This window comes from Mus caroli, unplaced genomic scaffold (genome assembly GCF_978045245.1).
Source record: "Mus caroli unplaced genomic scaffold, Mus_caroli_1 scaffold_13, whole genome shotgun sequence".
NCBI classification, from domain to species: Eukaryota; Metazoa; Chordata; class Mammalia; order Rodentia; family Muridae; genus Mus; species Mus caroli.
The window spans coordinates 23,239,170-23,519,184 of NW_028227268.1; the positions used below are offsets into that span (position 1 = coordinate 23,239,170).

The following is a 280,015-nucleotide window of genomic DNA, read 5'->3' on the forward strand; positions in this document are numbered from 1 at the left end:
AGCCACCATGCGATTGCTGGGATTTGAACTCAGGACCTCTGGAAGAGCAACCAGTGCTCTTAACCGCCGAGCCATCTCTCCAGCCCAGACGGACTCTCAATGGCAGCTGGAGACTATGGCCTTATGTTAGACTATGGCATATTGGGGAACTTGAGGTGTGGACTCGTGTATAAAAGAGTCTGAGCAAGCCGGGTGTGGTGGCACACGCCTTTAATCCCAGCACTCGGGAGGCAGAGGCAGGTGGATTTCTGAGTTTGAGGCCAGCCAGAGCTATCCAGAGAAACCCTGTCTCGAAAAACAAAAACAAAAACCAAAAAACGAAACCAAAACAAAACAAAAAGAGTCTGAACAGGTAGGACTAGGGAGAAGGCAGGCTTTGGATACATCCAGTACTAGAGATGGCAATTAGCAGGGAATGCCTAAGACACAGAACCTAGGTATCAAGCAGGGCCCTGGCTCAGCCCTCACCAGGATCTTGAACCTTTATCACCACAGGAATATGTTAAAGTGCATTTCCCCAAGTATTCTGGGGCAGAGGTGTCTCTAAACACAGCAGGTCAACTTCAAGGTCACTGGCTCTGTAGTGTAGGATGACCAGCTTTCACAAAGGTTGTCCTTTTTCTGGTCACCTTGAAAGAAGACTTGAGGCGTGGTGGGCCAGACGGGGCCTCCGGGTGGCGGCTGAGAAGTCTGCACAGTGCTGGACTGAGGGCTTCTTGCAAGGAGTGTGGCGCACTATTTCCAGCAACAGAGGCGGGGTAGGGTGCGGGGTGGATGGAGGGTGTCATGGGGTGGGGGGCGGTGAAGGGCCAGAAGATCAGGGTAGATTGAGGGGAGGAATATGGCCTCTCCTTAGAAGGGGAGCGAGCAAGGGCAGAGCCTCCAGCCCTCACAGTCTTGCACGAAGAACTGGAAGGAGCTAGACAGTCAGTATGGAAGCCCCAGGGTGGAGTCTGTGGGGTGAGCTCAGGTCAAGCCTTTCACCCTAGTGTGCCTCAGTTCTCTCCCAGCTGTTAAACAGGACTCCAGATTCTTCCCAGGCAGTTAATGAGTGTTTACCAAAGGGCTCGGAGCTCCTCAGATCTCAGCTGGGCCACCACTACAGTTAGAAAGCTCAACTCAAGACAGGCTGAGTGCTATTCGGGGAGGGGAGGCGCAGGGGAAAGGGAAGCAGACCTAGTCTCTCATCAGCTGAGGATGAAACCAAGCTCCAGGAGAAGCACAGGCCCCGCTGCTGCCACAGGATATCCTTGTACCCAGGGATGGAGGTCCCCCGTCCCCATCCCCCTTCCCACTGCTGAATGCTGGCCTCTAGCTAGCTGTAGGCAGAACCTAGCCGGGCAGCTGGCCTTCATTAACTCCAGCTTTTTCGCCCCCCACTGTGAACCCACAGCTTCTACAGGCCTAGGCTACAGGGGGCTGCCCTAGTCTGACCTTGCAGCTGATACTGGGGTTGGGGGGTACCGCAGCAAAGGCCAAGTTACCAGCTGAAAAGAAAGTCAAACTAGACTCCTTTTTCCCACTGGGAGCAAGCAGAGAGGAAAGGGGTGTGGGGGTGAGAGGGTGGAGGGGGGGGGGAATTTAGGGCAAACAGCAGGCAGTGAAGTCAGCTGGATTGAGGCCCAGAAACCCCCACACCCCGAGGCCAAGTTTGACTCTAGCTTTGCGTTCAGCTCAAGTCTTGGCGAGGCCCCAAACTAGGGAAGGCCCTGGCTGCCCCTTTCCGCCTCCCTGCCCCCACCCTTATTAAATACACATTTTATCTCTCAGCATCTTCATTATCTTAACTGAAGGAGACAAGCAGTGGATGGCGGCGGCAGAGAGCGTCAGGGGAGGGGGGGCTGTGGGGAGCAGGCGCACCCTTGTTACAAAGTGCTGATCTAGCTCTTTCAGGCAGTGTGGGAAACAGAGGAGGGATCAAAGCGAGTGAGGCTGATTCAGAACTCAATTAGAAATTAAAAAAAAAGAAGACGAAGAAAACCCGGGGAGCCGACTCTCCTTTTGCCAGCCTGCAGTCTTCAGCCAGCCCCTTGCACCCAATTAGCTTCTACTGGTAGCCTCTGGACTGGTGGAATTGGACCATGAGACCAGGACACACACTTAGGCCTCAGCCACCTTTCTCTTTGGTGGAGAAGACATCAGGAGGAAACAGAGATAATCCCCCCCCCCCCCCCACACACACACACAAAGCTAAAAAGTAGGACATCAAAGGTGGCTTCCTCCCCAAGTCCCCAGTGCCCAGCCACAGCTTTCTGGGCAATCTCTGGGGACCTGAGTTAACTTCTTGACAGACCTACTTCTTCCTAGCCTGTAGGCAAGTCTCCAACCCACAGCCAAAACCTCCCTGGAGCAACAGAGGTTGCCTGAAGCAAATCAGTAGGATGTCCAAGGGACGGGCTGCAAGGCCCTGGGACTGCCAGAAGGCGGCATTTTGCAGGGTCCCAGCCCACCTGAGTGTGTCTGCGCCCCACAGTTTACCTCCAGCTGAGGACTGTTTTCTAGATGGGGGTTGAGGGGGAAGCAGTACCTTCCTGGTTTCATTCACTGAATAGCAGTTAATGAATAGCAACCAGAGTAAGCGCTGGAGACCGATACAAATGTAAATAAAGTCTGCAGAGGGCTTCTCCTAAGCTGTAGGAAACCAACTAAACCGGTCTCTTATACCATAAATAAAACCACTTTGCCCCCAGTCCCAGATATTTTTGTGTTTGTGAAGGTTAAAGGTCAATTGTAGGTGTCTTTGGCGTGGTGGCGCACGCCTTTAATGCCAGCACTCGGGAGGCAGAAGTAGGCGGATTTCTGAGTTCGAGGCCAGCCTGGGCTACAGAGTGAGTTCCAGGACAGCCACGACTATACAGAGAAACCCTGTCTCGAAAAATCAAAAAAAACAAAACAAAACAAAACAAAACAGGGGTGTCTCTCACCTTTACTGACCAAGCAGAGGCCGTCCAGCCAACAAGCCCTAAGGATCTTCCTGGCTCAGCCTCCTCAGTGCTAGAATTGAAGTCCTTGTGTGTGAATGTGTGGCAGAGTGGTCTGGAGATTGAATTTGGGGCTTCATGTTTGCACAGTAAGCACTTTGCCAACTGAACTGTCAAGGTTTGTCTGTTTGGGTTTTGGTGGTGTCTTTCCTTTCCAGCCCCAGCACTGAGGACTGAACCCAGGGCCCTGTGCCTATCAGGCAAGCCCGAGAACTCCTTTATTAAATTGTCCAGGTTGGCCTTGAACTTATCCTGTGTAACCGGGACTGCAGGCCTGTACCACCAGGTCTAGTTTGTTGTGTATCTTGAGAAAGTCCGTACAGGCAGGGAGGACTGGGAATGTGGTTCAGTGGTGATGTTCCTGTGCTGGGGTGGGGGTGGGGCAAGGAGCAATGGGAAGGGAGGGAAGGAAAAGGGCTCTGCCAAGTTTTCTGATTTTTGGGTAGCGAGGCTGGACCTCACACACTCTTGGAATTAGCTAGCCACAGGCAAGTCTTCATTGAGCCAGAAATGGCAGAGGCATCTTGGGGTTGAAATTCATACCAATTTTATTGAGTCTATGTTCTTTCCATAGCGATACCCGACACTATGGAAACTTAATCTGGTTCTTAAAATAACAACAACAACAATAATAATAACAATAATAATGACAAACCAGGATATACACACCCCAGTGTCTTCAAAAGGAGAAAATGTAGGTCACCATCTTTGCCACTACGCCATGTGGCCTAAGATCCTGGCAAAAGCTAGTAACCACAGGCCCATCCCTTTCCACTTAAACTCCCACCACCTTCCCATAGCTTCCAGCTTCGGTGAGAAAAACCAGCAAGGAAAGGACTCTCTCTTCCTTTCCGCCTCGGCGTCTGAATTACACTTAAGACTTTGCTGACAAACATCCATCAGCCTCTGCTCCCACAAGGGCAGTGGAAGCCAAGCAGGGACTCTAAGTCTGCTTCACGCATCATTGACAGAACCAACCCTGTTCCAATTGCTGAAGCCTTAAGAGCAGCAATGACCTAGAAATCGACAGTGTGTGTGGTGTGTGTGCCGAAGGAAACTTAACAAAACAGTCCACAAAAAGCCCTATTTCCAATTGGGGAGAAGACGTAGAGAAGGGAAGGAACTTGGCCCCTTTGAATCTGTAAATGCAATCTTGGCTAGAAGCCAGGGAGGATACAGCCCAGTCCCACTGAGAGTCAAACCATGTTCCTGACTCAAGCCCTGCAGTTAAGAGGAAGGCGCCAAGCCTCAACTACATTGGAGGCGGGAGGCCGCTCCTTTTTGGGCAGGATCCTACTATGGACACAGAACAGACAGCAGCTGCCCACAGTGTGGAAACAAACTGTAAAGCAGTCACGTCTCTTAAGGCTGCAGCATCCAATAAAATGTAATTTAAATCAAGCCTCACATCTGTTCTCAATCCCATTCGGTCTCTGCTTCCCATCAGTCTTCGGACAATCTTTACAATTATGCTCGTTAACCCTTACAGTTCCAGACTCTCTCCAAACTCCTTGGGAAGAGTATGGTCTTGTGCACGGCCCCAGAGGGAATGTGTATTCTAGGAGTGAGTCCTTGACATCCAAACTCCTCTCTACAGTCTTCTGCAGTGGGCAGTGTGTATTTCAGAGGGCATGGAGCCCTCCTATCCCATCCCATCCCACCCCACCTGCTGTGGTTCAGATCACTTTACAAGGATACAGTGTACAGGCTGAATCAAACAGTGGCCAACAGATCTCCTGTACCCATATCAAATTCCCAAGCTCCGGGCTGGATCAGGCAACGGGGCAGCAGCCGGCCTGGAGAGAAGCGAAGACTCAGACCGTTCATCCCAGGCATGCTTTGCTCCCAAGCACTTAGCCAGGTACGAATGGAACAGCAACCCCCCAAACAAGTCGGACTCAGGTACCTTCCTGCCCCTCCCTCAAAACCACCCTTGCCCGGGCCACACTCTCAAAGCGGTGTTGTAATGGTGCCCTCTGGTGTCCCTGTCACAAACTGCCACTTAACGCCACAGGAAGATGAACTTATCTAGGGAGCCTAGAAAGAGGGGCTCAGATGAGAATTCATCCAGAATTGCGTCCTATTGAAACCATGGCTCTACCTGAGGGAAGCTAACCCTGAGGCAAAGTGTGAGAAAGTATTTCCACTGGTTAGTTATTTTTAATTTGTTGTTGTTGTTGTTTCTGGAGTCTCTGTAGACCAGGCTGTCCTGGAACACGTCTGAAACACAGAGACCCGCCTGCCTCTATCTATCACCTGCGGGCTGGGATTTAAGGGTGTGTACCACCAAGGCCTGATGAGAAGGTATTTTCTTATTAACCTCTGAAAACCTAAGCTACCATGGAGTGTGGCTGCTCAAAAAGACGAACACAAACTCATAAAATGGCTTGAAGGGTAGGCGCTTGCTGCCAGCCAAGTTTGATGGCGCGAGTTCAGTCCCAGCGGTCCACACCTTAGAAGGCAAACAGTGACTCCTGCTGCTTGACTCTGATATGAACACCCATGTGCCCGAAAACCCAGAGACAACAAATGCAGCCCAGACAAATGAAACTTGAAAATAAATATATTCACAATCTGTAGTTATTCTCCTCATCACCCCCATCCTGGTGGGGAGCAAGGGAGACTCTTCATCAGTCCTTAAAAAGTCCAGTGCAGCAGCAACACCTGTCACACGAATGAGGCATCCTCTGAACATAATATAATGCCCTTCCCACGTAGGCTTGTAAATTTTCCTGGATCATTCCATTTCATCCTTCGAAACTTCAAAGTTCTTTACAAAATATATCCTTTGTAGACAGAGGTAATACATATACACACTCTTCAACACAAGTCTGTATATACTCATAGGTACTGTGTTTAGGAATGTGAAAGGGGAAAAGTAAAAGGGCCACTGGTTTTATTTTTTACAGAGTCTCATGTAGTCCTGGCCAGCTCAAGCTCACTATGTAGCAAAGGATGGCCCTTGACTCTATTTCCCAAGTGCTGGGATCACAGGCATAAAAGTCACCACACCCAGCTACTCAGTCATTTTTATGGGTAAAACCAATAAGAGCCAAAGATATTAGCCAGCGCTAACACTCATGAATCCATACACTAAAATTTACTGGTGCGGAGTAAAAAGGGCCGTAACTGTTTCCAAACGACCTTACTAAAATGAAGATTCCGGGGGCTGCCAAATGCCAGCGGGAGGGACACCTGCAAGCGCCGTGAGTAAGAGAGCCATTCAGGGCAGACCAGCAGCGAGGATGTTCCCAGTGAAAGCTTTGCCTTTTAGGACATGCTCTATTTCCTTTTCTTCAATCTTCAGAGACACCTGGAAAGAGAAGGGGTCTTTCTGTGATGACGAACATCGGCGCTCACGCATGCACGCGCTCTCAGGCGCACATGTTGTTACACCCCCCTATCCTATTCCATTCTCCTCAGACAGGTTAACTGCTGCCAGCCTCAATGGCCCGAATCACATCACTCCGTCCTCACATCCTAAGCCCTAGCTGGCAGAAAAGCAAACTGTTCACTAGTCACTTCTAATCTTTACTTTGGCAGAGGACACGCTCGCCAAGACAGGACAATTAAAAGCAGGGACACACACAAAAAGCCAATACTTGTACCTTGGTGAGGCGGCTCTCCTTATTTTTCTTTAATCCCACAAGGCCCCTGGACTCCAGGAGCCCTGAAAGGGACAAACACTCAGACTGGTCTACGGCCGTCACCTGCTGTTTGCGACAGATGCTACTGTAGGCTTCATATAACTGGGAGGAAATGAGGGAGAACAAGCGTCACCTACAAGCCACATCTCATAACCTTCCTTACAGATTGAAAAACAAAAAGGAGCCCAGAAACTGTGTCTTGTTATCTGAATATCCCCCCTCCCACTTTTACCGAACCCTAGAATAGGCAACAGACCTTCCATACCCCCAATACTTTATGTGATTCTTCTTATTTAAAAAAAAAAAAAAAAAAAAAAAGCCAGGCGTGGTGGCACACGCCTTTAATCCCAGCACTCGGGAGGCAGAAGCAGGCGGATTTGAGTTCAAGGCTAGCCTGGTCTACAAAGTAAGTTCCAGGACAGCCAGGGCTATACAGAGAAACCCTGTCTCGGGAAAAAAAATTATTTATTATATGTGAGTACACTGTAGCTGTCTTCAGACACACCAGAAGAGGGCGTCAGATCTCATTACGGGTGGTTGTAAGCCACCATGTGGTTGCTGGGATTTGAACTCAGGACCTTCAGAAGAGCAGTCAGTGCTCTTAACTGCTGAGCCAGATTTATTTTATTTTTCTGCTGCCATGTATTTATGTATGTGTACCATGTTCATGCCTAGATGCCCACGGAGAACAGAAGGGTTGTTGGATCCCCTGGAACTGAAGGTACAGATCCAGATGGTTGTGAGCTACCATGTGGGTGTTGGGGATGGAACCTGGGTCTTCTGCACGAGCTACTGACTGCCCAGCCATCTTACTCTAAGGTAGAACTTAGGAAGGGGGCTTTAAGGAAGTTTGGGGAAGGACCATAGATGCAAAGACAAAGGCGGGTTCTACACAGCCCTGGCTGGCAACCACCCTGGCTCTGCCTCCTAGCTACCAGGATTACAAGTATGGTACCGCTCTATCTGGTTAATGGTTAACTCCGTTTTTAAATGTTGGGGTAGGGGGCTAAGGGTGGTGAGACCGGATCTTTCTGTATAGCCCTGGCTATCCTGGAACTCACTAGGATTAGACTGGCCCAGAGTTCACAGAGATCCACCTGCCTCTGCCTCCCAGAGTTTTGTTATTAAAGGCGTGAGCCACCACCGCCTGGACTTAACTCATGTCTCACGACAGTGTAGCCTTGGTTGGCCTAGAATTCCCTACATAGACCAAGCTCTGGGTCAAATGTGCCAAAGCTCCACAAGCCCCTGCCTCCTACTCGTTTGGAAAGTAGCTTTGGCAGAGCCTCTGCCCCACCTGCTGAGACCCAAAGCTTACCTTCCCCAGGGTGACCTCTTTGATTTTCAGCCGCCTGGTCAAGAGCAGCAGAGAGCAAACCAGGATCTTCTGCTGGAGAGGAAGGGAATCCTGTGTGTTTTCTTGGCTCAAAGTCACCCTGTTCCCATCAACTTCCGAAATGACTTGGGATATGTGAGCAAGACCAACGCGCTTGGGAACTGGCGACTCGCTGGGTGATTTACCTGCAAAGTAAGCAAGCTTTGTCCAGTTCAGTTCCTTTCCTTCCCTTTGTGTAGCTGTCCTCAAAATCTGTCCTCTGCTGCCTGCTTCTGCCTCCTGAGTGCTAGCACCACCACCATCTGGCACTTTACTCGATTTCAAAGACAATCGCCTGTGTATGTGTGGAAACACATGATGCAGGTTTTAGCTAACGGAAACCCCTAGGCCCACGTAGCGGCACAGCAGAGGTTCTGTTTCTGGGGCGGAAGGTGAGGGAAAAGGCAGTTCCAGAAAGCAGGCTTGCCTTTTCTCTAGGAACTAAGGACCCAGTCATCTTGTCCTTTAGGATGTAGTTTCGTGTTGAGAAGATAACGAATCTACCCTCCTGAATAAGCAAGAACCCAGACAGATGCCAGCAAGCCTGGCTAACGGCCTCAGAGGTTGGCCGGGGAGTGAAGCCGGGTGCCATAGCACTTGCCTTGCGCAAGGCCCCTCGGTTAATCTTCACAGCCTAAGACTCTGAAGCAAAGACGACTGCCTGATCGTTACGAAAGGAAAAGGAACAGTTGGAAAAATTATCTAATATTTTAATTAGATATGAGTCAGATGGGCGGATAAGCGTGGCCAGGAAAAGTCAGTCCCACCTCAGGCCCCGCCCCCAGGTGGCTTTCCCAAATGACCTCTGAGGTTCAGTCAGTGTCCAAACTATTTGGCAAGACACTTGAGAAGATGCCATGGGCTAGCCTAGCATGTAGTAGTACCTACCCTCCCCAGAGCCGGAAGCCGAGCACAGCGGTGAACACAGAGGCCAGTGGCCCCACTGTTTGGAGAAGTACTGCTGTGAGAGGCAGGGTTTGCTCTCTAACAACCCATGCCTGCAGTTACTTCCTGAGGCCATCTGCACTTGCCCCACACCAATCTGCTTCGATTGCTTTACCACAAGCAGGAAGCTGCAGAAGGCTAATAGAGAAACCAGAGCTTCCAGACCGAGGAACACAAGTCCCACGATGAAGGGAACTTGGAAGTCTCTTCTTACTCCCCACACAATGGCAAAGCCCCCTCTAAAGCAATCCCAGCACGACACCTATCCCATTTTCCTGTTGCATGGTTTAAGAGTTACCTGCGCTGGCCCTGAACTTGTAGTGACCATGCTGAGTGCTGGGATCACAGGTATGGCCCACCATCCTGGACGTCTCGCCAACTTTTTGTTGCCTATCTATCTTCAGTGCTGGGGAACCTTTATTTCTGTGCATTAGAACATTCCTTGTATTTAGTTGAAGTCACCGTCTGTATAGCTTACTATACAGCAAGGCCACTGAAACCAGCCCTATACACGTATCAGAAGTCAAAAGAGGGGATCAGGTTACTCCTGTAATCTAGACCTGGGAGCTCTTTCAGCAGCGTGTGCCAGTGCTGATCCCAGGGCCGCTGACAAGCCTGTGTGTTGTTGCTAAGGGACGGGAGCCTGTAAGGACGGGATAACCTAAGGAGCCAGAGAGCAGTCTCAGTCTACAGATCAGGCTGCACTGCCCACTCACTGTCCCAGCACTAATGCCGGTTACTTTTTGAAACCCTTTAAACTGTTTCTTGTAGTAAATTCGGATGAAAAAGAGGAAGTTTCTATCCTGAACTCCCAACTAGAAGGAAGGAACAAGTCAGATCAGCTCCCCTTGTCTCTATAAAGATTAACACTGGACACGGAACACTGGTAAGTATACAGGTCACAGACAGGTGACATCTGCCAGTGAAGCAAAGGGAGAGCAGCGTTGTCTGTTGACAGCCACGGGGTCTTTGTGCTCTGCCTTGCAGACTGCCCCGAGACGAACTCCTGATCTGATGCTTGCTCATAGCATCTTTTTTCCTTTCTCCCTTCTACGTACTAGGCATTACCTTCTCCTACAGATGGACCTAAAGTGCACCCAACACGCCCAGAGAGAAGGGAGCTCAACCTTGCAACCTCCTTTTCGTTCCCAGAGTCTTGGAAGAAACCTTACTCCTCGAGCCCCTGCATTTATGAACACCCCTGGGGACACACAGACTGACACTGACAGGCAAGACTGAAATGACCTACATCTAGCACACCCTGCTCCCTCTTGTACCTGCTGTGTGAAGGGAGATTTAACTGTGTCTGCCTATCTTTCCCTCTCCTCATCAAGTCAATTTTCAAGGTCTCCGTTTAGAAAGGCCGACAGGAAGAGGGTAAGCTACTCACCTTCGGAGAGTGGTTTGAGGACTGTCTGACTCTTGACATCCGACTCCACAATTTCAATAGCTCGCCTAGAAAAAAAAAATTTTTTTTTTCTAAAATTAATTTAGTATGGCCCAAACCAAATACCACACCAAGCCACCATACCCCAAAGCAGGAACATTACTAAAAATACATTAAAGAAAAAAAAATTGAGTTTGGGCTGGAGAGATGGCTCAGTGGTTAAGAGCACTGACTGCTCTTCCAAAGGTCCAGAGTTCAATTCCCAGTAACCGCATGGTGGCTCACACCCATCTGTAATGGGATCCAATGCCCTCCTCTGGTGTGTCTGGAAACAGCTACAGTGTACTCATATAAATAAAAAGAAAAAAAAATTAAGGTCCCTTACAAATTTGGTGCCACAAAAGGCAAGCTCTCAACCACCTGTAACTCCAGTTCCAGGGGATTTGATGCCCTCTTCTGGCCGTCACAAGTACCGCACAAACATAACATACAGACACAGTCACACACAGTATACATACACACAGCTAAAACAAAACAAAACAACAGTAAATAAATCTTAAGAGGTGGGTTGGAGAGATGGCTCAGTGGTTAAGAGCACTGACTGCTCTTCCGAAGGTCCTGAGTTCAAATGCGCCGGTAGACGGGCTAGGCAGTGTGGAGGCTGGACAGCATTCCCACACAGCAGACCTCAAAGAGGAGTTCTCAGATATAGGACACATGTTGGCTAATCTTGCTGGCCTGCATGGCCATTACTCATAGCTGTCGGAGTTTGCTGACTAGGGCGAACTTTCTGTCTAGATCATGCCATCTAGCAACAGGGAGAGCTTCCTCTCCCACTGTTCTTTCTAAAGTGCTTTGCCCACAGGAGGCCATGGGCAGACCTGGATCTTCTGTAAGGCAATAGGGGGAAGTGGGACCAGCGGGCCAGCACAGCAAGGATCATTTTAATGGACCCAGTGCCCCTACTGGGAGGAAAAACTTTCATCAGTCAGCACAGAGGCTTTCCCCAGCAGGAGGGGCTGGGGGACAGAAGAGAGAAAGAGGTCTAGGGTAGGACTTGCGGGACCACCAACTGGAAGGAGGAAGGGGTGCCCACAAAACCAAAGGAAAAAGAAAGTCTGAAGGCAAAGATGGTTCAGGTCCATAAATAAACCTGCTTGAGACCAGCGAATGGAAAAGCAAACTGGAGTCTTTTTTTAATACAAATGTAATTAACCAATCTATAATCACCACGGGGAGTGCCGGCAACATCTCATTTATTTCTCCCTCCGTAGGTAATGGACTGATAATGTCTCAGACATTAACACGGTGGAGACCCAGCGCTCCCCACTGAGAAACAAGTCCTCTTTTCTGAGCATGGAAAGAGGCAGTGTGGAGCTTCTTAAGTCACATTCGTCTGAGCGACACCAGGTCACCGACAATGTTTCCTCTTTTAATAAAAACAGGCAACAGTGCTGTAACTCACCTGCAAACATCCAGTGCTTTACGGATGTCTCCTGAAACAGCAGACACTTTGCGGGCACAGAACTGGATCGCAGCACTGTCCAGAACCTGGTCTTTTGACACCTTCAGACAAGACCCAGAAGACATTTGAGTCAGGCTTAGTCAACACTGGCCCGAAATCCTAACTACCAGGAGACTACAGCAGGAGGATCTAAAGTCAAGTTAACACAGTGAGACTGACTCAAATATATAGTAAATAGAAATGCAAAATAAACAGAGCTCAGCATACAACACTTACTATTAGCCTGAGTACTGGTAATAAATAGAATAAAAAGTTTTGCTGGGCAGTGGTGGCGCACGCTTTTAATCCCAGCACTTGGAGGCAGAGGCAGGCGGATGTCTGAGTTCGAGGCCAGCCTGGTCTACAGAGTGAGTTCCAGGACAGCCAGGGCTATACAGAGAAACCCTGTCTCGAAAAACAAACCAACAAAAAAAAGTTTCTCTTAGCAAATTAGATTCTAATCACATATAAGTATTTTCATGGACTATGTCATTTTGGGAGTGGGAATGTAAGCTCACAGCTCCAAGTTTAAGGCTCAGTATTGCAAAGGTCTAAATCTCTTTTTTTTTTTTTTAAAGATTTATTTATTTATTATATGTAAGTACACTGTAGCTTCAGACACTCCAGAAGAGGGTGCCAGATCTCATTACGGATGGTTGTGAGCCACTATGTGGTTGCTGGGATTTGAACTCAGGACCTTTGGAAGAGCAGTCGGCGCTCTTAACCGCTGAGCCATCTCACCAGCCCGCAAAGGTCTAAATCTAACTGGCCTCCTTTTTAGTTCTAGGGGACACATTGCACGTATTTAAGCATTCTCTGGCCTCCAACTCAGTCATCTGCCTGTTTCTGTTTCTCAAGTAGACACAACCAGGCGCAGCTCATAGGCCCTACTTTTCAAAATTTATCACATTTGTTTATTTCTGTTTGGAGTGGGAGTGGGGCAGAACATGTGGGCTGCAGCTGTGGAGGTCAGAGGACAACTCCCAGGCTCCTCCCACCATGTGGGCCTCCGGGGCTGAACTCAGGTCATCAGAGCTGGGGACCGACTGACCGGTGTCTTTACCTTCGGAGCCACACTGGCCCGGGCCCCACTTTTAAAAAGCCATTAAGGAAGCTTTTGAATCCTCTAATTCCCACTCTTATTTCCCCAGCGAAGCAGCCAATACATGCTACCACGTGCAGAAATTCACATAAAATGTTCCCACTCATTATGGTCCACAGGAGCTGGCCACACCATTAATAAAGCAATCCCACGGAAATATTTTAAACCTATGGTTAGTTCTCCATCACGGGGATTATCCCTGCCACAGATTTTGGCACAGCAGCCGGCACTCACCTGATTAAGTCTATCCTGCAAGATGGCAGCTATCTGATTCCTGGTATAAGGTGGGAAGTTCAATAACTGCGGCTTACAGTTTTCGCGAGCTTCAAGTCTAGGCAGGATTCTGTCCGTGAGATCTAGGGTATTAGCAATCCCTGAGAAGATAGATAAATAACAATGACCACCAGCAATAAAACCATCCGAAAAGGAAATTAAGCCCCCTAAGATTCCCAGGCTTAACCCAGCATTTCAACTGTTGCTTCCACTTGCCCCATACCCCATGCTGCAAGCTGAGATGGACCTACTAGGTAAGATGGAGTGCTTAGACGGGTATTGTGAAACACGCTCATAGTCCCAGCACTGGGGAGACTGACACAGGAGGCTCACAGGTGTGAGGCTACCCTGGACAAGGGACCTTGTCTCCAGGAAGAAGGGGGTAAGAAAAGAGATTTCTGTTGAATTCCAGGCTAGCCAGGGCTGCAGTGAGACCCTGCCTCAAAAATAAATCTACTGAGCCAGGCGTGGTGGTGACCCTCCCACCCCTGCCCTCCGGACCCTGTTTCATCACAGCTCTCTGGATGCAGGTGGATCTGAGTTCAAGGCCAGCCTGGTCTACGGAGCTAGTTCTAGGATAGCCAGGGCAATGCAGAGAAACCCTGACTTGAAAACCAAGACAGACCAAAAAAGCAAACCTATTGTTTCAAAATGAGGCATTCGGTTCTTTTCTTCCCAGTACATACATGACAAGCACTGAAGCCATGGCTTCGTGCCCACTAAGCTCATGCTCTATCAGCAACTCACACCCCTCACTGCCTATGTTACTTTGCATGATTATGTGCGGTGTATGTAAACACTCATGTGTATATGCACTTCTGGGTGAGTGGAGGTGAGGCCCAAGTTGGTGTGAGACATTCTCCTTTAGGGTTCTGCACCTTAGTTTTTGAGACAGGATCTCTCATGATTATGCAGCAGCAAGCACCTTGCCCAATGAGCCATCTCTCCAACAGCAACCCCTATTTTTTAGTAGTCGTAGAAGCAGTAATACTACACTAATACTAATACTTTTGCTTGCTATGACACCCCAAATCATGATCTTCCTGCTTCTTCCTCCAAAACAGCTGTGACCATAGGAATACACTGTGGCGTCTGGCCTCTTTGCCATTTTTATTCCGACGTAACAAAAAAATCAATGTCATGTTATGTTAACTTACTACCATAGTAATTTTCTTTTTCTTTTTTGTTTTTGAGACAGGGTTTTTCTGTGTCGCCCTGGCTGTCCTGAAACTCACTTTGTAGATCAGGCTGGCCTGGAACTCAGAAATCCACCTGCCTCTGCCTCTCAAGTGCTGGGATTAAAGGCGTGTTCCACCACCGCCCGGCAGTAATTTTCTTATTTTGCTAAGACAGAGAGCTGGCTTACGATCCTCCATGGGTACCAGGGATGCAAGCAGTGCAGAGCTGCATGCAAGCAAAACACCCATGCACATAAATGAACAAACAACAGAGGTCACTAATGTGCACAGGGAAAGCTCACAGCTTTACAATGGACTAAGCACTAGCTATGAAGGCACTGGCTATGAGGAGCAGGCTTCAGACCTCAGAAGGCAGAGCTGAGATGCCCAGGACAAGCTGGCCAGTGAGTTCCAGGTCCAGCAAAAGACTCTGCCTTAGTAAATAAAAAATGAAGACCTGTGATGTCAACCTCTGGTCTCCACACATGTGTGTGCACCAACATACTTCACACGCACAGCTTCTAAACACCTAACAAAGCTTCACACTGGTAACTGAGCACTAACCAATGAGCACCAAGCGGGAGTTGCTTAGCCACGGCCACTCAAACAGTGTGTATAATACATCCTGCCCTTTGCTGTCCAGCTGATCCATCTCGTCCAACACCAACACGCTATGTAAAAAGAGAAGGAATTAGTACCAGTAGTCACATTCTCAACCTTCCCAGATTGGATCTGATCTACCCCTTGGGTTGCTTGCCTTAGGTTGGTAGAGCGACAGCCCCCATCACTAACATCATCCGATTGTTTTCAAGGAACTAGCTTAAAAAACAGTTACATTTTAAACTAGGCCTGGCAGTGATGATGCATAATGGAGGCCCATCTCTGTGAGTTTAAGACCAGCCTGGTCTACACTAGTTCCAGGACATCCAAGAATGCGCAAAAAAAGCGCCCCATTTCAAAAAAACAAAACAAAAGCATCCCAAACGAAACAATAAAACCCCCAATACAACAACAAAACAGTTAAAATTTAAAGTCAATAATCAGAAAGTTCAGGGGCTGTGGGTGTGACTCAGTGGTAGAGCACTTATCTAACACACACAGAGCCCCGGATTTGAGTCCTAGCACCACCACTAAATAAATTAGAAACTGTATTATCTTTTTCTTCAAGCACATGTACCCATGTCGCAGAGCAAAGTTCTTTCCCTCGGTGACCCCTTACAGACTCTCACCCAGCATCACGCAGCAGACAGACAGACAGACAGACACTCACATCATGGGGCCTTTCTCCGCCGTCAAGTGCTTTTCCAGTTTTCTCATCAAGTCCTTCCCAGCTGGTCTGCACAGCTCCTCCCGACCAATCTCCTGAGCAATAGCTGGGAACACAGCCTGGGCACTCCTCAGGGACATGCAATTCAGCAGGATAGATTTAAAGCCTTTTACTTCCTTCTAGGTTAAAACAAACAAACAAACACTGGAGTTATGTCATCTTCAGACAATGATTTCCTCAAACCTGACCGGATCTCAGAGCAAACAGGACACAAGAGTGACGGTCTACTTTCTTTGGAAAGATTTATACCCTGAAATAACAAAATTACTTACTTCTAGGAAGCAGTCAATTTCCCAACCATCTATTCTTCCTGAACCCTTAAGAGTCAATTGTTAGCCAGGTGTGGTGGCACACGCCTTTGATCCCAGCACTAGGGAGGCAGAGGCAGGCGGATTTCTGAGTTCGAGGCCAGCCTGGTCTACAGAGTGAGTTCCAGGACAGCCAAGGCTACACAGAGAAACCCTGTCTCTAAAAACCAAAAAAAAAAAAAAAGTCAATTGTTGGGGCTGGAGAGATAGCTCAATGGTGGCTGCTCTTCCAAAGGACTCTGGTTCAATTCCCAGCACCTACATTGCAGGGCACAACTGTCTAGAACTCTAGTTCCAGGGGGATCCAACATCCTCACACAAACATACATACAAGCAGAACACCAGTGTGCACTTACCAGCGCGCACACACACACAAATTGATATATTATCTCAGCAAAAGTATCCATAATTCAGATGCTTGGTGTACCTTGAAGTCTTGCAGAATCCGGCTTAAACAGGCAGTTTTTCCAGTTCCAGGAGCGCCAGAAAGGTAGAGACTGCCAGCTCTCTTCCCACAGATGTGCTCCTTCAGAAAATTCCTGATGACACCCATCTCCTGCTCTCTGGCAGGCAGCCGATCCGGGACAGCTGTATTCAGGACAAGCTTTGCTTGCTGATAGCAAGTGCCTGTGTCGGACAAAAGAACAATTAAAGACAAAGCCGAAGGTGACTGGGTTTCATTCAGACCCACCAGCACGGTCCCTGATGGCTACTCTACCACGCAAGGACTCACCTTCTTGCTTGAACAGTCTTATACACACAGACTCCTTCTCCGGTGGACATTTCTGCTCAGGATCTGTTTCTCTCTCTGGACTTCTCTGAGCGGAGGAGGAACGTATCTGGTGTTGGCGAACTCTGTCTTGTTCTTTTTTGGGGGAAGCCTTGACTGTCGGCTCATCATCGAATACTAATCTGCACCCCTTTGACGTATGGGAGCGAGGGGGTCCGTTTTCTTTCTTGCCCAGCTTTGGTGGAGAACAGGGAGATAACCGGGGAGTGTTGCACAGGTTGTCATCGCCTGAAACGTGAAGCGGACATGCTCAGTCAGAGCGATGCTGTCAGCCACCTAAAACACTGTTCTTCACAGCGGAAGGCAGGAAAAAGAACCACAAAGACTCACACACACACACACACACACACACACACACACACACACACACACCCCGATCAGAAAGGTGAATCTCTTTTTTTGAGACAGGATTTCTCCTCATTGCCCTGGCTGTCCTGGTAACCCAGGCGGCCCCTGAACCCACAAAATATCTGCTTGCCTCTGCCTCCTGAGTGCTAGGATTAAAGGTGTGCACCACCATCACCGGCAAGAGGTGAATGTCTACCTGAGTCAGAACCACAAAAGAAAACTTCTCACCAAGGAGCAAAGGTGGCCACCAGATGGCAGCCCTGAATCGTATCACTTGGTAGCAGCCTAATGAGTTCTAGTGGTGTGAAACTGTAAGATTCTCATCAGCCTTGGTGCTCCTGACATCTCAGGATAAGTAGGTTCCCTCTATAGGAAGCTGTTTGTGTGCACTGCTGGATGCCCAGCATCTTGGTTAGCTTTTACTCACGGTTCCCATACCATCCCCTCAAGGGGAACAATCTTCAGATATGGCCAAATCACCCCCCACTCACAACAGATGCTCTCTGTACACATCTACCCATAACACCAGTACAAAAGCTCTTAGACTGGGCACGTAGAGCCGGTGGTACAGCACTTCCTAGCACATATAAGGTCTTGGGTTCAACCCCTAACATCTAGCAGCTGCAACATTACCACACACAGTATGTGTGGTAGTGCGGGAAGGACCTCAAGTCTGAGGCAATCCTGGGCTACAAAAGCGAGTTCCAGGCCAGCCTGAGTTAGAGATCATTTCTCCAAAAACATCAAACACATCTAAAACCGAAAATGATTGTCAAGTACTATTTGATAACAAAAATAAAAAAATATTAAGAAGCTCATCAAATTTTTCTTTTTTCTTTCTCAAGGCAGGGGTTCTCTGTGTTAACCCTGGCTGTCCTGAAACTCACTCTGTGGACCAGGTTGGCCCCAAACTCAAGAGACCCACCTGCCTCTGCCTTCTGAGTGCTGGGATTAAAAGCAAGCTCACCACCTCCCGGGTTATTTGTTTCTTCTTAATTTCACAAGTACGCAGGCGAATTCCGTAACACTATGACTTCAAGGGAAATGTAAAGGACAGAACTAAGTAAATGAAGATCAAGCCTAGGTTCCTTAGCAAATGATCTCTAGGGTACGGCTCAACTGTGAAATTCCGTACACACTTGGCAGTCATTATGAAGGCAAATACAGCTCTGGCTTTAAGAGTCAGGCACCTCAGCATCAAGGCAGGAAAGGCTGAGAGCTCAGTCACGAAGTCGCACTCACAAAGCGGAGGGCTTACCCAAACGTTTTCGGGGACTGAGAGGCAGAAGTTTTACGTCCGCACACGGAGTGGTGGGTACAGGCTGGACGTTTTTAAGTTTCACTTCACAGTCCCCGGAGTTGGTTTTCTTCCGGGTATTAGATAGCTTCTTTTTCGGAAAACCGATGGTAGCTTGTGTCTGGGATCTGGTTTGAGGCATGATGGCCACACAACTGGATACAAAGGAGAATCAGGAGAGCAAAGAGAAAAACACACAGAGCAATATAAATAATTATACTGGGGACCAGCACTCCATAAATCACGTTAACATAGCATTTTTAACATTTAGTTCTGCTTCCCATGCAAATCTATGTAATAAAGGGTAACGTCTGTCTGCCTAGTACGTGTAACATTCCGTTATACACATATTACACACTACAGTCTTACCATACGTCAAATGTAGAAACTATTAGCCCTCTCTAAAAGAGATAGTCACAGAAACACACGGCTATCACCCTGGGCATCCTGGGACCAGAACCCAAGTTCTTACACTTGAGCGATGCCAGAAGTCTGTCTCCATTTATTTCTATAATACTTTAGTTTCTTCCCTGCAGACATGCAAGACGTCTTTAGTTCCAGACCGTCACTTTTAGGCTCTCCCAAGTCCAGGGCAAGGGCAGCTGCGTCCTCTGCTCAGAACTAGCCAGCACTCCACCAAGCTCCCGACTCCACCCTACACCGTTTCCTCCCAGCAGCTCTCTTCTTCCCAGCACGGCGTGCTCGAACCGCTTCCAGAGCTCACAACCCCCTCCCTGACCCAGCCTCAGACCTCAGGCGATTTCTCGCTCTCCACCGGCCTTGCTCGGACCAGCTTCACCTCTCTGGACACCAGACCTCGCGGAGCTTGGCACTCTTCAGGGCCGTGTCGCTCAGTGCACACTCCTCGTGTCTCGATCACCACCGTAAGGACTCTCCCGCCACAAGATCTACAGCAGCTGCAAAGTCAACTCGCGCCAAAGCCGCTCTACTTCAGCCTTCTCGTCTCCCGCCAAAGTCCAGCCAGGCTTCTGATTAGTTGTCACTCATCACCACGCCTTCGCCGGTGACGGCCGGCAGCCAATAGGACAGCCCCAGGTCTCAGCGCCCACCACGAAGTCACACCCACTCGCCCGGGAGGGCGTTAACTTTTGAGACCTCGGAGGAAAGGCGCGCGCTTACGAGCGCTTCACGCCGTAAAGCCTGGCGGGAAGTGTAGTTTTTTTGTTTGTTTGTTTTTTGCCTCCACGCACATCTACTTCCGTATTTTTATTTCTACTGAGGTATCTTCGTCCTCCACCCGCCTCCCCATCGTTGCCTAACGCCTTCATTCTACTGGGCTACCTTTGCTCATCTTCTCTGCCAAACGTCCCTATTTTCATTATTCTGGTGGGCTAGATTTTAAGAGGGCTACTACACAAGGCCTACTTTTTGGGGGGCAGTCCTGTATGGCATGAAGCAAATGAATGTATAAGGTCACAAAGTTCTCTGTGGGGAGGAGCTGATGACTCGAACCAGGGTATTTTGGGGGGCAAGTTCTAGACCTATATAAGCAAACTGACATCATCTCACTATTTGTTGACTTGCGCTTGCAAGGTGAGAAACAAGTACACCACCAAACGTATAATTTCAAGGTCATACATTCCAAGTGCCGCCTTAACATCCATCTAGCTACACATCATAGGGAGTAAAATTATGTCCCTTTAATTTGAAAATCTCTTACGGCCAAGCACTAGGGTCTGGGACCCAGGGAAGAGAGTAATTGGCAAGGCAAGCTGAGCATTTAATGAAAAATGTAACTAGAGCAGCCATTTGCAGGCAGGTCAGGCTCCAAGGTTACTAAACCACCTTGGGTTCTTCTAAAGACCAGAGCCCAATTCTAGGTAATGATAAAGTCTATGGGATTTTGTTCTTGTTTTGTTTCTGTTGTTATTGTTTTCTGAGACTTTTTTTTTTTTTTTTTTTTTTTTTTGAGACAGGGTTTTTTTGTATAGTTCTGGCTGTCCTGGAACTCACTTTGTAGACCAGGCTGGCTTTGAACTCAGAAATCTGCCTGCCTCTGCCTCCTGAGTGCTGGGATTAAAGGTGTGTGCCACCACACCTGGCTATAGGATATATCTTTTATTCTCTGATACCAAATAAAAGAGACACAAAGCTACAAGTAGAAGCGCAACAGCACAATCACCAGTTACCTCTCATTTCAAATAGCTGGGAAGAGCCAACGAGGCCGTAAGTGTGTGGGCCTGAGCTCGTTATTTTACCTCTATCACCTTAATTAGTCTTTATAAGCACCCTAGGAAGGTTTTTGGTTTTGTTTGGTTTGGTTTTTTTTCCGAGACAGGGTTTCTCTGTGTAGCCCTGGCTGTCCTGGAGCTCACTTTGTAGACCAGGCTGGCCTCGAACTCAGAAATCCGCCTGCCTCTGCCTCCCGAGTGCTGGGATTAAAGGCGTGTGCCACCACGCCCGGCGGGAAGTTGTATTTAATGTGCATATTGCAGCCTAAAAATGCATTCGCCAGATTTAAACAAACAAGCAAACAAGCATCAGCTCAAGTGAAGTTTGCAGAGTGAGGGAGGCTACGCAGGCAGAAGATTGCGGCTGAACGGTAAAAGGTTATCTGCAGGAGGCTTCTGCTCCAGTAACCTCACACGCACATCAGTTCATCTCTGTACCTTTGTACTCAGGTTCTTTCCTGGTCAGCCCCTCCTAAAGTCTTCCGATACCCTGCATAGCTTCTTCCTGCCCACTCTGACCTTGCCTATGGGCTTTGAAGGCACAGCCCAGATCTCAGTCCTATCTTCCTGTGTAGATTCCTGCCATCAAGTCCACAACAAATGCTCGTCAAACGAAAGGATGAAAAGGACACTCTGTCAGGCTCATGTCCACTGTGTGCAGGAATGATTTTTATGGTTGTAAAGCACCTATACAGTCTTTTAAATCTCAAAGCCATAAACGTAGAATACATTTAATTATGTGCAAAAACAGATCAGACTGGGCGTCCGTGGTGTCAAAGGTGAAACACTTCTTGTAGTTCTTCTCTGGTGTGGTCACGATCCTGAGATTGGCATTTTACCATCTGCGGAGAATTCACAAGCAAGAGGAAGGCAGCTTCCGTCTCACAAGTTGCAGTTCATGGTCCGGGCCAGGAAATACTTGAGACACATTCACAGCACACACAGCTGTGCCTGAGCAAGCGGCAGTGAGCAAGCTGGTGTTATCACTTAACTCACCGGGTCACGGAGCAGGAATCAAGTCACACTGGAAAGACCTGTCTGGCATCTTCCTTTGAGCGTGTCCAAAGGTACACACATGGACCAACGATACTATCGGAGTGAGATCATTTACAGGGCTGGAAGTTGGGGGTCATTTAAGCAAGTGCCATAATGCAGGCTATTAAGTCAGAAAGAACAATGAAATCAATAAATAGTTTATTATTCATATTGATAACAATAATGGATCAAATAATCAGGAATTCAGCCACTCTGGTAGTAACCTTTCCCAGCAAGTTTTCCTAATCTAGATTCCCTGAGAGTGACACACACACACACAAAATCTAGATTCCTTGAGAGCTATCTACACATACACACCCATTATAAACCCAGAGGGAAGTAACTGGCCGGTCTTCTATCAGTTAAGTGCAGTCAAATTCAGTGGACTCAGCTGCAGTTACTATCAGTGGCAAACACAGAAACAAAGAGGCCTGGTAGAATTTTAACACCTAAAGTCAAAGCTCAAGAAAACCGGCTAAGATCTCGGCTGAAAAGGCAGTTGTGGTTGTCCAAACCTTGCACAGCAAGAAGCAAGAGGATCTCTGAGTTCAAGGCTATCCTGGTCTACACAGTGAGTTCCAGGGTCAGCAGGACTATGCAGAGCTTCACAAGATGTGGGCCCTGCCCCCACCTTTTCTTCCACTGTCTGGCTGCAAATCGGCCTGGAAGCACAGGCACAGGAAGAGAGTCTAAGGGATCACAAGGAACAGACCGCACGGAAAGGAGCCCAAAGGAGCCTCCGGGGCTCCTTGAGAAAGGCGATGGGGAATGAAGCAGCAAATACAAAACAGAATCACTGGTCGGCCAGGCCAAAAGGGTGACTTCTACACACAGGCAACTGGGCGGTGGTGGTGCACGCCTTTAATCCCAGCACTCGGGAGGCAGAGGCAGGCGGATTTCTGAGTTCGAGGCCAGCCTGGTCTACAGAGTGAGTTCCAGGATAGCCAGGGCTACACAGAGAAACCCTGTCTCGAAAAACCAATCAACCAACCAACCAAAAACAAAAAAAAAAAAAACCGCACAGGCAGAAAGGCCCCAGAAAGCTGCAAGTGCTTCTGCCACACCCACCCACAGGTCCTTTCTTAAGGGAGCCTGAACTCAAACTGCCACCTCTGTCCAGAAGAGGAGACAATGGGGTTTCCTCCTCTCGGGGCCGTCACCTGAACCAGTCTTGCTCACGACAAGAACACACAGAGTCTTCCTTTGTCTTTTTTCCTTTTCAGGTTTAATAAACGGCACTGAAAGAAACGTACCAAGGAATCCAACCTGAGACCAGATAATACATTTTATGCCGGGGCTGGGGGTGCAGGGATCCGTGCTATTGTGGAGCAGCACTGTAACCTGAACAAAAACTCCAAAGGAAATCACACAATAAATTATTTTTCAAAGAAACTGACGCACATGCACACAATCACTCTGGTCTCTTACTCAGTGTTGACTGTAACTTCCAGGCTGGAAACTGTGGGAAAGGAGAGTTAGACAGGAAGGAAAAAAAAAAAAAAGAGGGTGCGTGTGTGTGCGCTAAGCCCCTCTGCCACCAGGCGAGGAAGATGGAAGACAATCAGAGAAGAAACCCACCAAGCTGTAAGAAACAGGAAGCAGAAAGGAAACAGCGGTTATCAAGGAAGGTTTTAATTAATGACGTCATAGAGGGGAGGAAGAAAGCACATAGATCTAACACAAGTAAAGGCACAATGAACACGGGATGGAGCGGAACCAGACCCTTCCTTCAGTTAAATGGTTGCTGTTGGGTTTTTTGGCTTGTTTGCTTTTTTTTTTCTTGGTTTTGTTTTTGCCTGTGATTGAAGGTGGTTATCTTTTTTTTTTTCCATTTTGTTTTCAAGAAATGAGTCTTGAAGGCAGATTTATAATGGCCTCCTCTCTTCCCTCTCATTCTCTAAATTTGGGTGGTTTAACACAGTCCCCCTGACCACGTAGCTAGGGACTGAGAGTCACAGGGAAGGGAAAGCTTACACCTGGAATGTGAAGAATCTGATTTACAGCTGATGGCAGGATGGGTTTCCAGAAGGACAGACAGCGCAGCCATGCTATCAAAGGGCCTCTGAAGTCCTACATTCCACCCCCAGAACCTCAGAGGACAAAGGACCCCAGAGTCACATTTCTCCCACACTCCAGAAGCATTCAGCCCACAGATTATTTTTCAAGTGATCAGGAGAATTAAAATATACCCCCCAACCCTGAGTTGCTCTGCAGCAAGTCTATTTACAGTTCTCCCCACCCTCACCTCAGCCTGGAGGTGGGAAGCCACTGCATGAGGGGATTCCCCCAGGGCAATGGCCAGTGACTAGTTTCTTTGCCTGGGCTAGGAAAGGGGGCAGGGAATGAATTGAATTCCTGGTGAGGACCGCCTCCAGTCCATCAGGCTGGGATGGCCCTAGTGGCTCACACAAGTGGCCAAGGCTGTGAAAAGGGCAGGGCTCTGCAGCTGCAGCAAACCCCAGGAGAGAGGAATCCACACCTGGAATATGAAGTACTTTGGTCCAGGTTTGGTGACTGGAGAAAGGGAAAGAGGAGCATCTAGCTCATTTGAAAATCAGAACCACCGCCTGACCAGGCAGGGCAGTAAGAAACAGCCATCCAGCGTTTCCCACTAGGGAAAATTACCACGAAAGCTGTGACAGAGCTTCTGGCTGCTTAGTTGGGCAATGTCTCTCCCCTTTGGGAGGGGGCAAGGGGATTAAAGGGACTAAGTAATAGCCTCAACATGAGACCACCCAATCTTCCACTGAAGAGACGACATTCCCATGAGGACATCAAGGACAGTTTAAAGGGGCACAGTGCCAGGGTTCTCACAGCCTGGCTACCTTAAACCTGCGTTACAAGCTGTGTACAACATATAAAACAGACCAACAATTTTGAGGATCACACTCCCATCTTCAATAGCAAATATACATGATAATAAATTTGTTATTAACAGCAGGACCAAATGATGAATAAGGCAAAGACATTTAAGTTAGGCGTTGTGTCATCAACACAATCCATCAACTGGAGGAGCAAACTCACTCACTCAGATCTAAATTCAAGCCTTTTTTTGGTGGTTGTTCCACCAGGCAAAGACAACGAAAATATCATCAATACCCACGAGACACAGTCTGATTCTGGGGATTAGAAAGGGAGGCAGGTCAAGTTGAGGAAGATACCATCAGCCCAAGAAAAAAGCCAGGGTTTGGCTTTATTTGTGAGTAGATATATGTGTGTGTATACAAATATATATGTGTGTGTATATACATATATATACACACATACATAAATACGCACACACATATATATCTGATGGTCTATGCTTCAGTAAGGGAAAAGTTTCACACTTTGATAACATTGTACAAAAGGCATCAGCTCCCATTTCAACAACAAATGGGAAGACTTCACAGTTCAACCATTAGCATCTACCCTGGAACTCTCTAAGTGTCAGCTTTTCTCCCTCTCTTCGCTTTGTTCACGTTAGGATGCTGGGAGCATAACTGCTAACAGATTTGAGAAGAAGATAAATAGTGAACAATTAAAAGTCCGGTGAGATCTAACCACTGCCTGTCCCAAAAGTCCAAGTGGTCCAAGAGCTGGCAATGGGCAACACTCAATAAATAAATGAACTAAGTTAGGTCCACTTTCTCCAGTCCTAGAAGATTTGTGTCTGACCTGGCACTACACACAGATCCTTAGCCTATGGTCCACTAGATTAGAAAGGTCCCTATGAGCCAGGTGTGGTGGCGCACACCTTTAGTCCCAGCACCTGGGAGGCAGAGGCGGGGGATCTCTGAATTTGAGGCCAGCCTGGTCTAGAAAATAAGTTCCAGGACAGCCAGGAATGCACAGAGAAACCCTGTCTTAGGGGGTGGGGGTGGAGTGGGGTGGGTGGAGAATAAGAATAAAAATAAGAAGGAAAAAGGACGGTCCCTCCGATAGTTTAACCCCATGGTGTATCTGGAAGTTTTTCACTAGCTTCCCCTACCCAACTCAGAGAACAGCCTGGTCTCCCTACCGTGATGTAAGATCTGAGCAGTTTGTGCCCAGGTCAGGACTGTCGGAAACCAACTTCTCTGGGTGTGGAGTTCAGGGGCCCCACACTGCTACTGGAGAAGAGACACTTCCTGGCCAACAGGGCAGCCTCCATTGGAACATCCACTTCTGTGCTGTTTCCCTACACCTTGGAAGACTGAGAAACAATGTATTGCTGGCCGCCAGGGAAGACCCACCTGTGGATGGCAGGCGGGTGGCATGCCTATGTCTTTGTGCTTCTTGGTTTGCAGGACTCTGTATTCCTCCTGAAGCGCCCTTTCCTACGCTGTGGCCTTAAACCCTGCAGTCTCAGGAAGAGAAACAGGAAGAGCCTGCCGTCTGATGGGTGTGAGAGTCTCGCTATGAGCAGGCTGCCAAGACCTTACTGGCCCTGAAGAGCCAGACACTGCCATGAAGCTAGGGCTTCCGGTTCCCTTCTTAGTCTCCCTGGAGCTGTCCCCAAGCCTGAAGGACTCGGGCTGCTGGCCACTTCAGGGTTAATCAGAAAAAACTGAAGCCATCAGGAGGCTGTGGCTAAGGCCCTATCTTTCCATGTCTTATAGGAAGTCTGTAGGGTTTGTGACTTGGGAATAGACAATGCCCTCAACAAAGTGACTCTTCTCTTGTGGGATCGGGAAGGGACACCGTTCAGCCTAGCACCCTGGGGAAGGGGCAGGAGGTCCCAGAGCTTGGACAGCCCTGGCCCTTAGCTGCACAAGAGCTGACTGGCTCTGAAATGAGCCTCAGTTGCTTGGTGCCCTTAACTGTTAGTTAACGGATCAGTACTTAGTGTGTATGCACAGCTCATCTCGTGGGATGGGGGAGGGGGATGAGAACAAAACCAAAACACTTGAAAATGAAGAAGACCCATTTCCTTGTCCTTTCTGTAACCTGACCTTTAAAACAGATCACTTCTCTGCAAACCCCCTCCCTGCATCATGGACTACCTCTCCTCAGAAGTCCTGGCCACACCAACCTCCTAAACTATGGGCTATAATGCACACACCACACTTCGCCCTCGGTGAATGACAGAGACAGGGGTTACACTTTCTGCCCTGCCCAATGTGAGTCCATTCACCATAACAAGGCACCTTTCCCTGGAAGAAAGCAGGAGACGTGGAAGCTCTCTCCTCCTCTGGCGGGCAGGGCTGGAAGATGGAAATGGGAGTAGACCCTACTGCCAATAGAAAGAGTCCAATCACCAAGTCCAGAGAGGAGATGCATAGATGGAGCTGGGCTGGGAGGATGCTCAGAGCCTAGGGTTGGTTGCACTGGAGAAACACTGCAGGAGCTCTCATGCAGGGATTAGGGTTGGGGGGCCATCTGAGAAGAGGAGGTCCATCCTTTTCCTGAGGAGCAGGACTACGCCAGGCTTCACCTGAGAATGGGTGGGAGAGGTGGGGCTCCACGGGCAGCTGGAGGAGAGAAAACAGAAGATAAACACATTCAGTGCACGTGCCCAAGGATAGAACAGTTCTGAAATGAGACAGCCTCCTTTTATTTAAATTTTTTAATTTTTTTGAGACAGGTTTTCTCTGTGTAACCCTGGCTGTCCTAGAAATTACTCTGTAGACCAGGCTGACCTCAAACTCAAAAATCCGTCTGTCTCTGCCCCCCTTCTTTTAAAGATCTATGTTTTAATGTATGTGAATGTTTTATACATCTATCTGTATACCAGAAGAGGTCATTGGATCCCATGAGACCAGATACAGATGGTTGTGAGCCGTGTGTATTGAACTCAGGACCTCTAAAAAGAGCAGCTGGAGCTGGGTGTGGTGGCGCACGCCTTTAATCTCCGAGCTCGGGAGGCGGAGGCAGGTGGATTTCTGAGTTCAAGGCCAGCCTGGTCTACAAAGTGAGTTCCAGGACAGCCAGGGCTACACAGAGAAACCCTGTCTTGAAAAAAACCAAAAAAAAAAAAAAAAAAAAAAAAAAGAGCAGCTGGTGCTCTAAACTGCTGGGCCATCTCTCCAGCCCCTAAGACAGGCTCTTTAAGTCAATTTTTAACATCAGGAAGACTAGGGCTGGAGAGATGGCTTGGTAGGTAGGTGTTTGCTGCCAACCCTGATGACCTGGGTTTAATGGCCAGGGTTCACCTGGTGGAAGGAGAAAACACTCAATGACATCTACATGTGAGGACACACATCTGACCTCAGAGGACACACAAACCATGCCTCACACCATCCCAGAGCTTCCCTCCCTCCCTCCCCTCGCACCTCGGTTTGTTTTGCTGGGGTATACTCTTTGCAGATGTTTATACTCTTCTGGAGCAGGGAAGTCCTCCACTGGATGGAAGGAGTACTTGGATTCAAAGTCATCTGTGAAAAGAGCAGAGTTACTAAGTCTCCCTCCCACAGACTTGTGACTTCTCAGGACCCTTCCTATTTACTGACCTCCTGTGGGTTCTGCTAAATGGAGAGCCTGCCTTACCCACCAAGCTGAAGAGCCCACGCCAGCGCCAGCACTGCCCTGGGCGTGTCTCACATACAGTGGATAGCCAACGATCCCTAATCTGGGGGCTGGGGAGGTGGGCAGTCAAGGAAGTGCTTGTCACGCAGGTATGAGGACTTCAGTTTGTATGCACAGCAGCAGGCTGGGTGTGGTGACAGGAGCCTGCAGCCCAGGACGTGGAGGCAGAGGAAAGGGGGATCAATCACTGTGACTTGCTGGCCAGTCAGCAGGTTGACTGTGGAGCTACAGGTTCAGTGAGAGAACTTGTCCCAGAAAAGTATGCTGGAGAGAGAATAATTTAGGAAGTTACCTAATGGTGACCTCTGGCCTCTCTCTACACACACACACACACACACACACACACACACACACACACACACAGAAAAAATTATTCATTTTTTAAAATTGTGTGTTGAGTGTTTTGCCTACATGTAAGTCTGTGCATCATGTACACTCAGTGCCCACAGAGGCCAGAGGAGAGCATCAGATTTCTGAGATAAGAGTTCCAGACTGTTGTGAGGCCCCTGTGGGCGCTGGAAATTGAATCTGGGTCCTCTAAAGAGTAGTCAATATTCGCCAGGCGTGGTGGCGCATGCCTTTAATCCCAGTACTTGGGAGGCAGAGGCAGGTGGATTTCTGAGTTCGAGGCCAGCCTGGTCTACAAAGTGAGTTCCAGGACAGCCAGGGCTACACAGAGAAACCCTGTATCGAAAGAAAGGAAGGAAGGAAGGAAGGAAGGAAGGAAGGAAGGAAGGAAGGAAGGAAGGAAGGAAGAAAGAAAGAAAGAAAGAAAGAAAGAAAGAAAGAAAGAAAGAAAGAGAGAGAGAAAGAGAGAAAGAGAGAAAGAGAGGAAGGGAGGAAGGGAAGAAAAGGAAGAAAGGGAAGAAAGGAAGGAAAGAAAGGAAAGAAGAAAGAAGAGAAAGGGTCTCAGTTTGTAGACCTGGCTAGTCTGGAACTGTGCAGACTAAACTGGCCTCAAACTGGGAGAGCTCAACTTGCCTCTGTCTCCTGACCGAGGAGATCAAGGTGTGCACCACCATAACCAGAGCTAGCTCCAGCCCTTTTTTTTTTTTTTTTTTGTGGTTTTTCGAGAGGGTTTCTCTGTGTAGCTCTGGCTGTCCTGGAACTCACTTTGTAGACCAGGCTGGCCTCGAACTCAGAAATCCGCCTGCCTCTGCCTCCCGAGTGCTGGGATTAAAGGCGTGCGTCACCACGCCCGGTTCTCCAGCCCTTTTAAAACTCCTAAGGCGTTTTAAGGTGATTCTTCAAATCTTTCCACCAAAAATCAGATGCCATCGGGAAGGAGCTAATGCGTGCGTGCTGGCAGAAGGAACTATCACTTTGTTCTAGAAACAAGGTGGGCTGCAAGGAAAGTGGTATGGGAAATGAACTGAATTAAATGTACAAGGTGGTAGTCATTAACTTCAAATGGGAATATGTCTCTCTCGCTGGTGAGTTTCAAGCAGAAAGTTTTCTTAAACCAAGGTTACCCGATATTGCTCTGCAGTACATTTCACAGGGCTGTGATGGCCCCGTTCCTACATTCTAGGAGCCTTTACAAGATTCAAAAGTCTTACGGGCATAGCCTGTTCAAACTTCAAGAGTTCCTTTTTTGCTTCAAAGCTTCCTTTTTGTTTGTTTGTGTTTAGACAGGGTGTTGCTATGTATTACAGGCTACTTTTGAATTTAGGATTCTCCTGACTTAGCTAACCCTGTGTGCTGGGATTACAGACATGTGCCACCATGCCCTACTATATTTTAAAGATGCAATATGGATATATATTCAAAGCAAAACCCTGGTATGTCTGTTACAAACACACTGGAATGTGTTGGGAGATAGCAATTAAAGACCCTACAGTACTGAGAGTCACAGGAAACCTCATGGTCTGCCCTACAAGTCTTCAACAGGCCTGACAACACATCTAGACATCATCTCTTGTGGCTCCATTCCAGACCGTGACATGCTGAACTCATGAGGTGACCTCTCTTAAGTAGAGTCCTCCCGTTAGAGCTTGGAAAGGTGACCCACTAGCTACTCATCCAGGCATTTCCCGGTTCTGTAGAGAGTAAAAGTGGGGTCCAAAGAGACGAAATGACCTCCTAAAAAACTCAAGGCTGGTTCATCACTGGCCTCTGTATATTTTGCTTTTGTAGTGCTAGGGCTCAAACCAAGGGCCTCCGTAAGCTAAGCTTCTTTAGCTTTTTGTGCTTTTTCTGCAGTGCAAGGGATTGAAGGCAGGACCTTCCACACATTAGGGTAGGGCTGTACCATGGCGCTTCATCCTGAGCCTCCTCAGTTAAGGAACCAGTATCCCCTCCTTGGATAGATACATGAGTAAAGTGGATAGTCTCTGACAGAAAGCCCAACCAGAGATCCTTGTGGGGGACTTGAGAGTAGCTTTCGAGTTAGCGTGACCCCTGATGGTTTGACTTCAATCTGTTCATGGGAGGAAAAAGACATCAGTGGACTGGGAGCAGAACTCAGAGTAAAAGTCAGGAGAGGACCTGCTGTGAACGAAGGCTCTGTGCAGGCTCCATCTCCACAAGCACGGGAGTCAGCAAAGTCGGCACCAGAACTAGTAGACAAAATCCCTAACTACTTACCCAAGAAGGAGCGGACAGTGGTGATGGAGTCTCTATGGCCATTCCGCAAGGGTGGTGGTGGGGGAGGGGGTGGCCCAGCTGGTGTCCTGGAGGGTGGAGGTGGGGGCTTTCCTCTGCTTGGTGGCTCTGACCCATGCATCCGGTAAGGTGGGGGAGGAGGGGGAGCATCCCTGGCACCATTTCGGATCATGGGCGGTGGGGGCGGGGGAGCTGCAATGAAAATCAAAGCAGTTAGGCTGGGGCAGGAGCTCCCCAAGGAGAGAAAGGTTTGAGAGACAAGAGCTAAGAAAGCAGCCTGGGGGAACCAGTGAAGGAGTGAACGTGAGAAATGCCCAGTGATACAGATGCACAGCAATGCTGTGATGAAATAAATTCATTGTTATACACTGACTATAAAAAAATACAGCCGGGCATGGTGGCGCACGCCTTTAATCTCCGAGCTCGGGAGGCAGAGGCAGGTGGATTTCTGAGTTCGAGGCCAGCCTGGTCTACAGAGTGAGTTCCAGGACAGGAAGGGCTACACAGAGAAACCCTGTCTCAAAGAACAAAACAAACAAAAAATCATAGAAAATAAGAAAGAGATTTAGGCTCTAAGAGGAGTCTTGGGGTGACAAGGTTAAGTCTCAGGCTACTTTTCCATCCAGAGCTGCCCACCCCCATCTGTTTATTTAGTTTTGGTCTGTTGGGGTTTTGTTATGGTTTTTGCTTTTTTTTTTTTTGTGTGTGTGTGGTTTTTCGAGACAGGGTTTCTCTGTGTAGCTCTGGCTGCCCTGGAACTCACTTTGTAGACCAAGCTGGCCTCGAACTCAGAAATCCGCCTGCCTCTGCCTCCGGAGTGCTGGGATTAAAGGCGTGCGCCACCACGCCCGGCTGGTTTTTGCATTTTTAAGATGGATCTCATCTTTGTTTCTTTTTTTTTTTTTTTCCTGAGACATGGTCTTTCTGTGTAGCCCTGGCTGTCCTCGAACTCGAGAGATCTGCTTGTCTTTGCTACCAGGGTGCGGGTTAAAGGCTTGTGCAATGGCCCAGCAATAGCTCTCATCTTACTCTAGGCTTGCCTCAGACCTGCTATGCAGCCCAGGCTGGTCTGCAACTTGCTATTTCCTGCTCAGCTGCCACAGAAACAAATATGCATCACCATAAATCCTGCCATGATGTGTCATAATAGAGTAAGTCCGTGAACTGGCTGCCTGGACACAGGCTCATCAGTTCGTTCCACTGACACACACTCCTAGCTTACAAACAAAAAACAAACTCAAGAGAATCAAGAGATTTGCCCAATGTCACACAACAAATACAGCCACCGTTCAGAAGACCGTGGGCCACCGCACTGCTGCTCTGGATCCTGACGGGGCATCAGGCTGGAGCCTCTCCTTGGCTCGAGCTGCTCACAGCTTATGGACAGAACACAACTACTAGGATGTGAAAAGCAGGAAGTCTGCAGACACTTGAGCCACCTCACCATGACCTGCATGTCACTTTTATTTTCTCTGCTCTTGTTACAGAACGGTATTAGCAAGATACAGCATTTGCTCACATTAATAAGTTTTTTAAAAATTCTAAGTTAAAAACTTTTGTTTTAAGACAGGTGTGGTGGCGCATGCCTTTAACCCCAGCCCTTGGGAGGCAGAGGCAGGGGGATTTCTGAGTCCGAGGCCAGCCTGGTCTACAGAGTGTGTTCCAGGACAGCCAGGGCTACACAGAGAAACCCTGTCTCGAAAAACCAAACCAAACCAAAACAAAACAAAAAACTTTTGTTTTCTCAGATTTATATACTTTATGTGTATACATGTTTGCCTGCATGTGTGTGCATGCCTGTACCAGCAGAGTTCAGAAAAGAGTGTTTTCTAGTTTCCCCTGGAACTGGAAATTACAGACAATTATGAGCCACCATGTGGGTTTAGGGACCCATCTTGGGTCCTCTGAAAGGGCACCCAGCACTCTTAACTACTGAGCTGTACCCCCACCCACTGGGTGCAGGTTTTTGTTTTTTAACCTGAACTTCACAGAATCCTGAGCTACCTTATGGTAAGCTATAGGCAGGGAAATACCACATCGTCAGTGTATTAGGTTATTGTCTGGGGTACCCCCTAAAAGACTGCTAGGGAGAGCACAAGTCTACAGCACCTAACCAGGCAGCAGAACAGCACAATGGTCTTTTTACTAATTTACTTTTGTTTTATGAGACAGGATTTTTCTGTGTAATGTCCTGGTTGTCCTGGAACTCACCTTTAGAACAGGCTGGTCTCAAATTCAGAGATTCTCCTGCCTCTCAAGTGCTGGTATTAAAGGCAAACGACGCTAGGTCTGGCTTATTTTTTAATTTGTCTTTAGTTTTAGTTATGCATATGTGTGTGTGCCTACAAGTCTGTATATGCACCTTGCATGTACAGGTACCCATGGAGGCCAGACGAGGGCATCAGGCCCCCTGGAAGTGTGGCTACAGGAGGTGTGGGATATGGGTGCTAGAAACCAAGCCCAGGCCCTCAGAAAGAGCAGCAGTGTCCTGGCAACCATTCTCTGTGTGTGCGTACATAGACACATTCAACTAGGCCTTCACCGAGGTCCCTGCATTGCTTTCTTTTTTTGGTTTTTCGAGACAGGGTTTCTCTGTATAGCCCTGGCTGTCCTGGAACTCACTTTGTAGACCAGGCTGGCCTCGAACTCAGAAATCCGCCTGCCTCTGCCTCCCAAGTGCTGGGATTAAAGGCGTGCGCCACCACCGCCCGGCTTCCCTGCACTGCTTTCTTAAATGCTCTTTTCTCACCTGGGTCACACATAGTCTCCCTATGTTGTCTAGGCTAGCCTCAAACTCTTGTGGCTCAAGCCAGCCGCCGGCTTCCACCTCCAACCCAGCTAGCACTCGTTCCTTAATTTTTGAGCCACCCCAATTTGCTTCCTCTTTCACCTACTTCTCCACTGATGCTGCACAGAAGGGTCCCTCATCACTCAGACACTGTCAGTCCTCAGGCTCCGACTGCCCTGGCTGCGCACTGCATACAGAGGACCATGTCCTTCATCTTGGAATTTTTCTATCACTCTACCAAGCTCATGGGCTTTTGATTTGCCTTTTAATATTTAATATTTTATGTGTGTATGAGTGTTTTGCTTACATTTATACTTGTGCACCATGTGTGCCTGGTACCCTCAGAGACCAGAAGAGGGCAACATACAGTTGTGAGCCAATCTGTGGATGCTATCAAACTAATCCTGGTGCTCTGGAAGAGCAGTCAGTGCTCTTAACCACCGAGTCATCTCTCCAGCCACCAAGCACACATTGTTTTTTTTGTTTTTTGTTTTCCAAGACAGGGTTTCTCTGTATAGTCCTGGCTGTCCTGGAACTCACTCTGTAGACCAGGCTGGCCTTGAACTCAGAAATTCGCCTGCCTCTGCCTCCCAAGTGCTGGGATTAAAGGCGTGCGCCACCACGCCCCATTTTTGTTTTTTTTTACTATTACTATTTTAATTAAAATTTACTTAGAACTAGGTGTGCACACCTTTAATCCCAGCATTGTAGAGGCAGAGGCAAGTGGATCTCTGAGTTCCAGGCCAGCCAACGATACAGAGACCTTGTTTCAAAACCAGAACAATCCATTGGCTGTGGGACTGGTCTTCACAAAGCCCCACAGGCTGATCTGGGGAGACCCAGCGCTCCACTTTGACTCCTGCTGTCCTTGCCCTCACTGTACAGTGACGTCCCTGCTGTCCCAGTGTTACCAGTAATTCTACTTCAGCTTTTCACACTGGCACCACACAGGCTATAAGCCTTTTCTCTCCCCCAATTCAAAATATAGCATTAGTTATATGTATTTACTAGGCTGTCCACAATGAGTTCTTTTTTCTCTTTTCCTTAACACTTACCAACATATAAAAAGGCACCGAATAAGACCCAATATTGGAATTCTTTTTTTTTTTTTTTTTTGGTTTTTCGAGACAGGGTTTCTCTGTGTAGCCCTGGCTGTCCTGGAACTCACTCTGTAGACCAGGCTGGCCTCGAACTCAGAAATCCGCCTGCCTCTGCCTCCCGAGTGCTGGGATTAAAGGCGTGCGCCACCACGCCCGGCCCCTTTCTTTTTGATGGTTATTTCATTCTGCAGCTCTTTTCTGAGATTCTGAGAGCAAGAAAAAAGATAAAGGGCTTCCAAGCACTTACCTGCTCCCCTGCTAGGAGGCTCTCGGGCTGGGGGAGGTGGCCTGTTACTCAACAAGGAGGGGGTGGCTGAGGTGGGTGGAGGAGGTGCAAGGCCTCTGACAGGCCCTGGCGTTTTCCTATGCAAAGAATTGTGTCTCTGTGGCAGCTCAGGGGCTGACTCATTGGTGGGGCTTGAGGGTCCATTGGGGACCCCAGGAGGCTGGCGGTAAGGCGGTGGGGGAGGAGCCAGAGACTGGCCACTGGGTCCCGTTCTGATGTTCACAGGGGAAGGAGGTGGCTTTACAGGGGGTGGAGCAGGATGTCCTTCTCGACCAGGGTGCAGCCTCTGTCCAGGTGTTGGAGGCAAAGGTTTCTCCCTGTTGTAGCCTTGGGTTTTGTTGCTGTGCAGAGGCAGAGGGGTGGGGGGCGCGTTGGCACGCCGCCCTGGAGGTGGTGGGGGAGGTGCAGAGGAGCTGTGCTTCATGCCTGTGCCACTGGCGGTGTTGGGCCGAGAGAGGTCCGGTAAGGAGGGTCTCTGCATCCGGGGCAGTTCTGGGAGGGAGGCTCGGTTGCTGTCGGTATCATCATGAGGACGCCCACTGGCTGCAGATCCCGGAGGCCTTGGAGCAGCAGCTCGAGAGCTGGGGACTTGCAGGGCCGGCTTACCAGCTGGAGCCTCTACAAACACACCACCAACACTGTGTTAAGAGTTAAAGCCTAGCTGTCTGGTGCCTAGCTGATCCAGGCTCCTCAGTGCAGCCTGCACAACAGCCAACAGAGGCCCAGCACGGCTCTTGGGTCTGTTTGCTTTCCTGTGGCCCTGGGATCTACCAGAGACCCACGCACGCGAGGCGCTCCTCCACATACTGAGCTACATCTCTAGCCTTAGTGCTGAGTTCTACTCAGGTTTCAACAGATTCGGGACCTAGGAGGACCGCAGTCATGCACCGCAGCACCGACTCCCATTTTCTCCACTAAGTTAAACATTTTTATTGCCCCCAGCTTTGCTTTACCGTGGAAGGAACTACTCTCGTTTCTTCTTCCTCCTACCCGCAACCCCAGGCCAGATACACTTGGAACAAGTCAAGAAACTTATACTTGGGAGATCTCCTGCGAGATCATTTCTGATACCTGAAGCATCCTTGGCTCCCACAGGTCGGAGCTTCGGCACCCCTCCTTGAAAGAGACCTCCTTTGGGCTGCAGAGCAGCAGCAGCTCCGGGGCCGTAGCCACTACTGCTCCCTTTGGGCTCTGGAAGGCATAGGGAAGGGTTTCATGTTGCACGCTCTGAGCCGCTGACCATCGCCTTATGGAGGCTTTCATTCACAAGCGTACCAGCCTTACTTTGCCCCTCTATCAAGAAGCAGTCAAATAAGCCGGGCGTGGTGGCGCACGCCTTTAATCCCAGCACTCGGGAGGCAGAGGCAGGCGGATTTCTGAGTTCGAGGCCAGCCTGGTCTACAAAGTGAGTACCAGGACAGCCAGGGCTATACAGAGAAACCCTGTCTCGAAAAAAAAAAAGAAGCAGTCAAATAGCAGCACTGCACAGCACCACCAAACACACAGACAAACCCAAGAACACACAGGCCTTGCAGCGGCACACCTCCACAAGAGGATTAAAACAAACAAGCAAACTGAAAGGACGAAGAGACAGAGGAGAGGAGCTGCTTTAAGGTGAAGGAAAACAACTCAATTAAAGATATGCTCAGCGGAGTTCCCTGGGCTCTTTCCTGAACAGCTAGTGGCTCAGGGGAGGAAGTGTGAGCAAACTCTCCCGAGCCTACAAGAATGGACATGTATAGCAATCAGAAAACCACCCCTGGTTTCAGCCAAAGAGCACCCAGGAATGCAGTGGTCTCCTGAGGAGCAGCCAAGGATGTGCCCTGACAGACACTAGTGTAGCAGAGGAGGGCTTTTAACTCTAAGAGGAGTTAGGAAGACCTTCCGTGCTATTCAACTCTGCAGCCAGAAGGAAAGTCAAGATATCTAAGACACCATTTTCCCACTGGAGAGACTACAATAAACTTGATAGTCCAGAGATGTCTTCCAAGACTGGATCCCGACTCTACCCTAGGAAAAAAAGCTCAGACTCACTCTCAATGACAGGAGCACTCCGATCATTAACGTTGGTCACCTTCTTCAGTTTGGTCCCTTTGCAAATGTCTTGTAAGAGGGCGCCTCGATTCCGCTGCTCATCTCTACTGAGTTTGGGCTGTTCTGTGTTTGCCTGGAGAAAGAGGAAATGTTAAGTTTACCCTAAGAGCTCCTTTTATGGCAAGCTTGGAATAAGTGACCTAAGCCAGAGGCTCCCTGAGACGCCGATGTAGCACACTCAGACATCTGCGTCAAGTAGCAGTGTCAATGTATGCCACAAATCTTCTCTGCTCCCCGTTCCCTCTATGCACGAGGCAGACCTCCCTCCACCTCACCAGCTTCTGAGAGGAGGGCAAGACGAACCATGAATGGGAATGTTAACAGAGCACCCTCTCCAGCGCAAGTTTTTTCTGAGCACCCACTAAGCCTCAAATACTGTGCTAAGTACTACTTAGATGACCTCGCTTCAAACCTGAAACACCCCTACAGAAAGGCATGACTACCACTGTCTATAGCTCAAAGCGTGGGTCAGAAACGTAATAGTTTTCGATGGTCACACAATTAGTAACTGGTAAAAAGAATCCACCTGACTGCAGAATCTTTTTTTTTTTTTTTTTTTTTTTTTTTTTTTTTTGGTTTTTCGAGACAGGGTTTCTCTGTGTAGCCCTGGCTGTCCTGGCACTCACTTTGTAGACCAGGCTGGCCTCGAACTCAGAAATCCGCCTGCCTCTGCCTCCCGAGTGCTGGGATTAAAGGCGTGCGCCACCACGCCCGGCTCCTGACTGCAGAATCTTATCCCAGCATAATCTGCTGCCTTCCTACCACTCTGTCTTCTATACAACGGTAAACAGTTGCTACTGATAGCCCTACCCCAAAACTGGGGAGATAATGGTTCTGCAAACTTAAAGGCACATGGTTAGCAGACACTGAGCCAATTTTCCAAACTTTGTTTTCTGTTTTTTTTTTAATGTTTATTTATTATTTATTTTGGCTTTTCAAGACAGGGTTTCTCTGTGTAGCTCTGGTTGTCCTGGCACACTCGCTGTACACCAGGCTGGCCTGGATGTCAGAGATTCCCCCTGCCTCCGCCTCTGGACTGCTGGGATTAAGGGTGCACTAATTTTTCAAACTTTAAAATGTTATTTGTCATTACTATGTGTGTCCCTCTGAACACGCAGAGGTCAGAGGACAACGTACTGGAGCGGGTTCTTCCCTTCCACTGTGGGTTCTGGAGACTAAACTCGGGTCACCAGGCTTGTACATCAAGAGGCTTGTATACCTGTCAAACCTGAGCCTGAGTCTTACATGGTTGTACGACTGGTTTTGTGTGTCAACTTAACATAAGCTGGAGTTATCACAGAGAAAGGAGCCTCCCTTGAGGAAATGCCTCCATGAGATCTAGGTATAAGGCATTTTCTCAATTAGTGATCAAGGGTGGGAGGGCCCACTGTGGGTGGTGCCATCCCTGGGCTGGTTAGTCTTAGGTTCTATAAGAAAGCAAGGTGAGCAAGCCAGTAAGCAGCACCCTCCATGGCCTCTGCATCAGCTCCTGCCTCCAGGTTCCTGCCCTGTGTGAGTTCCAGTCCTGACTTCCTTTGGTGATGAACAGCAATGTGGAAGTGTAAGCTGAATAAACCCTTTGCTCCCCAGCTTGCTTCTTGGTCATGATGATGTGTGCAGGAATAGAAACCCTGACTAAGACGATGCTGGTGTGATTGCCTCAGAGTCCCTGCCTCTTTCAATTCCCTTCATCTTTCTCTATGTCACTTCCCCAAGTTCCATCCTCACCCTCTGTCTACATGTTTCTGAGCAAAGCCAATCATGGTTTGTACACTATATAAAACCCCCCTGATCTGCGAGGGCAATCATGTCCATATGTATATATGTATGTATGCGTGTGCACATGCATGCAGAGACCACAGATTGATGTCATGGGTCTTCCTCAAATGCTCTCACCTTTGTTTTTTGTATCTGTTTGTACTGTATGTGAGTTCTGAGACCAAGTCTCACTACACAGCCTTGGCTGACCTGCACTCAGAGACCACTCACCTCTGCCTCCTGCTACACTCAGCTTCTGTTTTATTTAAACAGAAGTGCTAGAGTAAGCCGGGTGGTGGCGCATGCCTTTAATCCCAGCATTTGGGAGGCAGAGGCAGGCTGATTTCTGAGTTCCAGGCCAGGCTGGTCTGCAGAGTGAGTTCCAGGACAGCCAGAGCTACACAAAGAAACCCTGTCTCCAAAAAAAAAAAAAAAAGAAGTGCTAGAGTAAACTGAGACCCTCCCTCCTGCTAGTACATGAGAAATTCATTCACTGACTGGGTGACCTGTCTCTCCAACCCTCCCAGTTTTTCATCTTACCCTCATGTCTGACCTCAACTCCACATGCACATCAACAGATACAGTACATCCCCAAATGAATCCCCACACACCTAAAATGTAACGCACCGTTATGGTTCTGAATGCACTTGGGGGGGGGGGTGTTAGTGTGTGTTCGTGCTAGGGACCAAACTCAGGGCACTATGCAGTCTAGGCAAGTGTTCTACCACTCAGCTATAGCCCCAGTTCATCTGTTAAGTCTTAACACCATTAATTAAGTGTGGAGCTGGTGTTTTCAGTTATTCCATTTGTGCCTGTGCATGCACATACTGCATGTGCTCACGTGTGGAGGTAAAAGTCAGCTTTCAGGAGTCAATTCTCTTCCTCTACCATGGGATCAATCTCAGGCTGCCAGGCTCTGGCACACATCTTCAGCTGCTGAGCCATTCTGCCAGCCCAGGGGTAGAGCTTTTTAAGCTCTTAATGAACCTTTCTGTAAATCATTAGAAATCCAAACCATCCTAAAGCTGGGTATGGTAGCACACGCTCCTGATGCCGTCAGCCGGCTGAAATCTCAGGATCTGGAGTTCAGGTCCAGCCTGATTTACAATGAGCATAACTATGCGCAAAGGCTCACGGATTCTAACATGATTCTAGAGCACAGGGAAAGCCTGCAATCTACAGAGCCTTAACATATAAAGATGCTTTACAAACTGTGGTAGTCCAATATGCTTGGCCCAGGGAGTGGCACTATTAGGAGGTGTGGCCCTGTTGGAGTAGGTGTGGCATCGCTGAAGGAGAAGATGTGTCACTGTGGGAGTCGACTCTGAGAGAGCTCCTGGCTGCCTGAGGATGTCAGTCTTCTGACTGCCTTCAGTTCAAGATGTAGAACTCTTGGCTCCTTCTGCAGCGCCATGTCTGCCTGGACACTGCCATGCTTCCTGCCATGATGATAAGGGACTGAACCTCTGAACCTGTAAGCCAGCCCCAATTAAATGTCCCTCATAAAAGGTGTGTTAGTCATGGTGTGTCTTCTGAGCAATGGAAACTCTAAATAAAACACAAACCAATAGTTAAATAATCCAAGGAAATGACCATACTGCACAAAAGAAATTAAACAGGAAGCAGATATTTACATTTTTTTTAGCAACATTTAGGATTAAAAAGAATGCAGCAGGGTCTGAGAAAGTGGCTCCAAAGTTTAAGAGCGTTTGCTCCTCTGGAAGAGGACCTGGGTTCAGTTCCCAGCACTCACATCAGTCAGCCGATAACACCTTTACCTCCTGCTCCAAATCTGACATTCTACTATGGCCTCCTCAGAAGCCACCAGGCATACCTGCTGTGCACATACATACAGGCAAGCAAACCATTCATATGCATAACCTGTATGTTTTTTAATTTATTAAGAAAGCAGGCCAAGCCGGGCGTGGTGGCGCACGCCTTTAATCCCAGCACTCGGGAGGCAGAGGCAGGTGGATTTCTGAGTTCGAGGCCAGCCTGGTCTACAAAGTGAGCTCCAGGACAGCCAGGGCTATACAGAGAAACCCTGTCTCGTAAAAACCAAAAAAAAAAAAAAAAAGAAAGCAGGCCAAGCCGGGCGGTGGTGGTGCATGCCTTTAATCCCAGCACTCGGGAGGCAGAGGCAGGTGGATTTCTGAGTTCGAGGCCAGCCTGGTCTACAGAGTGAGTTCCAGGACAGCCAGGGCTACACAGAGAAACCCTGTCTCGAAAAACCAAAAAAAAAAAAAAAAAAAGAAAGCAGGCCAAGCCGGCAATGGTGATGCACGCCAAAAGGTTTTCCACAAAAAAAAAAAAAAAAAAGCAAGCTAAGAGTCCATACAAGTTTACCTATAGTTTACAACTGTTGACTATGGGGCTCATGACAACAGGACCGCCACTCAGTACTCCACAGAGCCTGGCACAGAGAGGAAAAGTGCAAACCGTTCAGATGAGAGCTGGGGATGGTCAGAAGTTGAGCCAGGAGGACTAGTTATATTCAGACCAGCTTGGGCTGCACAGAAAGACCCTGTCTTAAACCCAAAACAACAAAGGCTGAGCATGGTGGTGCACACCTTTAATTCCAGATCTGAGGAGGCAAAGGCAGGCAGATCTCAGAGTCTGAGGCCAGCCAGGTCTACAGTGAGACCTGGGTCAAACAAACAAACAAACAAACAAAACCTCAAGGAGCTGAAGAGATGGATCAATGGTTGAGGGCACTGGCTGCTCTTCTAGAGGACTGGGCTCAATTCTTAGCACCCACATGACAGCTCATCATTGTCTGTACTCCAGTTCAGGATCTGACAGCCTCGTCTGGGCTCCTAGCACACTAGGCATTCACCTGGTACTCAGATACATGTAAGCACATCACCCACACATAAAAGAAAACAATTTAAAAAACTGTAATGAACTGACTGGGAGCAGGAGAGATGAAATGGTAGCAGAAAAAACAACTATCACCTGGGATCTTCATCCTCTCTCAAGGCAGTCAGAGAAAAGAGACTAACCTATTCAGATTTTGTTGCTGTGTTTGTTTGTTTGGTTTGGTTTTTTTTGTGACAGGTTTCTCTGTGTAGCCCAAACTGTCCTGGAACTTGCTCCGTAGTCCAGGCTGGCCTTGAACGCAGGGATCCACCTGCCTCTCACTTCCAAGTGCTGGGATTAAGGTGTGTGCCACCACCGCCCAACTGAGACTAACCTACTTATAGAAGAGATAGTTATGAGGACTGCTCCGAAATGCAAACCAGCTGAGGCAGCCAGGCTTGTTTGTTCTCTATCTACATTGCCTGCTACTAAATGTGTTTATGAATGAAACTCCAAAGTGTCTGCAAGAATCCAGGATGCAGCTGGGCAGCTGCTCAGGATGGCAATTCACAAAAATGGATTGCACTGCAAGTTACAGGCTAGTCTGACCTATGTAGCAAGCTCTAGGCCAGTCACATAGTAAGACCCTGTCTCAACATTCGAGGAGAAAATTTTTAGATAAAATTTAAATATTTATTAAAAGTATAAATGGTATTTAAAACAATTAGTGGACATGGTCATCACATGTCCGTAAATCCCGGCAGTTAGAGGAATGAGGCAAATTTAAGGCCGGCTTGAACTACACAGCAAGATTTTGTTGTTACAAACTGTACTGGCTAGTTTTGTGTCAACTTGACACAGGCTGGAGTTATCACATAGAAAGGAGCTTCAGTTGGGGAAATGCTTCCACGAGATCCAGCTGTAAGGCATTTTCTTAATTAGTGATGAAGAGGGGAGGTCCCCTTGTGGGTGGTGCCATCTCTGGGCTGGTAGTCTTGGGTTCTATAAGAAAGCAAGCTGAGCAAGCCAGTAAAGAACATCCCTCCATGACCTCTGCATCAGCTCCTGCTTCTTGACCTGCTTGAGTTCCAGTCCTGACTTCCTTTGGTGATGAACAGCAGTGTGGAAGTGTAGGCCGAATAAACCCTTTCCTCCCCAACTACTTCTTGGTCACGATGTTTGTGCAGGAATAGAAACCCTGACTAAGACACAAACAAAAACAGAACTATAAGAGGGATAGGTGCTGGAGAGATGGCTCAGTGATGAAGAACATGCATTGTTCTTGCAGAGGATCCAGGTTCCACTCTCAGCAGCCATGTCTGGCTGTACACAGCTGCTTCTAACTCTGTCCTGAGGATCCCAAAGCCCTCTTCTGCCTCCTGGAGCACCAGGCACGCACGTGGTGCACATACTTACACGCAGGCAAAACACTCATCCGGCTGGGCGTGGTGGCGCACGCCTTTAATCCCAGCACTCGGGAGGCAGAGGCAGGCGGATTTCTGAGTTCGAGGCCAGCCTGGTCTACAGAGTGAGTTCCAGGACTCCACAGAAAAACCCTGTCTCGAAAAACCAAAAAAAAAAAAAAAAAAAAAAACACTCATCCGTGCAAAGAAAATATAAAAGAAATAAACACAACAAAAAAGCAAGCTCACAGTGAAAGAGCAGTTAGGTAAGAAAATCTAGAAGTTTTAAACAAAGAGGACTGAAAAGGAAAAGAACAGGGCCGGGCGTGGTGGCGCACGTCTTTAATCCCAGCACTTGGGAGGTAGAGGCAGGCGGATTTCTGAGTTCGAGGCCAGCCTGGTCTACAGAGTGAGTTCCAGGACAGCCAAAGCTATACAGAGAAACCCTGTCTTGAAAAACCAAAAAAAAAAAAAAAAAAAAAAAAGAAAAGAAAAGGAAAAGAACAGAGCAGCACGAGAAGCCCACCAGTTTACTTATAGGTTTGAAGATAGCCCAGTGGCTAGATTACCTACCTGATTAAATGTGGGAGGTGGGGGAGGACCAGGCGGGGGCGGAGGGGGAGGAGGAATTGGCATTCTTGCCCTGCTCCAGTTGGCACCGTTGTCTCTCCGTCTTTATTTGCCGCTTTAGGTCATTCATATACCTGTAAACAAAGCCAAAATTCTAAAAAACAGCTTTATAATTAGAGGCTCTGCGTGCCCAGGAAGTCTAGGATTGGACAGGGACCAGAGATCTTGGGCATTTCACCCCCTACTTAAACGCTCCTCACAGCCTTCTTTGATAAACCATTCTGTTCTGCGGTACTGGGACCCAAACCCAGGGCGGGCCTCACCACGGATCTCTATTCCCAGCCCAACTAAAAACAACAACAACAAAAAAAAACGAAACAACAAAAACACCTCTATTTTCAGAAGTTTTAGGCTCACAGCAGAACAGAGCAAGAAGCACCAAGAGTTTCTATGTAACTCTGTCTATGTCTGCATCTCACCACAGTGTGTTTGACTTGGGGTCCTACAGTATGAGGTACTACAGTATGAGGTCCTACAGTATGAGGTCCTACAGTATGAGGTCCTACAGTATGAGGTCCTACAGAATGGGGTCCTACAGTATGGGGTCCTACAGTATGAGGTCCTACAGTATGAGGTCCTACAGTATGAGGTCCTACAGTATGAGGTCATACAGTATGAGTATGCTTTTTAACTCTGTAAGAAGCTTCAAAGCTAGACCAATTTGGGGTTCGCATCAGCAATGAAGAATTCCTGTTGCTCCACATCTCTGCCAGCACTTGGTGCTATCAGTTTGGATCTTGGCCACTCTAGTAATCATGTACTGTTTTAGTTTGCAATCTTGCTTTAATTTGCAATTCCCAAGGAGCCTGGTGTTGATCTTGTTTTCATAAGCCTACCTGCCATTGTGTATCCTGTTGGCTGAGGTATCTAAGTCCTCTGACTTGGGGGATGGTGGTGTTAGGGCTTGAAAGAATGGTGAGCCATAGGTTCTACGAACGAGCCATTCAGAATCCTAGCCTTCTTTTTTTTTAATTAGACTTTTCATTTTACTGTTGGTTTAAAAGCTCTTGTGTCTCTAATGAAATATTTTCTTCCAGTTCGTGGCTTGCCTTCTCATTCTCATTGTTTTTTACAGCCTTTTAAGAACATAAAATCTCTGGCAGTAGTGGTACACGCCTTTAGTCTCATCATTCAGGAGGCAGAGGTCAAGGCAGACCTGGTCTACAAAAGCCAGTCTCAGGATAGCCAGGGCTACAGAGAAAAATCCTGACTTGGAAAACATGTATGTATGTGTGTATGTATGTATGTTTTCATATATATATAGGATATATATTCTCCTCTCTATATGCACATATGTACAAACACACACTTATAAAGTCATTCTCCATTTCAGAGGCATTCAAGAACAAGCTGTAGACCAGATTTGACTCACAGGCCACAGTTCACCTGTACCTTGGAATAGTCACACCCATGGGACTTGATTAGAGAATAAATACCACATGAGAAATTAGCTACACACTTGGGGCACAAAACACTTAGCATTTGAAACCTACAGCTATCTGCCCATTACAGCTTGCTTGAGTTCATATAGGATTGAACCAACGGACGGAAGACAGACTGACTTAAGTCATTATACTAGCTAAAGATAAAACAGAGAGCTCAAGAACACTAAGTCCTCCAAAGTCTGGTCCCAAGAAAATCTCTTTTCTTGATCTCCAAACATAGAAGCCAGAATAACACGGGCACAACGAATACAAACTCAGATAGGAAAGCTATAAAATAAAGGGCTGGAGAGATGGCTCAGCACTCAAGAGCACTTGCTGCTCTTGTAGCTCCCATACCAGTCTGCTCACAACAACCTGTGACGCCAGTTCCAGGGGATCCAATGCACTCTGTGACCTCCATGGGAACCCACCCACATGCAGCACACAGACACACAGAAATAAAAGCAAAAATAAATCTTAAAAAAGAAAAAAGAAAGAAAGAAAGAAAGAAAGAAAAGAAAAATAAAATAAGGTCAATTAGTCAGTCCACAGAGGAGCATCCTCTAAATAAAGCAACCAATGTGCTTAGGGCACAGGGAGATTTGCAGTAGTCCACAGTACAGATGGGAGACCACGTGTACTAAGCCAAGCCTAAAAAAGTCAAGCTAGCATGGCTAGCCACAGGAAAGGCTAGTTTTGAACTCCTTATAGGGATATCTGTAATCCACTGTGAATAGTCTCTCAATGTCCTGCACTGAAGATAGAAAAGAAGAGCTATCCTAAAGGTTCTCTAGACCAGGAACTGCTGCAGGAAAATAGAACTGATCAGAAACTTGACTGACAAGTCTCCAACTCCAACTCATACCACCGTGATGGCCAGAGACAAGGAGACAAAGATCTGAACAGTACCTGGATGGGCATTCTCAGGCGTCTGAGGCCTACATTCTCTCTGAAGCAGAGCAGTGGGGTGGTGAGATGGCTGAAGAATAGGGCATTTGCCTCTAAACCTGGCAGGCTCTGCTCAATCCTTAAGACCACCACGGGGGGGGGGGGGGGGGGGCGGGTTGTAGAGAAGACTCCAACTAGCTATCCTCTAACTTCCACATACATCTAGGCAGGGACTATGGCTGGAGATAGCTTGGTTGGTAATGTGCATAGAGTCCCATCCCCAGAACCAACATTAAAAAAGCTGCGTGTGCTGGGTGATGCTGGTGTATTAATGGTGGTGTATACCTTTATTCCCAGCACTCAGAAAGCAGAGGCAGGCAGAAGGCTCTCTGACTTTGAGGCCAACCTGGTCTACAGAGCAAGTTCTAGTACAGCCAGGGATACACAAAGAAACCGTGTCAAAAACACAAAACCAAGAAGCTGGGTATGATAATGAATACTTACAGTCCTGGTGCAGAGGGACAAGACAGGAAAAGCCAGCCTAGGCTTTGACAAGTTCCAGGCCAATGAGAGACTGTCTCAACATAAGGTGGGACAGCATTCTCAAGGACATTTGAATCGAGACAGACAGACAGACACACACACACACACAAGCTAGCTCCCCTCCAAGGGAAATACCACTCAGCTTCTGGTTCCAGTCGTGTCTCACTGTGTCCCTAAGTTGAATGTTGTCCTCTCCCTTTACTGAGATCTAACCCCCCTTTTTTTTCTCAATGTAATAATTAAAATTTATAATAAATAAATAAATAAAAAGTAATAAATACAAAGTACTGGGTCTTTGGAACCTTTTCACCTCCCACACACACCTCAGATAAACAAACCCTTAAAATGCAAGATCTATCCCTTCAGTCCAGAGGTTTTCAACCTGAGTTGTGACACTTTTGGGGACTGCACACCAGATATCCTGCATATCAGATATTTACATTACAAATCACAGCAGCACCAAAATTATAGTTAGGACGTAGCAATGAAATAATTGTGTGGTTGGGGGTCACCAGAACATGAGAAACTGTATTAAACCGTTATTAGGAAGGTTGAGGACCACTGCACCAAATTTTTTTTAAATCAAAATATGCCAGGAGGAGCAATGTCCAATACCTGTGGTCCCAGCTACTCATGCAGCTGAGGTCGGAAGATCACCTAACCCTAGAAGGTCAAGACCACCCTGGGCAGGACTGCATCCTACTCAATGCCCCCAAACAGATGCCTAGCTTCACTAAAATACTAATCAAAGTGGCAAATCTGCCGGGCGTGGTGGCGCACGCCTTTAATCCCAGCACTCAGGAGGCAGAGGCAGGTGGATTTCTGAGTTCGAGGCCAGCCTGGTCTACAAAGTGAGTTCCAGGACAGCCAGGGCTATACAGAGAAACCCTGTCTCGAAAAAAATGGCAAATCTCCGTATGTAGAAACCCTATCACCAAGGGGACACATTTAAAATAGATTTAAGGGGCCGGGAGTGGTGGCACACACCTTTAATCCCAGCACTCGGGAGGCAGAGGCAGGCGGATTTCTGAGTTCAAGGCCAGCCTGGTCTTCAAAGTGAATTCCAGGACAGCCAGGGCTATTACAGAGAAACCCTCTCTCGAAAAAAACAAAAAACAAAAAACAAATAGATTTAAGGGGTCATTCTCCAAATCCAGAGGTGTCCTTCTCTAGCCAATATGCCAATAGCACCAAAAGTCAAAATGGAGCAAGAGCTCGGCACAGTGGTGCACGCCTTTAATCTTAGCACTTGGAAAGCAGAGGCAGGCAGATTTCTGAGTTCGAGGCCAGCCTGATCTACAAAGTGAGTTCTAGGACAGCCAGGGCTACACAGAGAAACCCTCTCTCAAAAAAAAAAAAAAAAAAAAAAAAGGAGCAAGAGCACCTGACTCTCAGCCAATCAGGAGGACAGTTAGCTCACTAATGCCACAGGCAAAACACAAGCTCTTACTGTAAGGAAGATGCAGACTTAGGCACTACTGGGATGCCTTCTAGGATTAAAAGTCACCACTTCCCTTTAATATGGCTCCTAAAAAAAAATAAAGGCCTGATATGGTGGCATGTAACTCAAAGCAGAGTCAGGTGGATTTCTAGGTTTGAGGCCAGCCTGCTCTGAAAAGCAACTCAGGCCCACCAAGGCTGAAGAGTGAAAGCATGTCTCAAATACAAACAGACCGGGCTGGCGAGATGGCTCAGCGGTTAAGAGCACTGACTGCTCTTCCAGAGGTCCTGAGTTCAATTCCCAGCAACCACATGGTGGCTCACAGCCATCTGTAATGGGATCAGATGCCATCTTCCGGTGTGTCTGAAGACAGCTACAGTGTACTCATATACATAATCACACACAGAGAAAACAACAACAAAATAACCAAAATAACCTAAAACACCACCACCACAAGCGAGCTGGAAGAGGGGGGAGTTCCTCACCACAGTGGTGCAATGGCACCCAGTATTCAGAACAGAGAACCTCACTCAGCACAGGAAGAGCAGGAGCTGCCCCAGCGGGCAGGCACACCTGTCCAGGAGACTACCTGTCAACAGGAACAGGTTCCTGGGCTCGCTGGGAACTGATGCCCAGAGGATGAAGCGCTTGCGTCCTGTGGTCTGGGTCAGACGGGTGAAGGCGCCCACCAGAGCATCTCTAGTGTCTCTAAACTCAAGGCAGCCGTCAAGAGCAACTTTCAGGTCTTACCTACTGTCCCTCACTACTCCTTTACAGGGTCACAGAGTACAGAGCTCTCATCTCTCAACAGAAAAGGCAGCAATGCTTTTCTGATACTCAGCTCAGTCAAAATGTCTGACAGATTTCTATTACCTGCAGAGATGGAGTTAAAATGCCAAGGTGATTTTGAAAAGGGGTATGTGCCATGTGGGTGCTGGGAATTGAACTTGAGTCCTCTGGAAGCACAGAGCTCCTAATTGCTGAGCCATCTCCCCAGCCCGGCCTTAGGTTTTCTAAAACAGATAATGTACGGGCAGGGTTTTCATCGTTGTTGATTTGTTTTTAAGCAAAGTTCTAGACAGACTTTCATCTCAGGACTCAAGAGATAGAGACGAATGAACAAACTTCTGTGAGTTTCAGGCCAGCTCAATCTACACAAGTTCTAGGCCAACCAGTGCTACCTAGAGAAGACTCTTAAAAAAAACAATAGATGGATAAATTTACCGATTCTCACATAACTGAGGCTAGCTCTGAACTCTCTATGCAGCCAAGAATGACCCTGAATTCTTGACCCTCCTACCTCTGCCTCCTGAATGCTGGGGTTACAGGTACACAGCACAGCTGGCACCAGTATTCTGATCAGTGATTCTTCGCTGTTGTAAGGAGCACAAAAGCTGGGCATGTAGCACTCCTCTAACTCCAGCACATGGAGGCTGAGGCAGACAGCGGGTGTGTGTGTGTGTGTGAGAGACAGCTTGCTAAAACTTATAAAAGCATTTATAAAGGGTAGGATGGAGATGGGCTCAGGAGATAGCTCAGGAGGTAAAAGTATTTGCCACCCAAGCCTAACAATCTGAGTTCAGTTCGTAACCCAGAGTAGAAAGAGGGGAATGACTCCCTAGAGTTGCCCTCTTGGCTCCCCATGTATGTCTGCTTGCACACTACACACGCACTCCTACATAAAATCAAAATAAATTAAAATTTTAGAAGAGCGAGGGTCTAGAGGTGTGGTTCAGTGGTAGAGTATGCGCAAAGCCTTGGGCTAATTCCTCAGCAGAGAATAAATACATAAAGCATAGAGCTGTGTCTATAAAGATGCTCATCAGAGAATGCGAATGCACTCACTGCCAGAGTCAACCAGCCTGGCCTAACTAACAGACCAGGGATTTCCCAGAACTGGCCACTATGGTGTTACACTCAGCCTCTGAAACATTAACTACAAATATTACATAGCTCCTGACTCCAGGCAATGGACAGCATCCAAGGAGTAGCTGGCTGCAAACACATTTCCAGATGTTCGTTCTGCTGGCTAGCAGTAAAGGGCAGAGCAGTTTTTCTATGAATCTACTATATAAAAGGAGATGCACGGGTGCCCTTCACATACCATGGCTAAAAACAAACTTCAAAGCCAGGCTTGGTGGCACTCAGGAAACAAAGGCAGAAGGACTGGGAATTTGAGAGCAGCTGAGGTTACATGAGACCCTGACTCCAAAACCAAAGCACAATTTCAAAATCTCAGTGCAATACCAACTCCAAAAGGATGCTGTGGGAATCCACGGCAGATGAGTTACGCGTGCTTTCAACGATGGCAGCCGTTTCCCACTTCACCAGAGACATTAACATAGCCCTGAATTTTGACAGTTATATAATAGAGTAGCTCAATGTTCATAATTAATATTTCCTCCCCACCCACATACCCCAGCATCCAGGGAGCTTAAGAGATACTAGCGAGAAAAATGGAGTCACACAGCTCAAATGTATTACCACCAGCCAGCTTGAATACTATGGAAGGTCAAGATTTAGGATACAGACTGACTCAGCTCCTTTACTAAGAATTACTTGAATAAATTCCTCAACATGGGGTTAGGGGAGACACTCTAGGGTAGAGAGTAGTTCGTCAGATAAAAGTCTAAAAGTCCAAAGCTGGGCAGACTGAAACTATCTGAATTTAATACAGGAGTTGGCCCCAGAGATGTAAGAGAGCACCTAGGTTTACAAAGAACTGGCGCACGCCTTTAATCCCAGCACTCGGGAGGCAGAGGCAGGCAGATTTATGAGTTCGAGGCCAGCCTGGTCTACAGAGTGAGTTCCAGGACAACCAGGACTACACAAAGAAACCCTGTCTCAAAAAACAAAAACAAAAACAAAAACAAAACAAAACAAACAAAAATCCACAATAAAAGGGGATTTACTTGCTAAAGGTACCAACCAAAAATCAAAACTACCAGGCTGAAATACAGCTCAGTTGCAGAGAACATGCTTAGCAAATGCAAGGCCCTAGGTTTAATACCTAGCATTAAATTAATCAAAAACAACAAAGAAAATGAGACAAAGCTGGGCATGGTGGAGCACACCTTTAGTCCCAGCACTTGGGAGGCAGAGACAGGCGGATTTCTGAGTTTGAGGCCAGACTGGTCTACAAAGTGAGTTCCAGGACAGCCAGGGCTACACAGAGAAACCCTGTCTCGAAAACAAACAAACAAACAAACAAACAAAAACAAAAAAAGGGGTGGGGTGGGGATTTGGCTCAGTAGTAGAGCACTTGCTAGCAAGTGCAAGGCCCTGGGTTCGGTCTCAGCTCTGGAACAAACAAACAAACAAACAAACAAATATTTAAAATAAAAAATAAAAAAAAAAAAGAAAATGAGGCAAGAGATCACAGAGAGAGAGGGGCTGACAAACTGCAACCCAGGAGCGCAGGTACACTGCTGATCACTAACTACACAGAGAGGAAAAGGCTCAACACTTGGCAGTGGATTCCCAAGGAAGAGATTTACAAAGGGCTCACAAATACCGAGTTCCTGGAACCTAAGGAAGACAGGTACAGGAGGCTGAGAGTCTGTAAGAACCAGATCCCTCCTTCCCTCCACCATCGCTGAACCACAGACCCGTAACTAAGGGCCAGCCAGTCACGCCTAAGGACAAGAGGGCAGAATGGACACAGGGGCGTTAGGGCAGCCAGGAGACTTGGTGGGTAAAGGTCCTTACAGACACAGAACAGATCCAGTTCTATTCTGGGGACACGTGGTTTGAGGAAAGAACTGACTCTACCTCTGACTTCCATACTCCGGCATTTAGGCACATAAATGTATGTATGAGCACATAAGCATGTACACACACATACACACAGACTAAAGCAATAAAGTAAGAACAAATTTTAAGTGACAAAATACTGATGAAGAAATGGCTGCACTGGTGGCACAGGCCTGTTATCCCAGCACTCGGGAGGCTGAGGTAGAAGGATCACGAATTTGAAGTCAACTGGGGCTACACAGCAAGATCGCTCTCAAAACACAAAAACAAAACAAACAGTAATAACAGGGTTAGAGAGATGGCTCAGCAGTTAAGAACACTCGATGCTTTCCCAAAGGACCCAGGCCTGCTTGCCAGCACTCACACGGCCACTTACAACTGTCCTTAACTCTAGCTTTACAGAGTTAGAGCCCGCTTCTGGACTAAACAGACACCAGGCACACACACGGCACAAAACACATGCAAGCAAAACTCCCACACATAAAATAAAAAATTTAGAAAATTAACAAAATTTAAAATAGCTTTTAAACATTTTCCTTGTTCTTACTTTTTTTAATGTATTTATTTTATGTATATGAGTACACTGTAGCTGTCCTCAGACACACCAGAAGATGGCGTCAGATTTCATTATAGAGAGTTGTGAGCCACCATGTGGTTACTGGGAATTGAACTCATGACCTAAAATATCTTTTAAAAAGAAAAGAAAAAACTTCGAAAAAGCAGTAGGTAAATACACAGGAAATACTGAAGGCTGAGCTGGCTCTGCAGCAGCCCAACGGGAACTGTCCAGAGTTAAGTAGCAGGCTAAGCGAGGAGAAGCTTGCCAGGCTCTAGGACTGCACGCACCATCAGAAGGCAGAGTCGGGTGGATCTCTGTGGTTTTGAGGCCAGTCTGGTCTACATAATGTAGAGAAACCTTGTCTCAAAAAAAAAAAAAAAAAAAAAAAAAAAGGTCGGGATTGGGGTGGAGGTGAGGGTGAGCTTTACCTCCTATAATACAGATTCAGAATACACATGTCATAAAAATTAAGATATGGAGTATAATGCCAGGCATGGTGGCACGAGACTTAATCCCAGCACTCAGAGACAAAAGGCAAGCAGATCTGTGAGTTCCTAGCCAGCCTGATCTATCTACAGAGAGCTCCAGACCAAGCCATTATATAGTGAGATTCTGTGTCAAAAAACCAACAGTGGGGCTGGAGCGACGGCTCAGTGGTTTAGAACTCAAGGCTGGGGTACAGGCATGTGCAAGATGCCAGACTTGTTACATGGCTGCTGAGAACCAAACCTGTCCTCACGACTGCAGAGCAAGAGCTCTTAGCAGCTGAACCAACTCTGTAACCTCAACACTGGGGTTTTTTGTTTTTTTAATATCAAGCCTTGTAATATATGTTTGATGTTTTCCCCCTCTTTCTTAGAGACAGAGTTTCTCTGTGTAGCTCGGCTGTCCTGGAACCCGCTATGTCGACCAGTGGGTCTCAAACTTAGAGATCTGCCTACCTCTGCCTCCCAAGTGTTCTATTTGACTCTATAAACTATATATTCTTACTGTTTTAATAAAAAGACAAGCTGGGTGTAGTGGCTCATGCCTGTAATCTAGCTCTCAAGAGGCTGAGGCAGGAGTGCTTCCAATTCAAGGCCAGTTTGAGCTACATAATTCAATCAATCCATAGGAGATGGGGGGAGCTGGACTCGGAGGCCTGTAGGGTGTGGTGATCAACACCTATAATTCCAGTGCCTGGGAAGGAGAGGGCAGGTGTACCACAAGTTCAAGGTCTTCCCCAGTTACAAAGCAAGATCAGGACTACACACACCCCCATTTATTTACTTTTCATTTCTTTAAGTGTGCATAGGTGTGTATGTGTTCCACAGAGTGCGTGCGGGGGGAGTTCAGAGGACAACTTTATAGACTTGGCTCTCTCAGCTCACCTTCATGTGGGTTCCAGGGATTAAACTCAGGTCAGCAGGCTTACGTGACAAGTGCCTTTACTCTCTGAGCAATCTGACCAGGCCCTAATATATATGTGTGTGTGTGTGTGTGTATGTATATATGTATGTATGTATGTATGTGTATGTATGTATGTATGTATGTATGTATTTGGAGGTGGGCAGTGAGGCTTGTCTGTGCCATGGTGCACTTGTGAAGGGCAGAGGACAGAGGGTGACTTGGAGGAGTCTGGTCTCCTCTCCTGTGCAGGTCCGTGGCAGTGCTCCCTCAGGTTGTCAAGCCTGCCAGCAAATGCCTTTACCTACTGAAATGTCTCCCTAGCCCCAGCTCTCAGTTTTTTTAGTTTATTTTTTAAGATTTATCTCATTTTTAATTACCTGTGTTATGTGTGACTCTGTTTTAAAAAGAAAGGGTAGAAACAAAACTATCACATATGAATAATGAATGACGGCCAAAGGTTCAAGTCAACCCTGCACCCAGCAAGTGGATACACTAACCACACACACACACACACACACACAAGAGCCAACAAAATGGCTCCACAGATAAAGGTGCTTGCCCCTCAAGCCTGACATCCTATGTTTGATACCTAGAACCCAAGTAAAAATAGAAGAGAAGAAACAACTCCATAAATATATCCTCTGACCTCTACACAGGCACCGCGCGTGGTCCAACCCCCTGCGCATGCTCCCCAACAGTAAAGAATTAAAAGGACACTCAAGCCTTCGTCTTGCTTGAACCTCTAATGGAATCGGGCTGCCCACAGTGCCCTGGATCTCTGCCACAGACTGGGTGTAACCACACAGTGATAAGTGGCCTCGGCACCTGCTCTATCAGAGGCCAAGTATGTGAGCAACCTCCACGACACTAATAGGAATCATGACCAAACCGGGTGTGGCAACACACAGCCACAGCCCCAACCACTCAGGAGGCTGAATCAGGATATGGCTTGAGTCGGAAAATTTGGAGCCAGCGTGGGTAACACAACAGGACTCATTTCTTTAAATAAATTGTTTAAAAAGTCAAATATAACAGCAAAGGCAAACACAAGAAAGGATAAGATTGGGCACAGAGGAACATGTCTGTAATCCCAGATCTCAGAAGGCTGAGGCAGGAGGGGTCACACTGGCCCATGGCGGGACACTATTTGGAGGTATGGCCTTGTTAGAGAAAGTGTGTCACTGTGGGGTGGGCAAGGAGACTCTCCTCCTAACCATGTGGGAGCCAGTCTTCTCCTAGCTGCCTGGAAGCTAGTCTGCTCCTGGCTTCCTTTAGATGAAGATGTAGAACTCTCAGCTCCTCCAGCGCCACACCTGCCTGGGCGCTACCATGGTTGCTGCCATGTTTCCTGCCTTGATGATAATGGACTAAACCTCTGAACAGTCCAGAGTCAGCCTCAGTTAAATGTTGTCTTTAGCTGGGCAGTGGTGGCGCACGCCTTTAATCCCAGTACTTAGGAGGCAGAGGCAGGTGGATTTTTGAGTTCGAGGCCAGCCTGCTCTACAGAGGGAGTTCCAGGACAGCCAGGACTACACAGAGAAACCCTGTCTTGAAAAACAAAAAACAAACAAACAAAAGTTGTCCTTTATAAGTAACTACCTTGGTCATGATGTCTCTTTAAAGCAATGGAAACTCTAAGATACTTACTTTATCACTTTTAAGGTCTTGTTTTCTCATTCTTTTGAGACAGGGTCTCTTTATTATGTAGTCATCACTGGCCTGGCGAGCTCTGGACTCATAGAGATCACCTGTCTCCCTCCTCCAGGCTGGGATTAAGTGTCCAGTTGCCTTTCTTTCTTTTTTTAAATTTATTTATTTTATGTATGAGTACTCTATCTGCATGAAACCCGCATGCCAGAAGACGGCATTATAGATGGCTGTGAGACACCATGTGGTAGCTGGGAATTGAACTCAGGACCTCTAGAAGAGCAGCCAGTGCTCTTAACCTCTGAGTCTGAGTCTCCAACCCCCTGCCTATTTTTCATTTTCTTTCTTTCTTTCTTTTTTTTTTTTTTTTGGTTTTTTTGAGACAGGGTTTCTCTGCGTAGCCCTGGCTGTCCTGGAAATCACTCTGTAGACCAGGCTCTATTTTTTTCTTTTAAGGGTAGCATTACAATAACCAGACCCAGAGTTCCAGGTCAGCCAGTCAAGACTACATTGTGAGTGTCTTGTCTTTAAAAAAAAAAAAAAAGAAAAGAAATCTATTACAAACAAAAAAGGCAGAGATCTACTCACTGATGGCAAAATAGGCTCTTACTGTAAGCTAGCCATATCTCTGAAAGTAGCTGCCCACCTCCATCAGAGCATCCTTCATGTGCACACCGCAAACACAAAGCAGTAAGCACATCCAGAGAAAGGAAGGAAGCCAGTGACAGACTTCACTAAGAAAAGGCCTGACAGAAACTCTAAGCCGATGCCCCATGAACTCCACACCGCAGAGGGAGAGCTGCCATGCCTCATTTGTAGTAAGTCCCAACTCACCACAGATAATCTAATGCCAGCACCATGACAGTCCTCTCACACTCTCATACCCTCGAGCCACCAGAAATGCAGCGGCCGCCGCTCGCAGAGCTGCTGGAAGCACTTGCACACCAGCGCTCCTTGATCGTCAGCGTGTTAGGGCTAAATCAAGAGTCTGCTTGAAGTTATGAAAGCAGAGCAGGCTGATCCAATTACATAAGAAAAGTACTGGGTAACACAGGGCCATCTGGGCTGTGAATGCTGGGATCTCGGAACCAAGGTCAGCAGCTTCCAATAATGCTCTCCCACTGTTAGAACGGCCCCAGATAAAGATGCCTCCATCCACTCTGGCTCAGGACACTGTTAGAACGGCCCCAGATAAAGATGCCTCCATCCACTCTGGCTCAGGACAGCCCTCCCTCAGGCACTCATTCACTTGCGTGTCCTGTGGAAAAAAACGCCCCAGATGATTGGATGATAGAACACTATTCTCACAAGCTCATATAAGAATATCTGTCTTCTCTGCTTGGCCCCGGGAAGATCCAGAAAAGCTGTCAAGATTCCCTACAACTACAGACCTTTTGTTCCCTCAATCACCAACTTAAACCCCAGCACCCCCTTAATCTAAGGACTGCTCCCCAGTAATCTTAAAACCTAGTCCAGACAACCAGGCTTAATTTACAAAACCAGGAGAAGATGAGACTAAAGGGACAGGCGTTACTGGGGGGAATTCTGGTGGAAGACAAGATCCAAAGACAAAGATGCAGGCAACTTCAGCATCCACAGCAGTAGCCAGCACTATGCAAAGAGTCCCCCCCCAACCCCGCACATTTTCTGATGCTGAGCTCAGCAGTCTCTGAAGCTCACGTGGGGGTTAGCTCAGAGGCAGGGACTTGCCTGGCCTCAAGCAGGCCCTGAGTCTGGTCTTCAGTATCACAGAAATGAACCAGTTAGCTAACTGAAGTGCCTAGAGGGTGTCACGTTCTCTTGGCCCTGACCTCTCTGCTTCTCACCTGGGCAGTATAAGGGCTTCCTTTCCACACCTTTAAATCCTCCCTCATCCTAAGGTTTCATCTTAAAAGTCAGTTCCTCCAAGTTCTCCCGACTGCCCTCTCCTCAGTCAGCTGCCTACATTGGGAACGCAGCAACAGTTAATCATGTCTTTAATGGAGGTCTTTTCTACTAGGCCATAACTGTCACAGAGGCAAAACCTCAAGCCAGTTTGCTTGGCTGTATCTCTAACACCCAGCACGGTGCTTGGCGCACATTAGGGGAAATATCCTTATTTGCCATGAACTTGAGAACTATTTCAAAGGAAACAAACCAACCAACCAACACTGAGCGTAGTAGTGGCACACACTTAATCGCCAGCCTGAGCTACAACACCCTGCCTCAAGAAACAAAGCAAGGGGCTGGAGAGACGTTTCCACTGTTAAGAGCACTTATCGAACTTCCACATGACCCAAGTCTAATCTCTACCTGCTGGCTCACAACCACCTATAACCTGCACGGAGTCTGACACCCTCCTCTCTCCTCCCCAGGCATGTGTGAGCAATCATGTACATACATGTAATTTCTTTTTAATGAGCTAAGGGTTGGGTTAGAGTTCAGTTGGTAGAAAATGAAGGAGACCGAGCAAGAAAACCTAAAATCGATTTCAAAAGCTAAGTTCACTGTGGTCATTTTTGGGAGCATACTTTGTAAAAGACTGCAAAGTTTGAGTATCAGGATAGGGTACATCTATTGCTAATGGGGAATAATGATCAAAACACATTAAACAACAAAGATGCAACCTGGCAGTGGTGCACAGGCCTTTCTAATCCTAGTGCTTAGGAGGCAGAGGCAGGGGAATCTCTGAGGCCAGCCTGGTCTACAGACTGAGTTCCAGGACAGCCAGAGAAACTCTGTCTTAAAACAACAACAACAACAAAAACAAAACACACACTCCCTTCAGCAGCACACACACTAAAATTGGATCAGGACAGAGCTTAGCATGGTCTCTGCACAAGGAGTTCATCCAAATTCATGAAGAAAAAAACCAAACCGAAACAACAAAAGATACAGGTAGTCTTAACGGGGTAGCCTCAGGCTGCAGAGAAAGATCAGCTATTGAGAGAACACACTGCTCTTGTAAGATCTGAGTTCGAGTTCCAGCACCCATGTGAGGCAGTTCCCAACCCCTGTAAAGATGGACCAGTGGCCTGGGCTGAAGGCAAGTCAAGTCAAAGGTAGGATATATATATATATATTTCCCCAAGTGCTGAGTATTCCTTGTTAGGTTAGCGTCCTACCACCGAGCTAAGCCTTGGATCTTGCTGAACAGCTCAAGCTGACCTTAAACTCAACCCTCTGTCTTTGCCCCTGGAACGCTGACACTGCAGGCAGGAGTCAACATGCTCAGCTTCATGTATCATTTGCTATTTGAATTCTCTACTACTTACTTAAATTATAAAATTTGTTATTGAACAAGGCTTCCTACAGCCTTGAACTTGCTATGTAGCTGATGATGACGGGAACTCCTGCTGCATGCACCTGTCTCTAACCTCTCAAGACAGATATTAAAACCAAGCCCCAACACAACTGGCCTAACATATACAATCTGCAGAAAAAAACAATTTCATCTTTATTTCTCATTTTAAAAAAGTGTTGTGTGTGTGTGTCTATGTGAGTGCAGGACACACATGTGGATGTCCCCAGCATTCAGGGTGTTGCTGGATCCCCTGGATTTGGAGTCAGAGGCAGTTGTGAGCCACATCTGACAGTGTTAGGAACTTGGAACCTATAAAGGGCTACAGATTAAGACCTTGTCTCAAAATTCATCAAGTGGGGGCCAGTGAGATGGCTAAACAGTGCTTGTCCCTCAACAATGCAAATGGCCTGAGTTGATCCTTGGAGCCCACATAAATGTAGGAGAAAACTGAATCTATACATTCGTCCTCCCCTTCACCCATGCAGTGGCATCCACATCCATTCTTCCTCCTCTTCCTTCTCCTCCTCCTCCTCTTCCTTCTCCTCCTCCTCCTCTTCCTTCTCCTCCTCCTCCTCCTCTTCCTCCTCCTCCTCCTCCTCCTCCTCTTCTTCTTCTTCTTCTTCTTCTTCTTCTTCTTCTTCTTCTTCTTCTTCTTCTCTCTCTCTCTCTCTCTCTCTCTCTCTCTCTCTCTCTCACATGAGCATGCACACATATACACAACACACAGACACACATGTACACACTGTTTTAGTCATAAGTAAGGGGATGAAATCTACCACATATTACTACTTTTCAGAAAAGAAAGATCTGGAATATAAGTATAACTCATGCTGTTGCCACAATCAAAAGTCAAAGCTAGCACCAGGCAGTGGTGGCGCACACCATTAATCCCAGCACTCGGGAGGCAGAGGCAGGCGGATTTCTGAGTTCAAGGCCAGCCTGGTCTACAAAGTGAGTTCCAGGACAGCCAGGGCTACACAGAGAAACCCTGTCTTGAAACCACCCCCCACCTCCAAAAAAAAAGTCAAAGCTCTAGACCAGAGTCAAAAATCTTCTTATCTAAACCTACTGGCTTTTTCTCCCCACCTTGGGAGAGGGGTGATGGGGACTCACCCTACCTCTGGCTAGGGTAGACAAGTGCTCTTCCACTGAGCTATGCATCATTAGCCACTATGCCAGGTTTTCAAATCCTAGTATTAAAGATAGACTAGTCTATGACTGGTGGCATGGCTCCATGGATAATGGGGTAATGGCATTTGCCAGGTAAACCTTGGCAACCTCACTTCAGTCCCCATAACATAAAGGCAAAAGGGAGGGGAGAACCCACTCCAGCAGTGATCCTCTGACCAAGACACGAGTGCCACAGCACATACTCCTGTCCCCTCTCTCTGCTCCCCCACACACCACGCATATATACAAAAATAATATATACTATTTTAAAAAATACACTAATGATGAGAAATAAAAGTCTGGATTCAAAGACAAAAGAGAATTCCTTTGGGATTCTCTCCAGTGCTATTGGGGCTTTTGCCACACAGTCAAGAAAACATCACCATCCACCCCAAGATCCAGGACAGATGAACTTATCTTCAACTACTTATCTCCTGAAAAACAAAAGGCTATTTACCAGGGAGGATACAACCCAATAGCCTAAAAAGCCAGGTAGGCCAATTCCTACCTCAGCCATCTAAGCACGCTATGCCTCCACAGAATCTCCTTGCATGTGAAGCCAACACTTTTAACTTAGTTAAGACTGACTTAGACATTAACATGCCTATCAGCAGTTTTTCCTCTAACATCTTTAAATTCTGTAGATTACCCCCTGTGTGATGTAAGATGGGATCTTACTCCGTAGCCTTGAATCTACCAGCATCCTCAGCCTCCCCAGTGCTGGGACTATCCGCACGCACCTCGACACCTGGCTTCTACTTAACATTTGTCAGTATCTTGTCAAAGATAATGCCTTCCTGGGGCCGGAGGTGTAGGACTGTGGTGGAGCACTTGCCTAGCACGTATGAAGAAGCTCCAATTTTATCCCCAAACACTGAGAACATAGGGCGACGCAGACCTGTGGAAATGTTCCTAAGTTCAGCCTGCAAGGTTCTTCTGGCCCCAAGACTCGGGGATAAGCACATGGGTAAGCTTCAAACACTGTCTTCCTCACACCCTGCTCTTGCAAAGTCAGGCAAATGTAATGATTCTGCATTCAATCACCAGATGAATAAGAAAGAGACTTGAATTTGGAAGAAAAGATTGCCAAGCATCCAGCAAGACTTCTGCCTCTATGTCCTTACAGGGCAGTCCTTGCAATCTACCAGCAGCCTCCATTTCAGCACAGACCTCGCCATCCACTCTAATCCAGTGCATACTCCAAGAGGCTGACGGTCAATCGGCCGGAATCCTGCCAGCTTCTGCTTGGGAGCTGTGTGAAGAATAGTTAACAAGAGCTTACTTTGAGAAAGAGATCAACAATCACACGCCTAAAGAAAAGAAGTTATTTGGCAGAGGGATGCATGTTGCCAAAGCGTTAGTCACAGCGTCGAGGTCCCAGTTTGTGTCTCTGCGACTATTCTTTGCTTTGACAGGATCCATTCTCTGGCTCAAGAAACCCAGCTCAGCTTCTGTCACTGTCCCCATTAGAAGCAGTCAAGGATCCTTTCATTTTGGCGGCGTCAAGCTGTGACACAGACAGGATGCCCACCAGAGGAGGAGGGGGTGGCCTGCCACTTTCCACTTAGGACTAGCTGAAACAGAGCAGTGGGAAACTGTGACAGGACAGAAAAACTTCAAAGTCACTGTCCTAAAGGAACAGGCCATCGCAAGAGCTCTGTCTCTACACGTTAGAGCAAAACCCTCTTAAAAATAACCCAAAAGTTGGGCAGTGGTGGCGCACGCCTTTAATCCCAGCACTTGGGAGGCAGAGGCAGGCGGATTTCTGAGTTCGAGGCCAGCCTGGTCTACAGAGTAAGTTCCAGGACAGCCAGGGCTACACAGAGAAACCCTGTCTTGGGGGAAAACAAAAAACAACAACAACAAAAAAGTAAACCAAGAAGCCTGGCAATGGTGGCGCATGCCTTTAATCCTAGTACTCTGGAGGCAGAGGCAGGAGGATCTCCGAGTTCAAGACCAACCTAGTTGACAGAAAAAGTTCCAGGACAGCCAAGGCTACACAAAGAAATCCTGTAGCACAGTATTACACAAGTTTTTGTCTCTAAATACACACATTCACTTCGCTGTCTGGAGCTCGCTCTGAGTCAGTATGAAAACTAGAGTTTGCTAGAACAGCCTCAACAGCCGTCCATGGACTTCAGAATTACTTGAGGGCAACAGGAAAAACATACTCAAGTATGTATGCCAGGGAGCAGATCGGGAGGCTACGATCAAGCAAGAACATGTGATGATAGTCCAAAGTAAAACTTAAAAAGCTATTCTGGCCGGGCAGTAGAGACACATGCCTTTGATTCCAGCACTTAGGAGGCAGAGGCAGGTGGGTTTCTATAAATTCAAGGCCAGCCTGGTCTACAGAGTAAGTTCCAAGCCAGGGCTACACAGAAAAACCCTGTCTCAGGGGGGAAAAAAACCAACTATTCTCTTCCTAGTACCCTTCCCCTCCCCTGAATCTCACCTTTGTGTCCACATAAGTATTTAGCACCAACTAGTGTAAACACCGTTTCTGCTATCAAGAGTGAGAGAGAATTAAAACTGCCTGATCTTTGGCAAATCCACGTCAGGCCTCAGAAATGCCAAGACTTTCAGAAACACTTCTAGGTTAAACAATGTTCACTTACCAGCCGAGTGTTCAGAGTATTATAGCCAAAGAAAAAGCTAGAACAGAATTTCAAAGGAGTGACAAGAAAGCATCCAATCCTGTCTACAGAATGGTCCCAACCAGTGACAGCAAGGTCACATGCCAAGGCACATGGCTCAACTCTCTACGATGCTTGGGTAGTTAGAAAGTAAGGCAGTGCACTGAACTCATTCATTTCAGACTCTACAGGCCACTACCTCCTCTTGGTGATAACAACACAGTAACATAAAAATTTTGACTATTAAAAATACAGGGGAGCTGGAGAGATGGCTCAGTGGTTAAGAGCACTGACTGCCCTTCCAGAGATCAAGAGTTCAATTCCCAGCAACCACATGGTGGCTCACAACCATCTGTAATTGAATTGATGCCCTCTTCTGGTGTGTCATCGACACGATGTTCATATACATTAAAGAAATAAATCTTTTTTTAAAAAAAGTTTTATTTATTTATTATTTATAGTGAGTACATTGTAGTTGTCTTCAGACACACCAGAAGAGGACATCAGATTTCATTACAGATGGTTGTGAGCCACCATGTGGTTGCTGGGAATTGAACTCAGGACCTCTGGAAGAGCAGTCAGTGCTCTTAACCACTGAGCCATCTCTCCAGCCCCCAATAAATCTTTTTTTTTTTTTAAATTAAGATAATAGGATCAGCAGTTAAGAGCACTGTCTGCTCTTCTGAAGGTCCTGAGTTCAATTCCCAGCAACCGCATGGTGGCTCACAACCATCTGTGACGGATCGGATCTGATGCCGTCTTCTGGTGTGTCCGAAGACATCAACAATGTATTCATAAAATAAAATAAATAAATCTTTTTAAAAATATATTAAGATAGCTGGGTGGTAGTGGCACACACCTTTAATCCCAGCACTCAGGAGGCAGAGGCAAGCAGATCTCTGTGAGTTCAAGACCAGCCTAGTCTACAGAGTGAGCACTAGAACAGCCAGGGCTGTTTCAGAGAGAAACCCTGTCAAACATAGTTCACCGGGCCAGGCAGTGGTAGTGGCCCACGCCTCCCTCTGGGGTAGAGGCCAGCGGATCACTGTGAGTTCCGGGCCAATCTGGTCTACAGACTCTGAGTTCCAGGACAGTGAGGGTTACACGGACAAAGTGTCTCAAAAAAAAAAAAATAAAGAAAGAAAGAAAGAAAAGAAAAAGAAAAAGAAATAAAGAAAAGAAAAAGAAAAAAGAATTTCAGGGATCGGATGTAGCAGGTGGCTCAGGATTTAAACGCCAGCAGAAGCGGGGACAGAGGTAGATTCCAGTGCACACCAGCTTCCTCCAGCTCCTCGTTTCAATATTATCCTTCCAGAATATGCCTTCCTAATCAGTAACTCGACCGCACACTCAGCCTACGTCTAGCGAGTGCCTTCAGATTTTCGTCTTCCCTCATTTCACACCGCTCCAACAGGGATCCTTCAACTGCAGGTGCTTCCAAGAGCATCTCAGAACATCACTCCGACTCCCTCTCATCCCACACTCTCAACATCTCCCCCCAGTGTAAACACCTTCGCTCTCAATCCTCCTCCTCACCCAGATCAATCCCGAAACGTCACACCGATCCTCCTCAACTCCAGAGCAGCCTGCCAATAATTACCTTTCCCCAACAGGTCCTCCCTTCCCCATTTCCCCCTCCGCGCACGGCTCCCCTCCTACCTCACCCAGAGTTGCCAGTCTTACTCACCTCACCCAACCCTTCAGGATCTCTAATTTCCTGTCTCTCAAAAAGCCTCCCTCCTGCCCACTTGCTCAGTCGGTCCCCGCCGCCCCACACTCGGATGGCCCACGCCCCCTCTCCAGGGTCTCCAGGCCCCGCCCCCAGGACCCCCTCTCCGCCTCAGGCCCCTCCTCCGGCGTCCCCTCCCCCCCCACACGATTCCCCCCTTCCCGGCTCTCCCTCCCACTCAGGTCCGCAGGTCACCTCAGCGGCGGGCTCAGCCGCCCCGGCGTCTTTCCCACCCGGCGGGGGGCTGCTCCGGGAGCGAATCCTCCGTCACCTCAGTCCTGGGTTAGTCCTGCTCGTTCGCCCCGCGGCAAGCTCGCTCTCTCTCTTGCTCGCTCGCTCGCTCGCTCGCCGCCGCCCCTTTTACCAACCCGGAAATGGATCCGCTCCCACCGTCCCCAGCGTCCGCGAACAAAATGGAGGCGGGGGAAAAAGGAGGAGGGAGCCGAGGGCCGAGGGCCGCGGGACGCATGCGCCCAGGGAAGCCTGCCCTCCCCCGGCGCACGTGGGGGCGGAGCGCCACCATCTTGAGAAGGTCGCGAGTCCGCAGTTGGAAGCCCGGTTTGCATCTTGGGACTGCAACTGGGGCTGCCTGCGAGGCTTTCGGTAACGAATGATGCCAGGGTTCGGTCCACGAGATGCTTATTTAATTGGTTGGATGCGGCCTGAGCATCTCGACCTTTAAAATTGCGCAGGTAGAGAACCACTGAGCTAACTGATGTATCTCAAGTATGGTTTTTTTTCGTGTTTATTCTAGGCACACACACACACACACACACCATAAGCCCTAATATGGTCTAGAGTACCCTTGAAGAGGCCCAATAGACAAGCTCTGGTTGTCATAGCAACAGAGAGGTGAGCTTCTGCTAGCAGGTCATTGGTTAGGTCATTGTAACCACTTAACTAGCTCGGTAGGCTGAGGCATGGTGTTGTGAACTCCTCTATAGGTGCTTGGATGAGAGAGGGGGAGTCCTTGTCCCTTGCTGGTTTCCATTGCTTAACTCTGTTGCCGATGACTAAGGATCTCGACTTCATACACAAAGCTCGCCACCACACCAAGCAACCCCATTGCTTCCCTATGTCTCACTGCTTCTCCATCCAGTCAACACAGTGACCAGGGCTGAACCTCAAGTAAAAGACCAATATCAGCTAGCACTTAATCCCCACTCGCTAACTGTGTGTTCGTGGGTCTCAGCTACCTCATAGTGTTTGTCCTTTCTCACAGTGCTTGAAGGCTCATCAGGTAATGAATGAATGGGAAAGCATGTGATAAGCCATAGCCTGTTATTATTTTTGTTTTCCCTCTGTTCTGCCCCACCCACTAGTGCTAAATGTCACATTGAACATTTGCTTTGGGCCATTCATTGAGCTCTGTATCTGGGGATGGTTCCAGATGTGACTCAAGCAGACAGCTTCTGCCCTCCGGGAGCTCATCATGCTGGTGTATGGTGCTCATGAGGGCTGGCATGTAAACAGACAGCTGACATCCAAGTCAGTGTGCGATTAGAGTTATCACATGTGCCAGGATGTCACAGGAGTGATGAATTCCTGTTGAAGAATGAGAAGAGATTTGTAAATGGTTTGAACTAAGCTCCTGCAAGATGAGTAGAATTTTGCCAGGCTCCGTAGCTCAGAGGAGGCAGAGGCAGGCAGATCTCTTAGCTGGAGGCCACCCTGGTCTACAGAGCAAGTTCCAGGACAGCCAGGACTACACAGAGAACTTCTGTCTCAGAACACCAAAACAAGAAAAAGAAGGGGGCTGGAGAGATGGCTCAGCAGTTAAGAACACTGATTGCTCTTCCAGAGGTCCTGAGTTCAATCCCCAGCAACCACATGGTGGCTCACAACCATCTGTAATGGGATCTGATGCCCACTTCTGGTGTGTCTGATGACAGTGACAATGTACTTACATCCATACAATAAATAAATCTTTTAAAAAGAAGAAGAGGGGGAGGAGGAGGAAGAAGAAGAAGGAAAAGAAGGAGGAGGAAGAGGAGGAAGGAAAAAAGGTGAATAGGATTTTGTTACTAATTGGTGAAGGCAGGGAACGGAACACGTGCCAGGCATGATCAGTGGATGCAAAGGTAAAGATGCTCAGATAGCTATGTCATGAATATCTGATAATGGGGTGGCTGGACGAAAAATGCAGTGAATCTGCACTGTTTACTAGAGCTTCTGAACTCTTTCCTTCATCTCCTGACCTGTCCTGTCTTCGGTTGCTCAACGATATGTAGACCTACTTTCTTCCTTCCTTCTTCTTTTTTAAATTTCTTTTTAGTTATGTTTTGTTTTTTTTTTTCATTTATTTATTCACGTTACATCCTGATCACATCCCCCCTCCCTCCCCTCCTCCCAGGCCTACCCTCACATGACCCTCCCCCTCCCCCTTTCCTTCTCCTCAAAGAACTTGGTACCCTATGAGAACCAACCCTCCTTGGCACATCAACTCCCAGCAGGACTAAGTGCATCCTCTCCCACTGAGGCCAGACAAGGATGGCTAGCTACGGGAAAGGGACCCAAAGTCAGGCAACAGTCAGAGACAGCCCCCGCCAATTGTTAGGGAGCCCATGGAAGACCAAGCTACACAACTGCTATATATGTGTAGGGGGCCTAGGTCCGGCCCATGCATGCTCTTTGGTTGATGGTTCAGTTTCTGTGAGCCCCCTATGGGCCCACGTGAAGTGGCTCTGTAGGTTTTCTTGTGGTGTCCTTGACCCCACTGGCTCCCTCAATCCTTTCCTGCAGTGGACCCACTTTCAATCCCTTCATATCGTGAAGTCCCCCCTTCATACCGTGAAGTTCCCTCTCAAGGCCCTTGAAATGGTTATCTTTGTCTCATGCTTGTTGTCCAAGCCCTTGCTTCAGTGTCCCCTCTCCTGAGGGTATTCTCTGCCCAATATAGCTAAAATAATCCCCTGCTCTCTTGTTCAACCTGTGTCAAAGAGCAGCCACTAGGGTGAATACAGGGACATCTCACTTAGGGAAATATCAATAACAAGCTTTATGAAGAAAGAAGCCAAGACTCTATCTCCCATTTTCTACATAAAGTCTATAGGAATGGGCTAGGGTCTTCAGATTTTGTGCTTTCAATGCTTGGTGGCTCTGGACCATCCTCCTCCTCTTCTTCCTCCCCCTCCTCCTCTTTTTCTTCCTTCTGTAAATGAGTTATTAGTATGTGTATGAGTGTTTTGCCTGCACATAAGTATGTGTACCTCGTGTGGGCCTGGTACCCTTGGAGGTCAGAGGAAGGTGTTTGATCTCCTAGAATCAGAGTTGCAGATGGCTGTAAGCCACCATGTTGGTGCTAGGAATTGAACCGGTATCTTCTATAATAGAAATAAGTGTTCATAACTACTGAGCCATCTCTCCAGCCCCATGATTGCTGGTTTTATTATTTATGTGTGTGCTTATTTATTTGGAAACAGGGTCTCACTATGTAGCTCTGGCTGCTCTGGAACTTGCTATGTAGACCAGACTGGCCTCAAACTAATAGAGATCTGTCTGTCTCTGCCTCTGGACTGCTGGAATTAAAAGCATCCACCACCATGCCCAACTATAATTGTGTTTTTAAAAATACAAATAGAGGGGGCTGGAGAGATGGCTCAGCAGTTAAGAGCACTGGCTGCTCTTTCGAAGGTCCTGAGTTCAATTCCCAGTAACCACATGGTGGCTCACAACCATCTGTAATGGGATTCGATGCCCTCTTCTGGTGTGTGTCTGAAGACAGCAACAGTGTACTCACAAGCAATAAATAAATAAATCTTTTTAAAAAATATAAACAGCCAGGTGGTGGTGGCACATGCCTTTAATCCCAGCACTTGGGAGGCAGAGGCAGGTGGATTTCTGAGTTCAAGGCCAGCTTGGTCTACAGAGTGAGTTCTAGGACAGCCAGGGCTATACAGAGAAACCCTGTCTTGAAAAACCAAAAAAAAAAAAAAAAAAAAAAGAAGAAGTAAGACTCTTTCTGGGTGCGTGGTTCCTGCTCATAAACTTTGTGTTTGATGAGCTGAAGCAGGAGGATGACTATGAGCTTAGGGCAAGCAGGGCTACTGTGTGAACTTTCAGCCAGCATGGGCTACGTAGTGAAACTTTTTTTTATGTTTAAGGATATTTTGCCTGCATACATATCTATGTACTTCATATGTGTCTTGTACCTGAGGCCAGAAGCAGACAGCAGATCTCCTGAAGCCAGAGTTAGAGATGGTTGTGAGCCAGCGTGTGGGTGCTAGGAAGTGAATCCTTAATTGACTGTTTGTTTGTTTGTTTGTTTGTTTGTTTGGAGGGAGGGAGGAATGGATTTTGTTGTTGTTGTTTTGTTTTGTTTTTGCTTTTTTCTTTGGTTTTTTCAAGACAGGGTTTCTCTGTGTCACCCTGACTGGCCTAGAACTCTCTCTCTGTAGACCAGCCTAGCCTTGAACACAGAAATCCAGTTGCCTCTGCCTCCTCAGTGCAGGGACTAACAGAGTGTGCCACCACCACCCACTACCCAGCCCTTGTTTTCTTTCTTGAGACACGGTCTCTATTGTGTAGCTCTGGCTGTCCTGGAACTTACTGTGTAAACCAGGCTGGCCTCAAACTCTCAGAGATCCTCTTGCCTCTGCCTCCGGAGTGCTGGAATTAAAGGCGTGCATTAACACACCCAGCTTGTGAGATCTTATTTTTAAAATTAATAATACCAATAACAGAGCAGGGACAATAACTCAATGGGAAAGTGCTTGTTGTTCAAGCGAGAGGACCAAAGTTTGGGTCCTCAGCACCTGTGTAAAAGCTGTGTGTTGTGCTCCTAACCCCAAATCTGGAGGAGACAAAGACAAGTGAACCCCAGGGTAACCAGCTAGTCCACCTAAATCATCAAGCTTCAGGCTCAGTGAGAGACTGTCTCAAAAATTAAGGTTGAGGATAGGTATGGTGACCCACACCTTTAATCCTGGCACAGAGGCAGTAGCAGGCAGGGTTCTGTGACTTTGACCCCAGTCTGGTCTACATGGGGGTTTCCAGGCCAGCCAGTGCTACTCAGAGAGACCCTGTCTTAAGGCAGAAATGTTCTGTGACCATGTCTAGGAACCCTGTGAAAGTGGTCTCTGTACTGCCACCTGGTGGTTGAAAATGCCACTGCCTAAATTCCTTGCTCTCTCCTACCCATGCTCCCAACAGAAGTGGGGATAGTTTTTCACATTACCAGCCCAGGAGATTGGATGCATCTGTTCAGTTTGCTTCCTAATTCCCAGCCCATTGCTGCCATTTGGATCTTTGGCTCACCCACCCAACACGGGCAGGGCAAAGGAAGCAACACAGTCACACCAGCCACCAAAAAGGAGGCCTGCAGCTTAAAAGGTGCATGTTTCTCAGTGACTAAGACTCCTTGGAGCTGGGATCCAGAGTCAGAAAGGATGGATTTGAGACCCAGAATAACAACTTGGCCTCTTGTTGCCTCTGCTTTTTGTTAGTTAGTTTGTTTGTTTGCTTGTTAAGTCTCTGGCCAGGGATGATGGTTTATGCATATAACACCCACACTTGGAAAGTGGGAACAAATGGATCAGAAATGCAAGGTCATCCTCAGCTTCATAGAGAATTCCAGGTGAAAACAAAGTCTCTCAGGATCTCAGTTTTCCACATAGAGAGGGTAGCAGACAGAACCAGCTCTTTGGCTCTGCTGGGAAGATTAAACAGGAGAATATAAACAAACCTGCAATCCCTACACTCAGGACAATGAGGCGGGGCATAGAATGAGTTAGAGGCCAGGCTAGAAAAAAAAAAAAAACCACAAAGCTGCTTCCAGGCATCGGCAGAGGACCCACCCTAGAATGTCACCTTGTAAGTAATGACAGTTCTGAAAGTGGTCGAAATGAGTATGAGAGGAGCAGGAGTAACTAGGTCACCTCCTCTTGCCAGCATGGGCAAGGTAGCATCCTTAGTACCAGGGAAGGAATGGCTGGCTCAGCATTCACGCTATGCCCACCCCTGTGCTGTCCTGGACCGGTCCCATGGGACAGAGGCAGCCCTCCATACTAAACAAAGCCCAATTCCTGAGTGACTCCCAGTGGCGAATCTCTAGCTGTTCAGTCCCATATTCTGGCTGTTGAACTGTCTCCCTGCTGAGTCTGGCGGGTGCATACATGTAATCCAGGACTCAGAGGCTGAGGCAGGAGGATTGAGAGTTTGAGAGCAGCCTGTACCCCATGAAAAGACCCTATTTCCAAAAACCAAACAAGCGAACAAACCAACAATAAGAAAAAAAAAAAAAAAAGACAACCCTATCCCTGCTTTGGGCTCAACTCCTCAAAGGAGCGTTTTCTTCTTTTCTCTGCTCCCTGTTCCCAGACCAACAGTGATTCTCCTCGGCTTAATTCCTACAGGCCTTATACTTATCATCTCACATTGCATCCTGATCCTTTGGATCTTATTACAACCCACTTAATTTATTCATTCAACAAATATGTATTGAGTGTCTGCTCCATACCAGCTACTATTACAGATACTGGCCAGTGAGCAAGATGCAGTCAAGATGCAGTCACAGGGCTGAACCATTCTGGTGTGCAAGGTGAGCATGAAGCAAATACACAAAGAAACATATGTAATGTCATAAGCCAGGAGTGTCTTTTTTTAAGATTTATTATTACTATATGTAAGTACACTGTAGCTGACTTCAGACACACTAGAAGAGAGCATCAGATCTCATTACGGATGGTTGTGAGCCACTGTGGTTGCTGGGATTTGAACTTAGGACCTTCGGAAGAGCAGTCAAGTGCTCTTAACCACTGAGCCATCTCGCCAGCCCCAAGCAGGAGTATCTTGAGCAAAACAAAGACTAGGGGAAGCCGGGCGGTGATGGCACACGCCTTTAATCCCAGCACTCAGGAGGCAGAGGCAGGCGGATTTCTGAGTTTGAGGCCAGTCTGGTCTACAAAGTGAGTTCCAGGACAGCCAGGGTTATACAGAGAAACCCTGTCTCAGAAAAAAACAACAACAAAGACTAGGGGAACAGAGTAGGGAGTGGGTTTTTTCCAAGTGGTCAGTATAGCCTAGGGAATGGAAAAGGCAAAATCTCTAAGCCAACAATGATTGTGACAAAACAAATGGTCAGGATGGCAGAGAGGAGGGATAGAGGAATACATTTATTTAGAGCAAGGGTCTCACTACACAGCCCTGGGTAGCCTGGAGCTTTCTGTGCAGGGCAGGTTGGCTTTGAACTTGGCAGAGATCCTCCTGCCTGGGCCTCCTGAGTATTAGGATTAAAGGGCCGTGTCGCCCCTTCTCTTAAATGGAATCACACAGTGTGGTGTTATGTGCCCGCTTCTGTTATCTGGTATTGTTTGAGATTCGGCTATGCATCTAGAGACCATTTTTCCTTTTATTGTCATCTACTTATTCTGTTTTACGAATATATCACAACTTCTTTGTTCATTGAAGAACATTTCTTTGTTTTGTGTGCATTTGTATGTTCATGTGTTGTGTGTGACTGTGGGGGAGTTGTAGGTGTGTATGTGTGTGGTGTGTGTGAGTGTGTGTGTGTAGTGCATGGTGAGTATGTGTGTGTATATGATATATGTGTGTATGTATGTTTACTTTTGTTCTAAGATGAGTTCTTGCTCCATCCCTCAGGTTCACCTGCGTTAATAATCCTCCTGCCTCATTTCTCTAGAAAGCTAGGACTGTGCAGGCCTGTTATCATAGCCAGCTTCTTTTGTGGTGTATGTGCAGATGTGTGTCCAGGTGTGTTAATCCATGCACAGGAGCACAGGGACCAGAGGAGACTATCACATGTCCTCTATTGCTCTCTATCTTATTCCTGTGAGACAGGGTCTCTCACTAAACCTGAAGTTCAGACAGGCTGGCTGGCCAGCAAGCTCCTCTCTCTCCCCAGCACTGGTGCTGTAGGTGTGTGGAGCCATGTACAGCTCTGATCTGGATGCTGGGGATTCAAATGGAGGTCCTCAAGCTTGCCTAGCAAGCGATCCCACCCACTGTGCTGGTCCTCAGCCGCACACCCAGCCTGCTTGCTTGCTTTTCTATCTTGTTGTTTTGCAATAGGATTTCAGGCTTTGGCCTAGCTGCAAACACCACTCACTCTGTGGCTCAGGCTGGCCTCACCATTGTGGCAAACCCTTCTGTCCCGATCTCCTCAGTACTCTGATAACAGGGATGAGCCACAGCGCTCCTCGCTGTCCTTTTCCTTAGGATGTCTAGCTGTGTGCACAGAAGCAGGCGTGTGGATAAAAGCGCAGGTGTCAAGCCCGGCATGGTGGCGCACGCCTTTAATCCCAGCACTCGGGAGGCAGAGGCAGGCGGATTTCTGAGTTCCAGGCCAGCCTGGTCTACAAAGTGAGTTCCAGGACAGCCAGAGCTATACAGAGAAACCCTGTCTCGAAAAAACCAAAAAAAAAAAAAAAAAAAAAAGAAAAAAAAAAGAAAAAAGTGCAGGTGTCCAGGGAGGCCCTCAGATTCCCGGAGCTGGAATTACAAGCAGTCGAGAGCTACATGGAGTAGGTGCCAGGAATTGAATTGCAGTCTTCTGCAAGAGCAGTATGTGCCTTTTAAACAGGTTATTTTATTATTTTATGAATGTGACTATTTTGTCCGCATGCACATCTGTGTAACACCTGGTATCTGCAGAGGCTAGAGGAGGGCATTGGATGCCCCAGAACTGAGTTGCAGGTGGTTGGTTGTGAGCTGTCGCAGGGAAATCAATGCAGGGTGCTCCGGAAGAGCAGCCAGTGCTCCCACCTGCCGAGCCCCGTCTCCAGCCCTGTCCTCTGTTCCTGTTCTTTTTCCTTTCCTTCTTCACCCCCACCCCTGAGGAACCAAATAAGTACAAGTATTCTACCATCAAGCCATGCCCTCAACCCCTCTGGAACTTAATGTGTAGACGAGGCTAGCCTCAATTTGCAGCAATCCTCCTGTCTCAGCCTCTCAGGTGCTGCTTAATTCATCACCCACCATAAAACTGTGGCAATCACCTAAGTGGTTATGCCAGAACCAGGGTGGTTAGATGATTGAAAGATGAAGGATATAGCTGAAGAAATGGCTCAGTGGTTAAGAACACTGGCTGTTCATCTAGGGGTCCTGAGTTCAATTCCCAGCAACCACACGGTGACTCACAACCATCTGTAATGAAATCGGATGCCCTCTTCTGATGTTCTCTTCTGTCATGAGGACATACATGCAAATAGAGTGCTCATATACATAGATAAATAAATCTTAAAAAAAAAAAAAAAAAAAAAAAAAGGAGAGAGAGAGAAACATGGCCGGGCATGATGGCGCACGCCTTTAATCCCAGCACTCGGGAGGCAGAGTCAGGCGGATTTCTGAGTTCAGTTCAAGGCCAGCCTGGTCTACAAAGTGAGTTCCAGGACAGCCAGAGCTATACAGAGAAACCCTGTCTCGAAAACAACAACAACAACAACAACAAACAAAAAAAACAACAACCAAACAAAAAGAAACATGAAGGGTAGACAGAGCTACATAGTAAGACTCTCTGTCTCAGGGTGGGAAAAAGAGAAGAAAAAACAACCACAAAGCAAAACAGGAAAAAGAAATCTTCCATGATTACTATTATATACGTCTTGGACTAATTTCTCTTGGGTGTGCCTGTGAATGGAAATGCTAGACCAGGCGCTATGTACTAGTTATGCAACCTACCTTTAATAGATATTGCCCATTTCCCAAAGTGGTAGTACCAGTTTACACTCCCATCAGAGGCATATAAAAGTTGCACTTGTACCCAGGCAGAGGTGGTGCACACCTGCAATCCCAGCACTTGGGGAGTTGAAGGACTAGCACTGAAAAGGACAGGCCAGCCTGAGCTACATAGTGAGACCTTGTCACTTGGGGGGTAGAAGTTCCCTATCCTCACTAAGTCTGGCACTTCCAGCCTTTTTCATCTACCTACATGCAATGAAGTGGAGGTTTTAGAAAAAAATGTGTGGGGGCTGGAGAGGTGGCTCAGTGGTTAAGAGCACTGGCTGCTCTTCCAGAGGTCCTGAGTTCAATTCCCAGCACCCACAAGGTGGCTCATAACCATCGATAAAAGGGTTCTGGCATGCAGGTGTCCATGAGCACTCATACATGAAATAAATTTAAAAATAAAGGAGAAAAGAAAGAAGGTGTGGGCTGCAGTGTGGGGTCCTGACTGGCAGTCAAGTAGGGATGGGCTGCAGACAAGATGCTGCTGGACCAGCCGATTAGTGTTCTCATCCTGCAGGTGGCATGGGTTAGAGCAGTCACGGGCCACTAGAGGGAAGCAGCAATCCAGATGTGCCGGAACCTTACCCAAGGAGACCAGCTAATAAAATGAGTGAGACTGGGCATGCTAGTGCTGCATTTTAATCTCAGCACTTGGGCGCGGAAGCAGGTGGATTGCCGTGAGCCTACATTGCGAGCGCCAGGCCATCCAGAGCTGCACAGTGAGATCCTGTGTGGCTCAAAAGCAAATAATCAAGCAAAGAGATGAGTGAAATAATCAAGCAAAGAGATGAGTGACAAGCAGGAGTCACAATAGAGGAGCTGGGATTACAGGCGTGCACTGCCACAGCCGGCTCAGTGCTTGGCTGTGTGAGTGTGTGTGTTACAGGCGTGCACTGCCACCATGGCCGGCTCAATGCTTGGTTCTGTGTGTGTGGTATGTGTGGTGGATGTGATGTGTATATGTATGTGTGTGTGTGGTGTGGTATGTGTGTGTATAGTGTGTATGGTATATGTGGTGTGTGTCTTTGCATATACAGCAGGTGTACAGAGGCCAGAGGACAATGTGTGGTGTCCTTTCTCTCCGTCCTCTTTCACACAGGTTCCAGATATCAAACACAGGTTGTCAGACAAGTATTTAGTCAGCCATCTCATGGACCCCTACATTCTAGATTTTTGTCTTGAAAAGCTGGGCAGAAACACCATCAAAACAGGAAACTAAAGCTGGGTGAATGAGAGGGCCACTTTCTGATGTCAAGGTCAAGGGAGGCTCAGACAAGTTAAGAACTCACAGGAGGCTATTTCAGTGTATGGTGTCTTCCGGAGTGCAGGCTACCATGAGAGTTAATACAGGCTCAGTGTGCCTCCAGCTTGGGAGGACTGGAAACTGCTTGGCTGCATGAGTAGCTTGAGCTGCCTGCAGCAGACAGACCAGGGTTAGGGGAGCAGGCCTGCCTGCCGCATCAAGCCCTGTAACTTGGACTTTGTGCTAGGCCTGCACAGCCTCTGCTTCAGACCCTACAGGGTTAGAAGTGTCACAGGTCTATGTGACCTAGAACAAGTGAGGGCAGAAACATCTCCTGTGTTCCAGACACTAGACACAGATCTTGTGAGGTTGGCACCCCCCATCTCTGTCTCTGTCTCTCTCACACACACACACTCACTCACACACTCACACTTTCCAGGTTACTCTAGGTAGCCCTGCTGGGGGGCCTTGAGTGCTGGGAGGGTAGCTCCTGTTCCCTCTCTCAGCCCCAGTCCTTCCCTAGTTTCAGAGAAAGAACGGAGAACATAAGGAAGTTGGTTCATAGACTTTAGTGTATTTTTTTCCTTTAGTGTATTTTTTTTCCTTTCAAGCAGTTTCTGCAATGAAGGCTAGGTAGGCCTGTACAACATACATGGTTCACTCTGTTAAAGCTACAGGGTTGGTGGGTGGGGCCCCTGATAATCAGAGGGGCAAGCATCAGGACCAGAGGCAAGCAGCAGCCAAGGGCTGGGGGAGGGGGCAGCGTTTGTGGAGGGCTGGGGAACTAGAGGGGGTTGATGAAGGGCTGCAGAAGAGGGACAGGACGTCTGGGCTGCCGGGGCGTGGCTAGCAGTTGCAGGGAAGCAGCAGAATATGGGAGAGGAATGGTCACCATCACCATTATGGGCCAAGGGGTGGCATGGTCACCATCACCACTATGGGCCAGGGAGGTCATATGGCATGTCTGTGGACATTTTGCCAGGAACTGCTGTATAAAAGGGACTGTACATAGCCTATAATACAGTGTTTACATATGATACAAGGTCCGTTCCCTCTTTGGGTTTTAAAAAATAAATGTACAATTCCAGAGCTTTGGGTAAAAAATATATACACTCCCAGAGCAGGGCTGATTTCACAGCTGCCCCGGCCACTGCCACCTCTTCAGTAGGGCCAAGAAGGAGGGTGCAAGGCTGTGCCAGGAAACCTCACCCAGTAGCTGCCGGGAGCCCCTGCAACCCCTCAGTAGTGGAGGAAGTGACAGGAGAGGTAAGAAAGGCCCTGCCAGAGCCCAGCTCCATCTTTAGAGCTGCCGCTGTCTCTCTTCTCCCCAGGCAGAGAGGAGCTATCTGCCCTAGGTACTGAGACCCACCCCTAGGCTCTCTAGAAAGACAAAGGGGGATGGAGACAGGCAGACAGACAGACAGACAGACAATAGTTGGTGGCAGACACAGAACCAAAAGGAGGATAACAACTCCCTCCTTAGCAGTGAGAAACCCCTCAAAGCAGGTCTGGGGAACAGGCACCCCCTAGCTCCGGATACCACTGCGTCCCACCCAGTATAAGGCAGAGGCAGGGTCCCAGAGGCAGCTTAAGCCTGTGTTTCCCTGAGCATCTTTTAGCCTCTCTCTCACTGACACACCCAGAAGCTTGGGTGGGGGGTTTGCAGGGACTGCTGGCCAACTCTTCTGCCTACCGATACTTCCTGCCTTCAGGAACAGGTTGGCCCACAGTCTTGCTATGTAGGACAGTGGGTGGGGTTGGTGGGGTTGGGCAGGGAGTGACTGACTGGAGACAGAGCCGACAAGGGTAGCACCAAACGGAAGGGTTCCTCAAAAGGATTGTGACACTCTCCCTACATTATCAGATGCACTCCTGCATCCTAAAAGGGGACATGTACATTGTACATCACACACACACACACACACACACACACTAATCCTAGGGGGTGTATATCCAGGGACCAGTGAAACAGTTGCCCGCGAAGGTGGCTTCCAGTGCCTCCCATCACAGCTGTGATCCGGGAGCGGGTGCTTCCTTCCTGCATGGGAGGTGGGGGCTAGAAACTCCATCTCTGGAACAGACCTCCCTTGGAGAGCAGAGAGGTGCTCCTCCGTCCCTTGCCCAGAGAGGCCAGCCACCAGGAGCGTAACTTGAGTGTGAAGGAGCAAGGTAAGAGGACCTCAGCAGGATGGCAGGCTTATGATCCTGGTAGGCCAACCCAACTCCGCCTTGTCGGATAGGAAACGCCTCCAGGGAGAAGGTGGCCGATGCAGGTTGTCGAGGGCATCGTGCAAAAGTGCTTGGGTGCCAGGTGCCAAGGACCGAGGTGGGGGCAGCCAGGCCCTCTCACTCTCACTGGCTATTAGCCTCCAACTTGTAGGAGAGCTCAAAGAGGTGGTTCTGGTTGTCGATGACCTGGAACTGGCGCACGTACGCCTTGGTCTGCAGGTGATGTGGGGAGGCCTCCATGTCCAGGCCTGGGGTGAAGAGAGGAAGAGGTGGTCAGCCTCCTAGCCTCCGTTTATCCCCTACATGCATGTCAGGGAGGGCAGGGCAAAGGGGGTGTGAAGGGGGACAGGTGTTGGCAGGCGCCCAAGGCAAGAATGGAAAACTGAGGGGCTGATGAGATGGCTCAGTGGGTAAGAGCTCTTCTAAAGGTCTGGAGTTCAAATCCCAGCAACCACATGGTGGCTCACAACCATCGGTAACTAGATCTGACGCCCTCTTCTGGTGTGTCTTAAGACAGCTACAGTGTACTCACATATAATAAATAAATCTTAAAAAAAAAAAAAAAAAGAATGGAAAACTGAGCAGTCTAAGAAAATACACACTTGAACGTGGCGCTTCCTCTCCTATCCCTCTGCCACCACAGCCCTACCCGGAAGCTCACTGAGCCCAGGGTACTCACAGAGGGGCCGGCTCCGGTATTTTCGGATTGTCCTCACTTTCTCGGCCACTGAATGCTGGAAGATGACAAGGAATTAGCTCCAAAAAGGACACAGATGGAGGCCTTCCCCATTTACTCTCTACTGAGTTCTCCTACTATCTTCAGTCTCCATTGACAGGGCCTCTGAAGGGCCGAAGGCCGGGTAATAGCAAGGTGCCAAGAGAGGGGAGGTTGAATTACCCCCCAAGCTGCCTGTCAGCTTTGCCTCTTGTGGGTGGGTTGCCACAGTGATGCCACCAGGGAGACAGGCTGGAGTCTGTTAGGCAAGCTGGGCAGCAGAGAGGAAGACTGCTATTTGGGGGAAGTGACAGGAGGGAGAGGGGGAAGGCAGCCCCTAACTCACAGGACAGGGGTTGGCAGTTCCACTCACCAGCTTCTCAATGTTCACCAGACCATCTACGAGGGTCTTGCTCCCCTCATGTAGGAAGGTCAGGTCTAGGGAGCAGGAAGACAGCTAAATGTGAGGAAGGAGCAGGAGAGGGAACCCGTCCCATTGGCTATAATGTGCGCATGTGCAGTTCTCAGCAAGTGGGTGCCCACGGCTGAGTTGAGAGGGGACTAAGGGGTGGTAGGGGATGGGAGAAGGGAATGTGGGATAGAAACAGCACAGCCTAGGAGGGACTGACCTTTGAGGATCAGGGGCACGAACGGAATCAGAGGGGGCTTCATTTTGGAGATGACTTCTCTGTAGCTTTTATGGTTCCGGCAGGGGTCCTAACATTCCAAACAGAAGGTTCAGAGACAAATGGGCCTGGTGTACCCCCCAAAGACGTCTCCCATTCCCTGGGGGCTGAGAAAACACCGCAGTTCCACTCACAGTCAAGCCCTCAAATTTACGGAACAGGTTCTTGAATTTCCCTGGCAGCTTCTGCAGAGAGTTTGAAAGAAGGAAAACAAAAGAAATGTCAGTGTGGTGCTCCCTGAATTTCATGGGAGCGTGTGACTAGGCTTCCTCAGAGGGTTATAGACATATTTCCAGAGGGGAGGAGGAATGAGAAGGTGAGGGCATAGAATCAGGGAGTTTGGAACTGCCCGAGAAACTTCACACAGCACGGAAGTGCTCCCTACACGTGCTGGCTGAGACCCAGGCGAGGCTCATAGCAAGGCCACTGGGGTAGGATTCTAGCTTTTTATTAGCTTGCCAACATAGGGGCAAAGCTCTATGTCCTGAGTAGCAGAGGCCAGGAGAGGGCATCTGCTTCTCACTGGCACAGAGATTCCCCACAAAGCAGCAGCATCAGGAGGCCCGCACTGGAGAGAGCCCGAGAGCACAGATCCTGGGGTGGGATAACTGTGGGCAGAGAAAGGAAAGGTCAGGTCGCCTCACCTCCCAGGTGAGCCGCAGGCGGCTGACAGCCGCATTGTCCAGCCCCATGACCACAGCATAGAAGGACAGCAGGTCCTGGTTCTGCTTGCAGCTGTGCGGGAGGGAGGGAGGCGGGGTTAGAGGTCACAGGGTCGAGGTGCCCTTCCCAGCCTCCACCAGCAGCACTCACATGGCTGCGATCTTGATGAACTTCTTAAGCAGCTGTACACGCTTGCCGGGGGCCTCACAGAGCAGCACCTCGGTGGCCACCCAGTGAGTGACCTCGCTGCAGCGCTGCAGCAGCAACTCCAGGTTGGCTGTCTCTCGGCGGCCACGCTCCCCGTGGAATACGTAGTCCACGAACTCCAACTGCATCCGGGGCGGCAGAGGAGAGGCCAAGGTAGGATGTGGGTAAAGAGATGGCAGCACGGAGCGCATGGAGAGGGAGAGAGAGAGGTGAGCGGGCAGGGAGAGAGAAAAATGGGGACAGGACAAGATGCAACACGGGAAATCAATGTTAGCGCTATTCACTACCTACATAGACACCAGGTGCTTGCTAGTCTCTTATTCTCCCCTTGTTTTCTTTCTCTCTCTTTATCTATCTACCTATCTACCTCTCTCTCTCTCTCTCTCTCTCTCTCAGATTTATTTTATTTTTATGAGTACACTGTAGCTGTCTTCAGACACACCAGAAGAGGGCATCGGATCCCATTATGGATGGTTGTGAGCCACCATGTGGTTGCTGGGAATTGAACTCAGGACCTTTGGAAGATCAGCAGTTCTCTTAACAGCTGAGCCATCTCTCCGGCCCTACCTCTCTCTCTTAGGAGATTTTACTTTGGGAGCTGAAGAGTTGGCTCAGTGTTTGGAGAGCACATACTGATCTTGCAGAGGTAGTCAGAAATAGATAATAATAAAAATTAAAATGGGGAGGCAGAGGCAGGCGGATTTCTGAGTTCGAGGCCAGCCTGGTCTACAAAGTGAGTGCCAGGACAGCCAGGGCTACACAGAGAAACCCTGTCTCGAAAAACCAAAAAAAAAAAAAAATTAAAATGATTTTAGTTTCAGGGGTACTGGAGATGTTGCTCAAGGGTTAAAAATGTGTACTGATCTTTCAGGGAATCTAAATTCGGTTCCCAGCACCCATGCCACACTGCTTACACCTCTCTGGAAGTCCAGCTCCAAGGGAATCTGATGTTTCTGGCCTCTGTGGGCACCTGCACTCTCATGCACATGTGTACATTCATGCACATGCACGGATAACTAAAAATAAAATAAATCATAAATTAAATTTGCCAGGCATAGTGGTGCACACCTTTAATTCCAGCATTTGGGAGGCAGAGGCAAGTGGATCTCTGAGTTTAAAGCCAGCCTGGTCTACATAGTGAGTTCCAAGATAGCCAAGGCTACAATCTGAGTCCCTGTTTCAAAAACAACAACAATAACACATTAACACTTTTAGATTTCCTATGTGTTGGGGGATATGGGGGCTCTGTGTGTATGTGTATGTGCACATTTCTGCAGAGGCCAGAAGAAGGCATTAGAATCCCTGATGCTGGAGTTACAGGTGGTTGTGAGGCACTGGAGCTGGAGCTGGGAACCCCACTGACCCTCTGAAACACCAGCACTCTTAACCTCTCAGCCAATTTTCCAGCCCTCACATTTTTTTGTTTGTTGTTTTGAGCTGGGGTTTTATGTATCTCAGCCTGGCCTCCAACTCATCATTGTAGCCCAGGATAATTTGGACCCTTTTGCTTCCACTTCCCAAGTCCTGAGACGACAGGACCACCACGCCTGAGCACTACCACGCCTGGTTCACTCAGTGGTGAGGACCAAGCCCGGGGTTTTGCGTGGTAGGCAAGCACTCTACCAACTGAACTAGATAGACCCTCAGTTTAATATTAATCTTTTGTTTTGTTTTGTTTTTTGTTTTTTGAGACAGAGTTTCTCTGTATAGTCCTGGCTGTCCTGGAACTCACTTTGTAGACTAGGCTGGCTTCGAACTCAGAGATCCACCTGCCTCTGCCTCCCAAGTACTAGAAATAAAGGCCTGCGCCACCACACCAGGCTCTTTTTTTTTTTTTTAACGAATCTTGACACGCATTCTGATTCAGAGTCTACAGAAGCAGCACTTGGGCCCCAAAACACTCTGCTGAGGAGGTTCTCTACCATTTTCCCAGATGAAGGGACAAATTCCTATAAAGCTTGTGACTGTGCACTGCCCACGTGTGAGCCTTCTAGCTAGGAGCTTCTGTCAGGAAAGCAGACTCAGGGGAGCACATTCCAGTCTAGCATGAGCTTCTGCCTCACCTCGTGCACACATCGGAAGAGCTCCCAGTGGAAAGCAGTCAGGTGATTGGCCACATCTTCAGGCTCCACCCGGTGGATCTCTGTGTCTCCTGGGGAGACCTGGACCTCCTCTGGAAGGGGTACCTGGTGACAGGTGGGGGGGTGAGAGGAACTTGGCTCCCGGTGGTAAGGTGAGAGACTCAGCCCCACCTCTCGCCTCTCTCATGACCAGCAGAGACAGGTAAAACAATTCTTACTAGGGCCTCGTAGCTGTCCCGGGTACAGGCAAATAGGTGGCTGTTGATACCCAGCGTGGTGAAAACGCAGTCCTCTGTTGGCTGGAGGAGGACCTTCTCTGCAGAGGAACAGGCTGTTCAGCTTTGGCCACACCCTTCACATACCTGAGCCACCATCCCCCTTCCCATATGGGAGTCCACAACACTACGCTGACACACATCCTAGACCATCAGGACCAGCATCATCACCAGCTGAGGCCATATTCATCTGAAATTTGTCAAATGATTTCCTTCGCCTTTATAGACTCCACCCCATAGGTAGCTCCTCTCTCAACCCCCCTCATCCCTGAGACACTGGACAGGCTGCAATACTTTTTCTTTATGGAAAATGAGGATAAGGTGAATGTGATGGAGCATGCCTGAGATCCTAGCATTGGGAAGCAGAGGCAGAAAAGCCTGCAAAGTCCAGACCAGCCTGGGCTTATATATGATATCTTGTCTTTCTTACACACACACACACACACATACACACACACACACACACAAGCTATGCTACATTGCTGGCTCTCTGCCTCTCCATAGGATTGGAGCCTCCCCTATGTCTTCAGTTTGAGGAAGAAAAAAAAATGGAGCATGTAAGATGCTGAGGAGAGGTGTGTGTGAAGGACCTAGAACACAATCTCCAAGTAGGTATCAGGCAGCGCCCAGGCCAGAACAACAGTATGTCCCAAATATAAATATTCATAGGAATCTCCAGGGAAAGCTGGTCCAAATGCAGATTCTAATCCTGTAGGTTTGGGGTAGGGGCTCCTAGGTGATGTACTCACCAAAGCTGGACCCAGGATGGCACTTGAAGCCTCAAGGACCTGGGATTTAGTTTTTAGCCCTGCCTAGTGTGCTGACTCTCACCTCCAGAGGAAGCAACAGCTACGAGGATGAGGGCATCCTCTCGCTCCGCAGGCTCCTCCGAGTACTGCAGCTTCTCTGTCACAGAGCCCAGAATGTCTTGCACCGATGCCGAGAGGCGACTGCGTATGGTCACGTAAGAGTGGTCAGGCATGTAGACTCGGCAGAAAACTGAAGAACAGAGACGGGGAAGACACCGTGAAAGGGCCTTCGGAGACTCCGCTGCTGGTGTACAAAGGCCCACAGACCCAATCACCTCCCAGACCTTCTCCAGAAGCTCTGCTCCTCCTAAGGGCCATACTCACTCTCATCGGAGCCCCTGAATGCCACTCGGGTCTGCAGACAGGAATCTATCCGGCGGAAGTGTCGGAAGAGCGGCTTAACCTGCTTGCTGGGTGGCTGGCTCTCTTCTGGAATCCTGGCATGAGCATTGCTGGGCATCAGCAAGCCCTGCCAGGCATATGGAGCACCAGGCAGGAACATTAAGCAGGGATAGGACAATGACCAGCACAGGACAACTGTCCAAGTGACCCAGATCAAATGCCACCTCTTTCAGGGGCTCTTCTCTGGTCCACCCACCCATGAGGAAAGATGACTCGTCTCAAAAGCCATAAAATGATGGAACAATATTGTTTGTGTTCGTGTCGACTTTTCTACCAGATTGACACCTCTTGGGGAACGGGATTAGTTTTTACAGTCCTTCACCCTTCATGTCCTGCCACACTCTCAGCACAGGGTAGGTAGTAGGACATCAGATGCCTGAATTTTGCTGACAAGGGCTTCACAATCTGTGAAGGAGACAGACATGTGTGCAGCTACTTCTAACACCAGCCAGGAAGTGTTGGTGAGGTGACAAAGGTGCAGGAGGGTGAGGCTTGTGGAGGGAGGAAGGAAAGTTCCTGAAAGGGAGAAATCTGAAATGTTTCCATAAAAGAGATGGCCTTTGATCAGAGCCCTGAAGGATCATGGGAAGAAAAAGTAGGAAGGCACCAAAGTTGCCAGAAAAATAGATGAAAAGGGGGTGCTGGAGAGATGGCTCAGTGGTTAAGAGCACCAGCCACTCTTCCAGAGGACCGGAGTTCAATTCCCATCACCCACATGGCACCTTACAACTGCCTGCAACTCCAGCCTCAGGGGATCCAACATACAGACAAGCAAAACACCAATGTGCATAAAATAAAATTAAATTTAAAAAATAGGTGAAAAAGAAACATGAGAGGAGTCAGAGAAGATCAGGAGGTGGTGAGAAGGGAAGGATGCTGATGGTGGCTTAGGATATTTAGATTATCGGGTGGTGAGAAGGGAAGGATGCTGGTGCTGGCTTGGAGACATTAGAAAACATGGATGCTTTGGGAACAGGGAGGTGAAGGACTCCTTTAGGAAAATCTGCAAGATATCTTTGGTGTCAGAAGGGAGAAAGAGGCAAGGCCAGAGGCTGAAGTCCCAAACAGGCTGTGGCAACAGCAGCAGGAATGAAGCAGAGAAAACCAAGAGATGACTTGATGCACTCGTGTCCTGATGCTAGGGAGGTCAATTCTGGGGATTTTTGCCAACTGTTATTTGTTTGTTTATTTGTTTGTTTTGGTAAAAGTAGGGTTTAAACCTAGGACACCACACATACTAGACAAGCATTGCATCACTGCTGTGTCTCAAGCCCTTACTATTTTTTTAGAATCTTGAGCTGTGATCTCATTAAGTTGTCCAAGCTGGCCTTGAACTGATGACTCTTCTGCCACTTTAGCCTCCCATATACCTGGGATCACAGGGGTACGCCACTACGGTCAGCAATCAACCTATACGTTTTTTTAATGCGTATGGGTATCTTTGCCTGCATGTGCCCTGTGTACCATGGCAAGCCCTACACTTAGAGTGTATAAGAGGGCATCAGAGCCTCTGGAACTAGACAGATGGTTGTGAGCCCATGTGCTGGGAATCCAACCTGGGTCCTCTCGAAGAGCAGTAAGTGCTCTTAACCACTGAGCCATCTCTGTCACTCATGTTAACTAAAATTTAAGGACAGCCATTGGATGTGTATTCATTCATACATACACCTGTTATAAACTTTGTATTTTTTATTTTTGTGGGTTTTCGAGACAGGGTTTCTCTATGTAGCCCTGGCTGTCCTGGCACTCACTTTGTAGACCAGGCTGGCCTCGAACTCAGAAATCCGCCTGCTTCTGCCTCCCAAGTGCTGGGATCAAAGGCGTGCGCCACCACCGCCTGGCACCTGTTATAAACTTAAGGTCAAATAAATCATTGTCGAAAAGACAGTTTTACCAGGCAGTGGTGGCGCATGCCTTTAATCCCAGCACTGGGAAGGCAGAAGACAGGTGGATCTCTGTGCGTTTGAGGCCAGCCTGATCTACAGAATGAATTCTAAGAACATAGAGAAACCCTGTCTCAGAAAACAAACAAAACAAAACAGCAAAACCTGTGCCAGGCGCCATGGAAAAGCCTATAATTGGACTTTAGGAGGCAAATGTGAAAAAAAAAACTGGGGCAAGTTTCAAGGACTCCATCTGAAAAGTAAGTAAATAAATAAATAAATAAGAAAAGCCAGGTGTGGTGGCACACGCCTTTAATCCCAGCACTTGGGAGGCAGAGGCAGGTGGATTTCTGAGTTCAAGGCCAGCCTGGTCTACAAAGTGAGTTCCAGGACAGCCAGGGCTACACAGAGAAACCCTGTCTCGAAAAACCAAGAAAGAAGAAAGAAAGATAGAAAGAAAGAAAGAAAGAAAGAAAGAAAGAAAGAAAGAAAGAAAGAAAGAAAGAAAGAAAGAAAGAAAAGAGGGGGAAAAAACCCAAAAGGTAGTTTTTCTAAGTTTTTTTTACTAAGTTTTGTACTGCCTCTGCTCCAGCTTATTCACGCCTGTGTATGGATGTAGTGGAAATACTACGTAACTACTGCAGATCTCTTCTCAACTCCACAGTCAACGACACCATGTTGATAGCTGGAGACAAACCATGGTGAGAAAATTTACGCCATGGGACTCAGAGCTATAAACTAGGGCTCTTTCCCAGAAAGCAGAGGCTGTAAAATACCTGCTGGAACACCACCCAAGTAATAGGAAAAGCAGACCAAAAACTAAAAGAATGGAGCTGGACCTGGTGGCACAGGCCCACTCGGAACCCTGAGACAGGAGGATTGCTGCTGGCAGAAGCTGTCTCTTGGGCTACAAATTGAGCTCGAGCTATAGAGTAAGTAGGAGACATTGCCCAGCTTCCTCCTTGCCCCTCTAAAAATAGATTGATTTAGAGACATCATTCTGTGTGGTTCTATGTTACTCTCCAATAAGGGAAAGGAGCTGAAAGAAAATCATATTGAAATATTAAAGGTGCCGGAGAAATGGCTCCGTGATTTAGAGCACTGGCTGTTCTTGCAGAGGACCCCATTTCCTGTTCCCAACATCCACGTTGTAGCTTATAGCCATCTATGACTTAAGTTCCTGGGAACCCTCTTCTGACCTTGGCATACCCACGCATGGAGGTAGTACACAGATATACATGCAGATAAAGCAATATAAATAAATAAATAGCTTAGAAAGAAAGCAAGCAAGCAAGCAAAGAAACAAATAACTGATCTGTTGAAGCCACAAGACCAGAGGCAGCCCCTGTATTAGAGGAACTCAGGGGTCCCCTTTCTCCTCACTTTAGCTCCACTGTCTCCACCAGCTGGTGCAGCCTCAGTGTGTCCTCTCGGAGGTCTTGGTAAAGAGACTCATCCTTCATAATTAGTAGATACAGTTCCTAGGGAGAGGGCAAAGGATATGATGAGGACAGATGTCTCCTCGGGACCACTTGCTACAAGGCCTAAGGCAGAGTCTCCATGCCTTAAGCACTGGGAATCCCATAGAGCAAAGCCCCAGGGCATCTTTTTGCTTCCAGGTACCCAGCTAAGGAACATGAGTCCTTCACAGGGGCCCCTGGCAGAGCTGAGAGCCAACTCACCCACCTTTCCCCTCCCAGGCCCACCTTGATAATGTGGCCAGCCCCTTCTTCCTCTTGCAGAAGTCCTTGGTAGGTATCCAGGAAATGGAGAAGGAGAGCGAGGCAGGCTTGCTTCCGACCCAGCCCCTCTGGACCCTCCACATTCCTTGACTGAACAAAGCTGACGCCCTGAGTTAAGTAAAAATTCTGGATAGCCAAGGACATTGAGAAAAGTAAATTGTCCCCCAAATAGTCTGGGCCTGGGTACCAGGAGGGAAGGTTTTCAGGGCCCCGAAGCTAAGACTCACACATACCAGCCATGATTTTGCTCAGAATGCAAATAATAATAAGAGCTTCAACTTGACCACATTCAGTCCTTGCCTGGTAAAGAGGTTCCCTTAAGAATATTGCCAGACCCAGCTAATCTCCGGCTAGCCCGAAAACCTGACTTTATCTCACACTGAGACCCGATTTTTCTCAGAGAGCTTAATAACATCCTACCCAAGGGCTTGATGTTAACAATTAGGTACTAAGCCAGGTGTGGTGGTGCACGCCTTTGATCCCAGCACTCGGGAGGTAGAGGCAGGCAGATTGCTGAGTTCGAGGCTAGCCTGGTCTACAAAGTGAGTTCCAGGACAGCCAGGGCTACACAGAGAAACCCTGTCTCAAAAAAAAAAAAAAAAACCCGAAACAAACAAACCCCCCCCCAAAACAAAAAAACCCCAAAAACAAAAAAACAAAAACCCCAAACAATTAGGTACTAAAATAATTCAATTAATCTAGGCATGGTGGTGCATTCCTGTACTCCCACCATTCAGGAGGCAGAGGGAGAGGCAGGAAGACCACCACAAGTCAATGATAGCCTGGTCTACAGAAGAAGTTACGAGCTACCTAGGATTACATAGTAAGAAAAAAAAAAACACACACACACACCAAAAAACCAAACCAAACCAAACCAAAAAACCCAAGTAAAGTAAATGATATATGCTGCCAAGAGATCCAATAACTAGGTCAGCAGTAGCTCATCTCTAGCTGACCCTACTGAAGCACAGTACTGACACCGGACCCTATGTTTTGAGCAAGGATTCCCTCTACCTCCACCGCCTCGAGACAGGGATGTCTCTGCATAGCCCTGGCTGTCCTGGAATTTGCCTTGTAGACCAGGTTGCTCTGGAACTCAGGGATCCACCTGCCTCTGCCTCCAGAGTGCTGGGATGAAAAGCATGTGCCACCGTTGTCTGGTTTAGAGCAAGGACTTCAGTGGGGACAGAGTTTCCCCGTCCCTTAAGTAGATCAGTAACACATACACATGTTCATGTGGTTAGCACCTCAGTGAGTACTGATAACTGCCTCTGAGCAGCCAGCACCCTATGCTGGATCGGAGTCTCAGAGTGCTACCACACCTGCAGCAAGGCTGGTCCTCACAGCAGCCCAGAGCAGAGCTAATTCATCTATTCATGTCCATTTGACTGACGGGCTAACTGAGGCTCCAGGAGGTGACGTGGTGATCTGCCCGAGGCCACACAGCTGGTGAGATCAAAGGCTGGATGTGTCCTCTAAAGGAGAGTTTAGGGACTGGAGAGGTGGCTCAGCAGTTAAGAGCACTGACTGCTCTTCCAGAGGTCCTGAGTTCAAATCCCAGCAACCCCACGGTGGCTCACAACCATCCCTCATGGGATCTGATGTCCTCTTCTGGTGTGGCTGAAGACAGCTGCAGTGTACTTATGTACAATAAATATGTAAAAGGAAAAGAATAAAGGAGAGTTGGGCTGGGATGTCGTTTGTGAGACTAGAAGACATGGCTCCCTCCTGGTCTGTCCTTTCAGAGGCTTTAGAAAAGGATATTATTGGTGTAACTCTTGTAGAAACTTTTCTGTTGGCAGGAAGAGGGAATGGGTAAGAACAATGTCGTCAAGAAGAATATCTGTGGAGAGCAATGGGCGTCACAGAGGTCAGAGGGGGTTGCAAACCCTGAACCCTCATTTTTTTTCCTCTTTGGTAAGCCTGGAGCCCCGGCCACCTGTCCCGTCATGCTCTGCACGCGAGTGCACACATGTGTGAAGGTTCTGGGCAGCCGCTGCGGGGGTGGGGCTGGCAGCTGCCAAGGCAGCTGGGGGGAGGGGGGGTGCTTTTGAAGGCCATGCACCCTTCTCTTCAGTGTGGGGGAAGTTGGTCAGATAATACCACCATGCCTGAGATCTGCTCAGGAGAAAAGGGAGTCCACAGAAGGGACCATCGACGGAGAATTGGCAAGCAGAGGTTCCAGTCAGAGGGATGTGGATGTGTGGGATGTGTGTCCATCCTCCTTGATCACTCCCAACCTCAAGAGTTTTGAGTTTCCACAGGGCAGGTGGTGGGGACCATCCCCATGAAAATTGGCAGCGGAGACAGGCCGCCATCTCTTTATCTCAGTCTTTAAATAGAAGTCCTGTGTCCACTGGGTGCCCAGAGGTGGAAGGGTTAATGATGAGAAGGACAGGGGAGGGGCTCCTCTCTCCACCCTTTTCCCTCCACACCCCTGTCTGGGCCTGGCTCAGCCAGTCAGCCAGGTACGAGGTCGCCCTGACTTGCCGCCAGCCTTGGGGTGGGGCAGGGCTTGCTTGGCACACACAGACAGGCAGGGCACAGGGAGGGAGCCAGGTGTCCTCACCAGGACAGGTTAGGGCCAGGTCCCCAGGCACTGCTCCAGGTCAAAACCATGGCTTCTGACAACCCATGGTTGTCATGCCCTGCTGCCAATGCCAGCCATGAAGGTGGAGGCGGAGGAGCAACACAAGATTGTCTACTTGAATTCATTTTGTTTCACAGAGGAGAAACTGAGGCCTGGAGCCAGAAGGACTTAGAATGCTGTGTTCTCTCCTCAATACAGGGGCAAGCAGAGTATGGGGGTGGGGGGCCCTAGTACCTACTGGCCACAAGGGGCTGCCTAGACCATTGAAGGAGCTCTGGCTAGGTGAGGAGAGCCCTCACTAAGCATTTGTCGCCTCCCATGCAGCCTGGGCAGAAATCAAGAAGCTTGATAACGTGGCTTATATTAAAAATATTGGAGTGGCAATTTAAACAGGGAGGATTCCCAAACTAGTTACTCTGGAGATTTAGCCTGTCGGGCCAGATAATATGGGTGACAAATGGGGAGTCTTAACCCAGGGGAAACTGGACAATCCACTGTTCAAACTGGACAGCCTCTTTTTCCCTTTCTACCCAGCTACCCAGCTATGTTCTGAGAGTCAGTCAGAAGGGTCCCCAGTCCTCACGCCCAGCTCCAGGTTTGGGGCCTCGGCATAAAGAGGCCTGACATCCTTCCTCGCATCTTTCTCTCACTAGAGTGTGAATGTTAAAATGGGAGTAAAGGACAAGGAACGCGGGCAGAGTGGAGAGATGCTGATACGGGGGCTCCAGTTTGGCATCTGTTTCTTCCAAAGTAGGCTCCGGTCCAACGCACAGCCTCCCTGGGGAATGTGTCATAGAGACACAGGGTGTGTGGTGTAGGCGGGAAGTTATGGTTAAGAGAGCTGTGTGTGTCTGATATTTTTCTAATTAAATCCAAAAGGTGTCAGCTCCCCAGGGCAACTGCAGCCTGAGCCAAAAGAGGGGACCCCGACCTTCAGGACAAAAATGGAGTAGAGGGTGACACTCCACTCCTAGAGCCAGAATGCCTTGCAGAGAAGGAAGGGTAACTCCTAACACCCTCCTCTTTAGGGTCTCAAGCTTGGTCTCTCAATCCTAAGCCCCTTCTGGGTTTTGTGGAGTGCCTAGTTAGAGCGAAAGACCCTGATATCTCTACATCCATACCAACTAGCGATGTGGGGGCCTACATTCCTCAGAAGCCCTTTAGTAGGGTGCTGGCATTCTCACAGGGGGTGAAATGGCATCATCTCAGGCTTCTCGGGGTGTGGTTATTATTTTTTTAAAAAAGGCCCTCTGCTGAGGCATGGCATGGGAAGGGTGGGGGCTGCGGAGGCCCAACGCCTTCTGGATGCTGCAGTCTCCTGGTATCTTCCCTTAGAGACCTTCGAATTCATCCCCAATAAAAGCAGCCGGGTCCTGTGACTATCCACATGGCCCCACCAAGTGAGGCGCTTCTACACAGCCAGGGACTCCTGTCAGCGGTTTTCAGGCCTCAGCTATGGTCTGGAGGGCAGCGTACAATCTCAGCAGCGGGAAAGCATCCACCTTAGGGTGTCAGGCCCTAATTTGGGGGTGTGGGGGGAGGTAGGCAGCAGTATCAAGGGCTCGTGGGAGACTGGCTTAATAGCCGGGGAGAGAGGGAGGGTGGTTGAAGGAGAGAGATGGTTTCCCTTCTTCCCCTAGAATGAAGCTAATGTGGGGAGGAAGGTGGGTGGGCATTACCATGCCCCTTCCCCTACATTACTTCGGGGTTCCCCTCATCCTCTACACCAGCACTGAGGACAAGAAAAAAACCAGGGACCATCCCCCGGGCCAACCCCTCACCTCCCACCCCCCAACCCGTGCTCTCTTGCTCTGGGATGGATGAGCAGGCTTACCTGAGGCGCTGCTGTCCCTGGTGGTCCCTCCAGCCAGGCGCTCCAGAACCCGGTTCAGAAGATGCTCTGGCCGCTCGGGGGCGCCCAGGGGGGCCCAGGGTGGTGAAGCCAGGGGTTCGCCTGGGGATAGCTCATCTGAGGAGTACGAGGAAGGAGAGCGCAGGGGCACCCCAGATCCTATCGGCCCAGGCCCGGGAACCTCCTCTAGCTGCAGCCAGCAGGGCCCCCCACTGCCCGGCTCCTCAGAGACCCCTAATGGCTCTCCCCCTTCCTCCTCAACGGGCGGCTCCAGCCCGGGCTCGGTTGGGGGCTCTCGGAGGAAAGCTGGGAGCAGCAGGCGAGACACGCTCTGACGCCGCTGCAGTGGCCGCAGTCCCCCGGCCGGACCGCCGCCCCCACCAGGGCCCCCACCCCCTCCAGGCCCTCCGCAGCAACCCGGACCCCCGCCGGGACCTCCAGTCACCGCTCGCCCCGCCAGTTGCGACGTCTGCTTCTTCAAAAATTTCTCCAGTGGCTTCATGCCCCCCCCCGCCCCTCTCCTAGGGGCCGCCGGGGGACCCAGGTGTCCCAGGCGCGGGCGGGGGGAGGCGGGGACACGATGCTCAGAGCCGGGGGAGCAGAGCCGAGGGCCGTGCCAGGCGTCGGACTGCGAGCGAGAGGTGGCCGAGCCTCGCTGGCCAGAGTCCAGTGGCCAGTGGCCGGGGCGGGGGGTGCCAGAGGGAAGAGGAGCTCGCTCTCAGCGGCCCCCCATGCTGGCTGCGGCCGAAGGGTTGGCAGGCTGAGGGGCTGGTGTCCCCGTCTCAGCGCTCTGGGGCCGGGCTGAGGCGACAGAGGCAGCGGGCGGAGCGCAAGGCTGAGGACGCGGCGGCGGCTGCGCTCCTGGCCCCGGGGAAGGTGGCAGAATTGAGACCGCGCCCCCTCCTCCAGTCCCCGCCCCTACCCTGCTTAGGCCCGCCCCCGCCCGGCCGCGCGAGGCTTGAACTTGGGCTCTGGTGCTGACCGCGAGGAAAATTAGGACCTGGTTTCTGACAGTCGCAGAAGGGCAAAGGCGAGGGAGAGATCTACCAAAGCAGAGGACTCCTGGCTCTTGATTACCGGGTCTCTTTTGAGCATTTCAAATAATCAGGGCATATGTTTGACCTTGGCACGCCTACCTGTGCACAGGTGAGGCTTATAAAGACTGCTGAACTCTTTGCATCTTTCCCACAATTTTATTTGGTCATTATCTTCCACCTGTTGAGAAGGGCTGGGACGGCGTCTTGGGTAAACTGGTATTGGCACTGGGGGCGGTACCCATATCCCTTTCTGATCGGGTATAGGGGGTGGTGCAGGGCCGCCCTGTAAGGCAGGTACTGGCAAGTAGGAAAGAGCCAGGCAGAGGCCAGCAGGTTGTGGCAGGTCTAATTGGGGTGAAAAGAGATAGTAGACTGAAAGAGACGACCAAAAGCACAAGGGCATCTTAGTCCAGGTGGTAGGGAAGGGAAGCAAGACTGAAGAGATGTGTAAGTCCCCAAACTGCCAACTATCATCACCTAGCACATTAGTGTATATAGCCATAAAATGAGAGAAATACTGCCCTTACTCCTGGTGGCTACGCCAGAGCATTCTGTCTCCCAGGGTACACTCCACTAGGATGGGACTGTAGAGACATAGTGTGAACACATCCAGGCTTGGTATACATGGTGAAGGAGTGGCACCGGGTTCCTGGTGGGCTGGTGCTCCTTGGGCAAAGTCCCACCCCTGTTTACTGTTGTGCATCAGCAAGGCATGGATGGACAGGAATGCTAAGAGCTGGGAGTGGTGAAACTGACAGGGTGTGTACCACACTTGTGTTGCTGTCAGTGCAAACTCAGTTCCATGTGTGCTAGAGCATGTGTTCACAGAAATAAAGCTCTGCACACCCATCTGGGGATCTGGAGAGGGAACAAAAAAAAAAAAAACCCTCCGATTTTGCTATGAAGCTGGATCTGAGCATTGGTTTCCTGGACAGCCTTAATCGGGCACTCGGCCTCTGAAGGTTGGAAGTAGGATCTGGCTAGAGTGGCTCAGAGCTCCCCAGGTAACCTTTTAGGAACCAAGTAAGAAGAGGGGAGGGCTTCTCTTCTGCACATGCCACAGTTACCAGATTAAGCCGGTTGCCTTGGTAACCTCCTCTCTGGGCAGGATTTGGGATTGTCGGTTAGGAAGGGTGAAAAATTGGGGAGTGTGAAGGGTGTGGGAGCTGGAAATAAAAAGGGACTGAGAGACTTCTAGAAACTAAATGCTTGGGGAACCGGACTCTAGACCCTTCCAGTTACAGAAAGTGGCAGTCACTACACTCAAGACCTTGAATCAGAAGCAAAGGAAGCCTTAATTTGTGGTCCTCCTGGAGCAGCAGTGGCTTCCATTCTGGCTACACACTGAAACCACATGGGAGCTTTTCGGAATTGCTGATGTCCGGGTCACACCCTAGATCCATTATGGAATCCTGTGGTGGCAGGCCCAAGGTCTCTTAGTTTAGAAAGCTCCCCAGGTGATTAAAACAGCCAGTGTTGGAAATCACTGCTCTAGGTCAACTGCAGCTGTAAGATCTGGCAATTGCAAATCCTTGATGTTTTGAGTCACCTACAGGTAGGTCCAGGGACTGACCCACAGCGGGGAAACTGATAGGGCATCTACATTACCATGAGAAAACTGAAGAGAAAGGTAGGGTGGTATTCAATTACTTAACAGTGGAAATGGAGGCCAACAAGCTTAACTGAGTCAGTCCAACCCATGGGCTTCTACAAAGGTATTGGACAGGGCTACCTAAGGCAGTATCTATCTGTCCCTTAAACTCCCATTATCTCTGCCCACTGAGAAGCAGGCTGGGAGGGCAGAGAGAAGCGGAGGGCTTTGCTGAGCTTGAGTTTCTTCTTGCTGAGCTAGTTACCAGGGCAACAGAGAGAGCAATGGGATCTAACAGCAGGACTGGGGAAGAGGCAGGGGTGAGAAGGCACCCCAACATTCCTTTCTCCTGCCAGTAACCTACCCAGAGGGTTGGCTGACATTTTTTGCATGAACAACCAGGGAGACCATGTCTATAGTTATCCATCACCTTGGGGGACAGAGGGAAGATGTCCCAACTTGTGGGCATTCCCACACCACCAAGGTAAAGCTTTGTGAAACAAAGAACAAATGTTTCTAGCACCACAATACCCACGGGTCGTCCACACCGAGTGGCCTTTGTATAACTGTAAACTTCCACCCAAGGAAAGTTAATTCAAAACTGGGAATTACTCTGTGTGTGCTCCAGAGTCTCAACTATAAGGCAGCATGAACCAGTTGAAGGTCTCAGTTTTCCTCGTCCTTCCAGTTCAGGGTAGGCAGTCTGGTAGCTGTCCTTCAGGTTGTGGGCCTTGGTATTTTAGTCCCATCTTTACTTTCCAATAAAAGACAGATATTTACAGCTGGGCATCGTGGTACATACACAGTGAGACAGGGTCTCAAAACAAAAACAACAACATACAGAACAAACAAACAAGTCAAAAATTGTTATGTGGCCATGCACAGCTGGGATCCTAGCACGTGGGAAACTAAGCCTCAGGTGAAGGGGAGTTGAGAGGTCAGCCTGAGCTACATGAGCCCTGGTGTGAAAAACAAACAAACAAACAGAGGACAAGAAACTGTTGGTTTCAAGCTTTGGGCCTCAAGGGGGCTCCTTACCTGTCTGCTCTTCCATTTTACCAGTCTGGCTCAGATTATGACTAATTCTGCAGTGAAATTAAGAGTCTTCCTTCCCTCCCAAATCAAGACACACAATAACTGGCCACAGAGTCAAGTCTACAGTCTAAATTTTATTATCTCCAAGTCACAATGCTGATCACAAATGTGCACCCTTTAAGACAGTAACAAAAACAACACACATGGTGAAATCTTTGCAACTAAACACAGTGGACCGACAGACAACTGTCACAGTGTCTTAGTCTGGGAATCTGGGCATGCTGCCCACAGGCTTGAGGAGACATCTTCAGGTTTAAGGCAAAGGGAAGCCTATGAAAAGCACACCCACCAGCTACCCCTGGAAGAGCCTCTTAGTTACCTCCTCCTCGAGGGTTACCCCCACCCCGACTCAAGAGTGGTTAGGCCAGCTGTAGGAGGGAAGAATAAAAACAAGGACATTGCTGTGGGAACTCTGGCAGGCACAGTGCTGCAGTAACAGACTTCCACAGGGGCACGGGGATGTAGTGTGGTACAGCCTTTGCCCAGAAGGTAACCTGCTTCCTTAGGATTTAAGTCTAGGTATAGTTACCTTCAGTTTGCAAGTACAAGAGCAGAATTTGGGGTAAGTACAGTAATAACATCTAAAACACTTGTAGCAGGGAAGGCATAAAGAAGTACTGCAAAAGACAAGGCAGACAGATGGCTGCATAGTATCTGTCTCTAGAGATGCATTGGTCCACAACTGGGAGGGGATGTAGCAGGAAGGCTACAAAGAAAAGAAGCAGGGCCCACTAATTCCACTTACCTCCAAGACAGCCCTGAGGACTCAGCGGCACATTCCCATAACTGTGCAGAGGGTCTCAGGCCACCCTCCCGTCTCACAATAGCATCCAGTTTGTTCTCTCTCCCCACAGCAGAGATTCTGCCTCAGTGGAGGACTGAAGCCCATTAGAAGAGAGGTACTGTTGAAGGCTCAGATTTATAAAACCTGTACCCCAAACAAGGGCTCCTTCTCCCCGACTCTGAGCTCTCCTCTACAGTGGGATACTGCGTGCAGACAGCTTCCACAGGGTTAGAGGCATTAAAAAAACTAATAAAGACCAATCACAAGGAAAAGGCCAGCTATTTTTACACTTGGTCAAAACATTCTCAATTATGTGGGGTTAACAGGGGAGTCAAAAGGGAACCCAGAAAGGCTGGTAAACTAAACTGAACTTGTTTCATGTAAAGTTAGGGCAGGGCAGGGAAAAGGAGAAAAAACTAAAAACATTAACTTAAGAAGGGTAAATCAAGCTTTAAAAAAACAATCAACATTCAAACAAACAAGCAGGAAGGAACTCCCTTGGGGGCAGAAGACACTTGAATCTGGGGAGACGTAAGAAACAGGCTTCTGACGCCTGGGTTGTCCAGTCTCTGCTCCTCGAGTCCAGGCAGCTCAAGTGAGGAGTGAGGTGGAAGGCAGCCACCTATTTCTTTTCTCTCCAGCAGACCCGTCCTCAGAGAAGGGCCTCATCCTCCGCCTGCTGTAGGGCCACCCCACACCTTTGAAGCCCTCTGAGTAGTAGACAGCCAGCTGTATTTCTCTTCTCTCCTGAGTTCCCACCTCTCCTGTCCTATTGAGAGTTAAAAAGAGAAGAACGGTGTGTCAGTTGGACCTGAGTATTTATATAAGCCTTCTCAGAGGCCCACTTCTAAATAATGTGGTTTATTTGGCGCCAAGGATCAAGTCTAAGACCATGAACATGCTACACCCTAAGCTTCTAAATAATGTGCTTTAATGACCACAAAACAACAGCAATAAAAATATCCCAGAGTCAGGCGTGGTGGCCCACACCTGTAATTTGAGCACTGGGAGGTAAGAGCAGGAAGAGGGAAAGTTTGAGTCTGGCTTAGGCTCAGAGTGAGACCTTACCTTCTAAACCAACACACACTCCCTCAGAGCCCCGTGGCAGCCACAGAGTCACTCTCTCCTAAAGTCTTTACAACTGGCTTTTTTGGCTTTAACAACTTAAACTCATATTTTTTCTTTCCTTAATCTAGTTTAGATTGGGCTCCTGTATTTTCATTCTGCAGTTTCCCAAATGAAAATCTGAAGGTAGGAATGGCTTCAATCCTGCCCAGAGCAGTCATAAATCAAGTTCGCTGAGATAGCACTAATGAGGTGGCTTTATGAAGCACCTCAGTGTGAGGCTAATGACTTACACTGAGAGCACACTGGGTACTTACTTTTTCACATGATGTTATACTTAAAATATTCGAAAACTCTTATTAACTGGAACCCCTGCTTACAACCTGAAATAATAAAATTGGAAACTGTTATCATATCACATCACACTTCCATAGAAACACACCGGAAGGGGAAGAGAAGACAGACCCTCTGGAGAAAGCAGCGCCCACATGCTAGGAGAGTGGGAGAAGCCGTACCTCAGGTGGGGGGGGCTTGATGGAGACCGGCTGGGGAGTCCTCCGGGGTGGGGAGGGCTTGGGCTGCACCTGCTGCTGGGCAGGGTTATAGTAAGTCACTCCTCCATACACCTGTGATGGAGCCTAGGACCCCGCAAGCCAGGAGAAGAAAAAAGAAAGTTAAGTATTAACCCAAATTGTGAAAAATCAGAAAACGTTAGCTAACTGCAAAAACAAAAAGCACCAAAGACCATCCAGTTTTAAGACATACTTTTGTGTGTGTGTGTGTGTGTGTGTGTGTGTGTGTGTCTGTGTGTTTGGGGGAGAGGTGTTGATTGCTTGCTCTACGTAGTGACTCCCTGTCTCAAAAAAAAAAAAAAAAAAAAAAAAGGAGAGATCACTGGTAAGCCTGGCATTGCTGGCTACATTTAAAGACCAATCTTTTTTTTGTTTTTTTGAGACAGGGTTTCTCTGTGTAGCCCTGGCTGTCCTGGAACTCACTTTGTAGACCAGGCTGGCCTCGAACTCAGAAATCTGCCTGCCTCTGCCTCCCGAGTGCTGGGATTAAAGGCGTGCACCACCACCGCCCGGCTTTTTTTTGTGTTCTTATTTGAATGTTCTTGGACCATGTATAATAAAAGTGCTATCTGAATAAAACACCAGTTGTCCAATAGCAGTGTTTTCTCTGTCAAATACTGCACAGTCACCGTTTTTCCTGATTGTAAAAACAAACAAACAAACAAACAAACAAACAAGAAAAGAGAAAAAGAAAACTAGCTGAGCATGTCTTGAAGAGCAGCACTCCTCCATGGCCTTTGCCTTACCTCCTGCCACCAGGCTCCTGGCCTGACTTCCTTCAATAATAAACAGTGACACAGTAGCCTAAGCAAAATAAGCCCTTTCCTCCCCAAGTTGCTTTTGGTCACACCACCAGTCTTCTTTTACAGCAATCGTAATCTTAACTATGACAGTGCCTTTGCGAGTGATGGTGGTGGCCTAAGAGGTCATAAAAACATCATGAGATTCCCCCAAGCTGGAGTTCCTGTCAGTGTGAGCTGCCTGCCTACCATGGTATAGGACTGAACCTGGGTCTTCTGCAAAAGCAGCAAGTGCTCTAACCACTGAACCACCTGGCAGTCCCTGGTTTCATTCTTTAGTGTCCAACTCTGCAATCATTGCATTGCCTGACAACAGAAAAGCTGAGCTCAGTCTTGGCATTCTAGATGCCAGATGGTACCAAGTGCCCTCAGGAAAGGGATAAGATATGCTGTCCAGGGGAAGGCTACATTCCTTAGCACAGCTGAATAAGTAACACATTGGGACACCCCAAGATATAATGCAAGACACTGATCCTTAAGGAAACTGAAGAGAAAGTTAAGCATGGCTTTCCCAAGTATCTCTGAGTCAAGAGGCTGAGGATCATATATTCTAGGCCAAACAGGGGCTACAGTGAGATTCTACCTTAAAACAAAACAAAAAAAACCCAAACAGGGTCATGCTTGGTGGTATACGCCTTAGTTCCAGCACTCAGGAGGCACAAGCTGGTAATATTTGTGAATTTGAGGCCAGCCTTGTCTATATAGCAAGTTCCAGGCCAGTGAGGGCTATCAATAAGATACCCCGGGTCAAAACAAAAACAAAAAACAAGAAACAACTCTAAAAATAAGCAATGACAAAACATTACATAAGCTGTAGTTCCAGTTCTTGACCACCAAGGGGCATCCTAGTGCCACGAAGAAGAATCAGAGGCATTGAAATGCTCTGACAATTCTTTTAACATTCTATTTCCCCTTACCACAGTCCTGAGTGAGTAAAGCATGTAAACCTAGGAAACATAGGCATCTTACCTGTGTGTTAGGATACAGATGAGGAGGTGGAGGAGGAGGCAATGCTCCCGGAGCATAAGGGTAATTGGGGTTACCAAAATTCATGACACCCGGAGCAGAAAAGTAGGTAGGAGCAAGCAGTTGCTGGGGCGGTGGCTGTCCTGGGGACATGGACACTGGTGGTGGGTAGAGACCCGGATTGGGTAGAGGTGCTGGTGACTGGTGGGGATGTAAACCTGGGCAAAAAAGGGAAAACAAAAACTGTAGACGAGGTCATCTTCTTTACGTTGAGATGGCTTAACTTGGACCCCAAAGCACACCAGGCTAGAGGGTAGTCCTTAGAACAGGGCTTAAAACGGAGTTTGCTGCATAAGCAGCCAGGGCAGTCAGCATCTGACAGCATGACAGTATGGAAAAGGCAGCGTTTGTAGAGTCCAAACACAAATCCTGGTGTACTGTACCACAGAAGAGGAATGCAAGCTTACCTGGGTGAGGGAGGTGCATTTCTGGCTGTACAATCATGCCCTGTGGAGGCAGTGGGGCAGGGCTGTCACCATGAGTATAGATTGGTCCCTGGAACTGCACTGTAAGAGATATGGAGATTCTTACAAACCCTGACCCTTCATTCCACAACAGCAACTCTTTCTGTCCTACAGACCTTTAAGGTTCTAAGTTTCTCGGGGCTGGTGAGATGGCTCAGTGGGTAAGAGCACCCGACTGCTCTTCCGAAGGTCCAGAGTTCAAATCCCAGCAACCACATGGTGGCTCACAACAACCTGAAATGAGATCTGACGCCCTCTTCTGGTGTGTCTGAAGACAACTACAGTGTACTTACATATAATAAATAAATAAATCTTTAAAAAAAAAAAAAAAAAAAAAAAAAAGGTTCTAAGTTTCTCATATGAAGAAAATAGCAACTAGACAATGTGGAATGACCACTGTGTAGCCGGAGGCTTGACACTTAATTCCCTTTATTTTTAAGTAAAAACTCACATGGATCATAGTAATGTCCCTCCATGATACTGATATGCACAGGAGGAGCAGGGGGCTCGGGCACAGGTCTCTGCCGCTGGGATGAGTAACGCTTAGCTCGACCGCTCTGGACACCCTGCAATAGAAAGAGCTGATTAAGAGTCCAAAAGGGTGATTCTCATATCAAGTCCTACCTGCTTTATGTTGTACTATTTAGTATATGGAAGTATTTAATAAGTATTCATAAAATGAACTGAAAAAAATTGGTGAAAAACAAAAGCATTTGAACCTAAACACTCTACACTTCTGAGGTCCCAATTAAAACAAAACAAAACCCCAAGAGTAATCAACAGAAAAACTGCTATCAAGAACTTACATTGGCTGGCACGGCAGCCTAATCCTGTAATCTCAGAACGTGGGAATCAAAGGCAGGAGGACTATGAGTGTGAAGCTAACCTGAACTATATAAAATTCCAGGCCAGTCTGCATTAAAGGATAAGGGACCATCTCTAACAATAAAGAGATTATTTTGGCTTTAACAGAGAACGAATGTGGCCATCTGAATGAGGACGATCCAGATCTGAATACCTGGTCCCCAGTTGGCAGGACTGTTTGGGAAAGATGAGGAGCTACGTCACCCAGGCAGGCTTTGTGGTTTCAAAAGACTGGGCCATTCTAGGTGTGCTATCTCAGCCTCCTACTTTTGGATCAAGATGTAAACCCTCAGATGTACCCACTGCCATGTCTCTTTGCTCTGCCACCATGGCCTCTAACCCTTGGAACTGTAAACCCAACCAAGTGCTTTCTTGTATAAGTGCTTTGGTCATGGTGTTGCCACATTAACAGAGGTCTGGGCATGGTGGTGCACATCTCTAGTATTTGCAGTTGGGAGGCAGAGACAGAGAGATCTCTCATAGTTTACACAGAAAGCTCCAGGCCAGCCAGAGCTAAACAGTGAGACTCAACACTTTCTTCTGATAGCACTGGAGGCCAATCAACAGTTCAAGTATTCTCTACCACCAAGGTGCACAGCCCCAGTCCTCCTCTTCCCACTTCTGTACCATTTCTTCCATCCGGTTAAACTGAGGTGGAGGTCCTGCTCCCATGTGGATGTGGTTAGGCATACCTGTAATATACCAACAAGTCACTGGTTGAGAACAGAGAACTGTGAACAGGATTCATAGGTACCATCAAGAAAATACCAAGTGGCTGGGTGTGGTGGCGCACACCTTTAATCCTAGCACTTGGGAGGCAGAGGCAGGCGGATTTCTGAGTTCGAGGCCAGCTTGGTCTACAGAGTGAAAAAAAAAAAAAGAAAATGAAAATAACAAGTGCATCCATCCTTTAAAACTATCTGCTTGGGGCTGGTGAGATGGCTCAGTGGGTAAGAGCACCCGACTGCTCTTCCGAAGGTCCAGAGTTCAAATCCCAGCAACCACATGGTGGCTCACAACCATCCGCAACGAGATCTGACTCCCTCTTCTGGAGTGTCTGAAGACAGCTACAGTGTACTTATATATAATAAATAAATAAATCTTTAAAAATAAAAAAAAAAAAATAAAAATAAAACTATCTGCTTAACTTGTTAAGTCTCTGTGCAGCCTTCATTTTCCTGAAACTCACTCTGTAGTCCAGGCTGGCCCTGAACTCAAGTTCTAGGTGATCCAATGCCCTCATATGTAGTGTATACACATCTATTCAGGTACATGTGTGCACATACCAAGCACATAAGGACACAAAATAAATAAATGTTTTAAACTATCTGCCGTTAATTTGAACATCTTTAGATAGCAACAAAGCCCTTAAAAAAATGACTAGAAATTAACTCAAATGCAAATTTTTTTCCTACTAAAAAAGGTATTTCCCTATACAGAAACCTTGGGAAACTGTAGCATATTATTAAACATACTATAACATGCTGGCATGTTAAATGTCTCCTAATGATACTAGATTATAGTCTCTCTGGATAAAAATTACTTAAAATTGGGCAGGTGAGATGGCTCAGAGGATAAGAGCACTGACTGCTCTTCTGAAGGTCCTGAGTTCAAATCCCAGCAACCACATGGTGGCTCACAACCACCTGTAATGAGATCTGATGCCCTCTTCTAGCATGTGTGAAGAGAGGTACAGTGTATTTATGTATAATAATAAATAAATCTTTAAAAAAATTACTTAAAATTAAGACATGGCTAAGTGGTTAAAAGCACTCATGGCTCTTGCAAAGGACCAGATTTGATTCCTAGTACCTATGTGGTGGTGGTGGCGGCTTACAATCACCACTAATATTAGCTTTATGGAATTCTATCCCCTCTTCTGGCCAACAAGAGCATCAGACATATATGTGGTGCACAAATATACATGCAGGCAAAAATATTCCTATACATAAAAGTAAATAAATTCCCCTAAAATAAAATTGTTTATTTATTTATTTATATCCATGTATGTGTTTGTTTGTTTGTTTCTTTGTTTACTTATGTGTATATGTATCCATGTATGTGCTTAAAGAGGTCGGAGAGGTGTTGTGATGGTTTGTATATGCTGGGCCCACGGATTGACACTATTAGAAGGTGTGGCTGTTGGAGTAGGTGTGGCCTTATTGGAGTAGGTGTGTCACTGTGGGTGTGGGCTATAAGACCCTCCTCATAGCTGCCTGGAAGCCAGTCTTCCACTAGTAGCCTTCAGATGAAGATGTAGGCTGGGCAGTGGTGGCACACACCTTTAATACCAGCACTTGGGAGGCAGAGGCAGGTGGATTTCTGAGTTCGAGGCCAGCTTGGTCTACAGAGTGAGTTCCAGGATAGCCAGGGCTATACAGAGAAACCCTGTCTTGGAAAAAACAAAACAAAACAACAACAACAAAATAAATAAAATAATTGGTTTTAGTTTAAAAAATGTTTTATAGACAGTCTCCCAAATATATTGGAAAAGTATCAGTATGAAAAGTTTACTTCTCTGTTCAGAGATCAACTAACTCTAGCACTAATAGTTTACACCAATTTCTGGTACTCAAAAATCACCTGCACCAGCCCACAGATTCCTGAGCTGAAAGTCTGTTTTCTGACAACGAGCTTTCATGGTACCAGCAAGCACCACACAAGCTTCTGAAGAAGACGGACCAGCACCGCACAGATAAACCACGGGTGTAGAACTCACTGATTGGACTTAAGAACCACTCAATAAGAGGGAAATCTAGCCCACTATTCAAGGTAGTGAAGTCATCTATCTTTTTTTTTTTTTTTTTTTTTGGTTTTTCAAGACAGGGTTTCTCTGTGTAGCCCTGGCTGTCCTGGAACTTACTTTGTAGACCAGGCTGGCCTCGAACTAAGAAATCCGCCTGCCTCTGCCTCTCAAGTGCTGGGATTAAAGGCGCGCGCCACCACTGCCCGGGCAAAGTCATGCATCTTGAAGGAGAATCTACAACCACCTTTTTACTAAACCAGCACAATCCCTAACTACATTCTACATATTTGTCCTTATACCACAGATCAATGTAGTCTTGACCTCCCATCAAGGAAACTTGGCTTTGCAGCAGATGAGACCATTACAGAAAACCACATCACAACCAGTCAGCATACAGTTTTAGAACTCAGTACCGACAGACACACCCAGAAAACAACTCTTCAACCGAAGGCTCGGGGATCACTGAGGAAGAGGAGGGGGAAGGATTTTACGTGTCTCCTAGTACCATGAGAATCTACACCCATGAATTCTCCCAAACACTAGCTGAACAAGGACAACAAGACATGCCAAAGTGGAGAGCAGAAAAACTTATCAGGCAGGCCTTAACCCTATAAAAAGACCTACTGACAGCTAAGGAAAGAAAGCTGAGAGCAGGAGCGCCTTCCTCAGGAAGAGCACATCACCAGGTTATCCAGTACCCAAGAGTGCCAGTCCTGAAAACATACGCACAGGTAACACTATACAGACTGAGAAACGTGAATAATTATGTATTTAAGAATATAAATGTATATAAACACATGCATATAACAATTAATAAAACAGTTAATGAAAAGCCATGAACTTCAAAGAAAGCAAGGAAGAGTATGTGAAAGGGTTTGGAAGGAGGAAAGGGAATGGAAAAATGATCTAATTGCAATCGCAAAAGCCAAAGGAAATAAATAATAAGCACCCAGATGGCAACTCAAACATCTGTGATTCTATTCCCGAGGGGTCTGATGTCTCCTTCTGGCCTCTATGGGCTCTGCACACACACGGTACACAGACACAGGTGTAGGAAAAACTCCTACACATATAAAAATAAAATTTCAGGCTTGAGAGATGGCTCAGACGTTAAGAGCACTGGCTGCTCTCCCAGAGGAACAGAGTTCAAATCACAGAACCCACATGGCAGCTCATAACTGCCTGTTAACTTTCAGGGGATCTGAGACCTTCAGAGACATACATGCAGGCAAAACATGAATATACATGAAAAAAAAAATTGGGCTGGAGAGATGGCTTGGAGGTTGGGAGCACTGACTGCTCTTCCAGAGGTCTTGGGTTCAGTTCCCAGCAACCACATGGTGGCTCACAGCCATCTGTAATGGGATCTGGTGCCTTCTGCTGACCTGCAGGCATACATGCAGGCAGAATACTGTATTAAATAATAAATCTTTAAAATAAATAATAAAAATAAAAAATAAAACTTCAAAAAAGGGCTTTTCAAAAACTAAATGATACCTGCTAGCTACATGTGCTTTTATTTTGTTTGTTTTGATTTTTCGAGACAGGATTACTCTGTATAGTTCTGCCTGTCCTGGAACTCACTCTGTAGACCGGCTGTCCTCGAACTCAGAAATCCGCCTGCCTCTGCCTCCCAAGTGCTGGGATTAAAGGCGTGCGCCACCATGCCCGGCTTTGTTTTGTTTTTTGAGACAGGGTTTCTCTGTATAGTCTTAGCTGTCCTGGAACTCAATCTGTAGACCATCCTGGTCTTGAATACAGAGATCTATTTGTCTCTGCCTCTCCAGTGCTGAAATTAAAGCTATGTGGCACTACCACCCTACATGATTTTATAAAGTTAGTTAATTAGAAGGTCAATTCTTCCTTCTAGCCACATTTCAAAACATCCTAGAAAGCACCAGTAATATACATAGTTCCAATAAGAAGTCTGTCTCTAGAAGAAAAGATATTAGGATTTCCTTTTAGAACAAAATATCCAGATTCAAATATGTTTCTGCCTTCAAACATTTAACTACTGGCGCAGACAGTCTGAAGATGCTATCCTCTATCCTTTTTGTGCAGAGAAGAGGAAATTCACCAATACAAAAGAGCCAAGCATTGACAGTTAGCAGTGTGCATAAGCAGCTAGACAGGCTTGGGGATCACAGAAATAGCTCTGAAAACAAGTAGACAAACCTAGGAATCTACCCTGTCTGTCCTGTTAAGGAGTAAGGAGCTCTCTGTTACACAGGGCATCTCTGAGAGGTTAAGTCCCAGTGACATAGTAAGATCTAGTCCCTCGCCCTGAATGCCTTACCACGAAGTTCCCGTGGCTGCAAGAATGAAGGCTGGCCTGGACTCCAACTTTGTTCTGCTATGTTTAGCTGCGCCACATCTTGCTCAAGTCCACCTGTGGTAGAGTCTACTGGAGCCTCCCAGTTCCCAGTCTTAGCAGCTGGAGTCGTTTCTGGGACTGTGGCTGTTGAAGCGAGCCCTTCAGATGGAGGAGGAACCTCCTCAGCAGCTTTGACTGCATCCCCTACTTTGGTCCTGGTCCTTCTTGCCCGGGAATAGGACTTCTTCTCAATGGGCCTGTCAGGAGCTGGTGGGGTGATATCAGGTACAGCAGCTGGCGTCTCTGAGGCCACCTCTTCTTTCTCAGGACTTCCAAGCAATGGAGCATCTGGCTCTGGAGATGGATCCCTTACAGGAGTCTGCTCTAGACGCCGTGAACGGTAACTAGCTTCATGCTTCAGAGTCTCAGCAGACCGGCCACCATGCTGCCCAGCAACCTCCACAGGCCTGAAACTAGTGCGGCCTTCCTTGAAGCCCCCAGATCGAGAGTAATTCCTGGATGCAGACATGCGGCCAGTACCTGCCGCATTCCTGTTAATAAATGTCCTAGGTGGTAGATTGCCCCCAGGACCCTGGTGGCGATGGGATTTGCTTGATCGATCACCAATCCAGTTTGGATCTCTTTGTGGGGAACTTCCAAATCTGAAACAGTAAAACGGTTAAGGAAAACAAACAAACAAAAAAGAGACCCCCACCAACAAACAACCACCACCACTCCCACCACCACCAAAGCAGTCAGGGAGATGTTCCAAACCCCACAGTCAGTCACTTAAAAGATTAGAAACCAGACTCCTGAATCTTCCTACCGAGGTTTCCGGATTCTTCTGGGTTTGATGTCATCAGGATTGTGAGCAGACCGAATGTCATAGCCATAAAGTGCAATTAGCTCCTGTCGAGATTTCGGGGCCTGTTCATCCTCACGGAACTTATCATGCTCCCAGCGACCCTCATCTTTCCATAGCTTTCGCTGCCGTCCCTTGGGTCTGGACCAAACCAAGCAGAGGTATCTTGAGACAATTAGAAATTATCTGTCTACTAAAATGTAGCCTATAAAATCTTCCTATCTCAGGAGGCACAGATTAAAGAGGTAGAGATGTAATGACCAAAGCACTAAGCACAGTAGTCAGCAGCAGGAAAGCAAAAATGGCTGTTACCGGACTTCCTCTTCCTGAGTCTGTCCTCGAAGATCATGCTCAAAGAAGAGCCCTTTCCTGGGGATGTAGGCTGGGTTTTTCCGATCCTCATCGTCATCCAAATGCTTAGGGCCTTTCTTCCCCGCTTTGTTCTCCACAGGCTCTGTGCTCTCCTGGAAGGTAAGGGCCTCCTTACTCTCCCACGGCCACGGAGCTGAGAGGCCCTGTGCCACCCTGCAAGGGGAGGGCTGGGCCGTGTACTGACCTGCCCATCTCCGCTCTGCCTCTCCCCAGTCACTGTGCCTTTAGACTCAGGCTTTTCCTCTCCCTTCTCTTTTGCAGAGGAATCAGCAGCATCGTTAGCTTCTGATTTCAGCTCCACCTTGGAATTCTCCTCTTCACTGTAGTCTTCTTCACCCTGAAAAGGTGTCCTTGTTAATTAGAGGTAAGATCTGAATAGTAAATTTTTACTTTCCATTCTTTTGAGAAACATTTCCTGACAGACTTCACTACAGTGTTAGAATTAAAAACAAGCACAGCAAGTATGGTGGCTCATGCTTATAATTCCAGCACTGGGAGGTAACGGTATACAAGGTCATTTTCAGATACATATTAAGTGAGGCCAACCTGTGCTATATGAAATACTGCCTCATAAAACCAAAAACCACAGGCTGAGGAGATAGCGCAGTTGATAAAGTGCTTGTCACAAAACCACGAGGACCTAGGTCTAGCACTCATGTACAAGCCAGGCATGGTGGCACACTCGAAATCCTAGCGCTCCAGAGACTCAGAGAGAGTCTTGAGTCTTGTTGGCTGGCTAACTTACCTCAACCGAGGAGCCTCTGGTTCTCATGAGAGACCCTGCCTCAAAAAACAAAGTGGATGGCTCCTAAAAAAAATGACGCCGGGCGTGGTGGCACACGCCTTTAATCCCAGCACTCGGGAGGCAGAGGTAGGCGGATTTCTGAGTTCGAGGCCAGCCTGGTCTACAGAGTGAGTTCCAGGACAGCCAGGGCTACAGGCTACACAGAGAAACCCTGTCTCGAAAAAACCAAAAAAATAAAAAATAAAAAAAAAATGACACCAGAGCTTGTCCTCCGGCCTCTACACAAACTAAATAGAAAATAAAACAAGCATAACAAAGGCAGGGCTAATTAACTCTGTGGTAGGGTACCTGCCTAGCATGGCAAGGCAACATGTCTATTTAACCCAAAGCCAATGTTCCTAACAAATTTCTAGAGAACAGGGCACTATAAAACTACCCCCCAAAACACACACACACACACACACACACACACACACACGAAATAAGCACATGTCTTTATAGATAGTTCTTGAATACACAGGTAAGGACTTTTTAACAGTGATAGTCAGGAAAGGAACAAGGGACTGGAAGACTAGCCTTTATAGAGCCTTTCTTTCCCTTTCCACAAATCTAAAAACATGTAACGTTTAATATAATACTACTCTGGCATAATTGAGTTTTCCCATTTCAGAATGTTCTAGGAGACTGACGAATGGCTCAGTAAGTGAGTAACTGCAGTAGCTGCTGAGCCTAAGGACTGGAGTCTGAGCCACAGAACCACACAGTACAAGGAGAAAAGCTACTCCCACTCCTCTAACTTTCACACGAATGTCATGGCACTCGCACTCACACACACACACACATGCACATACACACACACACCATAAGCAGTTGTTTTTAATATTGCCTTAGAGGAGAAATTATAATCTTCCTGATTATGTGGCTTCAGTGAGGTGGCACACACCTATAATCCCAGCAATTCAGGAAGCTGAGGCTGGAAGCTTGAGTTCAATGCTAGCCTGGGTATCAAATTGAGATCCTACTTCAACTTAAAAAGGAAAAACAACCAAAAAACTACAGAGCTCCTTTGAATCTAGGATTTCAAACTCTCAGGATTCTATAACCAGACTGAGAAAACACAAGGAAAACACAAGTTTTCCTTGACTCGTGTGGAGGTCGGAGGACAATTTAGGAGTCAATGCTCTCCTTCCACATATGGGTTTCAGAAACTAAACTCAGGCTGACAGTCCTCACGGTAAGTACTCTTATCCACTAGGGTTGAACCCAGGGTATATTTATTATACCGCTGAGCTACAGTCCGAGCCCCATAATTTTCTCATCTCCCCCACCCCCAATGTATAGCTCAAACTCAGGGTCTCACACAGGCAAGACAAGCACTAACCACTATATTATATGTACTACAGGCCCAGAGCACACACATTTGTTGTTGTTTTGGAAACAGAGTCCCACTGTGTAGCCCTGGCTTGTTTAAATTTGTTCTGTAGACGAGAGTGGCCTGGAGCACACGAGAGATTGCTTGCCTCTGCCTCCCAAGTGTTAGAATTAAAGGCACGCACTACCACATTCAGCTTCTAAGACGGTATTTTTTATGTCATGACATGAATACTGAATTTCCTTTTTTGTTTTGTTTTTTGTTTTTCAAGACAGGGTTTCACTCTGTAGCCCTGTCCTGGAACTCACTTTGTAGACCAGGCTGGCCTCCAACTCAGAAATCTGCCTGCCTCTGCCTCCCAAGTGCTGGGATTAAAGGCATGCCTACCACTGCCTGGCTGAGTACTGAATTTCTACAGCACGAGATTCCTAGAGAAAATAACACTATCTACAGTAACATGATAAAATTATGATATTTTTTTATCTGGAAAATCTTAAGAGAACAACCTGCTGTAGAAATGACAACAGCCAATGTATGAATACTCTTTCTCTCTGAACCATCACCTCCCCTGCCCCCCTCTTTTTTCCCCCTTAGAAAAAGGTCTTGCCATGTAGTCTTGACTGTTCTGGAACTTGCTAAGTAGTCCAGGTTGCTTCAAACATGGCTCTGCCTCCTGGTGCTGGGATTAAATGCATGAGTCACCACATCTGACTTTTATCTTTTCTTTAACAATTCAAGTTTGAATGATCCAGACAAAGAATATTAAATCTTTCCACTTGAAAGCCAGGGCTACACAGAGAAACTGTCTCGAAAAAACAAAAACAAAAAAAAAACAAACAAGACAATTCTTTGTTTTTCTTCTGTACGTGTCTGTGCACACCTGAACGTACGTTAGTGCACCACATGCAAGCAGACCCCTGAGGCTATTCGAGGCTTCAGGTCCCGGGGACCTGCAGTCACAGGTGGCTGTGAGTCGCCATGTGGGTGGGGGTGCTGGGAACAGAACCGGGGTCTTCTACAAAGACAGCAATTGTTTTTGGTTTTTTTTTCATGGCAGTTTCTCTGAGTAGCCCTGGCTGTCTGGAACTAGCTTTGTAGATCAGGCTGGCCTGGAACTCACAGAGAAACGCCTGCTGCTGCCTCCTGAGTACTGGGATTAAAAGCGTACCACTACGTGGCTGTAGTATTTTTTTTAATAGATTTATTTATTTATTTATTTTATGTATAGGAGTACACTGCCGCTGTCTTCAGACACACAGTGGGCATCAGATCCCATTGCAGATGGCTGTGCGCCACCATGTGGTTGCTGGGAATTGAACTCAGGACCTTGAAAAGAACAGAGCATGTGTCTCTGTCCTTCCTTGCCTGCCCAAGGCACCTTCTGATTGGTTACAATAGAAACTCCATGGCCTATATAGCAGAAAGCAGGATAAATATTAAGATGGGACATGTGGCAGAGGAAAAAACCTCAGGAAGGGGGGGGGGGGATCCCACCTAGACACAGAGGGAGTTGGATATACAAAACTGAAGAGAGGTAGCCAGCCATGTGGCAGAACTTACATTAGTATAAATGAAATAAGTTACGAGCTATTTAGGAACAAGTATAACTTAAGGTCTAGGCATTAACTCATTAATAAGCTTATTATTTGGGAACTAGGGATAGGCACAAAAAACGCCTAACTGTTCCAAATAGCACTATGAATGAGGGAACTTTGTTTTATACAGCATTCACGTTAGCTGTGATAGAATGTCAATGAGGAAACTCGTACATTCTTATTGAGGAACTATTTTTGCTGGGGATAATGATACACACCTCTGATTACAGTTTAGGGAGGCAGAAGCAGGCACATATGTGAATCTGAAGCTAACTATGTCTATACATAGTAAATTCTAGGCCAACCAAGACTATAAAGTAAAATCCAATTTTATACACAAACACAAAGGAATAAACTAATTTTGTTTACTGGGCAAAACAGAACAGTGTAGTGTTCAGAAGACTCCAAAACAGACTCAAAGCCTGTTATACATCCTACCCACCCACAATAATAAATGTCAAAGATAGGTGTGCAAGGTTCTGGAGGCTGAAAAGGGTGAGAGCCCATGGAGCTAAAGTTACAGGTGTTACAAGTCACCCACAGTGGGTGCTAGGACTGTGAGGTGAACTCAGGTTCTCTGGAAGAGCAGCAAATGCTCTTAACCACTGAGCCATCTCTCCAGCCCCATCTTTTTTAAAAAAAATTATTTTATGGATATGAGTACACTGTTGCTGTCTTCAGACACAGCAGAAGAGGGCATCAGATCCCATGACAGATGGTTGTGAGCCACCATGTGGTTGCTGGGAATTGAACTCAGGACCTCTGAAAGAGATCAGCCAGTGCTCTTACGCCATCTCTCTGAGCCATCTCTCCAGCCCCATATCTTAAAGAATGTGTTTATTACTAATATACTAGAGAATAAAGCATATTTTCTTCAGCAGGTCTGACTAACTCACAGCCAGAACAAGTACTCTAGAATCTGTCTTCTCAGTACCCACAAGTCTCTTGAGAAAGTCATGGCTATGGAGGTGTAAACACGAAGTCTGGCTCCATCTGCAACTCTGTGAAAGAAGACTTCCATGCCTATATACTGCTCAGACAGAGCCTAGGTGGAGAGAGCTCTAGTTCAGCTTAGAGTTCTTGGCCCCGACTTTGGTGGCTCATGACCATCTGTGACTTTAGCTCCACAGACTCTATGCCCTTTTCTAGCCTCCAGACACTTCCATTCTGGACTGACTCTACTTCTGATTTTCTTCAAGTGTTGCCAGCCTTCAGTTCACTTCCCTTTTCTATAGACTGCAATAGTATATGATGACATAGGACACTTTCTTATTTACAGACAGCAGTAAGAAGCCTCTTTCTCTAAAAAAAAGAGAAACAAGACATAAATCTGGCCAACAATTCTACTATGAACGAGATACTTTTCCCAACTTCTTTGAGAATTCACTGTCCTTCAGCTTATTTATATGGTATATTATATTCTTTAATTTACCCATGTCCCACCAAACTTGCACTGCTGGGATGAAGGCACTTGGTTATGATGTATAATCTTCATGTGTTCCTGAATTTGGTTTGCTGAGATTTTCTGCATGTATATTCATCTGAGAAAATGATCTGTTGTTTTTAATTATGTCTTTACCTGGTTCTGATACCAGGATTATACTGGCTTCAACAGATTCAATTGGTCAGTGTTCCTTCTATTTCTATTTATGGAATAATCTAAGAAGGATTGGCAAATCTTCCTTAAAAGTTTGAAAGAATTCATCAGTGAATCCATCTAGTCCTAGGCTTTCATTTGAGGGGAGATGTGCTGGCTAGTTTTATGTCAACTTGCAATAATCTGAGAAAAGGGAACCTCAATTGAGAAAATACATCCATAAGATTGGTTGTAGGTAGGCCATAAGGCATTTTCTTAATTAGTGACCAATGGGGGAGGGCCTAGTCCATTGTAGGTGGTACCATCACTGAACTGGTGGTCCTGGGTTCCATAGGAAAGAAAGTTAAACAAGCCTGTAAGCAGTGCCCCTCATGGCCTCTACATCAGCTCCCACCCCTGGGTTCCTGCCAGGCTTGGGTTCCTGCCTAGCTTTCCTCAATGACTGGGGATATGTGAGCAAAACAAACCCTTTCCTCTCCAAGTTGCTTTTGGTCATGGTGTTTCATCACAGCAATAGTAACCCAAAGACAGAATAGTTTTGATTATGGCCAAGAATTCTGCAGTTTAGCCCGGCAGCGGTGGCGAACACCTTTAATACCAGCACTTGGGAGGCATGGGCAGGTGGATTTCTGAGTTCAAGGACAGCCTAATCTATAGAGTGAGTTCCAGGACAGCCGGGGCTACACAGAGAAACCCTGTCTTGAAAAAAAAAAAGATTTCTGCAGTTTTTCTCAGTTAATGCCTCAATTTCCTGACATCTCCAATATACTGGGGTCTCTACAACAACTGAGGCCTCGCCTTTGCAGCATCAAGCACTGGTCTTCCAGGGCCTCAATGTAAGGAATCTGACCCACTCACACCACCTGGTTTCAGTGGCTCTCTTGAACCTTACTTAGTATAAGCCTCTGGTGAATCCTTGTTCTTGAATCCTGACAAACTCTACTTCTTAAAGCAGAAAGCTTTTCTCCTATCTTATAAAGTAGAAACAAAGAACTGTCTTTGTATATACCTTTCCATCTCACCTCTAAGTATTTACTAGTTAAAACAGGTTTTTCTAAAGAGGGGATGGTGGCAACTACCTTTAATCCCAGCACTTGGGAGGCAGAACTAAGTTTAAGGCCAGCCTGGTGCATACACTGAGTTCTGGGATTAATGGTGTGCACCTCCTGGTCCAAATCACCTTTTGACTTAGTTTTTGTTTCATAGTCAAAATTTTCTTTTCTTATACTCAGTACTGAGTTATACCCACAGACTCTCATGTGCTAGGCAAGTACCCCTACTCATACTGAGCTACATTCCCTGCCCTTTTTTGTATTTTCTTTATTCATTTATTTTTGTTTGTCTTGTCCAAAATGTATATATAAACTGTGGCTGTCCTGGAACTAGCTGTGTAGACCAGGGTAACCTCAAACTCAAGAGATCCACCTTTATCTTGTATCTCTGCCTTCTAAGTGCTGGGATTAAAGGTGTGCACCACCATGTCTGGACTTAATAATATCTTTTTAAAAATGTTTCTTAGAAGCCAGGCATGGTGGTGCACACCTTTAATCCCAGTACTCGGGAGGCAGAGGCAGGCGGATTTCTGAGTTCCAGGCCAGCCTGGTCTACAAAGTGAGTTCCAGGAAGCCAGAGCTATACAGAGAAACCCTGTCTCAAAAAACCATACACACACACACAAAAAAACAACAAACAAAAAAACAAAAAAAACCCATACATACAAAAAAATGTTTCTTGGGAGATTCTGAGGAGTCTTTTTGGCTGTTTTGTAATGCTGGTGAGTAAACCCAGAGCCTTGTAAGTCTGAGGAGTCTTTTTGGCTGTTTTGTAATACTGGTGAGTAAACCCAGAGCCTTGTAAGTACTGAGCATTCTACCACTGAGCTACAACCCCAACTGTTTTTTCAAATTTTTATTCTGAATTCTAGTGTGGAAGGATGCTAAGGCAGAGGCAGGTGGATGTCTGTGAGTTCAGGGACAATTTGATCTACAAAGCAAGTACTAGGTGCCAGCCAGTATACACAGTGAGATCCTGTCTCAAAGAAAAAAAAGGAAGAAAGAAAAAAAAAAAAAGAATCTGAAACAAGATCATTCTACGTTGCTTGGCTGGCCTCTATCATCCTCCTGCCTCGACCTCTTAAGTATCTGAGATTACAGATGAGGACTGCCATATCTGACTTCAGCAACATATTTCTCTTTAAATCTCTACATGGAACGACAGGTTCTGGACAGCAAACCCCAAACTGACATTTTTAACAAAATTATGTTAATAAAGTGTATCTTAAACTTCCAACTCTAACTATATAAACAAAAGCACCAACAGCCACAGGGGGTGCACAGTGCTAAACTCTGGTTTAGGAGAAAGCAGAGATGTAAATGGAGCCAAGAACAGGAAACCCCTGAAGCAACCAACCCGACTGCTGAGAGCAGGCGAGGTTGCCGCGAAACTAGAAGTGCTTATTTACAATCTGAAAGAGTCTTTTTTTTTTTTTTTTTTTTTTTTTTTGGTTTTTCGAGGCAGGGTTTCTCTGTGTAGCCTTGGCTGTCCTGGAACTCACTTTGTAGACCAGGCTGGCCTCGAACTCAGAAATCCGCCTGCCTCTGCCTCCCGAGTGCTGGGATTAAAGGCGTGCGCCACCACGCCCGGCTAACCCAGCAGCTGGAACATAACAAACGTGGAAGAGCGACTACTAAAAAGAAACTCAAACCAAACAACACAGGGAAGTTCCAGAACAAGCTGGGGAGAGCAACAAAAGCAAGAAACCTCAGAAAGCTTCCCTTATTTTTCAGATGTCACAGGAAGAGGAAGCTCGGTGAAGTCAGAAAAAGGTACACTGAAGCGTTCTTTCTCCTAAAGGCTTGGTTAGGAAAACTAAACTTAGACTAAAATGAATGGGTAATGACTGGAGAGACATTTCAGCGTCAGCGATTAAGAGTATTTGTTGCTGAGACGATGCCGGGGCCTAGCAAACACAGGAGTGGATGTTCACAGTCAGCTATTGGATGTATCACAGGGCTCCCAATGGAGAAGCTAGAGAAAGTACCCAAGGAGCTAAAGGGATCTGCAACCCTATTGTTGGAACAACATGATGTACTAACCAGAACCCCGGAGCTCTTGTCTCTAGCTGCATATGTATCGAAAGATGGCCTAGTCGGCCATCAATGGAAAGAGAGGCCCATTGGACTTGCAAACTTTATATGCCCCAATATAGGGGAATGCCAGGGCCAAAAGAATGGGAATGGGTGGGTAGGGAAGTGGGGGGTGCTATGGGGGACTTTTGGGATAACATTGGAAATGTAATTGAGGAAAATATGTAATAAAAATCAAAAAAAAAAAAAAAGAGTATTTGTTGCTCTTGCAGAGGACCTACGTTCAAGTCTCACCACTCACATGGCAACTCACAATTTTCAGTAACTCAAGTTCTAGGGGAATTTGGAGGGCACTAGTTGTACATATGGTACACATACATACATGTAGGCAAAACATTCATACATATAAAGTAAACAAATAAACAAATCTTAAATAACAATTAAGAAAGCCAGGCAGTGGTGGCCTACACCTTTAACCCCAGTACATGGGAAGCAGAAGCAGGCAGATCTCTGAGTTTGAAGCCAGCCTGGTCTTTAAATCAAGTTCCAGGACAGGCAGGGATAAAGAAACTCTGTCTAGAAACAGAAACAAACAAAAGCAAAAATAATTATGCCTTAAGTCTGCCTCCTTGTAATCTCTGTATAAATAGGAACCCCTTTGGCAAATCTTTTGTTCTTAGGAACACTCTCTCTAATACTCTACTTGAAAGCTCCTAACTAGTACATAAAGAAAAAAGGTCTCCCATTCACAGACAGAATCTTACGGTTAAGAAAAATAAGGTCCAGGCCAACCAGGGCTACAGCCAGGGAGATTCTGTCTCGAAAATAAACACACTAATAAGTAAAAGCAATGGGCATGTTCCTCTCTTACACCCTTTTACCTTGTAATCTTCTTTAGTGAGTTTTATCCTTTTGGGGTAATTTTTGGTTGTTTTGCTGTTCCCTTTCTTTTTTTAAGGCAGGGTTTCTCTGTGTAGCTCTGGCTATCCTGGAACTAGTTCTATAGATCAGGCTGGCCTCGAACATACAGAGCTCCACCTGCCTCTGCCTTCTACTGCTGGGATTAAAGGGGTAACTATGCCAGCTTTATCCTTCTCTTCATCAGTAACCTCACCTAACTTTGCCTCATTCTTACTTGTCCAAAATTCTTTGCTGTGGCATCCAGCAAAGACTCCAGGAGCATTTGAATAGAATCCCTTCACAGCTTTTAGGAGAGGTTCCTCAGGCTGTATACATACATACATACATACATACATGTATATACACACAAACTTTTTTTTTCAGGTAAAACATGCATATACATAAAATATTTTTTAAAGTTTCATTTCCCAGGATGGCAATGAATTTGAAATAATCTTCCAGACCCTGACTCCTAAATGTTAGATTTTGAATTAGTGTCACTATGCAGAAATGCGCACATGTGCAAACATGCATATGGAGCTCAGAGAATCAGATATTCTTCCTTGGGAAGGTATTCATTGTAGTCTCTGAGACAGTCTCTCGGCGGAAGGCTAGACCGTCTGTGTGCCCGCCCAGCAAGCTCCACAGCTGTTTCTGCTTTCCCCAGCAATGGAATTACACACACCATCACACTGGCTCTGGGGATTGAACCCAGGCCCTCTTTACCAACTGGGCCATCTCCCCAGCCCTTATTTGAATTTACATTTTGTCAAATTAATTTCTGTGCCACGTGTTTTTGTTTCCTTGGTTTTCCTAGTGTATTGCTTTCTTTTTTCTTTCTTTCATTTTTTTTTTTTTTTTTTTTTTTTTTTTAAAGACAGGGTTTCTCTGTGTAGCCCTGGTTATCCTGAAACTCACTTTGTAGACCAGGCTAGCCTCCATCTCAGAAATCCGCCTGCCTCTGCCTCCCAAGTGCTGGGATTAAAGGCGTGCGCCACCACAGAGGATGCGTTTTTGCACAAACTATTCAGAATTCTGTCCTCCCAAGTATTATTCATGCATGAGGAGCCAGTCAAGTGGCTGTCTTCTCAAATCCAGACAATATAAAGGACACTGTCACCAGACAGTAAAAAGGACCCTGTCAAACACCTTGTAAAGGATTTCAGCATCATAGTCTCTGACTCAGAAATTCACTTTCTTTACCGAGAATAAATCAACTAAGGGTAAACCTGTCCCTTCAAGAGGCGTGGCTTCAAGTTGCTGTCATTAACCGGGCAAGGTTGGAATTAAAAGACATGTGCCACCATCACCAGGCTTCTAACAGACTTTTAAAAGCACACGTGAAGAATGCATAAGAGGGGAAGCAAGTCAGGGAATTTTTGTACCACACAGAGACAGGTTTTTTTAAAGAGACATTTTCTGACTTACGCCATAAGGAAAAAGAATCTATCACACTCACTTCTGAATCTTCTGCACTTTCATAATCGGAAAGAACAGCTGAAAGGAAAAGACAAATTACGTGATACGACGTAATAACATAAACGTTTATCACTACATCCCTGACAGCTCGTTTTGGGCCAGGCAAACATCCTCACTTAATTTGTGGATGCAGCAACTTTCTGAGACAGATAAAACTATAGTTTCTGTTGACAGATTGAGAACTTTGGGACCACACTGACGAAAAACTATGCTGCTGTCAGGTGTTCCTCTAAGTCACCACAGGGTACTCAATCTGTCACCTTCCAAAAAGGAACCAAACCAAAACAAGCATGCTCATCATCACCATGACACAAACGCCACTCCCGGGCACGCTCTCCAAAAACCCCTAACAAACCGAGAGAGACCCAGTGTAAGATATACATGGCCTTAATTTACATCCACAAGAATTCAAGATAAAGTAAAATTACTCACCATCTCCTTCCATGCCATCTTCACTCTCCTGGGAGGAAGAAGATCACACAGGTTAGAGCTGGTGATTTCCAGACGCGGGGAGCTCACCCGCAGATAACCGTGAGGGATGACTGAAGAATCAACACAGATGGTTGGGCAGGTATATGGGGCAAGTTAAATCTTCAGAAGTCACATCGAGAATGGCGGTTCTCTACATCCCAGCCCCAGTTTCCGTGTAAACATTGCACGCCCTGAGCTCAGAAACCACCCAGTCCTTCTACCCCGGGGCTCTGGGTGGATGCAGATTTGCAGCGGGACAACCTTTCTTTCCCTCTAAGAGGAGGCCCGGCATCTCGCAGCACCTCCAGCCCGCCCCCTGCCGGGTCGCCGCCCCGGGCCGCCCGCCGCTCACTCACACACTCAGACTCCTCCGCGCTCTTGGCGCCCCCGCTCTCCACCCGGCGCAGATGAAGGCCCCCGCCGCGGCCGCCGCGCTGAGAAGGCAGCGAGCCACTCCCGCCGCCTCCGACGCTCCCGCTGCAGCTGCCGCCGCCCCGCGCCGGAGAGCCGCTGTCGGAACCCGAAGCCCCGGATTCCTCGTCCTCCGTGTCCTGGGAAGCGCGCTGCCGCCGCCGGTCCGCCATCTTACGGAGAACGGCCACCGCTGGTCAGCTCCTTACGCACCACGCCCGTCGCGGAGGCTGCCGGGAAGCTCGAGACTCCGGAGTCCCGGCGTGCTTCACGTCCAGAGAGGGCCGCCCTTCTTTCCGCGGGGCGGGGCCTGCGCCCTGCGGCACGTTTTCTGGAGAGCGAGATGACGTCTGTCGGTGATGTAAGGAGGCGTGGCCTAGCGCTTTATTTCCCCACCCCCAACCCCCAGCCCCGGCGGGCGGAGGGCGCCGGGGAGCGGGGCTATTGCATCCTCTGCGGGTTCTTAGCTCGGCCATCTTGGACTTTCCTTGGGGAGGGTTTCGACCTCTTTTAGCTCCAGTGCGACGTTGGAGCTATTGCATGATTTTCGTTTTCCATTGCTCGCTTTCCCCTGAATTCTATACAGAACATTTTACTGTATTCCTTCGCATGGTTAAAAATCACGAGTCCAGGTGAAAAAGCCTTTAGTCCTGCGTCAGTTGCCAGCTCTTCACCTCAGTCTAAATTTAGGGGAAAGGAGAAACTGCAGTGGGGACAGAACTTAGAATTGCGGTGTTTCCTGGGTGTATTCAAATTTTCCTTTCTCCATGTGTCTTCCCAGCCTAGTTATCTCATTTTGAGAACTGCAGGTTGGAAGGACACTAGTCTTAACTATGCTTTTAAAACATCAGAGCTGGATCGCCCTTGACTAGTTAAGAGGCTAGTTTTGGACCCTCTCTGCCCCTTCAATGTCTCGAAGTATTAGTTTCAAATCCTGGTGCATTGTTACCCTACAGAGAATGCGTTGGGTATGTATTTATCAGCAGTGAAAAAACAACTCAGCACAACTACCTTGCAGCAACATATAGTTTGTGAGCTAATTTATTACTGCATATTGTTAATATACATCAAATAGCTGAGTTAAGAGGATTCTGAGCTGTTTTCATAAATCGCTAAAGGTCCCCGCTGCTTACCAGATCTATAAACAGTATGAGACTTGAAGGAATCATGACTGTCTGCAGGGACTGAGTCAACTGGTGACAGGTGGCCAAATGTATCATGGAGTTCAGCTCCAGAAACAACTGCCTAAACTCAAAATGGAGGATGAATGATTTAGTAAGTGTGAAAGGCATAAGAATCTTATCCATCACCATCTAAAACGGTGCAGCAAGACTGCCACGTTGAGTGTCTAAATAAGGACAAGGATAGCCTGCCACTTTGTCCTTTAGTTGTTTGGTCGGAATCCAGCTTGGGATATTTTCTTTTTTTCTTTTTTCTTTTTTTTTAAGAAAGTCTATGACCTCAGGCTAGCCCTTTCATCACTCGGGACCCACCAGCTTCAGCCTCCCCAGATGCGAGGGTTACAGGTGTGTCCGCTCATAACCCTGCTCTGGGTCCTACTTTCTTTTGTTTTTGAGACAGGTCAAGCAGATCTGAACTTCATTTATCTGGACTGATATCCAGGAAAAATCACGTATCAAACACTGAGTAGGTGACCTATAAAGTCTTGCTTACGAGCTTTGTAATCTGCCATTTATGTATAAGGAAGGACTCAGGACAAAGGAACATACAGACACACACTAGAGTCTGACACAATGGATGAGCCCCTGATTAGAAGAGGGGTGATGTGTTTCTCTATTTCACTTGGGTTAATATGAAGATTCTTTCCCAATCTTTCATATATACAAGCAGATATAATGTTTCCCAACAAATCTAATAAAATGAGGCAAAAGTTCAAAAGTTAACGGCCACAATAGTTTATTTACAATTGAACTCTTTATAAGATATTTACAAGACAGCCGACTTTACACATCAGAAATGGTATCAAAAGTATGAATTACAGCACAGACAACGATATGAAACGGGCATAAAATAAAGCTGAGGTGGAGAGACAAGCAATTTCTCTTTTAATTTATTAACACTAGCTTAAACTTTGTTAAAGAAAGAATAAGGAACTATGTTTTCAGAGAACTGCAGGGCCTCTCTTTCTGCTGAAGACTGAATCTCACAGTGTTGTATCCCACGGAGGGAAAGCAGATAACTCCCCACTGTGCTCCCACCCCAGCCTCCTCAGCAAACCTCAGCATCCCCAAACCAAAGGACATCTAGGAGAGGACAGAACCAAATAGTAGGTCCTCAGGGAAAGAAGAACCAAAGCAATAGAATCCACTTCAGTCCTGCCAGATAGCACCTCATGGATTCCTCTCAGTCTAGCAAAAACAGGATCTGAGGACTCCTCTGAGTAGGGCAGAAACCTGGTGGTTAAATCTGTTAACCCACACCCAAATTAGGAATCTGACAAATCTCGTTGTCAAGAAAAAACTGAGAGGGATCAAGAAACGAAGTAAAGAGACAACTGACTGAGGTTATTATTTTTGAGGAGCATGTTATAAAGAAACAACACAGGTCAGAGTAGGAGCACTAAACAGTTGGCCTCATTAAAAAACAACAACAACAACAACAATCTGGCCCAATCTTTCTAGCTATATCCCCATCCTTAAGGTGTGAGATGAGAGCCCCTAGTGGAGAAGTCCCCTTTCTCTCTACATCCTCGCTGCAGTGGTTTATGGCAGCTTCCATCACAGAGAGACCATGCTCCTAAGCAGATGGAGTTACAAGTGAAAACCCAGAGCCATACACACACACACACACACACACACACACACACACACACACACACACACACACAGGAGAATTAAGAGCAGCAAGATCATCCAAGAACACTACATGGACTGCTGGAATAATTCCTTTCAAAGTCAAACCCAGGGAGCAAGATAACGTCTCAAAAAGCGTTAGCAGTGGGAGGCCCCTGAGAACTTCTCTTCCCACAGTGGCAATGCCATTCTTGCATGCTCAGCAGATGGGCCAACCACACACCCTACATACCTTGGCTTCTCCTCTAAAAGTGCTAATAATTTGGGGCCATGTTCTCTTCAAGGATAAGAGCCCTACCCTTCTAGAGATTGGACCCCAACTTGTTTCTGTACAATAGTCCTGAAGGCTAGTGAAAGGCAATTCCTATCCAGAAGCCCACAGGCCTCGGCTCCATTTCTCTTCCAGATAGTTAACAGGGATCTTACACTGAGACCAAAGTGGCCTGGGAGTGCTGTCCTGATTTTTTTTTTCTTTTTTCTTTTTTTCTTTTCGGTAACAAAACAAGGGCAGAAGATGGGAAACAAGATGGTTCATGTATAAATCTATTTTCACTAAACGAATAAAGTTCACTAGGTACAACTGTTTGTTTCAAGCTGTAGACATCTGCCAGGCAGAGGAAGCGTATCCTTCCATACCCTACCCCCGCCCCCACCCCAAATCTCTATCTCACCACCAAAAGTTTGGCTAATAGGATGAAGCCCCACTAAGGAATCCTTGAAAAGTGACATGACAGAGACATCTCTACAGACTCTCGCATGCCATCCCCAAATGAGAGCTCTATCGGTTTAGCACTGATAACTAGTTGGAAACTTACACTCCCAGTCTCTTTTCTAAACATTTTCTTTGTTGGGGGTGGGAAGGAACACTTCAGTTACCCATCAACTAAGAAAGTGAACCAGCTGCACGTCTCCTCCCACATGCCACTGTCACAGAGCGGTTTAAAGAGAACGAACTTTCAGGTAAAACTCTGCAGTTTCTCCCTCTGAGGAATGTCTTGCTTCATTACTTCATGCTATTCCTCGGGCCCTAAAGCTCACGGTGAAACCTACTACACCCACACTATTCAGAAGGCGCACCAGGGAGGCATGAGGTCAGGGCAGGCACAGCTCCTACAGGAAGGGTTGCTGTTGTCCATCTTAGACACGCTAATGAAGAGCCCTTTACCCCGTTAGGCAGGCAGGTGAGTTACAAGTGGCCCCTGAAACCCCCCAAGTCTCCCCCTATAGGACGAGCTCAAGCTCATCTCCCCAAAATGGGAAAAGACGCTCCAGTAACTCCTAATTCACAATTAGCCCAACGCAAGAGCTTTCTTCTGTTTGTTTTGTGAAATCAGAGTAAAGAAAACAAAACTAATATAAAGGGAGTATGGAAAGGCATTACCAGTGAATGATAACATACATGAGGACACAGGTCACACATACAGGTCTCTGCTATTCTCTTGGAACAGCATGCTACAACTATCTGAAGACAGGCTATTGCCAGCACAGCTACTTCCTACAAGTCCGGTGAGGTGTTTGCTTCTTCTGGATCTCCAACCTGCAACGGCTTCGCTCATCCAACCAGGGTAGTTCAAAGTTCCTGGCAAAAAGAAAGACAGCAAAGTGACAAGGCTACTTCCAAGGCGGTAGTCAGCTGACACAGTCACCATCCAAATGACAATGTCATCTACCTCTGATTAAAGAGCATTCCTAAAGCCAGGCATGGTGGTGCACGCCTTTAATTCCAGCACTTGGGAGGCAGAGGCAGGAGGATTTCTGTGTTCGAGTCCAGCCTGGTCTACAGAGTGAGTTCCAGGACAGCCAGGGCTACACAGAGAAACCCTGCCTCAAAAACAAACAAACAAACAAAAAAAGAGCATTCCTACTTCCTGGCTTCTGGCTTGTCATCAGACAATCATGGCTATCCCTAAGTCATGTGTGTCCCCATTCTATCTACACTTCCATGGAGCCTGAAAAGTATGTACGAATTACCTGAAAAGAGAGGAACAATCTGTTCTACTTACTGTGGAGCTAATTTTGGTAATGGCCGTCCAAATGCTACAACAGGCAAGAAGGGGGTAATCAGCAAACTTTCAACTATGGAAGAAAATCACATGGAGCCTTGTTAGCAAAGAAACATCCAACCACCACCACCACCACCTCCACAGCACAGCTCACTCGTCACAAGCAGCTGTGCTGTGGAGACTTGCACTCTTTTTTCCCCCTTGAAAAGTCTGCAATTGCAAATTTTTTATTTGCTTTATTTTATGCTATTTTATGTTTCTGTCCCTGTGTATGGGTTTGTACATGTGAGTGTTGTGCCCTTTGAGGTCAGAAAAGGGCACCAGGTCCCCTGCAACTGGAATTCCATGCAGTTCTGAGTTGCCCAACGTGGGTGCTGGAAACCAAATTTTGGTCTGTCCAAGAACAGAAGTGCCCTTAATCCCTGAGCCATACTTCGTCAGCCCCAAAGCCTACAGTTTTTGATAGATACCACTTACCATCATCTGGCTCAGGGAAAAATGAGGTAACCTCAGGCTCAGATTCCTGAATTCCTTTCTTTTTATACATTCTGAGCTGCAGTCGCTGTAAAATTCTTTGTTCCCTGATCCTCTGAATATCCCATCTGGGAAAAACCAGACAAACACAAACAAACAAACCAAGCATTACTACTCACCTAAAAGTTGTCCTACAAAGGCAGTTCCCACTCTCCAGGGTCTAGAAGGTCCTTGACCGGGTAAAGGGACTGACTACCAGGCTGCGGAAGAATTCTTTGGGTGCAGCACTCTGAATTATATGCTGGTGTTCCAAAGAAAGTAGTACTGAGGGAGGGCATCCATAAAAAGGCCAACATGTGTGCCTGTAAGGACAACCGCCCTGGCTAACTGTGACACTAGTGCCTGCCCCAGGACTCTCCCAGTCACAGTCCTAAGGCTCACATGCTCCCGGGATGGGGGTCTTGGTCTTACCGTTTTCTCCTCTTCTCGTCTAGCTCCAGTTTCGCATGCCTCTTTGAAAATACACTGTCATCCAGGTTCTGGAAGAGGAACAACAGGGACAAGCGACCTATGAGCATGCTGGAGTAACAGTTTTCAGGAACACGAAATCATTCACCTCAGGTTCTAAAAATATCCAGCTCTATAAATATCACACACACCTCCGAGTAAAAGAATCAATAAGATACACTTCTGTCCTTATCCCATCCTTCCCGACATCCCAAGCTTCAAAATGAATTTTCCTAACTTTTCAGGGTAAACATGTCAAACATCTCTGAGAGGATTATAAATCCTCCCCCTTTATACTTTGTAGGAATCTCTGAGTTCAAAATACCAATTTGTTTTTCAACAATCAAGTAAGTTTGGAACATAGGATTGTGTTGCTGAGTGGCAGCATGGAGTCCCTTAGCTTGGAACACTTCCCCCACAACACTGATTAGTGACCTAGCTATTCCAAACCAGGCTTTTCTCATCCATAAGATGAAAGATACAGACCTAATAACCCCAAGTTCCTTTCTTAAGAGTTCTTTATAGGGGCTGGTGAGATGGCTTAGTGGGTAAGAGCACTGACTGCTCTTCAGAAGGTCCTGAGTTCAATTCCCAGCAACCACATGGTGGCTCCCAACCACCCATAATGAGATCTGACGCCCTCTTCTGGTGCGTCTGAAGTCAGCTACAGTGTACTTATGTATAGTAATAAATCTTTGGGCCAGAGCGAGCAGGGCCGACCAAAGCGAGCAGGGGGTCCTAAAATTCAATTCCCAACAACCACATGAAGGCTCACAACCAACTGTACAGCTACAGTATACTCATATACATAAAATAAATAAATAAATCTTTAAAAAAAAGAGAGTTCTTTTTAATCCATTCACAGCTATTAGAAATATTCAAGCAAGCCTTTCCCTCCATGCCCCACCCCAACTCCATGGTCTTTGAGACAAGATCTCCCTCTGCTGTCTACAGAACCCTCCACATCTTCAATCTGAGTCACTGCCTTGCCTCAGCCCCTGAGTAGCTGGGACTCTAGGTGCTAATCCCCATATCCTACTGTTCCTAACCCCCTTAACAGCTCTGGGTACTCACCTCCAAAATGTCTGAAGGATTTGGGTCCCTTAGAGGCTCTACTGAGTGGTCCCTCCAAGAAGGAACTGAAAAAATAAAGAAAAAGAAGAAGAAAAAGAGGAGGGTGGAACCACCCTTAAATCCAAAGTCATACAGCTGTCCAACTATCCACAAGGACAAGAGGTCTCTCCCCAGATAAGACAGTTATTATGTGATAGGAATCCATATTATGGCCTCATTCAAGGCCATAGTCAGTCAGTGTCCTCACTATGGTATACAAGAACCTAAAGCGCCATTGCAGTCTGCCAAACTCAGGGTCACCAAAAAACCCTAAGCCAACACCTGACAATCCACACAATGGATGCTCCTAACGTTCCTGAAAAACAACTGGGGTGTGTGGGTTGTGTTGATGCCTACAGTAGTGTTATCAAACGCCAAGGACTCTCTCACTGTTCCACATCCAACAGACGAGAACGCAGCTCCCAACCAGCCACCATCCCGCCAAACCCCACCCCAGGCCCAGCCAGCAATTCCTAATCTACTCACCAGCCAAGACTGAAGTTTCTCCTGCAACACTTGATGGCATCAGACACCCTAAATAATGCAGGAAAGAAGAGTCATCTCAGTGTAAAAAGAAAAAAAGCCCACACCCAAAATGGAAGAAAGGATCCTCTCTGATGCGCTCGCTAGGAAGCCATTTTGCTTTCTGAGTTGTTCTTTTGAGAAATTCTCTCTGGGGAAGGGGAAGAGGGAACAACAGACAAAAGAAAAGAAAATAAGCCCACCACTTTTTTTTTTTTTTACACTGAGACGACTTCTTTTCTTCATTATTTAGGGTGGTTTCCCTGCAACAGTTGATGGCCAAGGATATCAAACCTTAAACTCAGAACATGGCAGGTGAGTAAAAGTTGACCTATTTTTCAAATAAATAGATCAGTGTTCTTAGCACTTACAGATGTAGTCTTCTTACCCAGTCTCCTCCTCCCTCCAAACAAACTACCTGGCTGGTTCAGCCTGAACAACATGCACAAAGAAAGACTTTGGCTTCCTTAGAATAAGTCATTGAGACTTCCTCTTGAGATAGGAGCATCAATAACAGAAGGACTCACACACTTATGCAGAACTCAGGCTCCTCAAGAGACTGGGATCTCCCAGTCACACCCCCTCATCGTGTTATGCCCACAATCTCAGACGTGTTTGGAACTTGCTCTACTAGAGTAGACAGGGTTTTCAAAAACAGCCAGTCACAAAGAATAACTCCAGACCAAGCCATTTCCTAATTCCGGATGGGAAGTTGCTTCATGGTTTCTCCTAAACTGTTACACAGCATTGCTAGAGCAGCAAAAATTAACTATTAAAATGAACCTGTTCAACTGACTGAAACAACTTTAAGTACCTAAATCTAGGTCAGGACCCTGCTCTGTCTTGTGTCCTCAGTGTGAGGCCTAATAAAGGTTAGATGGGTTCTCCATCTTCCCCACTGGGATTTGTCACAACATGCAGACAAAGCCTGGAGAATGCTCACATCTCAGTGATGGATTCCCATCCCCAACCCTGCTGGAGGAAGGCACAGGAGTAGAAACTTAGGTCTAAGGATCTAGCTAAGAAAGCTTTGCCCACCATTACCCAAGAGTACCCACAATGGCTGTCATAGACTAATATTACACACTTGAAGACACATTATAGTTACTGGTTCAAATGGAAGATGGGGATCATCTCTGTGGAAGCCATTAAGAAATAAACAAGAATAAAGACCGAGTCCCCACACCCCACACCCTCCCCAAGCAGCTCAGATATCCCAAGATAGTCCTTATTGTTTGAAAAATAGTTTGTAGACCATTTTATTTAAATATATGAACAACCAATGGGCTACTGCAATCCAAGTGAACTCTCCACATCTTAGAACCTTGTGAAGTGCAGTAAAGGAAGACTGTTGGTCTTTGGCAGATTTCTCCTGCCCCCAGACCGGGACAGAGAGATACAGATAAATGTTTATGTAGTTAGAGAGCGGAGGCCCAGGTGAAATTCCCCACCCCAAGCTGGCTCCCCAACCAAAAATTACCATTGGCCCCTGAGAACACCCAAAGACCGCCCTCCCAGGTTTCACACAATATCAATTGCAGGAACAGTCGTGCACGGCAAAGTGTAAGTTCTATGCATTTCACAGCACAGAAAACCCTTCTTTCAGAGGGCATGCAAGTTGCCGGAGATTACACCCCCCAAGTCTGGTGCTCTTGTGATGAGCAACTTACTGGCAAACACATCTCCCAGTGTTGTGAGCAGACACATACATTGAGCACATTTTGCTGTAATTCCATCTATTTGCAATGCCTGCACAGTGTCTGTCTCTGGCTGTTAACTTACTCATTCTTGACAGAACTCTGCTTTATTGATTGCACTTTTTAAAAAATGCCAAAGGCCTTTCACACGTGTTAGCGTGACCGCCACCACTAGGGTAAAGAGCAAGTGTTCTCTATGCCTTACTTGCTACAGTCTCCTCCTTCTTTGGAGAGGATTCCCGTAATGGTAACGGTGATGGGGGAGGCTGGTGCCAACGACACAAATACATTTCTGTGGTGGAAAGGTACGGCAAATCTTCCATCTCACTTGAGAAGGCTTTCTCCTTGGGGTGGGCGCTGGGTCCCTTTTGGGGAGTCGAGAGTCTTGGTGGGGTATCCACTGAAGACCGGGGCTTTTCTGGGGTTTCTTGGCTCCTCAATTCACGTTTACAAACAGTTTCTGATATGGAACCACAGGGTTCCTCTTTAATGGGAGAGTGCTTAGGAGTTTTTGTTTTGACTTTTGAAAATTCAGGAGCCAGCTTTTTAACAGGAGTCTTTCTTTCTGTATTTCCAAATGGGGTTTTCCTATTAGGTAGGAAAAAAAATGTTATAAAAATTAATTGATTTCAGGGCCAGGCAGTGGTGGCACACGCCTTTAATCCCAGCACTTGGGAGGCAGAGCCAGGCAGATTTCTGAATTCGAGGCCAGCCTGGTCTACAGAGAAACCCTGTCTCGAAAAACAAAATAAAAACAAAAACAAAATTAATTGATTTCAAATAAAATTTGATTTGAATATATTTGAGGGCAAGAGAGGCATCCAAGTACCTAAATATCTACTGTTCATTTGGAAGCCATGGGCAGCAAGGGTCATGCTTCAAAGTATGCAGAGCAGGCCTTGGAGAGTGAGCTAGCATCTGTGCTTGAGGAGACTCCATTCTCCTTCAGACACACTCAGCATTCTGTACTTAGTACTGTGACCAAGAAAATGTTTCAAGACAATTTCTCAACACAGAAACCTGGAAGTTTTTTGTTTGTAAAAAACAGATTCCCTATTGCCAGGCTGACCTTGAACTCACAACAGACCTCTTACCTTAGCTTCCTAAGTGCTGTGATTACAGGGGTAAGCCACCATGCCCCTAGAATAACAGACTTCTCAATTCAGGGTATGGTTACTATAATGCCAATCCACGACTCCCAAGCCCATATCCCATCACCATCAGCAGCTCCTCACCGTTTCCAGTTAAGAGGATAAAGTTACCTTTTGTGTCCCTTTCCACTGCGGCCACAGGAGAAAGGCTTGCAAGGCAGAGCCTGGGAGGTCTCGCAAAGCTCCGGCTGGCTGCGCTCCAGTTTAATTTTCTCAGACAACTCTGCTTCCTCTCTCTCTTCAGGTTCATAGCCCTGGAGCAGCTTGTGCCTTTCCTTCTCGTTATCCCTCTTCACCAGCTGCATCCGCCTTTCCATACGTTCAATCCGAGCAAGGAGCTAGAGGGAAGTGACAAGGTGCAGACTTACACACCAAAGTTAAACACCGGTACTTAGCCCCATTTAGGAATCAGCGATCTTCTGCATGCCACTATGGTCCCTACCAATTCAACTTTTACTCTGAATTGGCAGGCACGAATCTGAATGGCTTCCCTTAAACGCAATAAAGGCAAAAGACAATTAATTGTAGGAGTTAGTCTGGATGGCAAGAGGCTGGGGCAACCTGAAGTTCTTTCTTTGAAGGGGAGACCCTTCCCACTGGGCAGGATCGGAGTACCTTTTAATGGCAAGGCCTCTGCCACTTGGCTCCAAGTCTTTTGGGACCCCCTCAATTGAACCTTGTTTCAGTTCGTCGTCGTTGTACGCGGTGCTAGGGATGGAATCAGGGCCTCCTGACTGTGCTTGGCAAACACTCTAAGCACCACCACCACTGAGCTACATTCTCAGCCCTGTGTTCTTTTAAGGTGTCCTACGGTTGTCCAAATTCTATCTGCTCTATGTTCACTCCAAAACTCTAGACAGAGTGGAATGTTTAAACAGCACAATGCAGAAGAATCAAGGGCTCACAGAGCGTCCCTAGGGATAGCAGTATCACATCAAAATGTTATGTGTACGTATTTGAGGGAGTACTTCTAAAACATACTACACTGGAAAGAATTATAATCGACGCCAGTAATATAATCCCAACACACATGACATATATATTCTGCTTTGTGTTGGAGATAACAGGAAACTATTATCTAAATATTTATCAAAATTACATTCTAATTGAAGAGAACCACAAAAATCAAACAAAATGGAAGTCTATTGTAATCAGAAACTTGGTATTAACTCAGTTTTGACAAAAAGGTGACTGTGCTACTTACAGCACAAGAGTTTTGCCTTGGTTAGTGAGTGACGTCACTGCTGCTCTCTTACTGCCATGGCATAGACTTCAGCAGAGGCCAAACAATGACTGGAATAAGAGCAGGCCTAAGCAGGGCTAAGACTGTAGTACATGACAGAAGCAGTGAATGCCAAGCTCAGACCAATGCCTTAGTCTTAACTCACCCCACTTTTTCCTACCTTGAAAAGCCCATGAAGGAGGCCAAAGAAGGCATCCCCTTAAGAACTCAGCACAGCCCTCCAGCAGCGGTAGTACCCCCCCACACGCCAGCCACTCGTGTCATCTGTGTTCTGATTCACAGCCTTAGCATTATTTAACCATGTTTTGTGGGTGACATAGTCTTCATTTCTTCTCCTTTACTGATCCTTCTCTTCCCACCCCCTTCCCATGAAAGGAAGGATATGTTGTGTTCTAACGGCAGGGCCATCACACCCCAGACTGCAGTACAGTGCTGAGCAGTGCCACTCCATGCTGAGTAACTTCCACAAAGCAACACTGAGGTATTTCAACAAGACCTGCCCCAGCTCCTGTTCCACCTTGCAGAAGGCACTCTCCCATCAAACAGACGCCTGATGGCGACTCATTTAGGAAGCAAACAAAATGAACAGCTCTTCTGCTCCCATGCTCAGCCTGTGGTGCGTGAAGCCCCAGAGTGAGAGGAGCCAGGAGTGAGGGACGGAGGGAGCAGAGCCTGAGCGCACTGTAGAAGCCATGTTTATTTTTAGGCGTCTAAAAGATATGTTAGCACTGTAGCACCCACCACCCCAGCGGCCCTGAGGTGTGAGGGAGTGTGCTTAACATGTGTGCCCAAGGCTGCTGCTCACGCAAGCAAGCCTATGGAGTCATGCTCCCCAGGAGTACAAAGAAATAACTGACAACTTCTCTAATACCTCAAGATTCGAAAACAGGTCTGGGAGGTGGAAGGGTTTACAGAATACATCGAATAGGCTTATGTCTTAAAATCTGCCAGCTTAGTCAAGAGACGTGGTCAGCGGGTAGTGTTTTATAAACTCAGATTTTCTACTAGAAACTCTCTGAAATCAAAGGCAGTGATTCTCATTTAGGAGAGCTAAAACAGGATTCCACATACACCATCTTTACCCTCTACAGACCAAAAGACCTATGACAACCTTCCTGTCTAAAGATGCTGCAACAGCCGTGGTTACGGCAACAGCTGTTATAGCCTCTTCTCCAATGCACAGCTAATGCAACAGCGCTTGAATACAACCCCTGCCATACAGCCACATCTGCACCCCACCCTATCATTTTTAACCCCTCGTAAATCAAGTCTTTTCCCACTCTAAACGTCTTTCCCACAAGTGTGGGGCTGTCGTTTTAAATTAACCCTTTGGCAACCGAAGCCTCCCATTACCCCCCCCACACACACACACACACACACACAGGTTGCCCTTTAACCCTTTCTTCCGACCCAACGTGTCAGTGATGCCAGGCTCCTAACGACCTAACATCTAAGGCACTCTTTAGCTGGTGGACAACTTCCTCTAACCCTAACCTAGCGGGGACCTCTGCCTCCTACAGCCCCCTTCCCCCGAGCATGCGCAGAGCTCGATCTCCATCCCTAATGCAGATTAACCCCTCCCGTACCGTATCTCTCTCGGACTTCAGCTCCTCGATCTCCTTCTCCTTGGCCTGCAACTGCTGCTGCTGCTGTTCGATGAGGTCCAATTGCAGCAGAAGGATCTGTTTGAGGCAGGCGGCCTGACTGGAGGCTCCCGAGCCGCCGCCACCCCCGAGAGGGCTCTTCCTTATACTCTTCCATCTGCCCTCACTGGCCGCCAGGGTCCCGGCAGTGGCGGTGGGCGCGAGGGGTGGTGGCCCGGGCAGAGGTAGTGGTGGGGGTCCCGCCGGGTCCGAGGCGGTGGCAGCTGGGGGAGCCGCCCCACCCTTGTCCCCAGCCCAGGGCGTAGGCTCTTTGGCCGCCGCCACCACGATAGAGCCCGTCTGAATGGGCAGCACCGCCTGATACTTGGGCCGGGGGCTGCAGCCAGCGCCGGCTGCGACTGGCTCCCCGCCGATGCCGGCTTGTTTAGTAGCTGGGGGCGGACAGGGCAAGGGCACTGAGCCGCCCCAGCTCTCTTCCTGCTGCCCGGGGGCCGCCCCGGCTGGGAGTAACAAGCCCCGGCCCTTGCCGCCGCCACAGCCGGCTGGAGAGGGCGAGGGGCTCCCGCCTTGGGAAGAGGCCAGCGGGGGCCCCGGCTCCTTGAGCTTACGATGCCGGGGGAGGAAATGGGCTTCGGCCGCCCCGGACTCGTCCTCGGGCCCGCCCAGCGCCGCAGCCCGCTCGTAGTCCAGTCGCTGCTCGGGGTTGCCGCCGGCAGGGGCCGCGGCCGCCTTGAACACTGCGGATCTCATGGTCATAGTGGTCCGGAGCGGCGCGGGGGACCGAGACGGAGGAGGGGGTGGGGAAGGGGCGAGGTGCGGGGGGTCGAGGACGGAGGAGGGGGAGGGGAGTTTGGCGGGCTCGGCTCAGCAGAGCGGCCACAGGCCTCCCCTAACGCGGCTTCTCCGAGGCCCGGGCGCCATCCCGCCGGCGAGCGGAGAAGTGGAGGCCGCGGCTGAGGCCCGCCGCCGACCCATGGTGGCCTCGCCGCCGCCTCTGCTGCCGCCACCGTCGCCTTCGCCGCAGAGGCAGGAGCTCGCACCCAGCCGCCCCCGAGCTCATCCCCGGAGCTCGCTTCGGCCCCCCCTGGCCCGGCCGGGCCCGCCTCGTCTCCCCACCCCGCACCCCCCCTTCCCCGCCCCGGCCCCCCGCCCCGGAGCTCGCCTCAGCCGCCCCGAGCCTCCATTCCCCCCCCTTGCTCCTCCTCGGGAGGGGGTGGGAGGGACGGGTCCGCCCAGAGCCCTCCTACTCCGGGAGGGGGGGGTCTGCCGCCTCCCCCGGGGGGTCTCCGCGCCGCCTGGTCCCCCTCCCCCACAGTCACCCCCGACTCCTCGGCGTTTCCCTTTAAAAAAAAACGGAGCTGCCGCAGCCGCCGCCACCGCCGACCGGAGCGCGCATGCGCCGAGAGGGCAGCGGGCGGGAGCGAACCGGGAGCGGAGAGGAGGGAGGCGGGTAGCGCTATTGTGAAAGGGGCCGTCGCCACCGCTGCCGCCGCGAGGGGGAGGGGACCGAGGCGCGGGGGCCCACGAGGGGAGGTCGGGGACGAGGGCGAGGACGCAGGAGCGGGCGAAGGTGGGCTGCCGAGGCAGGGGCGGGCTGGGGAGGGAAGAAGGGCGAGGGCGGGCGGCCGCTGGTGGTTGGGGAATGCGGAGGATCCCCGGCAAAACCAAGTGCGAGAGAATGGGGTTGGGGAGGAAGGAAGGAGGTAGATGCTCCCGCCCCTCGCGGTCGCCTACCGACCGCTCTGCTGAGCCGGCCTTCGTCCGGTAGCCCTTGCCCGGAGCCCCGCGCGCCTTCGGGACCGGCCCCGACCCAGGCTCCCGTGGAGCCTGCGGCTGTTGCAGGGAGTAGAAGTCAAAGCTTCCACCCTCTAGGCTCCCTGGCGGTCTCACATGGGTTGGGGAAACAAATGAAGTTCTTTGTCTCTAAGGGATCCAACACAGAAATGAAGGAACCTCTGGTTCCCAGAAGCAGCAAAATCCATGATGTCTGCTGCCCAGGGAGTTGTAAGCACAACCTTGGGGTGAAGTACTGCCAACTACCGACAGTTGTTTCCCAAGCAGCCATGTCTCCAGCCTTCTTAAGCTGTAGCTACTCCTAGCATCTTCTGGAAGAAGATTCAAGAAATCTATGGAGAGATGTATGCTGGTATTAGGACTAAGTGTTCTTTAGGGCCTTCTACTGGAGCACTTCCCAATTCTCCAGGTTCATAGTGTCTGTGTGCCTTAATTTTCCAAGCAACTTTAGCCACTAAGTCCTCATAGTTCCCTATGGAAAAAACATGTACATAGTTGTAAATTAATTGGTTGCTTATCTGTCTGAAGTGCACTTCTAAAAATTTTTATAGGAGATAGATATAGTGGTATACACCTTTAACCCCAGCCCTTGTGAGGCAAAGACAGGAGAATTTGTGAGTTCGGGGCCATCTTGGTTCACAAAGCAAGTTCCAGGACAGGGCTACATATACTTTGTCTAAATAAATAAATGTCTCAATGTGAGCAAGCAGATCTTGTCTCTATAAATAAATAAACGATAAGTTGTACAGAGATAACAAGGACACCTGGTCCAATGTGAAATCTAACTAGAAACTGCTTCTGCTTTGTGGGCTCTAAGCATGAAACACTTCATGGGTATGAAAGTCCTGAGTCCCTGTCCTCTTTCCATCAGGTGGGCCTCAGATCTGCACAGGAAGGCAGTAGAAGGAAGGGCAGGATTAGAAAGAAGTTTGTAGAATGTGGTCTTTTTCAGTGTGAAGACTGCCACCTCACTATCCTGATACCTCCCAGATTTGTGGCTTGTTGGACCCTTACTCCAAAATCCTATCTCCAACTCCCTAGAATATGGCCAACTGGATGTCTGTTTGGTTGGGGTTTTTTGTTTGTTTGTTTTTTCGAGAGAGGGTTTCTCTGTGTAGCCCTGGCTGTCCTGGAACTCACTTTGTAGACCAGGCTGGCCTGGAACTCAGAAATCCGCCTGCCTCTGCCTCCCGAGTGCTGGGATTAAAGGTGTGCGCCACCACGCCCGGCTTCAACTGGATGTCTAATAATGCACTTCAGACTCAAGCTTTCGACTCTGCACCTAAATCCTGCTTTCCTGTTTCCAGTAAGTCAGCCCATCTTACTTTAAAAAATCCAAAGTAGTACATTTTACATCTTCGCCACAACTCCACCTTGATGTAAGCTGCCATCTCTGCTTTTCTGTTTATTGTTTTAATTATGAAATGCTTGTGATTTGTCTCATGATTTCAGCCTCTGTCTAAGTCTCCCCCGGTCATTTGTAGTGATCCTGATAAATTTAAGGTCATAAGATCACTTGGATTAAAAGCGGTCATTGTAATGGTCTGAAGGACCTGGCCCTTCACGCTGCTGTGGACTAGAGAACTCTCACTGCTTTCTGTGGACCCTGTCCTGCCATACTTGCCTCCTGTGTCTGTCTGCTCAGGTCTATACATTTGCTGTTCTCTCATATGGATCCCTACTCACAGGACTTCTACACTCTGTCCCTTTTTACTAAATGTCACCTTTTAGACGCCTCCTCTGCTGGCCTCTTATTTCCTCTGCAGGATTTACTTAGCATCTAATACATACTTTGTCCTGCATGATCCTCAACTCCTAATGTGAATCTTACAGGTTGCTCACTGAATGTTGTCCGTATCAACCGACACCCATACGTGTTACAAAGTGCCACCTTGAAGCCTGTTCAGGTGTGAGTCCACGAGTCAGTTCATGTAGGGTGACAGTCCTCTGGGGATGTATAGAGAAATTACAGATAGGAGGGTGAGCAGAGGCCCAGGCCTGTTGTCTGTAAAATCAGCTCTTTTGGGAGACTGCAGTAAAACTATTCCAAGTCCAAGACTTGCCAGGTTACGGACTGACAGGACTCTGCCATGGTTCAGTGGTTAGTGCGTCTGCATACCCAGCATCCACAGAATCCTAGGTTCAGTCCTCAGTATCACATAGAAAAAGGCCTGCTGAGCCGCCTCCGAGGCTAAGGGGGACTGCAGAGAGGCCTGAGGAACAGAGTTCGATCCCTGGGACACCAACGACAGAGGGAAGGTACTGGAGCCAGACTTCAGTGAAATAAATGTAAATATGTAGAAAGAGAAGCCAAGGCTGGAGCATGAACCGGCCAGAAGCTAGCACAGGGCTGGGGAGCTGGTTCAGCAGGCACAGGTGCTCGCCCTGCAAGCCTGGCCACCTGGGGTTAAATTCCCAGGACATGGGCACAGGTGGAAGGAGGGAAGCAACTCCACCGCCACAGACTGCTGTGACAAGCCTCCGCCCCCCACATGCACATCTACCCAAACTGGAATCATTAGCATCGGTTAGAAAATTTGGATGTGCAAATTTCCAGGTCCCACCCTAGGCCTAAAGATTCCCTAGCTCTGCGTGGGTTTTGAGCCATCCCTCCTCCCCTGGGGCTTTGTTTCTATTTATTCTTTCTTTAGACTGGGGTCTTGAGTACACAAACTGGCTTTGAACTCCTAATCTGGCTACCACCTCCTGAGTGCTGGGATTACAAACACTATCATGCTAAGCTAAACCTTCCTCCTACCCACTCTTAAAGGGCCAGACTGTGACTTATGTTAGGCTTGAATGACTGGAAGGCCTTTTTTTTTTTTTTTCCTCTTCAACTTCAGTACCACCACTGCAATGCAAAAGCAGCCCCACTGAATGATACGGTATACACGGTCGTTTTCCAATATAACTTTATTATAAGAAATTTGTATTCCTAATAATTTTGTTTGGAGTTTTAAAACGAGGTCTGAGCCGGGCATGGTGGCGCACGCCTTTGATCCCAGCACTCGGGAGGCAGAGGCAGGTGGATTTCTGAGTTCAAGGCCAGCCTGGTCTACAGAGTGAGTTCCAGGACAGCCAGGGCTATACAGAGAAACTCTGTCTCAAAAAAAACAAAAAAAAACCAAAACAAAACAAAAAAAAACGAGGTCTGAGGTCTCTCATGTCTATTTATCTCTTCTAGGTAGCCTCTAATTACTGTGTAGCTGAGAAGGACCTTGAACTTCCTGCATCTATCTCTAGAGTGCTGGATTATAGACATTTACCATTGTATGCATTCACAACAGGCTAAACACAGTCAGTGCTGGGGGTCTTACCCAGGGCTTCACCTGTGCCAGGCAAGCACTCTACCAACTGAGGCACATCCCCAGCCCTGTTTCTAACAGTTTATAACCTTATCTTAAAATTTGCAACTATCAGAGGAGATGACTCAGCAGTTAAGAGCGTTGGTTTCTCCTTCAGAGGACCTGGGTTCGATTCCCGGCACCCACATGGTGCTCATAACTGTAACTCCAGTTCCTGGCGGTCCATCTGGTCCAGGGCATGTACAAGGTGCATGCAGGCAGAATACCCATACACAGAAAATAATACATTGCAACTATTCCATACAGGTTTTTGGTTTGTTTGTGACAGTGTCTCACTAGGTAGCCCTAGCTGTCCTGCAACCAATTAGATCACTTGAAAGTCATGGTGATCTGTCAGCCTCTATCTCCAGAGTCCTGGAAAGTCTTCAGTGTCTGAAGAGAGCACATCTACATAAAATAAACAAATCTTGCTGGGTGGTGGCAGTTGGTGGCACACACCTTTAATCCCAACACTTGGGAGGCAGAGGCAGGTGGATTTCTGAGTCAATAGAGTGAGCTCCAGGACAGCCAGGGCTACACAGAGAAACTCTGTCTCGAAAAACCAATAATAATAATAATAAAAGACAAAAAATGCTGAGTTAGACTTCCCCTTCTGGCTGCCACTCCTGATCTAAGGGTACCTAGCCTGAGCTGGAGTCAGTCTAGGATAAAATAGGAATGGAAGTACTGTCTAGTCCCCAAGACACACATGCAAGGTGTGTGAGAGCTGTTTCTAATGCAGATAAGCTGCGTTGTGTTTGTTTTAAAAGTACTTTTTCTGGTGGTACTAGACACTGAATCCAGGACTTCATGACTGTCGGGCAAATGCCCCACTCCTGAGCCCTGTGCCCTGCTGAGTTTTACTCCTTTGAGATAGCCTCACTAAATTGCCCAGGCTGACTTTGAACTGTGTAGCGAGCGCACACTGACCCTGACACTGAACTTTCAATCCATGGCCCTAAACAAATGAAGGAGGCCAGTGAACTCATTGATGATAGTACTTTTTAAATGACTTTATCAGCAGAATAAAAAGCTGGTAATCCTTTTTTTTTTTTTTTTTTTTTTTTGATTTTTCGAGACAGGGTTTCTCTGTGTAGCCCTGGCTGTCCTAGAACTAACTTTGTAGACCAGGCTGGCCTTGAACTCAGAAATCCGCTTGCCTCTGCCACCCGAGTGCTGGGATTAAAGGCGTGTGCCACCACGCCTGGCTCAAAAGCTGGTAATCTTAATTCTGGAGACTTTTCAGCTCAAAAATCCAAAGTCTACAGTTTCACTGCAACAAATTAAGTAAACATACTTTTCCCCCTCAAAGCCAAGATTGGAATCTTTGGATTGGCTATCTCAGGTTCAGCTCTAAGATCTAAACCACCAGAAACTGAGAAGAGGTCTTTTTTGGGTTTTGACTTTTGGAAAATTTTTTTGAGACAGGCTATATCATTCTATGGCCCAGACTGACCTCAAATTCTTTGTGACCTTCCTGGGCCTTGCAAGGTGTGTGAGCCTCCAGGCCAGGCAAAGAATTCCTTTCATTAGAATTCTTGCTTCTAAACCATCAAGTTGTAGTGACTCCTGAACTAAAATATACAAGGAAGTAGGTTTTAGAGTGTAAAGGCCAGGAGGGGTGCGGTGAGGTAATACCCCTAATCTCAGCCCTGAAGAAGGATGAGGCCAGAGAGCGAGTTCACCCTGGTGTACATAATGGGTTCTAGGCTAGCCTGGGCTACAATTTCAGACCCTGTCCCAAAACAAAAAAAAAAAAAAAAAAAAACTAAGAGGAGTCCCTTGTGAGGAGGGAACCTAAAAGAAGCAGTGCTTAATATGCTGAAGTCAAATCCCTAAACTATTTGATCAGAAGTGGGATGCTAAGCACTTTGCTTAGTGGCTGCAAGTTTGGAAAGGGGTAATACCAGTCTTTCGCTGTCAGGCACAGGTTTATGGAATTGCTGGATTCCACTCCTATTTTCTTTTTTTCTTTCTTTCTTTCTTTCTTTCTTTCTTTCTTTCTTTCTTTCTTTCTTTCTTTTTGGAAGGGCATCCTTGTGGTATGTAAAAGCATTTGGCAAACCACTTTACCTGTCCGTGTCTTGGTTTTCCCAGGTACCACACCCGCCTCCACCACAGCCCCCAAACACGGAAAACTGGAGTAGCTCATCTTCCCCGTCTCTTCCATTTTTTGACAGAGAGGCTGCTAACTAGGGGCAGAACTTGGTAGTAAAAAAAAAAAAAAAAAAAAGTGACCATTTGTCTTGGCGCCTCTTCAAGGAGAGGATTCTCCTGGGCGGCTTTCCGAGGCGCTCGGGAAGGTAAATAAAAACTGGAGTTCCGTGGATGACATTAGCCCCGTCCCACGTGTCACCGAAGGGACACCACGGCCGCGCTAAGCCACTTTGGAGGCTAGGACACCAACCAGTACGGAACTCGAAGCTTCCGCCGAAGGTCTGCGGGGCTCACGCCTGCCTGCCTGCCTGCCTGCCTGCCTGCCTGCCTGTAGGAGTCCCTGTCTCCTGCTCCTCTCCAAGGACGGGTACACCCACCTGCTTTATTCAGTTCCCTTTACAATAAGATCACAACTCAAATTTGTGTGTGTTTTAAAATTATTTCTATTCCCCCCCCCCCCCCCCGCTTTCAGAGCACCCCGCCAAAACTTTCAGGGTGTCCCTCCCACTCCACGTGGACCTCCCTTCCCTGTCCCAGCAACCCCTGCGAGAGCCACCCCTAACACGTGGTCAATTGTTGTGTTTCCTTCCTCCGGCTCCCACTTAGCTAGCATCCGCTAGCCACTGAACAAAAGTGCCCTCTTGAGGGTGACTTTGAGGCAGCAACCTGGGCTAGAGGGAGTTCCGTGAACGCTTATGACACCATGCGTTATGTGGCTGCTTCGGCTTAAAATGACTTTGTCTACCCGCCCAGTTCTGTGGTGAATGACCTTAAGGATTGGGGCGGGGGTTTCGGAGCAGTCTGAGTGCAAAGGCAGGGGAATCTTGTGAGTTCTAGCCTGCTTTCCATAACAAGTTCCAGACCAACCAAAACAACAAACCCAAAAATAAAAACTTTTATAAGGATTACACGGAAGAGAAGTCAGGTATTATTACATAATAAGACTATGTAATCCCGGTTCTAGAGGCTGAAGAGGGTGGCAACATACAGAGCTGTCTGGGCTGTGTAGCCGCCACACTATTTAAAAATACTAAAAGGGCTGAGAGTGTAACTCAGTGGTGACAGCTGAACGGTGGGGAATAGGCAGCCAGAAGCCCTAGATTCAGTCTGTAAGAGACAAACCCAAGAGAGAGCTAGCATCAATGAAATTGTCTCAGTGTGGAGTTAGCTAGTTTTCCTTTTCTGGATACTCCAACTCTACTTTCCTTAGACTTAATGGTGTTGGGTCATGGGCACAGCAACTCTTTGCATTGGGTGGACTGTGCCTAAACGGCCTTCCTCAACCATGCTGTAAGTAGTTCTCACTGTGTGAGCACAGTCGGACTGGTCAAGCTAACAGGTTTCTAAAACAGTATAGGAGTACTCCGAATAGAGAGAGCCCCAGAAGATGGTGTTGGCAGGAAGAAGAGAGGGTAAGAAGCAAAGGTTAGCCCAGGGCCCAGCATGGTGGACTATGCTTTTAATCTCAGCACCGGAGAGGCATGCAGATCTCTGAGTTCGAGGACAGTCTGGTCTGCATATGGAGTTCCAGGACAGCCAGGGCTACACAGAGAGAACCTGTCTCAAAAAATAAGTTAATAAATTAAAAATAATGGGATGGGATTTTTTTCTTTTAGATTTATTTACTAATAAGTATACAGTATTAATAAGTATACTAAAATGTATACAGTATTCTGCCTGCCTATATTCCTACAGGCCAGAAGAGGGCACCAGATCTCATTACAGATGGCTGTGAGCCCCCATGTGGTTGCTGAGAATTGAACTCAGGACCTTGGGAAGAGCAGCCAGTGCTCTCTCTTAACCTCTGAGCCATCTCTCCAGCCACTGTGATGGGATTCTTGTACTCACTGAACCTGATGTGAGGACCATGACTTGCAGTTTATTTGGGCAAAATACAACAGGAAAAAAAAAAATCCTTCCTTTTGTCTACCGGAAGTAAGAAAGTTGGCTGAGGAATTGGAGCTATAGAATGGGACAAAGCAGTGGATTGTGGGCGGTGTTCACAGAAAGGAAGGGTTACACAGTGTAGAGAAGGAAGGGTGAATTTGGTAGGCTGGCGTAGTGGGACAAACCTACTCCAATCCCAGCACTGGAGAAGTTCAAACAGGAAGTTTAGGAGCAGAGAGGATGCAAGAGCATTGGTTGTTCTTCCAAAGCACTCACATAGTGGCTAACGACCATCTGTTGGTCCAGTTCCAGGAGATCCAACGCCGCCTTCTGGCCTCTGCAGGTACCATTGGCTCTCTCTCTCTCTCTCCCCCAACCCTGTCCCTAATAAACAAACGTGGGATGACTGTGGGGCTATTTGTGGTTCTAAGGTCACAGAAGTCATAGCCCAAGAGCTACAAATAGGTGCCTGAAGCACCTACTTTTAAAGAAAGTCCCAAAGCGGTCAAGTCAGAAGACTGAAAACTCTGGCTGGGCCACTTGCTCTCCTATAACTCAGCATCTGTCAACGCTCCCATTCCCAGGTGCTATTTCCAGAGACCAGGCTTTGGATGAGGAAAAGGGAGGGGCAAAGACGTCTAGGCAAAGGGAGACCCAGTGAGCTCCTCCAGCCCAGCTGCGGTTCTTGCTTTTAACCACTCAGGGGCGCCCAAGATCAACTAGAGTAACACAAGCAACCTAAAGTAGCTGGTTGAGGACAACTTAGGACGTCACGGATGACCCTGAATGGAGAGTTGACACAAGGGCCCTCTGCTCTGAGGCTGCAGACCCTTAGGTTCTGGAAAGCGTTCCATCTCCTCTCCATTAAAAGGGACTCGTGGGCACTGGAGACTCTCTACTCCCCCCCCCCCCACCCCACACACACACACTACGGCCACTTCTTCCTTGACTAGTTCCCTTCCCCTCCCCCATCCTCCTGTGGGAACCATCCCACAGCTGGTCAGAAGGTTGAGGAATGCTCTGCCTCGGCTAGGTGCCAAATTCTGGACTTCCTGGGCTTTGGGGTGGAGCTTGGCAAGGGGAAGCCCTTTGGACACAGAGCCACCCAGTCTTGCAGAGCCTGCCTTCCCCCCACCCCCACCCCACCCCTCTCGCCGCTAAGTAAAAGGCTCTGAAGTCTCTCTTTGTGACCACAATCTAATTTCCTTCCCCCACCTCAATAGGATTTCCTAGCCCGGGTAAAAACATCTACAATCTGGGGGCGGGTGCACTGTGGCTCACAGCGGGAGGCGAGGCACCTATTTCAGGACCTGCCTTCCCTGCCCCAGGAACGCGTTGCTGGAAGGAGGGATTCAGTTGTCAGGGTCTCACGCCAGCAGTTATTAATGGCAATTCATCCTCTCAAGTTGCTTCTCAGAACCTTGGGTCTAAATTCCCTATATAGTTAAACACAGGAGTAAGCCGATTTCTGAGTACCTGACCTTGATTCAGCCTTCATTTCCCTGAAATAAATCAGCCGCAATCTGAACTCACACATCCAGATCAAGACCAAGAAAATCTTTGCGACCCCACATAGCTAATCGAGATGCGTTTAGCAAGAACGAGGAGCCCGCAAAAACCACTCTCAGATATCATGGAGAGCATCCAAGCCTGACAAGGACCTTTCTGTCCTACTGAAGGGGCTTGGTCGCTCAAATTGCTTTTACATTTGTGGGAGGAGAATCTTCTGATAATGCAGTCTGGTGGCGCCCCCTGCCTCACAGATCCCCAGTGCCACTTTTGCAGCCAGTCTGCCTGACTGACGTCATCATCTATAGACCTGTGCCAGATTCCCAAGTTCCTCTCTGGAAACTTCAGCCCCCACACCCTGGGCCTAGGGGAGAGCCAATGTAGGTCACTGCAGCTGAGCCTGCAGGGCTGTCTGCTCCTTGGGCCGAGAGCCTTTCAGGCCTAAAGGAAGTCTTGCAGAGAAGCAAAAGGAAGAGCTCTGTGAGATTCAGACAAAAATATATCGCTCAGAAAATAAAGCAGGGTTGGGTGGTGGTGGTGGTGGTGGTGGTGGTGGTAGTAGTGTATGCCTTTAATCCCAGAATTTGGGAGGCAGAAGCAGGTGGATCTCTGAGATGGAGGCCAGCTTGGTCTACAGAGCACATTTCAGGGTAGCCAAAGCTGCACAGAGAAACCCTATCTCATCTCCTCTCCCCCATAAAAGTAACTAAAAAAGAAGAGAAAGCAGGGAGAAAGCGGGAGGCAAGTGGTCAGAGCCGACTGTAACAGGAGCCGGAGCCTGCGAGCTAGCCATGCTGCAGGGAGAGCTAGAAGAGGCTTGGGCACGCTCCCATTCTTGGCTCCCCTCTTCTTGCTTTTCTTGCCTATGTAAGGCGACTCCAGTTCTGGTGCCTGTCCTCTAGTCTTCAGTCACTTGGCAGGCGCAGCTTTCAATCCTCAGGAGCCTCTGGGATTGATCTTAGAGACCCTTTACTTCCTCTGGTCACATGTTTGGGGTCTTGGTGGGAAACTGGAATTGACTCCTGCTGCCCCCGCCCTGTCATATTGAAAACTCTTTCCTGCCCGTTATCTGTTAAACTCATTTTATTCCAACCTTCTTATCCCTTTCCTTGCCTTCTTCCTACCCTTACCCTGGAGATCAAAGTAATATGAATTTGGGTAATGTAAACTCATTCTTCTTCACACAGAAGAATCAAGGGCCTGTGGCTATAACTAACTACGAGTCCCCAGGCCAAGAAGAAGATAATGAAGATGAAGAAGGAGGAGGAGGAGGAGGGGAAGAAGAAGGAAGAAGAGGCAGAGGCAGCGGTTGCAGTGGTGGCGGCTGCAAGGGCTAGAGAGAGATGGCTTAGCAGTTATGAGTGCCTGCTGCTCTTCTTGAGGACTGGGGTTCAATCCCCACTCATCTCTAATTCCCACAACCATCTGTAACTTCAGTGCTTTTTCTGGCCTCCATAGACACCAGCCATGCCCACAGTACATAGATAGACATGCAGGCAAAACACCCATAGACATAAAACAAGATAATAAAAATAAATACGGGACCAACTTCTACTTCTAGTCTCAAAAATTTATTAGTCACAGTTATGGTATTTTTTCCCCTTTGGGGTAGAGGTGTTTATTTGTTGTTGTTGTAGATTTGTTTGTTTTTGAGACAGGGTCCCACTGTGTGAAGTAGGCTGGTCTCAAATTCAGAGATCCACCAGCCCTCACTGCTGAGTGCAGGGATTAAAGATGTGTACAACCAAGGTTAGTTCTATGGTGTCTGCCACCTCATCTGGTCTTACAGTGTTGGGACTTGAACCCACACAGCTTTGTCTATGCTGAGGGGCATCTTCAGTCCCCAAATCAGTGGTTTTAACCAGAAACAAGGGTGTGGGGGACAAGGGGAGGGAAAATGGTGGAAGGATCTAGTCTTCTCTTTGCTTCATTCTTTCCTCGAGAGTACATTCACCTCCCAAGAAGGCAGTAACAGTAGTGTCCCACCACTGGTGGCCATTTGCCTTCATCAGCAGAATCCTGGCGTCCTGGAGGCACTCTGATAAATGGGTTTTGCACAGAGTCAAACTAAATCTGACTATGCTTTCTGGCTGAACTCTGAAATGTTGCCCCACATTGGAGAAAAGTCAAAAATATCCCCAGATCACGGCTGTTATCTCCTGGACAGAATTCGGACCTTAAGCTGTGATTGCCTTCCATTCTCTCCCATCAATCCCTCTGGTGGGCATCCTAAACTAGATTCCAGAGCTGTCCCCAGTTTGAATCAGGGAGGCTCAGGTGAGCCTAAGAATTTGCATTTCTCACAGGGTCCCAGGTACTGCTGACACTCTCCATTACTGATCAGAGGATCATCATCTCCTCAGTGAATCCCAGCCCCTCACCTCAGTGTTCACCCCGAAGACCTGGTTGGTATCAATTTTATACAGGAGGAAGGAAGCAGGGACGATCCTGAGCATCATACATTTGTGCAGACCCTTCACCACACAAGACACGGGCAAGCAGGACAATCTCCCACCGATTATCTGTGCTCTTTTTATTTAGTCCATTAACTCCATCCTTATTGAAAGTCACTTCCCCCAAAACATGTTTTGCAACGGCGAGGGAGCACTAGGAATTTCCTGTGGCTAGGCAGCCCAGTGCCGGCAGGGGTGGAGGCAGCGCTGAGCAATCCAGTCCTTCCCTTGGCTCGGGCAGGGCCACGTGCCCCACCCCCTCGCTTGCACATGTCTCCGCCGCCACCGCCGCAGCAGCCGGGCTGTTTATGAGCGAGTTGTTGTGGTAGAAATGGAGCAGGCTGCACATGCCCGTGCCATGTGACCCGGGCAGCCCGCGTGAGCTTCAAGACAGCACAAACACTCTCGGCCCTGTCCTCCAGTGGCCGGAGGAACAGGAGGGAAGGAAGGGGGAAGAAGTGAAAGGCCACTGGGCCGCCTTGTTATCTGCTGCCCTGTTTTCTGCTTATGTCCTTTGGTCTCTCTCCTGAGCCACCGGTGGTGCAGTCAACAGCAAGTAAGCCAGGGTTCTCCAGCACGCTCACCACCCAGACTGCCCTTTAGCATTTACACCCACCCAGAGCCCAAATCCCCCGGATAACAAAGGGCCTCTCCCGGTCAGGAGCACAGCATCTCTCACCCCAGCCACCTTAAAGCTGAGACCTGCTTTTCCTGGAGCCTGGGCTCATCTAACCAGACTTCCCTGTCCCCTCTTTCTAGGAAGGACGATGTCACACATTTGTGAGAATAGTGCCCACTCCAAGATTAGAACAAGGAGAAACCAGCGATTTACGATTTACGAGCCGGGGACAGGAAGCTAAGAATGTGTTTGCAGCGGGGGTCTGTGGGGCCAATGGATTGTAAGGGGAAGTCCCTTTGCTAGTCCGTGGTGAGGGGGAGCTGGAGACCTAGAAAGGCTGTCTGTCACTCCTGGAGAACGAGCGACGGGGTAAAAGGACAAGTTTAGCTTTCATCCCTCACTGAAACGTCCCCTCCCCCGCCCACAGCTCACAGGCCCTGTTAACCCCAGAGCCCCTACTTGCAGCCCACAGCTCCTGCCCCCTGCCCATTGGTGACCCTGTTTCTGCGCTGCAGTGTAAGACTGCTGGAGTCAGGCGGACAGTAGGTTAGCAGGAACAAGCAAATGAAATGAGAGCGACCCACATTTCCTCGCACACCAGAAAACTTTGCAGCTTCTGCATTGCAGAGCTGGCGCTTTTTTATATTTTATTTTATTTTATTTTACTTTATTTTATTTTATTTTATTTTTCAAGACTCTTCACTGGGCCCCTACACACGTCTGCATTTTTGCAACCAGCACAGATTTTTTTTTCCCCCTTCTCAGGGTGCAAACTGTGCATTCTAATGAGCCAAAGCTTCTTCCTGCCGCACTGAAAAAATCTCATCAAACCCTGCCCCTCCCCCCATTTAGAAGAGTGGGAAGGATCCTAAATTTGTGCAGTAGCATCTTCTCCCTCCTCCCTCCCCCATCATACTGCAGACCTTCCAACCAACAGCTGCAACCAAGGGAGGAGGACTGGGAACGTGAGCCTTATTCCTTCCACACAAGCTGAGCTGGCAGGCAGAGGTTGCTTATTTCTTTAACCAACACCCCCCCCCCCGCGCGCCCTGCCCACCCCCCCCCCGTCTCCCCCCCCCCCCCCCGCAGCCACTGCACCCTCCTTTCCCTCCTCATCCTAGCCAGTGTTTATGTAAGCCTCCCAGAAGCTACACACGGCCCCCAGTGCTTGCCCAGGCCCCAGTTTCTCCCAAGTCCATCCTTCTCACGAGGACTGTCATGAGCCTCGGGTTCCCTAAGCAGCTGCACAGAGATCTACAGAGGCCCAAAGAACAGGGGATGCTTGATCCAGAGACGGTTTGAGGTGCCGCTTAGAATGGAGATAAGAAAGGCGCAGAGGCACTCTGCACCCCACAGGCTTCTCTGCACCTCAGTCCACAGTGACTCAACTCACAGATAACCAGGGAGCAGGGGCTTAGAAGATGGCATCACCAGTGAGCTACAGTAATGGTACAGCAGGACAGGAGAGGTCAGCGTGACATATGCTAGATGCTACTGCCTCCCTAGTTGGGAAGGTGGACTCTTTACCAGATCCTGGGATGTGACTTAGATCCTGGGCTCAGAGAAGGCCACCCCTCCTTTGAGTTCCCAGGGCATTAAGGTACAATTGTTCCTGCCTGGATTGTGGCCTTAAAGGTACACATTTCTCAGGCAGATAAATGGAAAAACCTGATCATGTTTCCTTTAGGGTCATGTCACAACTTCCATCCTAGATGGCCTTCCAGACTTCCAGCAAACCTCAGCTCATTCATTCATTCACGTATTTATTTATTAGGATAGGGTCTCACTGGCTGGCTTAGAACTCACTGTGCAGACCAGGATGGGCTGGAATCCACACAGCCCCACCTACCTCCACCTCCCAAGCTAGGATCAAAGGCAAGAACTCCATGCCTGGCTCTTGTTTGTTTGTTTGTTTTGGGGGGGTTGTTTTTTTTTTTGACAAAGGGTTTCTCTGTGTAGCCCTGGCTGTCCCAGAACTCACTCTGTAGACCAGGCTGGCCTCGAACTCAGAAATCCGCCTGCCTCTGCCTCCCAAGTGCTGGGATTAAAGGCGTGCGCCACTACGCCCGGCTCAACCCAGTTTAAACACATCCCTGGAAGGAAGCACCAAGAGGCTCTGAGGGCCCTGGCCTATCAGCCCTTCTTCTCATTCATCACCAGATGAGGACCCCATAATTAGGGGACTTGATAAAGAACTCAGATGGCTGCTTGAGTCCCCCGCTTCTGAAGCAGTCCACAAGGAAATTTTGTGTTTTGTTTGTTTGTTTGTTTGTTTGTTTTTTAAAGGCTTTATTTATATGGATACACTGTAGTTGTCTTCAGACACACCAGAAGAGGGCATCAAATGCGGTTACAGATGGTTGTGAGCCACCATGTGGTTTCTGGGAATTGAACTCAGGACCTCTGGAAGAGCAGTCAGTGTTCTTAACTGCTGAGCCATCTTTCCAGCTCCGTTTTGTGTGTGTGTTTTGTTTGTTTGTTTTTTAATTGCTGGTTGGTTTGGTTCTTGCATCCTACTCTGGGCCGTTCCTACCCTCTACAACCCGATAATGGGAACATAGGATGGAGAAAGAGTTTAAGGGAAGAGGAAATGCTGGAGTTAGAGGAGAGGTTCTGGGAAGCCAAGGCTCTTGTGTGGGAGGAAGCAGAGGCTTGTCTTGGTGCTCACCTCCCGCCCAGCGCCATTGTTGCTTGGGATGTATCCCCTTCTGCGCCCAGTCTCCCTGGGAAGGGAAATCTGGCTAGCTGAATTTCTCCTTCAAGCCTGGCACTGAACCCCCATCATAGATCGCCATGCTGACTGACAGTGACATGTAGTGGTTGTTCCAAGTGAGGCTAGGGAGCCTCACCCTTCCGATCCCCTTGATTAATGCTGTCCTTCTTTGGTAGTGTTCTGTAAATACAGTTTCATGACAAATCTCCTAGTCCCTTCCAGCACCCTGGCCGGGTTAATAAATATCTCTAAGTCTCAGTTTCCTGATTTCCGATATATAAGAAGGTGACCTACTGCCCTGAAAAGCTATGGAAACCAAAGGAGATCATGTGTATAAGGTTCTTAGCAGAGTGCCTGGCATACAGTTGGCACTTAATATGAAGTTTACTTTCTGATTTCCTTGGAAAGAATTGTGGCCCAGTAAAGGTGGGAAAACACACCCCTTGAACCCATTCAGGCCTGCCTAGATCTTGCCTTATCCTCTCTTTCCTCAAGTTTTCACAATAACAAAATTAACTCAGACTTTGTGCCTCCTGTCTTGAGGTTCTCCCCCAATGGTAAGATTTTTGGGTGGGATTGGGAAAACCAGCCTTTTAGAAACCAGGAAAAAACGATCCAGAACGACAGGAAATGAGCCTCTCTTGTAAGTCAATAGCTGGTTCCCTGATTCAGGGGCATCCCCAGGTTTCTGGGTTTCTGTCCCAGGTTTGCATCACCTGGGCCAACAGGTTTTTAACCTGGGCAATGAGTCCTTGGTGAGAAAGGAGGGGGATGGGAAGGCACCTACTGAAGCCTGACCTATTTTCATTAGGGACCCACCCTCAAGTCACTCAGTCAAGCAGTCTGCCCAAGATTGAGGCCACTTGAGGTCTGCACAGGGTGTTGTCCTGTTACCCAGAACAACCTACTGTTAAGGAGAATAGGTCTTGGGTCATACACCCACCTGGCCATGTACACTCAGTGCACACATACACATGTAAAGGTGATGTTTATATTCACGATCATAAACCCCTACCCCTCAGAAGTATACAGAGGAGCTCTAGTCAGAGCTTAGAGTCCTCGATCTTTCCTTTTGCTACTTTTCTTTAAAAAAAACAATTTTTCGGGCTGGTGAGATGGCTCAGTGGGTAAGAGCACCCGACTGCTCTTCCGAAGGTCCAGAGTTCAAATCCCAGCAACCACATGGTGGCTCACAACCACCCGAAATGAGATCTGCCCTCTTCTGGTGTGTCTGAAGACAGCTACAGTGTACTTACAAATAATAAATAAATAAATAAATCTTTAAAAAAAAAAAAAAACAATTTTTCTTTCAAGACAGGATTTCTCTGTGTAGCCCTGGCTGTCCTGGAACTCACCAGGCTGGCCTCGAACTCAGAAATCCACCTGCCTCTGCCTCCCAAGTGCTGGGATTAGAGGTGCGTGCCACCACCGCCTGGCTTCTTATTGATTTTTTTTTTTTTTTTTTTTTTTTTTTTTGGTTTTTTGAGACAGGGTTTCTCTGTGTAGCTCTGGCTGTCCTGGCACTCACTTTGTAGACCAGGCTGGCCTCGAACTCAGAAATCCGCCTGCCTCTGCCTCCAGAGTGCTGGGATTAAAGGCGTGCGCCACCACGCCTGGCTGATTATTATTTTTTTAATTTTTATTTTAGGTGTATGTGTGTTTTGTCTGTCTGTCTGATGTATGTGCACCAAATACATGTCTGGTGTCTGAGGAAGGAAGAACAGGGCATCAGATCCTCCCAGAAATTGGAGTTACACTCAGTTGTGAGCCACCATGTGAGTGCTAGGAACCGAAACCAGGTGCCCTGCAAAAGCAGCTAGTGTTCTTAGCTGCTGAGCCATTTCTCCAGCTCTGGTTTTCTATCTGTGATGGCTTTTCCAGTTCAAAGAATCCTGGGAAAACTAAGGATATAGTTGAAAATACAAACACAGAAGATCCAATAAAGCCTCTAAATAGTGAGGTCACTTCTCAGAATCCCAGACTTCAAAGAAACCGAGTGGAAGTACCCACACTAGGGTTCCAGGGCTATACTTTATGGAGTGCTAGTCATTGGGTCTGACCTCTTGGGGGCTAAGACTGGCTTTACATAAGCATGTGTGTCTGTGTGTGTGTGTCTGTGTGTTTGTATATGTGTGTATATGTGTGTCTATGTGTCTCTCTATGAGTTTGTGTACATGTGTGTGTGTTAAGCTAGAATGTCTGTCTGGCTGGTGGGAGGGGAAGGATGTTGTATGGTTGCTGTAGTAGAGATCTTTGATGAATTAAATTGATTGATTGATTGATTGATTGAGACAAGACTCATGCTGTCACCAAGAATCAGTGGCCTGGAACTTTAAGTAGCCCAGACTCACTTTGAACTCATAGTAATCCCCCTGCCTCAGCTTCTAGGCTTCTTGGCTTAGAGGCATGATCAGCCACCATCCTACTGGCTATAAGGTATATCTTGTTTTATTTTTATTTAACTTAATTTTTCCTTTATGTCTATGGGTATTTTTGCCCTTGTGTATGTGTGTCTCTGGTGCTCACAGAGTCCAGAAAACTATACCAGATTCTCTAGAACTGGAGGTACAGATGGTTGTGAGCTGCCATGTGGGTGCTGGAAATTGATCCTCTGCAAGAGCAGCCATTGCTCTTAACTGCTGAGCCAGCTCCCTAACCCCGACACCTGTTGTCTCAAGCCAAGGTTTAGGGCAAAGAGAGGCCACACATCTACTTTAGTCCCCACCACCCTTTGACACATTTCTTTGGTGGCCCTGGTTCCCTGGTTTCTCTGCTGTTCTTCCAGAAGCTCCTGATAGAGAAAGGAATACAGTTTACAGATTAGAATTTTTTAGAGTTAAGAAAAAGCTCTACTTTTCATTTTATTCCCTGGAAAACACACACATACACACACACAAGACAACACAGAGTGGGAAGTGGGCTCATATGGGTATACCTACTTCAAATGGAGTCTCCAAAGACACTTCTTTGACTGGGTGTGTAGGTAACACATCTGTAACTCCAGCACTTGGATGGCAGAAAGCAGGAAGATTAAAAATTCAAGGCCAGACAACAGAAGTAGACCCTGTCTCAAAAATAAAATTAAAAAAAAAAAAAAAAAAGCGCTCTTTGCCAGGGAGAAAAGAAGGAGCCCTATATGAAGTGGAGAGGAAACAGGGGTTTGATGTAACGGCCCCTCCTTCCCTTCCTCCCAGTCTCTGGCTTCATACCTCACACAGACTACAAAACAACCTTGCTCATTGCCAAGAGCAGGGTCAGGCTGGATGAATTTCTGGGCTCTAGTTCCCTCTTCTCACTAGCTGCGAACTCCTGGAGGGAGTCTTGATCTCTGGCCCTTCCCTGATATGAAAACTTTCTCAGCAAGAGGACGTGGGCAGGACCACCATAGTTGCAAACAGTGCTGAGGGTCTTGAGGGGGGACCCAGAGCAACTAAAGAAAGCAGGGGAGTGAGCGATATTGAGGGGTAGTACTGGGCCTAGGCGGGGTGGAATGTCTAGACAGCACCAAGGGACCGATTTTGGATTTTGAGCAGTCCTCAGATACCCGGGTGGGTGGGGTGGGGTGGGGGTTGCCTGGCTCTGAGCCAATCAGAAAGGTCTCAAAGAGCAGGCCGCCAGGGACAGAGCAGTTCACCTCCCAGCTCTCCCCACCACACAGTCGGCTGGGAGGAGGGAGAGGGAGGGGAGGCTGACTTCAAAACCAAGTTTTCCTGAAAAGCCTCTGGCCTTGTTTGTCTTAGCTCCTCCCAGTTCCTCCCTCCCATGGTGCTCTGCAGCAGCTTCCTAGCTCTGGACCCAAGGGCCAGGGCAGCGGGGAAAAATGCTTGCTCCCCTCTTTTCCAAGCCTGTTAGGCACGAGGGAACAGGGCTAAAGTCTAGCCTTCAGATGATCAGTGGTTAACCCGGTCAAGATCATTGACCTTAACGTTCAGCTTTCTTTTCCCTTGGTCCTCTAACTCCAGCTTTGAGGGTCTCATCTTTAAGTCTCAAATCACTGAGCTCAAAGTGGTCCTCCTGGCTCAGTTTTCCCATATGCTTTTCTCTGACTCCTAGGTAGCTTGCTTCCCAGGATTCTAGTATTTCTCAGGAGCTTCCTAAGAGCAAGTAGAGAAAGACTTAAGGTTTAAAAAAAAAAGGCACCCCCACCCCCCACCCCCAAGTGCAGAGATTACAGAGGACTTGGAGATAGGAGCAGGGTGGCTGGGGCTTACTGGACTGCTTGAAGATACTGTCTATCTCTCTTTACAACCCAAGCCCTAGAGAACAGACCCCTTCCCCCAGGCCTCTGTGTTTCTCACTCCTGAGATGACTGCTGCTCTGAGAGAGATGCTATATGTTTCATCTGTTCATTTATCTGCCGTCTCAGGGACGGTCACAAGAAATAAGCAGTGAATGCCTGACCTTGAGCCAGTCCCTTTTCTTCTTCAGTAAGAGCAGGGAAGATCCTCATTCCCTCCTCGCTTAGTAGGGGCTTGCTTTGCAGCTCAAGTCAGCTTCAAATTCATGACAGTCCTCCTAGCTCAGCCTCTCAAGTAAGGTGATTGCAGGCATGAGCCACCACACCCTGCCAATTCGGGGGGGGGGGGGCTGAGGGGTGGGAGTTAAGTGATCCTCATGTTCTCCCTAAACTGTCACTTCTTCTGCTATCATGAAGCCCTGCAGAGAGCAGACCCCCTCTCTCCATGAGGACCTCAGAGCATTTTCCCTTTGTTCTCCTTTTTATTTCCCAGACAAAGGGAAATGACTCACCCCAAAGTCACTTGAGTGGGCAGTGTGGTGTCATATAAGCAAACAGGGAGTCCCTAGGGATATCCCCGTGCTATGCCAGTCCTACCCGTGGGGGCTGGGGTTAGGGTGAAGAAGGGAAAGGGGTTTTATTTACACTGCTTGTCGCCCACCTTGTCACCATAGCAAAACCTGCTTAAGTTCTTGATTTAAGGGAAATCTCTCCTCCCAGCTTGTCTTTCTCCCCCTTGTCACCACTAACCTCAGGGTGAGGTCAGTTCTGCAATCACGTGAAGCTCTCACGTTTGCTAGGTTTGCAGAAAGGGCCTTTTAGCTTTGATCTTCCACGGAGCAGTAAAGCTTGCCAGGCCCTCCCCAGGAATTCACATGCCCTTGCCATACAAGGCTTTCCAAACACGCCACCCTGACTCTTTAGAAAACCCCACCCCAGTCCACTTTCAGCTCCTCCCCGCTGCCAGCAAGCACTTTTGCAAAGCAGAAAAGGAATAGGCACACTCCACCTACAATTGTCAGTAGACTACAAATCCCAACAATCCTGGCGGTGCGCAGGCGCACAGATCTCAACGTGCCGGCTGCTGGAAAAGTGTGTCACTGGGGCACGAGGCGCTCCCTGGAATCACATGGTACCTGCTCCAGTGCCGCGTGCGGCCCGGGAACCCTGGGCTGCTGGCGCCTGCGCAGAGCCCTCTGTCCCAGGGAAAGGCTCGGGCAAAAGGCGGTTGAGATTGGCAGAGTGAAATATTACTGCTGAGGAAACGTAGCAGGGCACACGTCTCTCTGCGTCTGGGCGCTTCATTTCTCCATCACCTACTTACTTCCTGGTTGCAGCTTCTCTCCCTTTGGGACTTTTGCACCCGAAGCTCCAGATTCATTACCCTGCTTCACTGCGGAGCCTTCAGGAGTGGCATCCGGTGCACTGCAGAGACCCGACTCTCCTTGCTGCCTTATAGCCAGAACTGCTGCAGGCTGATTCTTCACACACACACTCTCTGCTCTTCCCATGCAAATCAGATCTCAGGTGCCTCAGTGTCCTACCCTTCTGGAGGGCTGCAGTATAGCCACCCCAAGACCTTACTGCTCGGTGCCTGGAATCCTGATTGTGAACTGCGGGGTTCATTCGTCTCCCTCAGCCATTGCCCAGGGGGCGAGAGAGGCCATCACAACCTCCAGTTTGTGTCAAGGTCCAGTTTGAATGACCGCTTTCAGCTGGTGAAGACATGACGACCCTGGACTCCAACAACAACACAGGTACTGAGATTCTTATCTTTGCTCTGTCACTGTCTCCATTTCCATCTAGGGCTTATGAGAAGAACTTTGTAAGGGATTGGGGATTCCCTCTGGCTGGTGTTTGTTACTGTGCTAAGATGAAAGTCACTAGGTAGGATTTCTAGAGAGGGTTATTACGGCTGGGAATGTGCCTAAAACGCATCACTACCACCCGCCCGAGTTCCCCTCAGTCCGAGGGCAGATGAAATGGAGGGTGGATACCAGTGGCGAGTGGAAGAGTTTAGGGAGACTCAGCATTTTGAAGCAGTCTCCGGACACGTCCCCATTTGCCCACTCCTTGCAGCTATAGTATGCCTGTCTCTTTTCCCTTTTCTCCAGTTCTAGCCTACTTCCAGGGAGTCTTGGGAAGCCGGGTGATCCGGGCTGGTGGGTTTGCGTGACTGGGTCAGACTTCACAGGGGAATCCTCAGCGGCAGTGGGGAGCTCCATTTGAGGAGTCGGGTGCTTGGGACTCATCTCCAGGCAGGGCACCCACAGCGACTTAGCCTGGGGAGGGCTCACATGGCTGCAGAGCCGGGCCCACGTGCTGCATTTGTTTTCATTCAGTAGAAGCCGTGGCCGCCATCCCATTGGTCATTGCCTCCCGGCCTCGTTACATAATGAGCTCCGCCCCTCAAGTTGCCGGAGCAACGCGTGTCGCCTTCTCTCCTCCCCTCAGTTGTCCCAGCCCAGCTTGGTTTTAGGGCCAGCCTACGACCCAGGATGCCCGGGAGGGGCGGGGCGAGGGCGGGGTTTTCCTTGCGACAGAAGGGAAGCAGAGAAGGCGGTGCTTCGAGTTCCGGGGTTCCTCGTTGGGGTGCCACGTGCGAGGGGCACACGTGGAGTGGGGACGTGAGGCCAGCTGAGGGCCAGGCTCCTGCCCCGCCCTTCTCCGCCTAGATCTGGGTGAAGCTGGGCTGACTCACCGCCCCCGCCTGGCTTCTTTTCCTCTCAGACTGCCTGGCCCTTACCCTCTATGACCCAGACTTGAGTAATATGGGGGCACCCCTGACTTGTTTGGCCTCAAGTTTATGCGTCCCAGCTAAACCTTACACCAGATTATTCTTGCTTGTACCCCTTTATTCTAATCGTGCCTACATTCATTTTCTGCATTGAGACCCACTTTTCCATGTTCCAAAGTTTACTGTTCCCCAAGTATCACTTTGCATGCCATGAATGTCTTCTACCCCCCCCCCAAACAGGAACACCTTAGAATCAAAGTTGACAACGTACTATTTTGCGTAGCGCTCAGGATTTTTTCCCCCACTCATAGGAAAACTGAGATCAAGAGACAAGAGTTGATTTCCTCTATATTGGAAAGCTAATCGGTAGCGATACAGATCTAGATGGAGAGCTAGGGTCTTTTGAGCATTGCCCATCACTTCAAAGTTGGAAGACTTTTTTTTTTTTTTTTGAGTGACTTTCTCATGCCCTCTTTCAGGATTAACTAGGTCAAGTTCATTTAGGTCCGCATAAATAACCCATCCTCCAACCCAGCCGTGAAACCATAGCCGGGTAACCATTCTGTGACTTATTTTACAGGCAGGGTTCACCCTGACCAACCTTGAGCTATTTTAAGGTTGCCCTGCCTGGTTTAGTGTGTGTCAGTGGGTGAGCAAGACATGTGCTTCTGTCGACTCGGTGGCATGGCATGTGTCACCTCACACACGTGTCTGAGGATCCTCCCCTTTCCCCACTCCACCCATGGCTGGCCAGGCTAAGTGCTTGGCAGAGGTGTGGCAGACAAGTCGCCCTTCTCTTCTGTGCATACCACAGGAGCAGAATCACCTGGCCCGCAATGTAACCAGAGGGACAGAGCCGCTGGCTGAGTGGCTACAGAGCTAAAGTTACCACCAGGCTGAGAAGGAAGGGGAATTCCTAAATCCCCAGAATGGATACTTTGTTTCTCCCTCTCATCTCCTGCAAGTCTGAGTCTTATCTGTCACATTTCTAAGTCTCTTGTGACTCATCTCTCAGAGGCCAGAGCCAGGCTGAACAGAGTCCTTCCCTGCAGTACTCTATGAGAATATGTCTTTGGGTTTGAAAGCAAGGTGACTGTTTGACGTTTGTACACTTCCGTTTTCCACACACTAGGCTAGCTACCCATCACGCTGCAGGGTTCATCACTGGAAAGGTCTCGGTGTAGAACTAGCGGCTAGTTTTTTTGTGTGTATGAATAACTGTCAGCTGCCCATCTCATTCCCAAGTCTACCCCCCTTGTAAGACCCTAGCTGCTGTCAGTACTCCCCCAGGAAGCAGCTAGCTCAGGGGTTCCCCTGTATGAGATGGCCACTGGAGTTACACCTCCCACCCAAACCAGAAGCTGAATGTATTGTGCAAAGTAATGCCCATGGGTATTTGGGGGGGGGGGGGACTTGGTTATCATAAGTAGCATGTGATGGAGTTTCTAATAACGACTAGGTTGACTGGCCGTGCTATATTTAGTCTGTGTGGGAGAATTGCTTCTTATTCCAAGGTGAGGGGGGGTCTCATGTTCTGGTAATGGTTGTGTGAATGACAGACGTGATGGCTGATACCCTCCCCTTGTGTTCTCTTATTTAGGTGGGGTTATCACCTACATTGGCTCTAGTGGCTCCTCCCCCAGCCGGACCAGCCCGGAGTCCCTCTACAGTGACAGCTCCAATGGCAGCTTCCAGTCCCTGACTCAAGGTTGTCCCACATACTTCCCACCATCACCTACTGGCTCCCTCACCCAGGACTCTGCCCGCTCTTTTGGCAGTGTGCCACCCAGTCTCAGTGATGATAGCTCCCCTTCTTCTGCATCATCGTCATCTTCTTCATCATCTTCCTCCTCCTCCTCCTCCTTCTATAATGGGAGCCCCCCAGGAAGTCTACAAGTGGCCATGGAAGACAGCAGCCGAGTGTCCCCCAGCAAGGGCACAAGCAACATTACCAGTAAGTCAATGCCCAGCTGATGTAGGGGGAAGGGAAGTGAGCCCAGACTCCGTTGATAGAGTTGGTTTCCATCTGAGAGTTACTCTTGGGGAGGTGGAAGGGGATGGGGGTCTGTGCTCTGGCCTTTGGAATTTCTCTTAAGAGTTTGTCCCAGGTCCTATCCAGTCCAGTCCAGTCACCTAGACACGAGAGCCGTTCAGCTTTCCCCTCCTAGAACCTTGAGCCCAGAAAGAGTCCGTATTACCCTCTGCCTGTCTCTTCCCACAGAGCTGAATGGCATGGTGCTACTGTGTAAGGTGTGTGGGGACGTGGCCTCAGGCTTCCACTATGGTGTGCACGCCTGTGAGGGCTGCAAGGTGAGGCGGGTTAGGGTTGAGGACCTGGGCAGGGGATGCATGCACAGGCTGAGCTTAGATGAAGACATTCATGCGTCGCCCCTGCCTTCCAGGGCTTTTTTCGCCGGAGCATCCAACAGAATATCCAGTACAAACGGTGTCTGAAAAACGAAAACTGCTCCATCGTTCGCATCAATCGCAACCGCTGCCAGCAGTGTCGCTTCAAGAAGTGTCTCTCCGTTGGCATGTCTAGAGATGGTAAGGCAGTATTCCCATATCTCCTCCTCACCCCAGTTTCTTCCACCTAGCTTCTGCCTTAATCCCTCCGTTTAAGAAAGAGCCTTAAGTTGAGACATATGGTACTGTGAGTGACGTTTACATGGGGGATACCCAGGTGCTAACCTCTTGGGCAAACACACACTCTTCTACCATTCATCCCACCCCTGGTCATCTCCTCTCACACCCCCTGAATGGGTGTGGCTTTTGCTGGTTTCAGTTTTGATGTGGAACCCCCAGGCTTTTAGGGTCTTGCCCTTTCGGGAGGAAGGAAGGGAGAGACGCATGTGAGTATGTCAGGACTTCCTGACATGGTTCTCGCCCTGTTGCAGCTGTGCGTTTTGGGCGCATCCCCAAGAGAGAGAAGCAACGGATGCTTGCGGAGATGCAGAGCGCCATGAACTTGGCCAACAACCAACTGAGCAGCCTGTGCCCTCTAGAGACCTCACCTACCCCGCATCCCACCTCCGGCTCCATGGGCCCCTCACCTCCTCCTGCACCAGCCCCCACACCTTTGGTGGGCTTCTCTCAGTTCCCACAACAGCTGACACCACCCAGGTCTCCCAGCCCTGAGCCCACCATGGAAGATGTGATATCTCAGGTGGCCCGGGCCCATCGAGAAATCTTCACCTATGCCCATGACAAGTTAGGCACCTCACCTGGTAACTTCAATGCCAATCACGCATCAGGTAGCCCTTCAGCTACGACTCCACACCGCTGGGAGAGTCAGGGATGCCCGTCTGCCCCCAACGACAACAACCTTTTGGCGGCTCAGCGTCATAATGAAGCGCTGAATGGTCTACGCCAGGGCCCTTCCTCCTACCCTCCTACCTGGCCTTCTGGCCCCACCCACCACAGCTGCCACCAACCTAACAGCAATGGGCACCGTCTGTGCCCCACCCACGTATATTCGGCCCCAGAAGGGGAGGCACCTGCCAACAGTCTACGGCAAGGCAACACCAAGAATGTTCTGCTGGTGAGGGCATGGAGCCAGTGTGGAGAGAGGGAGGGGGCCTTGGGAGATTGGGCCTAGAGAAAGACAGCCAGTGTTCCTGGAGGCTGGGGGTGGGGACTTATGTCCAGGAAAGGATATTCTACCCCAAAATCTGGGTTTTACCTGGGAATCCTTAATCACCATTTGGCACCTGATTACCGTTTTAGGTGAGAAACCCCTTCTCAAGGGCCACAGCTCTTGGTCCGGACAGTACTTGGAACCAGTCCCGTTGGGGAGCCCACCCAGCTAACATGCCCCTCCTTACTCCATTCTCCTCTTAGGCATGTCCCATGAACATGTATCCCCATGGGCGCAGCGGCCGGACTGTGCAGGAGATCTGGGAAGACTTCTCTATGAGCTTCACGCCTGCTGTGCGGGAGGTGGTAGAGTTTGCCAAACACATCCCAGGCTTCCGTGACCTTTCTCAGCACGACCAGGTGACCCTGCTTAAGGCTGGCACCTTTGAGGTGAGCAGTACTTGTATGTTCCCTGCTCTTGACTGTGGGAGGGCCCCAGGAGTGTGGTGACTGGGGTGGGAAGGGCTTCCCAGAGTCTTTGGCCCTGTATTCTCTCTCTGACTGAGGAGATGGAACTTGCAACACCGCTAGCAGGGCACCTCTGGGTCTGTGGGACGTCTATCCTCTAGGCTGGTGTTGCCTCCAAACTCAGTGCATCAGAATAACCAAAGAGGCAACTCTCCTCTCCTCTAGGCCGGAGCTGGTGACCTTCGGTTAAATTACATTCCAGAAGTGGCGGGCACTCCCACCTGCATCCCTCATTGACCAATCAGAGACTGACCCCCTTACTGGCAATCTAAGGAAACACCCCTCAAAGTTATTAGCAGGCTCTAGGGGTCATTTGGCAAAACGCCCCTCCCACCTCACTCAAAAAAAATGTCCATCCTCCCTTCAGGTGCTGATGGTGCGCTTTGCATCGTTGTTCAACGTGAAGGACCAGACAGTGATGTTCCTGAGCCGCACAACCTACAGTCTGCAGGAGCTCGGTGCCATGGGCATGGGCGACCTGCTCAATGCCATGTTTGACTTCAGCGAGAAGCTCAACTCCCTGGCGCTTACCGAGGAGGAGCTGGGCTTATTCACCGCGGTGGTGCTTGTCTCTGCAGGTGAGCCAAGCTCTCCCCTGACCCTGGAGGAGGCACACGCAGTTCAATTCAACATACCTTTTATGGAGAACCTACTCTATGCCAGGCCCGGCACTGGGCACTGGGCTACAGACATGATTCAGACACAGTCTAGCTTGGGAAACAGACTCATGCCCGACTAATTATAAAACAGCGAGAAGTGTCACACAAGAAGCATGAACCAAGTAAGCACAGACGACTATTTCTGCCCGGGAGAGCTGGGGAAGGAGGTGACACTTGATGTGGGGCCTCAAAGGGACAAGATAACTGCCAGGCATAGAGAGGGGGAAGGGCATCCCAGGCAGAGGGAACTACAGAGCAAATAACAAGAGAGCTTGGCCACGTGTGGCATGCTCAGGGTAGGAGGGTGGGCTCGAGGAGTGGGAGGTGGCCAGCCTGTGGCCGTGCTCCCAACGTGTGGGCGTGGCCCCGCTCTAGGGCAGAGGCCTCCCCGGGAGAAGGAGTAGCGCCCTCCTCCTCCTTTCCCGTCGCCCTCCGAGGGGCCTCAGGGAGAGGCTGCCTTGCCTGCCTGGTCCTCGCAGACCTCCGCGTCCTCCGTGTCAGAGGAGGAGCTCAGAGAGCTCGCCTCACTGCTGTCGTCTTCCCCACAGACCGCTCGGGAATGGAGAATTCCGCTTCGGTGGAGCAGCTCCAGGAGACGCTGCTGCGGGCTCTTCGGGCTCTGGTGCTGAAGAACCGGCCCTCGGAGACTTCCCGCTTCACCAAGCTGCTGCTCAAGCTGCCGGACCTGCGGACCCTGAACAACATGCATTCCGAGAAGCTGCTGTCCTTCCGGGTGGACGCCCAGTGACCCGCCCGGCCGGCCTTCTGCCGCTGCCCCCTTGTACAGAATCGAACTCTGCACTTCTCTCTCCTTTACGAGACGAAAAGGAAAAGCAAACCAGAATCTTATTTATATTGTTATAAAATATTCCAAGATGAGCCTCTGGCCCCCTGAGCCTTCTTGTAAATAACTCTCCCCCCACCCCCACCGCCATGCTCCCATCCTCCCCTATTTAAACCACTCTTGCTCTCCCCACCCTCCTCTGGCCCCTCGATTTGTTCTGTTCCTGTCTCAAATCCAATAGTTCACTGCTGAGCTGGCTTCTGTGATATGTGCTCGTTTGGGGTATGGGCGTTGGGGGGCGGGGGGGGGCTACTGCCAAGGGGGTGTGTTTAGCGGGGAAGACACCTCTCCATCTGGTCAGCTTGTGGGGTGGGTACTCTGCCAGCAGATGGGAGAATATGGGGAAACAGCACGCAAGTCTAAGGGGGAGTGCCCAAGGGGGTTATTTTCATCATATATTTATTACATAAATATATAGTAAAATAGACGAGCAACAATTACCATAAAAATATCTTTCTTTAAAATCCTGACCCAAAACACAACGGGGTGAAAAATTCGCACATAACAGACATACTGATTGTCAACTGTGGGGCAGGAGGAGGAGCCCCTCAAGTCACCCCTGCCGGTCCCACCCATCTCTGGGGAAAGGACCTATCTCCTTCCCTGTTTCTAGCCACAACCCCTCCCCCCACCTCAGCACCAGCTTCTCATACATTCAGTAGCGCCTCTGGGTAGTGTCCCCCTCCTCCACCCAGGAGTTCCTAGGGCAGGAAGTAATTTCCCCCTTACGGATGGACGGACGGTGTCTGTGTCACACGCCCTGCTCTCTCCCAGCCCTGTAGACCCACCACCCGGGGAAGGGGTAGGGGCTCCTCCTCCCCCACCCTCCCCAAGTCTGAGCAGGGAGGAGGCTGGATGAGGTATGTGTGTTATAAGTGATGGGGGTGGGGGGAATACTGAGATGGAGAGGCAGTGGTAGGGCAGGGTAGTGGTCATGGCTCTGGCACCCCCTTGTCCTGGCCTGGCCCCCCCAACCTTCTCCCAGCAACCCACCCCTCCCATCAATACTGCACCTGCTGCCCCACCCGGCCTGCCCTAGTGCCCCGGGCCAACATTGGGGGAAGGCATGCTAAGCACCCATGCCAAGGCCATCCCCCCATTAGCACCAATGGCCCCCAGGAGAGGGCCCTGTCCCCCACTTCCACGGCAGGGACTGGGACAGCTGCCTCTCTAGAGCAGGTGCGTGGCACTCCTGAGTCTCTCTGGCTCCTCCCACAACATAGACTCACTCATCCACTCACACGTAGGAACACACACATACACTCCACATCACTGAGGGGGAGGGGAAGGGCTGAGGGGCAGGGGCTCACAGCTCATATGATTGGGGAAGGGGGGATTCCCAAGTGCCTATAAGAGGCCATGCCTATGGCTGAGAATGGGAATGGAGGGGAGTGGAGTCAGGGGAAGAAGGGAGACAGCAGGCAGGTCAGGAACTCCACTGAGCCCCCAGGTATGGGAGGGAAGTATGAGAGTATTATCCATGGGACTGGAGGAATACAGAAATCAGTACCCCGGGAGAGAGAGAAAAGAAGATAGAGATGAAGATAGCACAGGTGGCCCAGGGGCCCCAAGGAGTGGGGCAGGCACATGCACAGGTGACAGGAGATGCTCCTCCAGGCCCTCTGCCCAGTTGGAACACCTGAACAGTGGCAAAGGACACTGCCTGGGAACAGCAAAGCATTGCCTTCCATATATTTGTGTGTGTGTGTGTGTGTGTGTGTGTGTGTGTGTGTGTGTAGGGGCTGTGGCAGGCTGAGGGTCAGAGTGGGGTGGCAGGTTCCCCACTGCTTAAGACATTTTTGCCCCAATAGTGCAAAGCGCAGGAAGCCCTGGCACCCCTCCCCCGCCCCCTGCCCCATTCCCCATGGCTTCCGGGGGGCATCTATGTCCACCCATCCATCCCTGCCGACATGCAGCCCTGAGCCCAGGGCCACTGGTCTGCTCTGTTCCTCCTCCTCCTCCCTTCCCTTCCACTCTGGGAGGGCCACCTCCTCCCTCCCTCTCTCTTTTTCTCTCTTTCTCTCTCTGCAGAGGAGTGGGCTGTTAGCCAAAGGGAGGAGGAGGAGGCAGCTCACCCAAGTGCAGACCAACAGAGCACTCCTCACCAAAGGGTGGGAGGTGGCTCAAGCCAAAGTCCCTGAATTAGAAAAGAAGAGGGGAGAGGGGTTCCCAGGGGCAGAGGGGTGGCTGGCCTAAAGAGCTTAAAAAAAAAAATGGGAGGAGGGCCAACTGCCTCCTCCCCTGGGCCCCAGCTAAGTGCCACTGATAGAACCCCCCCCCCCCCCCACTGCATGCCAACCTGCCCTATGTCTGGCTAGCACATCAGTGGGAGTCAGGAAGGAGAGCAAAGGGAGCCCCAAAGACAGACAGGAAACAAGAGTCCCACAGGGGGGGAGGTTCTGGGAGACACACATGTCCACCCCCCACCCCAACAGCAGCATCTGGATTGTAGCTAATACTGCAGGATATGAAGAGGGAAGGAGCCCGGGCCACAGTTTTTCCTGTGTGGGTGTCAAGGTATAGGAGGAGGGGGGACAGGAGGCCCCTGGGGCTGGGCACTTGAAAGGGGAGCTGTGTGGGCAACAGGGCAGGCTGGTGAGGGGCCAGCTGGCATCCAGCGTGAGAGGTAGATGGAACTCAGCGGGCACAAGTGGCAGAGAGCAGAAGTACTGGGGTGCGGTGCCAAAGGGGCACGAGGGTGGGGGGCAAGGCTAGGGGGTTGCCGGGACCCTGTTGTATCCTCTCACAGCTCTGGGTGGCAGCCCTACCTCTGTAGGTCTGCCTGGGGCATTTCTCTCTGGGGGTCGGAAGGGCAGCTCTCAAAGTGCATGGGGGTGGGAAGGGCAGGGTTAAGGGGGGGGATCCTTCCCCTTGGGCCAGCCTCAGCTAATAACTTAATATCATCTCTCGCTCTCTCTCTCTCTAACGCTCTCTTTTTTTGTCTTTTTGTTTTTCTTTTTTCTTTTTTGTTTTTTTTTTTCTGTCTAGTTTTTCTTCATTTATATTCTCCCCTTGCTTGGTTTCCAAAGTGCAGTTAGGATGACTACCGTTTTTTTTTGTTTTTTGTTTTTTTTAGCCTCCAGGGGAGGAGCTAAGCCAAGCCAAGCCAAGCCAAGCTGTCCTTTGCACTCAGGACCCAGGTATTTGGGGAAGTAGAGACCTGTGGCCTGAAGGGAAATCTAGGCCAAGGAACTTGGCAGGGCTCTCTGTGTGTATAGGGGTGAGTAAGGGCACCTGCCCCTAGTCCTCATTCCTCCTGACCCTACAGTCAAGATGGCATGTCCCTCTCAATTCTTCTTCCCTTCCCCTACTTTTTTAGAGGTTGGGGTCCCAGAGACTCTAGAACTTGGGTCCTAGCCTCCCACACTGCCTTTCATAGCAAGTTCATTTATGGCCCTGTCCAAGGGCTGGAGGTTCTGAGGGGGCTGGGCAGTGCAGGGGTGTATGGGAGCTGCATCTATCCAAGGATGGGAGGAAGGAGAGAAGAGATGGGGGTTCTCCCTCAGCCCCCAGCTCTGTCCCTTCTCTCCAGGCTCCTCCCCACCAGCTCCGCACACCCTCTGGCCGCCTGAGGCTTTAGACTTCCTGATCCTCAAAGACCTCCAGGAAGAGTGGGGGGAAGAGTTCGGTGGGGCACTCGACTTTCATGTGGAGGAAGCGGCTGGCGTGGCAGGCCCCGATCATGCGGAGGTCAGTCACCTTCATCAGCAGCTTGGGCCAGAAGTGCGGAATGTTGTGTTTGCGGTGGTTGACGTAGTGCTCAAACGCCAGCAGGTAGGCCTCCTGACTCTTCTCGATCTTGTCCACACACAGCAGGCCAGAGCGGTCTGCAAGGAGGAAAGAAAGGCATGAGGCCTGAGGGCAAGAGGGTCTAGGAAAGCCGCAGGAGAAAACATGATGGGCAGCATGAAGGGATACTGAGGCAGAGAGACTGGGAGGGATCAAAGGAAGAAAATAGCACTGAGGGACAAGGGTAGTAGCAGCCACCTAGCAGGAGGAGGTGGCTGGGGCTCAGGGAGGGACACTGAGGACCTGCGGCCATGAAGCAATCCATAAGGAAGATAGTGAAATCGAAAGACGGCAGAGAGGAGAGGGAGGCTGGAAACAGAACATGAATAGGCAGAGAGAGGGTTGATAGTGAGAGGCAATAAGTCTGGAAACCAAACAGGAGGGCAAAGAAAATGGAATAGAACATAGGCTAGCAGGGCAGGGGACTGTAAGGGGTTATAGAGAGTCAGCCTGGGAGAGAAGGGGTGAGACAGAACCTATGCAAAACGAAGGAGAGAGGCAAGCAAGAGCCCTGGGAACTTGTGGCACCTCTCCGCCACAGCAAGATACCTGTTGACATTAGCAGCACAGCCTGCAGCAGGGCCACTTCCGTGTCATCCAGGTTAAAGGCAGAGAGTGACTTGCCCAGTTCAAAGATGGCGTCCGAGACCACACCCAAGCCACCATTCTTGAGCTGCTCCCGCTTAACCGCCATCTCCCCACTCAGGGTCAGGGTGTCACTCTCAGGGTCATAGCGGACAGCTGCCCGCAGGGACATGATCTCCATGCAGCAGCCCTTCAGGAGGATGATCTGGTCTTCGCAAGGCAGCTATGGAACAGCAGGATCACAGAGCACTTCAGTGCATCCTCTCCATACCCCCACAACCTCCCCCACCCTGTGCTGGGCTGAGCCCGCCCCTCCTGCACTATTGTACTTAAACCTCACAGCTTTGTCTAAGGGTGTGGTCCCATCATTCTCCCAGTCTCCTTCAGAAACTGAAGTACAGAACACGTAGGTAACTTGGCCAAGGTCCCACAGCTAGTACAGCAGCCTGTTTCTAGTTAGTGCTAGGCAGAATGAAGAGATGAGTCATGCTGCCTGCAGATAGGAGTGTGAGTGTGTGTGTGTGTGTGCATGTGTGCATACACTCATGTGTTGAATATCTATAGATCTATAAGATTCACTCCATGTCCAGAGAATATGAGAAGAATACCCAGTGAGGCTCTGTGACCTGGGAAGTGACCCGAGGCTCTCTCTAACAAGTCTCTCCTTCCATCTGCCACTCACCTCGGAGAACATGGGCAGTTTTTTGGCAAAGTCCACCACGCGGGTGATGGCCGGGGTGATGATCTTGGTAAACTCGCTGAAGGCCTCTAGGTCTACCTTGTCTCCGTCCGGCATGGAGACAATAGGTGACTGGCCAATGTCATCCGGCTAGAGGGGGAGACGAGGGTCAGCTGGGGCTGCAGACCCCTTTCACCCGCTCACGGGGACTCCCTACCCACCAGGGGGAGCTCCAAGGCAGCTTGGGGGGAAAAGTCCCAGCGGAGCTAGAAGACAGCTCTGTCTCTGCCTCAAGGCTTCAACATTGGGGGAAGAGGATAGACCAGAGCCAGCATTTCAGACTTACTAATGCTGATAATGGTGTGGACAGTAGTTAATAAATTGCAATAAAAACACAGCCATCATGCCTGAAAGCATGACACCAGGCTGTAGGCTGGTTGCCTGCTCTACATAGCTCCTTTTAATCCTTGCTGCAAATCTATATGGAAAACAGAATCACCAGCACTTTTAGACTGAGGTCCAGCATAGCCAGAGTCACACAATGAGTCCTTTGCAAACGCATCTGCTTGGTGTTGGGTAACTTAGTGCTTTTTCCATCCCTTAGCATTCTCTACTAGGGAACCAGGCCCCGTTGGCCCATCTCCTTCCAAACTGATCATCCACTTGGCAGTCGGTTCTGTGAGGGTTGAATACAACACCTGGACCCTGCAGGTGTCCCATAATACTGTTATGTGACTATGTCCTCAGTCCCTGTGGGTCAGCTCCGCCCTGGAATTTAGAGGATTGGAACTAGTTCTCATGGAGCACCCCATTAGATGGGACAGGCAGGTCCCAGAAAGCAAAGGCATGTGTACAAGTGCACAAACTCTGAACTGCCAACAGGGACAGAGTACCAGCTTTCGGCTGAACCAAACCAAGGTTTCCAAGGTAATTTTCAATGTGCATGCCTTCTTACCAGGAATTTTCGCCTCTGTTTCCAATGGCTGCCCTGGGCGTTAGTGCTGCGATGAGCCTCTGTAGCAACATGTATCAGGTCCCACTCTTCAGGAGTGGGCTCTGGTCGCTGCTGCAGTGAGCGAATCATCTCCTCCTTTCGCCTCCTCTCCCGGTTCTGCTCAATCAGCTTGCGTTTGGCCACCCGCTTCGAATCATCTAGAACCACTGTTTATGGGAAAAAGACGCTTTGCATGGCAAACCCCCTCCCATGCTCAGAAATTACACACTCTAATACAAATGTCAAGTGACTTCCCCAAATCACTTAGCAATAGGGTGGCACAATACAAACCATGTTTAATCACTGGGACCAAGTCAACTCCAAGTAGGTTGGTCCAAGGAATAACAGGTTCTGATTTGAGCTGTGGGGGACTTGCTAACCAACCTACAGTCGAGGAAAGAGCCCTTCCTCATTTGGACGTGCCTTCCCTGGGGAGCAGGAACCTTACTAGGTTCAGTGTACAGAAGTTTTTACTCAACAACTCCCTTTCTAAAGTCTTCAAACAGCAAGAAGCATCTAGACTACACAGGAGGGGCTGGAGAGATGGCTCAGCAGTTAAGAGCACCGTCTGCTCTTCCAAAGGTTCTGAGTTCAATTCCCAGCAACCACATGGTGGCCCACAACCATCTATAATGGGATCTGATGCCTTCTTCTGGTATACAGGTGTACATACAGATAGAGCACTTATATATAAAATAAATCTTAAAAAAAAAAAAGACTACACAGGACTTCTATTTCCTTTGGTATGAGGGTACCAAATGGGATTTGGGATCAAGCCTAACCTGGACTGGCTACCCCTCAGTCTCTACCCCTCAGCCCAACTCCACTGCCCCATGGGTGCCTCTTACAGTCCATGGCCATGCCCACAGCGATGCACTTCTTGAAGCGGCACAGCTGGCACTGATTCCGGGTGATCTTGTCGATGACACAGCAGCTGTCATACTTGCAGGAATAGGTGGGATGGAGATTCTTCTGGATTGTGCGGCGAAAGAAGCCCTAGGGTGGAGGCATAGGAAGCAGGGTGCATCAGTAAGACTTTCTCTCCTGAGCCAACTACACGGGTGACTGAGGAGGGGAGGGGCAAGGGAAGTCAGTGTCACCTGGCATCCTCATATCACTGTGGGGCCAGAATTGCTGGACCCTGCCAGGCCAAAGAGACCCAAAAAACCCCATGGCCTTACCCTCAGGCTGCAGAGGGATGAGGAATGTCTATACTGGCAGAAGTAAGAACAGTGAGTGTGGTAGTCAGCACGGGGCCTGGCCTGGGCTGCCGTGGGATGCGGTGAGGCCTTAGAAGTCTACTCTAAAGAATTTGTTAAATGTATTATGCAGGGTAGTGGTATCACAGGCCTTTAATCTCAGCACTCAGAAGGCAGTGGCAAGTGGATCTCTTATGAGCTCAAGGCCAGCCTGATCAAAGCAAGTTCTAGAACAGCCAAAACCAAAACCAAACCAAAACAACAACAACAAAAGTAGTATATAGCTGGGCAGGGGTAGCACACGCCTTTCATCCCAGCACTTGAGAGGCAGAGGCATGCTGATTTCTGAGTTTGAGGCCAGCCTGGTCTACAGAGTGAGTTCCAGGACAGCCAGGGCTATACAGAGAAACCCTGTCTCAAAAAACCAAAACAAAAAAAAAAAAAAAAAAAAAAGCATTATATATTTTCAAGACAAAGAGCCTCAGGCAGCCCAGGCTGCACTCAGACTCGCTATGTAGCCAAGTATGACCTTGAGCTTCTGACCTCTGGAGTGGCAGGATTGCAGGCATGTGTTATCACAGCTGGTTGATGTGGTGCTGGGGATGGGACTCAGGCTTTGTGAACTGGAAGGAAACAGTCAACCATCAGCGCTACATGGCCAGCCCTAGAAAGTCCAGTTCATATCGTGGCTATCTTGCTTAATGAATCTACAGGCAATGCTGATCCCAAAAGCATTCTCATAGACACTATTTTGCCTATTATCCTTGCAAATGCAATTTATAAAATAGTATTCAAGAGAATGCACTGAGTGGGAACATTCATTGCTTGTAAGCTTTCTTCTTCTTCTTCTTCTTCTTCTTCTTCTTCTTCTTCTTCTTCTTCTTCTTCTTCTACTACTACTACTACTACTACTACTACTTCTACTACTAAACTGTTGCATTAGTCTTTTCTTTAAAGGCAGCACTTGAAGAATCAGGATGAGAGCAAGGTGAGTTCGAATACCTGCTGAACCTTACTTTGTGATGGGCATGTGGCACGTACCTTTCGTGCGTGTTAAATTTAATCTCCATGTCAAAACTAGGCTTTCTCTAGAAGACACTGAGATCTGAGAGTCCAGATCTAGGGTGAATTAAAGTTACTGCACCAAGATACAGACTCCTGGACTTCATTCTAAACTTACAAAAGCAGGCTCTAGAAGTGGAGAGGGGCACCTCTGTGTTTGGGGCATGTTCCCTTGGGACCTAGATGTCTGTCCTTGAAGCTGAGGGTTCTTGTTCTTGGCTATGTTGCTACTATCATTTCCAAGAACATGGCTATGAAACTTGGGATCTCGACTGGTTTTTGGTTTGGCTGACATTAAGAGAAACTTCAAGTTTCTGCATTGTGTGTGCGTATGCCTTTGTGTGTTAGTTCGAGAGAGGTTTTTTGGTTTGGGTTTGGTTTTGGTTTTTTTGTTTTTTGTTTTTTTTTTTTTTTGGTTTTTCGAGACAGGGTTTCTCTGTGTTGCCTTGGCTGTCCTGGAACTCACTCTGTAGACCAGGCTGGCCCCGAACTCAGAAATCCGCCTGCCTCTGCCTCCTGAGTGCTGGGATTAAAGGCGTGCGCCACCACGCCCAGCGGTTTTGGTTTTTTGAGACAGGGTTTTTTTTTTCTGTGTAGCCTTGGCTGTCCTGGAACTCACTCTGTAGACCAGGCTAGCCCCAAACTCAGAGATCTGCCTGCCTCTGCCTCTTGAGTGCTGGAATTAAAAGTGTGTGCCATGGGGCTGGAGAGATGGCTCAGTGGTTAAGAGCACTGATTGCTCTTCCAGAGGTCCTGAGTTCAATTCCCAGCAACCACATGGTGGCTCACAACCATCTGTAATGGAATCTGATGCCCTCTTCTGGTGTGTCTGAAGACAGCTACTACAATGTACTCATATAAATAAATAAAACTTAAAAAAAAAAAGTGTGTGCCACCACTGCGGGACTTGAGAGATGGTCTTATGTAGCCCAGGCATAGGTTTAGGATGGCCTAGAACTTCTAATCCTTCTGCTTCCATCTTCTGAATATGGGACTATAGGCATGTGCCACCATACCTGGTCTCACTTTTAAATGATCTCCTTCTGGAAAGACCTGTACCTGCAGGAGGTGGTGGTCCCAGAAAAGCCACACAGGTTGAAACAGGTTGTATCTAATAGGCTTTTCCAAGTCTGTGGCCTTCGATCCTCTGCTAAAAAGAACCTTTGGCCATCTTCTCCTCTACATCCCCATTATGACCCTTCAGCACAGGTCCTAGTTTTTTCGGATACATTGGGAGCTCCTGGGACTCCTGTTAAAAGCAGAGTCCTGGGCTCCGCCACAATAAGGGTTGGACAAAGTAGGGGACACACGCAGCTTGGGAATCTGCAGTATACTTACTACTGCCGGTAGCCCAGGAATCTTCAGTATAGAGCATATGTGCGTGTGCATGCACAGGGTGTGTACCTGTGTATGTGCACTCAGAGGCCAGAGGTCAACACCTAGTGTGTGTGCCTGTGTATGTGCACGTGGAGGCCAGTGGTCAACACCTAGGGTCCTCTTCAATCATTCTCCACCTTTCGGACCTCATTTTGTATGTGACACAGGGTCTCACTAGGGAGCTTATGTCACAGACATGCTGGACTGGCTAGCCAGGAGGCCCTGGGCATCTTCCTGCTTCTGTCTCACAGTTTTGGGTCACGGACAGGTATGCTGCCATGCTCAGCTTTTTGCGTGGAAGCTGGGGCTCTGAACTCACATCCTCACGCTTGTGCAGTAAGCACTTTCCCACAGGGTCAACTCCCCAGCCTCCATGACCTATGTTCTGAAAGACACTGATCCTGTGTGGATTGCTTCTTTGGTAGACTGCAAGGAGTTTGAGAGTATGAGGTATACTGTGTACCACGCTCTTTTTGTTTCTGTTTTTGTTTTTGTTTTGAGACAGGGTCTCACTGTGTACCCTAGGCTTGTCTAGAATGCACTGTGTGGATCAGGTTGGCTTCAGCCCACAGGCATTAGGCTGCCGGTGCCTTCAGGGCGCTGGGATAAAAACTGTGTGCTACTGTACTGGGCCTGTGGCTGGCCCAGAACCAACCAGACATTCCAGGGTGACCTTGAACTCCTGATCTTTGTGCTTCAGTCTCCCAAGTGCTAGAATCCCAGGTGTGCAGTACATTTAGCCTCACACCCCTCATTCCTAACACACTAAGGATGAATGATGTCTGACCCTATGTGTTCTTATGCACTAGGCACTGTATTAAAGGCTATCACAGTCGCGAGTCTCAACTCTGCCAGATCCTTTTCCCACCCCTCTGCAGTTACTTAAAGCCGTGCCGGGTGAATTAGCTCATTTAATTTGCTTATTAACTCTATGACGAAGGTAGCAAGATCACCCCCCCCCCCATCTTATCAATGAAGAAACCAAGGCTCAGAGAGGTTAGACACATGGCGTACAAGTGTCACAGCAAGGGTTATGAATGAACAAGTGACCAGATAAATGCAGGAGAAGAGAAAAGGATACAACCGGTCCACTCTAGGTTACATGTGACTGAATTACGCCAGGTGTCAGACTCAAAGGGGAACCGGCAACGGGAGAGAGAGGGGCAGACGGGAGACGGCTCATCCATACCTTGCAGCCCTCACAAGTGATACAGCGGTAGTGATAACCGGTGGCCTTGTCCCCACACACGACACACTGCTCGTCTTTGTCCAGGTAACTAGGGATATACCCTGGGAGGGGGAAAGGGTGAAGGCAGTGGGCATGGGGCGGAGCAGCTCCTACACTGTACCCACCCAACTTGGCCTTTCTCACCCCTCTCCCAGCCCAGCACCACGGAGGGAGGGGCTCCTTATCTCAAAGTAGAAAGGAAAAATCCGGGGGACGTGCCAGGGGAGGAGGGGGTGGGGATTGCCCCTCCCTTTCCCTTTAGATATATATAATGGAAGTCCTTTTTTTTCCTGACTGTCCACTCAGGGACCCGACTCACTTCCATGTATTTATTTTTGAGCCTGGATCTTATTATGTTCCCCAGGCAGGTCTTGAACCCCTGGTTCAAGCCATCCTCCTATATCGGTACCCCAAACAGCACTAACTGCTTGTAGGTGCCATTGTACTTGGCCTACGTAGGGCTCTTTTGTTTTCTTCCACATTTCATCTAAGTGATAGAATAGAGTAAGGGACTTGGAGAAGAAGCAATCATCTTAGGAGAGAGAACAGATGCCCTGACACCGGTGGAACCATTGATGAGGAGGTCGTGGGAGGGTCAAAGAGGCCCTTCCTGACCTACATCCTCCTCAAAGGCCAGAATAGGTTTTGAATCACTATTCTTACCACCAGACAAATCCAACCCATGTTTTGTAGGCTATTCCCTCCAGAGGAGGCCAAATGTGCTGTGGGGGGAGGGGTAGAGGGGGAGGGGCACATATGTGTGGTGGGGGGGAGGGGAAGAGGGGGAGGGGCACACGTAGCCAGGCTCACCTGACATGCTGCTTTTCAGGGGACATTGGCCGTTCTTTCTTTTTCGCTTTCCATCTGGTGACCTGGCACTGCATGAGGCAAAGTGGGCAGAATCACACAGAGTGGCCTCTGGGCAGTCTCTTCCCACCTAAGAGACTTCACCCCTCTCCCCCCTAGGCTTGGTTTCCCCCCCCTCCTTATGCCCTTATTCTACCTCCCACCCCTATATCAGCTGACAAAGCTTGGAAAGGGTCTAGCTATCTGGTCGCTGCATGGGAGAGATAAGGGGCTTAGATGGGGCCAAAACCATGTTTGAGGGCCCAGCACAGTCACACAGACACGTATTGCTGTGAGACCCCAAAATACACACACACATCTCACATTTAAGCAATGTTCAAAAGTCCCCAAACACACAGACACCCGTCACACGAAGGCGCTGCTCTAAGGCGCACATACACACATATACATTCCAGCCACAATATATGGGACGCTCCTTGGAATATTCTTAAATCTATGTAACCTTTCGAATGCATGCATATATATATATATATATATATATATATATATATACATATATATATATATATACACATATATATATGCAATATGACACCCACGAGTGTGAATAACTATGCAGCCTTCAGCATAAACCCAAGTATGGTAATGAGCCTTAGGATCTACAATTGCATGCAATTTTCTGGGCATTCTCTATGACTTCTTCTAGGTACCCATGTGCTACAGAAAGCCTCTGGACAGGCACCTAATGTCGTCCCTCTGTCCCATGTGGACATGTTCCTCATTCTCTAGGACATGTACACATGCTAAATAACCCACGTGGACTGAAAATATCAGGATTACCTTGTTCACAGCCTCCAGTTAACAAATCGGGAAACCAAGGGGCCTTTTGTATGCTGGGACACCTAACCAGAATCAGCCAGGAAAAAGACCCTGAACTTCTTCATGCATGGTATTTTTAGCAACTCTCAGCCACTGCACATATATGTTGCCAGGTTTTCCACATATGTGTTACATAACCTTAGGACACACAGGTTACATAAGCCTCTACGCATGCAAGGATTGTATAACCTTCTACAACCACCCTGTGTGTACCATGATCCAGGGCCCCTCCCCCTAAGGCCTGATACAGTTCCCAACACACTGACACAGTGACCTTGGCCAGGGTCACGGTCACAGACAGCCTTGTGCTTCACACACCCTGGGGATTACCCCTGTCTGGTTCCTACCAAGGCTGGAAGGTCAGGCTTGCCTCCCGCCTTCTGGTGGTGTGAGTGTGTAGGGACCACTTTGGTCCCAGTTGAGCAGGCGGCTTCGGCTATCACCGGCCTCAGAGCCTCTGGGTGCAGTTCCACATACAGCCACAAGGTGGCACGTGGCCATGGGGGAGGGGAGGGCTGGGCGAAGAGGTGCCACAGCTCTGAGGGACTAGGTACTTCATTTCTATCTTTTTACAAGAGCTAAGAGCAGGCTCTCCCAGAAGTGTGGGCAGGGAAATACTGGAATCCAAGTGGCGGTTACATGGTGAGAACAGCCTGTCTCAAGAGGAGGGTTTTTGGGGAAGGGGCTTTCTTACCCAGTGTCCCACTTACACAACCACAAATCCCATCTACTATTTCTGACCCTCCAAAGAACCGGTCTTGGGCACAAGGGCTTTGCTTGGCCAAGCTTCCAGCCTTCTGGCTCAGGACCTGATCTCCCAGACAACAGTTAGCTACACTGCTCACCAGAGCACCCCACCCCCACTATTTCCCTGGCCATAGGCACAGGATGTACCCTGCTCTTGGGACATCACACCAAATGGGACAGAGCTCTGTGCCACTTGGAGCAGATGGGGAAAGCAGAGACCCTCTAAACTGACGAAGGGCAGTGCAAATGAGCGGTATAACCTCTCCCTAGTGGTGTGTGCAAGGTGACCGGGCCGTCTCATCCACGAGGAAGCAAACCCTTCCTAGCTGGTGTGTTCTTCCACTTCCTGGGAGGAGCTGCATTGGCAGTCCCCGCCTTTGACCATGAACAAGGAAGAGTGTGTGGGGTTTCCAATAGATTCCAAAAATAAGTGTGGGTTGTGACCAATAGTTATTGGTGCCTGTACCCGGAAATGTTATGTTATATGCACCATGGCTTGTGGATAACACGCTTATTTGTGGTCAGGCAGTGAATGGACTGGGAGAAAGAAGAACAAAATGGCAAGGCCACTGGGATCGCACACATGCTCAAGTGAGGGTAACAATAGAGAAGAGACACAGGGTGGGGGAGGGGGGTGTTGAGATGGCCCAGCACTGCCAAGGAAGGGGCGGAGTGTCTGCTACCTGTAATGATCCTGTTTCCTACCCTTCCTCCTTCAAAATGAACATCTCAACCCAAGTGCCTGGTTCCCTAAGAAATACGAGCATGCTCTCAATCCCTGGACTAAGGTAAGCAGCAGGCTTGCCGGCCTCATGTCCATGTCCAGGGGTGCTTAAAAGCCGTGTCTAAAACAGAGACCAGCTCTCTTTTACTCAGAGAGCTATCCATATCTGTTGCTGTACTACCTGGTTGCCAGGCCCATTCGTTACCTGTTCTCCTCTGGGTCTGACCCACACTCCACCTTGCTTGGCTTCTGTTCCATTCACTTCAATTCCATCCAGGATGCTCTCCAGCACGCCAAGAGACTGGGGTGGGCACACTGCCCCCCCCACGCCCACAGGCCACCCACCCCCCGCCACCCAGGCCCTAGGGCACAGCACCCATAGTAACCCCCTCAGTACTCAGCCTTTCACACCATGCCCTGCGCCCCAAAAAAACGGGAGGGCTGGTGGTGGGAGGGGCTGGGGAGTGGCAGGTGGTGGGAGAGCTAGGGGCAAGCTGGTCAAAGGTACTGGGTTAGGGGCTGGGAAGTCTTCGGAGACTTGTCCTGTCTGGAGATACCTGTGGAGAGAAGAGAGAGGCAGGGGTAAGAAGTTGTCGCCATAGAGGTATGTCACTGAGCAGGATTTGGTGGGGGTATTTAGTAACTTTCAGGGGCCTGTAGCAAAATGGCAGTAGGGATGGAGGATAGGTAAAGGAACGGGACCAGAATAACATCACATCGCGGGTGCAGTTGGAGAGCTACGACGCAGGCCCGAGATACAGGGAGGGATGAAGGGAAAGAATGAGGTCATCTATGCAGCAGGTAACAAGTCTGGATTCTCACATTTGAACAAATGCCTGGCCCTTTATGAGCGCCTATTAAACATTAGCCATTGTTACCACCCTTTAACCAAGGTTTCTTAGGATTCACCAGTGTGATAGGGCAACAGGGGAGCAGAGACAAGTAGTTTGCCACACAGGCATGGGGTCCCCACGAAGGCAGGGTGGGGCAGTGGGATAGCGTATAGGGACTGTGAATGTTCATGCTAGTGTCTCCGGGGGGCAGGATAGGCCTGTGTCCTACCTCTGGCTTATATCCCTGCTCCACGCTAGGGTCTTGAAGGAGCGAGACAACAGAAGCCAACGAGAACTGACCCTCAGCTTCCTGTGATTAATGAAACCCCGGTTCCTGCCCCTTGAGGACTTTGTTTTGTTTTGAGTCTAGGCCTCACTATGTAACTCTAGCTGGCCTGGAACTCACTATATAGACCAGGCTGTTCTGGAACTCACAGAAATCCACCTGCCTCTGCTTCTGGACTGCTGGAGAATAAGGGTATGTATGTACCACCATGCCTTGCTCCTTTAAGGGTTTGTAAATCCCTCTCACCAAGTCCCAAACCCCACTGTCCAGTTTCAGGATAAGAATTAGCTGACCTAGGTGATCAGCTGCCATTCACCGGGATGGGGAAAGGAGAAGGAACTATCATGTGATGTTGACTGAACAGATCTGTGCCTTCTGAAGGGGGCACAGGAGCTCTGCAGATGGAAGGGCCAGGCATGTATATCCTCCCAGCCCTTAGTTGCTGGAGGCAGGAGGATTAGAAGTTCAGGGTCATTTTCAGCCACACAGTAAGTTTAAGACCAGTTTGGGCTAAGGACCTCATCTTTTTTTTTGGGGGCTTTTCGAGACAGGGTTTCTCTGTGTAGCCCTGGCTGTCCTGGCACTCACTTTGTAGACCAGGCTGGCCTTGAACTCAGAAATCCTCCTGCCTCTGCCTCCCGAGTGCTGGGATTAAAGGCATGTGCCACCACGCCCGGCTAGGACCTCAACTTTATGAAATGAAAAAACAAAACTTTCTTCCCCCAAATGGATCCAGATGTGATGATAAAGTCCCAGCACTCAGGAGGCTGAGGCAGGAGGACTGTCACAAATCCGAGGCATGTCTGGGCTATACAGTGACTCCCTATCTCAGAAACAAAACTGAGATATAACATCAAATAATAATAATAAAATGAACTTTCCAGATGGGGAAACCGAGTCCCAGAAAGCTTGGTGACTCCCTCAGGTTCCTGCAGCTAGAAAGCAGGTGGCTGAGGGATAACAACTCCACAGCCTGTCTCGAAACCTAGCCGTTCTCAGCTACTAGGAGCTAGACCAAGCCCCCACCTCCAGTTCCTCTGAGCCTGCCCACTGTGACCCTGCTGCAGGCCTGTGTCGCCCTGTGTGTATGCACACAGGCAGGTGCAGGCATAAGGGAGGGGGACAAAGGGTATGGCTCCCATGTACAACTCCGTCACATGGCTGCTGTATCAGAGACCTTGCCTAGGGCCCCCTGCCCCACCCCCTTGAGTTGATAAGGAGTCCAGTTGGGGCGAGAGGAGGGGGCAGAGATAAGGCAGGGCACTGGGTAGGGGCAGGACAGCAGGACAGGCCTCTGCACTCAGGCAACCCCTGGGTGGAGAGAATAGGAGGAGCACAGAAAAGGGGGCCCGTTCTGTCTCTGACAACCCCCCCCCCCAAAGCTAGAACTGAGCACTTGGGGGCTGGACAGGAGTTGGGGGGGGTGAGCGGGGAGACTTTGCCCAGGGAGCCGTCAAGAAAGTAGGTCAAGTTTTTCTTGGCTTGTGGAGAAATTCCTGTTATAAATTTATAATGGCATAGCCAGCCCTAAGGGGTGGAGGTGGGGGAGGAGAAGAAGTGGGTGGGGATGCCCAGGGCCGGGCACTGGGGCCTACTGCTCTTAGCTAGGCTAGAACAGAGGGGCAACAGCAAGGAGCATTCTGGGGGCTGGACAAAAGAGACTGACTGCTCTGTCTCCCACTGCTCTCTGTGTCCAGTACAGCTTCATTGAGTCAGTCTGTCTGTCTGAATCTTTCTCTTTCTCTCTCTTTGGGTCTGGGTGTCTCCCTCCCCGCACCCCCCTCCCCACCGTGCCTCAGTGCTTGGCACACCCTGGCTGCGGTGCTGCCCCCGCCTGTCTCCTGCCCGCCTGGCACGCTGCCATCACTTGTTTACAGAAGCTGGAAAAATCCACTCGCCAGCCGGAGGCCCAAGCGCCCCCAGGGAAGGGAGGAGGCAGACCCAGGAGTGGGCAAGCAGAGAGAGGGGCAGCCCTGGGGAATGGGCCTTGGGGGCAGGCAAAGAATGCCGGGGTGCAGGGTGTGTAGGAATGGGTATTAGCAGCTGTGGGCAGGGCCTGGCAGGGAACCCCAGCAGGAGTGAGTGTGGCATGGGAAGTTCCTGCCTCCGGCCATAGCTCTGGAGGTGCCCTTCCCCCAGTATCCCACCACTACCAGTTGCTACAAGGCAGACCTGGGGTAGTGCCAATCTAAGCCACCCTGTTTATTTCCCCTCTCTCCTCCCTGGCCCAGCCTTAACTCCAAATGTGTCTGGGCACTGCCAAGGGCACGTGCCCACAGAGGGAGGGGAGAGTCCTTCTCTGCCCCACCTCTGTGCTGGGCTGAATGTGTCCCAGTGCCATGTGGTGTAGCCCAGGTTATGGTTATCTCCTGGCACCGGAAGAGGGTCAAGGTGCTACCTTCACTTCTTAAGGCATTTGTTTGGCGCCTAGCAAGAGTCTGGAACCCCTGGGGACACCTAAAAACCTCTTCGAGGACATATGGGGCTCTGTGTAGCAGCCATGCATGCAGGAAGGCATGAAACCATGTGAGTCCACGCTAGCTAGCTACGGGTAGGAAAAGGTTCGTGGAGAAGGGTGTTGCTATGTTAAGGGTAACCACCCCGAAGAGCAGCCTCTCTCCCCTCTTTCTGGAGTCCAGTTCATTTCTAGTACCTTTTTTCGCAGGGGGATGTGGAGAGCTCAGAGCCAGAGAGACAGAGTGGGTAGAACAATGGGATGCAGACACTCAGATGGACAACGGGACAGCAGGACCCATCTGCCTGTTGGCCTGGCAACCCACTCTTTCTTAGTTGGATAAGAGCTATTGGGTGGCAGCACGGGAAAGATGCCCATAGGGTGGTGGTGGGGTGGGGAGGGAAGCATTTCATTAAGCTTAAGTGATTCTGCAATGAGGGGACAGGGACAAGGAGCCAATGCGGCATCCATGGGCACCGTGCCAGGTTCCCACTGCTGCCTGTTCTACTCCGTAGATCCCTGGGATACCCGCAAAGGACTCCTGAAGCCGCCAGCAGGGCCTCTCCCCTAGCCGGCTAGCACGCACACCTCTCAGCATCTGTACCTGGCTTTGGTCCCACCTTTCTGGGGCCCCTGAACTTTGTCCTTAAGGCTTTGAAGAAAGCCCAGCCATCCTTCACACACACACACACACACACACACACACACAGTAGGGAACTAGCTGTAAAGAGGGGAGAAAAGGGGGGGAGAAAAGGGAGGAAGAGACGGGGGTGGGATGGGGTGGGGGTGGTAATAGGAAAAATGGGCAAAAAGGGAGAAAATACAAAGGGAAGAACAAAGAGGAGGCAGGGAGGATACGGGTTAGAGCCAGGGATGTTAAGGAAGTAGGGGGCAAGAAAGAAGGGAGGAATGAGAAGGAAGACAGGAGAGGAAGGGGTGAGATGGGAAGAACAGATAAAGGGAGGAGAGGTCGATGAAAGAGAGAGACAAAGGGAGAAAGGGAAATAACAAAGAAAGATGGGTGGGGGATGCTTCTGCCCGGCCTAAGTCCCACCCCATGGAGGATGGGGGATGGGGGGAGCCGAAATGGTTTCCACGGTGACAGCTGGTTCTTGGTGGCCTGGCATGTGGGCTATTAATAGTGCTGTGGGTAGGTTCACACCCCCTCCCCCCTTCCCCTCTGCTTGCTACTAGGATGGGCAGAAGAACCCCCTCCCCAACTTCCAATCATCCCACATAGATGTCCCGATCCCATGCTACGGAATCATCAAGGGTAATGTGGAGAGGCCAGGGCAGCCACAGGAGCCCTAAACATACACGGGCATGCACAGGCACATAGCCATCTGTGTGCAGACGTGCCCGGTGCCAACGTGGGTTCCCACAAGTAGCCACCAACCTAACAGTGGGGAGGGGGTATCTATGGCCATTGAGGACCCGTGGTAGCAACACACACCCTATGTTTTGAGACAGATGCCTCCCAGGGGCTGGGGCCTCTCCCTCCTGCACAGACCCCTACCCTGTTCTGTTCTCAGGTAAGGACTAGGCAGAATTGCCCCACCCAATTCTCGGCTATCCCAGTGCCAGGAGAGACTGAAAGGCGGGAAGGCAGGGACTATTTGGCAGGTGTCAGAGAAGTACACACAGACTTAGGCACAGCTTTATAGATGGGGGTGGGGGTGGGGACCCAGAGAGGCAGCGTCTCTGGGTGGGATCTTGCTTGGGATTCTAGAACTCCAGAGCAAGAACCAAGAAGTCAGGTTTCCTAGCTACTGGAGGCCTTAACACCAGGGAATGGGAGATTAGATGGGGGATGTACATGACAGGGAGACTGGTTGCTTAAACAAAGGATCCTCCCTGTCCCCCCTCCACCGCCACCACCACAAAGAATATAACAGGAAATTCCCCCCTGCAGGTCAAAGACAGAAAGACATAAACAGTAGCCTGTCTTGGGCCAGATGCCCAGTATTAACATCAAAGAGGGTGCTCCCAACCCACACCCCTAGAGCCTTTCCCACCTGCTTCTTCTCCCTTCCCCTAGCCCAGGCTAGTTCCATAAAGTATCAAAGGTGCTAGGTGCTAGGTCTAGGGTCACTTCCCTGGTTATGCCCAGCCTCCACATTTGAAGGGATGGATGGGCGTATACCCAGCCTCCACCAGATTTCATACCCTTTTCCCCAATTCCCCTCAGAGAAAGCAGCAGGAGATCCAAGTCTCCAAGAAAGCAGAGTTAGGAGCATCCCCCCCCCCAAAAAAAATGGGCATAGTATATTCTCCCCACTCCACCCCCAGCTGAAAGGGTAATTGGAGCTGGAAGCTGGGGCAGCTGAATGCTGGAGGCATGAATGTCACGGGGCCAAGGCGCTTGCAGCAGATGGCATCAGGGGCACAGGGCTTGGGGGTACTCCTGCACTCTACTCTTCTAAAGCAGAAGAAATTGTCTGCCAGCCACAGAAAGTGTCGCTTCGGAAGGGAAGGAATGGTGTGTGTATGTGGAGGGGAGAAAGACAGGATGTTCTTCTAGGCACCCCAGGGAGGCTAAAGCTAGCCCCCACCCAGTCAGAACTGGCAGAAGCAGTGGGAGGGGGGCAGAGAGCAGGATAGGAAACACAGAGGGAGAGAGAAAGAGGAAGGAAGGAAGGAAGGAAGGAAGGAAGGAAGGAAAGAGAGAATATAAGGGGGAGAGATTGTGTGTGTGTGTGTGTGTGTGTGTGTGTGTGAGAGAGAGAGAGAGAGAGGAAAGGGAGGGAGGGAGGGAGGGAGAGAGAACAGCAGACGCAGCTGAGTCTCAGGCACACACATGGACACGTGCAGACTCACACATTCACCCCGCATGCGCAGAGCTGCAGGGCTCCAGTACCCGTTCCAGGAGATATTCAGAGCCCTACCCTGCCCACACATGCACAAAACACTCTCACATGGATGCATGCACAACACACCCACTCACTGATGTGTATGAAAATGCGGATAGTCACCAAAGCTCGTCCCCTCCTCCCCATGCCTGGTAAAAGAGAAAATGAAACAGGCAGCCAGGGCTTTGGAGCCAGGAGCTCATCTTGTCCTCACAAGAGGAAGGGGAGGGGGAGGAAGACGGCTGCTTGGCTCAAACCACCACTCCTCGATACTGCTGAGTGGGTGTGGCTGTGCCCCTGGCACTAACCTAACTGTAAACCCTAACTCCCTGCTCTCCAGGTCGAATGCCCACCTCCAAAGCAAAGAGACAGGACAGTATTTCCGGGAGCAATAATATCCATTTTGTCTCCCCGTCTACCTGTGAACTTCTGACCTCTCTGACAAACAGGAAGGAGGTCCCTATTGGTACCCCCAGCTCTTTGCCCTTCAGGCAAAAGGACACATGTCCAGCTACACGAGAGCCACAGATGTCTCCGTGAGAGATGGAACTGTCTCTGGTTCCTGGTGGCATGTGCGTGCATTCTCTGCCTGGGGAGGAGAAAGAAATCCACAGGAACAGCTTACCCCGCCAGGCAGCGATACAGATTGTGCATGCTAACAGCTTGCCTTATTTGTCTTGCCTTTTCTTCCTGCAGTGCTAGGGATCAAACTTAGGACCTCATGCATGCTAGGCAAGAGTTCTGCTAGCAAGCTACAGCTCTATGTCCAATATTATGTTCTTGACCCTTACCCTAAACATGTACTACATGATAAAAAGCCAGGCCCCAAGTTATACAACTGGTGAATGGCAGAAACCCAGCCCCCAACTCCCAGCCAGTATTCTGTCCACACACCACACCTGCCTCCCCTCAAGAGGCTCCAAAGTTCCCCTAAGCGCCTCAGCAGCCATGAGACCTGGAATTGAGATCGTCTCTCACACCAAGGGCTCCGAGTCAATCTACTAACAGACACCACTCGTTCATTGTCCTTACTTCACCTTGAAGAGCAGGGGATGAATAAATGGGGCTTGTGGGAAAGAGGATCCTGATCCTTAGACCCACAGCCAAGTAAGGGACACGGGACAGATCCGGGATCTCCAGGTGCTACGTTCTGGTCCGTTGCCTCTCTGCCACCACCTTTTACTAGTGGACACTGTGTAGAGAGGAAGCTGACATCTGTGAGCCAGGACTAGGTCCTGGTAGGTAGCTAGGGTGATGGGACCCCCAAGGAGGAAGAAGAGAGCTGCCATGCTCTCCAAGTTCCTAGGGTGACAGAGCTCCTCACCCCCTGCCTTTGTTCATGTATGTGTTCTCTCTTTCTCTCTGTGTCTCTCATTGCCAACACTGAGGTTTGTCCCAAGAGAGATGTGGTGACACCCAGCATTCACGCATGTGCCCTTAGCCGAGAGGAGGTGTGTCCCAGGCTGAGATGCCAAGGGCTCCTTTTAAGTTAAAAGGTGAGGGGTCAGAGGAGGCGGGGCAGGAAGGCCTGCCGTGAGTCTTGTTAGAAAAAAACAACCTGTGAGCAAGAGAGGTGAGATGGCTGGACCCTCCCCATTCCCTCACTTCTGTCCCTATCCCCGCAGTGGTCAGGAGACGTACATCTCTACCCAACTTCTACCAGAAACCCAGGGTCTCCAGGCATGAACTAAGTGCTTTATGGGGGTTGGGAAGTCTCATTTTGTATCTAAAGCTGGATTAGAACTCCTAGTCTTTCTTCCCCAGCCTTTCCAGCCAGTGGCTTTGTGCCATTCACTACACCTGGTTAGGAACGGGGCACTTTTAAAGCAGTATATATGTGTCTCTGTTTGAGACCTCACGGAGCTCAGGCCTTCAACTCTTTATGTAGGTAAGACTGGCCTTGATCCTCCTGCCTCAGCTTCCCAAGCATCTAACATCTATAAATGTCAAAAGCTAAATGAGGTAGATATTATCATCTCTAGTTTACAGATAAGGCAAGAAGGAAATTAAAGTCTTCTCAAGGTTACACAATTAGCAGGCAGCATTTAGGGTTCAAACCTAGGCAGCTGAACTCCAAAGCAAACAACAAAATCCCACTTTTAACCAATGACAACATAAATCCTGCAACGTCCTGCTAGAATAAGGATACCTTGTCTTTCATCTGGCTATGTAGCCTCCGTGACAAACCTCAGTTCATCTTTCAGTTGAAGTCCTGAGTACTCTATGACAGAATCATTACGAATATATTCTTATGCAAGCAGGCCAAGGCTAGAGGGAGCATGGCCAGGCATGTTAGTACCCCCCTCTCCCATGCATACCCCCACCCCAGGCTTTGGGCCTCCTGTGCCAGTAGCCTCTGTTCAACTTTCCTCCCTAAAAGAGCCACCCTTTCTGTTCTCATGTGTGGGCTACAGTTCCCCCCTCCTGGCCCCAAATTGGCACAGTCTAAACAGCTGTACCCTCAGAACCAAGCATGAAGTTGGGCAAAGAAGACACAGCTGTTGGCACATCTCTAAGGTGGGTCTCAGTGGCCAGAGATGTGAAGAAAGGCCATGAGTTCTAATTCAGACCCAGCTGGGTCCCGCCAGCTCCTGCCACTGCACTAGGTGTGGTGGTGGGTAGTGGGGCATGGTTTTCCCACCTGGGTCCAGTTAGGGGAGGAGCCTCCTAACTGGCTCCTTAAAGAGCTGTAGCTTGAACCTAAGGCGCTCCTACTGAATTGACCAAGGTTCCGTGGATGGGCCTGCCAGCTTGAGGGTCAACACAGGCAGCAGCCCTATTCCCCTTCCCTCCCCATTCCCAGCCCTCAAAATTTGCTGGCCAGCCACAGCTGCAGCGTTGAGGAAGCGCAGGATGTCCTGAGCAGCCAGCTGAGCACCCCCCCATACTGACCCCAGAGGAAGGCTGGGGGGGGGATGTTGTGCAGAGGGCCTGAATTTGAGTATTAACAACTGGAAAAGTATGAAGAATGTTGCTGCCAGCTCTGAGAAAAGAGGCTGTGGCAGAAACAGAGAGGAGCGCAGGGGGAGAGAGAGAGAAAACGTTACAAACTGGCAGGGACACAACAAGAGCCAGACACCCCAAGACAGCAACAGAGAGAGAGAGAGAGAAAGAGAGAGAGAGAGAGAGAGAGAGAGAGAGTGAGTTAAGAGAGAAATTCCAAGTCAAAAATACACCTCACTCACTCAGCCACTCGCCAGCTTACAGCCTCCTAAGGAAAGCTTCCAGGTTTGGACAGGAGGGCCAGAGGTGAGAAAAGGGGCGGATTCGCTGTGGGAGACAAACATTCAGCTGGGGACAACTTAGGGTCCCCAGGAAAGGCCCAGCCAAATAACCCCAAGCAGAGGCAGCTAGGTCCACACTGGCTTACAGGCTAGGGATGAGAGGGCCAGAGAGCCACTCCCAACTCTTCTCCAGACGCCCCTCCCCCAGCAACCAGGACAAACCCAGCTGCTGGAAGTCACTGGACACTGCTGCAGGCCTGTGACTCGGCCCTCTGGAACCCCCTTGCACCCACTTTGCTCTTGTTTCTCTGTCCCTCTAAAGAGGAGGGGGAAGCCCATTGCTACACAGTGCCTGAGCCTAAAAGATAGCAAGAAGCCAAAGGAAAAAAGTCTGTGATTATGTGCATTTAAGTGCATTCCTGCCCCAGCTACAATGTATCAAGCTACAGGGTTATCTGGACACTGCCAGGTGGGACCTGTGACTGCAGCCGGAGCCCTGGGCACGGCCCCTGCACCTGTGAGACTAAGTGTAAAGATGTGCACCTGTGCCTGGAGTTCCCACAGTCAATCAATTAACAAGTGTTTACAGAGCACATAGTGTGCTAGGCTCTGGGTGGGATCCAGGGCTCTTCTAGAGATTCTCCCATGTCTTAAGGAGCTTGCTAGTCTAGTAACCGGGTGGTATAGCAAACGACAGTAATGAGACTCTATTATCAGGACTGCATGCTTTGCGCCATTATGCAGAAGGGTCTTTTAATACAGATGAATTTGATTTTCTTGGTAGCAGAGATTTTATTGTCTAACAAAACCTCACTCAGCTCCCCAGCTGAATCCAGGAAAAGACTTGTTGCTAAGTTCTGTATACATGTATTGATGTGTAGCTTCGGTTGTTTGTTTGCTTGAGTGACAGTGATTATCATGGCAAGCAATGACGGCTACATGACTGGACACATATGAACACGTGTGTGTTTCTGAATGACAGGGTCTTTTATGATTGTGCGACTGTGTGCAATTGCTGTGTGTGTGCATGTGTGCATGCATGCATTCAATAGTGACTTTCTCGGTGTGGGTGACAGTGACTCCTCCTTACCCCTGTGTGACAGCATCTCCCTGTGATTCTGTGCGTGGGTATGTGCATAGGGCCGTCTCTCCACCCTGCTCTTGGTCTCCCGTGGGTGTGTCCCACCCTTTGAGCTCCACTAAGCAGTGGAGGCCTGCCTCTTCCCTTGTCCCCATGTGGGTGTGTCCAGCAGCTCCTGTCCTTGAATCTGCCTGGATGTCCCCGAGTGTGCATGTAGCTGTCTGTGTAGGCATATCTGTGTCTGCATGTCACCTTTGCCTCCCCCTTCATCTTGGACAATGGCCCCCTTCATCCCCTCCCCCTCCTGGGTCCAGAGCCAACATTCAGGGGCAGGCCTGCCGTCTCCCTGGCTTTCCTTCTGTGTGCTCCCCCCTCCAGTCCCTAAAATGGGTGGCTCTCTCCATTGCCTCTGACATCTTCCCAGGCCTTCTTTTCACACTGGACAAGGAAGGGCCCAAGATAGAAAAGGGGCACCAGAGACACGTTGCAAAGGGAGGGAAACGGGGAGCATGCACGCGCGCGCGCGCGGACACGGACACACACACACACACACACCACACACACAGAACACGGGTCCATTTCTTCCTCTCTTCCCCAACCACAGGCCAACAATTCTCCTAATCATCTAGGGACCATCAAGTACACCCCCACTACTACACGCTCACACTCCCCCCACCCCACCCCACCCGCCGCGTTTTTGCAATTAGGAGTGTTGCAACCAGAAAGCCATGCTCAACTGGAGAGGTGGGGAGGGAAGGGGGGCTTCTCTCTCCTCCAGCCCATGCAAGCCCCTCCACCCTGCCGCACCCACATTGCCCTTCGTAGCTAGAGACAGCTTTGCAAAGGCCATTCGGTCTCTTTGGCTGGGGGGGGGGGGGGAACACGACAAGCTTCTGGCACACCGTAAACAAACCGCGGCGGGGCGGGCGGGGGAGCCTCGGCAGGCAGCGGGGCCCAACCCGGGAATGCGCAGCAGACCGGCCGGACAGAGGCCGGGGCGGGCCCTCGAAGGGGAGGCCCAGACGCCATCTCCCCGGGCGAACCCCGGGGCCCACCGACCACTTAACAGCACCTTCCTTCCCCAGGGCGTAAGTGGCTAGCTCTCGGGCTGTGACAGGGTCACCCGGGCGCCGGGAAAGACTGAGGTCGGCGGCGGGAACCCCCTGGGCGCCCCCAGCCCGCCTCCGAGCTGGCCAGAGACCCGCGGCTTTGCATAATCAATCGCGATGCATTTGCATATTAATGCCCCCTCGCTCCCTCCTCCTTACCTCGGCTTGGCGCGCTGGTCAGAGCTGAGCAACGACGCGGGGGTCTCAGCGCCCCGTGCCGGGGGCGTCCATGGGGGGCCGGTGGGGCCCGGGCCGCCCGCCTCCAGCGCCGGGGTGTGAGTGCGAGTGAGCGCGGGGGGGCGGGGGGCGAGTGTGGCGGCCCCGCGGCTCCTCCGGCAGAGGCGGCGGCCGCTCTGGCTCCTCCCTCCCCCGCCCCGCTCCGGCTGGGGCTCCAGCTCCGCGCGCCCGGCCGGCTCGCGGCTGCTCCCTGCAGGCCGCCTCGCAGCCGCCGGTCCCCGCCCCTCGCCCCCCGCCGCTCCCCAGATCCTGGCCGGCCGCCCCGCAGCCCCTCTACCGCCTTGTTCCCTACCAGGCTCAGACTCGCCCACCTCACCCCCGCCCCCCCTCCCCTACGGCTCCATCCAGGAGCGACGGTCGGTGACACGTTTTGAGAAAGATGTCATTTTCAAATAAAATAGCTTTCATTCGCGAGGAGAATTGGGGGAGGGGGGTTCTGGTTTGCACCCTGGGGTAGGGGGAGAAGGACCGATGAGATCTCTGCACCTTATAAATCCGGGAGCAAGTCCAGATACCAAACGCTAAGGGTAGTTTCAGAGTTCGGGTCCCTTCTTTGCGAGCAACTCCCTGTGTGACCTTGAACACATTACAGCTTCCAGGGTAAGAGCACAAAATCCAAAGGTTGGACAGGTTACTTCTGAAATCCTCCTAACTTCAACCATCCTATTTCTAGCCGTTTTGGAGGCTCGTTCCACATTGTTCCTCCTCTCTCGTTTCTAACATTAATGCTGAATCCACTGCCTCCTCTTGCAAACGTCTCTGTTCTCCATGGAAGCTCTTTCTAGTCACTGCCCACCAGCCATTCCCCAACAATATACTCCTATACTAAGCTTGGGGAATGGGGGCGGACAAATCTCGCTACAGCCCCTTATCTCCCAGCTTCTGTGAGGTGATATTTCCTTTCCGGTGTGTACCATCAAAATCCAAATGGTTCAAGGGCCAACCTAAGGAACAGAGTGGCTGCAAATAGGTGGACTCGTTTTCTCAAAGGAGAGGTCTCCATGCCAGTTCCGGACCCTTGCGCGCGCACGCGCACGCACGTGCGCCAACCACACACACAAAACACACAACACACACACACACACACACACACACACACACACACACACCTGCATTCGTGGACATAAAACCCTGCCAGTGACGCCAGAGCCCCTTTCATCTTGGGATCTACTACCGCCAGGCAGAGGTCTAATTACCCTAGCACCCCCCTCTGGCCCCGCCGGTTCCCCCGCTGTCATTAGCCCAGTTTTACCAGCGGGGGCCATAGCCTTCCCACGGCTCCCAGGGCGGAGCCCTGCCTCCACAGCCTGCTCTTGGGGAGGAGCCAGAGAGTGTGTCTGGGGAGCTGCTCTTCTAACCGTTCAGTTCATACTGGATAGAATCGTTTGTTGAGTGGGTTGCTGACCAACAGTCTATACAAGTTGGGCTGCCCTTGCTCATCTTAGTTCCAGCCACCTACATCCTGAGCCAATGGACTCACTTCTCTTACAAAGGGTTTTAAGGGTTTGCAAGGGATGAGGAGAAAGGAGAATGCCTCTCGTGGGGCTCCCGATACAAGGGAAGGGAGAGGAAGCTGGATGAGGGAGGAATGAAGTGGAAGCCTACGGTTATTGGGGATGGCAAGGGGGACTGAGGGACACACACAATGGTTGAAAGAAGCCTGCACTGTACAGCGGCAGCTGCAGTGGGGGAATTGAGGCTCCAGTGTGCAGAGTCAGCAAACAGTAAATGAACCTGCTCAGTCCCGGCTCCCAGCGGACATGCAACAGCTGTAGTGTAGAGAAGGCTGAAGTGTGCTCTCAGTGCACTGAGGCACCAGGGTGGCTGGCTGCCAATCGAAGCTACCACGACAATAATCAAATCTGGTTGAAACCCTGGGGAGCAAGGCCGTGTACAGACTCAGGGTCCATGCTCACATGGAAGTAGGCTCTTGGGGTTGGGGTACCAGAGGAGCTGAGGGATAATCCCAGGGAATGAGAAATATAATTATATTCTGCCTCACTGAGGCAGGACTCAGAGGCTGGGGACTCAGATTTCAGCAGTAATCTGGACCAGGACAAGGACTGAGAAAACCCAGGGCACAAAGGTGGTACTCGTCTCTGGTACTCTCGTCTCTCTTCACGGTCTGGAGGGTTGTTTTTGTTTGTTTCATTTTACTTGTTGCTCTGTTTGTTTGCTGTCTGTCTTCTGTCTGTCTGTTTTTAAACAGGGTTTTGTTTCTAACTTACTATGGATCCCTAACTGTCAGTCTAGAACTCTAATCCTCCTGCCTCTGCCTCCCGAGTGCTGAGTTCTGGCATTTAAAGTCATGCTCCACCAGACTTAGTCCATTCAGTCATTCTCTACATCTGTCTTGAAGTAAGGCTCTAAAGACGAAGGGCTCTTCCTTAAATTCCAGGAGAGGTCTAGCGAATGAAGCACTTACAAGGCCACCTTCAACCAGTCCCTGCCCGGGACAGAGTGGGGCACACTGAATGTTTAAAAGACAAAGGTTCACCATCTCCACCCCCCACCCCCACCCCATTCCCAATATGGGCTGATAACAGACCTGGACAAGGGCAAAGGGAAGGGCATGCTGCCCACAGAGCTGCCATCTCACCAGATGCTAGGACCCAGTTCAGGTCTGGGCATAATAGCCCCTGACCTGGTGTTGCGTCATCCCTCTTACCACCTGCTCCTCCTGCCCACCTGTTTCCTGAAGCTTCTAGCTCTTCTCAAATTCAGTTTATCTCCTTTGCCATGTACTCTCCTCACACACACCCTTACACACACACACACACACACACACACACACACACCCTGCCCATCAGTATGTTCCCTCCTATCCCCTTATCTCTGATTCAAGGTGCTCCTTCACCTTTCGCAAAAGCCTGAAGGCCGACTTGATCAAGATCATTACAGACCCTCCAAGGGGCTCTCTCTGCCAGCCCCCTCCCCTCCAGCTTAGATTTTGGTTGCCAAGGAGGCAGCAGGAACAGCCTGTTCTCTAGGCTCCAGTGGGAGCTGACATGCCCAAGCCCCTCCCTCTCTCTCTCTCTCTCCCTCCCTTCCTCCAAAGGCTGTTGCTAGGAAGCACCCCAAGATTCTTGAGAGTTCCACCCCCCTCCCCTGTGAACCAGGAGATATCTTTTCTGCAGAGCTTCCTTCAAAAGCTTGGCAGCCCAAACCCACTCAGCCTCCTTCACCTCTTCTGGGAAGCTTGTTGCTCCTTAGCAATTTGATGAACGAGGGAGCAGGCCCGCCTGCCAGCCAGCCCTGCAGCTAGCTAGCCCAGGCCTCAGGGATCTCATGCAGAGCTTGCTGAGTGACATCAGGAAGGAATGAGGACTCCATCAGATCTTGGGGCTGCAGACAAAGCCCATCTATTGGAAATGAAAAGAAGGCCAAGTATCACCAGCCAAGAGAACCTAAACCCAAATGTTTCTTTCTCCCCTTAATGTTCTCTCAATTAAGAAGCATTGGAAGTGACTGGAGAGATGATGGTTCATGGTCAGAAGTGTTATTGCTGAGGACCTGGGTTTGGGTTTGGTTTCTAGACACCCTATGGTGGTTTAGAACTATCCATAACTCCAGGGGGAATCTAACATCATCTTCTGAAGCTCCATAGGCCCCAGATACACATGTGGTACACATACATACATGCAGATAAGATGCTCATAACAGGGCTGGTGAGATGGCTCAGTGGGTAAGAGCACCCGACTGCTCTTCCGAGGTCCAGAGTTCAGGTCCCAGCAACCACATGGTGGCTCACAACCATCCGTAATGAGATCTGACTCCCTCTTCTGGAGTGTCTGAAGACAGCTACAGTGTACTTACATATAATAAATAAATAAATCTTAAAAAAAAAAAAAGATGCTCATAACACACAAAATAAGCTTAGACAAATAAAACAGATAGTGGAAATGGGTCAGTGAGATGGATCAGTAGTTAGTTAACGGGGCTTGCTGCTAAACCTAAGGACCTGAGTTCAATCCCTGAGATTCACATGGTAGAAGGAGAGAACTCATTCCTGCAAGTTGTCCTCTTATTTCTCTACATACGTGTATGAACTTGGATCCACATGAATGCAATTGAAAAGGACAAAAGGAGACAGACATTTAATGCCAGCACACAAGAGGCAGAGGCAGACAGATCTCAGAGGTCAAGGCCAACCAGGTTTACATAGCAAATTCCAGGTTAACCAGGGATACACAGAGAGACCCTGTCTTAAAATAAATAATGAAAGAATGGCTCCAGAGAGAGTTCAAAAAAATAGGAATGAAGAAAAAGAAAAGGAGAAAGGGACAATATGGAGAGACTGGGGGGTAAGTGTCTGGAAGACACAAGAATCTAGGAAATGAGTGTTTACCCTGATGAGACTAAAGAGACCTCTAATGTCTCCTTATCAGTCACCTTTGCTCCATCAGGTGGACCATTAAAGAGGAAGCCAGGGGAAGGACCAGGCCTAGTGAGCCTTGATATTGGCAACTAAAGGAAGATATGAAAAAATAAGCTGCTGGGCGGTGGTGGGTTTGTTTTTGTTTTTGTTTTTGGTTTGGTTTGGTTTGTTTTTTTTGGTTTTTTTGGTTTTTTGGTTTTTTTCGAGACAGGGCTTCTCTGTGTTCCTGGCTGTCCTGGAACTCACTCTGTAGAACAGGCTGGCCTCAAACTCAGAAATCTGCCTGCCTCTGCCTCCCAAGTGCTAGGATTAAAGGCATGTGCCACCACTGCCTGGCTAAATAATTCTTTGAAGAAGAAGAAGAGGGAGAGGGGGAAGGGGAAGCAGAAGCGGGAGGGGGAGGAGGAGGAGGAGGAGAAGGAGAAAAGGAGGAGGAGGAGGAGGAGGAGGAGAAGAAGAAGAAGAAGAAGAAGAAGAAGAAGAAGAAGAAGAAGAAGAAGAAGAAGAAGAAGAAAAGCTCTGTCGCCCTGTCTCAAAAATAAAATAAAAAAGAAAGAAAATCAAATGAATGACTAAAGGTAGGAGAAATCTTGAAAGGCAACCCGGAGAAAGCATTGGTTTATTTATTTGTATTGATTGGATGGTTGGTTGGTTGATTTTTCAAGACAGGTTTTCTCTGTGTAGCCCTGGCTGTCCTGGAACTCACTCTGTAGACCAGGCTGGCCTCGAACTCAGAAATCTGCCTGCCTCTGCCTCCCAAGGCTGGAACTAAAGGCGTGTGCCACCACTGCCTGGTTTAGCTTATTTCTTTTTCTTTTTTTCATGTATGTGGGTACACTGTTGCTGTCTTCAGACACACCAGAAGAGGGCAATACAGATGGTTGTGAGCCACCATGTGGTTGCTGGGAATTAAACTCAAGACCTCTGGAAGAGCAGTCAGTACTCTTAACCCCTGAGCCATCTCTCCAGGTCCAAGACAGGGTCTTCTTCTGTGGCCACTGCTGGTTGTCCTGGAGGCTATACTTGCTGTATAGCTCAGGCTGGCCTTGAATTCAACCATCTGCTTGCTTCTGCTCCCTAACTGTTGACTTCATTCTTTAAAAATTACTTTATTTCTATGGATGTTTCTACCAGCATTCATGTCTGTGTAGCACATTCGTTGCCTGCCAAGGCCAGAAGAAAATATCAACTCCCCTGGGAGAGGAGATGGATATGGTTATTAGCACCATGTGGGTGCTGAAATCAAACTCAGGTCTCAGGGCTGAGCAGTGTTGTGGGTGACTGTCCTCTGAGTCAAGGGACTGCCATCTTGGGGGGTTCAGGTATCCTCCATTGCAAAAGGACCATCCCCGGTGAGTTTGTTGACTGTTTACAGCTCCCAATGGAGAGGTGAGGAGGGTTAGAAGACCCTTGCCTGAGTTTCCAGGTGTTCTCTACCATCTGCAGTGAGCAACCCTGCTTGATTTATAAGTCCTCTCCAGAGCCGGGTGTGGTGGCACATGCCTTTAATCCCAGCTCTTGGGAGGCAGAGGCAGGCAGATTTCTGAGTTCGAGGCCAGCCTGGTCTACAAAGTGAGTTCCAGGACAGCCAGGACTATACAGAGAAACCGTCTTGGGAAAAAAAAAAAAAGTCGTCTCCAGGAGGGAGTGAAGGAAGCAGGTGTGTGTGTGTGTGTGTGTGTGTCCATCTATTTGGGTAAGGGGGGAGATTCTCAACCCTACTGGGTGAAGGTTTTCAGAGGTAGCTTGTTGGAGAAGGAGCACCACTGTATGTAAACCCTCTGTATGTAAACCCTCCCCTGTGCTTTATAAAGAAGCCCAGGACACTCACTGGTTCCCTAGAGTGAACCTTGGTAGAACTGTGCCTCAGTTTGTCATTGAGACCTTAGGAGAAGAGATAAACCGTTGCTATCATCTCCTCGTGGGAAGGAATTTTAGCAACAAGCCAGCCGTCAGCACTCTTAACAACTAAGCCATCTCCCCAGCCCCTCATTTGACTTTTAAAAAAATATTTCATGTGTGCCAGGCATTGGATCCTCCAAATGTTTCCACCTTCTGGTTTCATCTTCCCACTATCCCTTCATCCTTTCTTTGCCAACAGGAGAGAAAAGAGACTGGAACAGAGGCCAGTATTTACTGTCCGAGTGTGAGGCTTGCCGCCCTGCAGCTCTCCCTACCTCCAGTTAGAGGGGAAAATGGCACAGTCTCCATTGGAGGTCAAGAGCAGAAAGCACGGGGAGGGCTGATGAGAGGCGCTAAGGAAGCAAACTGTGGGCCTTGTAAGTGTGAGGCACTCAGTTCCGTCCCCGGAAACCCACAAGGAAACCCGTGTGTCTCAGCGAGGAATCCTGGTGCGCATCCTAAAGCCCCACACTCAGCAGAGGATATCTAAGGGTTCAAGGTCAGCCTGGTCCACCTAGGAGACAAAACACTGCGACAAACAAACAAATAAACAATAACATAGCTGGGTGTGGTGACAAGCACTTGTAATCTCAGAGCTGGGAGAGAGAAATGGGTGGATCCCTGGGTTTTGCTACACTAACTTATAGGGTGAATTCTAAGCCAGTGAAAGACCCTAGCTGAAATAAATAAGCAAATACGCAGAACCTGAGCAGTGACATGCACACACATCTCCTCTGCGCACACACAAGTATAGAGTCAGTGACAGAGGGGCTTTAGGTGAGTTAGGAGGGAAAGAGAGTGGCAAGCTGGCCCGGCCTCCCTAAGGCTGGCGCTCGGAGGTTATAGCATCTCCCTTCCTTTCTTCAATTGTCAGGAGTATGGAGAAGGGAGACATCCTCCAGGCAGGAGGAAATGTCAAGAATTGGTTAGAACTCCATCCTTCTCTCTGGGTATGTACAACAGTAGACCTGTGATCACAGTTCAGAAAGCAAAGACCAGAGGACCAGGAGGTGGAGTCCAGTCCAGGTCACGGGTCTTAGTAAAGTCCAATCCAGCCTGGGACACATAGCAAGGCCTAGGGGCTAGAGATGAGGCTTTGTGAGTAAGAGTCCTAATTTCTCTTTCAGAGGACCCAGGTTCAGTGCCTAGCACCCATGTGATAGTTTATAACCAACTCTAACTCCAGTTCCACGGGCTCTGGCTCCCCCTTCTGGCTCCCATGGGCTCTGCACACATACAGAACACAGACATACAAGCAAGACACTCATACACATAAAATAAAAACAAATGAATTCTTTTCAAAAAAAAAAAAACCCAAAAACTCCTAGAAAATTTTGTCCTCCATTTCTTTTTTTTTTTTGTTTTGTTTTTTTTTTTGTTTGTTTTTCGAGGCAGGGTTTCTCTGTGTAGCCTTGGCTGTCCTGGAACTCACTTTGTAGACCAGGCTGGCCTCGAACTCAGAAATCCGCCTGCCTCTGCCTCCCGAGTGCTGGGATTAAAGGCGTGCGCCACCACGCCCGGCTTTGTCCTCCATTTCTGAGTTAGCGGGAAGATAGAGACAATGTTGGGACCCAAGGCTTGTCCTTAAGGTATAATCACCTATAGGTTTCTTTATGTCACCTCTTTCCTCAAATAAGTAGAAATCAGGGTGGGGGTTTTGTGTATTTAGTTTTTGTTGTTGTTGATTGGTTTTGTTTTTTTCTTCTCGCTAAGGTCTCTTTGTGTGGCCCTGGTTGTCCTGGAACTCACTCTGTAGACAAGGCTGGCCTCCAACTCAGAGATATACCTCCCTCTGTCTCTTGAGTGCTGGGATTAAAATAATCTTTTAATTATTCCACTAGTATGGTTGTTTTGCTGCATGTGTCTCTATGTCTCACTTGCATGCGGGCCTCTCAGAGCCCAGAAGAGGATGTGGGATCCCCTGAAGCTGGAGTTACTGACACTTGTAAGCTGCCATATGGGTCCTGGGAATTGAACCCGGGTTCTCTAGAAGAGCAGTCAGTGCCCATAACCACTGAGCCATCTAGTCTCTCCAGCCTTTGAAAGCAGGGTTTCCAATTTGGAAACTACTGGGCAGTTATGTGTGTGACTGTGTAGAAAGGCTTTCTTTCCTCACGCCAGGAGCTCGTGGATAAGAAGTCAGGGAAGCCCCCGGAGGAAAATGTTCCACACAGGAGAGAGAAAGACTCGTTTCCTTCTGGGGGAAAAAAAAAAAAGGAATCTGAAATTCTCTGGGCCGTGTATGCTTCTCAGTGATTTTACTGTTTCTGGGTCTGAGCTCTTGGTAGTTTTTTTTACCCTTTGTTGTTGTTGTTGTTGGGAACATTCATTCCACCTTGAGTACCCTGTTCCTTTTTTTGAAAAAAAGAGATTTATTTATCTATTGTAAGTTCACTGTAGCTGTCTTCAGACAACCCAGAAGAGAGCATCAGATCTCATTACGGATGGTTGTGAGCCACCATGTGGCTGCTGGGATTTGAACTCAGGACCTTCGGAAGAGTAGTCAGTGCTCTTAGCAGATGAACCATCTCTCCAGCCCAACCCTGTTCCTTTTTAAAGTTTTTTTTTTTTTTTTTTTTTTTTTAGTAATGTGTGGTTTGCCTGCATGTGTATGCATGTGTGCGTGTGTTGCATTTTGAAGTCAGAAGAGGGATCTTATTCCTTGGAAATGGAGTTACGAGTCACCATATGGTGTTGGGAACTGAATCTCTTGGCCCTCTATAAGAGCAACAAGTCCTCTTAACTACAAGCTCTCTCTTTGGCTCCCTGAACCCTGTTTCTTGCAGCTTCTTGCTCTAAGGGCAGAAAACTTTATTTATTCAGTGGCTCCAGATGTTTCCATGTCACTTAGCCTGCTGGCTTCTCTGCGCTCCTCTTCTCCAGCTACTCCTCTTCTTCAGCTACTCACCTTCTCCAGCTACTCCCCTTCTTCAGCTACTCTCCTTCTACAGCTACTCCTTTTCTTCAGCCAGACCATCCACTATGTTGAAAATGTTGCTTAGTGTGGTAATGCAAGCCTATAATTCTATCACCAAGGAAGCTGAAGCAAGAGTCTGTCCTGGAACTCACTCTGTAGACCAGGCTGGCCTGGAACTCAGAAATCCACCTGTCTCTGCCTCCCAAGTGCCACCAGAAATCTGCTGCCACTGCCTGGGGAGGCAAGAGTTTGAAGCTAACCTGTTACACTGCAAGTTTCAGACTAGCTTGAGCTATACAATGTTTCAAAAAAATTTTTTTAAGGGATAGGAGCCCTGAGGTGGTGCATGCCTTTCATCTCAGTACTAGGTAGGCAGAGGCAGGTGAATTTCAAGGCTAGCCTGATCTACAGAGTGAGCTTCAGGACAGCCAGGACTACACAGAGAAACCCTGTCTCCAAAAGGGAGGGGGGATAGGAAGATGGCTCAGTCAGTAAAGTGCTTGCTTACAAGAACCTGAGCAGTACCCATATGTAGCAGGCTCACATCTATAAGCCCAGTGCAGGGGCAGTGGTAGTGGTGGAATCAGGTGGATCCCCAGAACCCACTGGCCAGCTATCTAGTCAAATCAATGCGGTGAGCTCCAAGTTCAGAGGCAGACTCTGTCTCAAACAAATTGGGCAGAGAACAATTAAGGATAACAGGAGTCAATCTCTGGCTTGCACGTGTGCATATGCACATACATGCACACCCATACACACACTCATGATCATACATGCACACACACTACACATAAATAATAAAATAAATTAATTAATGGTAAAGATACTGGGGCCCAGAACTAGGAAGTGGGAGCCAGGTTCTGAGGAACAGCTAGAGACAGTGGAGTAAGTCGAGGCAGATGGGGGAGCTTGAGAGGAGGGGGAGGCATGTTGCCTACACCCCAAAAAGAACATAGCATCTTTTCTCTCATTCTTGGGAGCATTATCATAAAGTCTTTCTTGTGTGGTAGGTAAATCAGAGAGCTTAAAAGGGTTCTCAGGAGGGAGGGGGAGGAGGTGGGTTAGAGAAAGGCTAGCAGCTCTGATATTTGCAGACCAGAGAAGCAGGAAGGTCAAAGTAGAGAAGTTGGTGATGGTCCTTTCCCAGAGGCTGAGGTAGTCCTTGTACATACAATTGAGTCCTTGAGGAAACTCTGCCAAGCCTGAAGACTGGGCGGCTGGTGAGGAGTCGGGGACCAGGGAAGGCAGATGGCTCAATACCAAAAGCTGCTGCCTCTCAGCATTAGGAAGGGTGGAGGCGGGGCACCCTCCCTCTCAGAAATCTGCCAGGATTTGAGCCAGAGGGAAGGATTTGAGCTCTGAGTCTAACCATCCCCAGGACTAAATATCCCCACCCCCTCCCATATGGGTTGGACCAACACTCATTAATTCAATAAGGAGCACTCACAGAATTGACAGCCTGTTTCCAAGAGGGGCCGTTTGAGCTCTGAGGGGTAGGGAAAGAGCAGCTGTATCCAGAAACAATTTATGATGGTGATGGTGGTGGTAGGGTATTGGGCTGTGTAACAGGAAAGAAGTAGGGGGTTCACCACGGGCAAATGTGGCAGTATGGAGTGCAGGTCTGTTTGGAGGGGGAGCCTGAAGGTTAATCAGGAGTCTGAGAACTCCTTCCTTCCTGCTTTGGAAGATTTGGCTCCACATTCTTGGCAGTTATTTTGTATAAATACCATTCTCCAATAGTATCCCCTGGGAAGGCACAAAAGAGCAGAATAAAAATGTGTGTGTGTGTGTGTAGAGAGATGGAGGAAGACCGTAGGCAGTACCCATCTTAGAAGGATGTGATTTGGCCGTACTCCAGCTATACTCTCCCTGTTCATAGCGTGCTCCAGGTATCCAGGATCCTATTAGTCTCCTACATGTCTACAAGGCCAGTTTTAGAGCCCATGTGGACTGTTTTCTCAATATTTATCCTGATTCTCAGTCAAAAGGTAGCTCGGGGAGGGGAGCTGTAGTTCAGTGTAGAGTGCTTTCATAGCTGTACCAAGAGGAAAGTGGGACAGAAGAGAATTGTTGGGGAATATAGAAAGAATTTGAATAAACAGGCTGACTTATCTCCTTGGAATATGAGATTGGGAGCTGTCTTAGTCAGGGTTTCTATTCCTGCACAAACATCATGACCAAGAAGCAAGTTGGGGAGGAAAGGGTTTATTCGGCTTACACTTCCATGCTGCTGTTCATCACCAAAGGAAGTCAGGTCTGGAACTCAAGCAGGTCAGGAAGCAGGAGCTGATGCAGAAGCCATGGAGGGATGTTCTTTACTGGCTTGCCTCCCCTGGCTTGCTCAGCCTGCTCTCTTATAGAACCCAAGACTACCAGTCTAGAGATGGCACCACCCACAAGGGGCCTTTCCCCCTTGATCACTAATTGAGAAAAAAATGCCTTACAGTTGGAACTCATGGAGGCATTTCCTCAACTGAAGCTCCTTTCTCTGTGATGACTCCAGCTGTGTCAAGTTGACACAAAACTAGCCAGTACAGGAGCCAAGAAAAAGAGGGGTGATAACGCTCTCCTTCAAATGTGTTTCTGCACAGAATGGTCTTAGCCAGAAAACCACATTTGATCCTGAGGCCTTCTTAAACAGTTTTTGAGACACACTATAATCTTAATCCATATTTCCTCTGTTGTTGTTTTGTTGTTGTTGTTGTTGTTTCTTTGTTTTTGTTTTTGTGTTTTTTAGACAGAGTTTCTCTGTGTAGTCCTCCTGGCTGTCCTGGAACTCACTCTGTAGACCAGGCTTGAACTTAGAGATCCAAATGACTCTGCCTCCTGAGTGCTGGCACTAAGGACGTGACGCCATGGCCATGCTCAGCTTCTGTTTTCTCCTTATTTCCTTTTGTATCCAAACAGTATTCAGGATCAGTGAATTCTGGGAGAATTGTCAGATTTGGGGTTAAAATGATGGTATGTGTGCTGCTAACCACACTTCAGTGTCTCTTTTGGAATAGAAATGTGAAAATGAGATCTCTAGTGGCTACAGGGGCTTTCGAGAACAAAGGCCAAAACCCAAATAGAAGCCAGGTTAGAAGCCAAAACAGAAGCCAGGCCAGAATCCACTGTTATGCCTCTTTTCTGGGAAATAGCCACAGTATCAGATTGATTGAAGGTAATGGTAGATGGCGACATCACTGGGAGACAGAGAGTTGGTTTCTCCATAGACCCTGACACTCTGGGTACCACCGTACCTCAGCTCTTCGGATAATCTCAGATAAAAACCACCAGAACCAATTAGATTAATCCTTCTGCCTGTTTGGCGGTTTAGACAAGTCTTAGACAAAGAACTACAATTCCCAGAAGGTATTGTGGCAGGACTTGCCTCTTGCTACGTTTCTATTGGTTGGTGTGTGTTGCCGCCGGCCAATAGTAAATGATTTCCTTAATAGGTGTCAAGATGGCGCTGCCTACGATGTACAACCGGTTTGTATGGTAGGCTTAAATTTGGGGGGGGATGGTGGTTGTAGGAAAAGAAGGAATTACAACTTCAGGGCCGAGGAAGGTAGAGGCAATGGGGAGAGGGTAGATCTGGGTTTGGGGTGGAAGTGGTGAGGAACGCAGCTAGAGCGAAGGGCATAATTAGACAACTGGAGAGGGCTTAACCCTTTCCTGCTCGCTTTAGGGCTTTGTTGACACTTTCTGTCCCAATTCGAGAAACGGTGGTTCAGAAACTGAGAAGGTGACAGAGCCGCTAACTTGACGCCTCCTACTCTGCCTATTTTTTTGTTTTGTTTTGTTTTGCTTAAGCCTTCCCGAATTTCCGTTCTATTTATGTCTCCCTTGTTCTTTCCCTCAGAACTCCAGTTCTCATCTGGCTCCGTTTTTAAACTCCCACCTTGTCACTCATCTCGCCTCCTTGGAGTGACATCATGAAGGTGGTGAACCTGAAGCAGGCCATTTTGCAAGCCTGGAAAGAGCGATGGAGTGACTACCAATGGGCAATCAACATGAAAAAATTCTTCCCCAAAGGAGCCACCTGGGACATTCTCAACCTAGCAGGTCTCAAGTAAAGTGGGCAAAGAAGGATGGGAGGGGTGTCCTCAGAAAAGCTGGAACCACTCAGCCTTACTTTAATTTCCCTTGCAGAAGCGCTCCTGGAGCAGGCCATGATTGGGCCTTCCCCCAATCCTCTGATCCTGTCCTACCTGAAGTACGCCATTAGTTCCCAGGTAAACATTCCTGACTCTTGGCTTTTGGAGGTGAAACACCTGGAGAACTGACAGTTGTCCGTTTAGGCTTAATTTATTACAAAAAGAAGACTCCATTTGTTGTAATGAATGAATATTACATTTATTTACTCTCTCCATATACATTTACAAGAAAAACTTTTAAAAAATTACATGTACTTATGGGCGGGGAGGGCATGTATGTCGCAGAATGCTTGTGGAGGTAAGATACTTTTGTAGCCAGGCGTGGTGGCCACGCCTTTGATCCCAGCACTCGGGAGGCAGAGGCAGGCGGATTTCTGAGTTCGAGGCCAACCTGGTCTACAAAGTGAGTTCCAGGACAGCCAGGACTACACAGAGAAACCCTGTCTCGAAAAACCAAAAAAGATACTTTTGTAGAGTTCTTCCCACCTTTCTGGGGATTCGAACTCATATTAGCACGCTGAACACCTTCACCTGCTGAGCCTCTTTGCCAGATCCTTGTTTCTGTTTTGTTTTGTTTTGTTTTTGTTTTTGTTTTTTTCGAGACAGGGTTTCTCTGTATAGCCCTGGCTGTCCTGAACTCACTTTGTAGACCAGGCTGGCCTCGAACTCAGAAATCTGCCTGCCTCTGCCTCCCGAGTGCTGGGATCAAAGGCGTGCACCACCACGCGGGGCTTGTTTCTGTTTTTGAGACAGTGTTTTATGTAGCCCAGACTGGACTTGAATTCCTGATTTTTCTGCTACCACCTCCCACAATTGATTTGGGGGTGGATAGGTGCTGATAATCAAACCTAGGACCTGCATGTTCTACCTTTGAGCTATAATCCCTATCTGGGTGTTTGCAAATTTTTTTTTTTTCTTTTCTTTTTGGTTTTTCGAGACAGGGTTTCTCTGTGTAGCCCTGGCTGTCCTGGCACTCACTTCGTAGACCAGGCTGGCCTTGAACTCAGAAATCCGCCTGCCTCTGCCTCCCGAGAGTGAGTGCTGGGATTAAAGGCCTGCACCACCAAGCCTGGCTCTGTTTGCAAATGTTAATGTTGGTCACACAATGGTAAATCCTGGGGATTTGATCCCAGTACACAAGGGGAGTTGAAGGCAATGCAGACTATACTAATCGATGATCGATGGGGTTTATGGTGTGATTAGGACAGAGTATAGAAATGAAGAGAGGATATGGAGGTGATGCCTAGTCCTGCCTGAGCAACCACAGAAGGCTTTCGAAAGGAAGTGATGTTTAAACCAAGGTCTCTGTGTTGAGTAGTTAGCCACACAGATTGATGAGAATGAAGAACAGAGAGGAAATTATAATTCTACACGGTCTGGGCTGGACAAATGATAAGTGATCCACTACTGAAAGTGAGGGCTGCAGATATAGTTCATTGGTGAAGTGTTTGCTTAGCAGGGACCAGGTCCTGGATTTGATCCCCAGCACCACAAAAGAGCTGAAGGATATTTGGCATTGGTGCAACAGAGCTGAACACTAACCCAGCACTTCTGTTTATGTGTTTCTGTTTATTATAGCACATAGGTGATATCATAGGGATCGAGACAGAAATTTAAGGTACGCTTACCCAGAGGTAGGGATGGAGCTCTGTTAGTAGTGGGCTTGCCTAGCATGGACAAGGTACTGTTTTTTGTTTGTTTGTTTGTTTATGATGTTGCAATGCTATAGAGAAACCCTGTCTCAAAGCTGTCTCTGTGTAGCTCTGGATGTCCTGAAACTCACTATGTAGATCAGGTTGGCCTCAAACTGACAGATCCATCTGCCTCTGCTTCTAAGTGCTGGGATTAAAGGTGTGTGCCACCACTCCTGGGTTTATTCTTTGTTACTATACTAAACTGTAACAGGTAACATGAGCTGCATCACCGATGACTTTATACTGTTACATTCAAATCCCTTGGTTTCTCTTGGACTCCCCCCCACCCCACCCCCCAGGGCAACTTTATTGAGTGGTAGCATGGTCACACCCAGCAAACGAGTTCCCTCTCATTCACCCTCTCTCTCTCTCTCACACACACACACACAGTCTCTGTCTCTCTCACACACACAGCCCTTGCCACAGTCCAGTTCTCAGCCACAGGATGGGGAACCTCCTGGATTACTCAAATCCAGAAGCAACAGGTGCCCGAGGGAGGCTCAGGGGGAGGAAGTGGGGAGGGGGGTGCAGAGAGCAGGGGTGGGATGGGTTGGGAACACCCACCAGACAGCTACACAAAGAGTGAGATCCCCCACCCTGGTGGCTTCAGCTTGATTGTACCCCCCTTCGAAGGAGCCTTCCAAGGTGTGGCTGAACATTCAGGGTTTGGGAAGGGCAGAGTCCCACTCCGTTTTAGTGCTCTCTGCAGGTTGGGGACTGGAGGGCAAGGCAAGCCGGGGCGGTTGTCGGCTGCTTCAGCTCCGGGGCTCCAGGACCACCCTCTTCCCCAGGACTGTCGGCTGTCCACAGCGTCAGGTTGTCTCTCAGGAGCTGCATGATCAAGGTGCTGTCCTTGTAGGAGTCCTCACTGAGGGTGTGCAGGTCAGCCAAGGCCTCGTCGAAGGTGGTCTTGGCCAGCGAGATGGCCTCCTCAGGGCTATTGGCTATCTCGTAGTAGAAGACTGAAAAGTTCAGGGCCAGGCCCAGGCGGATGGGGTTGGTGGGTGGCATCTCCTCCTTGCTGATGTCCTTGGCCTCCTGGTAGGTTGACCGGGCAGAATCGATGCTGCGCTTCTTGTCATCGCCAGTGGCCACCTTGGCTAGGTAGCGGTAGTGGTCACCCTTCATCTTGAGGTAGAAGACGCGGCTCTCTGCATTGGACTTTTCTTCCTTGTGCTGGGGATTAAGCCCAGGAACTTACAGGCACAAGGTGACCACCCACGCGCACCCTCGGTGACCCTTCTGTACTTTGAGCTGATCTTTTACTGAAGTGTAGTTGTTTGTTTTGTACTGAGTCTGCTTATGTAGTTCAGGTTGGCCTCAGACTCCTAAACCCCTTGCCTCAGCACTCCAAGTGCTAGATTACAGGTGTGTGCTGGGGTTGTAGAGCATTGTGCATGAGCATTGAGCATTGCAACATGATGAAATGGTCATCTGGGAGCTGTCTGACTGATTTATATAGATAATCTAGCTGTTGCCACGTTTAACTACACCTCACTGAATCTCTGGGCACTCCATTGCACAACTGTGAGAAAATGTGAGTTAGGAGGTAAATTATCCCTTAGTATTATTTAAAATCTTTGACATTCATTGTGTTTGTGTCTGTGTGTGTTGAGCATCACGTACACATGGAAGTCAGAGGGCGGCTTCTGGGGGTTGATGATGTGGGTCCCGTGGTCAGACTCAGTTTGTCATGCTGAGCAGCAGGTACCATTACCTGCTGCGTCACCATCTCAGCTTCATTTAAACATAGCTGGGGTTTCCAGTCCCTCAAAAAGGTGTTGGAGACCCTGAGTAGTCCTTGAACCATACCTTGAGATTTGCTGTGTAGTATTTCAAGGAGACTGGTGTATTTTTTTATTTGTTTTTTTTTTTTTTTTGTATTTTCTCTAGACAGGGTTTCTCTGTAATAGCTCCAGCTGCCTGGAACTCTGTAGACCAGGCTGGCATTGAACTCAGATATCTGCCCGCCTCTGCTGGGATTAAAGGCCTGCGCCACCACGGCCCAGCTCAATTCTTCTTATTTTTGAGACAGAGTTTTGATCTTTAGTTCCTCCTGACCTTACACTCAGTGGCAATCCTTCTACCTCCCAAATGCTGCGATTACAGGTGTGAGTCACTATGTCACCTGGTGTAGGAAGGTGGTCTGGAGAAGTAGAGGTCAGATACCAGGGGCCCTGTGGTAATGTGAGGAATGTGGGCTTTATCACAGTTACTAGTAGTCATGTTCAGGAAGAGAAACTGTGGCGAGATTTTTATTGTCAGGAAGAGTTCCTGGGGAGTGTGTGTGTGTCTGTATGTGTATGTGTGCGTGTGTAGGGTAGAGAAATTGAGGACTTGGAGCTCGGATCCCCAGAACCTAAGTAAATGCTGGGTGAGCATGGCAGCCAGCCTGTAATCCAAGTGCTTAGAGGGCAGAAATGAGGTAATGGGCCAGCTAGGTGAGCCTTACTGATGAGGCCTGGGTCCAGCCTGCACATGCATGTGCACATACATGCACAGATACCAGCAGCACATAGAGGAACACGAATATGCATATATACCGTATGCACAGGGAAACACTTTAGTGTGTGTGTATATGTAAATGTGTAAAAGTAGGATAAAATGTACTGATTTTGTAGTTGTGTCTTTCAAAGGGTGAACTCTGGGGATAGAAACTGGGTCATGCACAAGCAATCTTTCTTTTTTTTTTTTTTTTTTTTTTTGGTTTTTCGAGACAGGGTTTCTCTGTGTAGCCCTGGCTGTCCTGGCACTCACTTTGTAGACCAGGCTGGCCTCGAACTCAGAAATCCGCCTGCCTCTGCCTCCCGAGTGCTGGGATTAAAGGCGTGCGCCACCACGCCCGGCTCTACAAGCAATCTTTCATTGCCTCACCTCCAGCTCTAAAATGCCCAGGTATTCAGTGATTTTTAACAATTCTCTGTATTCATGTCACCAGTGCCCCAAATAGCTGACAGGCAAGACATTTCCATTCCTCTAGAAACTTCCCTTGCACCTTTTATCCAGTCTCCATCCCCACAACTACCCAGTGACTTCTGTCGGCATGGAAATGCAGCCCTATGGTTTGTGTGAGTGTTAGGGGTCTTGCCTGCGACCATGCTTCCTCAGCTGGGGATCCGCTGTTCTCTGTCCCCAGCAGTCTGTCTGCTCCCCCTGTCAGCACTGGGACTCACTGCAGTCGTCCCCCCCCCCCCCCCCCGTCCCGCTCTTTTAAACTGCTGTATCATATTCCCCATCGACTGTAGTTTAAGTTGTTCATCATTTGTTTTTACTGCAGTAATCACTGGAAATCCTTCTTTTATACATTTCCCTGCATATCTCAAAAAATCTCTCTAGGACAGCCCTGGCTGTCCTGGGATTCACTTTGTAGACCAGGCTGGCTTTGAAATAAGAGGTCCGCCAGCCTCTGCCTCCAGAGTTCTGGGGTTAAAGGCGTGTGCCACTGCTGCCGACTTGGTCATTTTTATTTGCAGATGTTGTGTATGTGTGAGCACTCAAATATGTGTTCCACTGAGATGTGGGTGTCCATTGAGACCAGAAGAGGGCTTTGGATCCTGTGAAGTTGGAATTACAGGCTTGATTGATTAGGCCATCCTTTGTCCTGTCTTCTCTTAGATACAAGACCTGATATATTTGTCCTTTTTTACACAAGTACTTTGCTGTTTTGTTGTTTGTATTATTTGGTATGCTGGGGATCAAACCCAAAACCTTGGGTGTGTTAGGAAAGTGCTGTCTGATCTATAGCCCAGCCCTAGCATTGCCTGCTGTTTTGATTGCTATGGTTTGTTTTGTTTGCCTGTCTCCTCCCTCCCTCTCCCCCCTCTCTCCTCCCCTCCACCCTTCCTTCCCTTTCTCCTTTCCCTTCCTCCCCCCTTCTTCCTTTCCTTCTTTCCTTCCCTCTCTCCTTTCTTCCTTGCCTTCTTTGCTTTTTAGAGACACGATTTCTCTGTGTAGCCATGCCTAACCTGGGACTCACTCTGTAGACCAGGCTGGCCTTGAACTCAGAGACCCAACTGCCTCTGCCTCCCGAGTGCTGGGATTAGAGGTGCATGCCACACATCCACCCCACCTAGGTTGGTCTTAAATGCCTCATCCTCCTGTCCCTACCTGCAGAGTGTTGGAATTACAGACACGCACTACCATATCTGGTCTCTCTCTCTCTGTGTATATAATATATACTGTATATAATATGTACTATACATAATACTTGAGTAAACTTCCTTTAGTTGCTTTTCTTTTTTTTTTTTTTTTTTTTTTGGTTTTTTTTCGAGATAGGGTTTCTCTGTGTAGCCTTGGCTGTCCTGGAACTCACTTTGTAGACCAGGCTGGCCTCGAACTCAGAAATCCGCCTGCCTCTGCCTCCCGAGTGCTGGGATTAAAGGCGTGCGCCACCACGCCCGGCTGTAGTTGCTTTTCTTTCTGTTATTTTTTCCCCCTCACCTTCTTCTTTTAGACAGGCTTGAGTGTAGCCCAGGCCTTGAGCTTACTATGTGGTCCCCTACCTAGGTGCTGGTTTCAGGCCTGAGCCACTCCTCTCAGCTTTATGAACTGGGATTGAACTGAGGTCTTTATGCATTTTTTAGGTCACTGTACCAACTGAGAGCCACACACCCCAGCCCTAATATTTTCATTTTTTTCAAAAACTGTGTCACTTGAGACTAGAGAGTAGCCCATGAGTTCTAAGAGTGCCTGCGGCACCCACGTCTGCTGGCTCACAGCTCCTGTAACTCTAGCTCTGAAGGATCCAGGGTCATCTTCTAGCCTTCGTCATTCTCGGATTCCACTGTTCAGTTCCTACGGCTTACAAGCAGAGAGACAGTGTGTTATTGAGGAGGCCGATTTGTAAGTTGAAGTTTCCAGTCCCCGACTCAGCCAGTTGAGTGATTCAGGATGGAGAGTAACTAATACATATTTAGGCAAGGATGAGTTTAAGAACAGTTTGCAAACCTATGGGTTAGCGGGGCGTGGTGGCGCACACCTTTAATCCCAGCACTCAGGAGGCAGAGGCAGGCGGATTTATGAGTTCGAGGCCAGCCTGGTCTACAAAGTGAGTTCCAGGACAGCCAGGGCTACACAGAGAAACCCTGTCTCGAAAAACCAAAAAACCAAAAAAAAAAAGAACCTCTGGGTTGTGACCCTTCAAGAGGTTGAATGACCCCCTCTTAGGAGTCACATATCAGACATCCTTCAGGAGCAGAATTGCAGTTGGGAGGTAGCAATGACAGTAATTTTATGATTGGGGGTCACTACAGTGTGAAGAACTGTATTAAAGAGTCGAGGCGTGCCGGGCGTGGTGGCGCACGCCTTTAATCCCAGCACTCGGGAGGCAGAGGCAGGCGGATTTCTGAGTTCGAGGCCAGCCTGGTCTACAAAGTGAGTTCCAGGACAGCCAGGGCTATACAGAAAAACCCTGTCTCGAAAAACCAAAAAAAAAAAAAGAGTCGAGGCGTTAGGGAGGCCGAGAACCACTGGTTTAGGAGGTCCAGTTGGGAGGGTTTGTTGATTAACTGGGTGAGTGGAGGAAAGAGGTCAAAGGTGAGGCCCGATTTCTGGTTTGGATGCTGTCAGCATCTGAGGGAGGGAATGGAACCGGAGCGAAGGGTGCTTAGTGTTGGTCTGTACGTGAGGGCAGCAGATGATTCTGGCCTTTTACATTCATGGTGCCAGACAGTTAGAAGGAGGTGGCCATATCCCTAGAACTTAGGAGTCTGAATGTGAGTGTCTGGTTTAGCAGTGTGTTCTGTTGTGACAAAATACTGGAGTTAAACCACCTAAGGGGAGAAGGACCGGTCTGTTTAGGCTACGGCTGGCCGGCTTTGCCGTTTTGAGGTAGTAATGAGGCAGACAGAGTGCTAGACGATGCACAGGAGTAAAGTTGCTCCTGTCCTGGTAGCTAGGAAGCAACAAAAAGTAGACGAGGGGTTGGGGACAAGATAAAGCCTCTAAAAACCATGCCGCTCTTTCTCCAACTACCCCCCCCCGACAGTGTCATTACTTTATGAGTCTGTATATCGATTCATCCAGTCAGCTTTCAGGGTTATATCTGTCGGGGACAAATCATAACAAGTTGTCAGACTCAGATGGTGGTGGGGGATGTGTGCATGGAGGACAATTGCTCAGGGAATATGGGCAAGAGAAGTGGTCTGGGCCAGATTCCTAAGCACCCAGTCCCATCAAAAGCACGTGGCACAAATCTGAAGCGAGCAGAGGAAACTGAAGAGTGGATCAGGTATAAAGGAAGGGAAGGTTGAAATCAAGGATGTGCTAGACGACATCGCTGGCAGCCAAAGCTGGACTCCATCAGAAGTGAGAGCCCGTGGGTCTAACAGCAAGAGTTAGTTGGTAGCTGTGAGGAAAAGATTAATGCAGGGGTCAGGACAGAAGTGGTCTCAATGTGTTGAAGAGCGAGCAGAAGGTGTGGAGGTAGGATCGTGAGAGTAGAGAACTCTGTTGAAGAGAACAGAGAGGGTGGTTAAGTGAAATGTGGGGTCTGTGGGAAGCTCTCTAAAATAGGAGGCTCTTGAGATACATAAACACTGACGAGAAAGGCAAGCTCAGAAAGACTGAATATCTTCACGGCCTGTCAAGTGCTATGCAAAATTAGTAATTTATTCTTCCTCCAGAGTTTTAAGAGGCTCTTTGGTCGGGTGCTGCGCTTGGAGAGGGCACTTAGGAGTGGTTGGGGGTGTTGTTGGGTATGAAGAAGAGCAAGAGGATTAGAGACAGCTGGCAGGTCAGCCTGGGCTAGCCACGTGTGCAGACGGCCACGCCAGCCTCCAGCCTCGAGGTCTTGTGGTCAGCTCAGAGCGTCTAGTTGGTGGAATCGTTAAGACTTAGACCCTGCTGGGAGGAACAGGTCACCGTGTGTAAGTGCTTTCAGGTGTGTCTGAATCGGACGGAACTTGACTGATACACTTAGAAGCAATGCACAGAACACACAGTGTGAAGGCCACCGGTTCTGACTTAACAGCCTCCATAAGAACATGCACAGCCGGGGCTTTCTCTTCCTGGTGTGGGGTCCACGTTTTTTATTACTAGTTCTTAGGTTGAACCATCCAGCTCCCCCTACAGGTTGGCAGGGTTCAGTTCTTCTCCAAGCTCTTGCTATGGGGACGTTGGTTATAAATAAACAAACACTGGCCAGGAACGGCACGGTCATTCTGCCCAGGCACCCTCCCAACTTTCTGCTCACTGTCAGACACTCACTTTGGCTTCACAGTGTGTCCTGCTGCTGACGGCTCTGAATGCTAATTGTCTGTGTTTAAGTCCTGCCTGTGCGCAGCTCGTGCTCAGCCACGAGGTCTGGTTTAAAATGTCTGAGCCGGTCTGCTCAGGTGATGCCCGTCATCATCCCTTACCACACACTGCAAGCATGCCATTACTGTCACCGTTTGCAGTGCAAACCTGGGGCCTAAGTAGGCTGGCCTAGCACTGAGCTCCGTACCCCTCAGCCTACTGAATTACAAGTTTAAATCTGCTCAGAACAAATTAGTTCTATCAATCTGGTTCTCTATGGTGTTGAGTATATTTACTAACAGAAATGTGATGCAGGGTAAAATTTTTTTAGATTGCATTAATAGAACTCAGTTACTTGAAGCAATGAAAATTTCCTAAGGACAAGTCCAAGGCCTGGTGCTGGAGAAACAGATATGAATGTATAATTATCTCTGCCTGCAAGGAGTTTACTGTCCAGATAGACGTTCTAAAATACGTATTTTGGAACTCCTACTTAAATGAGATCTCATGATGAAATGACTTTGGAGGCTAGTGCTTGTGCGCCTCTGGGAAGGGGCCGTGTGGACCATGGTGTGTGCAAGGAAGGCAGAGGACATGATGGGGGTGGGGTCAGTTCTTCCAGCTTCTGGCTTCTGGGAATTGATCTCAAGTCGTCAGATTTGGCAGCAAGAGTCTTTACTCACTGAGTCAGCTCTCATTGTTTATAAATGCATTAGGGTTCTGAGAAGTCTTACAGTGAGGATTATGTAATTATCTATGTTTTTAATTTAGGTTTTGAAATCATATATCACACAGAAGTGTGTGTTCATGTGAAAAAGATTCCCTGTTTGCAGTGTGGGGGTAGAAGCCGGGACCCCTTAGGTACAAGCTGCTACAGCTGAACGGCTCACCGACCCCTGTAACGTTTCTTGGTGTCTCCAGGAAGCTTTGGAGCACTGTGATTCTCTACAGTAAAGAACTTGCTCTTTTGTGCTGACTAGCACTGTACTGAGGGTCCTATGCCGGAGGAATAAAGTTTATTGTGGCCAGAGAGATGGCTCAGTAGTCAGGAACACTAGCTGCTGACCAAGCACAGTGGCACACGTCTTTAATCCCAACACTTGGGAGGCAGAGGCAGATGGAACTCCATGAGTTCAAGGCCAGACTGGTCTACATAGTGAGTTCCAGGACAGCTAGGGCTGCACAAAGAAACCCTGTCTTAAAAAAACAAAAAAAACAAAAACTGGTCACCTGTTCCAGTCTCAGGGGAACCCTTTTGACTTCCTGGGCACTGCATGCATGTAGCACAGGCATATATGCAGGCAAAACACATGTACACAGTAAAATATTATATAAATATATTAATTAAATTAAAATATAATAATTAAAAAATTATGGAATTATTTTTGCAGTACTGGGATGAAACAAGTACATGTTAGGCACATACTCCACCACTGAACTTCACACCGAACACGGGGAGCCAGAGCTTTCCTTTCATTTCTTTGTTTTTGATTTTTGAGCCAGGGTCTTACTATGTAGCCCAGGCTGGCTTTGACCTTTACAGCAGTCCTGAGTGCTGGCTCTCAGGTACAGGTGTATGGCTGGTGGCTTTCTTGCTAGGGCAGGGCAGATCTAAGGGTATGCTTTCATGTATTCACTCTACAAACGTCAGGACTGTGTGATTACTGACAGTGGTTCCCTGATCCGTGGAGGCAGTAGGCAGGCGCCTCTTGTTTCCTGGAGAAGATGTTTGTCAGTCCTTGTCCAAATCAGATAAGTCACACCTGTGTCTCTGCTGACGCAAAGCTTTGCTGTGATGGTCAGACTGATGTCACATTTAAAGACTCAGTGGGTCTTTAGTCTTAGTCTCCCAAGTAGCTGTGACTACGGGGGCTGTCACTGTGTCTTCCATGGTCACTGGAGTAATTTTTCTGGTGCTGGGGCTTGAGCCCCAGGTCTTGCTCATCTTGGCAGGTACTCAGTACAGTTCTCTGCCGAGCTACACCTCAGCCGCCATTAATCTTTTTGGTTGGTGGGTTGGTTGTTTTTTTTTTTTTTTTAAAGATTTATTTATTTACTTATTTATTACATGTAATACACTGTAGCTGTCGCTGTCTTCAGACACACCAGAAGAGGGCATCAGATCTCATTACAGGTGGTTGTGAGCCACCATGTGGTTGCTGGGATTTGAACTTAGGACCTTCGGAAGAGCAGTCGGGTGCTCTTACCCACTGAGCCATCTCTCCAGCCCGGTTGGTTGGTTTTTTAAAGACAGGGTTTCTCTGTGTAACCCTGGCTGTCCTGGCACTTGCTCTGTAGACCAGGCTGGCCTCAAACAGAGCTGCCTGCCTCTGCCTCCCCAGTGCTAGGATTGAAGGTGTGTGCCACCACCGCCTGGCACAGTTCATCTTGATAAAAGAAGCAATGGGGCTGATTAGTGTAGAGGCCCCAATAGTTCACGTGCACACACCCCACCTCTGTGCTTCAGGTTGAAGTTAGGACACATGCTAGGCCGGCACTGACCACTGAAGTGCATCTTCAGTCCAGCAGAATCACGTCTCCACTCTTGCCTAGCAGGCGTGGGGCTGAGCTTCATCCCCAGGACTCCCTGACCCCATACAAGATAAGGCTGTCACTCTGGGTGATTCTTTTGCCCACTAGTGGCCATTGAACTTCATTTAATTTTGGAAAGGAACAGCATAAAGACAAGACAGGATACCTTTGGGTACTCGAAACCCTCTCATTCGGCTTATACGCATGCCACTTGCATTGAGTCTGATGGAAGCAGCGATAAGGACAGCACTTATTACTGTGTGCCTTTTAATGATCTGAGGAAGCCTCTTGAAGGGAAGGGGTTGGGGACCCCACGCTGTGGCAGTTTAAGCATCAGTGCTTGCCCCTCTCAAGTAGATGACTTGTCTCAATGTCCCTTGTCTTCCTTCTTTCTAGATGGTGTCCTGCTCCTCTGTGCTCACCGCCATCAGTAAGGTATGACTGTGGCTCTCAGGAGCTGTGGGAGGGGGCAGACAAGGCTACCAGCCTGGCCACTCAGGTCATGTGTCCCCTGAGGCCTGATAGGCAACACCTGATCCCCCCCCCGAAGGAGGTCCTGGAAATTAGGAACACATTTCCCAGGGCTGGGAGAGGAGAGGTAGCAGAGCTTGTGAGGGGTAGTGCTGAGCCCCCTCCATTGCTCGCTGTTCTTTCTGCAGTTTGATGACTTTTCCCGGGACCTGTGTGTTCAGGCTCTGCTGGACATCATGGACATGTTCTGTGACCGCCTCAGGTGAGGGATGGATGTGGAAGCTCAGAGCATTGCATCATCCTTTCAGTGCCGAGGAAAGCCCATAGTCTAGGGGACGGACTGAGACCAGCTCTGGGCCCCATGCTGCTTCTGTCTGCCTGCCTTCCCACCTCCAGCTCTGTTTCCTTAAGACAAAGTGCCTCTTCTCTATTTGGGAGAGCTACTCTAAGATCTTGTCTAGTGGAAGCTGGCTAGACTAGGTGTCTTACCTAGGATTCTGCCAACTTTCCAACTCTGTCCCCTAGTAGTGTTGTGCCAGAGACTCTGGGGGAACATTGGTGTGGGTTGGATTTCAGCTTTTGGAATAGATACAAATTTTCATCCTTTTTGGGTAGTTGCCACGGCAAAGCAGAGGAATGCATCGGGCTGTGCCGAGCGCTCCTTAGCGCCCTCCACTGGCTGCTTCGATGTACAGCAGCTTCTGCGGAGCGACTCCAGGAAGGGCTGGAGGCTGGCACTCCGGCCCCTGGGGAGAAGCAGCTTGCCTTGTGCTTGCAGTGCCTGGAAAAGACCCTCAGCAGCACCAAGAACCGAGCCCTGCTACACATCGCCAAACTAGAGGAGGCCTGTATGTCCCCTGACTCCCCCACACCCTGCCTGCTGCTGCTTCTGTAGCTGGTCCTTTGATTGAGAGGGGAGAGGCAGGATGCCATCCCACTTCTTTCTAGAAGGATCCGAAATCATCCCACTTCCTTTTTTCTCTCCCCATAAGCATTGCATACATCCCAGGGACTTGGGCAGGGTGGCACCCGAGCCAATCAACCAACAGGTATTTACTGAGCCTTCTCGTGTGTCCAGCACTGTGCCAGGTGCTGGAGGGGGGATGGGGGCTACCAAAGGAGCATGTGGCAGGGTCCCTGCCCTCAGCAAGCTTACACACTGGTGGGGAGTAAGATTGGAATGCCATGCGCCTGGAGAAATTCGAGGACAAGACAGGCACGTCGTCTGCTCTTGTCTGTCTTCATGTTGCTCGCCTAGAAGCAGGTGACTCAGGTGTGACCCGGAACTTCAGTTAAACTCAGTGCCTGTCTGCCATGACTGGATGCTGTTCTCTCTTAACTCAAGTTCTGTTAAATATTGGCACCTTACAGATTTATAGGAGGGAAGTCTTCATGCAACAGGCTGTGGGTCTCTTTGAGTCCTGAGCCCCAGCAGCTAGGGCCACCTACGGGTTTCTAGTTCTCCATTGACAGGAATGCTAAAATAGGTGACTCCCATGTCTTCAGGGCTCAGTGGGAGAGGTTGTTAGGGGATTAGTCTCTCTGGGAAAAGTCCAGAAAGAGACCGATCACTGTGTCAGAATGGGCTGCGCGGACAGCTTTTCTTCATCTGTTTTCTTGTTAGTGTTGGCAGTGCCTTGCCTTCCTGGGCACTTGATAAATGTTTATTGGTAGGAAAGTAGATGAATACTTCATTTTGATGGATCTCAGGTCTCAGTTGTCTTTTTGTCCCTGTGGAGGTTAATTGGCTAACTGGTGCCGTCATTCATCATTTGATCCTTTGGGCTTGTAACTAGGATAAGTGACTAGTAATTAAATACTAAGTATGTGCTGTAGACCATGAGTGCGGCCATTTAAGAGAGTGTCCAGTGGGCTCCACCAGCTGGGTAAGCTATTAAAAGAGCAGAAACTCAAAAGCTGTGTTGGCAAGGTATTTGGAGCTAGAGTAGAAGTGACTGTCCCCGCTTGGCCACTGGATGCTGTACCCACCCCTGTGCCTTGCTCCCATTGCTTGTGTGTCTCGAGTCAGTTGTGTGTAGTCACTGGAAGTCAGGCCCTTGGTATGGTTGCTAGGGGGTCTTTGTTCCCGGTGCCTACTCCCCTTACCCTACCCTCAGGCCTCTGCCTCCTCAGAGGTTCCTTGCTGGATGCTTTCATGGTCCAGGGAGCGCCATGGTCGGGGAGTGTGGACCATGCCCTGCCTCTCCTTCCCAGCAGTTTCTGCCTTGCTTTTTCTCCACCAGCCTCCTGGACTGCCATTGAGCATTCTCTTCTAAAACTTGGGGAGATCCTGGCCAATCTCAGCAACCCCCAGCTCCGGAGCCAGGCTGAGCGTTGCGGCACACTCATCAGGAGGTTAGGTTTCTGCCGGAGATGGGAAGATGGGCTCCATGGTCTGTGTGTGTCTCCCGCCCCCCCCGCCCCCACGTCCCCAATGGTGTCTCTCCTCAGCATCCCCAGCATGCTGTCTGATGGGCTCCATGGTCTGTGTGTGTGTGTCCCGCTGTCTCCTCAGTCCCCAACACATCCCCAATGGTGTCTCTCCTCAGCATCCCCAGCATGCTGTCCGTGCACTCTGAGCAACTGCACAAGACCGGCTTCCCCACCATCCATGCACTCATCTTGCTTGAGGGCACCATGAACCTGACTGGGGAGATGCAGCCCCTGGTGGAGCAGCTGATGATGGTGAAGCGCATGCAGGTGGGTGTGGCCAAGCAGGGTGGGTGGTCACTTGGGGTAAGAGGGGGGAGGCTAGTACTTGAGAGGAATAGCTCTTCTTGATTCCCTGGTGGACCACAGATGCCAGTCTCACACAGTTTTTGCCATCTGACCTCCAGATCTTGGTTCTGAGCTGGAACCCTGCTGTGTAGTCACAGCCTGGTCCTTGGAGCCTGTAGACGGGGAGGGGCCTCTTACATCACCCTTGGATTTCCCACAGCATATCCCCACACCTCTCTTTGTCCTGGAAATCTGGAAAGCTTGCTTTGTGGGACTCATTGAGTCCCCCGAGGGCACGCAGGAGCTGAAGTGGACAGCTTTCACCTACCTCAAGGTACCTGGTGACATGGGAGCTGGGAGAACCAGTCGAGGGACAGCTCTCAGGAGAAGCAGCAGCGTGCTGGACCTTTGCCCTGTGTGTCCCCCTCCTGGCATTTAGTCTAGCCTCCTAAATCTCTAGCACAGGCTCAGTTGGTCTGTGTCTCTGAGAGGCTTGGCTGCTTTAGCTACTTGGGGTTCTGCTGCTTGTTCAGCCCGTCCTTAGCCAGGTTAGTTCTGGTCACCTAAGAGAGCCAGGGACGGTGGCCCCAGATTCCCTCTGGATCTCGATTCCAATTTGCTGTTAGGATTTCCTTGTTGAGGCAGCAGAAGTGGGGGGCCCGTGTCCTGTAGTCCAAGAGACATAGGGTGCTCAGGTACCCATGTGTGGTACAAATTATTCAGAGTACAGTCTGAGCGCCAAGAACCCTCCCACCTCAGTGCCCACCGCAGGGGATGTGCGGGCTTCTGGGATAAGTAAAAGAGAAAAAGGCCACTGATGTGCTGCTCTTCTCCCTCTGCCTAGATTCCACAGGTCTTGGTGAAGTTGAAGAAGTACTTTCATGGGGAGAAGGTGAGTTAAGAGTCTGGGATGAGGGCTGGTGAGATGGCTCAGTGGGTAAGAGCACCCGACTGCTCTTCCGAAGGTCCGGAGTTCAAATCCCAGCAACCATATGGTGGTTCACAACCATCCGTAACAAGATCTGACTCCCTCTTCTATGGAATGTCTGAAGACAACTACAGTGTACTTACATATAATAAATAAATAAATCTTTAAAAAAAAAAAAAAAGAGTCTGGGATGAGCCGGGCGTGGTGGCGCACGCCTTTAATCCCAGCACTCGGGAGGTGGAGGCAGGTGGATTTCTGAGTTCGAGGCCAGCCTGGTCTACAAAGTGAGTTCCAGGACAGCCAGGGCTATACAGAGAAACCCTGTCTCAAAAAACCAAAAAAAAAAAAAAAAAAAAAAAAAGAGTCTGGGATGAGGGCGTGGAAACGGGAGGATGAGCAAGTACGAATGAGGGCCTCTCTCTCTCTCCTTTTTCTTTTTGTTTTTCTGAGACAAGGTTTCTCTGTGTAGCCCTGGCTGTCCTGGAACTCACCCTGTAGACCAGGCTGTCCTTGAACTCAGAAATCCGCCTCCTTCTGCCTCCCGAGTGCTGGGACTAAAGGCGTGTGCCAAGGGTGGGTCTTTTAGGCTGCAGCTGAGTGGTAGTGTGTTCTTGTACCCAGAGGAGGCTGTGTGGACCTGTGAACCCCGGTGTATGTCCTTGCACGTGCAATAGAGTGAAGATGGTGGCTTAGGCTGGCTCCCCTCCTCCCCAGCAGAATGATTGCCTGTGCTGATCTGGCTAGGGTAATAACCACATGGAGAGTGTGGTGCCTCCAACATTCCATGCCTCATTACTGGGGACTGGTGGTAGTCACAGCCGGCTTTCTCTCTTACTGAGCAAGGTGTACTTGTAACGCTGCTCTTCGGGGTCATGGGGCCCAGGTGGCAGCTTCTGGTCCTTTTTAGGATTTCACGGAGGATGTCAACTGTGCTTTTGAGTTCCTGCTGAAGCTCACCCCCTTGTTGGACAAAGCTGACCAGCGCTGCAAGTACGAACCCCCCACCCCCACCCCGCTCAGCCCATTTTACTGGAAAGTGTTTTGAGTCCTTCCCCGCTCACTGTTATATGAGCCGCAGGGAACTCTGTCTTTCTGTTGGACTCTCCCTCTTGGCAGAGGTGGGAGGCAGGAGGTTCATAGCTGCCAAGTACCCAGAGCCCTTCTTTCGGCCTTTGGGTGCTTGAGTTTTCTTCACCCTGAAGGAGGGAGGAGACCGGACAGGCACCCCGTGCGTGCCCCAGCTCACCTTAATCCTCTGGCTTTTCCTTCACAGTTGCGACTGTACAAACTTCCTCCTCCAGGAGTGCAACAAGCAGGGGCTTCTGTCTGAGGTCAACTTTGCCAGTCTTGTGGGCAAACGGTACGTTGTGAGCCCCCCCTCGGGCCACCTCCCTCTTGCCGGACTGGTTCCTGGTGCCTTTCCCTTCTCTTTGAAGTCTGAGTTGCCAGTGGCTGATGTCTCCTGGGTCGGTCTAGGGAGCAGGACTGCATCAGACTGGAGTTTACCCTCCAAGGCGCTGTTCTTTGACTTGCCCTCCATTGTGAGCAAAGGCCATAGAGAAAGTCTTCAATCTTTCTTTAGGCCTAACTGAACTTTCAAAATGGGTACAGCGATACTGACAAATTGAAACGATGGTAACACTGAGAACAGGCTCACGTAAACTTCATTAACTCTCAAGAGTCTTTGTTCTCGTGCCACGCTAAGGGTTAAACCCAGCGTGCTGTGACGTGAGACAAGTGCTGCGGCTGAGCTACTGCCAGCTCCCAGTTGGCTATATGATTCTGTCTCCTCTCCGCCTTTGTTTCTAGAGTCAGATTAGAGAATTTTTGTTTTCCTTAAAAACGCTGGCTAGCCTCAAATGCAGAGGTCTGCCTGCTTCTGCCACTCGAGTGGTTTAAGATTAAGGTCCAAGCCACTACACACGGTGGATTAGAGACTGTATCAAGATTTTTTTTCCTTAGCCAAGTATGAGCCAGGTAGCTTTCAGATGTAATTCCAGCCTTGAGAGGCTGAAACAGGAGAAGTCCCTTGAGTTTAAGGTCAGCCTGAGCTACAGTCTGAGACCTGTCTTCAAAAAGGAAATCATCCTCTTTGTTTCTGTTTTCTTCTCTGGGTGATGACCATAGCACAGCAGATCGGGACCCGCAGCTAAAATCATCAGAAAATGCTAACATCCAGCCGAATCCTGGCCTGATCCTGCGGGCAGAGCCCACGGTCACAAACATTCTCAAGGTGTGTGTGTGCACCCTGCCCGTGCCACTGTAAACTCCCATTCTTCTCCAGCTAAATGAACAGGGCCCACAGAGCTCTCTGCTCTCTGTGGAGAGCTGTTTTGGGAGTGGAACAACTGGGGAGGTAAAGGTAGCAGCCACTGCTGAAAGCTGACATTGGCTGCTCTCCCGCTGTGCCCTGGGTGATGTGGCTGGTGCCTCTCCAGACACCATCCCATGAAGGCATAGAAGGGAAGCTCCCAGCCAAATCCTGTCTCCCACTCCACCTCCTACCACCTCATCCCACCCCACCACACCTGTGTAGTTGAGCACAAAGCTCACAGAGTAGGGAGAGATTTTTAGCAGTCATCTTCCTGTTCGAGCAGGAAGTGACAGATTATGTTTGAAGGTGCAGTGTGCCAATCAGTGGACACAGGCAGAGAGAAATGTGTTTAGGCTGTATCTGGGGTGTCTTCACTGGACTCCTGTCCTGTCCCCAGACAATGGATGCAGATCACTCCAAGTCCCCAGAGGGGCTGCTGGGGGTCCTGGGACATATGCTGTCTGGGAAGAGCCTGGACTTGCTGCTGGCTGCTGCTGCCGCCACTGGGAAGCTTAAATCCTTCGCCCGGAAATTCATCAAGTGAGTAGAGCTGTGCCCTGCTGTGCGATGGGAGGTCGTGTGAGGGAGGAGATGCCTGGATATGGGTCTCCCTTTAAGGTGTACAGACCAGGGCAGAGCATCCTAACTAGAAACTGTGACAGACGTGTCACTTGACTGAGAGCTCTTTTCTCTCTCACTGAAGATGGAATAAAGCCACTTGCTAAGATAATGGGGCATGGGGTAGGGAGAGGCTGAGGGATGGAGAGATGGCTCAGCACTTGAGGGTCCTGCTGCTCTTCCAGAGGGCCTACTTGGCAGCTCACACTTGTCTGTAACTCCAGTCTCAGGGGCTCCAGTGCCCTCTTCTGGCCTCTGCAGGATCTTGTACACACATGAGATGCATAGCTAACAAGACATGCTTAATACACATAAAAATAAAAGATAAATGAATTTTTTTTTTTTTTTTTTTTGGTTTTTCCAGACAGGGTTTCTCTGTGTAGCCCTGGATGTCCTGGCACTCACTTTGTAGACCAAGCTGGCCTCGAACTCAGAAATCCGCCTGCCTCTGCCTCCCGAGTGCTGGGATTAAAGGCATGCGCCACCACGCCCGGCAATAAATGAATTTTTAAAAATAAGACATTGAATAATAGGCTTGGAAAAGTTCCTTGGCCCAGTTATTTAATTACTTTTGACATGGGAGCTCTTGTAGCCTGCTCTATCTAGTTTATGGGTTTCGTTTTTTGTTTTATTTTTTGTTTTTGTTTTTTCACTGTGTAACAACCCTGTCATGGAATTTACTTTGTAGACCAGGCTGGCATCAAACTCACAGATCTGCCTCACTCTGCCTCCTGAGTCATGGGACTAAAGGCATGTATGAGTACCGAACAGCTAATAGCGGGTTCTTAAATTATGTACCTTTTGGAGGGCTACCTGCAGTTTTGCATGTAGAACATGGTTCCTTACAAATCTTTGGGTCTCACTGTGTATTCCAAGCTGGCTTCTAATGCTCCATGTGTTGACCTCTTCAGTGTTGGGGTAGAGTGTGAGGCACCATGTCCTTTTAATACTAGTGATTTGTTTCTGCAATTATAATACTCATCTTATATTTAGCTTATAGTTGAGGTTCTAGGGCCCACCCTCTGAATGTGTAGCCCTCTCCCAGCCCCTCCCCCCTTCTCCTGTGACGCTGCTGTGCTCTCGCTCTGGTTGATGCCACCTGTCTCTGTCCTTCCTACAGTCTGAATGAGTTCACGACCCACGGCAGTGGAGAGAGCAGTAAGTCTGTGTCCCGCTGCAGGTCCCGTCTGCCCTGGGGAGGGAAGGACGGGAAGGGCTGCGTCTGCTCATTCTGGGGCTGAGGGTGATCCTGGGAAGGGACTCTGCCAAAACCACCCCTCTGCCCTTCTCCCAGCTGGACCAGTTTTGACTGGTTTGGGTTCTGGAAATTGTGGATTCCAAGGAAGGGATGATGTTCTTAATAAGACCCAAGAAAAGGATTCTGAGCCTCAGAGCTTTGAAGGAACCACTTGTTCCCTGACCTTCCTTCAGGAAATCCTGAGCTGGGGTGTAGCCTCCACACTTGCCTACTGTGCACGAGGCCTTCAGTCCCTGGCACCTCCCAATCTATACAGGGCTTGGGGCTCCTGCCCCGGGCCGAGCTTGGCATCCTTCCCTTTCCCACAGCGAAAACAGCCTCGGTCCGTGCCTTGCTCTTTGACATCTCCTTCCTCATGCTATGCCACGTGGCCCAGACCTATGGCTCAGAGGTAAGTGATGAGAGCTGGTGACAGGAAGAGGCCCCAAGTGAGTGGGGCAAAAAGGAAGGAAACGCCAGTAACTCCCTTACTCACCCTTGCCCCGACTGATCTCCCAAGCCAGCCTGTTCTGTTGTCTTCCCATGTCAACAGGTACCCAGCAACCCAGGTCCTCTCGTGGCAAATTCATGCTGACCACTAGGTGGCAGCACCGCTCCCTGTCTGATTCCCCTGGACAGATTTAGATTTGACTATGGCAAGGGAATGGCAATAGAGCCCAGTCCCTGGCTAGCTCTGGCAGGTGCCACGCCCTCTTCTCTCAGCTGGTGCCCCTCTGTCTTACCCAGGTGATCCTCTCGGAGTCGAGCTCAGGAGAAGAAGTCCCCTTCTTTGAGACTTGGATGCAGACCTGCATGCCCGAGGAGGGCAAGATTTTGAACCCTGACCATCCCTGCTTCCGCCCTGACTCCACCAAAGTCGAGTCCTTGGTGGCCCTGCTCAACAACTCTTCAGAGATGAAGCTAGTGTCAGTGGTTTAGGTCCTGACCTCGGGTGGCGGGGAGGGGCATTCCAAGGCCCTCCCCCCTAATCCCATCTCACGATCCCTTGCCATGATGTTCTCCTAATCTTCTCTGTAGACAGATGAAGTGGCACGAGGCCTGCCTCAGCATTTCAGCAGCCATTTTGGAAATCCTCAACGCTTGGGAGAATGGGGTTCTGGCATTTGAGTCCATCCAGGTAGCTCTACTGTTCCTTGAGTCTCTCTGCCTGAGACACAGGGCTGGTCACTGAGAGCTTGTTATTTTGCATACAAACAAATCCTCAAGCTGGAGATCATGTTCTGGTGTTAGTCTTCCATAGTATTCTCCTCTTAACCACTCATCCTGTCCAGGTGTCTTTGAGAAAATCAAGTTTATGTTGCAAAGGTGTGTAATGTACCTTGGGATAGCACCTGTGACCCCCAGCTGCCCCCAGAGGCCGTGGGAGTCATGGCCAGGGAGAGGAAGAGAGTCCCCAAGTCATTCCCTTCTCCTCCCCACAGAAAATCACCGATAATATCAAGGGAAAGGTATGCAGTCTGGCGGTGTGTGCTGTGGCTTGGCTCGTGGCCCACGTCCGGATGCTGGGGCTGGATGAGCGTGAGAAGTCACTGCAGATGATCCGCCAGTTGGCAGGGCCACTGTACAGTGAGAACACCCTGCAGTTCTACAATGAGAGGTCAGTAACCCGGCCTCCCAACCCGGCCTCCCTTCCCTGCCTCCCTTCCCCGGCCCCAGCAGGTGTGTGGTCAGGAGTCAGCACCACCAGGAACAAACATCCCACCCCATGCTCTCAGCCCTCCACTTCCCAGGGGAGCCGCTCTGCAACCACTTCCTCCTCCATCCAGGCTCCGACCAGCACCCCCCCACCCCCCACGCTTAGAGGCTGAGGCAGTGCGCATTCGGGGTAGTTGGACTCTCGCTCCCTCCTTCGCCTTCCCCTACCACTCCCTCGCATTCTTAGTCACACATTCACTCAGCTGGCTCAGCAGATATTTGGTGTGTGTCTCTGTATCGAGAGGATTTTAATCCCTGTACTTCCCATGCGTGGGAAATACAGACCCCAGACAGCTTGACCTCTGTCCTCCAAGGCTGCAAGTTCCAGAAAACTAGCTGAGGCCAGAGAGCAAAGGGATTGTGTGGCTGTGTCACTGTCGAGGAACTCTGAGGCATCTGCAGTTTTTATGCCTTCCCTCCCCCACCCTCAGCTGTCCTGGTGACCATTTCAAGTACTGGCTCTTCAGGGACTTCCGTTACACGGGGCTTGGTGGTATCCATTTATTCACCCAACTGATAAATTGTTTGGCCGTTGGTTTTTAAATTTGGCAAGAAACACAATAGGAAATTTACCATTTCCACCGTGTTTATGAATATGGTTCAGGATATGAAACGTGTTGGGATTGTGAAACAGACCTCCAGGCGTTTCTCATCTTGTGTATCTAAGCTTTTAGCCATAAGCAACAGTCCACCTCCCCTTCTCAGTTCCTGGCAGCTACCAGGCTACTCTCTGGCCTTCTGCGCGGCCACGGTAGATACTTCGTCTAACTAGAATTACGTAATACCTGCTTTTTCATGACTGACGGACTTTACTCAGCATAATTTCCTCAAAATTCATTCATACTCTGGCATGTGACCGGATTTCCTTCCTTTTAAGGCTGAGTAACATTGCATATCCGTGCCCCTCTGGCTCCCAACCCACCCTCAAGGGATTTGGAGAGTGGTGCCATGGCTGTGGGGTGGAGGCTGGCTTACAGGATAGCTGCGGAGGGTGCTTTCTGGGGGACATGTGGAAACAGCTGAAGCAAAGCTGGGGGAGGCTCTGTAAGATCATATTTGGGCTCCCCTGCCTGTGGGACATCATCCAAATCAGGCGCATATGTGCGTCTATACGTGCGCACACGCACGCGCATACACACACACACACACACACACACACACACACACACACGGCCACAGTGGGGATCCTAGCTCCCTTGTGAAGGTGGAGGAGGAGCTGTGCAAGTCAAGGCTGCCTTCCCTGCTCTCCTGACATCCCAGCACTCGGTACTTAGACCCCAGCTGTGGTCACAGCCCCAGATGTTCCCAAGAGGATTCCAGGCTGTACACACTTTGCCCAGCTACCCGGGGCCGGGAAGTGTCTTGCGGGGCGGTCTAAAGGCCTCTCCTGGAAGTTACAGTGTACTTTGGGCGGAGGCCAGGGCTGGGTTAGACCCTCCTCCCCCAAGTACTCAGCTTAAGTGGAAGTGATTGTGTTTTACTTATGACCCTGATTTGGCAGAGCTCGGGCCTGGGGGATGGGAAAAGTTGGCGGAGGAGAGGGAGAAACAGAATAGAGTCTGAATAGATTGATGGAACCTGTAAGAGAAGAAATCCCTGGCCTGTGCCTCTCCTAGGCGTCATGCCCGGCCAGTAAGCTCTTCATCGGTAGTGGGTTGTATTGTTGTGTCTCCCCCAGCATGCGGTGGGTCTCATTCCTCAGCCGCGTTTCCGTAACCCAATCCCAGGGGTAATGCCTGCATGTACCCTCCCTGCTCCCCTAGGGTGGTGATTATGAACTCAATCTTGGAACACATGTGTGCGGACGTGCTCCAGCAGACAGCTACGCAGATCAAGTTTCCATCCACGGGCGTGGACACGATGCCCTACTGGAACCTGCTTCCTCCCAAGCGCCCCATCAAGGAGGTCCTGACAGACATCTTTGCCAAAGTACTGGAGAAAGGCTGGGTGGATAGCCGCTCCATACACATCCTTGACACCCTGCTGCACATGGGTGGCGTCTACTGGTTCTGCAACAACCTGATTAAGGTACTTGGGTTGGGTGCATGTGGACAGCCATGTGGATGGGGCAGTAGACATGGTTGGCTGGGATAGACCAGGCTTCTCTGAGAGGTTGCTGGAAGCTGGGTGGTCTCCTGGGGAGACAGAAGTAGGACCTCACCTCAGAGAAGCACCTTGGGAGTTGGGGTCAAAAGCACCTTTGGCTGGAGAGGTGGCTAGGGTCTGAGCCGGCAGCCCCTCAGTAGCCACTTGCCTGCCTCTCAGGAGCTGCTGAAGGAGACTCGCAAGGAGCACACGTTAAGGGCAGTCCAACTTCTCTACTCCATCTTCTGTCTGGACATGCAGCAAGTGACCCTGGTCCTGCTGGGTCACATCCTGCCCGGGCTGCTTACTGACTCTTCCAAGTGGCACAGCCTTATGGACCCTCCTGGCACTGCGCTGGCCAAGTAGGGTTCTCTCCAGAGCCTTCCTGGGGTCCCCCCTTGTGCCCCAAGCATCCAGCATCCAGATTCAGTCACGTCAGCCTTGGTGCCACCCAGGCAGCTGGGCTGTGGGTGGGAGTGAGGGGTTGAAGGGGTTTCTTCACCATGAGCGTGGAGCTTCTAGGCCCAGCTTAACTATGCCTTCCTCCTGGGTCCTTTCGCTAGACTGGCTGTGTGGTGTGCCCTGAGCTCTTACTCTTCCCACAAGGGACAGGCGTCCTCCCGCCAGAAGAAGAGACACAGAGAGGACATTGAGGTAGGCTGCTGCTGGTCAGGGTCTAGAGGAGAGGCTCGAGTGGGCCCCTGAGTATCCTTGATTGGGGGGTCCTTTTCTGCTCACCGGGCAGAGACTGGGGTACGGGAGGGGTCACCACTGGTAGCGCTGGCCAAGGATTGTAGAGAGTTCACTTCTCCAGTCAGATCTGCCCTCCAGTCCTCTCCAGCTCCGGGAGACCTAGGCTGTCAGGCCTGTGACAGTGACCCATGTCCCCCAGGACTATGTCAGCCTCTTCCCCGTGGAGGACATGCAGCCCTCGAAGCTGATGCGACTCCTGAGCTCCAGTGACGATGACGCCAACATCCTGTCAAGTCCCAGTGAGCGCTGGGGGTGTCCCGGGCCTGCCTAGGACTCACTCCTCCCCAACAAGCTGCCTTGGTTCCCGGCTGATGGCCGTCCTGCTGTCAGACAGCAGAGCAGGAGCCTGCACCTCTCTGTCCCTAGTTGGGGCTCTGTCGCTTGCTAGTGGGGACAGGACCTGAAGCTGTCCTCCAAGGTCCCTCCAAACCCCTTTTCACCACTGGAAGGGTGGTGAGGCACCCAGTGAGTTCCCAGCTTGTACTAGTGACTCACCCCCTCTCCCTTCCTTCCTAACCCAGAGAGACATGCCCTGTGGATGAATACTGGCCCCACCAGGCTGCAACCTGGGGCTGCCTTCCCGCCTTCCTACTCAGAGGGCAGCCCATGTCATCCTCTCCTTGCTGACAGACTTCCTTCTGCCAAAAACTCTTGTGTGGCATCCAATTTCTCTTGTTTCCAGATTTCTCCTGAACCTAGAACTTTCTCTGGAGCTTTGTAGGGACCAGGGTCCAAGCCACACGCTTATGTAAAGGAAAGATGTTGGGTTGCCCACCTATGACCTGAGACCTTAGCTAGGCCCTTAGCAAACAGACTGTGTGTCTGTAAGATGAGCTCTGAGCGGGCCGGGCAGCCTGAATCATGCAGAGTGCCAGGATTGGTCTTTGGTGGTGCTCAGCAGGCCTGGCTCCCCAGATTCCGGCTCCCCCCTACCCTCATGTAGCCGACTCCCTGACTGAAGGGACAGGGAAGGCTCCCCTGGAGTCAGAGCTGACACAGCACCCTCCCTTCCTCACTCTCCACAGCTGACCGCTCCATGAACAGCTCCCTCTCGGCCTCCCAGCTCCACACAGTCAACATGAGGGACCCTCTGAACCGAGTCCTGGGTGAGTCTTCCCACTGCACCTACCTGCAGACGGAGCTGGAAGGAGCCCCCTCACCAGAGGTAGAGCTGGGTCTCCCAGAAGGGGCAACCTGCTCCACCTCCACATGCTGCCCCCCTCACTACTGACTGTCTGCCTAGGGTAGTCAGCCCCCTTTACTGCCATCTCCCGCCCGTGCCTGCTGTCACTGCCTCTCACCTTCCCTCTCCCGTCTGACCTGTTCTAGAACTGTGTGTCTTGTTCCCCTCTGCATAGCCAACCTGTTCCTGCTCATTTCCTCCATCCTGGGTTCACGCACCGCTGGCCCCCACACCCAGTTTGTGCAGTGGTTCATGGAGGAGTGTGTGGGCTGCCTGGAGCAGGACAGCAGGGGCAGCATTCTGCAGTTCATGCCCTTCACTACCGTGAGTGTCTCAGGGGGCTGCAGGGGGACCCACAGAGAAAGGAGGGGTCTTGCTCCTCGGGAGTCACCCCAGAAGCTACCTGTGTTCGTCTGTCTGTGGCAGGTATCAGAACTGGTGAAAGTGTCTGCTATGTCCAGCCCCAAGGTTGTCCTGGCCATCACAGACCTCAGCCTGCCCCTGGGCCGGCAGGTGGCCGCCAAAGCCATCGCTGCACTCTGAGGAGCTCCGAGTGGCCTGCAGTGGGTCCCAGCCCCAGCATCCAAGCAGGGAGCCAGGAGAGTGAGACCTTCCCACCCCTGCCGTGACTCATCATGGCCCTACACATCTCCCAGTGGCTTTTGTAATTTCTGTCCTTTCAACCAGCACCCATAGACTCTGAGCAGTCCCTGTGGTCACCCCCAAGTAGCTGTACCTCCAGGAGGACTTTATAGGGCCACAGTGTGTATATGTTTTATTTTTTTTTAACCCATGAATGGGGAGTCCCCCTTGATTCCTCTGTAAATAAAGATCCTTGTGGCTGTGTTGCTCATGTGGAGACAGTGTCTTTTCCGTGCAGTCTCCTGTGTGGTGGCCAGGGAGGGGCACAATCCTGTGTAGGGAGGAGGAGGCGAGGAGGAGTGGGACTGTTGTTCACAGTCACACTGCAATGGGAAGGACTCAGCAGCGGCACCACTGAAAGCAGGACGTTCTGGTGAAAGGCCCCGCACGGCACCGTACTGTGCAGGGCAGGATGTCTCGGTCTTTAAGTCACACTCCACCCTCTGGACCAGAGTTCACCATGTGTTCCTGTGAGATTATTTGGTGAGGACTTTTCTGTCTCCCATACTCTGCGAGTCCAGCGACAGGGTCCTGTGAGGCTGTGGGAAGGGAGGTGGTGGGAGGCATTGAGGAGTCAGTGGTGTGGACGGAAGTGACAGGTTAGCCTCTTGGGCAGCTCTGAGCCACGGGGGAGCCTGCAGCTGACCTTCAGGCCTTCTAGGCTTCTTCAGCTGAGGAGTGAGCCAAGCAGGAGATTGTGGGGACACAGAGTTTGTTGGGGGGAAAGCCAGCCAACCCAGGACCTGAGCTCTGATCCAGTAATCACATTAAACTCGGCCTTCTGCCTGTAAAGGCATGATGTCATTCTACCTGTCATTCTACCGGGTGGGCAGCTTTGCAGAGGGCTGTTCATAGGTGGTGAAGAGACCAGGCCTGTGCACGTGGTCAGCCTGCCCCAGCCCCAGCCTCCTCTCTCCATTGATTTATCATCCATCAGTTTTTGGGTTTTTTTGTTTGTTTTTGTTTTTCTTTTCCAAGAAGCTGTGGCTTGGAGTCAGCGACACTGGGCATTTTTAGTGCCGTGTCCCTATCGATTAGTAGAGAATGGCACCCAGAGGAGGTCCGGGCAAGCCAGAGCATCCCACCTCCTCCCAGTGCCTTCTTTATCTGCCCTCTCCTATCACGCCATGCCACGCCACTCACCAGCCCCCAGCCAGGCATTAGCCAAACCCAAGAAGGAAGATGAAAAACACGTACTGGACACCACTCTTTATTATCTGCAAGCTTGGCTACAGTGACGGGTGGGGTGGAGGGTGAGGGTGGTTGGGAAGGCTTCCCTCCATGCCACACCCCCCACAGGCTTCCTCCTGCCTCCCCTGCCCCCCACTCCAACTTCGGGCCAGCAGGGCCCTAAAAAAGGAATCCAGTCAATTCCGGGGCTAAACCTGGCCACTACTGTTTCTTTAGGGACTTCGTTCCTATGGGGACAGGAAACTCTGCAACCTGGTTGACCAGAGCAAGGGATATAAGAACCCAGTTTGGGAACACTGCTGTTTAAATATTAAACAGGGATGTCTTGTCCCCCAGAAGGGAGACCAGATGCTGCCTGGGCCCCCCCTGAGACGGTGCCTCAGCATGGCAGGGCTCACTGTGATTTTTTGGGGGTACTGCCACAAACTGGGTGCCTGGAGCAGTGGCAGGAATCAATACTTGGTATTTACCTATCTCCTTCCCTGGCCTCCACAGGAGGACACAAGAGTCTTCTCTCTCTGCTCTAAGCAGGAGAACAAAACTCGGAAGTGGAGAGAATGATCTAGAAGCTTAGAGCTCCATTTTCTTGTCTTTGTCTTTAAATAGTAGGCTTAAATACGCATAAATATTAAATAGAGATAAATAAACTATCTAAAAAGGGCTTTCTGCTCAGGTCTAGGCCAAGTGGTGCAGAGCAAGGCGAGCCGTCTCCAGGAAGCTCTGCAGGTACGAAATGGCCAGGACACCTCCTGCCCGGCGCTGGAAGGCAGAAGTGAAGGCTGGCATGGCGCTCTGTGTGGGCTGCACAGGAGGGGCCACCCCTAGGTTTTCCATCTGTAGGGAGGAGATGAAGTCAGGGATCAGTCCTTCCTTGAGGTGAGGAAGTGCTGGGAAGTTTGTAAGTTGGCCTGTGGGGTTCATTAATGTTAAGGGTAAGAACCAAGACTCCAACCCAGTCTGTCTCTAGACAGAGTCTGTCTCTCAGCCTGAAGGAAGCAGGGTAGGGGGCAAGGGGTGTCTTCTCATAAAACAGGCCTCTGAAAATATAGAGAGTTTCCAGGGTGCCCAGGCGTGCTGCCATGACCCCCTCCAGATGGTACTCACCTGCTGCCAGATGGTGGTGGCAAAGTTGGCAACATCCAGCTGAAGCAAGTCCAAGGTGGGGGCCAGCGCAGGGGAAATGCCCGCTAGAGCCTGCAGGAGACCTTGGTAGAGGCAGAGCCCGCTGTGAAGCTGGCTCAGGCACTGTGTCTGGGGAAGATAGCAGGGTTAGGCAGTATGTCTTGGGATACTTGCTCTCTTCAGGAGCCCAAATAGTAGGATGTAGTCCCTCCTCCTCTTCCTCCTCCTCCTCCTCCTCTTCCTCCTTCTCCCTCCTCCTCCTTCTCCCCCTCCTCCCCCTTTTCTTCCTTCTCCCCCTCCTCCCCCTCCTCCTCCTGGTCCTCCTTTTTCTGCAAATACTCACCTGCTGCAGGGCTTGGCTAGAGCAGCCACTCAGGGGAGCCTTCGGGATCCCCAGAGAGTGGCCCAGCAACACCAGCTCCTCAGGGTGACACAGCTTGTAGGTGGCACACTGTAGATGGAAGGATACTGAGGGTGCTCACCTGGGCCAGGCTGTTTGTCCAGCTCAGGTCCTCCTGGCTTCTCAGCTCCTTACCTTCCTAGTGAACCTAAGGACTGTCCCATCCAGAGGTCCCACTGCTGTCTCTACTCATTCTCTTTCCTGTGCCCTTCGCCCCCCATGTTCCCTTCCTCAATGTTTCTGTCAGTATTCTGAGGGTGCCATCTAGGCTCTTGTGCACACTGGGCAAACACTGTCAACTGCTGTGCGTCCCTAGCCTGCCCTCTTCTCATTTGTGCTCCTGCCTCCCCTGCCCCCCCCCCAAGTCCTTCCCTCCACACCTGTTGCAACGCCACTCACCAACTGCTCCAGCAGCACTGAGCCGCTGGCCTGAATCTTCCTCACTTGCTCCAGGGACTTAAGCAGGAAGCTTCGGGGCAGAGGCAGGGATGGTGGCAGAGAGCTGACAGTGACCAGGGGAACAGCCTCTTGTCCTGACCATAGTGCACTTTGCCACAGCAGCAGCTGCAGGGCTAGGAGCAAACAGACAAGTCTGAGGCACTTGTTATCCGGCCTCTCTCCATTCCACACCCAGGGCAGGTAACCAGGGCACTCACCCATTAGCTTCATGCGCCTCTGGGCAGAAAGTTGAGCCATGGATTCTGGGTGATCTGGGCTGCAGCTCTGGGCTCTGCCAGGGCCCAGCTCCAGGGGGCCTTTATACATAAAGCCATCAAGGCCCCGGGAGGAAATTACCTGGGGCTGGGGCAACTCAGGCTTAGTAATAACTTCCCAGGATTTATGCAAATTTGTCGATAGCTCAGGACAATGCAGGGGGTTGGGGAAAAGCTGTTTGCGAAAGTTTTTGTGAAATCGGGGAATCTCTGTTCCTTCCTTGACGTCTTGTCCCCCCCTCAAACTCTCTTCCTCTCTTCCAGCCACACCCAGGCCTGAATCCGCTGCAGGGTGTTGGATCGGAGTTGTCCAACAAGGCTGGTGAAACCCTGGAGGGAATAGCAGGGAACTCAGACCCTGGGGAAGAACGGGTGCTCAGGTCAAGACTGCTCCTGTCTCTCCATCCTCTGGCAGACATGCTTGGGCAGCCCCCTCTGCCCTTCATTTGTGATTCTCAAGTCACCTATACCTGGGACAAACATCCAGAGAGAAGGAAGAACCTGTCCTCATTTCAGACCCATAAGCTTCCTGGTGGCTGCCTCCTGCAGTGCCGGGAACCCTCCACAGCACCCTAGGTAGGGTCTTGCTGTCTACGCCCGCCCCACATTTGGATAAAACAAATTGGTCCAGCATTCAGGCCATTCTGTCCCAGGATGATTAGCTGGGAACTCCCCAATACCCCCCATTATGACTCATTTCTTTAAGCCCCTGGATCCTGGCAGAGAGGCCAGAGGAAACCGGATGTCTGTCTTGAATGAATCAAGACCCTCTGGGGCTCCTGGCTCACCTGACCTTGCCTTTCTGCTTCTCTTGGCACATTACCTCGATGTCGTGGAGTCTGGGGCATCTGGAGGGCGTCGGAGGCTGGGTCATGGAGCGTCCAGATGATCTCTGCTCATCGTGCAGCAGTGGTGTGAGCTGGTTTGGGTCGATGCAGGCTGGGGTGAGAAAGGAGAAGCCGCATCTCCCATCCTAGAACCCTGCCCAGTGTTAGCTCTGAGAGAGACCTTGGTGATTTCACTTCTGTGAACTGGGCCAGAAAGGGAAATGCCTTGCCCAATCATGGGTAGTAGGGATGGAGGGACATCCCAGTCTCTCTCAGTCCCAACAGGGTATTACTGCCTAAAAAGGAGGACCGGATTCCTTCTCTGACTGACGGCATCTCAAGCTGGTACTTTCTGAACTATTTCACCCCCACCAAGGTGGGGCCAAGGAATATAGACATTTTTTGATGTTGAGGCATACCTGATGGGGTGGGGCCAACTCTGGGGCTAGGCTGCCCTCTGGTGGCCACAGATGTCATGGACATTAACTACATAGCCTCTGCTTGAGAGGACAGGGCAAGGGATTCCCATTCTGTTTGTTTGTTTGTTTTTGTTTTTCAAGACAGGTTTTCTTTGTCTCGATAGCCCTGGATATCCTGGAACTCACTCAGTAGATCAGGCTGGCCTTAAAGAGATCTGCCTGCCTCTGCTTCCCAAATGCTGGGATTAAAGGCGTGTGCCACCACCCACAGGTGAGATTTAATTCTTAAAACATGCTAACTAGCAACAGCTGCCTACTTTATATGTCACAAACTCAAGACCCACAGGGGTCGCATATCAGGTAGACATCTTGCATATCAGATATTTACATTATAATTCATAACAGTACCAAATCACAGTTATGAAGTAGCAATGAAATCGTTTTATGTTTGGGGGTCACCACAGCATGAGGCACTGAATTAAAGGGTTCCGTATTAGGAAGGCTGAGCGCCATGGTGTAGGGGGTGGTGGGGATCTTTTGCTGCCGTCATTTTGTTCTGTCTACCAATTGGTGGGCTGCAGATGAGGGGTGGCCTTGATGAAGCAAAAGGCCTCGCCTGGGGTCTCAGAGCTCATAGATGAGCTGCACGAGCCCCCATTGTTCTATTGCACCAGCCAGCTGGAGTGCCCCTCGGAGAGTGGAGAGTAAAGACCGGAGGGCAGCGTCCGGGATGTAGCTTAACTGATACAGTACCTGCCTGGCATGGACAAAGCTCTGGGTTACATCTCTAACCCTGCATAACACAGGCATGGTGGCACACACCTGTCTTCCCAACACTTGGGAAATAGAGGTAGGAGGATCAGAACCAGACCTGGCTAGAGAGGGGCCCTGAGGTCCCCGATATAGTGTAACAATTGTCACTGCTACTAGCTGCTAACCAGAATTCAGTGGCCAGATTCTGTTGCCGAAGACACCGCGGGCTCTGGGCACAGGACACAGAGAAATCAAGCTGGACGTGATCTCAGAGCCTCTTCCTTGCTGTCTGGACCTTATGGTGTATGCAGGCTGCTAAGAGGATCGCCATCCAATGCTTACTCAGCTATGGGGGTCTGCACGTTGTACTACTGAGCCCAGGGCCACCGGCGTGCAACAGTGGATTATCTATAGGGGTAACCAATGACTTCCCAATTGGATTTGAGGCCACAGGATGGAATCCACTCTAGTACTATCATGGTCAGTGTTTATGTGTGGGAAGTCCTGGGACCCAGTAGGGAAACTGTGCTGCTGTTCTGATAAATAGATATGATGTGCTTGTCTAGTTGCCACCTGAATAATTATGTTTATTACTGTCATAGCTTGTCAGCTTTGGTCAGAAACTCTTCTTTTTGTTGTGGACAGAGCGCTGAGAAGTGACTGCTGGATGCTTAGTTATTAGTGAGAGCTATTAGTGAGAGAGCTATATTACCCTATCACGGCCCAGCGAGCACTGTGGACAAGAACAGAAAGAATGCAGGGCTGGAGGAAGGGGCTGTGCTGCCACACCTCACCAGCAGCAGATTTCTTGAAAAAGGCGTGGCTATGGCCATTGTACTGGAGCTGGTGTGATGGATGGTTTCCTGCAGGAGACTGGGCCTGTGAGCCCCTACCCCCCTGGGGGGGATTTATAAGCAGTTTATGGTCACTGGGGAAAGAAGAGACTTTTTCTTCAGTACCCATAGCAAGTTACCCATGCCTCTAATAACTCCTCCTCCATGTTATTGTAAGAACCTTGAGCTTGAGGCTGGTGGTGCATGCTTTTAATCCCAGGAGACAGAGGGAAGCAAAGCTCTTGAATTATAGGACAGCCTGGTCTACAGAGTGAATTCCGGGATAGCCAGGGCTACACAGAGAAACCCCTTCCTGAAACAACAACAACAACGAACCCCAAGGAAGTTTATGGATCACCTAAACACAACAGGAGAGTAGACAGGGGACTGGGGAGGAGGAAGAGGACCAGCAGGAAGGAACTGAGGGGTAATGAGGAGCTAATATGGTCAGAACACGTTAGATGTACTCTATGGAAATGTCACAGTGGAGCCTGTAATTACACATGCTAATAAACACAGCTATGAAGCTCAGGGACATCCTCAGCTACATAGCAAGTGTGTGGCTAGCCTGGGCTATATGAGGGGAAAAAAGATCCAGGAGCAATGGCCTCTTTTCCTGGACAAGTCACACAGGGGCTGAGCAGGGCTAAACTGAAGAAGCTCCAAGGCCAGGGTGGTTTGTGAGAGGCTGAGGCTGGCTGCAACTCCTCTAAAGGCTCTCAAAGAATTTCTGTTTTCTTTTTGCAAGGCTTGGGACTGAATCCAGGACCTCTGGCATGGTAAGCAGGCACTCTACCCCAAGTTACATCCCTGGCTTAATTAAAAAAAATTACATGTCTATTAATGTTTTCCTTCTATACATACATGTGTGTGTGTTCTGTGTCGGGGAGGGCATTGGGTCCCTTGGGATCGTCGTCGTGCATGGTGCTGAGCCAGGTCCTCTGCAAGAGCAACTCGCTCTGCTCTCTTAACCGCTGAGCCATCTTCCTCGCCTTCTCTGTGGTCTTTAAATGAGCACCTTTTCTGTTTCACGTTATACAACCTGAGCCTGTGATACAGCTGCACGTACAGCAAGCAGGGCGGCCGACGGCTTCCTCTCCTGCCCAGTATCCAGGGTCACGCCCTGGTAATGCTCACTAAGTACCACAGGCTCATGGTTACCACCTGATCCAAGTGAACCCTTTCGTGGTTTGGTGAGTTTTGGACTTCGGTCCAGACGGTTGAGTGCTTTGCTATGATGCTCTGATTCTTCCTCTTCCTGAATCTGTGAGCCATCTTTTTTGGTCAACCTCCTTGCTATCTGAAATTTTAAGGAAGGCTAGACTGGTCTGTGTGGTGAATTCCCAGCTAGCCATGGACCTTGCCTCAAAAAGCAAAACTACAGAACACTTCAGGCATGAACTACGTGGACACAGGATGAGATCTGCAAGAGCGGAGGGCTGGAAGGCGTCCCATCTCACAGAAACAACTTCATGCATTTTATGGCACTGGGCTTTGGAGGTTTAACAATGCTGGGTCACTGTGACCAGGACTGGGATCAGGAACCAAAACAAAGGCCAAACCTGTGGAGTGAAATCTGAGGCTGATGAGGTGTGTCTGTGTGCCTTCCCCCAACACACAATACTTACACCAGCCTGAATAGCATGCCAGGCACTGGGGTGGTCACGGAGCCTACAGAAAGGCTGGCAAGACAAGGCTCTGCCACCAACCACTGCTCAGAAAAACATGACTAGGTGGCCCTGAGCAGGGACACGGATCTACACCAGTGAGGCAGTCAGGCTGGCAAGGTGGAAGGCGGGACTGGAAAGCAAGAGGTGGATTGCCAGGTGACCCAGGTGGTAGAGAGCTCAGTAGGGACAGAGGGACACAGTAGTGATCCAGAACACAGGCCTAACTACAGTGACCCAGCAGGTCACTGTCATCAGTGCTGGGACCTTTGCCAGGTCCAGCTGGGATTGGCTGAGGAGCTGGGGAACCCCGTCCTGACCCCCAATTCTTTGTCGCCAGCCATCTCCCACAATACAGAGCCACTGGGTAAAGGCTGTTGTCACCCTGCCAGGCTTTGTTCTCTTGTGCACAGCACTTAAGGTCAGCCACTCATCCTTGACTTTTCTGAGGCAGGGTCTCATGGAGCCCAGTTTGTGCTTACTCCTGATGCCATGCTAGCTGTAACAGGCTTGCGCCATCAAGCCTGGTTTGTGCAGTGCTGGGACTCAAACCAAGATTCTATGCATGCTTGGCAAACACTCTGTCAACTGACTTCCATTCCTGTTGTTTGCCCCTTGGAGCCTCTGGCAAGTTTAGGCTCCTGATTTGAAGAGCCAGGAGGCTGAGTCTAGTCCTCTACTTGATGACAGGAGCACAGCAGCCTAGGGCACTCATCAATGTACCCAACACGTGAGAGCCCCAAGCCGAGGCCTCCTGACTTTGGCTCACCTCACCTTGGCTTCCTTTCCTGAGGATATGCTGGATCCTGATCACACTTGGGGCTAAGATGCCAAGAAAAATAAAGCCACCCGGGCCTCTCAACCGTGCGGTCAATCAAGCAAGTGCCATGGAGTAACTGACACTGTGCACAAGGAGCTCTGGAGAACTTTTTATTGTTTAAAAATCATAATTGAAGCTTCAAAAACATAGAACCCAACGTGTCCCAACTCCAGGCCCTAGTCCACACCCTAATCCATGGTTCTGTCCGTCCCCTCCTGCCACCGACACCACCATGAGGCAGGACCCTGCCTCTAGGAGGCTGCCACCTGCTCTTCTGCCCACAGGGTACTGTCACCAGCTACAGAGAGGCATGATAGCAAGAAGGGGACGGTTGGCTCCCAGCATCCCTGACCCCTGCACATATGCAGTCTGTGAGCCGTGTGTGGGAAACAGAGAACAGTTTCCCGGGCAGGGGACACCTGAGGGAAAAGAGAAAAAGCCAGTCTCCACTCAGCCCGCCCCTCCCCGGCCTGGCTCAGGGAAAGCTGTCATCGTCATCCTCTGCCATCTCCTTGGCAAACTCCAGGTCCTGCTGCTCCCGCTCTCGCCGCTCCTGCAAGGAGAGGGGCTGAGGGCTTCACCCAAGGAAGGGGCTGCCCCGCCCTCCAGCTCCTTCCCCGCTTCCCTTTTGAAAAGGTCCACCTTTGACTCTTGCTCACCTCTGCAGACTCCAGGTCCTTGTTGTAGGATTTGGGAGGAAAGCGCATGGCCTGAAAATAGCAGGTGGAGAAAGAGAAGCAGGAATCACTGGGCCTTCGCATGTCCTAGACACCAGGGTCTGAACATGGTGGGCCATGCTTTCTCTCCTGCCTAGCAGGAAGTGACCGACCATCGACCATCCATCCGACCATCCATCCATCTATGTAAAGGCGGGGTCTCTCTACAAAACCCTGGTCCTGCAGTTCACTATGTAGACTGGGCTGTCTGTGAACTCACTGAGTCTACCGGCCTCCACACTGAGTGCTGAGATTAAAGGCGTGCACCATTATCGTTTTTTTGTTTGTTTGCTTTAGTTTTTCGAGACAGGGTTTCTCTGTGTAGCCCTGGCTGTCCTGGAACTCACTCTGTAGACCAGGCTGGACTCAAACTCAGAAATCCACCTGCCTCTGCCTCCCAAGTGCTGGGATTAAAGGTGTGCACCACCACGCCCGGTGCGTGCACACTCGTTTAGAAGTAGACTCTTCTACTACCAGATGTTAAAGGTGAGGACAGAAAGGGCTGGATCTTAAAGACCCTCACATGATTGCAGTGGGTTTTGCCAGATCTTTTTTTTTGTTTGTTTTTGGTTTTTCCAAGACAGGGTTTCTCTGTGTAGCCCTGGCTGTCCTGGCACTCACTTTGTAGACCAGGCTGGCCTCGAACTCAGAAATCCGCCTGCCTCTGCCTCCCGAGCGCTGGGATTAAAGGTGTGCGCCACCACTGCCCAGCTGGTTTTGCCAGATCTTAAGGAAGGCAGCGACACCTTGGCCCCGGGGTAAGGGAAGACCACCAGGAGGGAATAGCACCAAACTCAGTGGTTAGGCAGAGAAGGGCTTAGGTCTTCTGTGGAACTAAAGGCCACCCCTCATTTTATACAGGCGAGCATGGCCAAGTGCTCCCCAGTGTGAAGTGACTTCAGTCTCAGCAATTCCTGACACAGGCAGAGACAGACTTAGAGGAGGGGACCGAGCAAACTTGGAACCTTGCCTGCTCCTTCCTGGTGACATCCCTGATGGCACTACAGTCCTGCTGGCCGGGGCTATGGAGCCTTGGCTTAGTCTTTTGTCCCTGTGGCCCCACCGTTCATCAGTGGTTTGTAGACACCGGCTAGGGACTGGGTACTAATCCCTGAGGACTCTAGGGGGGTTAGGGGGTGAGGGCTGTAATGCTGACTAGCCCGGCAGTAGCCAAGGGTGCCTCACCTTGACAGACATGTTGTGGATGTCCAGACAGAAGGAGATGCGCTGGTGGAAGGCCAGCTGGGGCTCCCGGGTGGAATAGATGTCAATCATCTCTTTGGATTGGACATATCCCTTCTCGTGATTGATGCTGGCCTCAATCACGCCGTCCCGGATGGCCTGTGGGCTCCCAAAAGGAGGAATGGTCACCTCCTGTCAGACTTGTGCTGGCCAGGCCCTCTGTCCTAACACTCCCGCCCAGATTCATTCTCCTTTCTGGCAAGCTCCTGGCTTTGCTATAGTACTGGCATTTCCTGATGAGACTGGGTTACTGCTGAACCTCTGGCAAATTCCCTCCTACTCCTGCCCCCTGTAACAGGCAGGAAGGTCACGTCCTTGGCCAACCCCACCTTGGCGACAATGAACTCTGCATCTTCTGGGCTATCCAGCTGCAGCTTCTGGGCGATGTCAGCCAGGGAGATCCGGGAATAGGACAGGCTGATCATGCGCACACCTGGGGGTGGGGTGGGGAGGGGAGAGGGAGACAGTGATGGTCACCACCCACTGACCCACCAGGCCACCTGTCTCAGAAAGAGAGCATCTGCATCCTGTTCAGACCCAAATCCGTACCTGTCTTGATCACATTGTGTCGCAGTCGGATAATTAGGGTGTAGGTCCCATCAGTTTGAAACTTCTCCCCAAACTGATCCAGAACTTGGTTGAACTTGGCAAGATTTCCTGTCCTAACAGCTGTGTGGGGACAGGGTGGTTTAGCTGATGTAAATGGTCACCCACAGCAGGCTCGGGGCAGGGCTGTGGGCAGCAGCCTTACCTTGGGTGAGAAGGAAGTAGGGCATGAGGGAGCGCTTTAGGGAGGGCTGACGGAACTGCAGGCGGTCTGGGATCTCCCCCAGCAGGAGCTCCACCACGATCAGAAGCTTGTGCACCTGCATGGGGTGTGACAGGAACACAGTGGTCGGGGCACATCCGTGGGCAAGGAACCCAGTGCCTGGGCTCTGATCAGACATACCGAGGACGAGGGAGGGAAGGAGGGAGGCTGGGATGCACACACAGTCAGCAGGCAGGCAAACTACAGTACACTAAACACATTTAAAAGGGAGAGAGGGCGCAGCGAAGGCTCAGCAGTTGATGTCTGCTGCTCTTGCACAGGACAGGAGTTCGGTCCCCAGAACCCATATGGTGGCTTAAAGCTGCCTGTGACTCCAGCTCAAGCAGATCTGACACCCCTTTTGGTCTTTGTGGGAACCCACAACTCCATGGCACACACCCTTAAGCCTAGCTCTCGGGAAGCAGAGACAGGTGGATCTGTGAGTTTGAGGCCAGCCTATCTACATGTGAGTTCTTGGAGATCCTCTCTCTCTCTCACACACAGGTGCAGACAGACAACATACACACCAAAAAGTCAGTGGGAGAGAGGAGTGGAGGCCGGAGTGGCCGTCAGTGTGTGTCAGGATGCTGATATTTAAGGAGAGCGTTCAGATCCTCCCCAGGGGCCCCAGGAGAGCCCAGCCCGGGGATGCTTTGATGTTAGTCCAGGAAGACTCCTGGTAGGCTTTGCACCTCAGAAGTGGAAAGGGAACAAATATATGTTTGCCTTTTCAAAAAAGCCAGGGTTTCCTTATACAGTCTAGGTTATATAGCCCAGGTTAGCCTTGCATTAGCCCCGTACTTGCTACAGGTTAGAAACAATCCTACCTCAGTTCCCCATGTGCTGGAATAGGACCTGTACCATGACGCCTGGTCCAATATATGTGCTTCTGCTTATAGTTTTATCATTTCTTTGAAGATTTCATAAAACATATTTTGATTATATTTATCCCCCCATCCTCCTCCTAATCCTCCCAGATCTGCTTCCAAAATTTATGTCTTTTAAGGTTTATGGAGGAGAGGCTGATGTATTAGTGGATGCTAATGGCCTTCGAGTCAGTTCTGGACGGGCCAGCAGCACTGGCACCCCAAGAAACAGTGCAACTGCAGACACTGGGGCACCGGGGCACCCACCTTTAATCCTAGCATTTGGGAGGCAGAGGCTAGCTTGGTCTATACAGTTAGCTCCAGGCTAGCCAGGGATAGACAACGAGACTGTGTCTTGAGAGGGTGGGCAGGAGGGAGAGAGACAGGCACACAGACACACCACACGTTTCTTTAGCAACAGGTCAACAGTCCAGTTGCCTTAACTGTGCACTGCTCTTGCTGGGCTTCCTGAGTGCCTAAGTATACAGCTATGTCCCCATGCCTCCCTATACCTGTATTTTAATAAGCTGTGAGGGGGCAGGGGGAGGGGAGAAGACAACGACAACACACCACACAGGCCCTCGCCTTGAACACACACACGCCCCTTCTACCGTCCCAGGCTTCATCACTGAGCACTGGCCAAGACTCAGGACCAGCTGGGCTCCACCCTAGCCCAGACACCACTGTAAGGAAACATGTAAGGAAACATGCCCCCTCCCGTGTTATTTGAGATGTGGGGTTTACCTCATGGAGACTCACCAGCATGTAGCACACTATTTCGTTATCTGTACCTGTAGTGCTTTTTGTTGTTCTAGACAGGGTCGTACACTATGTAGCCCAGGCTGGCCTCCACCTACTCCTTCCTGTGTCAGCCTCCAACTGTGGAGTGCGGGGATTACTGTGTGCCACCACTCCTGCCTCTTAGTGACTTTTCAAAGAAACTTTAGTGTGGCTTATATTGCATGCAATCTACCAGGCTGCCCCCGTGTCTCATGAGTCTGGAAATTCCTTTGTGTGAAGAAAACCCTACTAATATTCCAAAACCAGTTCAAATGTAAGATTTCTTATTCTTTAAAAACAAGGTGGCCCGCTCTGACCCATCTCCAGCGCTCGCCCACCCTGAGAAGGGAGCAATGGCGGCTGGTACCATTCTGAGGCAGGCACATAGGCTAGAGCTGAAGAGCTGGATGCAAAGCTGTGCTCTGGGACTTTGCACAGGCCCATGATGGTTCCAGCAACATTCTTTCCCTTTCTGGTCATTCATGGTGCTCAACACCCAGGTCAACCCAGAGAGAGAGAGAGAGAGAGCATCTATGTCCGAGGGCTCTGAAGTGGCCAGGGCTTACGTGCACACAAGCCCCCCAGCTTTGTGAACACACAGGCACGTAAAGGAACATGGAAAAGCCTGGGCTTATCAACGCCACCTAGGTCCATGCCTAGGAGGACTGCGAGTGCTGGGAACTCCCGGGAATCAGGAATATTCCAAACTCATCTCAATGAAAAACATAAGCTGGCAGAGGAGCTGAAGCATTGCTGACAACTCCGACACGGATGGCCGGGGCAGCCTCGGGATGGCCCAAGAAGCTCCAGCTCTAGTACAGGGCTACAGACCTTAGGGTACTAGATAAACATGGTAACCATGGCTCACCGTCTGTTTGAAGCCAACAGCTGTATGCTGTGGAGCCTTTCGAAGGGCATTGGTCATTGTTCTCCGGGCTTCAGAGTACTCCAGCTGGATAGCCTTGATTCGCCCTGGGAGAACAGGGGGAGAGTGGGTCAAAAGAGTGGTGTGATCCACCACGACCACAGACCACCATTACCCCTCTTTGGGCAAACACCTGGGCTTTGGAATTCTGCATCTCTTGCTTGCCTGATGATCTGTAGATTATCCCATGTGCAGGCCCAAGGTGTGACCTGGTCCCTCATGTGCCTATCTGGGATGAGGGCCGTCTACACCAAACGGACCAACCCTGAAGAGTCTGCACCAAGGAGCCTGAGCCATCTCAGCCCTGCTTACCTGTGTAATAGAGGTACCTGGCCCACTCATTGTTGTTGGCTTGCTCAGGGAACACAGACTTGGATACCAGCTTCTCAGCCTGGTCATACAAGCTGTAGTGCAGGTAATTCCGAAGCAGGAGGTTCAAAAGGGTAGCCTGTCCATCAGCATCGTGCCGCAGGGTGGCTGTCCGGAGCCGGGCATGCAAGAAGCTTTGAGAAGGAAAGACAAAGGGATGTCAGACTCTTAAAACGAGGTCAGGTTTGGTGGTTCACACCTTTAATCCCAGCACTTTGGAGGCAGAGGTGGGGAAAGCCTCCGTGAGTTTAAGGTTAGCCTGATCTACAAAGAGTTTCAGACCAGTCAGGGTGACACAGTGAACCTGCCTCAAAAAGAAAGAAACAAAAGCACGGTGTCGCACACCTTTGATCCTAGCACTCAGGAGGCAGAGGTGGAGGTGAGGCTGAGGCCAGTCTGGTCTACTTGTCTAGTTCTAGGACGGCCAGACTTACACAGAGAGACCCTGTCTCCAAAACAAACAATGAAAAGCCTCAAACACAACTCTGAGCTGTCCTATTTAACGAATATTCATTATGGTCTGGTACTGTTCTAGAGCGGACAAAACTTGTGCTTAGGCCAAGAATGTGGTTTAGGCAGGACAGACAGCAGCAGAGGCGAGGAGGACATCAGGGGAAGAGGGCAGGGACACCGAAGGCGAGCGCTGTGGCCTTGCTTTCTTCTGCTTTGGGTCGTGAGCCTGAGCCTGGGCCCTGGCAGCCAAGGTGTCACTCTAGCCCGTTTCTCCTTACACTGTTTATGTGAACACACGAGGGCAGAGGACAGCCTGCAGGGTTGGTTCTCTCAGTTCACAGCCTAAGTCCTAGGGTTCAAACCCAGGCCCTCAAGCTCAGCAGCAGTCTTTACTCACTGAACCATCATCAATAGGCCCTGGACTTAATGTTTGGTTGCTTTTTAAATTTATTACATTAAAAAATGTGTGGGGCTGGAGAGATGGCTCAGTGGTTAAGAGCACCGACTGCTCTTTTAGAGGTCCTGAGTTCAATTCCCAGCAACCACATGGTGGCTCAGAGCCATCTGCAATAGGATCTAATGCCCTCTTCTGGGGTGTCTGAAGATAGGTATTGTGTTCTCATATACAGAAAATAAATAATTCTTAAAAAACAAATAAAAAAGAAAGAAAAAGAAACTTAAAAAAAATATGTGCATGTGCATGAGCCATGTGTGTTTGTGTGCACGTATGCAATAGCACAAATCTGGAGGTCGGAGAACAACTTTTGGGACTTGGTTTTATCTTCTGCCATGTGGATCTGAGAGATGGAAGTCAGGTTTGGATTTTTACCCACTGAAGCATTTCACTGGCCCAGGCCTGGCAGCTTGGCCAATGCAGACCAAGCTGGGCTGCAGGGAACCATGGACTTAAGAAGATGGGGAGGAGCCGGGCATGGCGGTGCACGCCTTTAATCCCAGCACTTAGGAGGCAGAGGCAGGCGGATTTCTGAGTTCGAGGCCAGCCTGGTCTACAAAGTGAGTTCCAGGACAGCCAGGGCTACACAGAGAAACCCTGTCTTGAAAAACCAAAAACCAAAACCAAAAAAAAAAAGAGGGGAGGGGTCCAGGCAGAGAAGCGTGCGCAGGCTCTGAGGGAGCATGTCTGGTATGCTTATGCTCAAGGAAGAGGAGGAGGTGGAGTGTAGGCAAGTGCAGACAGCTGAGGCCATGAGAGGAGGAGACAACAATGTCAGGCCAGCTCTCAGAAATTACCGAGGACTTTTCTAAAGGGCACAGGGGTAGGGGAGGGGGTTTAGGAGTGCAGGGGTGGGGTTAGGGGTGGCAGTAGCAGGTTTTGAACAGAAAGCTACAACATTCCTAGCTGACCTTCGACCTCGAACTCATCTACAACCCTCTCTTCCTGTGGGTGACAGAGGACAGGGGACAGCTCTCTAAAGCCCAGAGGTTAGCCTACTGTTCACCCAGGTTAGCCCATTATCCACCCACAGCTGCCACTCCCTCAGCACAGGGCTTGCTCCCTGCTGGGCCCCTGGGGTGGACTGAACAGACTGTCCATCAGGCTTAGATAACTGAGTGCTTAGTCACCAGGAGGGCACGAGGTCCTGGACGCAGAAGGACTAGAAGGTGTGGCCTTGTTGGAGGAAGCATGTCACTGAGATTTCAGAAGCCCACGCCAGTCCCCAGCCCCTCAGCTAAGGACGCAGCTCCTAGCAATTGCTCCAGCCTGAGCAAGTTGTCATGATCATGGACTAAACCTCCACAACTGTAGGTAAGCCCCCAGTGAAATGTTTTCCTTCATACGGCGCCCTGGTGATGGTGTCCCCTCTCAGCAACAGAACAGTGACTAACACAGACCCTCACACCCACCTGTTCCTCACTCTCTCCAGACCCACACCCCTGCACTAGTGATGATCAGGGCTCTGATCCCACGGGGACCTTGACTCCTCATACCTGCGCACCACATCCAGCTTGTCCAGGAACTCATAGACCCGGGCGTGATAATAGTAACACTTGGCAGCTACGAGGTCCAAGGCTCGGCGGTTCTGAGTGCTGATCTTCTGCATCAGGTCATCAGAGATTTTCTGTGCCTGGCAGGGGTCGGGAGGCAAAAGAGAAGCAAGTGGTAAGTCCTCCAAAAGTCACAGAGGAAATATCATGAGCATGCAATTCTGTTCCTAGGTGCATATCCAAGAGAACTGCAAAGAGTTGCGCAGAAAGCCTATGGACAAACGCTGGGACCTGCACCATTTAAAGTAAGCCCAGTATTTCTCGGTCTCTGAAGAACGCATAGTAACCAAGTGTGGCGCTGCAGGCTGCAGGCTGAGGAAGGAAGAGCCAGAGGGCAGCTAGGCTGGGCCAGAGGGAGACAATGTCGACAAAACAGAACTAAACAAGAAATAGTAACAATAAACAAAGTAAGACGTATTCATTAGGATACCAGCCAGTCACTTGCCAGACTGCACAAGTCTCAGGCTACCCTGGGTCACAGAGCAAATCACCGAAGCAAAACAACAGGCTAAGTGCAGCTCAGTGCACAGCCCAGAACCAGCACACATGAAGTCCTAGGCTCCACCTTCAGTTAAACAACAACACAGAATGGCGTGCTCACTGGTCCATGCTATGCCATTACCCCTTGCATAATCTCTAAACTTTGCATTAAATGCAAGGAGCAAATCTTCCAAAGAGACAGAAAGCACACTGGTGGCTTGTGGGTAAATCGAGGGTAGCAAATGACTGATGGCAGGCATTGGTTTTGTGCTGGAGCAAGCAATGTGTCCTTAGAGTTAGTGCTGATGGCTGCACAACCTTCGGTGTATATAACCTACAGTGTATATAACCTACAGTAAATCCTTCAGTGTATACAGTAAAACCCTTGTGTGTATATATAGTAAACCCACTGTATACAGTAAAAAGACAAATTTTATCTAGAAAACAATTAAAACAGTGTGGTGAAAAAGAACGAAACAGCAGGGAGAGAGGCTCCTGTCATTTCTGCATGTCAACCAAGGTGGCCCACTCTGGTGAGAGGCAGAGCCGCAAGCAGGGAAAGCACCCACTGTGCCTTACTGGGCACGCTTCCGGCCACAAGTGAGAGGTTTCCATTTTTATTTTTCTATTGTGTGTAAGAGTGCCTGCTTGGTGCCTATGCCAGAAGAGACTGTTGAATTTCCTGGAGCTGGAGTTATGGCTGTGAACTGCCACCTGAGTGCAGGGAATCAAACCCGGATCCTCTGTACCCGCAGCCAGTGCTTTTAATGGCTGCACTATCTCTCCAACCTCATAGAGCTGGCGTTTTAAATATATAATTTTGAAAAGTGATTACTTTTATCTGTATATGCATGTGCCCTATATTAATATGCCTGCGACAGTCTCTCGAGTTCTGAGATTAAAGGCATGTACCACCACCACTGCTATGTTTCAAGTTTATTTTGTGCAAATGTGGGACATGGTCTCACTACACAGCCTGGACTGGCCTTGAATTTGTATTCTGTCCCAGCCTCTGAGCACTGGGGTCACAGGTGTGCACCACCACGCCTGGCTTGGAGAGATGGAGAGCCAGAGTCCCCAGTGAGCCTCTCACTGGAGCTCATCTCCCCCCAGAGCCCCACTGGGCTTGCTAATCACGCCCACTGCATGCTGGGTACCTCTTTGTAGCGCTTGCTGTTCATCAGGAAGATGACCATGAGCAGCTGCAGGTAGGCTTCCACCTCAGGCAGGAGAGGCGCTGATGCCGCTTTTCCCGTTCGAGGACGAAACTGCAGGTCGGCTTCTGTGTCCATGGGCTGGGAGAGGACAGAGCAAACAACAGAGTTTACTGCTGGGCACTCACCGTGGGTTCCCCAACACACACAGAGAATTTGCCAGATGCTGAGCAGACAAAACTAAAGACAGTCCTTCTCCCGGAGTGCCAAGAGGCTAACACTAGAGTACAATAACAAGGTCAAGAGGGGCTGGTGAGATGGCTCAGTGGGTAAGAGCACCCGACTGCTCTTCCGAAGGTCCAGAGTTCAAATCCCAGCAACCACATGGTGGCTCACAACCATCCGCAACGAGACCTGGCGCCCTCTTCTGGAGTGTCTGAAGACAGCTACAGTGTACTTACATATAATAAATAAATAAATCTTTAAAAAAAAAAAAAAAAAAAAAACAAGGTCAAGAGTTTCACAGAAGAAGCCACCACACTCAAGATCCCTGCAAATTCTATCAGACACCCCTGAAGCTAGCCCCACTCACTTCTTCTAGGAAGGGTAGCAAGAAGTCTCGAGTGGCGTTATTGGAGGTGAAGAAGCCATGCACAGCCTTGTACAGAACGTAGTGGTTGAGGCGGCGTGATGTGGACGGCAGCATCCGCAGCGCCCTCAGCACGAACCGAGGCTCCTTGCCGGAAACAGCCTTCTCTAGCTGTCTCACGTGCTCTTTGATGTCTGCAGAGGACCAGAGAGGAAAAAGATGTGACTTGCAACTCCCTGGGGAACAGTTCCATGGCGTGTCTTACAAAGGGGCTGGCGTGTCCATTGACCCTTTTTGGCCCAATAGGGCTAAAGCAATATTGGTGGACGAGGCACACCAGTTTTCAGATATACCAGGAAACAAGGAAAAAGCTAGCTGGGCAGGGGTAGGGTCAGCAGGAAGGCCTAGAGAAGAAAACAGCTGAGAAACAAAGTAGAAGAAACTCATGGAGATTCACCAGAGCTCAAAACGCGGGGAGGCTTTGTAAATAATGGAGAACTCTCACACAGAGACGTCACACGTCACACCACGACTGTAACCACAAAAAAGCCTTCTGAAGAGAAACACGCAACGATACAACCAGACTCACGTCTCACTTCACAAAGAGCTTCTGTAACCAGCTAAGAGAAACTACTGCCATAATTTCAGAACAAAAGTGGACGCGGACACAACCAGGGATGGCAAAGCGCCTAAAGACAGGAGGACTGTGCTTTGGTGGCATTCAAAAATCTAAAAACGAAACCATTTTTTTTTTTTTTTTTGGTTTTTCGAGACAGGGTTTCTCTGTGTAGTCGTGGCTGTCCTGGAACTCACTCTGTAGCCCAGGCTGGCCTCGAACTCAGAAATCCGCCTGCCTCTGCCTCCCGAGTGCTGGGATTAAAGGCGTGCGCCACCACGCCTGGCTCGGAACCATTTTTATACTAATAAATTAGCAATATTTAAAAGAGTGGCAACCAGGCTGGTGAGATGGCTCAGTGGGTAAGAGTACCCGACTGCTCTTCCGAAGGTCAGGAGTTCAAATCCCAGCAACCACATGGTGGCTCACAACCATCTGTAACAAGATCTGACTCCCTCTTCTGGAGTGTCTGAGGACAGCTACAGTGTACTTACATATAATAAATAAATAAATAAATCTTAAAAAAAAAAAAAAAAAAAGAGTGGCAACCTAAACAGTAGGGAAAAGAACATTTATGCTGTAAATCAGATTTTTAGGACAACATAAAAAACTTTAGAACTGGGGCGTAAGGAGATGGCTCAGTGGTTAAGAGTATCAGCCACTCTGTCCAGAGGCCCCGCTCCCAGCACCCACATGGTGGCTCACACTTGTCCATAACTAGAGTCCCAGGGGATCAGATGACCTCTTTTGGCCTTGGTGGGCACTGCACACAGGTGGTGCATTTACAAACATGCAGGTAAGATACTCACACTCACATACACACACACTGAAATTCAAACATGTTTACCCTTTTTGACTTAGGTATACAAATACTGGGAAGTTATATTTAAGTAGTTACAAAAGTGGATTGAAAACTTTGGAATAGTGATGACTGCAAAACTACTTAAAAGAGCAAGAAATGAGAAAAAAGAAGAACTTAGATGTGCAGCAGTTAAGAGAATGCTCTCTGAGTCTCACTGCCCACTTAACAACGGGTGCTTTGCGTGCGACAGTAACATCGACTATGTATGGAGGGCCCACCATGTATTTATATCATGTGCTAGCGCAGCTCATGAGCTCCAATGTTCACAATAACCCAAACAAAACAGCTAATGCTATTAATTCACCCACACAAACAGGGAAATGGATTCTGGACTTTATATAATCTCCATCACTATACTAAGTAATCAACAAATGCTTCTTGCATAAGTTGAACCCTATGTTCATGGATGTATTAAATGAAGACAACAAAAAGAAAATGACAATATCTTTACATACTAATGCCCTGATCCAAATTGTATACTTCAGTGATTCAATTATGGAGCAGTTTGAAAATACACAGGGAAATATGTCAACTCTGGTTAAAAGTTTCTCCCTGTTGCTTTAAAATGCTCACATCTTCCAGAATTTCTACAGTGAATACAAACCATGAAATATTTCTCTCTCTCTCTCTCTCTCTCTCTCTCTCACACACACACACACACACACACACACACACACAAGCGATGCTGAGTGACATTTCTGCCACTGGAAACTTTTATTTCAGGAAAGAAGACCTTTACTGTATACAGATCCTGTTACCAACTTTAGAATGGGAGTTGATGCAGTCTATACATACATACACTCAAAAGTACAACTCAGGGCATGACTCGCCTATCACTATGTTTTTGAGACACACACACACAGAAAAAAACTACAGATCACCCGGAAAAGTCTCATCTCGCCCACATGGACAAGATATACTAAGTGGAAAAAGTAAAAGAGCAACTTAAGCGGGACAAGGGGACAATAGGAACCTGAGAACGGGTCTCTGGAGTTGGCTTATAGGAGTCGGGGCCACAGGTAGGCATTATAAACTAAAAGAGAAAGAAGGCAGGGGGTGGGGGGAGGGGGTCTGATTCAGAAGTAAATGCGTGTGTGTGCTTCAACTCTTTAGGAAAGGAGGGGTAAGGTCCTTAAGAGAGTGGAAAAGTGCACCGGGACTTTTAGTTTAGATGCTTCAACTACAGAAGGAAGGAAGCAATACAAGGTAGAAATGGCTCTCTGAGGGAGTTTGCTAAAGGAGCCTAGAGCTACAGAACCCTTTTTTATAAACTCTAAACTAAGAGGCCAGTGTAATCTGTTACCCTGGCTTCTCTAGACACAAATACAAATGCTACTTTCTACATAGCAATAACAGGCGCTAGAATCGGTCGGATGGAGTAGATCACTGGGAAGGACTGAAGAAAAGGCTCGGTGAGACTAAGATGCAACCCCAGATGAGGAGAGCAGTCGGCAGACTGGAGAACAGGTTCGGTCATCGGCTGGGGTCGAGGGAGTCAGGGTGGTTGGGCGGGCACTTCTGACCCCAGCTCCATTGACCGAAGGAACCAAGGTAGGTGGAGGCTACGCAGAGGTCCCAGCAAAAAGTCGCATCACCCTGGCCGCTGTCACCGGTGATCGCGGCACGACCCCGACGTGGGCTCCCGTACCTTCTAAGGTGACAGTGTCCAGCTCTCTCTGGGAGTGCTCGGTCGCAGCTGCCTTGCCGTCTCCCTCCCCCGTGGAGCCGCTCCCAGCTGCTGCCTCCTCTTTCATCTCCACATCCTGGGGGGCCGGCGGCGGCGGTTCTTGTTCCCCTCCCGGCGGCGGCTTTGCCTTGTCGGCGCCTCGGCGCCGCGCCGAGCCCTCCTGCTTCATGGCGCCCGGGGTCGAGGCCTAGTCCGGGGACCGAAGCAGGGGCCTCGCGTAAACCCTCACACCAGAGACCAGGCACAGAGCCGGGCCTGCACACCAGCGCGGGCTCGCGTCGGGCCGCACGATGACCGAGCAGCTGCAAACTCCTTCCCGGCGCTGGGGCTTCTGGGAAATGCCAGGCATGGCGAGCAGATGGCCGAGTCCAGGGAGGGAAAATAAATCAACAGCCGAGGTGCACGATGAAGGCGGATCTTCTAGGAAGTGGGAGGAGTCTTCAAGAAACGATGAAGGAGGACCTTCTAGGAATTGGGAGGAGTCTGCAGGAATTTGTGGGACCTGAGAGTGGTGATTTTATCTTCCTCTCTAGTGTACATCTTTGGATGTCCGCGAGAGGTCCCTTTAGACTCCAAGCTGGGCTATAACAGACTCTAACATGTAAATGGGTAGGACTTATCGGAGCTCAGATGGGGATGACATCATGAGTTGCCGGGCAGATTCCTCTCCACCCCCCCCACCAACCCCCGCCCCGGTCAAGCTCTCCCAGTTTGCGCGGGTCAGGTCCCCAATGAAATCCGCCAGGCTCGTGCTCTCAACGCCCGCCAGATGCTTCCAGCACCAGAAAGAAAAGGAGCTTGTGGACGAGTAGCTAGGCTGTTTGGCTTTCGATAAACTGAGCTCAACCCCTAGGGCATCCGAACTTCCTTGTCAAATTTTTGTATAGTGCTGAGTATAAGGCTTCTGTGCAGCCTGGGAATGTGGGGGTCGTGTGTATTTGTGTAGAATTAGCCAAATTTAATAATAGGTCCATGTTGTATACTGCTCAGGGCCATTATATATAGGATTGTTGAAAAACCCAACATGCCCAGCGTGGTGGTGCACGCCTTTTATCCCAGCACACAGGAAGCAGAGACAGGTGGGTTTCTGTGAGTTCGAGGCATGGTTTACAGAGTGAGTTCCGGGACCACCAGGGCTACACGGAGAAACCCTTTCCCGAAAAAACAAACAAACAAACAAACAAACAAACACCAGCTCAAGAATGTAATGTAGGGGGCTGGTGAGATGGCTCAGTGGGTAAGAGCACCCGACTGCTCTTCCGAAGGTCCAGAGTTCAAATCCCAGCAACCACATGGTGGCTCACAACCATCTGTAACAAGATCTGGCGCCACTCTTCTGGAGTGTCTGAAGACATCTACAGTGTACTTACATATAATAAATAAATAAATCTTTAAAAAAATGTAATGTAGGGCTAGGTGTGGCACATAACTTTAATCTCAGTGGTACACAACTTTAATCTCAGCACTAGGGATATCTTTGAGTTCAAGGCCAGCCTGGTCTACATAGCAAGTTCTAGGGCAGTGGGAACTACACAAAAAGACCCTGTCTCCAAGAAAGAAAGAAAGAAAGAAAGAAAGAAAGAAAGAAAGAAAGTAATGTTGAGGGGGTGGTGAGATGGCTCAAGTGAGTAAAGGTGCTTGCTGCCAAGTATGAAGACACGAGTTTGATCCCTGGGTCCCATGGTAGAAGGAGAGAACTGAGTCTCACGCTTTTCTCTGACCTCCACAAGCATGCTGAGGCTCGAGTTCCCCTCCCCCATAAGTAAATGCTTTTTTTTTTTTTTTTTTTTAAAGGTTTTTCTGTATTGCCCTGGATGTCTGGGAACTCATTCTGCTTCCCAACTGCTGGAATTACAGGCATTTGCCACCACTACTAAGCATAAATGCTTTTTTTAAAATTAGATATTTTCTTCACTTACATTTCAAATGCTATCCCCAAAGCCCCCTATGCCCTTCCCCCTCCCTGCTCCCCAACCCACCCACCACAGCTTCCTGGCCCTGGCATTCCTCTGTACTGGGGCATATGATCTTCGTAATATCAAGGGGCCTCTCCTCCCATTGATGGCCAACTAGGCCATCCTCTGCTACATATTCAACCAGAGATACGAGCTCGGGGGGTGGGGGTACTGGTTAGTTCATCTCGTTGTTCCACCTATAGGGTTGCATACCCCTTCGCTCCTTGGGTACTTTCTCTAGCTCCTTCATTAGGGGCCCTGTGTTCCATCCAATAGCTGACTGTGAGCATCCACTTCTGTATTTGCCAGGCATTGGGCTTTTTTTTTTTTTTAAGAATGTAAATGTGGTGGTTTGACTATGCTTGACCCATAAGGAGTGGCACTATTAGGTGTGGCCTTGTTGGAGAAAGAGCAGTGGGGGGGCGGGGTTGAAGTCTCCTAGTGCTCTGCTCAGAGTGGAAGAGTGTCCTCCTGGCTTGGCTGCCTTCCTATCAAGATGTAGAACTCTTGGTGTCTTCAGCCCTTCATCTGCCTGTAAGATGCCATGCTTCCCACCATGATGATAATGGACTGAACCTCTGAAACGGAAAGCCAGCCCCAATAAATGTTTGCCTTTATAAGAGTTGCCTTGGTCATGGTGTCTCTTCACAGAAAAATAAAACCCCAACTAAGACAGTAATATACCCCATCGGGCACCATGCTGCGCTCCAGTAATCCCAGCACTTAGGCCGAGGTCATCCTAGGCTACGGTGTGAGAACTTGCTGCCCTCTCCAAAGGTCAAAACAACTGGGCTAGCAAGATGAGTCAGTAGGCAAAGGTGTTGCCACAAGCCTGTGGACACCTGAGTTCCATTCCTGGAAACCAGGTAAAGGTGGAAGGAGAGAACTGAATCCATAAAAGTTGCCTACTGACCTCCACAAGGGGGCAGTGGCATGTGACAACCACTCATTGTCATCATCACCTTTATCACCATCATCACCATCACTGTCATTATCCTCATCACCACCACTACCATTTCCACCACCACCATCATCAACACCACCACCACCACCATCATCATCACCACCATCACCACCACCACTACCATCTCCACCACCACCACCACCACCACCACCATCATCACCACCACCACCACCACCACCATCACCACCACCATCATCACCACCACCACCACCATCACCACCATCATCTTTTCTAAGTGGAAACAGCAGGGGATGTGTCACAGAGCCCTTTAGAGAAAGTTGACAGTCTGCACTCTGTTCTCCAGTGCACTGAGGGGATGAAGGGTGAGGGTGGTGGAGCCTCTGCCGCAGAGCAGGGCAGCGACCTGAGGAGACCTTTATACATCCAAACACCTGAGAGTGGGAGCAGGAGGATGCCATTTGTGGGGGAGACATGAATAGAAGAAAACTAGACTGGGAAGCCTTCCTGTCTTTCCCACAAGCATCAGTTTTGAAGATACACCGGTCAGTTTCTCAAAGCACAAAATAAATTTCCAGCACGGAAACTTTTATAAACAAGATCCCAAGTGAGTCTCAGAGCTGGGACCGGCTCGGCTCCCACTCTAATAAGGACTCAGAAGACAGAGGATGTGTCCTGCCTATACTCTCTTTTGTATTTATAAATACTCAGAACATCTTGCTTCCTTTATGTGTTTGCTTTAAGATAGGGTCTCACAAGGTGGCCCAGGCTGTCCTGTAACTCAGAGACTTGCCCTTTGCCTCAGAGTTCTGGGGCAAAAGGGAGTTAGATCTTTATCTGCCCCACTACCCTCTCTCTCTGTGTGTCTGTCTGTCTGTCTGTGTGTCTGTCTGTCTGTCTGTCTGTCTGTCTCTCTCTCTCTCTCACACACACACACACATTTGGTTTTTTTGTTTGTTTGTTTTTTTAGAAATGAGGTTTTTCTATGTAGCCTTGGTTGTTCTGGAACTTGTTCAGTAGATAAGTCTGTCCTCGAACACAGAGATCCACCTGCCTCTGCTTTCCCAGGGCGGGGATTTAAAAAGTGATCTTCCTGTGCCACCACTGCCTGGCTCCTTTTAAAATTATCATTATTTTATGTTATGTGCATGGGTGTTTTGATTCCATGTATGTCTGTGTGAGGGTGTTGGATCCTCTGGAACTGGAGTTACAGGCAGTTGTCAGCTGCTATGTGAGTGTTGGGAGTTGAACTTGGGTCCTCTGGAAGAACCACTCTCCCCTTAACCACTGAGCCATCTCTCCAGCCCTGCATATCTTTTAAAAATTACGTTTATTTACTTATTTCGTTAGGATTGGGGGCACTTTTACCACGATGTACGTGTGGAAGGCAGACGTTCTCTCTTTCCACCATGTGGCATCTGGCAGTTGAAGTCAGGTCACAAGGCTTGGCAGCAAGGGCCTTTACCTGCTGAGCCACCTTGCTGCTGTCCCTACTTGCCTTTTCAATTATTTTTATTCTATTGTGACAAATAACTCTCCGTGTTAAATAGCCACTTGCCAAACAGAAATGTGTGCTCTAGTTTTGGGGCACACACCTGGACCTGTTCATCTAAGTGGTCCTCTCACCCCACCCCTCAGGGCTGGGGGGACACAAAACAGAGCACAGGGATGAACTTAGTAAATCACCCACACGGGACACGGGGGACTGTGGCTGTGTGGGAACAGCAAAGGGAGAAAACAGACCAGCTTTGCTTTTCATCCTTCCAATCAAAGAAGTTACCCTTCTGGATGGTTGAGGTGTTAGCTCATCTCTCATTAAGTTTACATTACAAGGAGACAAGTCAGCAGAGAGCAAGCAACCCAATAGACCGGAAGGTTTCAGAAGATGCTGAGAATGTGAATGGGGAGGACGGCTAACTATGCAGCTTTTGACAGCCGGTTATGAGTTCTTGCTGTGTGGAGGAACTGACCTAGGCGAGAAGGTGGGTAAAGAGGGGGAGATTTTGATTCCTGGGGCCTGAAGTCTTGGAGATAGATTCTACTCTCTACTTATAAAAAATGGCTTAAAACATGGTGTGTGTGTGTGGTGTGTGTGTGTGTGCGCGCGCGAGTGTGTGTGTGTGTGCTGGAGAGATGACTCAGAGATTAAGAACACTGGCTGCTCTTCCAGGGTTCCTGGGTTCGAGCCCAGCACCTACATGATGGTTCACAACCATCTATACTCCAGTTCCCTCCAGGATCCAACCCTTTCTTCTTCTCTGAGGGCACGAGGCACACAAGTGGTGCACATATATACCCAGGCATGTAAGAGGGAAGAGATGATGGAGATGCCTGAGGGATCACGGTGAGAAGGTTCTGCTTGCTGCCATGGCCGATGAATGACTCTGATCCCTGGATCCTAACAGGATGGGAGGAGAAAACCAACTCTCAAAGGTTGTCCCCCTGACCTGTGACAGCATACCATGGAGTACATGCTGTTCTGTGCCCCAGTAAATGTAAATAAACAAACAAGACTGGTGACAAAGGTTTAAAGCCAGCTTTGGGCAGAGGGTGATGAGAACCCAGACGTTTAATGAGATTATAATATACAGGCCAAACCACTCCACACTCATCCTGAGTTGAGGGTTGAAAACAAAACTGAAGCAGTGGCTCTCAGCCTTCCTAACACTGCGACCCTTTGATCCAGTTCCTCATGCTGTGGTGACCCCCAACCATATAATTATTTTCATTGTAAATTCATAGCTGCAATTTTGCTCCTGTTATAAGTCGTAATGTAAATATTTGATATGAAGGATATCTGATATGCAACTCCTGTGAGTCATCTGACCTCCCACCAGGGTCGTGACTCACAGGTCAAACCACTGATTTAAAGGTTTAGGTCTTATTCTTGGGTGCCCCCTCCCTCTTCCTCTAATTTAATTTTTTTTTCACCTTCACCTTGATTTTCTACTTAACCAACGTGAAATCTATTGTCCTGTTTTGTGCTTGTATCATAGTCCCCTAGACCTTCCTTTCCTCTCCAAGCCCTCAGCCAGGGCTGGAGAACACGGGCGCTTTGGTGAGGGCAGGCAGCTTGGATGATCCTTTCAGTGTAAAGCAGACGTTCTGGATTCTAACCCTCTGAGCTCTGGGAGCATTTTCCAGCGGGCCTGAGGAACAGTGTGGGCAGTAACGTGTATGTATGGATGATGGCTGTTTCTTTACCTGGGTCAAACGACAGATTCCCTTTACAGAAAAACCAGAAGACAGCTTGTCCTAGGATTGACATAGTATTCTCCATTCATTCTTGTAAGACCAGTTTGTTTGTTTGTTTGTTTGTTTGTTTGTTTGTTTTTGAGGCACACATGGGAAGGATCAGACTAGGAAATAAATGTGGTTTTTGTTGTTTTCAAGACAAGGTTTCTCTGTGTAGCCCTGGCTGTCCTGGAATTCACTCTACAGACCAGGCTGGCCTCAAACTTAAGAGATTCACCTGCCTCTGCCTCCCACCATAACCACCGTCATCACCACCCCAAGCCTCCCCCCAACCCCTCTTAATGAAGTGACTCAAAGTGGTAAGGGTTTGAATGATTCTGTATCTTCAGGATTAAAGCATCAGGAGATGGGCTTAGTGGGTGCTGAGCTGGAGGACAGAAGGAGAGAGATAGATGGTGAGGCAGAAGGAACTTGGAGACTGAGGTTGAGCCGGCATTTCAGTTGTCCCCAGCCTGGAGGCTCTGTGGTGTCTTGCAGTGTTACAGACAGAGCACAGCAAGGCTGGGAAGGCTTTAGGGCAGCAGGCAGGGAAGGTGCATTAGGAATTCTTGCTTAGCAGCTGAAGGAGGGAGAGGCCAGCGTAGAGGGCACAAAGGTGGGGGAGCGTGTCCGGATCCCACGTGTACTGGGGGCCTGATCTCTGGACTTCCAGGCCGCTTAGTCCCACCAGTGCTTCTGTTAGGATCAGTTCCTCCTCCCCGAGGGAGGAGAGCAGATCAGGCCGCAGGGGGAAAACACCCTCTTTATCTTGCAGGAAGTTCTGCTCCATGGTGCTCTCAACCTGCAGGGGACCAAGGTGACTGGAAATGGGGAACTGGAAAGCTTCTCCCTCCTACCAGAGCAGACTGAGTACCCTAAGGACCTAGGGAGAGGGGAAGACTTTCCTCTAGGGATAAGGCTGGGGCCTGTGAGCACAGTAGGTCTGCATGTTCCCACAGTTTCTAACTCTCCTCCTCATACCCCACCCTGCCCTGAACGCCCCCTGGCATCTGTCACTTTTTCTCACCAGCTTCAGTTGCACTGGTAGGATCTTTTTCTCCAAGGATTTTACTAGAAGCTTCTGTTGGGCTTCACTTAGCACTGGAGGGAAAAGCAGAGAAAGAAGAAAAAAAGTGTTGCTGGTAAAGAGGGAACTGCAGACTCCAAATAGTGTTTGCACACTGATCAATTAATTCATGCATCTACGCATCCATCCATCCATCCATCCATCCCACTTCCATCTGTCCACAGATAAATGCCTGCTCTATAACATACACCTTTGCTGGTCATTAACTTAAAACAAGTTATGATTTCTGACTGGGTAAAGTGACACACACCTTTAACTTCAGTATTCTGGAAGGCAGAGGTATATGGACCTTGTGAGTTCCAGGCCAGATTGTTCTACATAGTGAGTTCCAGGCCAGCCAGGGCTACATAGTGAGACCTCATCTAAAAAACAACAGCCAACCAAAATTCCAATCTTTTGATGCATTTTTGGGAGAAGTCATGTGCTTTCTGTTTGTTTTTGAGACAGAATCTCATTCTGTAGCCCAGGGTTAAGTTAGGCACTCTGTACCCAGTGTGGCCTGAGATCTACAGTGATCCTCCTGCCTCAGTTTCCTGAGTGCTGGGACTATAGGCATGAGCTACCTACCACACTGTGATAGCCATAGCTGAGGGGTTTCCTTTGGGCTTGGCATTTGACAGTAAGTCCCCTCACTGACCCAACCACAATTTTTCTTTTTGAGACAGGGTCTCACTGTGTAGCTCTGGTTGTCTTGGAACTCACTATGTAGACCCGGCTGGCCTGAAGTCACAGAGATCCTCCTGCCTCTGTCTCTCCAGTGCTAGGATTAAAGGTGTGCCTCAGTATGCCTAGCTTTCCCCTGACTTGTATGTGTGTATATGTTGTGTGTACACTTGAACATATGCACTTCTGTGTTCAAGCACACTCAGGTGCATGCCATGGTGTGTACATGGAGGGAGCAGACAGACAACTTGCAGGAGTCGGTCCTCCCCCTGTGGAATTGAATTCCCACTGTCAGGCTTGGCAGCAAGCACCTTACTCATTGAGCCATCTTTTTTTTTTTTTTTTTTTTTTTTTTTGCTTTTTCAAGACAGGGTTTCTCTGTGTAGCCCTGGCTGTCCTGGAACTCACTTTGTAGACCAGGCTGGCCTCGAACTCAGAAATCCGCCTGCCTCTGCCTCCCAAGTGCTGGGATTAAAGGCTTGTGCCACCACTGCCCAGCTCACTGAGCCATCTTATGACCCTTAAAAAAAGTAGCAAACATCACAGCTTATGTCCAAAGGACTCAGAGATTTTGTCTTTGAGTGGGAAAATGTGTCGTGCAGAGGTCAGGAGGAAATACAGGCCCAAGATCAGAAGAGTAGTGACCCTGAAATTAAAGCTGACAGGCGGGCAGCAATGCGGAAGGGATGGACTTAGCACCATGCAGAAGGATTGAAAGATGTAGCAAAAAATCAAAATAAAAATGGCCCAACTGAAACCCTAGGAAGGAAACCAATTTGGTGATGATTTTTGTCTCTCCCTCTCAAGTACCTGGATTGAACTCAGGGCCTTTTATATGTATGTATATACATACATATAATATATATACAAACACATACACACATATATACATACACACACATATATACATACACATAAACACATATATATACATACACATATATACATATATACATACACATATACACACATACATATATATATATATATATACATACACATACATATACACACATACATATATATATATACATACACATACATATACACACATACATATTACACATAAATATATAAACATATACACATACACATACATATATACATACACACATATACATACACATGTATACATATACACACACAAACATGTATACATAAATACACTATAAGCCACCTGGCATCCATCCATTCATTCATTTGGGAATCATTCACATGATTTACTCTTATAACAGAAAGAAACCCATCTGATTCACTTCTCACTCACCTGTCAGAGCCCCGAGGAAGTAGAGGATGGCGTCCATAGAGTCCTTTGACAGCATAACATCTTTGGGGAGTGCTTCTAAGGTCACTTCCTGTCCCTTGTCTAGAGCCCCTTCAAGCTGTGAGGAAAACTGGGTGACTAATACTTGCGGTAAAGGTCTAACCTAGCATTTGGCACAAGTAACCTGTGAGCCGAGGCTGACTCTCTCCCACTCCCTGTTTCTTTTGTGTGTGGTCAGGTCCTAGAAAGTGCTGGACTGGTAGGTAGGAGGCTCTTTGGTCCCTGGATTTTGAGCTCTGGAAAGTACAAGCTGTTATCCAGCAGGGGGCGCCATAGGCTTATGGGGACCCTATGGCCATCAGAGGGCGCGCCCCACTTCCGGGAACCCTGTACTGATGCTCTTATTTCAGGGATAAAGGGGCCAGTGGTAGTCCAGCAGCCGAAATGAACTTGGGCAACCTTGGGAAGGATATCTGCTATTTATTCCGCAGCCTTTGGTCACTGTGTCATTGCCAGTTCCCCTCCCCATCTGCAATGACCGCCACCACTCACAATCCCCTTCCTCCATATTCCCTGTGCTCTGGGCTCTCACCATCTGCTCAAGGTCCTGGAGCTCTTTCTTCTTTCCTAGGAGATGGCTGAGGGAAGTGAGTAGGGAGCTTCGCCCCACTGGACTCAACTTCTCCACTTCTTGAGTTTCTCGCTGAACCTCTTCCTTTAAAGTCTTGAAGTCTTCGTGCATCTCCCCTAGGGGCACAGTTAATATGTCAGGCTCCCTTCACCTGGTGCCCTCTCACCCTGAACGTTCTGGAAGCTTCGTGACCCCTTCCTCAGGACCCGGTGCCCTGCTTCCAGCTTTTATCTGACTTTTCCTCTTTCCCAAGGGGTGTGGTTATGAAGTTATGCTAAAGCCTTGTTATGAAAGATTGAGCAGAAAGGTGAACTAGACCCCTGCCTTCAACTAACAGGACAGTTAATTGCACTACCGTTACCACTACCACCCTGCATCTTGGGATTCATCCTTTATCCGTGCACACTTGACTTGTAGTTCCAACTACTCCACCCAGACATTAGGGGAAGCCTGTTTCCCCTTGTCTTGAGTTTGTGGACAAGCAATGGCTTTGACATAATGTCAAATTTGTCACAATTTGACTTAATGAAGTGGACATTGGGACTGTCTCAGAGAGCAGTGGGTCTGTATCCAAGGACTGTGGCTGTGAGCTCTAGCCTGTCTGTTTAGCAGCCCGAATCCTAAAAGTACATCTACTCTACATTGGAGGGAATGGCTTCCTGGAAGAGGCTGTAATCCCAAGACCCAGGGCTCAGCCTGTGCCTTTCCCTTCCACTCTAATGCTTCTCTCCCTACCTGTGTAGCAAAGTCTTGAAAAAATTCACAAGGCTCCTTACCAACATCAGATGCCTGGATCACTGAGAAAATAAGAGGTAAATAGAACAATAAGAACACAATCCTTTAGAATGGCAGCCATCCGTAGGGGGAATGGGAGAGCACTGCCCCTCTGAGATCCCAGATGTCTTCAGAATCCTCTTGCTCCAGTCTCGGGACTGGAGGCAGGAATGGACCAGAAGAACTGACACAATGTGAAAGGGGCACTCAGGCTGAACTGGTATCACCCAGCCTGAGTGACTCAGTACCAGCTGCCCCAGTTCCTGGCAGCAGATACATGCGGAACAGGTTGCAGCTACTGAGGCCGCTGACAGCAAAGGTCTGGGGCAGCAGATCTTGTCTATAGATCTCTCCATTCTATTGTTTTTATTGGAACTTCTTATTCTTATCCTAACTTCTTATTGGAAGTTCTGCTGTCATTGATGGACAGCTGTTTGCTGAGATCTGTCCCACTATCTTCCTGGTCAGTCCCATGGAGGAGGGAGGAAGACTAAGGTTTTGAACTTAAGTCAAGAAAGTTGTGAAACAAAATGAATACTTACATATGAACTTCCCTTCTCCTGGCTTTTCTGAAAACGCAAAAAGAACATCTGTCAGGACAAACTCTTTGCTGCCTTTCCCTAAAGCCATTGGCTAAGACAGCCTCACGGTAGCATTATGAAAACATGGAGATTCTGCGAGCACACCCACCCGTACAACTTTGGAACACACCCCATCTCCAAATCTCTCTGTTTCTGGCTGTGCTTCAGCCCCTGTCTCTTTGTTCCTTCTGGGCAGTGTTTATGTCCCATGCCTCTATCTGAGTGAGGACCCAGGAAACAGGAGCAGATGCTCTGTTGGTAGATTATAGGAGCTGCTGCTATTTTAGAGTGGGGACCTTTACCAGAGAATATCGGGGCAGGAGATGTGGGGAGCCTGTAAGCCGTGCACCTACCTCCGGGAGGGAAAGTTTGCATGTTGTCATTGCAAATGTGTGGAATGCCTATAAGGGACAAGACAAGGCATCAGGAGGTCATTGCCAGCTTCTCCACACACTTCCTTCTTCAGCCTCAAACCCAAAGCTCCTCAAATGCCCCATCTAATTCTTTACCTGACCTTCACTGTTGGAAGCTGTAAGCTCTTCCCTACAATAGCACTGCCCCCCCCATCACCAATCCAGTGGTGTTATTATGATCTGTCTTCTCCTTGGGCTTCTGGAGGTTAGAGGCTGTGCTCATTTGGCCTTTGGGTCAGTCGCCACAGCTTCCCCAGTGCCACCATAGACACCTGGAACTCATGTCTCCTTCATCTAGAGCAACCTTTGTTCTGTCGCCAGCAATGGGCAATATAAGATGCTGCTCCCCCACCCCATCCCCTCACACGGCAAGAGAGGACCAGGATGCCATTGCACAGATGCAGCCATCCTTTATCTTGAGGAGAGAACATGTTGGTCTCTGCTCACCCCACTCATCTTTGCCATTGACCATCAGTTGTCTCACTCGATAGGCCAGGACACAGCCCTTGGGGATGGTTACAGCCTCCTTGTGGTTCATGGATCCCTAGGATTACACAATGAGAGTCTGTGAATTCTCTAAGTTCCATTTTGAGGAGGGGCAGGATGCAGGTACAGGGCTAGGTCTGACAGTCTTTGAGGACACAAGCAGTTGGAAACCCTTCAGTAGGATCTCCAGTTGACTTTCTCTGTGCTCTGAACTTATGGCCCTTGAAGCCTTCCCATTCATTTCTTTTTAAAATAAACACATTTATTTATTTATTTTATATATAGGAGTACACTGTCGTTGTCTTTAGACACACCAGAAGAGGGCATCGGATCCCATTACAGATGGTTGTAAGCCACCATGTGGTTGTTGAGAATTGAACTCAGAACTTCTAGAAGAGCAGTTAACCATTAAGCCATCTATCCAGTCCCCTTCCAATTCATTTCTAGTGATCACCCCCTAACAAGCTATGCCTGCTTTTGGATTGGACAGCAGAGGAACTGGACAGACCTGCTCTAGCACCTGCCTGTGGATCATCCTGCCCCACAACTCAGGTTCCTCCTTCCTCTACACCAGCTGCCCCATTCTTATCTCATTCGGGAAGTCTTCCTCTGGCTCCCAATCCCATACCTTTCCTCTTGAACATACTCACTAGATGTATGTATAGATTATAAGAGATGCACTTATTTCTACTGGGCTTTACCTGTGTAACTCATCTATAAGTAAGGACATTCTGAAAGCAGGAAACTGCCCTCTTCCTGGGATCTTACCAGGTAGTCCAGACTGACCTTGAACCCGTGACTCTCCTGCCTCTGCCTTCTGAGTACTGGGATTACTAGTGTGCACCACCATACCAGAGAGGAGAGCAGGGCAGGGGTGAGGACAAATCCTGTATCACTGAACTTGCTCTGTGTTGTCTGTGGCCTGTGGAGACCTGGCCTACTGGGTACCACCGAGCAAAGGACAGTGCGTGTGATCTCTCTCTCTCTCTCTCTCTCTCTCTCTCTCTCTCTCTCTCTCTGTGACTGTGTGTGTCTGTGTGTGTGTCTGTGTATAGCAAACCTGTAGTCCCAGTGGGGCAAAGAAGGGGAGAGAGAAGCAGCCCTCTGCCTTGCCAGCTCGCTCCAGAGTGACTTCCTGCAGGGTTTCCACCACCTCCATCACCACATAGAGGTTCTCCCCGCGTTCCCGCATCTCCTTCAGGAATGGGTGGTCTGCTGACAGTTTCCTAAGGCAGGAGATACAGGAAGACACCACCTTCAGCATTTCCTCTTCAGGGCCACCACCTGTGCTTTGTACTATTTTATTTTGAGACAGAGACCCCGTTGTACAGCCGTGGCTGTCATGTGTAGACCAGGGCTGGCCTTGAACTCACAGAGATCCACCTGCCTTTGCCTCTCAAACACTGGGGCTAAAGGTGTGCGCCATTATGCCCCTCAGTGTCTTCTTTTTTATTTTTATTTATTTATTTATTTATTTATTTATTTATTTATTTATTTATTTATTTTTAGTGTCTTCTTTTTCAATCTGTCAATCCTAGACAGTACGGTGCCAGGGAAGGCATGAGGGCTCAGATCCGGCCACAGTGCAAACTCAGACTTCTGCTTCCTGGCAGGGCAGAAGCTTTGAGTCTGAGTTGCCTCATCTATAAAACAGAGATGACGCCAACTACCTCCCAGGGTGCTGAGATAAACTGTGCAAACAGCTGGAGGCTCATCACCTGGCATCTCCACTTCCTCCTCCCCTTTGCTTCCGTATGAAAACACATCTCTGTCCTTACAGCATCTGAATTTATTCCTGAGTTCTCCCTCAAATCACTGTCCTATTTCTGTCCTTCACCTACTGGCAAACGTCTCAAATTGGAGTGAACCATACTCATGGTTTGTGTGTTCATCACCCCATTGGAATCTCAATCTGCTGAAATCACAGTGACCCCTCCACTCACTAAACTGGGTGATCCCCCTAAATGTGGACCACACTGGATCTTCTGTCCTTCTGTGCCTTCCTGCCTTATCTTGGCTTCCAATTGCACGCTGCTTCTGCTCCTGTCTTTCTGGCTCCTAAACCATGTACGTACCACTGACTCCCTTTTCCAGCTGATTTAGAACCTTAATATTTTATGTCCTCTGAGATTTTGGTGTGTGTGTGTGTGTGTGTGTGTGTGTGTGTGTGTGTGAGAGAGAGAGAGAGAGAGAGAGAGAGAGGGTGTGTGTGTGTGTGATGTATATGGGTGTGCATGAGTGTGGGGAGTGTACAGAAGAAAGCATCAGATCCCCTGGAGCTGGAGTTACAGGTGCTTGTGAGCGCACTAATGTGTGATGTGAGACCTGGGAACTGAACTCGGGTCCTCTGCAAAAGCAGTAAATGCTCTTAGCCACTAAGCCGCCTCTCTGGTCCCCGAGATTCTGTTTTTATGCCTCCTCACTCTGAGCGTTCTCCAACTTCCACCCGATTCCTAGCATCTTAGTCTGGATCTTGCTGACCCCCACGCGTGCGTCTTAACCCTGAGCTCTCTGAGCTTCCAGCCCCCTTTCCTGCTATCCATTGAACAGTCTCAGGTGGTACTCCAGCTCCGTTGCGAAAGGAGCTGACAACCGTCCCCACGTAACTACCTGTCACTGGCCTTCCTGTTTGTCACCTTTAATGTCTTGTAATGACACAACCTAGGTCAAGACTCAGAGTCAGTCATCTTTAACAAATCTGTCACCCTGCAATCAGCTGCTGAGTTTAACCCAGTGCATCATCTTTGCAATAAGCCTGGTGCCCACTCCTCCCTGAATCCTGGCCACTCCTCCCTGCATCCTGGCCACGCCTCCCAGCTCTTGTCCTCATTTTATTTCATTTTATTTCTCTGATGGATAGCGGGACAGTGTGTTTCTGTCCACCTTCCTCTCTCTAATGCACTTCTTCCGTCTGGTCAAGTCAGTCACGGACACACATCAGAGCAGCATCAGGGAGTCGGGCTCTCCCTGGCGCCTACTAGTTGGGCTCCTTGTCCTGTTTCTGGCTCCCACCTGCTCTGGGTCTACCCTCCATTTGTCCCTCCTTTGCATCTGTGGGCTGACTAGTTCATGGTTCCTATCGGTGTTGAGACATCTCACCTGTATGTCTCTGTAAGGCCCTTCTCCTTTCCCTGCATGACCAACTATACCCATCATTCAAGGCTAAACCCAAGACCACTCCTGCCTCACACCCCCAGCCAAAAGAAGCCCCCTTGCAAGTCCAGCCAAATATTTGCCATGTACCTATTGCCTCTCAAATTGGGTAGCTACTCTTTTTGTTCTTGGTTTTCAAGACAGGGTTTCTCTGTGTAGCCCTGGCTGTCCAGGAGTTCACTTTGTAGACCAGGCTGGCCTCGAACTCAGAGATTCTCCTCCATCTGCCTCCCAAGGGTTGGGATAAAGGCGTGTGCCACCACTGCCCAACTGGATAATTACTCTTGGGAATTGAACTCGGGGCCTCAGGAAGAGCAGCCAGTGCTCTTAACCTCTGAGCTATCTCTCCAGCCCCGGATAATTACTCCTACATGGTAGTTTTCACCCTCCTACACCTCAAGGTTCTTGGATGTAGACATTCTAGGTACACCAGCACGTAGTAGGGTGCTTTACACGCAGTGAAAACTCTGTAAATGTTTACTGGGTGACTTGTCAAACATTCAACCTTTCCTTCCTCTTCTGGCCCCTCAAGTCCTCACCTGCTTCTTTCAACCACTACTTAATTATTTAAAAGTCAGGTCCCCTGTCAAGCCAGACTCGTGCCAGAGCCTTGTATGAACACTGGTTCTGCCACACCCCTTGTCTGCTGGGGCAGTGTTCCCTAGGTGTATGGATGGAGCCAGTCTGAAGCTTGTTTTGTGGGAGCAGAGCGCCGGACACAGTCTCTGTAAAGAACAGTTGCTACAAACTTCTGACTTTTTTCCGTTGCATTTCACAGTCTTAGGATTGAGAGAACGTTAGGACCTGTCCTCCGTTCCCATCATGCTATAGCGAAGACAACTGAGGCTCCTCACCACTGTGCTTTCTGTCCACCCCAGGGAGTATTCTCTTCGGGGATTGGTAACGGCCAGGGTGAGGGGTCTACCCTTCCACAGGTGGCTCAAAGCATCATCCACACACTGCCTAACCTCATCCTGGCAGCCCCTCAGCCTTGTCCTCTCACCTCTCCTTGTGCAAGTTCTCCAGAGCCGTGGGAGCCACGCTGAGCGTCTGTACCTCCAGTGTGCTGCTTCGTGACAGACCCGCAGTCCCCTTTACCTTCACCGTCTTTGGCACGTCCACATCTCCCTCTACTCGGGCATCCAGCATATTCTTAAAGCTAAAGTTGCCACTGTCTGTTGGATCTGTGGGAAGGAAAAGACAGAAGCAGCTGAGCTGAGAGGTACCCCCACTCATCAGCACTGCTAGAGTCATCACCAAGCACTTTGGGCTTGGTGACCCCTAACCATATCAGAGAGAAGAGCTTGAGGATCTTCCTTGTGGTCAGGATGGCTGGCCCTAGCCCCACAGCATCCTTCAGAGCCCAGCTCTGGGTGAGAGGCTGACCTGAGGGGGAGCTGCCCGGCTCCAGCACATCCAGGAGAGTGTAGTCGGTGCGCACATAGCGGGCTCCCCAGAACAGTGTGCTCTTCCTCTTCCTCAGCACCAGGCAGAAGGGATGGAAGCGTTTGAAGTCGATGAGGCTGTCTAGGGGTGTCAGATCTCCTCGAGGGTTCAGCTGTCTAGCCAGGGCCCGGGTGACATTCTCAAACATAGTCATTGTCTCTGTGGAGAAGGAGATGGACAATGTTCAGGCAGCCACTGGGGTCGTCAAGATCTGGTAAGTACTTTGTAAAGAGGTTGTCACTAGGCTTCACTCCTAGAGTAGAGGGGAGACAATTACAGCCATCTCGATGTTGGATCTGGAAGGAGCCCACGGAGTCCTTCTTTTGTGATGGACAATCCCAAGCTCTAGAGTTCACATGGCTGACACAAGATGCCAGCCTTCCCCTTTGCCAAGGGCTCTTTTCTCATTCCATGTTCATTTCTTTACAGAACAGAGCCCAGTTTGAGTCTGTCATCAGCAGGGGAAGTGAAGTGTCCTCTCACACTAAGGGACAGTTGAAACTAGGACCTGTGGACACTAGGGAAAGGAAGCAACCGCACTGGGCCCAGGAGCCTGGGCAGTCAGAGCTGGGCAGCTTCCCCAGTTGCCCTTTCCTTGGCAAGGCTATACTTGCTTGTACCCTACACTTCCCTCCCACCTACCTCCTAGCAACACGAATATAAGTGGGCAAATTTCCTAGTTCCTCTCTCCTGACCACTTTGCCTTTGTTAGTTCTGCTTACGATATATCCCCTTTCCAATAGAAAGAATTTGTATTTGTCCTATAAGAGTCAACTCAAGGGCTGGAGAGATGGCTCAGCAGTTAAGAGCACAGACTGCTCTTCCGGAGGTCCTGAGTTCAAATCCCAGCAACCACGTGGTGGCTCACAACCATCCATAATGAGATCTGAGCTACAGTGTACTTATATATAATCAATCAATCAATCAATCAATCTTTGGGCTCTGAGCAAGTAGGACTGGAGTAAGAAGAAAAAAAAAGACTCAACTCAAGTCACCTGCTCACCCCTTTACTCCTTTGGACATTTTGGTGACTCTGCCTGCATTCCCAAGGCATCTTGTATATCCACTTCTGAAACACCTGCTAATTCACCTTGCTACCATCCATCTGTTCACCTGACTGCCTCGCCTACTCAACTGCGACTTTCCTGAGGGCAGGAAATGGGCCTGAGTCACCTCTACAGCATCAGCACCAGGCACCATGTCTGGTAGAAACAAGGATAGAAAAAAGTGAGCTTAGTCCTGGGAGACATACTGTGGGGAGAGGGACCAAGAGGATGTGGGACCAGCAAGGATCACAAGTTTGGCATCTTTGGTCTCTGTCTTTGAAGTCGAGGTATCTCACCTGGGGATCCAGGAGACACACCCAGGTTTTCCTGGTGGGTGGAAAAGATCAGACACATCAGGTAGCCTCCATAGGCCTCACCTTTCTGTAGTACTTGACAGAGGCAGGGAAACAGGAGGAGCACACAGAGATGTTGGGGACATCCTGCCATCTACAATATACTTTCCAGCTCTTGTTCCTGGAAGGGTTGGGATGGCCTATGTCCCTCCAGAGACCAACTGAGTGTACCTAGAAGTACCTGCCCTTCACCAGAGTGGCACTCAAAGGGCTGCCTCTCTTCTCTCTAAGGCCTCTTATGAGTCCTACCCCCAGTGAAATGCAGGGAGACTTTATGGCCATGATAAAGGATAAAAAATCCCATGCCCATTTGGCCCCAACCTTCCTCTGGTTCCCCAGAATGTCCCCCTGCCTCCTCAGCCATCATTGATCTTACCAGGGAAGGGTGATGCTGGATCCTGTCTGGCAGCGGATGTGTGGTGAGGAACCAGAGCTTGTCCTGTCTATAGGGTGAGGGAATGACTGACTGTCCTTTATCAGGACTGGCTGTTTTATGCCTCCATGGAGGCGGGGATGTAAGTTCCCACAGACCCCGCCTCCCACAATGACCCCACCCCTTTTTGTTCCACTTCCAGGAGAACAGCATCAACCTGTTTGAAGTGCCCCGCCTCAGGCCCTGTGGAGGTGGGTAAAAAGATGCCAGGCAGGTGTCTGTGTAGCTGGGGCTGAGACAGAAAGAAGGGGGACTGAAAGTTTATGGACTTTGGGGAGGCAGTGGTAATTGGCTGTGTGCGTGTGTGTATGCCCTTATGCTTATTTATATGTGAGTGTGCATGTGAGTGTGTGTGTGTGTGTGTACTCACGCATGCGTGTAAATGTGTGCAGGGGTGATACAGGGTGGATCACTGCCCTGATGTCATTATGACCCATGTGGAAGCACCTGCCATTCAGCTGAGGCCTTGTGGAAATGATAAGTGATAAGAAATCCTGTATGTTCAGGGACTACAGGGAGCAGAGGAGCTGATAATCTGCCCTTTATCTTTGTATGCATCAGCTTGCTGATTCTTACCTCCCTATGTGTATATGAGCATTGGCTACACATGCATAGCTTGGTACCAGGATGCACAGAAGTCTGAGGAGGCAGGATAGAGAGAGCTCATTGCCTTCTATAATTTGGAAGCATCTCTAAGTATATGGAATATATGCTCACACACAGGCAGAGGTGAATCTCAGCGGTGAGATGACAGACAACCCAGGATGTATGCTGTGGGCGTTCAGCTGTCTCCCTGTAGGTCATTCAGAAATTCTCTCTCTCTCTCTCTCCCTCTCTCCCTCTCTCTCTCTCTCTCTCTCTCTCTCTCTCTCTCTCTCTCTCTCTCTCTCGTATGTGAGTTCACTGCCGCTCTCTTCAGACATACCAGAAGAGGACTACATATTCCATTACTGATGGTTTCGAGCTACCATGTGGTTGCTGGGATTTGAACTCACGACCTCTGGAGGAGCAGTCAGTGCTCTTAACCTCTGAGCCATCTCTCCATCCCCCATTATCTTATTAAAGTGGCTCCTTGGAAATCACTTAAAAGAGGATTTGACACACACAGGCAGGTCTCTAGATTACAATTTATGTGATTTACTGCAAGGCCATATGAAGAAGCAGTTTCCTGGAGATTTCCTTAGGGACTGGTAGGAGTGAGGAAAGAGTCTCACACTCTGCAAAAGCACCTTTAAAACTTTATTACTCTACTTTCTCAGAATCCTTCCACACTTTGTTCTGCCTCTCTGGTCTCCATCCCTCACCCCCTTTCTTTCCTCCATTCCCTTCCACTTCACACCTGGCACAGCTATCAGCCTCTTAGACAGACAGCTCTAGCTCCTGTTTGCTGTCAGGTGCCCATCCCCCTTAGGAAGGATGGAGCTGGGTTCTTGGGTGTATGGGATGGTTTTGTTATATGACTGTACAAGTGCAGAAGTGTGGTATTTGTGTTATACAAATCTGTTTTCCCTCCCCCCCTCACTTTCTGTCTCTGTTTCTTTAAACCACTACACTGTAGGGCATCTGAAATCTTGTATATAGTCCAGAGGTTGTGCAAACACCTTAATCAGCTCTGCAAAGGTGGCCAAACCAACCATTACCTCCGTCAGACATTTGGGAGTCTCTTCCTAGAGTGTACCTTCCTCTGGTGTGTGGTGACCAAGGTTTCTTGTCTCATTCGTCTTTGAAAGATCTGTGGAGCAGCAGCTGAGCACAGTCACACGGGCTGTCTGTTTTTCCTGAAAGCCCCCAAGTCTTCAAATCAGTTCTTTCCTCTGACCTGGCATCAGCTTCTTTTGTTTCTCTTGGCGTCCTTCCTCCATGCAGATCTCTCTCCAGCCTGATGTCATTCTGCTTGTCCTGCCTCCACCTCATTTCTGTCTTATTGCCCCATTTCCCCAACCTGACTAATGGGATTCCAAGCACTGGGCTTAGAGGGCTCAAAGAAGGAAGGAGGAGGAAATGAGACTATGTTTAGGTGTGTCCCTGGGCTGTTGGCCTTCACATGCAGATGCCCTGGCCTTTTTACATCCCAGAACTCCTCGGCGGAGTTTACTTATTATCAGAGCTGGTGTGTGTATGTGTGCGCATGCACGTGTGAGTGTGTGTGAGTGTGTGTGAGTGTGTGTGAGTGAGTGTGAGTGTTGTGAATAGTTACAGGAGTCATGATGCACTTGTGAGTGTCAGGACAACTTCAGAGTCAAGTATCTCCTTCCACCTTTATGTTGGATCCAGAAAGTGAACTCAGGTCATCTGGGCCATTCTTATGATCAGGGGGATACAGGTAAGAATTAAAATTGTAAGAAAAAATATTAATTTGTATAATCTGTGAGAAGTCTTTGTGTGTGTGTGTTTTGAATCTATGTAGCCAAGGATGACCTTGAACATACAATTCTTTTGCCTCTGTCTTTTGAATTTTGGGGTTGCATTTGAGTTGGCTACAGCTGGCTCTGTAAGAACTTTTTTTAAAAAAAGATTTATTTATTTTATGTATATGAGTACACTGTAGCTGTCCTCAGACACACCAGAAGACGGCGTCAGATCCCAGCACCGGTGGTTGTAAGCAACCATGTGGCCACTGGGATCGGAACTCAGGACCATCAGAAGGGCAGCCAGCACTCCTACCCACTGAGCCACCTCGCCAGCCCCGTGTAAGAACTTTTAAATTCTTATTTTTCATTTATCTTCATTTTATGTGTGTGAGTGTTTACTTGCATGTATTTAAGTGTGACAAGAAGACAGTGTCAGAGCCCCTGCATCTATAGTTATAGGTAGTTAGATGCCACCATGTGGATGCTAGGAACTAAACCTTGGTCCTCTTCAGATATTTTGTTTGTTGTTTATATTTTATGTATATGCGTACACTGTCCCTGTCTTTAGACACACAAGAAGAGGGCATCAGATCCAATTACAGATGGTTGTGAGTCACCATGTGGTTGCTGGGAATTGAACTCAGGACCTCTGGAAGAGCAGCAGTCAGTGCTCTTAACCGCTGAGCCATCTCTCCAGCTCTTATTTATTTTGTTTGTTAGCTTTCCAAGGCAGGGTTTCTCTGTGTAGCCCTGGCTGTGCTGGAACTCACTCTGTAGAGAGGACTGGCCTTGGCTTTAACTATATATATGTCTGCAGGTGTGTGTAGGTGCCTATGTAGGACAGGAGTGTGGAGTCCCCTGGAGCTGGAGTTAGATAGGTAGTAAGCAGTCTAACATGAACTGAGCCATCATCCTGCTCCTGTAAGAATTCCTGATGTCAGGCTAGAGACCCGAGGGAGGGATAGGAAGATAAAATAAAATCCAAACAAACCCAGAAAACGTTTGAAGTCAATTAAAGTGACTTAACTCTAAACTGAAAAATATTGTGGGTCTGGTGCCACAGTTGGTTGTAGGTTTTGATCTTTATCTCCCCCTGGTGGTCAGTCTATGTAAGTGCTAGCAGATGCTCATCCCTGATTCTCTCTGTATGCAAATGTGTGTGTGTGTGTGTGTGTGTGTATCTATGCGTGTACACATAGAACATGGAAATGAGAAAAGGAGGAAGAACCCAGTTTCATGCTCTTTAGCAATCTTAATGCCTCTTTATGTCACAGAGCTCTCTGAGAACCGAAGCAGACGCCAAGACAAAGCTGTCTTTCCTTAACTTGCTTTCCTTTTATTGCTGCTGTCTTTTCCCTTTGGAAGGGGTCAGTAGAAGGAAAGGAAGGCAGACAGAGAGAGTCTGGATGGGAGTCCCTGATCCTGGCAAGAATGGGGAACTCTGGTGTCTGGAAGTCAGGGGACCGAGGAGGTTCTGAAATGCAGGAGACAGAGCAGGGTGTGCTGCGGGGTTGCTGGGCAGCTGAGGGCAGCTGAGGGCAGGCACTCCTCACTCAGACACATTCCCAGACTCTCTTTCTTTTTTTTTTTCTTTTTTTTTTTTTTGGTTTTTCGAGACAGGGTTTCTCTGTGTAGCCCTGGCTGTCCTGGAACTCACTCTGTAGACCAGGCTGGCCTCGAACTCAGAAATCCGCCTGCCTCTGCCTCCCGAGTGCTGGGATTAAAGGCGTGCGCCACCACGCCCGGCTATTCCCAGACTCTCTTAAGCAAGAGAAGGAAAAGAGGTTGGAGGGAGAGGCTAGGGCAAGAGGAAGCTGCTTTGTAGCTCACATTGGAGCCTCAGGTTCCTGGCTTGCTTCTGCACCTCTCCTCTCTCCCCCTCTTCCTTTTATCTCCCTACGCTGTGTCTCTCCCCCCCCCTCCTCCCCTCTCTCCTAATATATATAGTGTTGGCTGGCTTTAAACTCCTGACTCCCCTGCCTCAGCCACTTGGGTGCTGGGATTATAGTACCCTACCATACCTGTTTGCTGTTTTCCCTCTATTCTTTCCTCTCCCTTAGCCTCTCCCCTTTTCCACCCTTCCCCATCTGACATGCGGATAGAAACACAGATACTACTGTTAGCATCAGTACCAACTCCTAGAAGCCTCTTCTCTCAGCTGGCCCCAGGACCTTCTTGAGTACCTGAGGATGTGGCTGGCGGTGACAGGTGTCAGAGCTCCTTGTCTACTATGTGGCTGGTGTTAGAGGCACAGCCTCCTCAGCTGAGATGGCTACACCTGCCTGTTAGGACATAGCTTCCAGATCCTTGCTGAAGAGACTGGGTCCCAGGTAAGGAAAGATTGGAACCCAAACTCCCCCAGGCCTAGCACCAGGCTGCACTTTCCCTAACCACAGTTGCAACAAGATAAAACATCTGAATGGTGGCTATGGTTGACCCGTGCACAAAACATAGAGATATACTAGGGACCGCAGACCTATGACAAGGCTCTTGGCTTTGGGTATTGTCTTAGTTAGGGTTTTACTGCTATGAACAGACACCATGACCAAGGCAAGTCTTATAAAAAACAACATTTAATTGGGGCTGGCTTACAGTTTCAGAGGTTCAGTCCATTATTATCAAGGTGGGAGCATGGCAGCATCCAGGCAGGCATGGCGCGGTGCAGGCAGAGCTGAGAGTTCTACATCTTCATCCAAAGGCTGCTACTGGAAGACTGACTTCCAGGTAACTAGGGTGAGGATCTTATGCCCACACCCACAGTGACACACCCATTCCAACCAGTTCACACCTATTCCAACAAGGCCACACTTCCAGATGGTGCCATTCCCTGGTGCAAGGATTTACAAACCATCACAGGTATAGAGAAGCTTGTCTGGTGTGTGTGTGTGTGTGTGTGTGTGTGTGTGTGTGTGGTATATCCATGTGCATGGATGTTTATGTGTGTGTGTGTGTGTGTGAAGGGAATGTTCCTCTTTTTGTGTTGGAAAATGAGTATAGGGGACGGGAGGTAGATGTGTTTGTACATTTGTCTTTTCCTTGGAAGAGCAGACAACAAAGTGTGAACCTTGCTTCATCTTCCCCGTGGCATGGTGGTACTAGGGATGGCTTCCTGAGCATGCGACCTGTGTACTGGCAACAGGCGCTGTGCTTGCTTTGACACTGAACTGAGGGCACATTGAATAATAATAATAAAATTTACTAATTTATTTGATATATTTATTTATTTATTTTTGAGACAACATAGCCCTTGTTAGCCTGTAGACAAGGTTGGTCTTGAACTCACTGCCTCTGCCTCCTGACTGCTGGGATTAAAGGTGTATGCCACCATGCCTGGCTCCAAAGATTCTTTTAGATTAATTTATTTTATGTATATGAGTGTTTTGTCTGTATATATATATACACACATGCCATTGTAGGCCAAAAGCATCAAATCCTTGAACTACAGTTATGGATGGTTGTGAGCCACATGTCAGTGGGTGTTGGAAAACTGAATCCAGGTTTTTCTACAAGAACAAATGCTCTTAACTGCGGAGCCATCTCTTTAACCCCTTGAATAGTAATTCACCAAATTTTTGCTTTTTTTTTTTTTTTTTTTTTTTTTTTTTTTGAGACAGGGTTTCTCTGTATAGCCATGGCTGTCCTGGAACTCACTCTGTGGAACAGCCTGGCCTTGAACTCAAATATCTACCTTTCTCTGCCTCCCAAATGCTGGGATTAAAGGTGTGAGCCACCAGTGCCTGGCTTAATATTTTCTTTGAGAAAGGATCTCACCTTCATTTTCTACTTAACCAACATGAACTCTATTGTCCTGTTTTGTGCCTGTATCATAGTCCCCTAGACCTTCCTTTCCTCTCCAAGCCCTCAGCCAGGGCTGGAAACACGGGCGCTATGGTGAGGGCAGGCAGCTTGGATGATCCTTTCAGTGTAAAGCAGACGTTCTGGATTCTAACCCTCTGAGCTCTGGGAGCATTTTCCAGTGGGCCTGAGGAACAGTCTGGGCAGTAACGCATATGTATGGATCATGGCTGTTTCTTTACCTGGGTCAAATGACAGATTCCCTTTACAGAAAAACCAGAAGACAGCTTGTCCTAGGATTGACATAATATTTTCCATTTATTCTCATATGGCCATTATTTTTATTTTTTAGAGACACGCATGGGAAGACTAGGAAATGAATGTGGTATTGGTTGTTGTTGTTGTGGTTGTTTTAAAGACAGGGTTGTCTTGTGTAGGCCTGGCTGTCCTAGAACTCATTCTGTAGACCAGGCTGGCCTCAAACTTAAGAGATCCACCTGCCTGTGACTGACGAGTGCTGGGGTTAAAGTTGTGCCCCCCCCCCACCACAACAACCATCTCCCCAGACCTTACCCCACCCTTAAATGAAGTGACTCAAAGTGGTAAGGGTTTGAATGATTCAGTATCTTCAAGATTTAAGCATCAGGAGATGGGCTTAGTGGGTGCTGAGCTGGAGGACAGTAGAGAGACAGATGGAGAGGCAGGATGAGCTGGCATTTCAGTCGTCCCCAGCCTGGAGGCTCTGTAGTGTCTTGCAGTGTTACAGACAGAGTACAGCAAGGCTGGGAAGGCATTAGGGCAGCAGGCAGAGAAGGTGCATTAGGAATTCTTGCTTAGCAGCTGAAGGAGGGAGAGGCCAGCGTAGAGGGCACAGAGGTTGTGGCGAGTGTCTGGATTCCACGTGTACTGGGGGCCTGATCTCTGGACTTCCAGGCCGCTTAGTCCCACCAGTGCTTCTGTTAGGATCAGTTCCTCCTCCCCGAGGGAGGAGAGCAGATCAGGCCGCAGGGGGAAAACACCCTCTTTATCTTGCAGGAAGTTCTGCTCCAAGATGTTTTCAACCTGCAGGGGACCAAGGTGACTGGAAATGGGGAACTGGAAAGCTTTCTCCCTCCTACCAGAGCAGACTGAGTACCCTAAGGACCTAGGGAGAGGGGAAGACTTTCCTCTAGGGATAAGGCTGGGGCCTGTGAGCACAGTAGGTCTGCATGCTCCCACAGTTTCTAGCGTCCCCCCTCATCCCCTGCCCTGAACGCCCCCTGGCATCTGTCACTTTTTCTCACCAGCTTCAGTTGCACCAGCAGGACCTTGTTCTCCAAGGATTTTACTAGAATCTTCTGTTGCTCTTCACTTAGCTCTGGAGGGAAAAGCAGAGAAAGAAAACAACAAACAAACAAACAAAGAAACAAAAGATTTGCTGCTGGTACAGATGGAACTACAGATTCTAAATAGTGTTAGCACACTCTAATCAATTAATCCATGCATCCACGCATCTATCTGTCCATCCACCCATCCCACCGTCCATCCATCCACAGATGAACACCTGCTCTATAACATACACCTTTGCTGGTCATTAACTTAAAACAGGTTGTGATTTTTGACTGGGTAAACTGACACACACCTTTAGTCTCAGTATTCTGGAAGGCAGAGGTATATATATATATGGACCTTGTGAGTTTGAGACCAGATTGTTCTACATAGTGAGTTCCAGGCCAGCCAGGGCTACATAGTGAGACCGCATCTAAAAAACAACAGCCAACCAAAATTCTAATCTTTCGAAGCAGTTTTGGGAGAAGTCATGTACTTTCTGTTTGTTTTTGAGACAGAATCTCATTCTGTAGCCTAGGGTTAAGTTAGGCACTCTGTACCCAGTGTGGCCTGAGATGTTCTTTTCAGTGGGAAAATGTGTCCTGCAGAGGTCAGGAGGAAATACAGGCACAAGATCAGAAGAGCAGTGACTGTGAAATTAAAGCTAACAGGTTGGCAGCAATGTGGAAGGGATGGACCTGGCCCCATGCAGAAGGTTTGAGAATGTAAAAAAGTAAAAATAAAAATGGACCAACAGGAGCTGGAGAGATGGCTCAGCAGGTAAGAATACTGACTGCTCTTCCAAAGGTCCTGAGTTCAAATCCCAGCAACCATATGGTGGCTCACAATGACCCATAATGAGATCTGACACTCTCTTCTGGTGCATCTGAAGACAGCTACATTGTAGTTATTTATAATAATAAATAAATCTTTGGGCCGCAGCAAGTAGGGACTGAGCAAACACAGTTGACCTGAGCAAGCTGGGCCGACCGGATTGAGCAGAGGTCCTAAATTCAATTCCCAACAACCAGATGACGGCTCACAACCATCTATCTGTACAGCTACAGTGTGTACTCATATACATAAAATAAATAAATAAATCTTTTAAAAAATGGATCAACTTAAACCCTAGGAAGGAAACCAATTTGGTGCTGATTTTTTTCTCTCTCAAATACCTGGATTAAATTCAGGTCCTTGTGTATGTATATACACACACACACACACGTGTATATATATACATATACATATATACATACACATACATATATACACACACACATATATACATACACACATATTTATATATATGCATACATTTATACACATATACATATACACATATATATATACACATACACATAAGTATATGTACATACACATAGGTATATATACATACACATAAGTATATGTACACACACATGTATACATATGTACACACACATATACACACACATATATGTATATATACGCATATATATATACATACATACACACTATAAGGCACCTGGCATCCACTCATTCATTCATTTGGGAATCATTCACATGATTTACTCTTATAACAGAAAGAAACCCATCTGATTCACTTCTCACTCACCTGTCAGAGCCCCGAGGAAGTAGAGGATGGCGTCCATAATATCCTTTGACAGCATAACATCTTTGGGGAGTGCTTCAAGGGTCACTTCCTGTCCCTTGTCTAGAGCCCGTTCAAGCTGTGAGGAAAACTGGGTGACTAATACTTGCGGTGAAGGTCTAACCTAGCTCTTGGCACACAGTAATCTGTGAGCCGAGGCTGACTCTCTCCCACTCCCTGTTTCTTTTGTGTGTGGTCAGGTCCTAGAAAGTGCTGGACTGGTAGGTGGTAGGCTCCTTGGTCCCTGGGTTTTGAGCTCTGGAAAGTATAAGCCGTTATCCAGCAGGGGGCGCCATAGGCTGATGGTACCCTCTGGCCATCAGAGGGTGCGCCCCACTTCCGGGAACCCTGTACTGATGCTCTTATTTCAGGGATAAAGGGGCCAGTGGTAGTCTAGCAGCCAAGGTGCACTTGGGCAGCCTTGGGAAGGATATCTGCTATTTATTCCGCAGCCTTTGGTCACTGTGCCATTGCCAGTTCCCCTCCCCATCTGCAATGACCGCCACCACCCACACTTCCCTCCCTCCATTCTCCCTGTGCTCTGGGCTCTCACCTTCTGCTCAAGGTCCTGGAGCTCTTTCTTCTTTCCTAGGAGATGGCTGAGGGAAGTGAGTAGGGAGTTTCGCCCTACTGGACTCAACTTTTCCACTTCTTGAGTTTCTCGCTGAACCTCTTTCTTTAATGTCTTGAAGTCTTCATGCATCTCCCCTAGGGGCACAGTTAATGGGGCAGACACCCTTCACCTGGTGCCCTCTCACACTGAATATATATATATGTAGGCTTTTGACCCCTTCTTCAGGACCCGGTGCCCTGTTTCCAGCTTTTATCTGACTTTTCCACTTTACCAAGGGGTGTGGTTATGAAGTTATGCTAAAAAATTGAAAAATTGAGCAGAGATGTAGACTAGACCCCCTGCCTTCAACTAACATGACAGTTAATTGCACTACCGTTACAACTACCACCACCCTGTATCCCAGGATTCATTCTTTATCTGTGCACAGTAGTTGACTTCTAGTTTCAACTATTCCACCCAGACATTTAGGAAAAGTCTGTTTCCTCTTCTCTTGTTTGTGGACAAATGATGGTCTTGATAACTTAGTGAAGGGGACACTGGGACTATTTCAGAGAGCAGTGGGTCTGTATCAAGGGACAGTGGCTGTGAACTGCAGCCTGTCTGTTCAGTGGCCTGAATTCTAAAAGTACATCTACTCTGTGTTGGGGGAAATGGCTTCCTGGAAGAGGCTGTAATTCCAGGACCCAGGGCTTCTCTCTTCTCTGTCTCTCTGTCTCTCCCTCTCTTTCTCTGACTTTCTCTTTCTTCCCCTTCCACTCTAATGCTTCTCTTCCTGCTTGTGTAGCAAAGTCTTGAAAAAATTCACAAAGCTCCTTTCCAACATCAGAATCTTGGATCACTGAGAAAATAAGAGGCAAATAGACAGATAAGAACAAATCCTAGCCGGGCAGTGGTGTTGCATACCTCTAATCCCAGCACTTGGGAGGCAGAGACAGGCAGATTTCTGAGTTCGAGGTAAGCCTGGTCTACAGAGTGAGTTCCAGGACAGTGAGTGCTACAAAGAGAAACCTTGTTTTGAAAAAAAAAAAAATCTTCAGAATCCTCTTGCTCTAGTCCCGGGAGGCAGGAATGGACAAGAACTAATATGGGGATTGGAGAGATGGCTCAGTAGTTAAAAGCACTGACTGTTCTTCCAGAGGTCCTAAATTCAATGCCCAGCAACCTCATGGTGGCTCACAACCATCTGTAATGGGTTCTGATGCTCTCTTCTGGTGTGTCTGAAGATAGCTACTGTGTACTTATATAAATAAAATAAATCTTTTTTTTTTGTTTTTTGTTTTTTCGAGACAAGGTTTTTCAGTGTAGCCCTGGCTGTCCTGGAACTCACTCAATAGACCAGGCTGGCCTCATATTCAGAAATCTGCCTGCTTCTGCCTCTCAAGTGCTGGGATTAAAGGCATGAGCCACTATTGCCTGGCAAATAAAATAAATATTTAAAAAAAAAGAACTGACACAATGTGAAAAGGGCACTCAGGCTGAACTGGTATCACCCAGCCTGAGTGACTCAGCACCAGCTGCCCCAGTTCCTGGCAGCAGATACATGCGGAACAGGTGACAGTTACTGAGGCTGCTGACAGCAAAGGTCTGGGGCAGCAGATCTCCTGCACATCTTGTCTATAGATCTCTCCATTCTATTGTTTTTATTGGAACTTCTTATTCTATTCCTAACTTCTTTTTTTTTTAAAGATTTATTTATTTATTTATTTATTTATACACTGTAGCTGTCTTCAGACACACCAGAAGAGGGCATCAGATCTCATTACGGGTGGTTGTGAGCCACCATGTGGTTGCTGGGATTTGAACTTTGGACCTTCGGAAGAGCAGTCAGGTGCTCTTACCCACTGAACCATCTCACCAGCCCCCTTATCCTAGCTTCTTATTGGGAGTTCTGCTGTAGTTGAGGGACAGCTGTTTGCTGAGATCTGTCCCACTATCTTCCTGGCCATTCCCAAGATGTAGGAGGGAGGAAAACTAAGGTTTTGATCTTAAGTCAAAAGGAACACTTAGATATGAGCTTCCCTTCTCCTGGCTTTTCTGAAAACACAAAAAGAACATCTGTCAGGACAAACTCTTTGCTGCCCTTCCCTAAAGCCATTGGCTAAGACAGTTTCACGGTAGCATTATGAAACATGGAGATTCTGCGAGCACACTCACCCATACGACTTTGGAACACATCCCGTCTCCAAATCTCTCTGTTTCTGGCTGTGTAATGGCCCCTGTCTCTTTGTTCCTTTATGTCCCATACCTCTATCTGTCTGAGGACCCAGGAAACAAGAGCAGATGTTTTTGTTGGTAGATTATAGGAGCTACTGCTCCTATTTTAGGGTGGGAGACTTTACCAGATATCATCTGGACAGTTCTGCCTTGTCTTTGAGGCACACACCGGGCGTTAAAGGTTGGCATGCTGTCAGTACAAATGTGTGGAATGCCTATAAGGGACAAGAGAAGGCATCAGGAGGTCATCACCAGCCTGCCACACCCTTCTTTCTTCAGCCTCAAACCCCAAGCTCCTCAACTGCCCCATCTAATTCTTTACCTGACCTTCACTGTTGGAAGTTGTAAGCTCTTCCCTACAATAGCATCCCCCACCCCGCCCCAATCACCAATCCAGTGCTGCTGTCAGAATCCGTCTCCTCCTTGGGCTTCTGAAGTCAGAGGCTGTGCTCATTTGGCTTTTGGGTCACTCCCCACAGCTTCTCCAGTGCCATAGACACCTGAAACCCAGGTCTCCTCCTTCATCTAGAGCAACCTTTGTTCTGTCGCCAGCAATGGGCAATATAAGATGCTGCTCCCCCCACCTTCGCCTGATCCCCTCACACTGCAAGAGAGGCCCAGGATGCCACTGCACAGATGCAGCCATTCCTTATCTTGAGGTAAGCACATGCTGGTCTCTGCTCACCCCACTTATCTTCCCCATAGACGATCAGTTGTCTCACTCGATAGGCCAGGACGCAGCCCTTGGGGATGGTTACTTCATCCTTCTCATACACGGACCCCTAGGATTACACAATGAGAATCTGTGAGTTCTCTGAGATCCATTAGCAGGAGGGGCAGGATGCAGGTACAGGGCTGGGTCTGACAGTCTTTGAGGACACAAGCAGTAGGAAAGCCTTCAGTAGGATCTCCAGTTGACTTTCTTTGTGCTCTGAACTTATGGCCCTTGAAGCCTTCCCATTCATTTCTTTTTTTAAAAAATATATACATTCATTTGTTTATTTTATGTATAAGAGTACACTGTCTTTTTCTTTAGACCTACCAGAAGAGGGCATCGGATCGAATGACAGATGGTTGTAAGCCACCATATGGTTGCTTAGAATTGAACTCAGGACCTCTGGAAGAATAGTCAGTGGTATTAACCACTAAGTCATCTCTCCAGCCCCCTTCCCATTCATTTCTAGTGATCATCCCCTGCTTCTGG

The 280,015-nt window shown here is 49.1% G+C and overlaps 13 protein-coding genes and 1 non-coding gene across 21 annotated transcripts in view; 3 read left to right on the forward strand and 11 right to left on the reverse strand.

The window, feature by feature from the left end:
- Positions 1-6,204: 6,204 nt before the first annotated feature.
- Cdc6 (cell division cycle 6) lies at positions 6,205-19,377 on the reverse strand. Its single transcript, XM_085829204.1, has 12 exons — positions 19,214-19,377; positions 18,424-18,617; positions 16,761-17,045; positions 16,455-16,654; positions 15,663-15,838; positions 14,957-15,063; positions 13,176-13,315; positions 11,801-11,901; positions 10,339-10,403; positions 7,947-8,149; positions 6,590-6,730; positions 6,205-6,294 (listed from the first exon to the last, which is right to left on the reverse strand). The coding sequence occupies exons 2-12, from the start codon at positions 18,602-18,604 to the stop codon at positions 6,205-6,207; spliced, it is 1,689 nt and encodes a 562-aa protein (XP_085685330.1). The 5' UTR covers positions 18,605-18,617; positions 19,214-19,377.
- Positions 19,378-21,826: 2,449 nt separating this feature from the next.
- On the reverse strand, positions 21,827-64,507 carry Wipf2 (WAS/WASL interacting protein family member 2). Of its 3 annotated transcripts, none has more exons than XM_021177685.3 (8): positions 64,295-64,507; positions 43,581-43,711; positions 36,988-37,120; positions 36,025-36,144; positions 34,915-35,571; positions 30,762-30,971; positions 27,923-28,024; positions 21,827-27,121 (listed from the first exon to the last, which is right to left on the reverse strand). In XM_021177685.3, exons 2-8 carry the CDS (start codon positions 43,641-43,643, stop codon positions 27,081-27,083), a joined length of 1,326 nt encoding a protein of 441 aa, XP_021033344.1. In that variant the 5' UTR covers positions 43,644-43,711; positions 64,295-64,507; the 3' UTR covers positions 21,827-27,080. The 3 variants fall into 3 exon arrangements, with proteins under 3 accessions (XP_021033344.1, XP_085685706.1, XP_085685705.1); XM_085829580.1 differs by lacking the exon at positions 64,295-64,507 and adding an exon at positions 60,905-61,351; XM_085829579.1 differs by lacking the exon at positions 64,295-64,507 and adding an exon at positions 60,859-61,351.
- Positions 64,508-75,577: 11,070 nt separating this feature from the next.
- Rapgefl1 (Rap guanine nucleotide exchange factor like 1) lies at positions 75,578-92,009 on the reverse strand. The gene is made up of 15 exons (XM_021178039.3): positions 91,140-92,009; positions 88,480-88,558; positions 86,680-86,815; positions 86,357-86,454; positions 83,013-83,125; positions 82,711-82,878; positions 81,823-81,920; positions 81,587-81,709; positions 79,467-79,645; positions 79,298-79,388; positions 78,788-78,838; positions 78,597-78,684; positions 78,341-78,405; positions 77,932-77,986; positions 75,578-77,500 (listed from the first exon to the last, which is right to left on the reverse strand). The coding sequence occupies exons 1-15, from the start codon at positions 91,657-91,659 to the stop codon at positions 77,376-77,378; spliced, it is 1,989 nt and encodes a 662-aa protein (XP_021033698.1). The 5' UTR covers positions 91,660-92,009; the 3' UTR covers positions 75,578-77,375.
- A 2,925-nt stretch (positions 92,010-94,934) lies between these two features.
- Casc3 (CASC3 exon junction complex subunit) lies at positions 94,935-118,638 on the reverse strand. Its single transcript, XM_021178442.2, has 14 exons — positions 118,351-118,638; positions 117,956-117,983; positions 117,504-117,541; positions 106,934-107,086; positions 106,690-106,841; positions 106,342-106,518; positions 105,498-106,177; positions 101,083-101,147; positions 100,043-100,157; positions 99,535-99,633; positions 99,071-99,285; positions 97,245-97,367; positions 97,047-97,112; positions 94,935-96,433 (listed from the first exon to the last, which is right to left on the reverse strand). The coding sequence occupies exons 1-13, from the start codon at positions 118,576-118,578 to the stop codon at positions 97,089-97,091; spliced, it is 2,097 nt and encodes a 698-aa protein (XP_021034101.1). The 5' UTR covers positions 118,579-118,638; the 3' UTR covers positions 94,935-96,433; positions 97,047-97,088.
- A 3,869-nt stretch (positions 118,639-122,507) lies between these two features.
- Msl1 (MSL complex subunit 1) lies at positions 122,508-132,646 on the reverse strand. 2 transcript variants are annotated; one of them, XM_021178443.3, is made up of 9 exons: positions 131,515-132,646; positions 128,797-129,023; positions 127,740-128,122; positions 125,802-125,849; positions 125,277-125,341; positions 124,167-124,234; positions 123,699-123,823; positions 123,222-123,294; positions 122,508-122,797 (listed from the first exon to the last, which is right to left on the reverse strand). In XM_021178443.3, exons 1-9 carry the CDS (start codon positions 132,286-132,288, stop codon positions 122,707-122,709), a joined length of 1,854 nt encoding a protein of 617 aa, XP_021034102.1. In that variant the 5' UTR covers positions 132,289-132,646; the 3' UTR covers positions 122,508-122,706. The 2 variants fall into 2 exon arrangements, with proteins under 2 accessions (XP_021034102.1, XP_021034103.1); XM_021178444.3 differs by lacking the exon at positions 125,802-125,849.
- A 20,789-nt stretch (positions 132,647-153,435) lies between these two features.
- Nr1d1 (nuclear receptor subfamily 1 group D member 1) lies at positions 153,436-160,781 on the forward strand. Its single transcript, XM_021176911.2, has 8 exons — positions 153,436-154,002; positions 156,583-156,936; positions 157,204-157,292; positions 157,385-157,529; positions 157,880-158,523; positions 158,823-159,008; positions 159,454-159,664; positions 160,294-160,781. Exons 1-8 carry the CDS (start codon positions 153,972-153,974, stop codon positions 160,491-160,493), a joined length of 1,860 nt encoding a protein of 619 aa, XP_021032570.1. The 5' UTR covers positions 153,436-153,971; the 3' UTR covers positions 160,494-160,781.
- Positions 160,782-161,026: 245 nt separating this feature from the next.
- Positions 161,027-186,864, reverse strand: Thra (thyroid hormone receptor alpha). The gene is made up of 9 exons (XM_021176912.3): positions 186,656-186,864; positions 174,865-175,216; positions 172,313-172,380; positions 171,464-171,564; positions 167,485-167,632; positions 166,598-166,803; positions 165,646-165,792; positions 164,928-165,186; positions 161,027-164,416 (listed from the first exon to the last, which is right to left on the reverse strand). Exons 2-9 carry the CDS (start codon positions 174,915-174,917, stop codon positions 164,166-164,168), a joined length of 1,233 nt encoding a protein of 410 aa, XP_021032571.1. The 5' UTR covers positions 174,918-175,216; positions 186,656-186,864; the 3' UTR covers positions 161,027-164,165.
- A 12,492-nt stretch (positions 186,865-199,356) lies between these two features.
- Positions 199,357-226,416, forward strand: Med24 (mediator complex subunit 24). 4 transcript variants are annotated; one of them, XM_021176813.2, is made up of 27 exons: positions 199,357-199,413; positions 199,778-199,980; positions 200,068-200,150; positions 211,931-211,969; positions 212,194-212,267; positions 212,621-212,853; positions 212,998-213,054; positions 214,249-214,360; positions 214,555-214,705; positions 214,944-215,057; positions 215,568-215,615; positions 216,559-216,641; positions 216,925-217,011; positions 217,779-217,884; positions 218,363-218,505; positions 219,704-219,741; positions 220,150-220,232; positions 220,568-220,746; positions 220,859-220,958; positions 221,263-221,438; positions 223,300-223,564; positions 223,802-223,983; positions 224,185-224,275; positions 224,514-224,613; positions 225,400-225,480; positions 225,733-225,881; positions 225,984-226,416. In XM_021176813.2, exons 2-27 carry the CDS (start codon positions 199,851-199,853, stop codon positions 226,098-226,100), a joined length of 3,021 nt encoding a protein of 1,006 aa, XP_021032472.1. In that variant the 5' UTR covers positions 199,357-199,413; positions 199,778-199,850; the 3' UTR covers positions 226,101-226,416. The 4 variants fall into 4 exon arrangements, with proteins under 4 accessions (XP_021032472.1, XP_021032469.1, XP_029339817.1 ...); XM_029483957.2 differs by having other exon boundaries at positions 199,375-199,404; XM_029483958.2 differs by lacking the exon at positions 199,357-199,413 and adding an exon at positions 199,428-199,483.
- Positions 202,460-203,498, reverse strand: LOC110306215 (14-3-3 protein sigma-like). The gene is made up of 2 exons (XM_021178411.1): positions 203,484-203,498; positions 202,460-202,942 (listed from the first exon to the last, which is right to left on the reverse strand). The coding sequence occupies exons 1-2, from the start codon at positions 203,496-203,498 to the stop codon at positions 202,460-202,462; spliced, it is 498 nt and encodes a 165-aa protein (XP_021034070.1).
- On the forward strand, positions 219,916-220,019 carry LOC115032721 (small nucleolar RNA SNORD124). Its single transcript, XR_003838336.1, has one exon. It is a non-coding gene; the product is annotated as a small nucleolar RNA SNORD124 (small nucleolar RNA).
- Positions 226,417-227,540: 1,124 nt separating the features above from the next.
- Positions 227,541-231,852, reverse strand: Csf3 (colony stimulating factor 3). Its single transcript, XM_021178275.2, has 6 exons — positions 230,449-231,852; positions 229,569-229,955; positions 229,312-229,484; positions 228,856-228,963; positions 228,495-228,641; positions 227,541-228,224 (listed from the first exon to the last, which is right to left on the reverse strand). The coding sequence occupies exons 1-6, from the start codon at positions 230,471-230,473 to the stop codon at positions 228,066-228,068; spliced, it is 999 nt and encodes a 332-aa protein (XP_021033934.2). The 5' UTR covers positions 230,474-231,852; the 3' UTR covers positions 227,541-228,065.
- A 3,189-nt stretch (positions 231,853-235,041) lies between these two features.
- On the reverse strand, positions 235,042-248,841 carry Psmd3 (proteasome 26S subunit, non-ATPase 3). The gene is made up of 12 exons (XM_085829581.1): positions 248,460-248,841; positions 245,337-245,527; positions 244,748-244,885; positions 243,054-243,190; positions 240,594-240,784; positions 240,225-240,328; positions 237,654-237,768; positions 237,452-237,571; positions 237,232-237,335; positions 236,846-237,001; positions 235,604-235,654; positions 235,042-235,497 (listed from the first exon to the last, which is right to left on the reverse strand). The coding sequence occupies exons 1-12, from the start codon at positions 248,665-248,667 to the stop codon at positions 235,420-235,422; spliced, it is 1,593 nt and encodes a 530-aa protein (XP_085685707.1). The 5' UTR covers positions 248,668-248,841; the 3' UTR covers positions 235,042-235,419.
- Positions 248,842-255,168: 6,327 nt separating this feature from the next.
- Positions 255,169-265,261, reverse strand: Gsdma (gasdermin A). Of its 2 annotated transcripts, XM_021178069.2 has the most exons (11): positions 265,048-265,261; positions 264,665-264,845; positions 261,569-261,734; positions 260,470-260,566; positions 259,963-260,010; positions 259,571-259,597; positions 259,031-259,051; positions 258,216-258,370; positions 257,627-257,741; positions 255,637-255,710; positions 255,169-255,411 (listed from the first exon to the last, which is right to left on the reverse strand). In XM_021178069.2, the coding sequence occupies exons 1-11, from the start codon at positions 265,259-265,261 to the stop codon at positions 255,169-255,171; spliced, it is 1,341 nt and encodes a 446-aa protein (XP_021033728.2). The 2 variants fall into 2 exon arrangements, with proteins under 2 accessions (XP_021033728.2, XP_021033727.2); XM_021178068.3 differs by lacking the exon at positions 259,031-259,051 and having other exon boundaries at positions 259,912-260,010.
- An 8,643-nt stretch (positions 265,262-273,904) lies between these two features.
- The window catches only part of LOC110305969 (gasdermin-A2-like), an 8,637-nt gene continuing 2,526 nt past the window's right edge, over positions 273,905-280,015 (reverse strand). The window contains 8 exon segments of the mRNA XM_085829231.1: positions 273,905-274,147; positions 274,369-274,442; positions 275,988-276,102; positions 276,577-276,731; positions 277,403-277,435; positions 278,599-278,631; positions 278,979-279,026; positions 279,497-279,593. Coding sequence (XP_085685357.1) covers positions 273,905-274,147; positions 274,369-274,442; positions 275,988-276,102; positions 276,577-276,731; positions 277,403-277,435; positions 278,599-278,631; positions 278,979-279,026; positions 279,497-279,593 — 798 coding nt within the window.

Coding starts and splice junctions, on each gene's coding strand:
- Rapgefl1 (XM_021178039.3), bottom strand. CDS start 91,659: ATGAAGCCACTGGAGAAATTTTTGAAGAAGCAGACGTCGCAACTGGCG. Junction 86,816..88,479: donor CTACAAGAGTTACACCAATA/ATATCCTTTTCT, acceptor TCAGGGCGTCAG/CTTTGTTCAGTCAAGGAATG. Junction 78,406..78,596: donor CGTGCCCCTGATCCTCAAAG/GTCAGTCCCTCC, acceptor CCTGCTCCCTAG/ACCTGACCTTCCTACATGAG.
- Psmd3 (XM_085829581.1), bottom strand. CDS start 248,667: ATGAAGCAGGAGGGCTCGGCGCGGCGCCGAGGCGCCGACAAGGCAAAG. Junction 240,785..243,053: donor AAGCTGGATGTGGTGCGCAG/GTATGAGGAGTC, acceptor TCCTTCTCAAAG/CTTCTTGCATGCCCGGCTCC. Junction 237,336..237,451: donor ACACAATGTGATCAAGACAG/GTACGGATTTGG, acceptor CCCCACCCCCAG/GTGTGCGCATGATCAGCCTG.
- Nr1d1 (XM_021176911.2), top strand. CDS start 153,972: ATGACGACCCTGGACTCCAACAACAACACAG. Junction 156,937..157,203: donor GGGCACAAGCAACATTACCA/GTAAGTCAATGC, acceptor CTCTTCCCACAG/AGCTGAATGGCATGGTGCTA. Junction 158,524..158,822: donor ACACCAAGAATGTTCTGCTG/GTGAGGGCATGG, acceptor TTCTCCTCTTAG/GCATGTCCCATGAACATGTA.
- Casc3 (XM_021178442.2), bottom strand. CDS start 118,578: ATGGCGGACCGGCGGCGGCAGCGCGCTTCCCAGGACACGGAGGACGAG. Junction 107,087..117,503: donor AAAGTGCAGAAGATTCAGAA/GTGAGTGTGATA, acceptor ACACCTTTTCAG/GGTGAAGAAGACTACAGTGA. Junction 106,519..106,689: donor ACTCAGGAAGAGGAAGTCCG/GTAACAGCCATT, acceptor GGTTTGGTCCAG/ACCCAAGGGACGGCAGCGAA.
- Wipf2 (XM_021177685.3), bottom strand. CDS start 43,643: ATGCCAATTCCTCCTCCCCCTCCGCCCCCGCCTGGTCCTCCCCCACCT. Junction 35,572..36,024: donor GGGAGCCAAGGATGCTTCAG/GTATCAGAAATG, acceptor GTGTGTTTGTAG/AGGCTCCAGCTGGTAAGCCG. Junction 28,025..30,761: donor CACTGTCCGCTCCTTCTTGG/GTAAGTAGTTAG, acceptor CTCTTTTCACAG/ATGACTTTGAATCCAAGTAC.
- Msl1 (XM_021178443.3), bottom strand. CDS start 132,288: ATGACCATGAGATCCGCAGTGTTCAAGGCGGCCGCGGCCCCTGCCGGC. Junction 129,024..131,514: donor TGAAGTCCGAGAGAGATACG/GTACGGGAGGGG, acceptor ACTTCCCTCTAG/CTCCTTGCTCGGATTGAACG. Junction 125,342..125,801: donor AGAAACTTCAGTCTTGGCTG/GTGAGTAGATTA, acceptor TTATTTTTTCAG/TTCCTTCTTGGAGGGACCAC.
- Cdc6 (XM_085829204.1), bottom strand. CDS start 18,604: ATGCCTCAAACCAGATCCCAGACACAAGCTACCATCGGTTTTCCGAAA. Junction 16,655..16,760: donor AAGACTGTTCAAGCAAGAAG/GTGAGTCCTTGC, acceptor TGTCCGACACAG/GCACTTGCTATCAGCAAGCA. Junction 13,316..14,956: donor CTCCCGCTTGGTGCTCATTG/GTTAGTGCTCAG, acceptor CTATCTTCTCAG/GGATTGCTAATACCCTAGAT.
- Gsdma (XM_021178068.3), bottom strand. CDS start 265,261: ATGACTATGTTTGAGAATGTCACCCGGGCCCTGGCTAGACAGCTGAAC. Junction 261,735..264,664: donor GAGAACTTGCACAAGGAGAG/GTGAGAGGACAA, acceptor CTCCTGCCTTAG/GAAACTGTCAGCAGACCACC. Junction 255,711..257,626: donor CTTCCTCGGGGCTCTGACAG/GTGAGTGAGAAG, acceptor TTTTCCCTCCAG/TGCTAAGTGAAGCCCAACAG.
- Thra (XM_021176912.3), bottom strand. CDS start 174,917: ATGGAACAGAAGCCAAGCAAGGTGGAGTGTGGGTCAGACCCAGAGGAG. Junction 165,793..166,597: donor AACAGAGGCGAAAATTCCTG/GTAAGAAGGCAT, acceptor CTCCCCCTCTAG/CCGGATGACATTGGCCAGTC. Junction 164,417..164,927: donor TGTGCTGCTAATGTCAACAG/GTATCTTGCTGT, acceptor TCCTCCTTGCAG/ACCGCTCTGGCCTGCTGTGT.
- Csf3 (XM_021178275.2), bottom strand. CDS start 230,473: ATGCCCCAGACTCCACGACATCGAG. Junction 229,956..230,448: donor CCAGACTCCACGACATCGAG/GTAATGTGCCAA, acceptor TATTCCCTCCAG/GGTTTCACCAGCCTTGTTGG. Junction 228,642..228,855: donor CTAGCCAAGCCCTGCAGCAG/GTGAGTATTTGC, acceptor TATCTTCCCCAG/ACACAGTGCCTGAGCCAGCT.
- Med24 (XM_021176813.2), top strand. CDS start 199,851: ATGAAGGTGGTGAACCTGAAGCAGGCCATTTTGCAAGCCTGGAAAGAG. Junction 200,151..211,930: donor AGTACGCCATTAGTTCCCAG/GTAAACATTCCT, acceptor CCTTCTTTCTAG/ATGGTGTCCTGCTCCTCTGT. Junction 212,268..212,620: donor ATGTTCTGTGACCGCCTCAG/GTGAGGGATGGA, acceptor CTTTTTGGGTAG/TTGCCACGGCAAAGCAGAGG.